Raw genomic sequence first — 288,358 nt, 5'->3', positions numbered from 1 at the left:
TTCTGGAATGGGAACAGGGAATTTTTCCTAGTACATGATGTTCGAGGGAAGAGGCAATTAGTTTACTAGCTTTGTGCACTTTGACCCTTTTACACATACCAAGTAAAGTGGTTTGATGGTAGTTTGAGGATAGTATTATGATCATCTGTTAGTCAGATTTCAAGTTAATTAACCAGCCAATCTGCTCACACTGGAAGGGGCTCATGTATGATTATGAGTCACCCACTTGGGTAACTGATATTTGTTTATTTTTAGGCAGACTATGAGGCACCCAGACACTACGGCAATGGGTTCCAGATCAGTACTTTAAATATATGAAATATACTGATGATTTGGACCTTGCAGATGAGAGGAGTGTCTGCTTTCTCACAACCTCTCCCTTTGTAGAAGATGAGGTCAGGCTCATCACATGAAGACAAATTCCTTATCCTAAGTATAGTTAAGGCTCATTCCTGAAATATACAGAAAGCATTATTTTGGGATGGATCTGTATGTACTCTTGCAGCCCTTGGTAGGCCCTGCATTTCTAAGGGAAAGAGTTGGTCTTATCCATGTGAGCGTATAAAATTGTGTGGCGCTGCATTGGTAGCATCCAATTTTTTTTTGTGCTTTGGACCTTTATTCTTGAAATGTGGTGCTGAAAGTGTGGCTCCATGAAAGTTCGAGAGGTTGGCAAAAGTGAGGCAGAGAAAGTACAGTGGGATTTGGGAACAGAGGTGGGAATCTCAGGTACCAAGTTGCCTGTCTTTGGAGGTGATCACACTCTATAATCCCTTTAATGAATGCATCAAGCTCCTTTCCATACTTAATTAAGCTCCTGTCCTTTCCCACCCCAGAGGCACCAGCTTCTCACTGCCACCTTAAACAAATCTGTGGCCAGCTCAGACCCATTTGTTCTTGTGCCAATGCTGACTTTCCTTCAGTAGCTTTTCTTATAGGGCGCATTCCAATTTCTTTTGTCAAGAGCAGGAGGAAAATTTTTCTTGTCCACATTTCTGCGTGAGGAATTTGGAAAGAGAAGGAAGGCTTTGTATAATAAGGACTTTTCCAGGGCCCAGTGCCTCCTCCTCAAGAGGAGTAAGCACTTTTCTTTGTTTCCCTTTCCTTTCCTCAATTTTGTGCCTCCCCCATCCTTTTCTCCGTCTCGTATTTCTCCCACTGGCCCCTGTTTTGTTTTCTGCGGCACCTGGCGTGTGCACTCCCTGTCCCTGCTGTCCCTTTGCTGTGGGTGGGCGATGGGCTCCGACACAAACCCTGCCATCTCCGGGGCAAGGCAGCCGCTCATCTTCGCTCTGTGGAAGGGCAGCAGCGGAGAGAAAGGCGACACAGGCTTCATGGCGTGTTAATTGCTTTTGGTTCTGGGGAAAGCACAGGGTAGGGGGACGCAAACGTCACCAATTCCCCTGCAGAAGTGACTTTGGACCGTGCAGGATGACAGGAAGAGAGACAGAGTGAAATGGAAACCCGGCAGCTTGTTCACATTGCTGGATACCGTGAGTCCCAAACATTTATCTGTGGATGTGAGATATGGAGCATTAATTAAACTGCGTAAACAGTCATTTATTCGTTCTTACTCTATAGCCTTGTGCACACAAAATGAAATTCTGGGAATTAGGTATCTTTCTGGAAAAGTGTAATTTTTACAAGAATTGCATTAAGCAAAGAGTTGGCTTAATTTACACAAAATGCCTTTTGTGTATTTATGTCTTAATATTGTATTTTAAAAATTATTTCTGTTTAGTGTATTTTGCGTAAGCAGTCACTTAATTAGAAATGACTTTATTTAACTATGACAAAGATGATTTCCATATTTTGTTAGTATTTGTTTTAGCACTGTAACTACCTAAGCACAGTCTACTTTTCAGCTGCCAGATGGAAACAGCTGCATTTTCATTTTCCTGAAATGGGTTCCTCTAGGATCTTTCCTTGAAATTATTTTGCTCTATACATTTCATATTTGATCACTTCTGCAATGAAATTTAATGAGTTTTCCTTGTAACAGTTTCTGGTGCAACGGTACTGCAGCATCACGATTCTGGCAAACGCAGTGAGGAGAGAAGAAGACTTTGACATAAACTCTTTCTAGATTGTGGTTGCAATAGGATTCGACGAAAAATTTGGATAATGATGACGGTGAAATTAAAGCGAGGCGATTTTGTGCATGATTTCAGGCTCTGAGATCCCTTCTCCCAGCGGTTTCACCCCAGCTGGTGCTGCTCATGGAATCACATGGAGGGGGTTTAGCACTGGGTGGCTGGAATGGGATTTTTTGGGAGCCACAGAGGCTTGGCAGTGTCAGTGGGACGGGGAAACTTTCTGGCTCGAGCCAGTGCACGCACCTCATGCTCTTACAAACGCCCAATTAAATCAGCGGTGTTTTTAATAAACAATTTAAAAATATCAGACGTAGCAAAACAAACCTGGAGAGGACAGGAACAGTGTCGTTTTTAGAGGTGGCGGAGAACAGAACATCCTTTTCTTGGAAGCACCACACGTCCAGGAGGAAAGTGGCTCCTTTGCAGAGTCTCAGCTCCCCAGACACCTCTCGCACAGTCTCAAGCAGCGCTGGCCCATGGAAACCCAACGTTTGGAGAAGCATGGGCTTCCCAGCTGTCCCAGGAATATTCCGTCTATCTGTCACCTAAATAAAAATTTCTCTGGTAGTTCTTCCATGTGAGGGCTAAAAAAAATTCATAATAACCTAAGAAATAAGTAATTTCGATAGAGAAAGAGAAGGGCTTTTGGTGACACAAAAGCAGTTGTTCATTTTGAAGGTCAATGGCACAAATCGTGCCTGGGCCTTACCATGTAATCTCTTATTTTAGCGGATGACCAAGAAGTAGGTAGCTGCCATGCTTTCCACCTTGGCAACTTCAGCTCTCTCTGGGCTGGGTTTGGCTGCTGCTGTGTGAGAAAGGACCACTTCAGGTTGTGTTGGGTAGTTTGAAAACACACTGATGGCTCCTTATTTAATAAAGGAATGGGCCAGCCCCCACTGCAAAACCCTGAACGGCCCAAATACAGCACAGAATTAAATAATTTCCCCAAAGTAACCTTCCAAAGCTAAGATGCAGATGAGTCTGCCTGAGGGGTAAGAAGAGAAGAGAATTAAAGTGGGTATTTCTATGGAAGAGCAAGAAATGAAGTAAAATGGGCTGGTGTCTTTCTGTGAGTGTTTGCCATTGAACTCCCAGTATCACAGGTGTCATCTGTGGGGGCTTGGGGAGAACCTAGAGAGACTAATACATACATTCAGTCTCTAGATAACTTTGATTTAATTCTAGGACTCTACACTTTGAAAAAAAATGCATTAAAAAAAGTATTGAGTAATGATTTAGCTTTGTCAAGGACTATTGGTTTCATTCTTGGGCTGGTGTGCTCCTTGCCTACCTCTGTTCCTCAGCTCTAACACTCCTTCAGCTCTGAGGCACCTCTTGGAGCAATGGCCAGGTTATTAAGAAAAATGATAGAAACAAAACAATGACCTAGCTGATGCATGAAAATTTACATGGAGTGGGGGGAAATGTCCATTTAGCTCTGTTTCAGTTCTGTTGGCATAAAGTTGAGATGTATAAAATGTCCCAGAGGATGTCAGTCCTTTGGGTGACTTCATGCAGGTGTGTCCCTGAGGGATGCAGGAAGCCTGTCTGGTCTTCTTTGCTCCTGACCCTTCTCCCCCACCAGCCCCAGCACCGTCCTCCGCTGTGAGCTGCCTCACCTGAAAACTGTGCCCTGTTCAGACCCCCCTGTCCACCTGGGGAGGAGTTTTAATCCTCCTTCCTTCACAGGAAGAAGCAAGAGTACAATAAAAATCAAATCTCTTCACTGGGGCCTGGGCAAATATTCAACTCGCTGGGCTCTGCAAGTTATTTTTATTTAATAAAATGCAGCAGAGGAGGATTTCTCAGGAGACTCCCTGCTTCACTCCATATTGCAGGGTCAAAATTTTAACAACTTCTTTTTCCTTGTGTTTGTACTCTTAGAGTAAGTGTTTGTGCTGGGGTGGCTGAGGTGGGACTGACACCACTGAAATGCAGGGAGAGAGGAGTCAAAGCTGTGACCCTCAGCTTATCATGCAAAAATCTCATGAACAAAATGCCCCAAACACAGGCTCCAGCCATGGGCAGTGGGAACTTTCTTGGGTGCTTCTAAACGCAGCAGCTGTAAGAGTCCACAACATTAAATTACAGCAGAACTAACTGTGGTTGAATAGAGAGAGGTGAAAATGTGAAAAATCAACAGATATAAGGTATTTGTGGTTACCCAGGGCTGAACTCATTCTCTCCCACAAAAATTTTTAAAAAATAAAAGTAATGAAATTATTTAAAAAGCACGGAATTGATTATCACAAAGGCCTGTTGTCACAGACTCGGGGCTCTGTAGATTCACATGGTGAACTAAAAGGTCATTAATAAAGGCTAAATAATAAGTGAGTGGGGTTCCTGCCCATATTGGGTCTGCAGTGGACACTAGGTGAGGTAAACATTTCTGGGTGAGTTGTTAACTCCCAGGTGTGCCCTGCCCAAGCATTTCTCTAATCCCAGAAACAGTTAAGTTACTAAAATGGGTGTAATCTACTTCATCTTAGAAAAGTTATGTAGCTGGGGGAATTGAAGGAAAAGATCTAGCCAGTATCTTCATTGTTGGGCTTCAGTCTCCTCCTCTCCTCTCCTCTCCTCTCCTCTCCTCTCCTCTCCTCGCCTCTCCTCTCCTCTCCTCTCCTCTCCTCTCCTCTCCTCTCCTCTCCTCTCCTCTCCTCGTCCTCTCCTCTCCTCTCCTCTCCGCTCCTCTCCTCTCCTCTCCTCTCCTCTCCTCTTCCTCTCCTCTCGTCTCCTCTCCTCGTCCTCTCCTCCTCTCCTCTTCGTCCTCACTCCTCTCCTCCTCGGTCCTCGCTCTCTCTCCTCTTCCAGCTCCTCCTCTCACTCTCCTCTCCTCTCCTCTCATGCCTCCTCTCCTCTTCCTCTCCTCTCCTCTAGCTCCTCATCTCCTCTCCTCTCTATCCTCTCCTCTCCTCTCCTCTCCTCTCCTCTCCTCTCCCAGTGTGGATTAGGCAGCCGAGATCACATTTTTGTTAGAGCACCACCAGGGTGTCAGGAAGGCAGAGCAGTGCCCTGATCAGCCCAAAGCTGGTGCAAACCATCTCAGAGGAAATGGTAGGACCATGAGCTGTGCCCTTCCTGTCACAATGAGATGGAGAGGAAGAGTCAGCACCACCACAGCTGCTGTCTTTTCTGCCTGTGCAGTTCTTCCCTTTTGCCCTCCATTTGCGTGCTCTTGTTTCTTAGCTCTGGAGGAACAAAGGAGAACAACATCTCCCGAGGCCCATTTAAAATAACCTTTTCCCTTTTTGCCAGAGTGGACAGTTGTTGTCACCTCCGGTACCTTACAAGAACCAGTCAGAGAGTGACTTTCCCTGGGAGTAGGTCATCCTGTAAGCAGGAAAAATAATGAAGCCTGTTTCTCTCCAGATCTATGTTCCGATCATGTAAAGGGCAGTATTGACTTTTAAGTTAATTATACTCAAATCTACTGTTATCTCTGCAAAAAGCATAAAGCATGTCACACCCTGCAACTTCCATGCTCTTCAGCCACTCTGCTTTCCTGACCTCCCCACGGCTGCTCTGCTGCCTTCAGCCTTTCATCCTCCCTTCCATCTTCTCTGCACTTTACAGCCTCTGCGTTTTCCTGCTGCTCCGGGTTTCTCTTGAGATGATCATTTCCTCCTCCTGTTTAATCCATCCCTTCCCCTGCCTCAATCATTCTCCTTGAGGGGCTGTGTGAGCTGCGGCTGTCAGCATAAATAACAGCAGGGCTGTGGTCCAGCAGTAACAACTCCCAGCACACGGGGAGCTCCAGGGAAACAAGGCAATGCCTCACCCCACTCTCCCTTGAGCTCTCAAGGTCTCTCACATCCCATTAACCATGACACTCTCCAGAACCTGCTGTGCTCCAGAGATGGGGCCCAACAAGAGCCCATCTCCGCTGTTGGCCATGGAGCCACTGACCACAATCCAGCCAGGGAATGTCCTTTTCCTGCTGCCTGCCATTGTGTAGCTCTTTTGCACAGCTCTACACAGCACAGGGCTCACCCCAGTACTTGATAGGGGGGACAGTGGCTTAACACCTGTACCAGGGCTTACATGACAGAGCAGCTAAAGATGGAAGAAGTGAGCCACAGCTGCTCCCTGATATTCAATCAGCCCTTTGCACTGTGCAGTGCACTTCCTCGGTGGCTGCTATCTCTTATTATACATTTTTAATTGATTAATTTTTCATCCTTATCCTAAGGTCGTGCGTTCGTGGCAGTCATTGTCAGCACCCCGTGTTCATTTCATGTAAAGCTATATTTAGACATTTCCTGGATGACATATCCCTAATGTACAGTGTCCTTTTATGGCTCATATTAAGTCAGACTTCAGACCTTTAGGCCAGGATTTGGTTGGTCCTTGACTGGACCATGAGGTGGGTGGCTCAAGAGAAGCCTGTTGGTCCTACAGATGTGAGCACCGTTACACAGCTGCTTGAGGCTTCCTGGTATCTTCATGCTGGTTTTGGCATTGCAATATCTTGCCCAGTTCCCCTCCTATTCCCTTGCCTGTCCATGGCACGCTGCCCAAGGGTGGCTGTGAGGATCCTGTCCTCGGCCTTCGCCACAACAGCACCGCAGTGGCTCTCGTGGATGGCGTCACTTGATGCACTGCTGTACTCACCGTGGCACTGTGTTTCCCCTTTGCCATGCCTTTACAACATTCCACAGATAATTCACTCCTGTCACCCCACTCCCTTCCTTCCCCCTTCCCCCCACAAGGGTTTTAAAGCAAAGTGATACTCTAGAAATTGGGTGACAGGAGCAAAATCATCAGAGGTCAACTTGGGAAGGTCCAAACCATGGTCTCTGCTTCCTGGTCACTGGTTTTTATAAATCCTGTAAGAATTAATTTAAGCCTGAAGGACTTTACTTTCTATTAAGTGCTCTTGAAATTGGCTAATGGGGGAAAAAAGATTGAAGGGTGAGAGATGTGCATTGCCCAGCTGATCTCATAAGCTTTATTTATATAGGAAATCGGTATAAAATGTGAAAGGGAACAAGTCACGTTAAAATAACAGCTGTACTCGATCCTTCACATATCTGAGGCTTTTAATACTTTCTCTCCTTCCCAATACATTAAGGGGGGCGCACGGGGCTGAGATGCTCTGTCTGAAGCCTCGGACTTCATTTGCCAAGCTGAAGTTGAGTTAGCACTTTGGAGCCTCTGGGGCTGCGCCTGGCATCAGAAACACCACGGCTCGTTATCCCCCCCGAGCCCTGCTCCGATCAGGCGCTGCGCTGTGCGATGGAGGGTGACACGTGGAGGGAAACAGGAGCTCCTGCAGAATTTGTGAAAAGGGAGGTCTGACATAAGATTAAATCAATAGGAGGAAGATGGATGAGCATTCATTACCTGTGGTACGGAGGAGACTGTTTTAAGAGACGGGAAGGTTTACCTGAGGACATTTGTTCCCCTCCCCTTTGTTGTACAGCTGCTTGTCAGTCACTCCTTTGGCTGTCACACCTGGAGTGCGTGTTTCAAGGTGAACTGTTGGTTATTTCAGTTTGCCTTAAAACGTTGCTTGGCAAACGGAGGCAATTCAGGGGATGATTGATGAGCAATGAGACAAGCACACAGCGGGGACAGGCTGGACAGCTGGGATGACTTCAGCCTCAGTCCAGAGCTGACCCTATCATCTAAAGGGCAGGGTTGGGTCAAAAGGAAAAGGGATGCTAAAGGAAAAAAATAAATAAGGGAGAGAAAGAGAGAGTTTCAAAGGCTGAGAAACAGTAGTCACCATAGCGATGATGAGGGAGGGAGGCAGAAGAGAGGGCAAAGTCAGTTGACAGTGAAAACGTTCGAGATTCAAAAGGCGGCCTGCTGGCTTTGTGCATGTCTGGGAACCCTAAAGACACCATCTGGTATCTCCAAGCTTTTCTGCTGCTATTGGTTTAATTCTGTAAATGTTCATTTCAAGTTATTATTTGGATCATCATGTAAGTCTTACAATTAACTTTAGTTAAGAATATTCTCTTTTGATACAAGTGACTCTTGGCTAAACTTGATCAACTTTGTGGTGAGATCGGTGTGGAAAAAGTTCCTTGTGGCCTCCTTCCTATCTTTCAGTAGTGCTTTTGAGTTTTTAGTGCATTTTCTTGTGAAAGGTGCATTGCCCTACTGATGGGGTAATTAGAACAAGGCTGCACACCAGCCACAGGAGGATCTGCAGGTCTGTGGCAGATCTCTTGCCTCCCCAGTGCATGGAGATGGCAAGGTAACATCAGAAGATCCCCAAAATCTGAGATGCCAAAATAGGAGGCAGTGAAAAGAGGAGACATCCTTGGGTACACATTACCACTTTAGAGGAAACTGCATCAATTTAAGACGTGATCATCCCTTCAGCTGTTTGAATTGGTCATGTCCTTGCTCGAGGTTACCACTGTCACACCACAGCAGTTCACCTGAGCACTCCTCACCTGCCCCAGGGCAATGCGGGACCAGTTCACCTCTGAGGCAGGTGAGTTATGTCACAAGCAACTCTGCCAGCCCTGCTAAGGGACAGCAACACTTTTCAGGCCAGGAGTTGTACCTGAAGGACAGGGACATTCCTTACACTGCCATAGTTACATTCCCAAGAGGCCACCAGAAGCTTTAAATCCACCCCTTCTCATGGCAGAGACATCTGACTGCACGCCACCAGGCAGTGCCTGTCTCCTTTCACAATTCAAACCGCAGCTTGGTGCCCCAAGCTTTGCTTTATTGTGTTTTGTTGTTGTTGTTTGTGCTGTTTGTGTGTCAGCTGCTGGAGATGACACAAGAGGCAGGGGTTAGAGCACTTGACAAAGAGATCCATTCACCTCCTGTGGTTGAGGCAGGGCTGGAACTGCGCTCCAAGGGAAGATCCTGAAGACCTTTCAAAGCTTTTGTCTGTTGCATGAACTAATTGGAGATTCTTGAGGGACAACAAAGGGGGAGAATAATTGTTCCAGATATTACAGTACCTACCTCTGAGTCCCAGAATCCCAAGCCATCCCTATTAATTTAGCTAGTCATGCCTAGACTTGTTCTGTCTTTGTCTTCTCAGAACTTTATTCCAGACAGCAGAGTTTCTCTGAACTGTGGGAAAGAGACATATAAGATTAGAGGCAAAAATCAGTCTTATTCCAGTTATTACTGGAATACTCCAAGGGCACAAGAATTGGACACTGGTTATTAAGTGTGTTATTGCTACCCCTTTGAAGGCTTCAGGTTATGCTGTATTTACTGTGACCCTTTTACTTGCACCTGTGTCCTTTAATGCTTCATGCTAAAGTGACCTGATGTTGTCTTTTTTTTTTTTCCTCTCTCTCTCTTTCTTTGAATTTTAGATTTTCAAAATTGAATTTTAGATTTACGAAAGCGAATTTTAGATTTTCAAACCTGTTTTCCTTGACTTTCTTCAATAAGAAAAGGTCTTTGACTATGCCATGAGAACTCTGGGGATTTTTGTATTATTTTTTTGCCTATTTTTTAAGGGTATAGAATGGACTGAGTCTGGATTTACTTCCTGCTCAATAAATATCTTCTCCAGAATATTCCCATTCCATTTGTAAAACCAACCCTACTGATGCAGGGAAAAATGTGTCAAGCCAAATTAGCCCCCTTCCTTTGGTGCCTTCAGCAGATCACAGCACGTTAAATTTCTTGATTTTTGAACCCTGCAGTTCTAGACAGATTTCAGGCTTCCTGGGGCCTCCTATAAATATCTTACAATGTGCAGGTGAAGTGCACTGCATGATGGACAATGAAACTCCCAACTTGAATCCACAGACAAGCACAGCGTCCCTTGCTCCTGCATGGTTTTTTATCGTGTTTCAGTACTTTGTTATTTGTAGTTTTCATGCACCAGCGAGGGTTCAGGTTGCAGCATGGTTCAATAGCCCACCTCTGGGTGTTTATTTTGGCAAAGGTGTCACAATGATAGCTGGCGTGGGGCACAGGCTTAGAGGTGACAGAGATATAAAGGGAAAGGGAAATTGTACAAGAGCAAGGGAGAAAACACAGGAATGAACATGATCAGAAGACGGCTGGTGTTTGGTACAAATGCATTGACAGTGTAGAAAGAGAACAGTACTTGGATGGAAAATCAAGAGTTGGAGGTTATAATGAGAGACAGACTGGGAGGAGGATGGGATCCCCGACTAATGGAGAGTGAAGTTCAAACAACAGGAAAAATGAGCAGCATGAGAGGAAGTAGGATCCCTTTTGGGGACCCATCAAGATGTGCAACAGCCCCCATTGGGGCATGGAAAAGCATCCAGGCTGCTGAGCCTCACTGATCTGCTGTGGTCAAACAGCAGTGGTGCTGTGGGGGCAGGAGAGGAGCTCTTCCTCCAGAGCTCCCAGCGTTGCAGCACTGTGAGAAGCTGCTCTCTTAGGTCAAGAAGCAGAAGTCTGTGGAGTGGATGTAAAGAGTCTCCTCTATCTGAGCATGAGAATATGAATGACTCTGGATGACACAGTTTAAAAAAAAAAAAAAAAAAGTCAGTTGTCACTCTCCTTGCCCTCAACCCAAAATAGAAATCCACATGAACAAGTGACAATGAGGTTGAAGTTCAGGTGATTCAGAAATTCAGATGACTCAGAAAAATGTCAGAATAAAGACGGTGCTATGATGCAGTCCTTAGTGGGATACTATTCTTTCCAAAGGATGTGAAATTTTTTGATACACAAGATGGACAGAGGACCCCTTAGTCATTTTGTTTTATCTGCAGTATTCAATGTTTGGTGCCCTATGTATTTATTTTGTGTTATCCAGGCTTGTCTGAAAAGCTGTTTCCTCCTAAGTAAGGGTGCTATATATTTGTTTTTCTCTGGTACATACATTTTTCTGCCATTTGAATCCCAGCTGAATGATTCTCTTAGGCAGTAAACAGGATTTTAAAAGAGGGTTTGAGGGATAAGTGCCCTTGGCTTTGGAGGATTTGCGAGTAACCATGTAAGACCTCTATTCCTCTTACTTCTTGTCAGTGATGTGCTAGCTCAAGTCCTAAAAATTTCTCTCTAGTACTCATCACTGCTGCTCTTGAGGGCTTCACAAACACTCAATTGATCTTCATATCAGCTCAGCAAGGGTTTCATTTTGCTCTGTTAATTTTGGGAGAAGTTAGGTGGGCTTTTAGAAATAAATTTCATTACCCATCTTTCAACTTTGATGATAGGGTGCATCTACCCAAGCAAAAACCTTGCCAACAGCATTCTGGCAGCATAATGGATAACACCTTCTGATTCTGAACTAGGGGACTGCAAGTATGACTCCTGGATAGTGTTTATTTTGCAGGCTGCATGCTTTTCCCTTCTCACTGAAGCATGTTAAACTCTTCACAATCCTGGATTTGCTACTAGCTGAGTGTGCAAATACCCACTTTTCACCTACTTCCTATGGGGCTTGGTTTCTGTAGGACCAAGTTCATTTTTAAGAATAAAGTGAAATACAGATCTGGAAGGCAGGAGTCCCTCTGGCTGCATGCTTCATATCTAAACCTCAACAGAACGATCTCTTACTCAGAGAGGTAGCAGATCCTCTGGAAAAAATGTGATTGCATCATTAAGGGCTTCAGAATACATGTTCAGAAGCAGGGCAGAAGGGATATCAGACAAACTGAAGTCGCACACACGGGCTTAATATTAGTACTTCCTCAGTCCCCCAGTCACATTGTTGTTACTAGATTTTGATATAAGTGGGGGAAGTAGAAATTGAATGACAAATACACTTAGCAGAACTGATATCAATTCACTGCAAAATATATAGGTTGTGAACAATAAAGTCAGATTATTTCACTGGATTTACTCTGGGTTTACCCTGGTGTAACCCAGAACAGACTGTGGTCCAGTGGGTATGAGAGAAGTGAGTCTTCAAAGAAATAAATCCCACCTATTTCAAGTTTTATTAGTTCCTGTTTCCACTGCGCCTTTCAATTTTTATATTTGTCATATACTGGAGCTTGCCTAGATGAAAGCTTTAGTTTTCATTGTGTTACAGAGTTTTTGTAAAGAGTAGATGATGTTTTTAAAAAGCTGAGAATAGAAAATACATGTAATTGTTTATAGTGAACTTACTCTTGGCTCAATTTAGCCTTTAGCGTGACAAAGAATTTTATCCAAGAGCATAATGAATCTACGTGGTATTGCCAAGCTGAATAATGTAAAAATAATGAGTCAGATCTTTAAAAAAAGTAGGAAAGGGACTTCTAGTTATAATGTTTAGGAGTGAATATATATTCAATTAATTTTGCTTTGCCTTCTGATTCCTCAGCCTTTGCAGTGTGCTCAGTTTATATTTTTAAGCTTCCATCTACAACCACGACAGCAGAAAAATTACTGCCTTTTTGTTTAAATGAAAGAAAAATGGGAGTTTTTTACATAATCACATCATTCCAAGAGCTGGTACTTTGAGGAAAAAGCCTCAAATATCACAAAACTTACGATAAAGATTGTGAGATTTGGCGATTTGAAGCTCCTCAGATGCGTTTGAGGTTTAGAAGTGCCCTTCTTATAAATAACGAAGTTCCTGAGGTCTATAAAAGATGCAAAGCTATATTCTAGCAGCAATACCATTGGAAATAGCTTCTCTTTCTGCAGGGAAAGATGCAGATTGCCACCTTCTCTCTCCACATCCACTGAAATGGGAGGCCCAGCTAATGAGAAACAGTTCTGTTCTCAGCTGGCTCCAGTCTGTTACCACGGTATGGATTGGGAGTAACTCCAAGAAAGCAAGTGCAAACACCACAGCTTCCCACTTTGCACCCAAGACCAGAACGTTTCCTGATACCTTGGGGAAACTGGAGGAGGGAGGGATACTGGGTTTTGGTTTTCTGACTGTGTAGTATCTAAAACAGCCCAGGAGAGGTTTGGGGCCTCTTTGTGCTCTGGATTATGTTGACATCAGACTGTGGCAATTGCACAAAGACAAAGGTAAGAATGAGGCCAAAGAAGAATTTGCTTTTTGTGGCTTTTAATGCAGTGCAAAGGTGACATAAGATTTTGTGCATTTTAATTCACATCTGTCTGCAACAGAGGAGTGTTTAATTCAGGATGTGAAAGCATTTTTCTTAGCAGCTGGAGCAGACACTGAGGACTGAACTCAGGAAAATAGTACAGGATCAGAAAAAGGCTCTTATCTCTCTGGGATACAAACTAGGAAGGATGAAAAAGTGAAGGACCTGGGAGCTGCTGTGGTGTGACCTAGTGAATGGTAAAGTCCCACTGTCTCAGCTCCCTAAGAATCCTGAGACTTCAGCTATGCCTTTTGAGGCTGAGCACAGCAGCTCCTTGCCCTCAAACCCAGTGACAACTTTTGCCTGCTATTATTAAAGTGAGAGGGTTGTCCTTAGAATATTCTGGGGCTCCTTTAGCTCCATCTGCTAAAATTACAAGAGTGTCTGGGCTTGCCTGCAGTTCGACAACAGGTTCTGTTCTATTATTATCTGTTCTTATGAACAAATAAATGCAAAATTCATTTTGATTTGCAAGGAATCCTTGTATTCTACACTGGCAGCAGATTACTAAGTGTGTCCTGTAAGCTGACCTCTCCTTAAATCTGCTGCTGCTCCAAGGGTTCTTTAAGGAGCTGCAGCCTAAGCAACCTTTCTGAGTTTTGAGGGCAGCTAGAGCTAAATGTTACCCCCCTCTGCCCATTTTTCATCAGGGAGATGCCTGTGACTGAGACACCATCCCATGGCTACAGCACATGACCACTGCTGAGAGAAGCAGCTCATATATTTACTGTGGAAAATCTTCAAGCCAGTTTTGTCAGGCACACTCCTTTCCAATCATCTGAAGGCTCCAAGGGAATGTTTCTAACACTCCCAGCTCAGACCTCTGCAGAATCTTAGCCAGTGTTTCACCACTCCCACAACGGGTCTTTCAGCATCTGGAAGAGCAGGAAGGGCTACTTCTCTGGTGGACATGGCTCTTGTGTGGGCTGGTGCCAACAGAACTTGTCTGTCATCCCCCCAAGACCAAAAGAGCAGCCTCTGTGTGGAATTGTAGATTATATCCAGTAATTGAAGACGCAATGTCCAACAGCTCCGTCTGGCTTCCTTTTGCTCCTTGGGCTTTCGCGGGGGTCTGCACCCAAAAATCTGAGTAGCCCCTCCTGATGAAGAGACTCAAAGTAGTCCTCTTAGCAGGGTGGATCTCTTCCAAATGTTGCACATGAAAGACTCACAGCTCTTGAATCATTGCTGCCTCATGCTAATCATCGGAACTGGGCGCTTTCTAGCTCTCGTTAATTACTGTCTAGCTCATCTATAACCCCCTCATACTGCAATCACAGAGAGAGTAAAGATTATGCAAATGCTAATGAGGGTGCAATGTGGCTTGCAGAGCGTTTATCATAACCAGTAAGAAGGGAGAAGAAGGGGAGCTTGATTCATAAGGGCTAGGCTGAAATTGTCCTGAGAGCACTAGGATTTCGCTTTTTTTACTGGAAAACTGAGCATATTTAATATAGAGAATGCTGAAACTCAGCAAGGAAAATATTTGAGTATAATCATGCTTCCCTGAAGATACATTTAATCTAGATACCTGCCCTTGGGTTTTAACAATGCAGTATGTGGGGGTTGCTAAGACAGCCAGTTGTTTTCATCCCAAGACAGCCACTCTCTTCCCAATTCCAGCTGGAGTACTTTTAGTCATTTTGTTCATATGCACAGGTCAGAAACCTCCCCAGCCCCCGTGATAAAAAATTATAGGTGAAAGTGAAATAATTTAAAACCTCATCCAGTGAATATGCTGATGTGTCCTAACTGTCAGGACCCAGGTGGATAAATAGAATCCGGCTCAGAGGTACCTTCAGACAAACAGCTGGATAATTATTGCTTCTCTAGAGTTACCTCATTTTATGCGTGCTGTCATGAGACAGAATGAATGGTACCTGGGAAACTGTAAATCTGAATTACCATTTTCCTATGCAAGGTGAGAGAATTGCTAAGTGGGAAAAACGGTGGAGTCACGAGAGGCAGATCAGCAAGGGACTACAAGGTTTAAAGTAAAAGCCAGGGAGAAGCAGTTTATGCTGTTGTACAGGTGGGCACGTCTTGAATTCCACAAGTGTGGATCCACTAGAGGGCTGGATGTATGCTAAGACAAAGGAAACCATTGGGACAAGAGAAGTGTTTTCCTCTAGGCTTCTAGAACAACTGTTCATTATATGGTGATTCTCCTGACTGGATTCTCTTCAGGAATCTGCCAGGGCAGCAAACAAGGAGGTTCCATGCTGTGTAATCTCTCCAGTACCGAAGTCTGGTTGGTCTCCCTGAGCCAGGCTGCACATGAATTCAAGACAGAATACTTCAGGCTTTGGAAATGCACCTTTTATGGACAGTTTACTTACAACAAAAGAACACCCAGAGGCTCAAACAACCTTCCAGAATACTCTGAAATATCCCTTTAGAACAGCCTAGAGTGCTGTCAATAAAAGGGAAGGTGAAAAAGCCTCTCAGAGCTGCTCTGATGCTCTGACAGCACACAGCTAAGCCGGCAGCCAGGAAAATCATGAGACAGTGACCACCTCCCAATCATCTCAAATGCTCAAATTATTCCGAAGCCTGATTCTCACAGGTTGTTTGGTGTTCCCATGACTACATGCAGAAAAGGTGAAAGCAAAAGTAGTTACATCACTCTGAAGAAAAAGCTACTATTGATTACTGAAGAAGAGCCTGTAACAATTTCTACAACAATGAAAGTCTCTCAGCATTGAAAGTATACCCACCTGGTCTTTCTGACAATATTAGGCTTTTTCTCTTGTGTGATCAGATTCTGAGGTGCTTGATGGAGAAAAGATCCTAAGAACATCAGGATATCCTAAGGATGTTTCATCCAGAAAATGAGGGCATCTGAATAAGTCAATACAGCTGTTATATTCATGTCAGCCTTTTACTTTGTCAGGTTTCAACAGAATCTTTGCAGTTGCTAGTTACAAATTAGCATAATAATTGACACTTTATGTCTGGAGAAATCTTTTGGACCAAATCCTTCTTCCTGATAAAGCTTCTTTGTGCTGCTCTAAAGGCACAAAGCAGCCTTTAAGGTGCTTTTATCGGTTATGTTCAGATTCAGCTGTCACGGGGAAATCTCCATATGGTGGAGAGCTGATCTTGCTGAGTTTGCACTCTTCCCATCACAGTTCTGATTTTGCAGCCATACTGAGAGGCAGACTTATGGCTGAGGCATTGCTGTGCTCTAGTAATTCCCTGCTGTGGGGCTGTATCTTGTCTCTTTTGCCAGGCACAGCTTAGAGTTCATGTGAACCACTCTACAGGCTTCTTTGGGAATCCACTGACACGCACTCCAAAATTTCATCTGGCTCCAAAGTCAATTTGGCATGGGCACAATGGCAGTCTCGATAATAGGAGAGCCTGGGGACCTCAATATGTTTTTAATAGTCTCAACAAGAGAGTAAGAAGGCCCTAAGATAACTGAGACACCGTTGTGTTATGCCATACTAATATTCCTTGTCAAGTGTGAAGCAGCTCTATAAGCTGACTTGGGAATTAAAATTAACTTGAAAGAAAAGAAATATGTTACACAGCAAATGCAGAAAGGCATATATAACTTACTTCTGGAAGAGATGGGGAATGTTTCACCTTAAATGCTTGTCATTTGGAAAGCCGTCACTTTTTAGGAAATTAAAGCAGAAGATCATAGCTTAGGAAGGGGAATTTTTTCCCTAAACAAATGGGCTATCACATTAGACATTATTGCCTAGTAGCAGTTGAAATAAAACCCGAGGAACCCCTAGCTCATGTATAGGATGCAATAAATGAATGTGTATTCCCACGATACAGGTCCTCTTGGGCAGTGCTTCAGCTATAAAAAAAGAATATACATTTAATGATTTTATTATTCTGTTAACAAATGTATTCCATCTGGAGCATAGGATGAGGAAGCTGCAAGTCAAGAAACTGCCTCAGTGCCAGAAATGTAAAAACTGGCTCCTGCCAAGTGTTTCTCAGATCCACAATAGGCATACTGATTAGAAAAAACCCATAACCACCTTCTGCAGAAACTGTGGAGAAGCCATGTGAAGCACACAAACCACGACACAGAGTTAGCATTCCATATGGAAGCAGTGCCAAATTGCACCTGAAACAGCAGGGTTAATTAGGATATACTGTACCATTCCAAATTACAAATGTTCAGCTGAATGACTGTTAATTGCAATAAGCAAATTCACACAAGAAACAATGATTTGCTGCCCTCTTTCTCTCTCCCTCTCTCAGGTTTACTTCCAGAATTAAAAATAACCTGTTGATGCCACCTCTGGAAAGATAGGACTGGGAACGATCCCCCTCCACAAACACATAATGGCCATTTTGTTTAGGAGATCTCAGAGCAATAACTTTTCTGAATCCCCACTCATCAAGAGTCGCCCTTTTTGGTAAGAGGTGATAAACTCAAGAGCTGCAGCAAAAGGCTAAACCCCTCAAGCACAATATCAGAGAAGACTATAACCGGTACCCATGCAACACAATATTTACCAAATAAATCTCCCAGAAGATGCTGAGAAGGTGGCAGGGGGAGCACAAAACAGTCCTTTGCCAAGCTCACCTGAGGGTTTTGTGGTGTCACAAATCTGGCAATCACAGTATGCCTGTGAGCAAGATCCACCACAAACCACCTGATGACTTAATGTCATCAGCCCTTTCTACATCCTGCCTCTGACTAATTTCCAGTGCCTCAGAGGCAGTTGAAAAACCCTCACAAGGTGAATGTAGATGGGGCAGAGGACCAGAAGTAGGCCTGAAACTCAGGAATGACTGCAGTACAACGTCAAAGGTCAGCAGTTCAGCCATCTTCAGATCCCCTTTGGACACAACAAAGCGTCATACCCTGATTTAAAATCATGTAGGTGTTTGTTCCTGGAGTACTGTTTGTTTGCTCTTGCAATGGTTAGAAAGCTTTTCAATCTAAGTACACTCGTGACCAATTTATGACCATGCATCGCTCTGCTAACACAAGCCTTTAATTTAAATAGTACTCTTGCCTGGATATTTACTGCATGAATCGTGCTATATTGGCTTAATCTGGCTAGCTGAGGAAGCTAAGTTTGCTTGCTTGAAGCTCTCATTCAAGAATGCTCCCTTGCCACCCCAGTATTCCTCTTCTGCACCTGTGGCAACCTGAGTCAACCTTTTCTGACCGTAAGTCACCAGAACTGGACGCAATTTTCCGAACAAGGTTCCTCAGCAGTACTGTGTAAAGCCATATTAATACTTCCCTCTCTCTACTAAAAATACCATGCTTTGTGCATCATAGACTCAAGTGAGTCTTTTCCATTGCCATTCTGCTGGCAGCTCACAGTCATTTTCTCATGGAGGAACTCACCAACATAGTAAGGTCAGAGCAGTAGACCCAAGGCTACCAGCATCGCCACCCTCCTTCTTTCTCTGTTCTGTTTTAGACACAGGGTATTGCTTCTAGCCTTTTTAACCTTGAACAAATCCTTGCTTTGGAAATTGTTATTTGCTGCTTCTTCCAGTATCTTGTGAAAATCGTCGTTGGGTTCATCCATCTTGTCAGCCTCAGGAATTTTCCCCATTTCTCTAAGTTTGCTGTTCTGCAATGCCAAGCCTTAGTCAAATATCTGCATTTGTCCCTCCTGCAGTTTAACTTCAGCTGGATTAGTTTGTGATCACTCAGTTCATGACCAGTTTCAACATTCTGGCCTTCTACAAGGTCCTTGCTGCTTATTAATACCAGTCTTAAAATAGCATCCTCTCTCATGGACTGTTTGCTTGAGAAATCGCGTTTCTACGACACTCCAGAACATTTAAGCCCTACCAGTTCCCAGTGGTACCTTCCAGTCTGTAGCTGAGAAATTAGTTTCCCATAATCACATGCCATTTGCTCTTCTATGTCTTCCAAATAGTTTTTGGAGGTAAGTATCCCTGTCCAAGTTTGTAAGGGATTCCCATTTTTCTCTCTGTGGATTTTGTTTGTTTGTTTGTTTGGTTTTTTCCTCTCAGGTGATTTTCCGCTATAATGCACTATTACTTTATTTTTTCAAGCTATTTATTAAAATATAGAGCTACTTCATGGTCTTTACTATAATTTCTGCTGGTTTAAGTAGCTACCCCTCCAACGACTATATCCTAAATACTACTGCCAAGCAGAAGCGCTCAGCATAACACAGCAGCCTTGAGGCAACACTTTAAGCCCCAGAGAAAACATTGCTTATAACATGGAACTCCAAACTAATTAAAGACTAAACATTGGTGACATATCTTGCTGTAATAATTGTATTAGAAATCTCTAAAATTTTGGAGTCACAATATGGAAAATGAAAAAAAAAAGCCACCAAATCAATTGAAATGCTAGGTATATAATTAAATCATCACTTTATCCCTTTGTCAACAGATATTTCTTTAATGTGGAAAGGCTTCTGACATCTTTAAATGGTATAAGAATTTGTTTTTCTCTTTTCGGGGAAGAATACATTAGTACAGCTGCTAGAGCTACAGGCAATGGAATCCTATTATGTTTTCTTTTTTTTTAGGGCAAAACAGGAGGACACATACAGCAGCAAAAAGAGTGGCAAAGGAGGAAATTGCAGGTTTGTCTCAGATAGAAACTTATTTGCAGCTCTGCTGCAGGAGAAATCAAGGCTTGGTGCACAATCCTTTCTGCTGGTCTAGAGCTAAGCAATCTTGAACAAGTGATGAGGACATGTAAGACATCCGTCTGAGACTGTCTTTCTGATGGCAGGTTCACGGCATCGTTTCAAAAGCCGCAGTTGTCTTGACAGCTAAGCCAGCCTTTGACTGGGGACAGCAGCAAAGGCGGGAGAGAGGGGGAAAGAGAGAAAGCAGAGAAGCGGGATGAGGAGAAAAACAGCACACAGGAGGGAATTAGCAGTGCGGCCAAGCTTCGTGATTTAGAGGCTGGCGAGGACAGTGCCGGAGCTAGAGATGTTTAGGTTTGCAGGGCAGCGTGGCGGGGGCGTTACGGAGAGCCGGGGGATATGAAGACCGAGGAGGGTCAGGATGGATTTCGGGACGCGTGGAGATGCTGCAAGCGGCAACTATGACGCAAAGCTTGTCCGTTCAGGATCACGCATCCAACTGTTCCTCCCTAGTGATCCCTCGATAAACAACGTCCAAAAAAGACGGTGACCTCATCCCACTGAAATTAGCCAAACACCACACATTTCTCCGTGTTCGGCTCTGCACATTCCTTAGAGCTGCGGCTCTCCCGGCTGCCAGCCCCACCGCTGCCCCCAGGGCTCCAAAGGCCCCCGTGGGGCAATTCCTCCAGCCTGTCCTGGGCTAAGGCGCCGCCTAAGCCCCCATCCCCAGCTCGGGCTGGGCATTCCCGGCTCCGGCTGAGCCCCCGCGCAGCTTCTGCGCCAGAGCCAGCTCTCCCCCTCCCTCCCTCCCTCTCTCCCCGCAGCCCGGTGAGGCGGCGGGGACACGACAACCCACGACAGCCCCGTGTAAAAGCGGCACGGCCGGCAGAGGCGGAACAAATGCCGCGGTCGGGACACGCCGCGATGCTAACGGAGCACGACGCAGGCATTTATTTCACCTGGCTGCCGGGAGCGACAGGTTCCGTGGACTGCCAGCGCCGCCCCCTTCCCCGGTGTCCTGCGGAGGGGACGCGGTGCCTCTCGCCCCCCGGGGCGCCCGGCAGGGAACAGCCCCCAGCCCTGCCCGCCGCCCGCACCCGGGGCTGGCACCTACGGCCGGCGGCTGCCGGGCCGCCCCGACCGGCCTCTCCCGGGGGGCGAGCGGCTCTGGCTCGCTGCTCTTCCCTGATCTCTTCCAGACCCTTCTCCCCCTCCCAACTGCTGTTTTCCCTCCCTCCCTCCCATTCTTCCCAGTGGCATTTTCTTTGTTTAATAAACGCTATTGTGTTCGTGGCGCTCTTTCGGCGGGGCTGCCGCACCTCTCTCGGGACGGGCAGGGGAAGCGAGCGGTTCTCGCCGCGCCGATCCCGCTCTCCCTCCCGGAGCCCCGCGTCCCGGCGCCATCCCCCGCGCCCTTCCTTGCTCCCAGCGCCCAGCAGCAGCGCCCGCCCTCCGGCCGAGCCCCCAGGGCTCCGCCGGCACCACCCCGCGCCCGGAGCGGGCCGCGCTGTCCCCCGCAGCCCGGCCCGCGCCTCCTTCTCCGGGCGCGGGGCCCCTTCGCCCTAGTCGTGCCCGCGGGAGGCGGGGGGGACAGCAGCATCAGGTGCAGCCGGGGCCAGCGGCCAGGGCAAGCCCGGCCCCCGGCTGCCGCCTGCGCGCTGAGCGGCTGTGCCGGGCCCGCCCTCGGTGATTGGGAGGAGCCGGGAGAGCAGCGGGCTTCGCCGGGGATTTCCAGCCCGAGCGGGCGGGAGAGGAAGTGCGGGGCGGGGGGAGACGGCGCACAGCGGTCGGGACTTTCCGCCGGGCTGGCGGTCGCCTTCGCCCGGCTCCAGCTGCCGCCCCGCTCCCCGCACACGCTCGCAGGTAGGGCGGTCGCGGGGCTCGACTCGGCTCGGCGGCGGCGGCGGCGGAGGAGGAGGGAGGGCGGGAGCTCTGCTGCCGCCGTGGCGGCGGCTCCCGCGCGGGGCTCCGGCACCGGCCGCGCTCGGGCGCTCCGGGCAGGGGGACGGGGCCGGGGCCGGGCGGGCGGCGGGAGCCGGGGGCGCTCCGGCGGGGGCACGGCGCTGACCGAGGCATCTGCTGCCAGGCAGGGGCCGAGCGAGCTGCACCCGCAGCCCGTGCCGGGACCTCGGCGGCGGCCGGTGCCCGGGGATAAGATCAGCCTGCGGCGGGGCGGCGCGGACTCTCCTGCCCGGACGCACTCGCACTCCAGGGCTTTGCAGGTGCCCCTTTTCGCTTACTTATTCCTGCCTCCCCCTTCCCTCCCCTGCTCCTCTCGCTCTCTGCCCCGCTCCCCGCGGCGCGTGTGCCTGTGCGGGGAGCGGAGGGAGGCGAGGCCGGAGCGGAGCCGGGAGCCGCGGCGGCGCTTGCGGCGTTTGATGTGTCGTTTGAATGCAGAAGGCTCGCTCGCTCCTGGCTCCCTCCATATGCAGTGCTGGGGGCGGGCCGACGGCCTTTAAAGGGGCATTGCCGGCAGCGCCGCGCCTGGCGCGGAGCGCGGTCCCGGCTGCGCGTCCCCCCGGCTGCCGCTGCGGCGGAGCCCCCGCCGCTCCCCGGCCATGGGGCTGCGCCCGGACCCGCCGGAGCTGCCCCTCGTCGGCGCGGATGGAGTTGTGTTTTCGCAAAGTCCGCCCGCCTGCACCGGCGCTGCGCTATCCCCGTCTGCCTGCCGGGAGCGGAAAGAAAAGTGTTTTGTTTTCACGCCATTCATTTCGTGCGCCGATTCGCGACGCCGCGTTTTAGCGCGTTGAATGAATCGCCGCGTTGTAGGTTAGGAAAAATAATGAATGTTTAAAAGTTTATACTGAGTCATTCCTCTGCAGATTAACCTATGACTGACTCATAATCTGAGAACTGCAGTGGCTTGTAAAATAGGAAGGTAAGGCATTTACGTCTACGATTTATTTGTGTCTTTTGAGTGCCTAAGATCTGAATTACCTGCAGAAAAACAGGAGGAATTGTATTAACGTTAAGAGGCGTAATCTCATGTTCTGCCGATCGGAGCTTGTGTGTGACGTGACAGGCTGTATGTGCTCCTCTGCGTGGATCTTTACCACGCATTAGGGCATCTTTCATCTTTTACTGTTTCTGTGGTAGTAAAAAATGTGGGAAGTTCCAGTGATACAATTTGAAATATGCTGTCTCTTTGGGTCTGTGACTTCTCTGGCTTGTGGAGGTCTGATCCTTACATACCGTATATTGTAATTTACGAATTTTCAATTTCTTGAGTAGAATGGTGTGTTTTTCCTGGCAGATTTGTTCCATCGGATGAATGTAGCATTATTGAGCACTAATCTCGTGTTTAGAGACTGAAAAGGAATTTAGTGCATGATGCAAATGTGTATTAGCAGTGTCTAGCTTAGACAAATGAAATAGTACAGTTTGAAGTAGTTAGTAAAAATGTATATTTAGAATGGCTTTTGACTTGCCTAGAAGCCTGGGTTAAAAGGCTGCACTGATGCTTGTTCAGAACTGGAGAGACTGTAGCATATACTGCATGTTGTCCTTTTAAATGAGCCATTGGCTCACATCACATATGGATTAAGACCTAAATGCTGTTTGTGGTGATTAGGGAGGGGGCTATTCATTTACGGTGAGAAATACTTGAACATTTGGATGGAATCAGTTTTTTATGGCTGCACTGGGAAACCCCTTGTCATAGAGCTTGGTAATGGAAACATTGATGTATCACGAGCTTGGGCATTGCAAGCAGGCGGCACTAGGGGGTTATAAAAGTTGGGTTGTTCCAGCACAAAAATGGTAGGTGTTTTACTGAAATATGACTTGGTGATGTGCTTCTAATAATAGCTGGATTTAGAATATAGAATCACAGAGTGCATTCGTTATCGAAGCAAATTCATTCTAATCAAAAGGGGGTGCTAAATGACACCGTCTGTAGGCTTTCCTGAAGTCCTCCTGCAATTAAGTTTGATGATACCGGTTTTGAGAAGCCATTCTTGCATGGATTCAGAGAATTTGAGTATCGTGTAAGTATATTTACTGTTGATACCTTGGAAAACTCAGTAAGATGGCAGTAATTAGCGTCAGTGGCCAAAGATTATTTATGAAGTCTTACTAATCTATGTTAATACACTTTGTCTTTTAAATGATCTTGTTATGTATTTTAGATGTGTACATTGTTCTTGACCATGATGAACACTTAAGGAGAGAAGAGGAATGGCTTTTTGGTACTGAAATCCAGCTGTTCTACGGTAGATATGGCAGTGCTGAAAATACAAAAAGCTAGAAACCTTGATTTTTGATTGATAAGCAGCCAATCATAGTTCTCCTTCAGATGAAAAGGCAGTATAAAATAGGAATGACTTAAATCTGCTCCAATATCTTAAACTGGCCTTGTATGAATAGATATTGTAAAAGTGAAACGTTCTGATCTCTTGTATCTTAGATGAAGTAGTTACTGGATTTCATTAGAGTTTCTTTATTATGATAGTGTTTCTTAGTTGAAGGTGCTGCATCTTATGATGTGTGAAGACTGCTCATTGCACGTTGGTTTCAGGCATCTGTACACCGGTGCACAGTTCCTTTAAAGAATTGCCACGGCTTAAGTTTGCGTATGTTTGATTGTTTAAGCTGTGGATACTTTCTGAATAGAATGCTTGTATTTGAAACCTCCTTGAATTTTTGGTGTCTGGCTCAGGAGCACCAGAAGTGGTGGGAGAAATTGGAGATCTCAAAATGAGATATAGGGAAAAGAAGCCAAGGGTGGGAGAGTTGTGTGGTTTTGTGCAGCAGAATAAAGGTGTGATTATAGCACAAGAGGGAGTGCTGTAGTTACACTAGGTTTTATCTTAAACTTTTTAACCTGTGGAGATGAAGTGGTGCTGTAGAAACTATGTTAGTAAAGGGCTGGCAGAGGGAATATAACTGGTTTCCCAGCTCTGCCTGCTGAAAGCCCATGTCCTCATCAATGGATCGTTTAAAGTCAGTATATTTTGTTTTGACAAATCGCAAAACATTTCATTTTTTTTCTGTCTTTTTTCATATGGCAGGAGAAAGGACTAGAGAATTGGGAGAAAAAGGGAATCAGCTTACAGTGAACCATCATTCAGTGTCTACAGTGTAGGAAGATGTGTTCTCTCTTTGTAATGAGAAAGAAGAGAAAAGGAAATAAATGCAAAAAAGCTCTTGGGATATCTAAGGGAAGTAAGGAAAGTTCGGTGGAAACATCTTAGAACTTAATGAGAAAATGAAGCGAAAGGTGATTTGGTATTGAGAATTCTGTGTGTGTGTGAGAGGGAGAGATATTTTCATTGTGTTTGAGGGAGTGTTTGTTTTCTTCATGTAGATCTTCTCTTCTGGAGCCCTGAAAAATATCGTTGCCACTGTGACTTCAATTGCTACTGACTGTTGGCTTTGTAACTGGGTTAACAGGGCAAGTGTCTCTAAAATTATATACAACAACTGTAGGTCACTAATCCTCTCCACCCCCCAAAAAATGTTAAGCCTTTGATTTCCATGCTGTTGTTCTTCCCCGCTGCTTTACTCTGCGTGTATAAAATGTGATTTTAGTCGAATTTCAAGTTCTGCTGTTCATCTAGTCAAGGCAGCCTGGGAAACAAAGTCTCAACACGTTTGTGTGTGCAGAAGTTCAATATTGTATGTGTGTGATGGATTCCATCCCCTGCTCACTCCTTGTACTGAAACTTGGGGTGTTGTGTACTTGGACATCAAGATTTGAATTTTTGCCAGTTGCAGGCATTAGAACCTCAATGGGCATAGCAGGAACACCTTAATATGGAATATCTGATAGTTCTGGTATTATTTCATATAGTTTCATAAAATGTTGATTTGTAAAGTAGTTTTCTCTGATGTGTGGAGGAAACATTCTGTAGATTATTTGCCATGATAAAAGTTGCTACTATTGCTATTCTGTAGTAATTTAAATGCTCTGAAGTGGATCTTTTCATGCACAAACAGTAAATGCTTGCGTCTCAAAAATATTTGTGAAAGAAGTAGTGAATCTTTGATTTTACATGTTTCAGTGATGACTGTATGGTAGCTCATAATTAGAAAAAATTAACATTTGGAGTAATACTGGACTTTTGTCTCATGTTTTGGTTTCTGCATTAAGGTGAAAAGCACGTTTTTGTGGATAAAGTAAGGTATGCACACTGGAAGACAAGCTCAAAATGCCATGAGTCCTTACAGCTTTCTTAGGTGTCTGGGAATCAAGTGATTTGGATTTCGTGTCTTGAGAAGTGTGTTGCAGATGCTAGTGTAAGATAAGTGCCTTCCTGGCTGCCACTTTGTTCCTGCAAGCTTTGACATCTGTCAGGAAGGAGAGGACGGTCCACTGCAGATACCAGTGTAAAACTAGGAGACCTGGAGGCTGGGCTTTGGTTTTCTCTCATTCCTGTGGATGTGTGTACTGCAGGCCTTTCAGATAGGGCCAAACCAACAAGTAGCTTTGATGTTGCAGTGCTGAGTGATGTGACATCATGTCCGAGTCCCAGGGGCTGAAGGGGGATTCCAGTCCAAGTTTCCTACTTCCCTGGGGAGTATTCGCATCATCAAGCCACAGGCCAGTTAAGAGTAGTGTCACTTCCTTCTCTTGAAACTTTTTGCTGTGCCAGGAAAAATCAAAACTCAGTGTGCCTAAGAAACAGAGTGAGGGGAAGCATGATGTCTCAGTCAAGTGGTTAGGACTTTTTTTAGGATTACCAGGCTGAGTAAAGACTTGGAGTCTGCGGATGCTTCGTGCGCTCTTATTTTGTTTATTGTTTTCTCGTGCGTTTGAATTTGATGTCCTTCCTGAGGTTATCGACCTTGTCAGGATGTTTTCTTAAGTGTGGAATATGTGCTGGGAAGCAAAAGGGATACTTACTTGGGTGTTCTGCAGGTTTACGTGGTGGCTGACTGGGAGTTCTGAAAATAGCTTTGATGCAGCTAGTGGCTTATTTTGTGTCTAGCTTCTTGCTCCATATACAGACCATTTTCCTGGTCTGTAATAACATGGGCATAGCGGTGCTTTTCCTATGATCTGAAGACTTAGAAATGATGAGGTGCTGAGACCCAGCAGGGCAGTGCAAGCGTCATCTGTTGATAAAGTGAGTGAATTACAAGTGCTGTGTGGAGGCATCCAGTCCTGCCTCCTCTGCAGAGCTCTGCCATCCTGCACCGTCAGCATCGCGGGACAGGAAGCAGCGCTTGCTTCACTCTTCCATTGATGCTCACAGCAATGCATCCTTCCACTGATGCCCACGTGCAGTGCTCTAAGAAGCTGAGTGTACAGACAGAATTTTTCATTGGTAGCTGTTCCCGTGCTTGTACTTGTTCCCGGCTTTCTCCTTTGAAAGTTCTAGAAAAGTAACATTTTTTAACTTATTTTATGGAGCCGGCTTCCATGATACTTGGGCCAATTTGTAACAGCAAAGCCCAGCTCATAAAGCAAATTTTAGCGATGTGAATGGATTTGGTTTTGTGAGCTCATCTCTGTACATGCGGGAGGGAGATAATTAGAACAATTACTAGAGGTTTTTATAATGAAGATCTTGTGTGCTGTACCAGATTGACTGTGCCCACTCTGTGTCTTTACACAGAGAAAAACCCTCTGAGAGTGGGTCGCTTTGTGTGTTGAGGCTTGTAAATTAATGACTCGCAGATGTAAGTCTTGATTTTTGCACAGGAAGTGTAACTACTTCATAATTTTCATTTAACTTGTTCTTATTTTAATCTCCTTTAAACCATCCCAAGTGACTCCTCTTTCTGCATTTCACGCTCTTCAGTTACCAGTGGATTGCTCTTGTCCGTGCTGTGCTTCTCTTCCATCTTGTTTGTCCGAACAGTATAAATGCTCTTAATTTCTCCAGCTGATCCTTAGAAGTGACTTATTTTGACCTGCTTTCAATCAGATTTCTTGGAATTTTAGAGTTGCTAACAGATGACTTTTATTCCAAGGCAGTTTCATCCTTGCACTTGAGCAGAGTAACTGCATTTTCTCCTTTACATATTTTTTTTTTCCTCTTGAAATACCCATTTCCAGAGTTGTAGTTATTTTCACACTCAGGCAAGTAATTTCTGTGTGCAAAATCCACTTTTCTTTGACCTCTCTGTCGCTATGTGCTTCTGTGATTTCCTCTCTGCCCCACCTCCCACTCCAGGTGAGTTAACATGCTCTTCTCTTCCAGCTCACCAAAGATACACTGCAGTGTACCCTCCTGTTGTCTGAGTACATTTGTCTGTGATTCTACACTTTCTCTTATTCCATCCTTTGCACCATCCTCTTTTCTGTTCAGCACAACATCCTTGAGAGGATGTTGTGCTTGGGAATGTTTTTATCATTATGGTTGTTGTGGTTGAACTTGATTAGGATACCAGTTCCGTATTTAGTAGATGAAGGGAAAAGTGCTTGTAAAATGCCATGTTCTCAAAATGCTACCATTTGGCATTTTACCTAGAAGGAGGTTGGATACCTAAATAAACAAAGACTGCTGAATTGCGCGTGTGCATCTCTAGCAGTTTTGGAACCTTCAATGCAGTAGTATTTTCACTGCATTCTCAATTTTAGTATTTTGGTGGGGAGCAGGGAACGAAGGTTTTGTGCTAACTTCATTTGAAATGAAGGACATGCGGTATCCCTTGAAGTCAGTAGTATCCTGTTCTCTGTCAGGAGTTGAATCATGTTTCTATCTACAGGACCTGAGCATGCTATAGTTCACGTTAGCAAATACGTCTCACTACTCACCCACGGTGTCAATATGTGATGAAATGCCAGTGAATCCAATGCTGTAATTCAGCTGGTGGATACTGCTGTTGTATTGCTCATACTGTTTGGCAGGTGGTTTTTGTAGCTCTGTGGTTTTGAGCATGAACAGAATTCTCTTGCAGTCTCTAGGAAGATAAAGCAAGTTTATTGTTACTTGAGTATTGAATTCCATCAGAGGTTTTTCACTAGCTGGCACCATAAATTTCCCCTATTCCTCTCTCCTTCTTGCAGATTCCTGAGAACTGCACTTTCATTTTGAAAAGGATTATTAAATGAAACTTTCGATATTTTTGCCAGTAAGATTTTTAGGGAGTTTTGGGGCATTTACTCTTTTGATACTTTGTCTGGTTTGGTTGATGATTGAGGTTTATTTGTTGTGGTGGTGGTGCTGGGGTTTTTTTGTTTGGTTGGTTTTGTGTGTTTTTGTTTGCTTTTTAAAGACAGATTTAGGACAAGCAAATAAATATCTACCCACTGCATTCTGTATATTTTTGCAGAGGAGACTCTCTCAAAATAAATGAGGAAGAAGCTTGGAATTACGCTGTTTGTGTAAATAAAGCTTTTAGTATAGCCAAAGTATGATGCTGTATTTTTGCAGAATTAATGACTAAGATTTTGGTGGTGGTTCTGGTTTTTTTTTCAGTATGAGCTCTCAGTTTATTAGTTGACTGTTTTGAGATGAGCTTGGGCAGGGAGGCTTTGAAAGTCCTCTGAGCCACACATAAAAAGGCAGTTATTCCAGAACAAGTGTCCATATGCTGAGTTAATTGGAAAAGTTCAAAGTAGTTGAACCCTTACTTACAGTGTTGTGATTTATATAATGAACACGGAGGACAAAAGGCAGTGAGCAAAAAACCAGCTTCTCATGTGTCCAGTTACACATAAGTTCTGTCACTTCTGTTGGCAAGAGATGAATGACGGACGTTTTCGACAGGCATCGTGCTGCACACTTTTTTGATGCTTACAATAAATTGCTGCGCATCTCCATAGGGTGTATTGTAGCAGAACTGCAGCCTGAAGATGTCTGGGAATTCAAAACTTCATCTTAGGTTGGGATTTGTCAATGCTCTGTACACTTCAGAGAACGTGTCATCTCTGTTTTCCTTTCTGGGGGCAAGTTGAAACGTGCCTAAGGTAGCTGGCACTCCTGCACAGTTATTGTTGTTTGGGGGTTTTTCTGTTAATTTCTAACTAAAGTCTTCCTAAAATCTTATCTCCTGGTTAAACAAATGTCTTGCATACTTTAGAAATTTTTGTATGAATGCAATGTGGGTGTGTGCAGAAAAAAGGACTGTGATTATCTATGGAGAAATGGTTTGGCTTCTCTTGCAGCTAATTTATAGGGGAATAATTAGGCCATGTGCTAAAGTACCAGTTGTTAACACCTCCATACTCAAATATTTGTCATGTTAAAGAAGGGGGAAAATTGGTGAGCTCTCCATTAGGTGGTGCTGCTGGGATTGAAATATTTATGTACCTAATGGAAGCAGGCTTCTGCCTAGAACTATTTCCATGTCTGTATTTTTCTTTTTAACGCCTTCTCTTTATTAAAAAAAACCAAACAAACAACCAAAACAAACAAACACCCCAAAAAAACTTTTCAAAGGCAGGAATACTTTCTAAGGTATGGCGTTTTTTCAGTTTGACGTGATTAGATAAAATACTAAAAAGATGGGCTGTCATCATGGGAGGGAGGTATGGAAGGAATCAATCATATGCTTTTTGTGGGGGTGATTTAGATTTTAGCAGCTGCCTCTGCTGTAGCTCTCATCTGTTCAAGTGTTGCCTTTGTTATGTTCCTACCCTGCTGCCATTTAGATGGGGATACTGCAGCATGAAAAAGCTGCAGTCTCAAGAAAGACATTATTTTAAGATCCTGAAGTTAATTAGACTGACTATTACAGCAGAAACGCTCTTGTGAATCTTTTGAGTTCCTACAGTCTCTTTTACCCTGTCTGCTAGCATTTTGTTTTAAAGAGCTGTGTTTCAATTTAAGCACATCATGATGGTATTTATTTGCTTAAGCCCTGACTACTGACTTTAGAAAGATCTGAGGCAACAAAGATGGTGCCTACCCAGAGAGGCACTGAGTCCCATCTTAAATGCTTAAATGTTGTCCCCTGTGGTGTGAAGTTGATGCTCAGAAAGTCTGAGATCTTCCATATGGCTGAGCCCTTTACCTGCCAGTTCTGCACAGGACTTGGCATCTGGAATTGTACTAAACACCTGTGATGAGGCCCTTGACTCTCTCTGCAGTGCTTAGGGCTGAGATACGAGCTCAATTAAAAGTGAATTTGTTAAGTACTCCTTGCTGGTAGGATTGCTTCAAAGGTAGCAGAATGAGGTTGCTGAGGTCTGAATTCTCCTACACCACAGGGCTGTATGTAGGAAAAAAAACAAAACCCAAAGTTCATTCTTAGAAATGGTGTTGGCCAAGAGCAATCAAGTTAGTCAGATTGGGTTCTCTTTTGATTCCAGGTAGAAGTATTTTTAGTGTGATTTACAGAGTCAAGGTTACTATAACCAGATAGCAAAAAAAGTTTAGTAGCATTAAAAAGCACTGACCAAGAAATGCAAGAGATGCATTTTTTCATAAGAAACTGAGACTAATCCTTTTCTCTTTCTTTTGAAGAAGACGTAGCATAGCAAAAATCCACTTCTTAGGGTTAGAAAGTTTAAATAATTTCAGACCTAGCAGCTGGAAGCCTAGCTGAACAGGCTTGACCTGAGTTTAACAGCTGTTGAAGCGGTGTGAGAGAGCCAGTGGGTGTCACATGCAATTTTCTGTTTTCAAAAAGAGAAATAGAGAAGTTTGCAAAAATCTTCGTTGGCTTTCTAACCTTGGCCAGGATTAGAATGTGTGATTGTCAGATGCTGTTAGTACCTCAGGATATTACAGGTTCAAGGGGTATGAGTCTTCTTGGTCTTAATCATTTATTTTGGTATAACTGAGTGTGATAACTGGAAAAATGGGCAAGTTGTCGTGTGAGAGAATTTGGCCATTAGTGTTTTATCAGTTTGCTAATAATAACTTAGAGCTGGCTAATAATTACCCTTAAAGGGGCAGTTAAAAGATAGCAGCTATGATGTTGTCCAGCCATATGATGTTGTATCAGATGTGAACCGGTCATTCCTTAGTTGCATGGTTGGCTTGGTGAGTGAGGCCAGAGCCAAAGGTGGAAACGAATCAGGAGGGGAGAAAGTTGTGCTTGGTCACCTTGAATAGAAAGCCGTGATTCTGACATTGTCCAGGAGAGTGTATAGAGAGGAGGCTGAGAGTATTCTGCACTGTCTTGGTAGATACATAAAAATACCAAAACCTAGTCTTGCTTCTTCCCTCCTACCCTGACTTTCAAGTGGTTCAGAGACTAACTCTGTTTCCAGGCTATAAGATTTGGCAATTAACAGGATTTGTCACTGCATTTGGCTGTGCTTAGACTCCAGATTGAGGAATAGCTGTGGCTTCTACAGCCAAAATGGCATCCAGCAGCATATCCCACTGGCAGGTTGATCAGAGAGGATGTTGTCAGGACAGGGGAGAAGTGACACCATATTGTAGTGTATTGTGGTTGTCTTGTTTATTTTTAGGTGAAGAAAGTAGTGAGGAGAGGCCTAGGGAGTGAAAAGAGCAGGGTTGTGATACACTCACCAAAAATGAGTGGGATGGTGTATTTCTGCTTTAAAAAAGTAATAAATAAATGATCAAACATGAGATTTTGCATAGCATCTTTTGAAAAAGGAGTACGTGTCCCACGCGCCTGTACAAGAATTTATTGATGTACAGGAAAGCTCTTGATAATGAATATGGATGGCTGTCCTGAGTTATTCAATGAAGTGTTAGAGCCTGATGTTAGGACTAGATGCAATGTGTCAGGCTTGATGCTGTTACTGACACCAAAGTGAAATCCTGTATCTCCATCACTCAAGAGCTGGCCCAGACAGCAGAGTACTGGGACTCACTTTGTACCTTTAAACCTGGTGTTTAAATCACTGCTGAATGTGGGCTTTATGTTATATGATGTTGTGAAGTGAACTGTAAAAACCAAGTCATGATTTAGTCATGATTTTAGGTTTGGGTTTGGCTTGTTCTTTTTTTAATTTTTATTTTTTTCACTACTGCAAGCATAGTAAGTTCCAAGGAAGAGACGGGAAGGCTAAATAAAGATGTACCAATATCTTAAGGTTGTAGTCAGCAGGGCTCAAGCATCGGAGCCTATTGCCAAGTATTACACACATTAAATAAAATAGAAACAAGAGCATTTAGTGAGTGTTTTAATAACATTTCTGTATGGCCTTTTTCCCTGTTACAGCTCCCTGAGCCCATATGATGCATTCCTTAAACTCATGCCTCTCTGTTCTTCTGGTCTCTACTAATTTTCCTGTAAACAGAAATGTTTTTAAGAAAGCTTTAATGTTTGGGTACAAGTGACTTTTGAGGTGGTGTTTCCTTACAGCTACCCTACTTATGCAGATGTTCACTGCAAGAGTAAAGAGGCTAGTGTATAATGGCTGTGAATTAATACAGAAGAGTTCAGGTTCCATTGTTCTAAGATGGTGTAGGGTATTAATCTGTTTTCACTAGCTAGGATACGTGGTGACTTGGGGTCATTCTTTCTGCAGATACCCACTGTATCTGTCCTCTTTGACAGTATCACAGCTTTGCTATGACTGTGGCAGAACTAGTTAGACAATCCAACCTAACTTTGGAAAACCAGGCAGTATGAGAATTGAAATCAGGCTGATGAATTTTCAGCATTGTTAGCTGGTAAAACTGATCTCCTGCTGATACCAAATGAGGGAGAAATGCGTGGGGGAGATAGATGTTGGAGTGTTGCATGTGTTAAATCAGTAACCACTGCCTGCAGTTTGCCCAGATGTAATTGTTTCTGGTGGCTGTCTAAACACAGAGGGCTTCAGGGTTGTCTCTAGTGTGTACTCAGGCTTGTGGATAGTTGGACTGGAGGTGTGAATTCTGGGAAGCCAATATGTCATACGGGGGACTTTGTCTGGAGGCAGAGCACTGTAGAAAGGCACAAGTCTCCATTACAGAAATAGGAGTCTTTCTGGTGTGGAGTATTCTGCCTGCTTTCATCTCCTTTTTCTCATTCACCAGAGATCTAGGTCAGGGACTGGGCTATAGGCTGGAAAGATTTCTTTTTCTAATTCGTCCTTTATCTCTGGTCTAGGTTTTTTAATAGTGTTTTATTTCTTGTGTGGTTATTTTGTTTTGTTTGGAGTTTTTTTCCTAATTTGCACGGTGAGTTTCCTGGTTTGGATTACTGTACTGAGATTTTTCCCTGTGCCATGTGGAGATACAGCATTAGGAAAGAATTACTGAAGCTTCTCTGCCATTATGTTCCTACCTGAATCGAGGCAATGGGTTTTATGGTGTTACCTTAGCTTATAAGAGTAGCTCTAAGGGTTCTGAGCTCTGTAGGGCCATCTTGCAAAGTAGCAGATTAAGCTTGCTCCAGCATGATTTCCAGATGTTTAACATTGTAGGAAGAGCTGTGCTTGCTCTTGAGATTTGAGTGGAAGACCTAAGGCAGACCACAAAGCCAGTATTTTTCTGGCTGTAGATTTTCAGTAAGGCAAATCAGGAGTGCAGCTTGCCCGTTCGTGGGGGGTGAGGACTTTTATTTTGTGTGTGAATAAAGATGGCGAAGTCCATGTAGGTACAGCACTGTCAAGACTGACCAGAAGAGTCTAACTACAGTTGAGAAATGTTCACTATCCCAGGAAACAAGAACTGTGCTGCTGTTTGCTTTCCATGTGAACCAATGAACAGCTTGGCAACTGTGCTGGGGACCCAAGAGAATGCTTTGCTAATTACAACATGGAGATGTTGCTTTTTACTTGAGCAGTGCAGCTGCATTGCTGGTCTTGGTCTGTATGTTCCAGGCATAGAATTTAGGCCTTCAGATGAATGAGTGCATCAGCAGACAACAAAAAGAAACATGCTTTTTGTTTCCTGTTCTGCATGTGCTTTTTTGCCTTTCTCCATAATTACAGGTTGGTTCTGTTGTGCAGTGGAGGCAACCCCCCTCGCTAGGTTTCAATTTAAAGGGAAGCATATAGGTACTTGAGTCAGAAGACCTTTCTCATTCATTCTTCTGTTACCATCAGTGTGCCTTTTGCTGGCAAATACATGGGTAAATTGCCTATGAGAAGGAAAGTGAGATGGGTCTTGGTGTACTGTGCGGGGATGAGAATGTTTCAGTAGGACAGAATGCTTTAGAAAGGAATTGCATCACCAAAAGCAGATAAAAAGTAAGAACTATAGAAACTGTTGTTCATATATTGCATTAAGGGTTGGCTGAATATGAACTTAACTCTCTGAATTTGAGCTTCTGATTGTGTGTCCCCCTGAATGCTTTGTGACCTGCTAGGAAAATTGTTTTGCACTGTCATGATAATAGAATTATACTACTTCAGTGTGAAAACAAGTGTGGTCTCTGTGCTTTTCAAATTTTGGATTAGGCTTTAGTTTATGAGCAGCTTCAAAATTTAAAGTCACTTTTAGAACTCTAAGCCTGATACTTGTGCATGTATGATCCATGACATTAATTCAAAATATTTATTTGATTTCTAACTTTCAAAAAGTTGTGTGGTGAAAATGCTTACTCTTAAGTATCATTCCAAATATTTTAAAAGCAGCAACTAAAATATAGTTTGCATTTTTAAGTTGGTAAGTTTTAGCTGATTGAGAGGAACAATATAACCTGTGTGATGTTTTAAATTTACTCTTTGGTTTTAAAATATAATCCTTAAACTGTTATCAGCCCTCTGAAAACTGAGGAAGGATTCCTTCATTCAAGCTACTTTACTTTGAGTAAGCTGGACTTTATACTGTAGTGGTGTTGCAGCATATTCTCCTTATTAAAAGAAGGAAGGAACTCCTTTCAGTTCATTACTGACTAATGATTCTTGACTCTCTTATTAGCTTTTAAGAGTAAAGTGAAAATGGAAGAGCTAAGATTGTATCATGCTTTCTTGTAAATATGTTCTGACTGGCTCACTAATTTTCTGCACGAATAAAACTGGTTCCTTAAACTACTTCAGTTCTTAGTGTCACTGCTCAGAACTGGCAACAATGTGCTAACCAGAATTTTATGCTGGTTAGTATGTGTTAATACCATTTGGTGATAGTCTAAAAGCTACCTCTGTTTCCAGCGTTCACATTTCCATCCTTTAATATCAGGGTGTAAGTCTTTCCTTTGCTGAGAAGGTTGAAGAACAGTAGCCAGTAAAATTAGAGCTGTGTTGTGAAATGGAGCATGCATCTCAGATAGTTTCTTTTCTTGGTTTTGGTTTAGGTTAACAGAAGTATCTTTACATCTGCTGTTTCTGGAAATTAAAGAACACTGTGAACCTCTGGCCAATAAAAATTTTCCCATTATGTAGAACATTCTTGTAGGTATTGACTCAGTGATGGTAGTAGTGACTTCCTCCATGAAGTAAACAGACTTTTGCAATGAATTTTCTAGTGAACTAGTAAGTTTCAGTGCAGCTTTTTGATTTGCGGTAGTTTGTTACGGTTTAGTGCAGCCTTTACCTACTATTTTTCTTTTTTTGCCTTCAGGCTTGTGAGAATTGTTTCTATGTATTAGTAGGAGATGCTTGAAACCGACTTGACTTGTTTGTTTCCCAGCAGGAAAGCCTAAGCGCTTAGGCTTTAACTGAATCAAGACCAGCTCTCAGCAGTGGGAAACAATATATTAATCTATCGGAAGCACAGGCTGCAGTCTTGTGTGTCACTGGGGTTTGTGTTGTGAAATTTTTTCATGTAAACAGGTAGGTAGGAACGATTCTTCTGCTGTGTATATTTTTAATATGAACGTTGAGAAACCTCATGACTGCTGTGTGAGTTGGGGTTCTTTTTGGTGGGATTTTTTGGTTGCCTTTTTTTTTTTTTTTTGTAGTATTAGTATCATTGCATGACACTGTAAAGTACCTTGTTCTCCTTTGTGTTTTCACATCTTTAAGTTGATTATATTAATTTAACAAATCGTCTTCAGTGCCTGGGCTTGGTTTTTAGTTATGAATGAAGGTGATACCTCAAAAGTCAAAACAAGTTTCATTCTCATTTCTATAAATAAACCCTCTTGTAGCATTATTCTGTCTCATTGTGTGTCTTGCACACAATCAGAATGGACTATTTGGCAAGTTCTGCATTCTGCCTGATGGACTTAAGTTGCATGATAGTATATGGAGGCTTTTTTGTTTGTTTGTTTTGTTTTGTTTCATCAGTTGTATTTGCAAGGAAGGTAAGCAAATTATTATCTCTACTTCACAAAAAAGTCTTCCCCTCAGATGTTTGATTTCAAATAGATTAAAATTATGATCAGAACTCATAGGTGGTAACCAGCTTCCTCAGTCAGCCACAGCCTAATTGAATCCTTTAGAACAGTACCTTAAATATGTTTGGGGTTGTGCTTTCCTTCCTTGTTCCACTCTACTTTTCTGGGGGTTTAAAAAGAAATTATGCTTCTTAAAAAAAAAAAGTTAGTCCTGTTTGCCTTCAGTTTAAGCTTTAAATTAGGAATGGATAAAAGAAGTGAAACATGCTCCTTTCAACTTCTTGACATGAACGTAGGAAATTCGTCAGTCCTTCAGGTGAGTGATGGTGATGTTGTGTCTTTGGCGAGGAGCAGCAGGTGATGCTCTGGGATTGCTCTGTGGCTTTTTCCTCGGTACAGGTACAGCTTTATAAAGCTGGAAGGTAGAGGGGCTCTTTCAAAATTCTCCGTGGAAAGGGATAAAAATCAAGCTTTTTGCTACACTGTTACTAGACCGTATGTTAAGCACTGTGACTAAGAACTTGCTGGTAATAAATTACGTGAATTAATGATGGTGTTTATACACAGAAGTTCATGTTCTTGTCACAATAAGTTCTTTTTGTAGGTTCAATTAACAGTGTAACAAGTCCTTTTTAGGTTGTGATCTAGAAGTAGCATCTGAAGGGTGCAGGAAAAGGAAGTAGTCTGCTGAAATAATGGGACATTCTTTTGGCCTTTTCTCTTTCTCTTTTACTTTCCTACACAAGACCATGAACAATTTATGAAGCAGACTTGCTATCTTTCTGTAAGATTTTTTTTTCCCCCTTGGCCACATCTTCTAAGTTGGTGCTAGGTTTTTGGTGGTGGTTTCCTAAGAAATTTTTTGTGCCTTTATGCTGGTATGTGAATGCCTGCCAGAAAGCCACTAGGCTACACATGGCTGTCTTGAAATAATTTTCACTGTCCTGAAGCAAAACAGGTTAGGAAGTGTTAAGGTGCTAGTCTTAGAGTAACTGCAGAAACTTACTAAACATCTTATTTTACCATTTATGTTTGATTTTTGGGAGAAAGGGATATTTTTGGTCCTTCTTCTACCCAACTTTACCAAGATGTAATTGTTTTTGTGTTCCTTATTTCTAGTTATTTTTTCACTTTTGACAGTTCCCAGCTTAAGACTGGAGTCCTGTTATACAAGGTAATACATATGAAGAGATGGGAACTTGGTAGGTGCCCAGGTAAGATCAGAGAAAGGGGATCTGTTCCTCGACAAAGGAGACTAGAAATATACAGAAGCACTTTAAGTCACATAGAAAGTCTCTTAAATTTCAAAGCTAGCAGGCCTCTCTTTCTCCTTTTCAAATTTGTGATCATGTTTTTAAAGTGTTCTATGTCATGTGGTCTGCAAACCAAGGAAGGGATTTGAAGCTGAAGATGACCTTTAGTGGTAAATTACTTTCATTAGATAAAAGTTTAAAATAAAATGAACTAAAACTTTGTTTGGGAGCCTGAACTGGGGCTATATAACTGTTCCACTACAGGAATGTCAATGTTAACTAAGCCATGTTAGAAGAAAAACGGTAAAATTGCTGTTTCAGTGGATGAAACTCAGGAGCCCCTGCAAAGAGTAAGCAAAGGACTTGTGCACAGCTTTGAGAAATTAATCTTCCTACCATTTGGGGGACGGGGAGTGGGTAGTAGTTGTGTTCATTGTATCTGAGTCTCTACCTCTGTTGCCCATTATATCGGCCTGTTGAGGGCAAGGAAAACCTTGAAACATTCCCCTAAAACCAGTCAGCCTTTGCACTGCTTGGAGCCAAACCCCCGAAGGATGCATCTCCCTCTGAAGTCTCCCGTTTCCTTTCTGCTCATCCCCGTGTAACACGCTGATTGCTGGCTACTGCCCCTCTCCTGGGGGCTGCACGGAGCGTGGGGAGGTGCCCGAGGGCTGTGGAGCTTTCTGAGCTTTCCGTGTCCTCGTCAGCGTGTGCTCGGCCCTGCCTGGTGCTCCCCTGAGGCTGAGCCAGGGGGCACCGGGCAGGGTGCTCCCTCAGGGAGGACCTGGCTCTCCGGGAATAATAGGTGGCTGATGGTAGGCAGCTGCGATGAGCTGAAAGCTCTGGCCTGGAGCCTGGCTCTGCAGGATGCAGAAGGAGGGAGCGGTGGAAAGCAGTGATGAGCCCATTGTTTCAAATGGGCCAGCCATTGACTGGCTGACTGACACTGAGGGCTCGTTGTTGCTCCCTTCGCTCTTAAAGGCAGCTGCGGAGAGTGGAGGGGGATGGAGGTAACTCACATTACAGATTGGGCTTCTGGTGTCCAGAGAGGCAGTGGGCATAAATTAAAAAAAAGATAAAATTCTGTCTGAGTACCAGAAAAGCTTTTGACTGGGGGTGTGCTCAAAACACTGCCAACACGCTGCCCAGGGTGGTGTACAAATCGTCAGCACCCGATGGGTGGCTGTGCTGGGCCGCTCTGACCCGGCCTGGCCTGGCCTGGGTGGTCTCCAGTGTCCCTTCCATCCCCACTGCTCCTCTGAAAGCTTCTTTAATATTTGGATGTATTCTTTTGCTGCTGTTATGGAACACTTGGGGAATAATTACAAATGCCCCTGCTGGGCACTTGTCTCACAAATGCTGCTGTTGTGTAATCACGGCAGTTTTAATTGTATAGGGAAAGCATCCAAGTGCTAAGTAGTTAATTGACTAAACTCCCCAATTTAAGCAACAAAAGAAAAAAAAATAGAAATCCACCAGTATCTCCCCCTTCCCTGACCCAAGGAAACACCAAAACACCCTAAACCTTAAAAGAAGTTTTGGTTTTAATCCCTTAAAATACTATGGTTATGAGAATTAAAGGTAGCTTTATTGTAACAAATCTGCTTACTATTTTCCCCTCCTTCCCTCTAGTCTTGCCACAAAGTACCACCCTCAAATTAACCTGTGAAAAATGAAATAAAAAGTAGGCAGGAACATGAGTAGGAACAGCGGAGAAAATGCTAAGAGATCCCACCAAACTCTGTGGTTTATGCCTTTCAGCCCACGGCTCGGAAGTCATGAGATGATTTGAAATTCAGAACTTTGCTGTAGCTGTGTTTCTTTGCTGGGCTCTCTCTGCCCTCCCCCGATTGCATTTTGCTCAGCCCTCAGCAGGACTGCAGTGCAGTGGTTGGCAAGGAGGGAATTACTAGGAGGGAAAATCAAGCTGTGGTGGCTCCTCTTGCAGCGTGGTGTTGCTGAGATCTGCGTTTTGGAGGAGGTAATGAACGGCTGCCTTTGGGTTTCCACTTCGGGACTCTGGAAGCTTGCAAAAAAAAAGAAGGGATGTGGCTAAGTTTTCATTAAATGTCCCTAGAGTGTGCATGGCATGCTGGACAGCCACCAGGCTTATTGATGCAGTGGTTTGGGTTTTCTTCTTGACACAAAACACCTGCAGTTTCTGCCTAATACTTTGTTTTTAATCCTCTGTGCTCAGACAGTGGAGAATAAGGTAAGGTACTTTTTGTTGACTAACATATAAAGGATAATGGAAGTAATTTCTGTATGTTGTAGCATGCAACAATAACCGTGCTTGTTGGAAAGTAAAATTTTTGATTGCCTTTTTTATTGCTTGTAATTCATTGAAATTCTTTGTAATAATTTCACTGAATTATCTAGTGTATTCAAGTTGAGAAACAGTTGTGTACTTCATTAGTATTAAAAGATTTTTTTTGTAGTCAGTTTTCACTTTGGTTTTCCAATATAATACGGTATTATTTTCAAGATCAATTATTTTCAGTTGTTCTGAGAATGTTCCTCTTTTTATGTTAATCTTAGGAGCGAAGTCCCTAGTCCTTTCTATGACTTACCAATATCTTTGGATTATTTTTTTTTTTTCATGCCAGATTTTTAAGGGTGTAGCACTGTCATAATGCTGCTGTTCAGCTGTGGAGCACTCTTGTTTAGCAAGAGTGAAACTTTGGAGGCACCTTAATTCTCTGGTTTGGAAAGGGTTGGTTGGTGTCTTGGGAGGGAAAGGAGAGGCTGAAAGGAGAGGCAAAATTCCCTGCACTAAATTCGGATTTATATCTAAGAATATGAAGGAACAGTGGCCCAGGGTCATTGATATAATTGGTGTCTGAAGTCAGTATGGGAGCTGAGTTTTAGAAATTCATTTTTCTGCTGAGTTAATATGTAAATGTTTAGTACTGAAATTCGTACTACTTTCATGACATCTGTAGGTATAATGGGCTGACTTGTACTTTCTATACTGTTTTGGTGGGGAAAGCGTACAGTTGCAGATCTCCTTTTTGTTTGCGTAAGCATTTATTCCTGGAGTTTTCTATAAATCTCAGTGCTGGGCTATTTTTCCAGGTACTGTGTTTCTAGAATGAGCCAGATCGGGCTTTCATCGGCCTGTGTGTGTTTTGCCAGAATCTGTAACCGCTCATTAGCATGTTACTTACTATGATTACGGTCCAAAGTAGCATTGCTGCTACTTCGTTAGCAGCAGTAGCCTTTCCTTTCCACTTCCTGAGGACCAAAGGTGAATTGTAGCACGTGACTAAGATAAAAAAAAAAAAAAAAAATTTAAAATCAGAAAGCCACAAAACCCCCCCATTTTATAGCTCTGGAAGTTTGTGGCATTCCGTCCCGACTGGCTCAGTGTTATCTTGGTCTCGTGTTCCAAAGTCCCGCGCTTGAGCTGTGGCAGCGGGAGCGAAAGGCCGGCGTGCGTCGAGCCAGGTAAGCATTTCTGTGACCGTGTGCCCTTCCCTAGCCGGCTGTGTGTAACTGCTGAGGCTGATGCACGTCCGCAGCGTTGCGTGCAGGATGACAGCGCGGAGCACGCTGCCGAGCCGGGCCCTGGGGGCCGGTCTGCTCAGTGCCACCCGGGAACGTCGCTGCCCTGGCGCCACGGAATAGCCGCCCGGCTCGGCCAACAGCGCGCTCTTGGACTCCGGGCTAGGTGGGTGCAGAGTTCACCGGCGAGAGCTGAGCAGCTGAAATTCCTGTAAAATGTGCTTTGGCTCTGGCTTGCACGCGGGCAGGTGAGGTTACTGCCGTGTGCTCGCAACCAGTTGGACTTGGAAAGATGAGAGAGGCTGTGGGGACTTCAGACTTTGTGTAATGGTGACCTGGGCATTGTGGTAGCATTTGTTGAACTTTACTGTCACGTTTAAGAATGCACGTAGATAGAGATCAATGATGATTTATATTAATTATGCTTTTGGACCATTTTCTTCTTTTTCTCCGCTTGTAAAAACTCCAGGGTCAAACAAGCTTCCCCAAACTAAGTTGCTTACTTCTAATGACCTCTTGGAATATTGTCATGGGGTGTTTTTTTTGAGAAACGCTCTTCAGAGCACTAATTACTTTCCCAGAATTGAGCTGGTATTTTCAAATGGAATTTATCAGACTTTGCAAGAAAATTGCGCTGCTTTGAAGATTTTGTAGAGTCTGTAATGACCCGCAGTGTATCTGGATGGAGAAGTTTTTGTGTGTGCGTGAAAACAAGAAATATTAGCTGTGAATTTAACTGTGCATGTTCTCCTTTAATAGTATTTTGTCGAGAGTCCTTTGTGAGCAATAGTGGAGGAGAAGGAAACAATTTAAAAATCAAGTTGATAAGTTTTGTGTAGTGTTCTTTGTTATCTTTGTTATCTTACGTTTAGGTTGTTTTTAAAATTCATCATTAGGAATTAGTTTGATGGTCTAATGAAACTAACAAAGTAACTTGATAGAGTCTGGGAAGCCTGTCACAAGGTTTTTGAATGAAGGTTATGTAACTCAAACTTTTTCTTTCTTCAGGGCAAAGAAAGAAACCAGGCAGACTGTAGCAAAGCTCCCTTTATTGGCAAGAGTAAAGAGAACCCTATCAGAGCATTGCGAAAGCCTGTTCTTCTTTCTTCTCAAGCTGCGGATCAGATGAGATTCAAATAAAACGAAGGAAATGTAAGCAGTAAGAAAGTCTTCCAAATTTGGGGGAGGTGTGGGAAGAAGAAAAGTATGCAGATTTGATCAAGAAAGCTGTTGTATGGACTTTGGAAATCAAGAGCTTTTATTTAAGCTAACAATTCGGTTTTTAATATTATAGTCTCTTCAGTTGTCTGTGAAGGAGAATTGTTACATGAGAAGGAACATATAATTTCCAGACCGACACAGAGTTCCTGTTAGCAGGTAATTAGTGAAGAGGTTAGAACAAGCAGTAAGAACAACGGCTGGGCAAGAACTGTAAAGGATTTCAACCTTTATGCCGTTCTGGCAGCATCTACCGAAGAGATATTTAAATGGGAAGGGCTTCTGTAACCTGTTCTTAAGGTGAAAGGTTAGATCCTAAGAAAATACATACATTTCATGGAGTTGTGTTACTGCAAGTTTACACAGTCATCTTTAAACTTCTAATGCTTGTAACTTGACTTATGTGTTACCTGAACCTGTATTCACATGCATGGCACGTTCTTTGGTGGCACTGCTACTGCTGCTGTGGCTCTCGTATCGTAAAATCCTTCCTTCTCTTTTTAATGGAAGGTTTTTTGGCTGCTGGGAAAATTCTCACATCTGTCAAACATGAAAATTGACGGCATTGGGTGAACTCTGAAGGAGATTTATTTGGAACTACTGTTTGATATACTTTCTCCCAAAGGTTTCTTTTGCCTTGCGTTTGAATGCATGGCGGAACTGGGCTGTACTCAATCCAAACTTCATAAGCTTGCTAGGTACTGGCTAGGAGACAAATTGCTGCTACATTTATTAAGGATATTGTGATTTTTTAATTCTTTTATTCTTTTCTCCTAAAGCATGATATATTTGGATAGAAGAGAACATTTTACCTAAGCAGTCTTACCTACTGCCATGAAGTACGTGCTTGGAGATCTGTTTTCCTTTAGTTTTGATTTTAGTCATGCACATAATATTTCCTCCTCTATGTCAAAAATGTAATACAATCTTTTGTGAGAATGAGCATTTATTTTGATGATCTTGGTCTGAATTTCCATGTGCAATCCTTTCAGCAATTCAGCATTGCACTGCTCGTATGATGAAAACCAGATTTTTACAGTATATTCTCCTGGCATCTGTGTTGTTGATTTTTGTGGTGTACATCAAAGTGAAATTTGAATGTGGTAATGGAGGGCTTGATTGAATTTGCTGGTCAAAACTGAGCAGATGAGAGGAAAAAAGGGGCTATATAAGGGAAAGTATATGGGTACAAAAAGTTTGTACTAAGAGAGACAATCTCTTATGTACCTATTACATTCAGCTTAGGCCACTTTTCAAAATAAATTATATGAAGATGGTTTTAAAAAACTGGGTGATGACATGTCACTAAAGATGTAAAATTTTCTTGTGGGAAGTGAGAAGAATTTAGGATTGTCCTCTCCCAGCTGAACTTAAAATACTCTGGATTTGCCTTAATTACAGCTGTTGCCAGCCCTGTGTCTCGTGTTAGTGCGCTGATGAAGTCCCTTATTTCACTGAGACGCATAGGCTGTTTGGGTTGATAACAAAACCCATCCTTGATCCAAAATGGAACAGCCTTCACTGTAACTATTCAAAGCTATCACCAACACAGCTGTCAGTGAATAAGTATAACTCTGGTGCAGTCAATACCCTGGAGAATAAATTAGCAAAGTAGTAAGGCCATATAAAGATAAAAATGCAGTATGAGTTGACATATACCTAGTTTAATGATCTCTTCCCCACCCCCCCTGCCATGAATAACTGTCTTGAAAAATGGAAAAGTGTTTTTAAAAGCCCCGAGACAAAGAAAACCCACTTTTTGACACTATGACACTTGTCTAACCTATAGATCTCACTGTTCTGAGATAAAACTACGAATTTGCTGCTCTTGGTGCCAAAATAATTGCTTGAAAATTTAGCAGATGTATAGAGGAAATAGGAATCTTGCTTAACAGAATCTTTGGAGCTACCTTCCTCCTATTTTTTTTTTTTTTTCCTTATCTATCCACTATTACTATTTTTTTTTCACTCACATATCCACACAGCATCTATTGTAGATGCTATATAATGATGGAAAAGTTCTAGGAATTGTTTTGGACCTGGCTTGATGGATCAACATTAAAACACTTTCAATGTATTTTTTGACTTTATGCTATATTGCAGGAAGTGCATTTATTTGTATTCTGAGTTGGATTAAATTTGACACTCCTTTGGGATCTTCCAAAGGCAGCCATAAAAAAACTTCCAAAACAGTGTGAAGCAGGTTGAAGAACGCATTCTTCTCAGCATTTATAATGTTAAGGTGGTAGTTCTCCTTATATAGAGAGATGTAGGTTTGTCTTTTATACTATACCTAGTGTTTTCAGGTCCTGAAATTGCTTCCTAAGATAATAAAGCGTTGGTGTACAGCTGTTGGAAAGTATAATGCAAAAAAAAAAAAAAAAAAAAAATTTCTTATGACACTTAAGAAGTGTGGGCAAGTTACGTGTTTTTATCCAGACTTCTAGGAGGGTTTAGAGTGGTGACAAATTTTGCTAGAAGAGTCCAAAAATAACACTTCCTACTGATGTAGAACACTTCAGGCCAGGGATGCTATAAAAGGTAAGCAATGTTTTGCTTATTATACAGTTTAGGGAGAAACAAAGTGATGAAGTCTTAAAATCATGTAGCAATTCTGTAGAATTGGTAGGAAAGAAATCCAGCCCACTGCTGTAATATTGGAAGCTTCATTGCCTCAATACAAATTATTTGCAAAAAGTGGGAATCAGCACTCTTTCCTCTGAAGTGTCATTAGCAGTGCGAGATACTATAAGCTCTAATCTTAGGACTTAAGCCCCTTGTTCTATCAGTGAGTGTCCTCTGCATACTTTTAAATCTGGCATTTGCTCCAGTTGTAAATTACTCTTTTCATTCTACATATCTAGACTGTGCCTATGTGAATCTTTATAACAAGCAGATAATTCTTTATGAGCATAAGTTTTCCAAGGAATTTGAGTGTTCTCATTTAGTTTCTAGTGTAACACCTGGAGGCTTTCAGGTTTGGATTTTCAAAAATAAAAATGCATGTTTAAAGGTTAGATTGCCATTAATACATTAAGCAGAATTGCTTTATTAAGTATTTATTTGGTAGAAGTGAACACGATTTCATTAATATTAACTAAAGAAGCCCTCAGGCGATAAGCACGCAAAAAGAATTTTCGACTAAAACTGTCAGCTTCATATTCCAGATCCAAAGATATCTCTTTAAGGCCTTGTGGATGGTGTGGAATGCAGCAGTTTTAACGTTTCTGAAGCAGCAGCAGTACTGTACAATTTTACCAGAAGTTTCTTTGAAAGTTTGCTATCGCTTGTGCTATCTCTTGCTTTTGGCTGTGTAACAGTGATAAACACTTGGTTCTGGGTAGTGATGTGAAATTCAGTGAGAAAAGTTTATAAATTACTTTTACAGCCTCCGCATTAGGTATGTTGTAGAAGGATAACATTCTCATCGATTTTTGTTAATTCTCTTAATCCAGTGCAAGGGAAATGTTCAAAGGGACCTGGGGTTTTTTGGTGCTTAGGAATATCCTGTCTGACCCAGGGCTGTAGAGATGGGTTGTTCTTGAGATGTCAGTGATATCTATTGATCTGAAACCTCCACAACTGCAGTTGGTGTAAACCTGCAGGCAGCAAATAAAACATTTAAGGTTTGCAAAACAAAGTAATAACATAGTTTGTTACCTGGCAAAGTAATCACAAAGAAGAGAGAGAAACTGTGGGAGAAATGAGGAAATTGCATGCAGGTTCCAGGTAAAAGAGTCTTTTAATGACACTTTACAGTTGGAATAATGAATACTGTCATTCACCAGCAGGCATTTGTATCTTATGTGGACTTGGCTTCCAGGAGCAGATTCCTAAAGTCTGGGTTTAGTATAAGAGGAAGCAACATGCTCCTTCCTTTCTTACATTGCTAGGACACATGCTTTGTGAATCGAAATTTTCAGTTAGGGAAAACACAGCTTCTTCCATGAACACCTTAATAAAAGTAAGAAATGCTTTTAATAGTAGTGAATGTGAAGTTGTGCTTATGAATGCTATGGCAGGTCTGGGTAAAGGGTCTGTGACTTTCTCTTGAAAATTCAACTTCAGAAATAATTTTTACTAGAGCTGTAGAAACTGGAATGTACTTTAGTATAATTAGAAATTCTAGCACAAGTCGTTTAGAGGGTTTTTAGGGGTTTTTGTGTGTTTTTGTTTGTTTTTCTTTCTTCCAGATTTGATTTACAAATGTGGTTTGGTGGTTTTTTGTTTTTTGGTTTTTTTTTTAATCATCTAATAGAAAAATCTTAACAAAAATCCCACATTTTTTCCCCAACTCCAAGATGTTGTCATAGGTAATACAATCTAAACAGTGAAGTGCACAGTGTAGACATTGAAATCACTGAGGTTAAACCTGCAATTGCTTCATTAAATAAATGGACAATGCTTTTCTTTCCCTCAAGTTGTGATAAATAATAAAATATAGGCAAATGAAAAGAGAGTTACTGTTATTCTCTTTTTTCCTTTTCCTTCCTGAGTAAGAAGCAGTATATTCAGACAAAGCTGGAGACATCATCTAAAATGGTGGGAAATTTCACTCAGGATTAGTGAGAGATTGAATTCTATGCATGAATAAGTGTCTTCATGCAGTTTAATGTTCAATAAAATATTCTGATTATGTCACATGCTATGTTAATTTCTAGAGTTTGATTATTATTTAGGGCAGTGTAAAAAACTACTTTGTTCTTACCTGGGTTCACTGCGATAAAATGGAAGAGCGGGAAATGTCTTACGAGAGTGAGTTAATTTCCATGAAAGGTTAGATAGATTTTGAGTTTGGATGTAGGCTTAGAAAACTTGCTTTAGGTAGAGTGGAAAGATCTTCATGTGGAAGTGAGATACTGTTTCCAGTTTTCTGGTGTGGTCATTTCTGGTTACACAGCATTTCATTTCAGTGTTGGGTTCATAAAGTGCCGAGAGCCATACTTGAAGTTGCATTCTGTTTCATTTACAGGATTCCTCTAAACTCTTCTGTGTTCAGAATTTCCTGGGAGGACTATTTTTGTTAAAGATGAGCTGCATTCTAAAATTAATTAAGTAGTATTTTGTAGGTGTTCTTGAGAAGGCAGTTTTGCAGTAATTACTCATGATAAGCTTCTTGAAGTGCTTTGGGTTTTTTTCTTTTTATTTGCAGGTCTCTGACACCTTTGCCTTCACATACTTTCTTCTAATTGTAGAAGATGAGGTACAACCTGTCTTTTTTTTTTTACCTCTGTTGAGATTTCAAGGCTGGATTCATTAAGAGACAGCACAGATGCACTCTGTCAGGAATTGGCAATGCAGAAATACTGTTCATTCACTTGGCAGACAGCAGTGCAGATCGGTAGAATCTGATTTGAGGAATGTCTTCTGCTATTCTGATAGACATGGACTTTTGTTAGATTTGAAGCTGAGGATCTCTTTGACTATCAGAAAGCAAAAGAATAGCATTGATTGATAGATCTTGATTCAGGAACAAAGAAAAGGCTGACAAAAATACTGCAGTAATTTTTTGATTCCTACTTGGTGGTTTCAGAGATGAAGAGACTTTGTTGTCTTAAGTTGCTATAATTCATAAGCAAGTTGTTCCTGATTATTTGTGCAGATTTTTCTTGAAGGCACACCTTGGGAGGAAAAGGGGCTAGACTAGGTCATTAGAGGATGAGACATCATTTTCTAGGTCTGTGTGCCAGAGTCAGAATGATTGGGACATGCAGTCTGCCTTAACCCTTGTTGATCCTTGCTAGGGTTTGTTCTGGCTGCTTCAAATGCCCTGTTGCCCAGTCACAGCAGGCAGAAGTGGGAATTGTAGTGAGCAGTTGGGCTTTTGGGTGTCTGTGATTTGACAGTGCCACTTGGATCATGTGAACCAAAGACTTGGGTGCGGTGCAGCAAAAGTGAAGGAGGCATTAGGCTTGCTGTGTAAAACAGGAATTGGAGGAAATCTGGATTGATGGAAATAACTTCCTATAAAAACAGAGTATTCCAAATGCAAATATAAACTGGTTTTTCCAGTTCTCTCTTCAAAGCACATTTAAAACCATTTTGAAAGATGAAACTACCTTTAATTTCAAATATGATGATTTTCATGGCATTTCTGGGAATATTTTATCTGAGTATATTTCTTGTGTGGAAGATAGTACTTTTCCTTTAAAAAGAGCCAGAAGTTAAAAAAAAAATCAGAAATTCATAATGTTCATTTACTTCCCCCACTTAGGACTGCCATATGTATCTCAATCATGGACTTCCCCTAAACAGCAGAGGAAGTGATTAAAGTGTACTTTGTTCTGTGATCATCTGATCATCTTTTGATCTTTCCTGTTCTTCATCTGCTTCTACTAAAAGCCTGGTACAGAAATACAGATCACAGCTGGGGGTTAGCCTCATAGGTGAAATGCAATAGCTTTGTCTAGGGGTGCCTGAGAGAAAAGAGAAAATACACAGGAACCTGAATTGGAGTTGGAAATGCAGACTAATACTCACGATGAGCTTGGAGCAGCATTTCTCTTATCTGTTGTCTTGTGACCCAGGCTTTCAAAGCTTAAGAGGTCTTTTGATTTCTAAAAGATGCTTTTGATTTCTTGCACTTCAGATGACTGTATTTTGGTAGCCCAGTGAGATTAGGAAGTAATTACTGAGAGCTGTAGATAGCAAGTGTAAGTCAAAATACAAACATTTTATTTTTACTGCTGCCTCAGGCTGAATCTTAAAGCTGTTTTGCCAACCCATGTGTCATGATTCAAAGGAATGCTGTAAACTTTTCAAAAATGTGAGAGTTGAACACAGTGTCACATAGAAAAAGCTTTCCTTAATTGAAGTGACTTATTTTCCTGCTGACTTTTTTTTAATAGATAAAATTTAATCCCTTTAAAAGTTGTGGGGGTTTTTATTTCTCATCTGGTGAAATACATGTTGGACTAAATGTTAATTGTATTCAGCATATTATTGGATAGTTACTAAAAGTGTCAGTCCCTGGCTTCTTGGGCATTCTGAATTACGTTAATACCATGTTATTATTTATAAATATTGCTATTCTAACCTCTTAGTGCTGGTGTAATTACTTTCCAAATCTGTCCTTTATTCAGAATCACAAATTTGTTACACTGAACGGGAGGGAGCGTATGTTAGAGCTCCTTTCACGATGGCACAGTCCAGCAGACTTGCTAAATTGAGATCCCTTGTACGGGGATGCTGTTTTGTTTGATCCTCCAGGACACTTCACGTGGGTGTACAGACTTGTTTTTGAAAGAAATATAGCCAAGAAAATGGCTGAGTTAAAAGGACAAATCAGTGTAAAACTTACCTTTCATTTTCAGCTCCTCAGTCATCTTGCAAACTAGAACATGGGAAATAGACAATGTTTGTGAGTCCAGTGACTCACATGGTTGTTCTTTTGCAAGAATATCATGATAGCATCTTTGATTATGCTTCTGATTTTCTAGGTCAGATAGGAAAAGAAGGAATAGGCTGTACCTTCCAAACCAAAAATAGTTTTCCTATTTGTTCAATAATTTCCACAGGCTAGAGCCTGTGGAGATTGTGGTTTAATTGCTTGAGATCATAGCAGTTCAAGTATCAGAACAGGCCTTTTTGCTACCCGAGAATATCACATCGTAATTGCTACGATAAAAACTCCTCACAGAGGGGTGTTAAGTGCTGGGAGAGGTTGCTTGGAGAGGCTGCAGTTTCCTCCCCCAGAGAGTTTTGAAAACTCAGCAGTGGACAAGCTGACCTGACTTTGAAGATGGTCTCCTCTGAAGGGGAGCTTGGGCTGGATGACCTCCAGAGGAGCCTTCCAAGCTCAGCAGCTGGGACACTGCACTGACGAGTGGCTGTGGAGAGCTTGCAAGTGGTGGAAGCTTCCTGTGTGGAGAATACTCAGTGAGCCTCTTCTGTGTGTTTTCAAATGTTTGGCCTACTTGCTTATATCCAAGCACTGATTCTTTTTCCTGTTGGTCTTCATCTGTTCTGTAATATGTATGATCTCCAGGTCTTCTTCACAGCAAGGAAGGTGCATGCTTATGAAATCGTAGGGCAAAGTTTAAAGCAGTTATTAAAACAGCCCATTTATTTTAGCACAGAGAAAAAGAAGTTTTAAATATCAATGCTGCTTTCATTTCTGTGCAGGAATTAGACTTCGCATTTGAGTGTAAATATAAAAGCAGGTGAGGAGTGGTCTCCTTTTTCACTGTCTGAAGTTGTATCAGCATTGGTGACTTAGCAACCCTTCCTTACCCTCCTCAGAATATTCTCTCAGAGCATGTCCTGGAAATACCTGAACCTCTGGTTAGTCGGTCCTGTGTATATATATGCTCTGGAGAAATAGCAAATAGCACTTCAAGCATGAAAAATGCATGGAGGGAAAAATAAATAAATCAGTAGTTCCCCTGTGCAAACAAGAGGAGTGGATGTGCCAAGACCTGCGACCTCACAGAAAACAAATTTGATGGATGGTTGTCTGCTTTCAAACTTGCCACTCCAGTGCTGCCTCAGTCATGGCCTGAGTCTTTTTTTGGAGTGATTCAAGCCATTTGCATTTTATTTGTGTGTTGTTCAGTGCCCCTGCCCAGACTCAGCGGTGGAGTTTTGCCAGAAAGCCAGGCTGAGGTGTGGTGGATGTTGTGCAAATGATGCTCTGCAGTAGGACCCCTTCACACTTGAGAGCTCCAGAGTCAAGATTCCCATGGCAGCCTTCCTGCTCAGCCTTATTTTAATATTTTTTGACATGTGTGCCCTGAGTAAACTGATAATATGTTGTCACCAATATACTGCTTTCAGCTTGCATTACTGTTTTAACAAGATATCAGATTATGCCAATATATGTTGCTCATTATAATAGCACTCGGAAGCAGAACCAACTCGGAAGACTTGTCTAAAAATGGTTAAGGAAAGATGGACAGTCTTTTCAATATGTGCTAGGAATTTATTAGAGGCTATAAAATGCTGAAATGTAAGACAGAGGAGAAGTGCAGATTGTTTTAATAATTTAATTTTAAGATAAAGGTTTCTGTGTGCTAACTTGAAGCAATAATTCTTGATGATAGAAAGCAAGTGAGCTGGAAAGACTGAAGATCTGGAAATACCTCTCGTGGTACCTGGTTATTTGGCTGTCTGAGGATATAATGTGGAGCATGAAAGAAAATTCTGTGAAGAGCAGTGAAATAGATGAAGTCTATTCTGTGTTCTACATCCCTTTTTTAATGCCCACTCCCCCCTCCTCCAGAAAATAAAACAACCCCCCCGAAAAGCAAACAATAAAACCCCCTAAATCTCCAGCCCACTCCTGCTTTTAGGGTATAGGAGGAGATGAAGGCCATGAAGCTTGGTGGGACAAGAGGGAGCAGGTGTTCTTGGCTGGTTTGCATCTGTCTGTGCACTGAGTGACTGATGGATAGACCTCGGTGGTGCCCTTTAATAGCCTCTTGCTCACCGGGACACTGTGTTCAGTTTCTCTTTCTGTTCCCCTCATAGCTGTTCATTTTCATGAAAACTCTGTCCAGTTGGTTCCAGTGTGGGTTTGGGAGGCTGAGAGGGAAGACAGCACAATCACAAGCCCTTATCTCATTAAAAGCCAGACTGAAAAATTATACCAAAAAAAAAAAAAAGACGTAGTTAGGATGAGACGCTGAAGTTTGGGTGCTTTTACGCATTTTAGGTACCAAATTTTTTTGAAGAGGAAAGGTTACTTTTCTGCTCTGATCTTAAGCTCCCTGTCCCACTTTAGGTTTCTCTTTCAGAACTTAATTTAGATATTGTGCATGCAGCACTGTTCTGTTTGAGGAGCTCCTGTTCTCAGTGCAAATTGTAATTTGATCAAAAAGCTTTGCTGTCCTTTAGTAATAACCAAATTAAACCGTGTCACGCATTATTCTCTTCTAAGGTACTGTAATGAAAACATTTATTTCTAATAGCTTTTTGCTCTTTTTGAATTTTAAAACTGGCAAAAGCTTATTTGCTTTATATTGTCAATATACTGAAACCTTCATGCAGAGCTTTCTAGGTTCCAAATCCCATGGTACCTAGTACAATCAAATTTTTAGGAGTGCTTTAGATCTATATAAGATTTAACTTTTTTTCTGTTTTCTTTAGGATGCAAATTTATTTTGAATTTTTATAGAAGCCTTATTGCGTATCTTATGTCACAAGCTGGCTTTATTCCCAAAGAACAAATCATAAAAATAATGTGAGAATACAGAACACGAGTGCAGATCTTTAGGGTGTTTGCTCTTTGTGCGGTGAGAACAACGTCCTTGTGTAAATAAGGAAAGAGCAAAATGCCTTTTGTTTGGGAATTACCGTGCTTCCTAATTTTCGGAACAACTGGATGGGTAAACTCACTTTTGCTTCCAGTTTCTAAGCCTCTGTACTAACATTAGTATTAGTTAAGCACGAGTAAATTGTTCTGACCTTCACTGCAGTATATGCAGCTTGAAGTATTAACTGAGGCTCAGCCTCAGTTGCTTGAATACCACTTGTATTGGAGTAGTGACCAGACTGGAGCAGGCAGTGTCACAATGTCACCCATATGATGGCCACAGCAATGTCCACTCAAGTGTGAGTATTGGCATATGCTGGCTGCAGGAGAGGTGGCTGCAAGACAAGCAACAGTGGGCAGAACCAGCCTTGGTGACTGTGCCTCTCTTTTTATGTGCTTATCTGTCCTGAAAAGTGATTGTCCAAAGTTTAACAGTTTCAAAAGACATCGAAGTCATGTTCTTTTATTATGATTTTTTCCCACAGTGTAAGAACTGGCTGGTGATTAATTAGGCGTTCAGATACAGCTTGCTGAACAAGAACCAGAGTCTCTGGCTGGATGGCAGCTTGCCATGCCTTTAGGAATTAGAGGTCCCCACCAGAACTAGCCCATCTTGAATGCCTTAGCTAGGCTCCTCTCCCTGCTCTCTGGTAGTATGTTAACTTCACTGCCATAAATGCAGAGTATCTTACTGAGGTGTGACTTCAAAATTGCTTCTTGTTGGCAGTTTGAAGCATGATTATAGGGGAATAATCCGAGTCCTGCTGTTAAAGGTTCCTGAAAAGGAAGAGAAGCCATTGCAGGTGACACCCTGTAGTGGCATGGAAACTGTAACAGAATGCTGTTTGCAAAAGGGTGGCAGCTGAAATGTTTGTATTGTCTGTGCTTGTTTTCACCACTGATCCCACATGGAGGTGTAGAAGCATGTAACTAATATGCATGAAGGCAAAGCTCTGTGCATACAGATAGACATCACTTCTCCCCATCTCCTTGTTAAATCCAGCTTGCTCATTGTAATAAGGTTGTGGTGGTCTTGTAAGCTCAATGCTCTGTTGTATTTTATGACAGCACTTCATGAATGGCTTCCTAGTTCTGCACAAGAAAATGCTGGCATTCAGAGTATTGTGGAAGAGAATTCCTCACCAATCTGGCTGCTCTGTTGCTGAGCCTGTTTCGCTTTTCTGGTCTGACACACTTCTTCATAAAATAAGTACAAAACCCAAGGCGGACAAATCTGACTGTTAGGCATATCGCGTAGTATGTTTCATTTGTCAGCGTGCTTTCTGCTTCTTTCCTGTGACAGGGTATCTAAGATGTCAGTTCCAAAAGTGGACTCCTGTGGCACCCCGTGCAGTTTATTCTGGTGTGAAATCTCTCTTGACAACTGATGGTCCAGCCTGGAGCTGTTTCGTATCTCTGTGAAACTCTCACCTGCTGCTCATTTGGCATTCGGTGCTGTCTGTGTTAAGCCTTGAATATTCTCCTGTCACCCCTGCCTGCCTCCTTGTGACTTAATTATTCAGTTTTTTTTTGAAGAAATCGTACTTTTGGAAGATTTCGCGTCTCCAATCATCTTCAGCTTCTTTTTGTTCAGAAGAAACTTAATGGGGAAGCAGACATTCTGTAGTTGTGGACTGTGACTTGCAAATTTGGGAACTTTGTGTGCTCTTGACTTGACAATTCTCCTGTCAGCATCTTTTTATTGCCTCTTTTTCTATATTTCTTTTGAGGGTCAGAAGCAGGTCATGCCTTGTTTTTTCTGTCATTTTAAGGAAAGTAATGCTGCCTGTGTTGTTCCCACAAATTGACATGCTTGAAGTTGGCTTTTGACTTCAAGATTTACAGAAGAGTGGAGGTCTTGAATATAATTTAAAAAAAAAAAGCCACAGCTGCAGAGGGAAAAGAGGTATTAGTATCTATAAATCAAGGAACTGAAACAAACATTTACAGATTCTTAAACTGCAAGTGCCAAATAAAGCTTTTCCAATCGTACATAGGAAGCAAGTCCATAAGTAGCTAAGTTTCAGCAGTCTGGATATTTAAGGAGTTGCATTTTTTTCCATTTCTTGATAATCTTTTCTCTTACAGCCACAGAAAAATGTCAGGTCCTAAGCTCATGACTGCATTTCCCCATGTCCAGCCACTGATGTACAGCAGCAGCACTCACGCCTTGGGCAGTCTCTAAATCTAGACTACTTTTGTAAGCTGCTTTCCTTTCTCATTCATGGCACTTCTGTGAACCTCCTTGTCTGAATCACGTTATCAACATCAATCTCATTTCTTTTGTGCTGGTTACAATCTCGAGTTGTCTCTTCAGTGTCATTATTACCTGCTGGGTTTTTATGCTTGCTGGTGAAACTCTAGCTAAAGTCTGAAATAATCTGAATTTCCTCACTAATGAGAAGTGTGAGTCACTTTCAGTTCAGCACAGACTTTTTGGTTCTTTCACATATTGTTCTGTCAAGACCTAAGTCGCTGCAGTCTTTAAAGAGAAGAGAAGGAATAAACTAACATTAATTCAAATTACAGATCAGAATTTATAGTAGCTTTTCAGTTCATAGAACTTGTTGGGGTGTTTTTGGTTTTGGTTTTTTTTTTGTTTTTTTTTGTGTGTGTGTGTGTGTGTGTGTGTATTTTTGTTGTTTTGTTGGTTTTGAATAAGACACAATCACTGTGTCTGTGTGCTGAGTTATGAGGATGAGTTCCTCAGGTTCACTTTGAGTTTGATGGAGATCAGAAAGGTTTTCCCCTGGGCAAGGGGGCAATGAAGTGAGAGTTCCTCACTCAACAGCTCTACCCTTGCTCCACTGGTGTTGTAAAAACATTAAATGGTCTCAGCATTGAGTCACAATGATTTTGTCTTTTGTTTCTGTAAATAAGGGCATCAGAAAACAAAGAAAATTCTGTAGCCGTTTAGTTTGCATGGAGAATTCTGTACCAGAATTATAGATGCAGAAATTATCTACAAGTAAATATGTTTCATTACAAGTGCATGGGTTTGGGCTTAGCAAGGGAAGGTTAGATACCACAAAAACTGTGTACAAGGGGGTTTGTGTATTTGGAATGTGAGGCATTTGGCTCTCTTTTTGGTGTTTGTGGACATACTTAGAGAAGTGAACTGGCCTTGTTTCTTCATTCCGCTTAAAATTTGAATTATAACTCAGGGAGGCAACTGCAGAGCAGTGGAATAGGTTTATATCTAAATTTCTGGTTAACATGGAGAGAGAATTGAAGTTTGCTTTCTTCTTTTGGATAGCCAGGTGCTTCTCTTAGGTAAATATCTGTTGTATCCTCCAACTGTACTTTCTCCTGTATATGCTGAGCCTTTCTAAGAGCACATATGCTTGTTTGATGACAAGATTAGCTAGGAAATGATTGAAAACACATTTTAAAACTTAACCTGGGGTACTGTTGCTCTGCTTATGCTTTGCATGCTGACCTAGAAGGTGGGTTGTCCAGGATAATAGGTACTGTAATTTACTCTTCAGCTGGATTAATTATTTTCTCAGCTACCTGTCAGTTGTGCTTAGCCCTGGTAATGAATCAAATGGCCATGTTACATAGGCCCTTCTCTGCTGTCAGTTAGACTTTGCTCAGCTGCTGTCTTCAGGTGAAGATGTGCAATGAAAGGGTTGGAAAGTGTCTAATAAGCAAAACCCTTTTGTAGTGTTGTGAAGCAGACTCAAAGCAGCATGTCTTACACTGTGCCACTGCAAAGGGATGGACAGGAAAAGTGGGCAGGAGAGCTGGGTGGCTCTGGATACCCTGTGTAGGACACTGGTGGTTGTGTACTTCTGCAGTAGCATCTGAGCAGGATCACGTGCAGTGCTGTGCCTGAGCACCTTCTTCACCACACCTCCTGCTGCCTCTAATGGTTCAGTATGAAGCAGTACTTTTCAGAGAGAGAGAGAAAGATGCTAAAGATTCCCTTATATATTCCTTGAGTGATGGCCATAATTAGCACTTCATCTTAAGGAGCAGGTTTTAATTCTTTGCTTTCTAGAGCCTTTGAATATCTAGTCTATATTACAGATTGGCTGTGCTAAATATACTCCGGCAGTAATATATGTATTATGTTCACGTGATGTGTGGACACAGATCTATTCTTGATGCTTTCTGATTTTATGCAATCTAATGCTTGTTTGTTTTATTTAAGCAGTGAAAGAGGTCCTCATGTCTCAGTTTTTCTCACTTTTGATTCGCAGAAACTATCTTAAAGCATGGACACCAGTAAGAAGTCAGAACCCCCTTTATCTGTAGAAATGGTACAGCAGAGGGCCAATCCTGACCGCAGTCCATCAGCATCCATCTATGTTCCAGAGCAAGGTGGCTACAAGGAGAAATTTGTGAATGCTGTGGAAGATAAGTACAAATGTGAAAAATGTCACCTCATCTTATGCAATCCTAAACAGACTGAATGTGGACACAGATTCTGTGAAACCTGCATGAATGCCTTGCTGAGGTATGTTGTTTGTTCTGGTAGAGCATGTTGATACCGTTAAATGTCGTGAACTACTGACATTACTGTGAACACCACTGCAGCTTTAGGAATATGTTCCACTGTTGCTTGCTTGAGTCTTTGCTATCTGTGAGCTGGTGCAAATGTTTGTGCTCTACCCTGGGTCAGGGTAAGACAACTGAGCTTTCCATCAATATTGTTGGAAGAGTTGTTAAGGTGGTGTAGTCCTGTGTAGCAAGGTGTTGGGTAAGAATTTCATTCCCTGTGGAGGCTAAATGGAGTAGCTGTTTCACAAGACTGTAACTTGGGTAATCTAGTGTCAAACACACACAGTAAATTGTGTGAGGAAGTGAGCTTGTACACATTCCTTGGGGAGGTGGTGCCTAACCTGGCTGTGGACCCAGCCTCTGAGATGGGTGGTGGGACCCTTGGATAAATGTAGCTGCTTGTGGAGCAGTTTCCCTATAGCCCTGCCAGCTGTTTGTTATGGGGCTGGTATGTCCTGTGGATTGCAGGAGGGTCAGAAAGGCTGGTGTCTCTATGACTGAGATGTTTGGGCCAGGGTGCAAAGAGGGTGAGTGAATGATTTGGATGTAAAATGAATGCTGAGAGGTGCAATCTTTCCCAGTCTAGATAAGAATAAAAGTGCTACCATTAGGGATATCTCGGTTTTAAGAGGTATCAGTGCATCAGTAGATTTCTTTGCCTCTCAATGTTGGTGCACTACTGCTGGTTGTATTCAGTGGTGTGGTTTCAGAACTTTGTGTAATGTTTGGAGACCATTCAGCATACTTAAATCTCCTGGGGTACATAAGCAGCAAATATGTTTATTTACTACTGGAAAAGCAGAAATGCAGAAGATACTTGGCATGATGAATGCTGCATACTGAACTACTATCAGTGAGAGGATTTGACTTTGGAAGCCCTGGTGATCTGTTTACTTTTTGTGACCACTCTGACTCTAGATGCTGGTTTATATGTCACTTGGAAATACTGTAATCTGATATCTAATACTTAGATATATAAGTCAAGACTGCATGCAGCAATGGCAAAAGAGTATGGAAGCTATTACAACACTCAGTCTCTGATAAAGAGTAATCTCTGTACTGGGCAAACATAAGTGTCCATAGCTCACTAATGCACTCCTGAAGGTTTTGTGACTACAGCGTTTCAAATTTAAAACAGCAACAAAACCCCACCAACTTTTCTTTTCATACAGTGTCAAGTGGTTTTTAAGAAATGCAGTTATTTCTTACTCAGTACATGTTTTTGGAGGACTCTTACATGGTTAATAACAGCGACTGCAAAAAACCAAACATCTGCCCTGCTTGGATGTGCACAGGTGGATGGAGCAGATCCTTGACAATCTAAGCAGTAACAATTCTGGCATTGCTAGAGTTTAGGCATTTTTCCTTCCCTGCTGTGAGGCATGCGCATGTGCTTATTACAGTGCAGCTAGAATATGTGTAATTTTATCTTCCTGACTTTCCAACCAGTCTGTTACTGAAAAGGACACGTACTTAAGGCCGTTGAGTTATTTAAGTCCATGTTGCAAACAAATATTTTATTAAAGATTTCATTTGCACCCCCCTTTTTAAAAAAAACCCTAAAAAGTGTGCCATAAAATTGAAAGTAAAATATGTTTTTGTTGGTCCTGTATTTGGTACCAAATTTTTTCATTCAGTGTTGATATGCTGCTGCATACACAAACATGCTAATTATGTGCTAGTAATTTCTGTTCCAAGGTTGTTTGAGGGCAAGGAATTGGGAGTTAGTGGAGATGAAGCAGTAAAGATGTCTGCTCAGTATGCAAGAGTAGTTTGAAAAAGCAAGTTGGATGCTTGAGTGGATTCAGTAAGAGCAAGGAAAGCATGACATTGTATTAAACACTATATGCCCTGATGTAGTTCAGATTCCTTTTTTTTTTTTTTCTGGCTTATGAAAATCATTACAGATATTGAAGCTTCAAGGTACTTAAGATGCTCAGAAATATGATGAGGCACAAAATGGTTGGTTTGAAGAGCAGAAGCCAGCGAGATGATTTGAAATAACCATACAGATTATATAACATAATTGAACTCTTTCAGCCTTTTACATTGATTTGCACTGCTACTAGCAGCCACAGCTTAGGCAGCCTGACAGTGAGTTGCTTTATGAAAGAATTAACACAGCTTTTACCTGGTGCTTTTCGTCTCGGTGCTTTACAAGGGAGATAATTTTGACTGTTCCCATTTTATGTGAGGAAAAGGAGCTAAAAAGGAGCAAAGCAACCTGGTCTGGTGGAAGGTGTTCCTCTCCATGGCAGGAGAATGGAACCAGATGAGATTTGCTCTCTTCCAGCCCAATCCATTCTGTGATTCTAAGGGGTTTACACTACAACACTTGGCAGCTCAGAGCCAGAAACTCTGTAGAAACTCAGGTTTTCTGCACTCCAGTTTCTCTTCACAGTCTGCCCTGATTCTGCCAAAAGGTCACAAGTTTGGTAATTATTTTACCAAGACAGCTACAAGGCAGTAGTTCAGATAAAGGAGGCAGCAAGCATCTCAAACAGTTGCTAGAACCAGAACAGACTGGAAGGAGATGGACAGAAATACTTTTTTACCCTCAAAGGATATATAATTGACTGTCAGAGAAAGTAAAATTTCATTAGGTGTTGTTTGAAAAACAATAATTGAAGAGACAATATTTTTCCTCTTTGCACAGATTGAGAATTGAAAACAATTTTGGATCAGGTGCAGACTGAAAAATAGGGAATGAATTTTGCCAACTTGAAAACCACTGTGCAGTTGTCTGGAGACATTGTGGTGGTCTTACTTCTTTGGGAATGCCAGATACTGTCCACTGAAAACTCAAATGTTCAAATTCATTGAAATAACGTTGTATTTTCTCCTTATAATGAGCTATATCCACTTCTAATTGTTTTAGAATATATTGAATAATAAAAACTAAGTGTCTCATAAATGGAAATTTTTGTAGTAGAAAAATTCAGACGAGCTAAAATAGTTTTTCTCTTTTCTCTTCAGGTCTTCTAGTCCAAAATGTACAGCATGTCAAGAAAGCATAGTAAAAGATAAGGTATTGTTAAAATAGTTTCTTATTCAAGAGTATTGAACTGTGTGGTGTACACAAGTTGTTACTGTTATGTGGTAATTATTTCAGAAACCCAAGAAGCTGCTAAAAAAGGTAGGTTTGTCAGAAAACCTAAACCATGCATTTTATAGAGGTAGGTGGCTCATTTTTCCTGTTAACCTCATGGTAAAAAAACATGTCAGCTTCATCCCAAAAAGTCCAGACAGGTGTCACATCTCTTATTCATAGCTGGGAGCTGCAGCAACACATTGCAGTTGTCCTCCCGTCAACCAAGAGGGTGCTAAGAAATATTCCATCTCCTGTAGATGCAGGGATGTGACAGGTTGAGGTGAACACTCATTTGGCTCTAGACCAGTGGCTGCTGTTTCACTCATCTCTTTTACAGTGTGAACCCCACTGGAATTAGGAGTTACAGTAATGGTAATGGAATCAATTTCCTTTTTTTATATGTGTGAGTTATTTCAGTGATAACCTCTTCACTCTTTTTCACATCAAAACGTTTTGCTGCCTATGAAATGTTGAAGGTAGAAAAGCTTCTTGGCTTAGTACACGGTTTATGTGGTTTTCACATTATTGCTAAAGTGTTTAGTAAATGATTTGTGCTAGTGGTCTTTCTTGCCTAAATGAATACTTGTATTTGTAACATTTTTCAAGAAAAGTTTGATGGGTATGTTAATCTCTCTTTGCTTTAATCCAAAAGAGTTCTCTGAACAATGCTCAGGATAATTTGGTTTTGACATGGATGGACTCTCCAGCAGTTCAGACCAATAATCAGGATGCGTAATTTACTTGTTCTTTTAACTGACATTCTGGCTTTCTATATGCATAAAAATGTACATTTGTTGCAAAACTTCAAGTATCTTTCAAACAGGACAAGAGGGCCAATGTATACTAAATACCTGTTAAACTAACTGCAAATCAGTGTTTTTCATGAAACTGGAAACCTCTCTTCCCACAGAATGCTGAAGTCCTAAATCACAGAAATGCTTTTAGATAGTCTTTAAAAACCTTTAAAAGTCATCTTCTTACCTTATCTTCAGTCAGCAAAACTCTGCATGCTACCCCTGGGAATGACTTTGGAAAAGATACTGCAGCATAGCTAATTGATTATTTAAATGAGACTTGTTGATTCATTAAACTTCCCACACGCTTCTGAAAAGTAAACACGAATCAGTGACCTGTGTCAGATGAGGTCAGATGAGAGTGATTGCAGTGTTCCCGTGTTCACTGATCCTGGGGATAGATTCATAGTCACTGTGGGCAGGTGGGTCATAACTCTTGATTAAGTGTTAGCATGCAGAACCATTCTGTAATTGCAGGAGCGCTGCAGTGTGCTCAGTGTCACAGGAGGCTGTTTATCAGTCATAGCTCGGGCTTCTTAAGGTATTTCTTAACGGCCACTAAAGCAGACGAAAAACAATTAGAAGTTCATCTCTTTGGTTTTGGACTTTAAAATAGCAGTAATGTTTTTCAGTTCTTGTCTCTCCCTAGTTCCTGCCCTTCGCAGTTTGACTCCTTGAGAGTTCAGCTGTGTGGTCTCTTATGGGGCATCTCCCATAAAAGGTGTAAAACTCAAACCCCAACCTCTCTGTTTGTAACTTCCAGTTTTATTGTGGACAAAAAATGCTGGAAGTGCTTATAAACATTAAAATGGAGAGACAATTACAGCCCACTTGTCTGCGAAATAAAAGAAAACCTCCTTCCATCCAAAAACTTAGAAAATTCCTGTAATTATGTGTTACCACTGAAGTGCCAAGAGGTCTTCCAGCCAGCCAATGCAGTAATTTTGGGACTGCCATCCATGAGATGCCTCCCCTCCAAACTACTGTGCTTTGAGTCTCTTTTGTCTTATGGTATTGTGCCTAATACAGCAGCTCCCCAAACAATGGAGAGAGTTCTAGCTTGTGCAGGCCTAATATTGGCAAGCAAATAGCAGCAAATTTGGTCCTTTCTTGTACCTTTCCCTTTATTGTATTTATAGTAAAGCTGAACCAGTAGCAGAGTATCTGTCCAATACTCCTTCATCGGGTTGCTTCACAGTGGAGGAACCTCAGTGTTGTGCACACTCTAGGAAAAACAGAATAACAGGATTTTATTTCTGGCACACAAAGTTAGAATTGAATGACACTGCTGTGGCTGAATTGCATGGCTTCTACTTTATTTTGAAGTTGCATATCCTTGAGTGCTTTTCAGTTTCTAAAAAAAAGTGATTTTTGATTTTTCAGGTATTTAAAGATAATTGTTGCAGGAGAGAACTACTTGCCCTTCAAATATACTGCAGAAATGAAAGCAAGGGCTGTAAGGAACAGCTGTCTTTGGGTCAATTACTGGTAAGCTAATTTTACACTCATGAGCTTTCTTTTGAGTTAAAGAATGAAGAAAAAATTCTTACAAATTAAAATCACAGTCAATTACTTAACTTTCTCTCACTGATGGTTAGTATGATTTATAAATGTTACGATAGGTTTAAATTGTTTTGAAGTTCAGCTTTTTTTATGAACTATAAGGAATTGTACAAAATCATGTGATTGTCTGGCACTAAAGTTTGGAAATATAAATGGATGAACCAAGTGAGAACTGGAAGGAGAAATAAAATAGCGAAGAATCTTAATCTGTACTTGACAAATGTGAGAAATTTTATTTCTGTTTTGATGTGTTTTTATTTATCTTAATCCTCTCTTGTGGTGTTTATGTGTGAAATTAAAGCTTGGGCTTCTCCAGGGTTGTGTAAAATAACCTGTAGCTGTTTTAGTGAAGGCATGAGATAGCAGTAATTCAATAATTCAACATTTTTATGAGATGGCTGCACAGGAGTGTAGATTGTTGCTGTGAGTGAGCAAGCTCACGTACCTAAACAACTTAAAGCAGCATCTATGTTTATGTGGAATAATATACCTTTAAAAAGAGTGCTTACCTTTTCTTTAAATAGCCTGTGGAGGATTTTGTGCTGTGTTAGAATGCTTTTAGTGTAGAAGTAGCTCATGCACATCCATAATACAGTGAAATCAGCTGTCCAGGTAAATGGACTGTACAGTCAGAAATGTATCAATGAGTAGATTTGTCAGTGTGTGATGCCATTCACAAAATAACTCTCCTTACTTTGGGTTTGAAGTTATCTAATGTTGGATGTCTTCAAAGGATGGAAGGCATGCACAAAACTTAATTGGATTGACTTCTTTTTTTTTTTTTAATCTTTCAGATGCATCTGAGAACTGATTGTCAGTTTGAAGAACTCCCATGTCCTCGTGCTGATTGCAAAGAAAAAATACTGAGAAAGGATTTGCCAGACCATGTAGAGAAGACCTGTAAATACCGAGAGACAACCTGTAAATACTGTAAAAGCCAAGTCCCAATGATTATGTTACAGGTGAAGTATTTTCTTGTGTATATACATTAAGATTCCCTACATTAATGTAAAATAATAACAACTCTTCTTGTCCTTCTCTGTAGCTGCCAGAAGAGCTTTGGCCTCTCAGCCAGAATTATTTCAAAAAAGAAAATAGGCTGACTTTCAAAAACGTGTCTTTTTCCTGTGGGGGAAAAAAAAGCATTGAATAGGAAATATTTTCTTTATTCTGATCTTCAGATACTGCATTTTAAAAAGTTCAGATCCACTGCCTGGTATTGATACTGAAGTTAATTTTGCTATGCCTTTTAGAGTTTTTTACAATTTAGGTAATAAATGCTACTACCATAAGAACAGTCAAATATTGTGCCAGAAAAGCATAAGCATTGCAGTTGATGGGCATAATAGCGTCTTCTATGTAATCCTTCTTGGGTACTTTGTGATCTCTTGTGGCAGGAAGGGAAGGATGTAAAACCAGTTGTGTCTTATGAGAGGAAAGGAAGAATGTAAAAGCAAATTGTACCTTGCCATAACCAGCAGTGGTACATGACAGGCCTAGGATGAGTTACTGCTGTTCCTGGCTTCAGAGTAGCTTTCCTGATAGGCAGCATATTGAGGATTAGAATTACAGAGCAGAGGTTGAGAAAGTCATGCTTTTACTTCACACACAGAATTTTAACTTGACTGTGTCATGTTATTTCACACTGAAAGATATTATGCTGAATCTTATCTTGGTATGATTTTAAAATTTTTTTTAAAAATTCTGTCTACGTAGTTTCTGTAGTTTGATGGTCTTGAATCTCACACTTTCTTACTATAGTAAGAGTAATGTAAATTTTATTCTCATTTCTGTCCTTGTGTGTTGCTTGTTAGGTGAAGTCTGATAACGAGAAGTGTTCTTTGCTTGGAGATGTTCTTACAAAAAAAGGCATAGGTAGAAACTTGGCAAGTTCTGGTTTAGATTTGGCTCTCGGTTATTTGAGTGCACACTTGCAGGGGCTGGTAGTTCAGTAACTGGGCCTTACCTGGAATAAGGTGGCTGAGACATGAAAATACACAGAAAAATTGTCTGTCCTGTATTTATTTTTGTACATTCTGATACAGAGGTGAAAGTGTATTTAAGTAGAATATGGGTGCTGTTCTCCCATAATTATCATTAGGCTGGGGAGTGGCATGAGGCAAAAAGTGATATTAAATGTGTGGTGTCTTAACAGACAGCATCACTGAGTTTTAACCATATTCTGTAAACTGGATTGGCTGATATTTCTGGGGCTTTTTCCTAGATCTTCAAAAGTTCTGTGGTTATAGGAATTGAAGTGAGTTTCTTTGTTGTGGCCTGATTAAAATGTTACCTCGCTATACTTTAGTAATAAGAGTCAGAAGCTTAATGACATTGTGTATTTGAATCTTAGAGTCACAGAATGGTTTTTCTTGGAAGGGACCTTAAAGATCATTCTTGTTCCAGCCCTTCTGCTGTGGGCAGGGACGCTTTCCACTTGGCCAGGTTGCTCAAAACCACATCTGACATGGCCTTGAATGCTTTCAGGGATTAAGCATTCTCTAATTCTCTGGAAAATCTGTTCCAGTGCCTCGTCACCCTCACGGTCTAGAACTTCTAATATCTAATTTAAACCTGCCCTCTCTCAGCTTAAAGCCCTTCTCCCCTGTCCTATCTCTACATGCCCCTGTAAAATGTCCCTCTCTGGCTTTCTGTAGTCCCCTTTAAGTTTCTTGTGATTTCTCATTTGACTTATGTCACCCCCTTGACACAACTGGGTTTTTAGAGATGAACTTGTATTCTTCTCTGGGTTCTGTAGCCTAGAATTTTCTCTAATGTAATAATGACTGAAGCTGGCCTCAGTGACTTGAACTGAAAACGGAGATAGGGGGAGCAGACTGAGAAAAAAGGTATGCAAATGGAAACAAAAAATTTTACTGGAGAACATGTGGTTCATGTCTTCATAGAATCCCGTGACCCGTGGGCTAGGAAATCCCCGTTCTTGGAGGCAGACTCCAACAAGTTAACGATGTTAGTAGAATGCTTTTTTAGATTGCATTTTTCTTGCCTGCGTGCTCACTCGGTGACTTAGCCTCTTAATGTCTTTTGTTCAAACCGTCTAAAAATTTATGGTTTCCTTTTGTCACAAACCTACCTTTCCATCCTCCACCTCCTGGAAGATAAAGATGGTGCATTGTTAAAGTGGAAATTAGTAGTCTGAAATGCTTTTGGATTACTGTGTTTTTCTGTGTATAATCCACAGAGCTACGTGGAGGTGCTTGTCCTGTAAAACTGATACTTAGATATCAGTAGTGTGACACGGATCTGGAAGGACAGCACTGCTTCATGCCCGTGCTCCTCCCTGAAACCCTGGCCATAAACCAGACCCTGCCAGGGCAATCTGGGCTCTGCCCAGTGCTCTGAAATACAGCTGAGTGACTGGGACAAGACCCCAGACATTGTCCCTTGCTCCCTGTCACCGCTCTGGAGCCAGGCGTGTCCCTAATGTGGCACTGGCTTTTCCAGGAGCCCTGTTAACATCCTGCCCTGCCCTCATCTCTGCTGGGAGCCCTGCCTTGGTTTCCCCTGTGCTTTGTACTGGATTTGGCAGTTGGCTTTATGTGCTCAACTGGGTGAATTTAGGTTAGAAGGGAGAGAGTTCTGCCACTGGACTGGGGTTACTCTGGTATGTCCTGAAGTCACTGGAAAAGCTTGTCTTGGCTTCAGTGGGTGGACACTGGGATGTGGAGCAAGGAGGAAAACAGGAGAGAATGCTGACAAGTTGCACGTTGCCTTTTTGTCGTGAACCAAGGCTCAGTATCACAGCCTTTGTCAGATGGTTTGGGTAGGTTAGGGAATAAAAATAGGGAGTGAACATTAGAAGGGATTGTCACTTTTCTGGGTTTGTAGTTGATAAATAACTGAGGAAGTGTGTAGGGCGTTAGGCTCCTAAAAGTCACGTGGTTGTGTGTGACGTCTCCCTTCAGCACGATTCCAGATGTGTCCCGAGTGAGAGGCCCAGGTGCAGCTCTTGACTCTGGGCAGGAGTGGTGCTCTGAGACTCTACTTGTCCTGAGAACAACTCTGTCACCCTGAGAGGCATGTTCTGAGGAGAGGGGCTGGTGCTGCTCCTGGCTGGGTATCCTGGTGGGGGCAGACTGAAGATGGCTCAGGAGCCGTCCCAGCTCTCTGGCTAAGCAGCAGCTGAGCGTTCCCTGGTTCCTGTCACTGAGGCTGTGCCACATGCCAAGTGAATGGGGAGCGTGGCAGGGTGGCTGATGGCCTGCTTTAAAGGGAGCAGAGACACAGTCACATGGTGGCAGATTTATGCCAGAATTCCAACCAAGGCCTTTCACGTCTTGGAGATCAGATCTCCTTTACGTCTTGGTTGTGTTTCAAAAAGTAGACCTGGTTACTGGGCAAATGGGGCATGCTTTTTGTTTTCCCCTTTCTAACTGGCTTATAAATCTAGAGCTTTGTTTCCTTTGCTTTTCTTAAGTACCAGAAATGAAGCAGTGTGTTTCAAGTTGAATGGGACGTGTCACTTGACGAGAAACGGATTTTTCATTTTGTTGAGAAAACTGAGAGGAAATGTAAATTTAGTTATCTTGGGCTTTTCTTCCCTCACTGGGGTGATAGGGTTTGACAGCTATGCTGAAATACCTGTCATCCGGGCTCAGATTGAAATCCCTGCCCGGAATCATGATGTGTAACAGTGAGTCTTAGTTATCAGGTGTTTGAAAGGAATCAAAATTAGAAAAGAAATGGAAGGGAATATCCATACATAGGAAAGAGAATCTCTGAGAGTGGGCAGTGTGCATTTCTGATGAACTTTTCCATGCACTACATACCCTTTCTAGAAAGGATGTTTACCCTGGTTCTGCTTTCTCTTAAAGAAGTCCAATTTTGTGGGTAATTGTTTGGAATTAAAGCTTGACTTTGACTACTGTTTCATTGTTCAAAGTAAAGCCAATAAAATGGTAAGCAAATAGATTTGCTCTGCATGGGAAAACACAAGGAAACTCTTGGTTTTGCTTCAGAATATCAACACCTCCATCAAAAGTATAAACTGAGGTTTGCAGTTCTGTAACTACGCAATTGGGAATAACATTGAAAAAAATCTTGTGGGATTTTTAATTGTTGCAGGATGCTTTTCTTTGCAGGTAAGTCCTCTCTTAATTAAAGAGTAAGATCTGATTTGTGGTTTGTTTGCTTTCTTCCTCTGTAGAAACATGAAGATACAGACTGCCCATGTGTCATGGTTTCATGTCCTCATAAATGTAGTGTTAAAACACTTATGAGGAGCGAGGTAAGAAGTTATGCCCAGTGTTGTGCTGAAACGTTAAATAATGTTTTTAGTAAGATCTCGCAAGAATTTTGCCAGAAGCCATTTCCTTGTTAAAATGTGAGATCTAAGGAAAAGCTTTTTCTACCACACAGTTAAGTGTGATAACACTCAAATATTTTTAATGATTTCTTGAAAAACTATTTGAAAAGAAACAATTTCTTAATTTTGAGTCATTATTACACTTGGCTTGTCCAAGATTAGCGCATGTCCTTCCTGCTTTCGTTTTTACTAGCTCTCCCCTTGCCCTTCCCTCATTTCAGCACCATAGAGCAGCATCTGGGGGTAGTTAGCTTATGTTAACATACAGATACACAATTAAAATTCAGTGCACATTGGCAAGAGTTAGTACAAACTACAAAAATCATATAAATGTGTAATTTCATGGAAAAACCCAAGTTTTGATTAAATCTATTAAATTTGGGGGGAAATCAGTATCTCCACTGATACTTGGAGAAATGGTGTAAGATTGAGTAAATCCTCCAAGAGCAGATGCAGCAATGCAGAAAAGTTTCTCCTAATGTGTAGAAGCTTCCAGTAATATGTAGATGAAAAAAATTTAAAGCCTGGTTTGGAGAGATCCACGTTCTTGTACAGGAAAAGATAAAAGTAGCATCTGTCAAAATTGTGGTACTTAATTTTTCCCTGAAAGTAGAACTTACTTGCTAAGGATAGAGAAGAACTTGCTGAAGTCTTCATCACTCAGTAAGCCTCTTTTAAGGAAAGTGAAGTTTCTGATCTGAGGATGAGCTTTTCTCTTTCCTCTGCTCCTTATTTCCTGGGCTGGTTTCATACCATTTTTCAGTTGCACTTGTAAATTATTAATTGTGGCAGAGTGCAGAAGGCACATAAAACTCCTGCCAAGGTTTAATGCAGTGTTTTCTTCCAACATAATGAAATACAAAATATATGATAGGTACTGTATTTATTAAGATAAATTGAGCTGTTAAGAGAAAATACGCTGGCCAACCCTACCAGTGCTTACTGCCAAGATTAGATCCTGGTTCTGGAGCACTTTGGCTTATTCTTAACCCTGACTTCAGCAGTTACTTTCAGAAGAGGTGTGTCTGAGTGCTTGTAAGAACTGCACCATTAAAGGCTGGATTGTTATACACAGAGTCAGAATGGGGTTTGATACCATGGGTAGAATCAGAACTTTAAACAGCCCTTTGCCCTGCATCATCTGTTGCTGTATGTTGCTTAATTTTTTTTCTAATACTGTGAAAATGTATGTATTTCTTGGTTGCATGATTAGGGACATGCAGTCTTATGCAGAAAATGGGAAAATGCCTGCCTAACAGTTTGAGAAAATTCTGTAGTGTAGTCTACAATTCTGTAGAATAAAAGGCAATTTTCATGTTTAATTCATAACTCTTTGGCAGACTTCTGGTTTTGAGAAGTTGAAAAACGTGATGTTCTTGTAAAACCTGTTAGACCACATGTACCTTTCGTCTTACTTTTTTCTCTGCTGCATGTCTTTTGAAATGATACTGTGAATTTCGACAGGTAGTGTTTAGAACACAATAGTTGTGAATCGGGGATGAGTGACCGATGGCATCTCGGTATGGGATTTTTAAAGACTCTCTGGTCTGTTCCAGAGCTACACATTCAAAGCAGTGTCAGTTCACCACTTCTCTCTAGGGAGGTGGATGAGCTGAGTCATGGGGGGCTTAAGGTGTGGGAATTTCAAATGATATTCTGCAACCTAAAAGAGTGATGCCGGCTGAGGAGCCAGGCACTGGCTCCTGTCTGCTTTGTGGGAAATACAAACTGCAGACTCTGTTTTTGAGAAGAGAGTGTTTGTTAGGCTGTCCTTTCCAAAATTGCCTCTCTGCTCCAACTTTTAGGCAGTTTGCATCCAGCTGCTGCCGTATGTGCTGCTGCTATCCATATATATGTATATGCTTCTGTGAATTGGTTTACTTTTAAATGAGAAGTGGTCTGTGCTCATAATAATCCAAGATATTGGACTAAATCTCAATCTGTGAAAAATGCAGGCATTTTACTAATCAGTTTTAATCTTGTGTACTGCATTTTTTAAAAGTTACTTAACTGTACCTATTCTAAAACTCTTTGTCTGTTTCACGCAGTACTTGTTTAGTCTTTTTTTGTGTAATTTGACTGTTAAATTTAGGCACGGAGAATTGCATGTTATGTTTTGAAAAGTTGATTCCTCGTGAAATTAGGATTAGAAGAAAATGTACTTTACTACAGTGAAACTGATCTTAAGACTTGCTCAGAGCACCGGTAAAAAAATATAAAATTACTGTTTGAGAAAAGATTAGCCATTCAGTAAAGTCAAATGAAATCAAATAATTGTAGAGTACGTTCTTTCTGTTTGTTTTGGTTTTTTTTTTAAATTGGGTTGCCTATTGAAATAGTCTTTGGTAGAAGTTTCACTGTATATTACATGTATCACTGTATACTGTATTGGCATGTGCGTGTGGTTTACATATGTGTATATACAGAATTAGCACTTGAGATCAGACTGGAGAAAATATACACATGTGTGTTGTATGTTCTGCAAATGGCACACAATACAAACCTGATAACCTCTGCCCTTTATGTTATCATGCAAAAGTCTTTTTGCCAAAACTCACATTTTTTTCCTATTGCAGTTGAATGCACATTTGTCAGAATGTATTAATGCCCCAAGTACCTGTAGTTTTAAGCGTTATGGCTGCACTTTTCAGGTCAGTATATAACACTTATACTTCCCAATTGATGAAAGTCTGCAAATACAAACCTAATTCTTTGATGTGAAAGTTCTGGACTTAATCTAGTTTCAGTTAAGAAAATCATCCAGTTGCACCAAGTGATTATACAGGAGATGTTTGATTTTGCATTTTAAAAATAAACAACATAAAAAGCCCACACATTCCTGCAATGGTTTGCGAGTTCAGTTAGGTGTGTCTTGTTGAAATAGGAATATGACACATTTGAAGAACTTGTTAACTTAGGATAAGAGGAAAGTCTCTTTAGTTCTTCAGAAAATAGACTAGTAACTTCAGTTGTTTCTATGAAAGCATTTTCTTGAACTAAGTATGTTTATATTTTCTCTCATTTGTGTGTCTTAATATTTTTAATAGAGGTTACACGTAGGTTAGCACACTTAAAACATGTATTTTATGTGCATTAATATGTCTGTGTGCACACAGGTGTATAATCAAAGCATGAAATTTATTTTTTAAAAAAAGTTTTAGATTTTAATCCTGGCAATCCCTGCAACATTTAAAAAAATAAAGTCAGACCTCAGAGTTTAGTTTCAGTAGTATCATTCCAGTTTCTTCCAATATTCTGCTTACCATAAATCCTGGGGAATTTGGATGCTTATGCAATGAAAATATTAGTCAGGACATTTCAGAAACCGCTGACAGGAAAAAATGGCGTTTATCTGATAGAATGATTCATTTGTTAGCCCATGGCTATTTAAAGAGACAAGGAGTCGCCAAGGAGCAACACTTCTCAACAGATGATGTCCTGCAGGTATTTCCAGGTTCTTAAATAACGAGCATTCATCTTTTTAAGTGTTTTTAAGCAATGCTCTTAGTGATAAAACTGATCAATGCTGTAACCCTGCCCACTGTTATGTTGTACGTATTGCCATTCATTTTATGTATGTATATGTGTGCATATATGTACATATATCCACATATATATTTTTAGTATTTTATATAGAGTACATACCTTGAGGATCACTGAAACCCTTTCAGTTGCTTTGCAGCACTGTCTACCAACAAAGCTAATACCCTCTGCATTGCAAAGCACTTACTGAAGTAGGTGTAATGCAACATGATACAAATGAAGTAAGGAATGTGGTCTGCATCTTATGTACTCTGTATATAATTCTATGTGTGTTCTGTAAACTCTATATAGTGGTTATTTGTAACAGCACTTATAGGTTGTGCAGAGGCAGCATATCTGAGTATCACGGAACAATCATGGTAACGTCTCCAACATGACAAAATAGGCACTGTAGTAACTCCCAGTGTAGTGTTTACAAAGGTGGCAGTTTCCATTCATGATAAACTTATCTTAAATATTTGTCTTTAATATTCAGCTGAAGGAAAATGCAGTGCTTATGAAGCTGTTCATGAAATACAATGGAAGTTTTAAATTACAGTTAGTGGAATTGGAAGTTTCAGATTTTATATGACTCAAGGGTTTTATTGCGCTTTGTTTAGTTCTAAGCTACACAGAAGACTCTAAAATACAATTCATTTTGTAAATCTTGTTCATTTTTATTGTTTCTGAGTTATCAAGCACACTGGATGGAGTTACATAGCAGTTGTATAAAACACTTGCTATATTAAATATATTCCTGATTTTTCTAAATTCCCAAGTAGATTTCCCTCCTCTACAGTTCTGCAACAAGCACCTGTGAACCAAAATATGTAGTGTTGGTTCGATGTCTTTATATACTCTTTCTTTGTAGGTTTAAAAGAAATGGAATTGGCTAAAATGTATAAATTCTTTGTTGTCACAGGGAACAAACCAACAAATTAAAGCACATGAAGCCAGCTCAGCAGTGCAGCATGTTAACTTATTGAAAGAGTGGAGCAATGCTCTAGAAAATAAGGTATATCTTCTACTCACTTCTAATTTTCATTGACTTCTTTAAATCATATAAAAGTACTGGAAGAAGCACTTTTTCCCTGTTTCACAGCTGTTCAACATCACAGCTAAAGCACTGGTAGGCTTCAAAAGCTATCAAGCCATTTTAGCATATCTTTGTACCTTTGTTATATAATAAAAGGCTGTGAGATACTTGGCTTCGTAGCTCCATGGACAATTTTCCTCATTGATAACTTAATGACAACACTTTTCTTCACACAGATAAACAGTCCAGTATTATATTTCCTCTCCCAGCTGCCTTCTTAAAGAACAGAGAGTTCAGAAAGCCATGGCAGCACTGTGAGCTGTATCTTTGCTGCCTTATAATTTTTCCTGACGTAATTTCAGAAGTGTGTAATAAACTGGTTATTTATTTTATTTATTTTTGTTCTTGCTCTCCAAACTTAAAGACCTGCACAGGTTAATTATACATACTGTAACTCATGGCATGATGATGTCTGCTTTAGTGCTAGACCAGCATGAAGTTCTTGTTGCAGGGTTTCCTTGGGACCCCAGGTTTTAAATTGTTTGGGATTTGGGAGATGCTGGGAGTTGTATCAGCTATGGTCTTGTGAATAAATTTGAATGACTTAACCATGTGTTCTGCGAATAAAATGCAAGATTAAATGCAATGATTAAAAAGATACAAAACTTCAGAACAAATTAGTGTTTTCTTAAATCCTTTTGAAAAAGTCATACATAGACATCAAATTGATGTTTCTATATTTTTAGGGGAACGAAGATCCTAGAATTAGCAAAATATTCTACAAATGCAGGCCCAAGAGTCAGGAGCCCCTTCAGACTTACCTCAAATGAGTTCACAAATAGCAATCCCAGTGTAAGCTCAGAGGCACTTAGGATATGATTTCTGTCATCTCAGAGCAGATCACAAGCTAGAGTTCAGCAGACTCTGTCTAGAAAGCACATTCCCTTCTTGGCCAAAAGAGATCTCTCCTGCCTGGCTCTCCAGCAAGGTCATGCAGCTGCAGGAAGCAGACATTAACTGCAACAGTGTAATGTGTTTTTTGCCCCCAGCATGTTTGTTCCTGAACTGCTTGGTTTTGAACTTGAAGCCTCTTAGGGAAGCCATTGAATCTGGGAGAGGTCTAATACAGGTTTTTTTAGATAGAATTTTTCTATGTGTGTAGGTAGGCCTTAGTTTGACGATCCATAACATTACCTAAGTTTTCTTTTGCATTGTGAAACTTCGTCGATGTAGGAACTTTACATTTTTCGGTTTTGAGAGATACAGATTCATATCCTTAGTTCGTTTTTCATTAGTCTGATTAAAACGACACAATTTATATCACATCATAGGAAAAAACCCACGTTCCCTGTGACTTGCAGAATAGATCATGTTCTGCCTTTTGTCAGTGTCCTGAGAGGTGCTTTGTCATTTAAGAAAAGCCCAGTGGTTCTATGTTTGTCTCTTACAGACCTTAGAGACTATACACTTTACTACTGTTTTATGTTCAATTCTTGTTTCAACTTTCATTTAGGACATAACTGCTTATCATCGTATGTCCATTTTTTTTTTTTTTTCTTTTTACTTCCTGCTTTGTAGACTTCTTCCTATTCATAATAAAGAGTTGAATCACTGGAAATCCCAAGCCAGTGCCAAGTTACCAGAATAGCTAACCGCATGTCATATGTCAGTGACTTTATTCTAGGGAAGGGTTACAAAATGATTTGTAACTTCATTGCTGTGTGCCCTTGAGGAAAAAATGAATGCGCTGAAGAGCAACAGTGCAAAGTCAACTTGGCTGATGGGTGTCTCAGAAGTCTTAGCCCTGCTGAAGTCAGTTGGAAATATTCTTAGTTTGTATAGGGTCAAGATTTCATTCTCTCTGTGGTACGTCTGGAGGGGAAAGGAGAAGTTGTCTTCTCCCAGTCACCACATTCTTTAAGAGTGCATGTGGAGCAGGCAGACTGGAAGTCTTCAGAGCTGCAGAGCTTATGCTAGGTTAGGGGTTTGATATTGAATGGTGCTGGTGGCAAAGACTAGCAAGAGAAGGTCAGATGTAAAACCTTGAATCAGAACTTTGTGAGGGGAATGAAAATTCAGTGCTTTTTTCCCCCTCTGTGATGGCGGAGAATTGCAGGCTGAGCTCCCACAGTTTTGTAGGGTTGGCTGTAATCAGTTGAACATAATTTTGTGGTCTTCATCATATTCTCACAGAAAGCTGGTATAAACTGTTTTTTCTTTCTTAATATGAGACTTAAATATGGCGCCTGTCTGAATACAGTTTCTTGTGGCATAAGTTTTTTTCTATTCTTTTTTAGTAAGCAGCAACAAGCAACAGCTTGATTTGCAAAATTGCTGAATAAGAGCATGCTTTTACCTAGGAATATTTCAGATATGCCAGCTAAGTAAGCGAAGCTGATGCAATTTGTAATTAGATGCTGTGTTTCCTTTACCCTTTTTAAAATTGAAGTTCTGAAGACTTGTGCTGAAACTATAGTTGGGAAACTAAGTAGTGTTAATCTTTTTTTTTTAATTCACAAATCACAGCCAAACTACAATTGCTGACTTAGCAATGACAGTTCTGTATGATTAAGGACTACAGGACATAATTCTACTTCTCTTGCATTCTGTAAAGCTGCGTGGAAAATCTCAGTACAAGACAGGCCCACGTTTTATAACTTGTGCAAAAATGGGAATGCAATGCTTAGTGACCCAGCTGCCTTGTGTTTGGGAGGCCTGGGGAGGAAACAGTGAGAAAAGGGAAATGTAAAGAGCACAATTAACTAAACAACTCTGATTCATTAAGGAAATGGAGGATGCAAAAAAATAAAACATCCACACAGCAGATCTTAAATATCTGGGAGGCAGAGGTACTGGTTTAAATTTAAGTTTGTTCTTGAAAATTTTCTCTAGTACCTAGGCGTGCATTCCTTCAGCCTCAATATTGCTTCTCTCTCTGCACTGACAAACTTAGCTTTGTCTCATTTTTTTGTCAAGTTTCTTTTCCCAGTTTTTCATGTAGCGCAGAACTAACCTATGTGTGTATATGCACACATACTGTACAGTACTATATTGAAAAGTAGATACCCATCCATATATTATGGTATCTCTGTATTTTTGGGACCCTGTCTAATGAACTTGCTCAATTCCTGTGGACTTTGATGGTCCTTTGTCTAGTTTAGGCTGGTTCAGAGATTTGAGATAAATTACCTTTTCAAACAGGCTGGGTTCTGCTAGGAATGCAGTGACACATAAGGGATTTGGTGATGGTGTCTGATTAGAGGGCAGTTAGGGGGATGGAATTCTGCAGTGGCACCCACAACAGAAGTGAAGATGGCTTAACCTCAAACTAGCCCCTCTAATAGAGGCCAGGGAGTAGATTTTTTTTTTTGAGAACATGAAACATACAAGTAATTGGTCTTGATGTGAAACATTTATCAAGATTTTTTTGGGTCTGAAATGGTGCTGTGTCATATCCATATAAAGATCTGACTGTGGAATAGTCAGGGCATGTTCAAACATCATCTTATGCCAAGTGTTTGTCTTCTGCGTTTTTGCTGCTGAATGATCTTGCCTGGGGGAAAACTACATTTCTCAAAAAAGCAATGCACCACCACCGAGCAGCCCCCTTCTCCAAGCCACTTTAATGAACAAGCACTAAGCAGTGTGACAGAAAATATTTACTGTATTACTTTCATCCCCAAGGAGATATATAATACAATATTCTTTTAACAAGGCTCATGTTTTAACAATAACATGAGTCACTAATGAATAAATTCATAAAATGTCAGTACAGAGAGAGAATATAATTCACAGCCTGTAGTTCTTTGGTCTTTTCTACTAGTAGGCACCATTGGATTGTCCTTTAAATGCATGGATCCTTTCTGTATTCACTCATTTCAAGAGTTTTCGTCACCATCACATTCTTTTAAGTCAAGTCAATCCCATGCAGATGTTTTTCCTTAAGTTTGCTATAGAGGACAGATTGGAGCAGGTGAAGAAGATTACTGTTCCCTGATCCAACTAGCTCAGCTTGTCCCTGGTGTCCGTTCTGTGCAGGGCTCGAGTTCTTAACGCCAATTTAGAGTCAATTAGGTTGTTTCTTCCAAACTCCAAGCAACTCCCAAGTCAATTGGTGGAAACCAGGAAACCAAGCCATTAAACAAGTGAATAAAGAAAATGTTACATTTAGACACAAGTTCTTTGCTGGTTTTGTCTCCCATCTGCACTTCCTTAAGCTAAAGTTGTACCAATGCCATACATTTGAAGTACAAAAATAGCTCTCAGAAGGTTGGGGTTCATTTATTTATTTATTTACTTATTTGCAAGACATGGAGAGAGATTTTTATTAGGATCTTATCCCTTTCATGTGTTTAAGATAGCTTTAAACTAACAAAGTTATAGGTAATTTAATAAACTTTGGCAGGAGTAATTGTAGAATTTTTTCCAGGTGGCCTTGCTCCAGAATGAAAGTTTGGAAAAGAACAAGAGTATACAAACTTTACATAATCAGATTTGTAGCTTTGAAATAGAAATTGAAAGACAGAAGGAAATGCTGCGGAATAATGAATCTAAAATACTTCATTTACAGGTAAGAAATACAGAATCTTCCCCATTAAAGCAGAGATGGTAGTAGCTTCTGTTCTGTGCCTTTACACTTCTGAAATGAGGTGGTCTAATTAAAAAGGGGGGGAGAGATTTTGCATTATTAGAGCGCTTCTGGTTTGTTGTTTAATGGGTTAAGATACTTCACTAAAACACTGCAATTGCCTAACCTATGTTAAAACAAAAAAAATGTTTAAAAAGGGAAAATATTGAAAACAAAATAAAAATCTTAAATGAAGAATATATATATTATTTTTTTACTTAGAACTACTTAAGGAAGTCCCACCAAAGGGCAAGATTAACGCTGTAAAATTGGCAAGTATTATTTCTTTTCTACTTGCCGGTATTTAACAAAAAACCATGAATTGTGAGTGAGATCAGTCTGATGTGGATTTAATTCAAGCAGAGCATAATGCATTTGAATACACTCTTTTTATTTAAAAATCCACATTTCTGTCGTCCTTCTGCAGAAAATTTATCTAGTTATTCCTTTGCTCATAAGTCTGAGTTTCATGTTCTGTGTTTCGAATGACCTGGCCACAAGCCAGCATGAAACTAGAAATCCTCTGGATGCCCTGGTATGGTGGTTAGCCCAAGCTGAAATTCCTTGCTCTGTATTCAGAGCTGACTTGGACCGTGGATGCTGGGAATTTTTATTAGCTTGCATGATACTAACCACAATTAGGGAAACCTCAGGAGATATTTAACAAGCAATTGTGGATGTATCATTTACACATTAATGTATTATGTTTGCTGCTAGAATATCAGCTACCTGTTGTAGCATCCACCTTGAAGGAATGTAAATAAAATTATCTTTTTCACTTACTATTCACTTCACATATAAACTGCAAATGTTGATAATTCCAGAAAGATAAATGTATCCAAACCAGTGTGTGGCTAAAATACATCCAGGAACTCAGCCTGGAGACCCTTGATGATGGTTTATAAGGAAACCTTCAAGTTTGGCAACTGCAACATTTTTCCTTATAGTAGTTATTTCTTTCCATGACCTGCCCACTTAGTAACCAGCTCAGCTGCCTTAGTCATTGTTACTTGTCTGATGATAGTCTGGGATATGGCTGCCTGCTTGCAATATTGCATTCTGACACTGGGGAGCTAATCCTTGTATGTACTGATATTGCTGATTGAATCTACCAGGAGGTAAGTTAATTTGTAAAACCTGGAGTTCTTACACATGCTGTCTCAATGGCCAGCAATGAGAGTGGAAATGGAAAAACCATAGAGCAGAATTTTTCACTGTTGTCTTAAATGACAGATTGCAGTATCTTTTTCCTTGAGCTGTAAGTGTTAGCAAAATCAATTTTCAAATGGTTGGTTTAGGAAAAAAGAACACCCCAAACCACTACAAAGCAGCAGATTCCAACAGGTGGCTTTGTGGTGGTAATAAGTACTGGAGAAAATGTTTTGCTCTTTTTCCTTTTTCTTTTTATCTCTATCTTTTTTTTTTTTTTTCCCTTTTTTTTCCCTTTTTTTTCTTTTTTTTTCTTTTTTTTATTTTTTTTTCTTTTTTTTTTTCTTTTTTTTCGCTCCTGCTCTTTACTTCCTCTTGCCAGCTATTTCAATTTAGTTATTTTAAGCCAAACTGTATTTCAAAGCTATTTTAACCTGATCCCTTCTGCTTAGCAGGATTTTCTGGTTCTCTCTGATTGTTAAGGGTATCCTGGAAACACACCTCAATTTGTTTTTTCCTGGACAATGGGATCCTCCTGTTGCCCACCAGGAGTGGAAGGAGTTACTTACGTTTTGTGAGCCATTCTTTGCCTGGGTTTTGTTGAGCAGCCATGGTTACACTGACCAGTTCAGGTCTGGAAAATGAGTATTAGCTTAGTCCCCCAAGACCTACAAATGCTACTGATGTCTAGTACAGTTCCTTTTTTGGCTGGGGAGTGGCAGCAGCATCACTGAGCATCATCTGCACTGTGAGGCATCTGACACAAGCAGTGTAAATGCATCAGGGGAGTCTGGGCACTGGCAGGAACCTCAGCCTTAAGCTGTTTTGTTTTCAGATGAGTTTTCTACCTACTGGTCTCTAGGGAAAGTGTTTTTACCAAGGGGGAGTGATACTTTTTTTGGCTGCTGTCACCTCGAGAGGAACTTTCACATGCCGTGTCCAGCCTTTCATATGGAAATGGCAGCATGTGAGCAAGCCCATTGTAATTGGAGTGGGGACATGAGGTACTGAAGGACAGAAGGAACAGTGGTAGAATGATTTGATGAGTAATACCTTCCTTCAGAGGAGAAGGACACGTGATTTCTTTTCCAAGTCAAGCAGTACCTTTTCTAGTCTGTTCTTTAGCTTTTCAGTTTCGCCCTATCAGTTGCAGCAGAAAGGTCATTACAGCTCTTCAGTTCCTCATGACATTTTCTGAAATTCTTTTAGAAAGTATAGTGCTAAAATTTGGGAAGTTGTTAGAAATACGAAACAAAACCCTATATGAAAATCAATATCAAAAGGAGCTCACGATGGTTTGCACCAAGCACGTAACTCAGGATTAATGATCCAGAGAGGTCAGTTGCTAGAATAAAAAGTGAATGCAGAAAATTGATATCTACTTGAAAATTTATGAGTACAGTGTGAGACATCTGTGTGCTTTCTAATGGAATAATTAGAGTGAAAATCTCTACTGCTGCATTAAATTCAGATTTAGTACATCAGTATCTCCCAGCAGGAGGGAGGTTGACTCCCTGTTGGGTAAAAAGATGGAGATCCCACTGCTTTTTAAAAATTAAATAGAAGTCTTATTTCTGATTAATTGATATCTCTTGAATTCTCACATCAAGGTAGGATAGACAAAAATGCTCTGTATTTGTCAACGTGAAGCAGAAGCAGCTAAACCAGAATTGGTTATGCATGCACAAAGGTAGAATGTTGCACAGGTTGATGGAGAGAAGTGGGTCCCTAATAACAAACTTCTCCCAAAAGAATAGCTCACGACTTTTCTGCATGTTTAGCACTTCCCCACTTCATGTAAAAATGTGATAATTTATTTTGTTTGATGCTCTGTTGGTCCAAAGAGGCTCAAGCTGTGAGGCACTGTGCAAACCCCAGACATGTTACTTTCTTGCCTTGGAGAGGTCATGTTTGGTATGAGTAAAGGAAAAACATCAGACTTGGGCATATTTTGAGTTAATTTTGCATGTTAACTGTGAACTAGTGGCCAAATGCTTTGGTTCTGCTCCAACAACATGCACTCAGGCCATGCTATGGTACGTTTCCTTATATATATGGCTAAGAGCCCTTCCCTGCTCTACAGTCTGATTACCATCAGCCCACGTGGGAGGGTGTGACTCTATTGGTAGGTGATGTTTCCTACATCCAGGCAAGCTGCTTCGTATATTTACTGGGACCAACCTCTGGCATTTATGACTCAGTGCACAGCTTTCCTTCACAAAGCCCTGATTCTGGAAGTGAGAGATACATAACTTGTTCTAAAACATGAATATAGAAATAAATAGTTAATCCTGAAATATGTTAAGATTGCTCAGTGGCTTTGAGACAAAAAATTAGACTCCTAGGACCTGATTTTGCTAGCTGGCTCATCAAATTGACAGCCTTCAATTAATGGTTACAGACTTGCAATATAACTGAAACCACGTGATTAAAAGCAAATGGCTCAAAGGGGAAATGGAAGTTGCATGAGCAGAAGGGTTTTCCCCATCAGTGGGGAACACGGAATCCATATGGCCAAACAGAAGGCAAATGCAAAACAAATTAATTTTCTTGTTTTGTATTCAACTGCCACTTTATTTTTGTGAAGAAAGGAAAAGCCGTTTTTACGTTTCTTGGCTCTATATGATAATAAACTATAAAGCTATAAAGTTAGATTTGGAATTTAACTGTAGGTGGTAGCAAAAGTAGTTTCTTCTCTCAGATATTTTTTTATCATATGAACTTCACAACTGATTATAGGGTTCTGGCTAAAATTCCTGCTAGTCCAAATTAGCTGTGATAATGTGAAGTGCTGTGTATTTTTTGTATCAGATTTGAGGTAGACTGGGAAATACATCCTTTATATTTGTAATATACTAAGGTGCTTGCAATGTCCCTCTTTCAGAGAATACTGGCCTTTCTGTCTATTTCTTTCTTAAGTGTTATATTTCAAGCATTTCCAAATCTAGCTGGGCTGTTTTTTCCTTTGTTTTCTTAAAAAGACTCAACAGAAAACACCTTCAAAATTCATGGGTTATTGAGTTTAGGAAGTAAAAGTGGGAATTTTAAAGGTACTTAAGGGGACAGAAGTGGTCATTTTGCTTACATTTCTGAGGGCTTCTGATATGGGCACATAATAACTTAGGCTTTGATGACTGATTTATGTGAGCTGGGAGCTTGCACATGTGTGTGCTCGTGTTCCATGTGTGCAAGAATAATGATGTTTTCCTGGAGGCATAAGTTATTTTGCTGTAAACCAATATAAACCTGTGCACATGGGCAGCTATTTGATCCACACCACAGGAAGCTGTGCCCATACTTTGTTGCTTAAGTACTGTCACGTGAAACCCAACAAGTATCAGCCCATAATACTAATATTGAGACATTCAGAAAATTGTTCTTATACTGAAAGGTTTGAAAAAGAAGAAGGAAAAAAAAAAAAAAAAATCAAGCTACCTTAGGCAAGAGGTACGCACTAACAAGTTCTTTTTTTAAAACAAAGCTATTGCTAATTCTGATAGTGCTCTACCTATGCAGCACTAAATATTTTTTAAGTGTTTCATACATACCTGGCAATTCCTTTAAATTTTCAAGGTTTGTGTTATTAAAATAACAGACGTAAGCAAAACTTGTTTATATTGGAATTCACTCTTACTACCAACATAAAATCTGTTTAATTTGCATAAATGAATGTCTTTGTGTTATTTTAACTCGTGTGCTATTATTTTGTAAAGCGAGTGATAGACAGTCAAGCAGAGAAACTCAAAGAACTGGACAAAGAAATCCGTCCCTTCCGACAGAACTGGGAGGAGGCTGACAGCATGAAGAGCAGCGTGGAATCCCTCCAGAACAGAGTGACTGAGCTGGAAAGTGTTGATAAAAGTGCCGGGCAAGGAGCTCGGAATACAAGTGAGTGTAAGCACAATGGGCTGAGGTGCTGTTGAGAGCAAAACGGTGTCCCTTGAGTGGCACTCCCATTGTGGCTTTCATATGGAAACATCAACAATGCTGATTCTTCTGATTTTTGAGTAGGAGATGGTGTATTTCATTTGTTGATGGTGTGGCATTCCTTGCTTTTTCTTGGGCTTGATTCTTGTCCTCTGTTTTGTTTTATTGACTGTTATCTTGACTGCATTGTTAGCTCATTATAAACAGTTTCTCAATTGATCTTTGATAGCTCAGATTTCAGCAACTTCTTTAAATATAGTCTTGGTATACTGACATCTTTTACTTCTCCCCTGTGAATGGATCAGTGCAGTTATCCACCTGAAACCATCCATCCTGATTCTGTTAGACAGGTGCATTTGATCCCAAGAAAACTGAGATCTGCTTAAGAATAAGGTTATTGTGCTTCTGAATAAAGACTGAAATTCAGCAGGACAGTATAGATCATATGCAAGCACTTAAATGATTGTGACAAAGAACATTTAAATAGACCTAGAAGATAAACCTGCCTTACGAATTTATCTGCTTCTCAGTATTATGTGTTGGCCAATTTTGCCAGTAACATAACAAGAGTACCCTGAAAGGGAAAGGGGACACAGAAAACATAGCCCTCCCTCCAAACTAAATAAATAACCATGTAATACAAGATCTAAGCTTGAATTTTGGATTTTTTTTTTAATGAAGATCTGTAGACATTGTAACAGCACTGTGCTTCTGAGACAAATAGTGTCTAAAAAGAATGTTTTGAGTGATCAGGAATGCTTCTGAATTTCAGTGGGATTGCATAGGATGTGTAACTGCTTCTAAGGTCTTACCTGCTAATTAGCAATCTGCAGGTAATGCTGCCAAGTCTCCTTTCAAAAAATGGATGCCTCTAGTTATACTGTTTAGTGACCAGGAAAAAAGTGTTAGCTGATTTGAATATTTGACTATTTGACTTTTTACTGCATGTATGATTAACACCCACGTTTGTAAAAATCCCAGCTAACCTAGATACCAGCCAGCAAATTAGAACCTGTAGAAATTATTTCATCAGTGGCCAAATGCACGTTGGTTCTCGAGGAGGAAAGTGTTTTCACGCACAATAGCGGCACTGGTGGTTGATTTTTACAGTCCTTAGTGAACAGCAGGTTTCTCACCCCCACCCTTTGTGTTTCTGACAGGCCTGCTGGAGACCCAGCTGAGCAGGCACGATCAGATGCTGAGCGTTCATGACATTCGGCTGGCTGACATGGACCTCCGCTTCCAGGTTCTGGAAACTGCAAGCTACAACGGAGTGTTGATTTGGAAAATCCGAGATTATAAACGTCGGAAGCAAGAAGCAGTCATGGGGAAGACTCTGTCCTTGTACAGCCAACCCTTTTATACCGGCTACTTTGGCTACAAGATGTGTGCCAGAGTTTACCTGAACGGAGATGGCATGGGAAAGGGGACGCACTTGTCTCTGTTTTTTGTCATAATGCGTGGAGAATACGATGCTTTGCTTCCTTGGCCCTTCAAACAGAAAGTGACTCTCATGCTCATGGATCAGGGACCGTCTCGACGCCACTTGGGAGATGCTTTCAAGCCAGATCCAAACAGCAGCAGTTTCAAGAAGCCAACTGGAGAAATGAACATTGCGTCTGGCTGCCCAGTCTTTGTGGCTCAAACTGTTCTAGAGAATGGAACGTATATTAAAGATGATACTATTTTTATTAAAGTCATAGTGGATACATCGGATCTACCAGACCCCTGACATCCACTGGGGGAGGCGGATTAAACAGAAGGCAACTCCGTTTGGGGGTTTTATATCAGTTTGTCTTCAATCAGAGGTCCTAAAGATCACAGAACCACCTTGTGGAACAGATGGAAGAGTTTGAAGGCATAACTGCATAGGGTCCAATTGCAAAAGTAGCAACACATTAAGAAATCATACCATGGTATATTTTTTACTAGAACTAGCAACACTTGAGCTCTGAAGAATCACTTATCCCTCATCAGGATAGTGATTATGGTCAGAGAGGATTTTTTTTTTAACTTATTAATGATCTAGTCAATTGGAGGTGAAAAGACATATACAGTATGTGCTGAATCAATTACTGACTTTTATTTCTTTTAAGCTAGAATACAAGAAAAACCCTTCACACATGGGCTAGCTGGAAATTGTCAGCATGTTAAAAGAAGATGAAGTAATGTTGCAGTTATGATATTCTTTGAAAAACTGAGGTGCAATCTTGTCTGAAATATAGTATATTGTCTTTTTAAGGCCTCATCTGGTCTCTGTTTTAATAATTACTTTGTAAGAAGATCTTGGAAAAGTATCCATGTCTTCTCAAAAGTATCTGAATCAAAATCATATTTTTATTTAAAGTTCTATTGTTACAGAAAACATTTTATTTTAAAACTGTTGATAGACTGATATTTCTTGGAAGAAAAAAATAGAAGATATCAAACACTGGTTATCACTTGTGATAGGAAAAAAAAAACTATTCAATTCTGTTATTTCTCTTTAGAAATGTAAACCTACAATATATGTCGTAGTTAATGACACTATTTCAAAATTAAGGAAAAATCACTCATGGATGCTGTGCATCATTATCAGATTTATAATTGTTTTCACCCTAAAATAGGGCATTTGTTGAACTTTGGAGTTCTAAACGGAATCCTGTACATTTTTTAAAGTTCTGCCCCATGCTTTCCAATCAAGCTATATATGTTGCACATTATGCTGTCAGCAGTATATAGTATTTTCAGTATTGGGGAGGAGGATTAGTGCTGAAAAAAGCCTCTATGTTTGTTCTGTACTAGCAGCCATTGCTTCAAGACAAACCAGCAATGTCTTAATACAGTGATGGTGGCTTGCATGCATACATGTGCCTTAGATGTGCTGTGCTGCTTATAAACCATAGCTTTTTATTCAGATTAATTCTGATATCTGAAATGGTAGTTTAATTGGACTTCAGGCATAATGTTTAGCCTTGTCTTCAGAGCCCTTAGGTACCTTGCAATGCACGAAACAGAAGCTAAAGCCCGCTCCTTTGGCTTCTGCAGCTTCTGTGACTTGGCCATGGTGGAATCCATCCTGCTGAGGTGCCAAAACGTTATGCTCAGTGCTCCTATGGAGCTTGGACTAGACAGTCTCCATGGCCACTGTGAAGGCAGGCAATATTTCTCCTCTAATGCCTGTGGCTGTAAGGTGGCATCACTTGAAACGAATCCATCTGAGAACTCTGGGGCTGTGAATATGGATGCTCGTGGCAGCTTCTCATAGCAGACAAGCATCCTAATGGGGAATGCATGGGCTTCTTTCTTGTAACAGCCTGAACTGTAGTGGAAAGCATTTGCTAGCCCTGAAACATGCTGATTGCAACCTGCTGTGTTCATCTGCTTCTATTTAATCGCCTGTGACAAGCAAGTCCAGAGTCACAGCCTGACTGTGGTGCTCTTCAAAATCCTGCTTAAGCAGAGCGGGCTTGCCACCACTGTGTGTTCAGCCTTCATGGGCTTGAAAAAAAAAACAATTGCATCTCAGCCTTTAATGTCAGGCTGCATCAGTTTTTCTGCTTTTCTGAGGCATAGTCACAGTTTTTGTCTAAGGTGCAGTTGAATTCATGCCTTTGTATTTCAGCTTGTCTTTGCTGTTGTCTTTTTTGGCTGTGCCTTCACACACAGTGCCTGCAAGAATTATTTATGGATATACAATGCATGCTAAGTGGTCTTCATGGGTTTTCCAGGCACCTGCTAGAATACTGCCTGCTGCTGACTGTCCTGACCGTCAGCAGCAACTTGTCTTCCTTTTCTTGCCTTCCATTGTCCGGGTACTGTACTCCCTCTGTGGTACGTGGCTGTCAACAGGTGCAAGCTCAGATGTGGAGGCACGTGCTAGCATTTAATTTCTAGCACAGAAGGAGGATGTTCTGCACAAGAGATAAATATCTATAGATATACCTGCATCTATATATCTCTAGATATAATTGTATGGCACTTGCAGTTTTATGCAGGGTGCATAAGTAAACCCATCACTTATGCTTTAGGGCGAATGTTCGCTCAACTTGTGTCATTTTAATAATTGTGAATGTAGGCAGCTGAGCTTTTGTGTTTGTGCATCACAGAATTTTACTGAAAACAGGATTCCCAAGTGGAAATGTCCAAAGGACTCTCCTCCCATTGCTAATGCATGTCTTGTAAAATTAAATGAAACCGTTTGGCCATCTCAAAACAGTTTATATCCTGTTTCAATCTGGGACTTGGAGGAGATTTCTAGTATAAGCAGGGCCCAGCATATTCTACAGATTTGTGACTACAGTTTCCAACTTCTGTGACAGAATTGCGCTTCTAAATCCAAGCTCTTTAAAAGAGGAGGAAAAAAAAGCATTTCCAGCCTTGGTGATTGAAAGAGGACTTTGAAACATGCGAATGTGTAAACCAATAGGGAAGTCTTCCTGAGTCCGCACACAGCCTAAACTAGTAGCTTTAAGAGATCTGAATATCTCGTCTTGGTGGGATATTGACTCAGAAACTTCACAGAGAAGTTTAAATATGAACACTGCTAACTATCTAAATGCCGATCACTGTAGCAGAAACATCAGTCACTGTTGTATTTCACAGATCTCTATGCTGCTTTCCACATCTCCCAAGTGCCAAAAGCACCAGCTGCCAGAATCTTCAGCTTCACTTGGGCAGCTTTTATAATGCAGTAATGTGCTATCGATATAAAAATATTTTTGCATATGTGCTTTTTATCACAGTTAATAAAATGGAGGCCTACTGCACTTATTTTTTAAAACTACATGAAGCTGCCAGAGAATTTCCAGTTTGCCAGCCCTGCGTACTGTGAAATCCAGGATCTTGCTACACAAATGTAGACACCGCCTGCTGTGGAATACCTGAAGCCTTGACTGTAACACCCCTTTCTCCGCAGAACTCACAGGCCATCTCTGTAGAGTTCTTACTGTGTACATAGAAATCGGTTTCCTCTGCTTTCCAGCAAGGAGTATGTAGCATTTTGTGAAAACAAGGCCACTGTATATTCCCTAAGTTGAAAGGAAAAGATACCTGGTGCTTTACTCAACACTTTTAAGTTATTTAACTGTTTCTCTCATCGCTGAAATGCCCTTTATCCTTTTTCTCTTTGTTCCTGACTGAGATATCCAAAGTTTTCCAGGGACTGTCTGTTTAAAGTGATTCGTGGGACAACACCCTACCCCCCAGGTATACTCTTGAATCCTGGCAAACTCCTGGGAGGTGCCACTGTTGCAAGGGAGTCCCAGAGTATTTGCATTACTTTGAACAGAATTTGTTCAGTGGAACCATATTGTCCTCTAGTTAGTAATTCTTAGCAGCACACAGCTGAAGTCTCTTGCTGGTGTCCTTTCTTCACGATGACGCTCCAAGTTATGTGCAAACCTCTTCCGTTTCCAGCTTCCTCTAGGGAGATTCCAGTGTGTGCCAATCTGGATGTTGCCCTTCGTGTGCACTCTTCAGCACAGAGTGAGTGCACCTGTTGCCTAGTCTTGAGTCCTAAACAGGATGAAGCTATTTGGGTGTTTAAAGACCAGCCTGCAGTTATGATGCAGGACCATGTCTGCATTGCTTCTCTGAGCTAATTAATTGGGGTCTTGTTTCAGTTACTGTCTACACGGTACACCTTCAACTGCTGACTTACAATATGCAATGTTGATTTCAGCCTTGTACTGTAAATGTTCTTCACAAAGAGAATGTGCAATAGGAAAAGGGAGTGGTGGGTGGCGTACTTCTGATGGAAAAAACACGCTAGATTTTTAAAAATATGAAAAAAAAAAAAAAGAAATGCAGTTTATTTCCTTTTCTCGTGGCATTTTCTATTTGGAAAAGGAAAGATGAAGATATGTGCCTGTTTTTGTGCCTGGTGAATTTCTCAAATGCAAAGGTAATAGAGATTTGTGTTAGCTGGGATTTAAGTGTTGAACCCATGAATGTTAGGTTGTGATTGTATCGTTTCTGTTTCCTCAGCTCACTGCGATTATGGCTTGCTGAGATGGAGTTTAAAAGCTACCACCTATTTGTATCTGTATTCCATCACCTGGGACGGGCATTTCACCAACAGTGCAGGGTATCTGTTGATATTTTGTTTAGTTTTTAAAACACTGGTGCTCTTTGGTCCAAGACAGAGAAGCATGTGGGGAGTGACAAGGAAAGCTGCCTGCACTGCAGAAGAGTGAAACACATGACTGCAGTATTGATGCCTTTGATATGATTTAACTATGCAAATATACAAATAGGTGAGGGGGGAAATTCTTGGGTTGCATACCTAATCTCTTAGATTTTGCTCTGTAAATTACTTGTATGTGTGTAGGTACATACATATACACACAGACATGCATGCACATAAATATGCAAAGTCTTTTCTTTACGTAGAAGTGATGAAACAAAACCCTTTCCTCCAAGTTATACTTGATCAATTGGTGCAAATGTCACTGCTGCTAAGGGAGGATCCTGGCTAAGGGCAAACTTTGGTTCATATCTTTCAGGTTTGAAGACCTTTATGTAGCAAACACTTCGTTTAGCTTTTCCGAAGACTTTGAATTGTAATTTAGGACGTACGTTCTTCCTCATGCTCTGATAATTTGGAGATTCCTGTCTTTTAAACAACTATAGTGATGGGCAACTTTTTAATTGAAAATTATTTCCTCTAATATGGAATAAAAAATAATTAAAAGAATCTGGACCTCTTCCCTGGAATTCCTGTCCTGTTCAGTCAGCACCTTGATATTCTGGTTGACCTAGAAGTCAAAGCTGCTGCAACAAAAATGATTGGTTTGGCAGTTTAATCTGGGAATAGTTTTTAGTACTGTGTACAGTGTATAGCAAGTGATATTTCTCTTTTTTGGAACAAGGAAATCAAGGATGATGTGAAGTGATTTGCCCGGAGTCACAGAAGGAATCTCCTGGAGCTGGGACTCAGTGAGAGATTCCAGTTCCCTAGTGTTATCTCTGAATCATGAGGTTTTGCTCTTTTAGTACATTTGTCCCTGAAAGGAACTGGAAAACGAGTTGGCATACCTTGAAGACCCACATCAGGACAGTAAGGGCTAGAATTAAACATACAAGCTGTCGTGATTTGGGGTTGTACACGCGTGGTGGTCCAGACGTGTGGCGTGAAGGCCGGCACAGCATGTCAGTGTGAGTAACAGCAGCAAACGTGTGTCCTGCTCTGTTTGTTCAGAATCATCCAACAAAACCAGTCTTGTTTGATGCTCCTCTTAACTAAGGAGGCAGAATACCATTGTACAGTGAAGTGGGTTCATCTTTGTTCTACCAGTCAGTGTGACTGACCATTTCTTTCTTGTGGGGCTTTCTCCCTTTTCCTGTAAACCAAAATCTGGAGGGCTTAATTGTTCTTGCCTCTTAATCCAGGCCTTTGCAGAGAAGCACCAGATAGGGAGGCTGTGGAAAACTTTGGACAGCTGATTCAGGGACATCCTCTTAAGATTTAAAAGAGTAGTTATATGACACACAAGGGATCTGACTATTCCTGTTTCTCTTCTAGTGTATGGTCAAGACTGCAGCTTCTGTCTTCCATTTCATGATGTCAGTGTAGATACTAGGCTGTGTTTTTTCATTATTTTCCCTCCAAGTTAGGATTAGTTCCTTAGGGTTCAAGTAAGTTCTGAATTTCACAGAGAAGCACCAGAACCAAATCCCTGGATTCAAACATCCCAGACTTGATGTGGAATTCAAATCTGGATCCCAACTCTGTGGCTTACTAACCTACCCATTCAGGGAAGGGTTTGTTGTCTCTATGTGGTGTTTGTGTTTTTGGTCCTTTGGAACTAAGCTTTTAATTTGGTTGCCAGTTCTGCAAGGACTTTTTAACTTCTTAGCGATGCCGGTGTTCACACGCTCCATTGCTGGCAGTGTGAGGCGTAGTGATAAAATTTGACTCTGTCTAAGGGTTACTGAGATAAACCAGCATTATCATTCGTAAAGGTCATTTTCTTGCATAGTGTTCCGAGCTTTGTATTTGAATATAGCTCGCACCTGAAAGGACACATCTTCCAACTATGACCTGCATCACTGGCAGAGAGTTGTGTAATCTGTACTTGTGGAATGGGAAGGTACAAGCTTCCATCGTTGCTGATGCATCGTGTAATCCACCTGTTTTGTTTTTCTTATAGCTGTTGTTCGGTTAATACTTTTTTTTTTTTTTTTTCAGTTTTCTAGAAAAAAAATGGGGAAGTTCAGGATTTTTTTTCTACAAGGTATAAAACTCCAGTGAATTAGTGGTGACTAGAGACCTGTGAAAAATACCCCATTAGGAGATGATGGGCTAAATGTAGGTCCATTTCTCTTAGACAAGTAGGATAACCTTTTAAGATGCATGGAACAACATAATAATCGGGAAAACTAAAGCTTACATTTGTTTCCAAGAAATTCTGTGAGAACTATCTATGGAAAAGACATCAGTGATTGAGAATAATGTACAAATTAATGTGTTTGAAACTTGTGTATCCATTTCTTTAATCTCATACTCTTCAGTGAACGGTACACTTGTGTTCAGTTTTATGATCAAAAACAAAGACCAAAGAAGGCCAGCCTCATTTGATTGTGTATATTCTGCCTGTCTTAATTATCAATAGCTGTAAGGATACAGTGCAAGTGATCTGGTAACCAGTGGTTCTTGTCCTTTTCTTTTAGGGGGAAAAACAATTTAAAAATGTATAATTTATTGCTCAGCAATAACCATGTTGTTAAAATAATAATTAAAAAAAAAAAAGGAATTAGCAACATGTCTTAATTTCCCAATAGCATTATTATATGTTGTATTTCAGTTTACTGTATATTGTGTTTTTGTATTTATTTGTGTTTGGAGGTCTTGCTATGTCTTTTTGTGTTTAAATGCTAATAAACAAGGACAGTGTGTAAGAGTGTAGAATGCTGAACTCTGAAATGCTAAACTGTGTTATTAAAGGAAGAATAAATAAGTAGGAAATAATATTTTTAAAAAAACCCCCAGTGTGTTGAATTTGAATGACTGCTGTTCACTTGCAGATGACCAGGGTGCATCCTTCCTCCTCTGTGAGCCTGCTGCGTGTTGGCTGTTCTGTGAGCTTTGGGCTCACATAAAGCTTTACTGTGGCATTTCCCATCCTCTGCAGAGGTGACTTGCCATAACTTCTGTCAGAGTCCTATCTTCCATGTGCTAACTGCTGGAACAAATCAGGCGCTGGTGTTCATGCTAACATCAGAGTTGAGAGCCCTCATGTAAACAGACTAGAAACAAATGGAATGGCTTTTCATGCACTTGTAGTACGCTGCTTTCCCAAAGAGGTGTGGGGAAGGTGGGCTGAAGCATAGCTTAAATGTCTAAGAGATGTAGATTTCTTAATTCTTCTTGTGTCATTAGTGACTCTTCTCAGCTCAGAACTGCATGTCGGGTGTGTGCTTGAAGTCACAGAACACGATGCAGTCTGTACAAACACCAGGCAGTTCTGGAATGTGTGGAGCAATAATATTTCCACCACGTTTCAGATTCAGCCTAGGGATGAAAACCCTGATCCCCTGGGGTGCTGTATGCAGCATGCAACTTCAGCTGAGCGCCACACTGTTGTTCCTTCCCTATCGTCCCTCCCACCCCTCTCTTACTGAAACTGCAGTTTCCCTTCCTTCCCATCGCTGCAGGGGTAGTACTGGGTTTAGCAATGCAGGAATGTCCTGCCTGTGCTCAGACACCAGACTGCAGTGTCTTGGCAAAAGCCGCCGCCGCGTTGCTGGCGCTGGAGTGGGAGAACGACCCGGCCAGCCCATACCGGTGTTTGGAATGGTCTGAAAGCGCTGGGCAGCCCAGTGCCTTCTCTTGATAAAACGGGGATGCCAGAGAAATGGTAAGTGCAGGCAGGTGGGCATGGTGAGAGGGGAGGGTGGCTAGGAAGTGCCATCCTCACCTCGTGCAGGATGTGCTGAGCTGGATGTTCCCTTCTCTGCTGAAAGCAGTCGGTTCATGTGACTCTGGATGCTCCAGCTTCTGCCATCCTGCTCATCAGCCTTTCCACTCGCTCTCCCAGCGTTGGCACTTGAGGCTGCACTGCCTGAAGCTCTTCATATCTGCTGTGGAGTGTGAAGGAGTGGTGAGCTTCCTCATCTTAATGAAGTGGGTTACCTTCCAGCAGAGTCCTCTGGAGAGGAGACTCCTCCTCCCAAATTGGGGAGCTTGGTGCTGCTCAGATGCGACGCTTCCATCATTACAGAGCAGCAGGATAAGCAGAGAGGAAACATTGCTTTAAACGTGAAGGCAAACACTAATCCTCTCCTGGCCTCCCTGCTCCTCCTCCCCCAGCAAAGAGTCATAATTGATGTGACATGTGGTGCTCTCCCTGGCTCCAGTGAGGCTTTATAAAAGGTTTCTCCTTCATGCTGGGTCCCAGAAGGTGACCACCAGCTTCATGGGGTGCTTTCCCCCCATGGGCCATCTGGTACTTAAGGTGACAGGAAGAGAGTGCCAGCTCTCGGAGCACCAAGCAGCCAGGGAGAGCAGGGTGAGGAACTCCTGGGCCACAGAGGGTGCTGGCTGACAGGAACACTGCCAGAGCCTGGACCTGCTGCTAGGCCATCTCTTGGAAGAACTGCAGGGTTTTTTTAAAGTTTTTGAGAAGCTTTCCAGAGTTTCAAACTTGGGTTTGCTTGCTGAATGGTAAGAAGTCAGGGGTTTTCAAAATGTTCAGTGCTGTATATGCTCCCTGTTTGCTTTGATGTGACCAAGTCCTGGAGGAATGGGGAAATATCCAGTGATCAAAACAAGTGGTGAAAGAGGTGATTTCCTCCAACCATCCCCATTTTGTGAGTCAGTTATGTGATTCCTTCCTGCACGCCTGGATTGAGCCCTGGAGGCTGTTCCTGTCAAGTAATGCATCTGGCTTTTCGTTTGGCCAAAACAGGCGAAAACCCAGGTACCTTCCCTACCACCCTTGACAAACGTGGCACCTGGGGAGGCTGAGCCCACTCAGATCTCTTGCTCCTTCAAGTGGGTCTTTGGCAGTGAACACTGGAGCACAGCACACGCTCTGGTGTGCTCTGTAGGCTCACAAGAATGGGGAATGGCCCAAGCCAGGAACCGAATTCCCACTGGCTGGGCTGGCAGACACAGAAGAGGCCTCAGGGACTGACTTCCTCCCCGCAGGCTGCACCTTGGGTTAAGCAATGTTTGGGCACAGCTGGTTTGGGTGCAGCTGTGTTTTGGCAGCGTGGCTGTGTGAGTGGAGGTGGGAGCTGTCTGCAGACACTGCTGTGGGCACTCCGTGGCTGCTTTGTGCCAACGCAGAAGCTTTGCAGAGATCACTTGGATTTCTACCAGGTACTTTTAGCTGGCAGGTAGGAATGGCCTCTGCCTGGGCATACCCTGTGCCATCAGCCCGCAGGAACACAGGCGAGGTGTGAGCCTGTCCCCAGCCGTGGCCCCTTTCGCCGGTGTCCCTGGGGTAGGTAGTGATGGCTGGTGAAAGGTGCTCAGTTTTCCGAGGATAAAAAGAAATCCCAGCCACGCACAGGGCTGGGTGGAGTGGGCTGGTTGCAGTGTGCAGCTTGGCCTGGGCTCAAGGCTGAGAAGCAAACCTGGTTGTTCAGACCCCTACATGCGCACAGATCTCGCTCCGTAGCTGCTCCTTGAGGACACCGCTAACATGAAGCTCTTGTTCCCCTGCTTCACGCTACAAGATAAAAAGTGAGTTGGAGTGTGGCTTCCAGGTAGCTCTGAGATCAAATGCATTCCCCTCCAGTGACTTCCCCTGCCTTGCTGCCCTGATGGTAAGGTGACTGCTGGCTGCTGGAGGCCTGTAAGTCCTGGGTGAGTTCCTCTTGCTGAATTGGCCTGGAGCTCCAAAGAGGGATTTTAACTCCCCAGATTGACTGGATATTCAGCTTCAGGTCCTGACCAGCCCTGAAATGAGGCCATGCCTCTCCCGGCAGCACACACAGCTCCTCTGCCACCAGAGGTTGGTTCTGGCAATATAGATGGTGCTGTTGCACCCAAGACTATATTTTTTTAAATTAAAGGAAATCCCACGTGGGGATTTTCTCTGTTTGATGCTAGGGGCTGTCTGTTTTAAGGGCAGCCATGAGACAGAACTAGAGAGGCTGTCACTTGCCAGGGCATTTCTCCTCATTTATTTAAGCTTAGTTTCACATTCAAACCTTCAGCAGTGCTGCACTTTGTCAAGGAGGCTGGCAAAGAGTGTGTGCCAACTCCCACAGGGGGTGGTGGCTTTAGCATTGGGCATTTGGAGCCAGTTTCTGGCACACCTCTGCCTTCTCCCCTCTCTCTGTTTGAGGCCACAGCATGCAATACAGTTACCACAGAATAATTTTTCCACACACACTTAATGACTTTCTGGGGCCACTGCCATTGCTGCTTAGCTGTTTGGAGGGCTGCAGGACGCATGTGCTTGTAGGGAGCAGTTCTCCACCTTGGGGCCTGGTGCCCACACCATCACTGCTTTGTGCTCAGCCCTGGGCTCCCTTTCCAGATGCAAAGTGCTGGGTCTGAGCGCTTGTATTGTGGAAAGTCCCTTGTGTTGCAGGATACAGCTTTTAAGCAGTGAGGAGAGCTGCAGTTGTACAACAGGGAAATTCTGAGAGGTGCTGGATGTCCCTGAAGGGCTTTAGGAGGTGGCTCTGCTGGCTGGCGAAGGGGAGCAGTGTTTTTGGCTTTGATGCCCATTTGTAATTCAGTGCTGGGAATGTCAAGCATCCAGAGTGCTGCTTCCCCACTGTGGTGGGGATGTTCTTGCCCCCCACCCCCAGGGGTATTGTGGGCAGCCTGCATGGGGGAGCAGAAGGATGGGCAGGAAGCAAGGAGCAAAGTGTGCTGATCTCTGCATTAGGGCAGCTGCTTTAATTTCTGGGGACTGATTTCTCCTTCCTTTCAACTTTGTTTCACTCTCCCTTTAACCACCTGATCCAAACCTTGCTCCTGTGTAGCCTCCCATTGTGCCCATCTGGTCCTGAGGCATGGACAGCAGCAACAACAAAAGCTGGGATGGAGAGGAGCATGCTCCAGCCAAGGGGAGAGACCCACAGCGAGGGCTGGGTTATTCTGACCAGGTTATTCAGCGATGCTGCAGTGAGCACCTGGCCCCAGTAATAAGTTTTGCTGGAATTTCTGTCATTCCTCTACCCTGCCCTGTCCTACCCTAATGCTGGAGCAGGGACTGTCCATCCTTGAACAGGGCTTCCCAGGCAGATTGGGGATTTTTGACCTCTGCCTGCTTGCCACATGAATTCCAGCTCATTGAAAATCAAGTATCAGCTTTGGTGGAACAAGCAGCACTGAGAAGCAGCAGCTGCAGAGTACAGAAAGTAAAACTAAGGGTCTGGAGCACATCCCAACACACTGGGTTTGAGGGGCTATGGCACCGCTCTCTGCACAGGGTCCCATGAGCAGTTTCTCCCATCCTGGCTGTGCTGCAGGATGCTGAGGCCACAGGAAAGCATGCACCTGCCCTCTACACATTGCAGTCCTTTCTTTAAGCTCTTATTGCCAAATATCCATGATTTATAATTTTTTCCCTCTCTATTAAAATACGGGACATCTCACTGCAGCCAGCATTCACCCCGAGAGTCTCTGAGGAGAGATTTGTGAGTGGTAATTAGAGTGCAGGAGCCTTTCACCTCGAGGACATCTCTCAGCATTGAGCTCCCTGGGCAGAAAGTGCTGACTGTGTTTTGGCTGATGCCCAAGCTTAGAGCTGCAGCTCTAAGGAGCTTTTTCTCCTGGCACCTCAGTCTGTCTGCCAAGTTGGAAGCTAGGAAGCAGGGGGAGTACAAAGGGTGGGATGGGGATGGTTTGCTTCCCACTCCTGCACTCCTAAATCCTTGCTGGTATCAGGTGAGAGCTTCTTGCAGTCTTGTGACCCTTCCACTGGATGATCTTCCCAAGAACTTCTCCAGTCTCTCCCTGGCCTCTAGTAAACCCCTGCATTCACCAATCTTCTGCCCTTGCCCTGCTGGTACCAGAGTCAGCCGAAGGGCAGCTGAAGCCCACAGCTCTCTCCTTGGCATGAGCCTCTGCCACTATCCATGCTCTCCCCCATGGTTTTCTGCTCCTAACACACCCTTGGCAAAGACACAAGCCTGGGCCGGCACTGCTCCATGCTGTGGTGGACAACAGGAGTGGTGCGGTCCCCCCTCCTGCTGCATCCCCATGCACTGGTGCCGCTGCCAGCAGCCCCCGGCAGCTGCCGCAGGAGCAGCATGGGGCTGTGCTGGCACTGCCGGGCAATGATCAAGGCAGCTGGCGGCCAGAGTACAATTATGAGCCGTGGCAGGGAGCTGCTCCCTTCCAAGCCAGCTAATTGAAAATACATGGAGGCCATTATTAGTAATTGCGAGGTAGCCGCTGTTCAGCAGGGGAGAGTGGCGTGGGATGCGCACGCAGCGAGTTCACCCCGACGCCCTTCAGCCGGACCTGGATGGGTGCGGGGAGCGTGGGTGGCGAGGTCTGCTGGGGGCCCCACTCTTCCCTCCCCACATACTTCCTCGGTGGCTCTCTTAGATTCCCAATGGATGCCAGGGAAACAGGGAGATTGGGAAAGGAGCTGAGCACAAAGCAGCTTCTGGAACAGAGCAAGGCTGAGGCTCGCGCTGAGGGAAATCTGCCTCCCATCCTGGTTATCTCCCTGCAGCTTCCCCCGGGCTGAGCCCATCACGTGCCCCGGGAAGGTGCAAGGTCCAGCCGGGAGGCATCGCGGAGCCCAGGGATGGCAGCCGGCGGAGAAATGAAGCGCCTGTTCTTCCTCCTGGCTGTCCTGCGGCTCCTGGGTGAGTACGCCCAGGGCCCGGCCGCCGTGGCGAGCAGGGGTCACCAGTGGGCGACCTCCGCATCTCGCGTGTGCTGCCGGCAGCCCTGGTTCGGAGCAGAGTCGCGGGCTGTGTCCCTCACAGCGTACCCGCCAGGCAGACGGGAGAAGGCATTTCCCGCCGGGCACAGGGAAGGCCGGCAGGGCCGTGCGGAGCCTGCCGCGCCTCTCATTTTGAAGTCAGCAGCGCTGCGCCGCAGGACGCGCTCCCTGTTGAATATGTATGTGCCTTTGATGTTCAAGGACTGCGCTTCCCGGGAGACAGGGCCGATTGAACAGCACACTGATATTGCCTGGGCTGGGGAGGGTGAGGAACGCACGGGCACAGGGATTGACCCCCGGCCGGAGGAGCCGCTGCTGCAGCGGGCGGGACCCGGAGCTGTTCCCAGGCTGTGCCCGGCTGGGAGCTCGCTTTCCTACGGGACGTGAGGCTGTGTGATGGGGCTGGCCGAGCCTTTCGGCTGGAGCTCTGACCTCGCCATTCCTCAGCTTCCCGGGGCGGCAGGGGCACAAGGGAACCGCAGCAAGGACGGAGCGTCTTGCCATTACTGTCTAGGGGCCTTTTTTTTTCTCCTCCTTCTTAAGCTCTTTTCTGCCCTGAGCCAGCGAGGTGTTTATGCTCACAACACTCGAACAGCTTCTTGGCTCCAGTTCTTATCATGGTGATGTTTGTTCCCCTCTCGGAGGGTTTTAAAGAGGACACGGGTGTGTTGGCTCTGCCTGAGGGCTCCTTCAGGCATCCTCCGCCCGGCATGAGGCCGAGGAGCCCCTCTGCGCCTGGGCTCCAGGACTTCCATTCTGGTTAAAAATACATCGTTTCCCGTTCACCTGGAGATGGCCACTACAGCCAGCGGTCTCCGCAGAGCCCCCCTCAGAGTAAAACAGCGCAAATTACACCTCCGGGTGATCCTTGTGTGCTGACAGAGACTCTCCAGCCATACCGCAGCCCGTCACTCGGAGTAGCCGGGCCCAGGCCGTGTGCACCTTCCTCTGTCAGCTGGAGTCATTCAGAGCCCCCCTCCCGCCCCAGGGTGGGCCGGCGCTCCCTCTCCAGTGCCCCGGTCCCTTCCACCACGGGCTTTCTGCTTCCTTTGTAATTCTGTGTGTCTTTCTCCCACAGAAAAGATGATCCATTAAAACGGCAAAAGTAGGGGGTTTTGTCATTTTCTCTTCTCTCTCATACTCGCTTGCCTGAAGCCATTTAATTCAGGCTGCTGGAGATTCATTCATCTTCGGCTGAGCATGCACCCCCCAGCCAAGCCTGGGCAGTGTCGGGCTGGGAGGCTGCTCTGCTGTGCTTCTGCAGTCAGAGAGGTCAGAGTGAACCCCCCCTGCCATGTCCTGTCCCTGGACAGCAGACCCGTTCCTGTGGGGCCCCAAGGGCAGGACTGCCACTGTCCCAGGAAACCCCAAGGGGAAGAACCCTCTTTCCCAACACGTTTATGCCTCAGGCTGAAGTACACCATTGAATCCTCCCCCTCTAGCTCTAAACACACGAAACCAGCCCATACTTGTGCTGCATGTCCCATAGCAAATGCCCTTTCTTCTCTTGCTCTGCCCTAGTGGTATCCCAGCTCTGCATGCCCACTCTGTACCTTCTGGAAAGTGAAGGTTGAGGGATCTTTACTTGTTTTATTATTCTGAGTTGTAGAAATAGCTTCCTCCTGCTGCTGAGGACTCCAGGACGGTGTAGATGAATGTAGACGAGAGATCTCTGAAGTTAGGTTTTAGAAGATGAGGTTTATTGTAAGGGATGTGGGGGCCTTGCCGTGAGCTGCCAGGCTGCAGCTCGTGGGAAGGCCTAGGAAAGTGGGGGAAGGGAGAAGTAGGGAGAGGAAATTCCAAGAGAGGAAAGTCCTCGGGGAAGGGTGCAAGCAAAAAGAGAGCAAAGAGCAAAGAGCAAAGAGACCGTCCAGCCCCCTTGGGACCCCTTATCAGGGGTCTTCAAGGTGGGCTGGAACAAGCCTTGGGCCAATGGGGTTACAGATACCTGATACTTCAGGGGAGGGGTACAGGTGTGGGATGAACCATACATTGAGGGGTGAGACAGAACATTCCATTTGACCTCTGGGTCTGGCTGCAGGTAACTTTCAGATGGTCACATAACTGTTTTCCCAGAGATCCAGTATCTAATACATCTCAAACATCAAAACTTACTTTCAATTCTATCTCACTTACAGGTTTCTCATTCTCAGAATCTAAGCAATCATATTTATAGGGTTTTTTGGCTTCTTCCTCCCCAACATCTCCCCCGTTCTTATTAACAACTAAAACACTAGACACTGTCTTACTCATTACTTTCTTCACACACTGAAGTATGCAGGGAACCGCTACTAAAACTACAATTACTACTATTAAAACAATCAAACCTATCTTACAAAGTTCCTTTAGCCAAGGTGCAAAGCTCAAACCATCAAACAAATTGTCTAGCCAGGATGGGTCATCTATTGTAATTTGGCTAGCTAAATCTCTCAATTCTTGCAATTGTTTATGAATGGAAACAGAGTGATCAGATAAATTCATGCAGCACAAACCTTCAAAATCTTTTGGAAAAGTTACTCTAACTAAACAGGTTTTTCAGGGCTTCTGTCGGATAGACAGATGGTATCAGAGCCTGCAGACTTAGCTAAAACAACTCAGACATTCATCTTTGGTTGACTTAGGTAAAGCTTCACTACAAAAACTAAAACAAAAGAACAAAAGTAACATGCAAACAATAAAACTCCAGTCTTTTCTTGGGCTGCTTTTGGCGGATCATCTTCTCTTGATGATTCTGCGCAGCTCAGGTCTGGGTGCTTGCTTCTTGGTTTGCAGAAGTACTGGCTGATGTGGGGGTCTCAGCAGGCTTCGATGCGTGGTATGGTTTCACGTTCTTCACTGGGACCCACTTGAGTCCTCCTTCTGTGGAGGCAAATGCAAACCTCTTCCCCCATGTTACAGGATTATATGGTCTTTCTAGCTGTCTTGATTTTAAATTTTTAATTGAAACTGGGGGGTGTACTTTCAGTTTTACCTTTTTAGTGTTCAAGAAATGTCTGTAAATGTGAGGGTGAGGCTCTTTTGCAGAGCTGTTCAGAAAATGATAAACATACTGAGCTTTCTTCAATCTCTTTTTTGGAGGTGTCACTTGGGCTTTCCCCCTTTTCACTTGGCTTAAAATGCGTTTTATGGTTTGGTGTGTTCTTTCTAGGGTATTTTTCAGCAGTACTTTAAAATATGAAGAGCAGATGCCACTGTCCTTTATCACTTTTCGCAATTCTTTCATGTCTTGAGATGGGATAGGTGTCCCTGTTCTGGGACCTCCAGCTTGCTGGCTGAATATCACAGGCATGGCTAAAGGATTTAGATTTTCTTCTTTGCAAATTTCTCGTGTGACTTCATGCCAGTCTGTCAGTTGAAGGTCATCAGAACATTTCTGGGGACCTTCCAAAATCGGGATTGGTGGTGGTGGATCCTCAGATTTGAGAGAGTTGGCAGCTGCAAGGGCAAAACAGTTCTCTGTCTGTCCTGTATTTGTTAAAGTGGCTGCCACATTCCATCCTCCCCCTTCTCGTTGCAAGGCTTGTGTGCCAAGCTGTGGTTCTGTCATGCTTGGGCACGATGCAGGAGGCAGAAGCAGGGATGCAGGAGGCAGAGAGCTTGTCAGTGAAGACATCTGAGAGGAACTTGAAGCCGCGGGAGGAGTCGTCAGGCATGAAGCTGTTACAGTAGCACGTAGGTCTGGCGGTGGAAGAGGCGCGGAAGGATACATATAAGTCGCTGTAGAATCGTGTTGCTGTTGTGCTGTGTGCAGGGTCGTAGACGAGGGAGGGGCTGCTGAAGGCTGTGGTCGTGCAGAAACTGCTGAAGTCTGTGGCGTCGGGGGCTGTGCAGCACGCGCGGCAGTGTGGACTATTTGCGATGGCACTGTAACAAGTTCCGGCTGAGCGTAGGTTTCTGCATGGCTGCGGGAGCTGGCAGGCTGTATTACAGGCGGTGATGCGGCTTGGCGGGTTGGCGCGTACTGCGCATGCGCGGGCTGCGCAGTCTCGGTGTAGGGGGACGTTATGGCGGCGGCTCGCATGGGGCGCGCGGGAGGCGGCGGGGGCGCGGGAGCCGCAGCAGCGGTAGTTTCAGGGGCCGCGGGAGGGAACGCGAAGGAGTCTGCGGGCACAGGACACGCAGGGGCTGCGGCAGGGGGCAGCGCAGCGAACCCGGTGGCGGCCGCGGCGTCTGGTGCAGCTGCTGCTCCGGCAGGGACGGGGGGGCGGGGTAGAACACACCGCGGAGCAGGGACTGGGCTCGCATGGCCATCCGCCGTCCGTGCCGCGGCACTCAGCCGCTGGTAACTCGCAGGCTGGACCAGGGCTCGCCGCGGAGCGGGGACAGGGCATGCATAGTCAGCCGCCGTCTGTGCCGCGGGAGTGAGCTGCTCGTAGCCTGCGGGCAGGGCCAGGGCACGCCGCGGAGCCGGGACTGGAACGGGCTGTAGCATCCGCCGCGGCGTGGGGCTGGGGCAGTCTGCAGGCGCCCGAACACGCGGGGGAGTGACGGGCGCAAGGGGAACTGCAGGGATAGCCGGTACCGGCGCCGCCGGCACCGCGGGCGCCGGCACCGCTGCAGCCGGCACCACCGGGTCGTAGAAAGGCGGCGGCGGCGAGGCAGCGGCGGGCACAGGCGAGAGCGGCTGCGCCGCCAGCGCCGCGTCGGCCGCTGCGAGGGGACTCTGTGCTGCTTGCAAGACTGTGGCCGCTTGGTTGTGGAGGAGTCCGGCAACGGCGGCAACCACAGCCGCAAAAGCCATGGCAGGCGGAGCGGCGGGACTCGCGGCAGGGAGGGGGGGTAGAGCCGGGGCCGCGTGGTATGGAGGGGGCAGGGCTGCCGCCGTGCCGGCAGCGAGAAGCACCGCAGGGACGCTGTCAGTGGGCGGGCTCGAAGGGGCAGAGACGGGGACGGGGCCCGGCACAACGGAGCGGGGGGAGGGAGCCCCGGTAACAGGAATTCCAGCCGTGAACGGGACCGAGGGCGCGGTGGGAGGGGCCGCAGGGTCCGGTGGGGGCGTAGGGGCCGAAGGGACGGGTGCCGCGGCCACGTGGGTGGGGAATGGGGCCGCGGCGGTCGGCGGGGCCGCGGATGCCGAAACCACGTGGCGCGGGGGAGGGGAGGGGAGCGGGCTCCGCTGCAGACCGGCGGCCACGCGGAGGGGATCTCCGGGAGCGGCGTGACCAGGTGCCGCGGCTGTAGTGGCATTTATTGTAGCGAAGAGCTCAGCGAGAGCCGTAGAAGCTGGAAGGAGCTCAGCAACAGCAAAATTCTTCAGTGAAATATCATTAAAGAGTCTATTTCCAACTGAGTCCCAAAAGTCTCTGGTAAAGACGGCTGAACGGTCAGCATTGGGAAAGTTAACTAGAGTCCATTCTAAAAGGTCTTTCAGCTCTTGCTTATGTAAAGTACTGTGATTGCAGCGTAAAAGATACTTAAGTTTCTTATAGAGATCTCTATCAAGGGTAGAATGGCAGTGCCCCATTTTTACACCAGTGTAGCTCACCTCGATGTCGCAGAAGCAGGTCCTCACTCGAGATCCGACGTAGGGGTTGTCCAGACACTCCAGTCGGCTCTCAGGACACTGCGCGGGGTCCCCTTCAGAGTCACGGCTCCAGGCGCTGCTCCGGAACAGCTCTTCCGTGCTCGGGACTCCAACCTCCCCTCGGCGCTTCAGTGCGGGCAGTGCAAAGCAGTGCCCACACGCGCTCAACGCACGTGGCAACGTACCACGGCAAAACTCCCTCCGTGAGCCCCAGTGGCCGCCGCTCAGCAGCAGCCGTCTGTGCTCGAGGGACGCCAGACAAAACCTCCTCAGAGCTCCGAGTGTTCGCTACTTAGTAACGATCCTCGTGCTCAAGGTTTTGTCTTCGGCAACTTTAAAGAGCTCCAGCCTCACGCTGCCCTGCAGCGATATACTGTGCTCACGACACCGATTAGCATACAACTGGTAATTTACCGTCCATGGGGAAGTCTCTCACAGCTTGAAAGGCTGGGTCTGGCGTTTTCCACGTTGTGCGCCAATTGTAGAAATATGCCTCTTCCTGCTGCTGAGGACTCCAGGACGGTGTAGATGAATGTAGACGAGAGATCTCTGAAGTTAGGTTTTAGAAGATGAGGTTTATTGTAAGGGATGTGGGGGCCTTGCCGTGAGCTGCCAGGCTGCAGCTCGTGGGAAGGCCTAGGAAAGTGGGGGAAGGGAGAAGTAGGGAGAGGAAATTCCAAGAGAGGAAAGTCCTCGGGGAAGGGTGCAAGCAAAAAGAGAGCAAAGAGCAAAGAGCAAAGAGACCGTCCAGCCCCCTTGGGACCCCTTATCAGGGGTCTTCAAGGTGGGCTGGAACAAGCCTTGGGCCAATGGGGTTACAGATACCTGATACTTCAGGGGAGGGGTACAGGTGTGGGATGAACCATACATTGAGGGGTGAGACAGAACATTCCATTTGACCTCTGGGTCTGGCTGCAGGTAACTTTCAGATGGTCACATAACTGTTTTCCCAGAGATCCAGTATCTAATACATCTCAAACATCAAAACTTACTTTCAATTCTATCTCACTTACAGGTTTCTCATTCTCAGAATCTAAGCAATCATATTTATAGGGTTTTTTGGCTTCTTCCTCCCCAACACTGAGTGACAACAAAACCCCCTGTAAGGATCGCTTAGCTACCAGGTGTGTGTTATTCTTACCCTTTGCCTGCAGGACACTTTCCTGCCTTCTGTCCGCCTGCTGAGTGTTTGTCCCTTGTTTCTCTTCCTGTCTGGGTGGTTAAACCATCACCCAACCAAAAAACAACCCCTTCGTAGAGAAGGGCTGTGACTGCTCGGCAGGGACAATGCAGGAGCTGCTCTTGGGTGGAAAATCCCCAAATCTGGCCTAAAAATGTCAAGCTCACCCCAGAGCGGGCTCCCAGTGCCTCCTATGGACTGGGTTAAACTGGTTTTTCTGTTCCCTCCCAGCTGCCACCGCTGCCGTGTACAAGCAGTGGATCCCCAACACCAATTTTGAAACCGCCTCCAACTGGGATACAGGCAGAGTCCCCTGTGCCAGGGATGTGGTTCACTTTGAGAAGGACAAGGTATGGACATTTTAAATTTATTTTTATTTTTGTTTTCACAACACACCATCAGGCATTGGAAAAGCTCCTTTACCTGACAGACCAAAGCACACTTTATTCTTGCTTTCCTTACAGGTTGTCTCAGTCTTTGTCCAGTCTCCCCACGCGCTGACAGACATGGTAAGGCATGGTGTGCATAGGTGTGTGAGGGTGGGCGAGGGCAGAGCCAGCCCTGGAGCTCTGCCTGGTGGCACAGTCCCCTGTCCCCCTTTCCATGGGATCATAAAATGGTTTGGCTTTGAAGGGACCTTACAGGTCATCAATCCCAATCCCCTGCCGTGGACAGGGACACCTTCCACCAGACCAGGTTGCTCAAAGTCCCGTCCAACCTGAGCACTTCCAGGGATGGGGCATCCACAGCTTCTCTGGGCAGCCTGTGCCAGTGTCTCATCACCCTCACAGTAAAGAGTTTTCCTAATGCCTAATGTCCTACTGTCCTCTGTTACTTTAAAATTATTCCATGAACTTTGACACTTTCCTCCATGGTCCAGCCAGACCAAGGATGCCTCAGCTGGGTCAGGGGACAAGAGTCCTACAGCAGCTTGGGTTCCTCTGTACCATGGAACCAAAAAAGCCCATTGCTGATTTGCTGTGGGTTTTTGTTTGTTTGTTTTGCTTTTTGTTTGTTTGTTTGTTTTTTAATTAGGGGAGATGAGAGAGAGTCCACCAAAATCCAATTTCATTTGAAAGAGATTGATTTTTCCTCCTCAAAGGCGGAATAAAACCCCCTCCATGTGATGGAGAGCTTGGCAGTAGTTGGCTGAGGAGCACCAACCCACAGCATTGCTGACACCGAACAGGCACTAGCCCTGGGCAGAGGCTAAGTGAAGCTGACATCAAAATATCTCAAAATGAAAACAAACTGTTCTGGGAAATCCCAAAATGTTACTTGAGAAATTTTCTTTCAAATGCCATTGGGTTTTATATTTTTCTGTGGTATTATCAGTATAGTTGTGGCAGGATGGGCACGACACCCTGCTGAAATGTGTGTGTTGAGTGATACGAGACTGGGGAGGGGGAGGCTCAACTCAGAGGGGTTTCTGAGCACCTGGTTTTGCCTCACATGAGGAACTCTGCCCCACAGCAGGCTGACAGGCAGCCATGGAAAACATGGGCTCTCAATCTCTGTCGCTTGGAGGGTAAAATTTAACAGGGGGGAATTAAAGGGAAAAAGCAAACCCACTGCCCCACCCTGCCAGTGGGGGATGGGTCACCAGTGGTCCCTCTCAGTGTTGGGGCAGGAAGAAATAGGCTGGATCAAATTCGGAAAACCTCCTTCTTTAGCCCCGATGAACTTGTGGACAAGTTTCCTCTCTTGGTTTTAGGGCAGCTTTGCCTTTTTATTGGCCATTAAATTTGAAGAAGCCCTTGAAATTTATGTGGTGTAATTTGTTCAGGCTGTCTATGCCACTAATAGTTTTGATGCTTTAATAACGCCATGTGCCACACTTAATCCCTCTACAAATATTTGGAGAAGATACTTTATTTATATGGTATTTTAAATATGAATTTTTGAAGGAAAGACTGTGCTGGGGAAATACGTACAAATATAATGTAATAAATGATGTGGAATTTACCCAGAGAAGAAAAGAGCAAAATACCACTCCAGTAGATTTTATTTTACTTACAGATGAATGTATAATATTTCTAAAGTACTTTCATCAGAGGCCTGCAAAGTGCATAATTGCAGAGCAGTGTCAGTCATTACAGCTGAGCCTCCCTCAGCCAAGCTGGAGAGTGGAGCTGAACAGCCTGAGGAGAGGGAGATCAACACAACCTTTGCTCAACACAAAACAACATCCATGGCCCTGCCCCCTGCTCGGGTGCATGGCCCCTATTGTGACTGAGGGTTGGGGCAGGGTGTCCCAGTGACCCCAGGCTCGTCCCAATCAAAGGATCAAAGGATCCAGAGTGCTGGCAGGAGCTCCTGGGGGCCCTCTGCTGCCTTGGGGTTTCTTTGGGTCCCCACTGCTGGCAGGCAGCTGCACAGGCTCCAGGACTACAGTGAATTTTACAGTCCCGCTGCTATGTGGATGGGGAAGACTGCTAGGGGATCCATGAGGAAATGAAGCATCACATGGGCTGTGAGGGCACCATTCCCCTCCTGCACTGAATTGCACTGCAGCTGGGCAGCCAACCCTGCCTATGACCTGTACTGCAGCTCACACCTTCCTGCTGATCATCACTGCCCCAGCAATTCCCTGTCAACTGTCCCAGCATGTCTCTGAGTGAGGTGGTTAATATTTCTTTTTAATTTCAGCTCAGGCGCTTCCCTCCTGTTCACTGCCGTGCTCTGCTATCACCAGGTGATACAGGGACTGCCAAGGTTAGGGATGAAAAAGGAATGAAACCTACCACCTGAGCTGGGCTGCCACTCATGCAAATGGCATGAAATTTGGAAACCAGCTGGTTAGAAAATGAATTGGTCATGAGGCTTTTTGCAGAGAGGCTGGGCTGCACCTGTTCGGCTGCCAGCCACACGCGCTGGAGCATTAATCACTTAAATCAGCAAGAATACATTAAGCTTTAGAGTCACCATGGAGATGCTATACAGCCTTTGGCCAAAAAAAGAAAAGAAAAAGGAGAATGTTGTTTGCTATAGTAGAATAGAAGGAAATTCAGGATGGAGGGGGGATTAGGCTCTCCATGACTTTCATGAAGATAGTGCCTGGTGTGGCAAGTGTAGGGAAGGATGCTTGGTGCTGGTGGTGGAGGGACAGCATGAGACCTCCCATCCCAACTCCCCAGCTGAGTGGAGTGTTGGGCAGTCCTCATGTGTCACCATCACTCCTCTCCTAGACATTTATGTGAAAGCTCACCTCTGTATGGTGAGCTCTCCAGCTCCCCTCCCCATCCATCCCGTGTGGGCACCAGCCAGGTGCTGGGAGATGCCTTCTTGGGAGGAGGATGTTGGGGCACAGAGCCTGCCTCCTACCTCAGAGCTCACCCACTGAGCACCCAGCTTAGTGGTTATTTGAAGTTTCAAATGGATCCCTAATTCAGTCACACACTAAATCCAAATCCAGCTTAAGCGTAAGTGGCTTTGATGCACAGCCGTTATGATTAGGATGGATTTTCTATGGTGTTTAGTTGCCTAAAGATGCAGATCACTATTTAGCCAGCTTTTGGAAGTGCCTGAGACTAAATGTGCAGAAAAGATGGAAATGGAGGTGATGATGCCTGGCATGGGTGCTCCAGGATTAGGCAGACTTTGGCTTTGTTTGTCCCCTGATGGGGGGAAAAAGACTCGTGTGAGGGATTGTACCCTCGGGCTATGGCTGTGCCTCCAAAGGAGCCAGGCCAGGGCATGGCTGCAGCAGTGAGCCTGGTGTTTGCCCCAGTAACACCAGCCCTGGTGCAGTTTGTGCCTGAGCCGGCCAGCACTGACATGTGGGCCAGGGATGGATGCTGCTGCTTCTATTTTTGGGGCGGCAGGAGTCTGGTTTATTCACATAGGCAGAGCAGCCTTGCTCAGCCCCAGGGTCAGGACACTGTCTGGGGTTACTCAGCAGCCCTGGCATCACCTTTCCAGTTCTGCCCCATCCCCGAGCTCTGCTGTGGGGCGGGATCTGTCTGTACCCCCTCCCTGCCTGCCCCACGAGGGGCTGCCAGGCTGGGCAAGGGTTTGGAGTGTGCGGGGCACTGGGGTCTGACCAGGGACACCTCCCCCAGCCTTATATTTTTAGCTGCCTAATTGCGAGAGCAGAATGTACTCGGCTTTGCTGCAGGATGCTCCCGCTCGGTTCCTGGCAGAGATTGATCTTGAAATGCCAATTGCTCTCCAGGGGCACCGGCTCTAATGAATTGCCACAGTTCGCGCTAGTCCCAGGCGCCGGTGCTCCCTCCCCCACCTCTTCCCAGACAGCGGGGTAATGAGACGACCAGAAAAGGGATTATTTTTCCTTCCCCTAAGATGAAGGTAAAAAATTTCAGGGGAGTGTGTGCCAGCACGTAACTCCAAGATGGAATCCTGCAGTCTTTTCTGTCAGCATTCACACTGAAGGTGTGTGCTAGGAAAGGAGTTTGGTAAAGCAGCCATTTACACTCGTCTTCCCGGGTCTGTTTGCTCATTTCAGGCTGGTTTCCAGCAGGAGGAGTTAACTAAAGTCTGTGATGAGCAGAGCAGCTTGCCAGCATCCTGGGCTGTAGCGGATGCTGGAGCTCTTCTGGCTGGGAGGCTGATCCATGGACCGTCTGCCGTCCCTTCAGTGCTGGGCATGGCCCTTCTGCCCACACCTCAAGCCTCTTCCTGGCTTTCTCTGGCCTTGTCTGTAGAGGAGAGTTCAGGAAAAGGAGCTTAACTAACCTGAAGTAGATTTGACAAATGGCTTTAAGCGTCTCTTTGTCTTCTGCATCCATAGCTCAATGTCTTCAGCTTCCCAAGGGGCTTCCCTGTGACACCTGGTTTCTGTACACTGTCGGGGTCTGTACAGTGTTCGGCTAGAAGTGTGTACTGGGGATCTGCAATCAAGTTAATGAGCTTTTTGGGGTTGTTTTTTGTGTTTTATCCTCCCATGGCATTTGCTGGGCCCTGTGGGGTGGTTTGAGGGGCTGTACCAGCCAGCACCTGTGGGGGATGGCCAGGAGCTGTGGCTTCTCTGTAGGGATGGGCAGGATGGTGATGTGTTGGGATGTGATGGGTCAGGCCACCCCCGTGCCAGGGGATGTAGTGGCAAGGCCAGGTTGAACAGGTGCTGTGGGGACCCCGTGTGCTGAAACACGACCTAAAAGGTGAGGAGCAGACCCAGCAGGGGAGCCGGCTCCGGCATTAATGACAGCACGGCTCTGCTGCTGCTGCTGCACAGGGGAGGCAGGGACATGGGCAGGGAGAGCAGCCAAGCACCACGTTAACTTGCAGGGGATGACACTGAAATGATGATATCCCCTGGCACACCACTCCTGTGCCTGTGCTCCTGCCTTCTCTGGGTCAGGAGCAGAGGGGTGAGCTATTGCTGGGATCAGAGCAGAGCTGTGGGCATCCCCACCGCTGCTGGTGGGGCCCATGGACAGCAGCCCCAGCTTCTGTGCCCCAGGCAAGCTGCAACAGCCTGCATGAGCATGGGCTCCATGGGGATATGGGCTGCATTTCTGGCCTGGTTTCCTTGGGAAGCTAAAGCCCTGTTCCTCATGGGACCATATGCCTGGGCAGGGAGGTCTGTGGTGCTACTCCAGCAGCAGGTGACCCTTCTCGGCTCACACAGAGGTCCTGGGGTGGCAGGAGGTCATCCTGCCTTGCTGGGGACCTGGACTAGCTGCTGTGGGATCGAGGGCCGTGGCAGGAACAGGCTGGCTTTGGCAGTAAATTGAGGGTGTGGGGTGGATGTGTGGCTGAGGGGAAGGACACTATCCTGAGGGTGCAGGTGAAAGCTTCTCCTGGTCCAGAAGGTGAATAAATTAAGCCCCAATAATGGACCCAAAAAATGCTGCTGCAAGCGGGCCCCTGGCAATGCTCTAGAGTTGTCAGAGGGATTCACCTGTGGGTGAACCTGGCCCTGTGCCTTTCTGGGGCATCAGCCAGGTACCACCACCAGCTGTGCTGAGACCCCCAGCCGCAGCAGGCACTGGGAAAATCCCTGCTGTTCCCACCTGTGGGCAGAATGGGCAGGGCCCACGCACCTGCTGCTGCCCATGGGCTGCCTCTGCCCCAGCAGGGCAGTGCTGGGAAAGATGAAATGGAAATAATTTCCTTTGAGCATTCTTGCTTGTGGTGGGTTACAGCAATCTGTGTTGGAGCAATAGCCCACCTGCATCTTATCCCAGTGGTGTTTTTCAATGGAGGACCAGCAGCACCAGCACCGAAGCTGCTCCTGGGCTGGGTACCAGGCAGGGGGATGTACCCATGGTGGATGGCTGCTGACCTGCAGCACTGTGGAGCTCAGTGTGCCCAGGCAGGTTTAGGGATGAATGATGGGGATGGTGGCACCATCTCATCCAAGCGAGGAATTCAAATCCATTGATGCTGCAAATAAAAACAAGGCTGGGAGAAGACCTGGCTGCAGTCACAAGTGTTGTTCACCCACGTTAAAGCACAAGTGCTGCGTTTTTCCTGTGCTGATGATGGTGACATGCCAGTCACAGTGCTCCTGTCAGTCATCTCAGCCCAATGCTTGTGACTCAAGCAGAGTCAGGATGTGCAGAGGCTGGTTAAGGCTATCTGACTGGAAAGCCATCTCTCAGGACTTTGCTATTTTTTTATTTCACATTTTCGAGGTTAGTTTCTTTTTCACTTTTGCATTGGGGCGGCAGATTCCTTCTGGTAGTGCGGTGCTGGGGCTGGTCCCAGAACCACAAGGGGTCTTTCCTATTTTTTTTTTTTTATTTTTTTTTTTCCTGACTTCGATAAGAGAAGATATGACTGTGTTTCCATTGTCATTACACTTGATAATGATAACCAAGGGGATAAGTGATTTACCAGTATCAGGGATGGGAAATGACTAATGGGACTCTAAGCACTCACTGTATTAATGGCTCTGGAGTACAGGTTGGCAGGAGAAAGGGAAAGCAGATGAAACCGCCAGCTTTTTGGCTTTGGTCCATTGGTACTGTCATTGCTCAGTTCAAAATGTACTTGGAAAGTGGCCCAACCTGTATGCAACTTCCATACTAAACTCCCAAAGGTAGAAAACAACTGCCCAAACCGAGTCTCTATTTGTCCACTGCAGTGAGCCGAGATGCTTAACTTATGTTAGGAAAAAAGAAAGGGCAAATTATTTATGAAGAACCACTGGATGATGGAGACACTTCTGAAATGCTGCCCAGTGGTGAGAATCTCAGGCAGGGCTGGTGGTGAATATGCAGCACGGCTGCCTCAGTGGGCAGGGAGCCATAGCTGCAGGGCCCAGACCCAGAAATTCCTGTGACGAAGCAGAAGTACAGAGCTCTTCCTGAACTTCATGTTTGTGGAGATGAGGTGACTCTGTCCCCTGTCTTGCATCGTGTTGTGTTGCATCTTAATTCCAGGGCTGGTGCTTGCAGTGTTTGGGTAATCCCAGGGTGCGAAAGGACATTGCGTGTGCTCACTCTCATTTCCCTGCCACACTGACACCCACATGAGCAGCTTCCTCTGGACTTGGGAAGTCCAGCAAGCCTGGGATTTTGGCCTCAGCAGTGGAGGAGGATCTCCTGTGGTGGCTGGAGAAGCTGCATCTTGTCCAGAGAGCTCAGAGGCCAATGTCTGCAGAGCAAGGCGCTGCAGGCATGGGGCAGATTTGGCATGAGGCAGATTTGGCATGAGGCATTTCTCCCAGCTCTCCTCTTGAGCAGAACAGGTGCTGTGTCCTGCTGGCCCATCCAGACCCGCCCACCCTCCCAAGCACGTGCAGGATGCACCACCTCGCCTGGTCATGGAACCAGTGTTGTGCATCTGTGTGTGTGTGTCCCTAACTGAGCAAGTTATCCTCTCAAACTGAGCAAGTTATCCTCCCAAACCTCATCTCCTCTCTTACCATATTGAACTCAGCCCCACCACGGGAATCCTTGATGTGTTTTCCTTTTCCCCAAGTTAGTTTGTGAAGGTCTGAATGAACCATCCCCTTGGACACAAAAGCTTCTTATGTCCTGCCTGGTCATCACAGGGTGATGGGGAAGCTCTGACCCACAGCCGTAGTCAAAGTGGTAACTACAGGGGAGAGAGCTGCCAGGCAGGGAGGGATGAGAGCAGGGGCTTCCCAACCCAGTGGTCTTGATCCAGCCACAACACTCACAAAGGCCAACTTCAGCAGCCTGGGAAGGCAAGCGGAGACCAATCCCAGTCCTGCTGTGTAACCATCCCCCTCGCCAGCAGCTGCTGAGTCTGAGTGCCCAGAGCTGACTGCTGTGAAGAGCTGGTACCCTGTGCTGGTAAAGGGATCTGCTGCACCCCATCCAGAGCCCCATGCTGAGCAGCTCAGATGGGCCCCAGAGGCAGCTGGGCACCCTTGCTGCCTGGCCCCACTGTGCACAGCCGGTCTCAGGGCTCAGCCTGCAAACCGGGCAAGAGGCAGTACCCAGGGGCTCCAGGCTGCAATGGCCCAGCCTGGGAGAAGGGACTGGGCTGGCAGTGCTGCTGGCACTGGCCTGAGGATGAGCTGTCTGCTCCAAAATGTCCCCTCATCTGCTCCTGCCTGAGCTCACAGGAAAACAAGCCAGGGCACTTGAAGTGAAGTTCAGCCACATTCTGTGGTTGAAGCACAGGTGAATGTGGTAGCATTGCGTTCACCCAGCTGAATGCAGGCCAAGTCCCGAGCCTCAAAACAGACAGTGTTTTGATGGCTTTTTCATCTGCAGCTAAAGGACATGATGCCTTTTGTATCCTGGCAGACCTTTCAGCCTTTTTCAGTGCTTCAGTATTGGACAAATTTCCTCTACTCAAAAGTAATAGAAATTCAGAGAATCTGATGGCAGGACACAGGCTGTGGTCTGATGGAGCAGTTTCCATGGGCAAAGGCTTCTTCCTGGCTGGGGGAGAGACTCCACAGCCTTGGGGCACAGGTTGCCCCAACCTCGGTTATTCCCAGGGTCATCCCCTCTTCTCCAGCCCAATGTATGGCACTGCTGGGTCCGGAGCAGATGGTGCAGAGGAGCACTTTGAGGAGGACTCTTCTTGGTGGCAGCCACCCTCTGCTCTCTATCCTGGCTTCTCATGGTTCCTGAAGCAAGAGGGGCACCAGGGCTTAGGCGTTCGAAGCACTGCACCACCAGGGCACTAAATTTCTTAACAGGTTCCTCCCTACAGTTTGGAGATGATGAGTTTTTGCCTTGTCCACCTCCCCCGTGCCTTCCCCGTGGTGGCCTCTGGCTGGGACTGAGCATCCTCAGGCAAGACTGGCCAGGGACAGAGAGCTATCACAGCCACCTGCAGCAGTCAGTCATAAGTCTTGCTTTCTCTAACCTACATACATATTTAAAGACCAATTAAGCAGATGAAACCTTAAAATCCCGTTTAACTTTTTCTGCCTGAGCACAGGACCCTGTACATTGGCATAACTCAGTCCTGGAGGGTTTTCAGCTGTTGTTGGGGAGTGATGCTAAAACACTGGATAGGCCAAATTAGAGAAGGGTGCCTTGAGCATCACTGATCTAAAATATTGAGAGAAACCATGATTTCCTCTCTGCAATTTCTAAATGTAAAGTAAGATGGGCTGGGCTGAGTAACCTGTTTGCTGTGAATGAGTTGTCTGAGTTGATCCTTTGTAAGGGCCTGTCCTAGAGTTAGCAGTGCTGGCTGGTGACCCAGGTGGCCACAGTTTCTTGCTGAAAAGGTTCTCCATGGCAGAGCTGTGCCTCTTGTGGTTTGCCAATGATCCCAGGCTGAAGCCAGGTCAGTACTGTGACCTTGGCTACCTGCTCGTGGTGTCCTACCCAACAAGAAGAGGGTCTGGCTTTGGCAAGCTGCTCCAAAAGCCACTGTGTGTTTCCCTTAGCTTGTGCTTGGTGTAAATTCATAGCCTGGGCCCCTGAGTTATATTTTGTGGGGCAAGCACAGCCCCTGGAGGTGGGAGCCCATTAAGTGCAGGGGCCTCTGGCACTTGCAGAGTAAGGTTGGGTTTTTCTTGGTGTACCAGCTGCATGTAAATCCATTCCTGAGCTGCTGCAAGTGTGTGCAAGAGGAGGAAGAAACTGTTAAAGAGATTATTTTGCTTTTTCCTTTTCTGGCTTCTCTGAATTCTTTTCTGTTTTATGGAAGATAATGTCAAACTGCCCCTCCCCATTGCAGGGTTCCCATCTGTAAAACCGGGAGCTGATATTTTCCCGTTTACTTGGGGCATGCTAAGAGTAGCTCCTCATAACTGTAAAGGAGACTGTGAGGGTAATTGGCAGCCTAATAATTAGCAGTGTTGTTTGATTACAAGGCTGGGTGGCTGGCAGCAGGACAGTAACACTCTGCATCCTTTCATCTAGTACCTGCCCCTGGACGGAGAATTCGTGCTGGCAGCTGGTGCAGCATTCACAGCTTTCGATGGCAGCTGGGATCCAGGCTGTGACTCAGGTATTTTGTGCCCAAACCAGGCACCCCATCAGCCTGTGATGAATCATGCAAATTCAGCCCAAATACCTCTACAGAGGTCTTACCTCAGAGCAAAGTGAATCATTCCTCTTCAATACTTACCTTTTCTTTGATGACCTCCCTCGCATCAGGTCTTTTTTACCTCCTAGATCACCTGTCTTCTAAAAAGGTAATTATAGTAGGGAAACCTTTGAAGTTGTAGCAGAGAGGCAAATATTGTTTGTATTTTCCCCTGCCTATTAAGCATGTAGCCACATCAAAGCCCTTATTTTCTCAGCCATGGTGTTTCTAAAGAAAACCAGTTAGGAGTTACACGCTGGTGAGCCAAACCATGGCCATCACAGCAAGCTGGCCTTTGGCCCCACACACACCTCCCAGCCTCCAGCCCATGGCTGAGACAGCAGGTTTGTGTCATTGGGCCCTGCTATTATCTGAAAGCTATTTTCTAGGGAGGTGTATTTTGGGTGCTTAAGAGCTACCCCATGCTTTCAGTGGCGAGTAACTTTTTAGTTCCTGTAAAGCAAGGAAGCATTCAAGCAGTCCACCTGTGCAGTGCCTGCACTCTGAATGGGGGAGGGAAAAAAAGAAAAAAAAAAAAAAAAGAAAAAGAAAAAAAAAAAAAAAAAAAAAAAAAAAGAGAGAGAGAGAGAAAAGGGAGGAAAAGTCTAAATCAGTCTCCCCAGAGAAAGGATTGTAGCTTAAGACTTTCTGGAGCCATTCTGAAATCCCTCATCCCTATAATTTGTCTTTTGTTTTGTTTTTGTTTTTGGGCCATTTGCCCCCCAGCAGGGATGCTCTGGCATCTGTGCCTGGCACTGGGCTTTTCCTGCTGGCCATGCACTGCTCCCCTGAAATCAGCTGGCGTTTCTGGGACAACTTTCACAAATGGACTTCTTTAAAGCACAATTTCAAAACGAATGCATGTAATTCTGTCACTAAGTACACGCATGCTGGCTGAATTGGTAAAGGTTCAGCTGCTGGGAAGGGAGAGAAGGAATCAGGGCACTGCATGATGAGACTAACCAGGAGGGAAATGGTTAATGGTTAAATAATTGTTAGTTGAATGGAGCACCAGCTTTGGGGTTATCTGCTGCAGGGAACAGGGCTGCTCACATTTCTGCAGACCTGCCAGGCTGCTGGGAAACAGACATGAATTATTATACCCGCTTGTGTCAGATTTAGCTGTTACTCAGCATTCCGGCAGATGTTTTCTCCTTAACCAGAAGGATGAGCTTTAAAAAATGGGAAAAAAATATCCTGTGTGATCTGGACCTGGAAGCCTGCAGGCAGATGTGGGATTTGGGCTGACATCCCTGCCCTGAGTTCTGGGAAGCTTGGCCAAGTTTTGGGAAATGCCTGCAGTGGCTGCCCATGAGGATGATGCCAGGGCCAGCCCTCAGCTCCCCACCCACAGGGTGAGCTCCTTCAATTCGGGCCAGACAGTGCCTGGTTTTACCAACCCAGGTGCATCTGCTGGGGTTTTGGATGTGGGTTTGATCACGCTCAGCCTTTCCTATCCCTTTTCCAGGTGGAGCAGTGAGGTTCGCTGATGCTGAACGCCGCTCATGGTTCGACCCTACGCTGTGGCAGGATGTTCTTCCCAGCGGGGAGCTGAAGCCAGGTGGGCCCATCTTTTCTGTGGATGAGGAGCGCGTCCCGTGCCGCTACGATGATGTTATCTTCCAGCCCGGCACCTCCTTCCGCGTGAACACCGACTCATCGCAGCCCGAGATTCATCTCCGCAGCATCTCTGTCATGGGCCAGGTAAGGTGGGGAGGATGAGAAACTGGCTCCACACCTTCTCACCACAGCCTCGGGAAGGACCAGATGGAGATGGGGGAGCAGCGCTGCGCAGGGAGATGGGGCACACCCGCGGGGCTGCAGCTTCATGAGCTGCTGCTGCTGCTGCTGTGGATGGCCTCGATGGCTTTTTGCATCGAGCGGTTTGTTATCGCCTCCCTCCCTGCAGTGTGGGAGCGCAGGCTGTCTCACTGTGTGTGTTTAAAGAGGGCCGATATGAGGGGTCAAACCACCAGCAAATGGCAGCTTCTCCAGCTCCCAGGGGTCCCTCCCTTCCCAAGCACGTGTCTGCAGCCGTGCTGCTCAGGGACCGTCTGAGGACACCTCCCTGCTGCCCCCGACCTTAACATGGCCTGTGGCCCAGTGATCATCTCCCAGTTCTGCTTCAGCACTGCTCTTTAATTGATTGGAGGGATAATTATAGAAGCGCTGGCAGCCTGCAGTGCCTCAGCCTGGGAATCAGGCTCCCCACAAGCCCTGTCCCTCCTGGTCAGAGGAGCAGAAGATCACAGCGCTGCAGCAGTAAACACCAGCTCCTTCCAGGAGTGGGAGATGTGGCAGGCGTTTCATAAGTTATTTATTATTTCTACTGCTGTGCTGGCTGGGATCTGCCATTTCAGGGCCAGGCATTAGGTAGCTGCTTTTTGAGTAATAGACTCAGCTGGTGCCCAGGCGGGTGCAGGCGAGTCTGGAAGAGGCAGCACCCCAGTGGAACTCGCCCCAGGCACACAAAGCCCCAGGGGTGGAGAGGTGGATGCTCCTGGGGGCTCAGAGTGATGCTGGTCCTGCTGATGCCTCAGACTACCCCACAGCATATCTTCACCTGCAAGGATCACTGCTGGGTGTCCTTCAGGGCAGGGGCTGCTGCTGAGTGATGAGATAGAAGGAGAAGGTGCTTTTTACTATTATAGCATATTTCCTAAGAACTGACCTTATGAGCTTCTCTATCCCTTTGTAGCCAGCCTGCTCTGGGCTCTGTGATGACTGTGTTCACCCCAGGCCCTGAGAAATCTGCCTGTTGTGCCAGACCATCGAGACACTTCCTGTGGAAGAGTGTGCAAGGGAATCACTGGTGACTTGGCAGGATGAGGCTGGTCAGTCCAGTTCAGCCTTTGCTAATGCCAAGCACATAGAAATTCTTCCCAGACAGAAGGAAAACATCTCAGATCCAGTCCCCTTCCTCCCAGTAGTGAAAAGCTGGTAACTTGAATTCTCTGAGTGAGCAGAAAGATGGAAAGCAAAAGAAGAAAAGGCCCAGCCATCTCATTGTCATTGTTTCTGGTTTTAGAGAGAGTTTTTCTGTCGGTCCAGGGGGAAAGATGGAATGGGTGTACTGCCAGAGTTTTCCTTCTGCATCACTGGCTGCAGCGGGGCTGCCCAGTGATGGCCATCAGATGTGGCACCAGGTGTCCCAGCAGCACGGCTGGGTGCCTGGGGACAGCACCGGGACCTGTCCCAGGATACTCACCCGCTTTGCTGCTCTTCCCTGCACAGGAGCTGAACACCCCATCATCCTGGGCTGGGTACCTGGGGGGCCCCTCTGCCCCGCTGCAGTTTCATGGCAATGGCACTCTCCGGGTGACAGGCACTGCCTGTCCGGATAAGTCTGGCTGTGCCTGCGGGAACGCCCTGGTGAGTCTTCCCTTTCCCATTTTGGGGGCTCCAGTGCAGTTTTCAGGGGGAGGGACTGACGCTGCCCTGCTCTCCTTCAGGATGGCCCCCGCATCTGCGCAGCCCTGCTCAGGGCATCGGGGAGGCCGTGCCCAGAGCCAGCGTGCCAGAGCCCTTTGCAGCCCCTTGGCCACTGCTGTGGGGTCTGTGGTGAGTGGGGGCCCTATTCCTCCTCCCTGCCATGCACCAGCCTGTTTCCCCTGGCTCCATGGGAGAAAGTTGGGTGCAGGGGATGCTTGCTGCTGTAAGCTGAAGTTTGGCTGTATCACTGCTGCCGTGGGTCCCATGTGCAGATCTCATTCTGCCACCTTCCCAGCACGTCTTTCTGAAGAGATCCTGGCTTTTGGGAGTCTGTTCTGAGCTGCAGCCCTTTGTCCCTGCTTCTGGTTTATCCTGTCAGGATGTCACAGCTCGTCAAGCTAATAGGGCTCTGCTGAGTTTATGCAGCCGAAAACACGCAGAGGAAATGCAACCTTTTCCACTGTGATGTCAGCTTCCCAACAGCCAGCTTGTTTAATTTCATTTAAAATAAAAGCATGCAGATTGACAGTGTTGTCTCTGCAATGCGTGCTTCTCCCTTAATCTGCATGAAATGTTGCTAGGGGCAATTCTTCATGCACAACTCTACCTGGATACTTGGTATTATCCAATATTTGCTATATTATACCAAATTCATTAAAATGGCACCATATGTTTCTCCAATGTGCTCCTAAAAGCATAGTCCCTTACAGTCTTTAGGACAATTTAAAATTTCAGCAAATGCTTAACTGTATTTTTTTCCCAGGAAAATATTTATCTCCATGACTGCAGCGCAGTGGTGCAGGGAGTGCGGGTGTTCCCTCCTCTCAGCCTTCCCCCCAAAGCCAGGGTAGTGCTCTGCACCACAGCCTCATGACCCCAAAACCAGGGACATGAAGAGCTTCCCAGAGGGATAAGTGGGAGAAAGCTTTCCAGGGAAAGCCTCTCTCCAGAATATGTTGGAAAACCAAAAGCCTTTCATCAAACCCAGCTGGCAAAAACACCAGCGAGGGAGGTTTCTCTCTGAGCCCAGCCAGACCAGTTGCAGAGGGTACCAGAGGGTCCCCAGAGCCTTTTGTGGCAGCCAGAGCTGTGCTGCCATGGTGACAGTTTGATGTCTGTCTGTTTTCTGGCTGCAGGGGCCACCATCAACCTGGATTTCACTCCTGATTTTGACCTGCAGAAGTACCAGGACAGATTGGTCCAAGAGTTGCTGAGCCAGGTACATCAGCCTGTCAGGTTGGGAGGGGCTCATGAAACCACAAGCCACTGGCCACCTCCTCCCGTTACTCGGTGCCTGTGGGACTGTTGGGGGCGGGCATGCGGTCCCAGCGATGCCAGGGGTGCGGCTCACTCCCCACCACCCTGCAGGGCCCACCCTCCCCTGTGACCTCTTGGATGTGGGGCTGGGCCCCTGCTCCCCACCGCAGCCCCACCATCCGCCCAGCTCAGGGCAGGGAGAGCTGCTGACATGCAGTGAAGGATGCCGGGGGGCTTGCTGGCAACCCTGCTCTGGAGAACAGAGGAGCTCAGGTCTAGGTCCCACGGGAGCTCAGCGCACACAGCTGGGATCGTGCACACCTGCAGCAGGGCATTCCCTGGCCTCTGGCCGACGCTGAGCTGCTTTTCCATTCCCCACTAGGCAAGCACTGGGTGAGGGACTGGCACTGCTCAGCTCTCAGATGCTCTAGAGAACATCACTTCTCGCTGCTGCTTGTCAGACACAACATGGCATCTCTCCTCTTTGCCAGGGACTGCTGGGGGAGGAGGTGTGCTCTGCGTTGCACTGGGAGGTTTGATAGCAGAGTATTGCTCTATTGATCCCAAGCTGAAAGCTGTCTGCCTGCCCTCCTTACAGCCACACGTCTTAATACAGCTTTTAATGGGTGTGATAGATGAAATTGCCTTCTCAGCGTGCTCTCCTCCGTGGGGGCTGGTCACAGCTTGGGAGAGAGGGGACCTACGAGCCTCTCCTTTGGGAAATGCAACAGCACTGCCGTGACAGGGATGGCAGCTCTGTGCTGGGGCTCACGTGAGGATTCAGGTGGGCCTTGCAGCTGCACCCACCGTGGCTGTCTGGAGGTGTGACTAATTTGTGCCTACCCTCACACGTGCTTTATGTGTCTCCTTGTGTTTTGGGAAGCCCAAATACGCTGGCGTGCAGATGGCCATATCCAAGGTGCACAAAGCACAGACCTTCCTGGGCATCACGTCCCGAAGCGCCACTCCTCTCATCCAAATTGTGCTGGTTGATGACAGAGCCGGGGTGCAGGCGGGCACTGCTGCGGAGCAGCTGGCAGCAGACATCATGGAGAGCATAGCAGAGCACGGTAACGCCCTTGTCCTTCTCAGCAGGGCCCCTGCAGGTGCCCCCAGAGCCGTGCTGGCCAGAGCTTTGTATTCCCTGCCAGCAGCACACATGTCCAGTGGGGTTTGACCGTCTCTAAGGGTGGAGATTCCACATCTTTTTGCAGCCTGTCTCCATAACGGACCATCTTCACAGTAAACCAGTTTTTTATATATAAATACTTAAATGAATATGTGTTTAAGTGGAATTTACCATATTAGGTATCTGCCCATTGCCTTTTGCCCTGTCACTGGGTGCTGCTGAGAAGAGCCTGGCTCAGTCCAGCTGTGGCTCTCCAGGGCAGTGTAGAGTGGAAGGGTCACCTCCCTTGCCCTGCTGGCAATTCTCCTCGTGCAGCCTGGGATGTGGGTGTGCTTCCGTGCCATGTCTGACCATGACCAGCTTGGTGCCTGCCTGGGCCCCCAGGTCCCTGTCTGCAGAGCTGCTCTGCAGCCAGGATGCTGCTTGTGGAGGCAGACAGTGGAAGCTGGCAGATGCTGATGGCTGCACAGGTCACAGCCAGGGACCTGCTGGTCATTGTGTGGGTGGCAGACCCACAGCTCTGTCCCTACTGAGTCCATCCACTGGTGAATCCCATCCCTGTTCTCAGGGAAGGGCGATCCACCTGGCAAGCAGGGCCAGACCCAGCTGAAGGCTCTGCCATGGGTGTGGGGATGTGTTGCTCTGTGTAATCCTCATCCCTCTTTCTTCCCAGGTGAAGCTCTTGGCATTTCAAGCAGCAAAATGGAAGTGGCCACTGGCAACACTGCCAGGGGGCAAGTGGGGAGCTACCCAGTGAGCAGGATCACAGCAGGGACAGTCATGGGGCTGCTCTTCAGTCTCCTGCTCCTTGGAGGGATCCTCTTTCTCTACAGAAAGGGAAAGCTGAGGTAGGGATGGGGCTTCTGCCAGCAGCAAATACTCAGGCTGCCTCTGCATGTGAGCAGCTGCCAGCCCAGGCTGTCCTTCCAGCCTGGCACACATGGGCACGTGGTGCTGCCCGGAGCTCCCAGGGACAGGAACAAGGCCTGGCAGCCTGCTACCCCCAGCATTACTGTTCACAGAACCACAGCGTGGTTTGGGTTGGGAGGACCTCAAACACCATCTAGTTCCAGCCCCCTGCCACAGCCAGCAGCACCTTCCACTAGACCAGGTTTCTCAGAGCCCCATCCAGCCTGGCACTGAACACTTCCAGAGATGGAGCATCCACAACTTCTCTGGGCAACCTGTGCCAGGGCCTCACCACCCTCACAGTAAAGAGTTTGTTCCCAATATCTAATCTAAACCTGTCCTGTATCAGTTCAAAACTTGTCCTTGCTCCTCATGGTTTGCTGGAGGTGAGGTGGCTGAAAGGCACTTCTGTACCCTTGGGCTGTTGCTTCATTCTCCTCCATGACCAGGAGGAGCTGCCTCCTGGCAGGGTGCAATGTGCCTCGAGTGGGAGCAGGGCTGCTGCAGCTCAGCTGGGGCTCTGCACAGCCTGGTCATGGTGCCTGGTGACATCTCCTGTTCCTTGGCACCCTTAGTCTGTGGCCCTGCTGGGGAGGGGAGGACTGAACCTGACGGCTGCTCGATAGAAATGCATCAAAATAATGCAAAACACTTGTCCCACAGCTTCATAACTGCCAAAGGGAGAGACAGCATCCAAAAGTAAATGCAGCTTCTCGTGCATTGCTTGTTCACGCAGCATGGAGTGCAAGAGTGCAGGTTCCAGGGGAGGGCTGGAGGGTGCACCTGACTGCACCACAGCTGGCAGCTAATCAGAAATTCCCCTTCTCCATCATCTTTTTCCCTCACAGCTTGGAGATGGGGTGTGGCAGTGATTAGGGCATCCCAGCATTGCCTGTGGCAGGTGCTTGAGACACCCACCGCTGCTCCTCCCACATGCACCCACCTTCAGTGGAGGGTTTTGCAGGGTTTACTGGCTGCCCGCTGGGCCACTGTGGGTTGTCTCATTTACCCAGCTGTGGGCAGGTGGGGTTGACTTTACACATTTTATAACCAGGGGGCAGGAATTTCTTGAATTTTCACGTGCAGAGTGCACCTGCGTCTGCCAGGGGGTGCTGAGCTCGCTGGGGCTGCCGTGTCACAGGCTCACAAAGTCAGGTTGTTCGTTCCCTCCCGCTTCCTCCCCTGGGGTTTTGTCACTGTGCAGCAGTGGCCCTGGCCAGCAACACTTTCCCTGCTGCCCCACACGTGCTGACATGATATTTCCTAGCAGTAAACCCATGCCTTCATTTAATTTTTAAATAAAATTCCCAGACCTGTAATTGCTACTTGATGATTTATCTTTCACTGATGCTTCTTTGGATGCTGGACAGGCCTTTGAAACCAGCTCTGTCAGCAGCAGGAGGGAACTTTGTGCAGCTACAGGAGACAGAGCTGAAGATGAGCCCCGGGCTTGTCCCACTCCTGCTGCAGGTCCCCCTTATTTCCACTGAAAGGGGCCTGGCAGAGCTTCCCTGAGAGCTCCTGAGGTGCTGTGCATGGACCTGCTGCTGAGCCCACATGCAGCAGGTGCTCAGAGCCTGGGACCCTTAGGATAAAAGTAATGAAGAAAATAATACAAGTAGTGATGGTAATTAAGATGAAAAGATTATAACATGATAAAAGTAATGATAAAAGTAATTAGTACTTGTTGAGATTGCAGTGGGAGCAGGTGTCAGCTCTGTGGCTATTCATTTTGGCCACAGGGAAGGAATGATTACTCCAAAGTGAAGCCTGTGCTAGAGTTGTCTGCCTCTGCAAACTCCTCCCTCCAGAATGCAGGTCCCAGATGCCCAGGCTTAATGATTTCTGCTGGACACAGCGGCTTTTCCCTGGGAAAGGGTACAAATATCCCATTGCAGCAGCAGCCTGACATTTTGCCCCTGTACGTTTTCCCATCCAGCTCTTGAAGAGGCAGGGTTTCAGCTGGGGCAGCGCAGGGTGGGAGGGATGTGCATGGTGATGCCCAGCTCTTCCCCAGGTTGCCTGCCCTGCGCCTGCCCCAGCCCTGGGACAGATTGGAGGAGCCGGCGTCGCCTGCAGCAGCCGGTGACAAAGGCTTCGACAACCCCGTGTTCAATGTGGTGAGTCCCCACTCAGGGACCCGGGGTGCTTGGGGGCGTGGGCAGGAGCTGCTGGGTGCCACCGCATCTCTGAAAGCCTCTTGGGGTTACCTGACAGGGCCCTGCCTTGCCCAGGCCAGGAGGGGTCTGTGGGACATTCCCGTTCTCCCTCAGGTCACCGGCCTCTCAGGAAACTCAGCTGGGTGGGTTTTGCCAAGGGTTTTCTTCTCTTCCCCATCAGTTGTTTCTCCTCCCTTGCTGTTGCAGGAGCCTCCAGATGCTGACCTTGGAGAGGAGACACCTAAAGATCTCCAGGTCTTCTACCTCAACCCTCTGTACGATGCAAGCGAGACAGAGACCTGACGGCGTGTGCTCATGCTGGGGACAGACGCCACTCCCTTGGGGACACCACCCCCTCTCCAGCCCTCACAGCCCCTCACATCACTCCTGGTGGGATTCAAGCCAGAAGCAGATCCCACCTGAATAAAAGTGTAAAAGTGCAGTGAAAGAAACCTTCTCTGTCGGGACTCACATGGATGTGGCCTCCCTGGTGTTACTTCTGCATTTTAAACTGTATTTTGCAGGTGTCAGTTCTTTTTAGATAGTTTAGCGTTGAGATTTGGGTCTCAGATGGTATCCAGAGACTTTGGGGTCTAGCTCAGCACCCCATGCTTTAGCCAGCACTGTGCTGGATTTGCCCCAGGGCACAGAGCAGGTTGAAGGAAGCATCCCTGGATGCATGACAGAAATTCAGTGCTCAAACAATTTAGAAAATGACCCAGAGCTTTCAGGGCCAGGACCCATTAGCTGGAAGGTTGTTTTGCTTTCCAGCAGCGTGCTCAGTGCTTGGGATCTCTCTCAGGGTCCCCATTCCTCCTCTCACCCCTGTCCACTGGGTGCAGGTGAGGTCCGGTCCTGATTAAACGATTCCCTTCCCAGGGAAGCTTCTGGATCTTGCTTCTTCCCTCTTTGCCTGGACTGATAGGTAAGAAACCCTCTTGGACCTTTGGGGATTTACTCTGTTATTCCTCGAGGTGAGAAGGTTTTCTCATGGTAAAGGAGAAGGAAGTGTGGTGCCGGAGTCCCCGGGTGCAGGCAGGACCTGAGGGCTGGGGACAGTCACAGCAGCCCATCTGTGCTGAGGGCTGGGGCAGTGACACCGAGGGGCCTCGTTGGCGCTGGCCTGTGTCACAGCCCATCATCCGCTCACAGTGTCAGGCAGCGCATCTTTATGGAGCAGGGCTGATGGGTGAGGCAGAAATTATGGATATGTATGCAAATGGATGCAAATTTACACTCTACTGAGTGTTCAGTAGGGCTTGTTGGCATATTCCATAAGGAAGCAGCTATTTTAAGTTGATAATAGTTTGTTCTAGTCTCTGGAAGACATAATCCCTTCTCAAAGGCCTAGGAATTCATCATTAGGTGCATCAGAGGCCTGACGAAGGGTAGCAGGCAGCTTGTGGTGGTGGGACCAAGCGCTGCCCTCTGGAAACAGGCAGGACAGAAGCACGAGGCAGGCAGGGAACAAGAGCTCTTGGAGCTCCTGCTTGCTGAGGTGGATTTGCAAGCGAGGCAGAGCCAAGAGGAGTGCTGTGCTCAGGGCACACACACCCTTGGGATTTCACCATGCACACCTCTCCTGAGGGGGCTCCTCCACACATACAGGGATGAAAAGCAACTTGCCTGGGCAGGACTTTCTGCTGCCTCTGTCAGGCACTTGTTGCTGGGTGAAATAGTCACAGGCCAGGTCAAACAGCAGAGGAAGCCTGCGGCAGCTGACATGGACCCGTTGGGAACATTCAATCCCCACCATCCCATGATCCTACGACCAGTGCATCACTGTGGGGAGCAGTGTCCCAGGGACAGGACGCAAAAACTCACAACACAGTCGCTCCCGTGATGTGAGCCCAGGGTAGATCCCCACCCCAAAGCCTCCTGCTGACCCCACAGGGCCAGGCAGCCCCCCGTGGCCAGGGCTCGGTGCGGCTCGGCAGCCGTGGTGTTACCATGGCGCCTGTGAGAGCAGCCGCGTCCTCCACCAGCTGCACCCCTACTTTCTGCCTCTGAGGGCCTTTTTGTGTCCTTTTCCCCTTTCACATCAGTTCAGTGCAGGTGACTGCATCTTCTCCAGCCCACAAGCTTTCAAATACACACACACACAGAGGGATTTTCTTTCTGGGGCTGATGCAGTGCTGCACGCTGGAGGCCGCTGCACCGGGCAGCCCAACACACCAGCACTGCCCACGCAAGGAAGGGGCTCAGGGCTGACCCCCAGGGCTGACCCCCAGAACCCTCACCTCAGAGCAAAGTTTTTTCTTCCCTGGCTGTTTTTGGGCCTCGCTCACTGTGAGTGTGAATTGTGATGTGAGGATTGGGAGGGGTCTCGATGGCTGCATCCTTGCAACACGTGCAGAAGGGGAAAGGCAAGAGCATCCCATGGCCATAGACTGAGGGAGAGAGGAAACAGCCCTTTGGCAACGGGGACCATCGCACGAGATGGTGTCAGGGTAGCGCCTTCTCCTGCAAGTGGCTGAGGACACCAGCTCTGTGTCCTGCCTGCACACACAGGGATTCGAGGGTGAGCCACAGGCAGGCATGTGCGTGTGGAGTGGGACGCCATCCTGGGACACATCCCTGGCACAAGAGAGAGAGGCAGACCGCCCTGCGGCAGGAATCTCCACCTGGTCACCCCTCCGTGTCGGCGTGTATGGATTCGCTGTTGGCGAAGCTTCATTTTTAAAATGCGTTAGCAGCTCGAGGTCACTTACAATAGAGGCTTTAATTAAAGCAGAGATCAATTTTTGTCAGTGCACGAGCAGAGCACAGTCTGTACTTTTCCTTCAGGAGCCACGTCCGCTTGCTCGTACAGAAGGTGCCGCAGGGAGGGGGGAGCGCTGCAGAAACAAAATGAAGCAGCGGAATCAGTTTGCGATGCCGGGGACCAAGAGCTGCTGGAAAAACAGCTGTATCCGTGATTGTATCAAACAGCTGTATCCGTGATTGTATCAAACAGCTGTATCCGTGATTGTATCCACGATTGCTGCACGCTGACACACAGAGACAGCCCACGGCGCGGGCAGGGCAGAGCGGAGGGGTTTGGTACATAAATGTCCCCTGGGATCCTGCCTAAACGAGGAATTTAATTCACAGACATCTTTGGTAAGCAGCGCATTAGATGGGTGGTTTATGACGTGCTGCGCACGGCACGTCTGGGCACCTGGTGGCTTTGTTTTGCTTCTGGTCCTGAGTGTCAGAGGTCCCCCACTGTGACGGACTAATTCAAAATGCATTAGTGTTAATGGCAAGATCTCAGGAGTCATTGCTTCCCAGGGTCTCAAAAGGAAAAGCAAACCGCACACTATTAAAGGACACCAACCCACTGCACAGCGCCTTCCCTTTGCACGATGCAGCCGCTCACAGAAGTTGTGCACACCCGGGTCGCGGCAGAGTCCTCAAAATATCCCTGAGCCTAAAGAGAGGCTTGGCTGGATTAATTTCTGATTTTATATCTCTTTTAGCAGGAGGTAGCAGTGGCGGGAGGGCGGTGGCAGGGGCAGGTCTCAGCGGAGCGCAGGAGCTGGCCAAGGCGCTGCGGGCTGGCAGCTCTGCCCCTCAGCGTGCACGGCTCTGCACTGCTCCTCCTCACGGGACCGCAGGGCAGGGACTGCGTAAGGAACAGCAGAGGAGGCGAGGCTGAAAAAAAAATCTGAGGGTTTTATCTATGAGAAAGCATCAATAAGCCTGCATGAACCTGTGCAGTCAGATGACAAGTGCTGCAGCTTATTGGGGAGCAGGGAAAATATTTGCTGCAAGGACAGGGAAGGGGCTGATTCCTTAGTCCATGTTCCTCCTCTGGCTGGAGCACAGCACTGCAGCTCCCGCTGGCTGAGCACGTCCTGCTGTCTTCTGCTCCTGTCCTCAGCTGACCCTGCCGGCAGCGCTGGCCGGAGCATCAGGCACCGCTGGGACACACTCTTGCCAAAGTCTGGCTTTCCTGGGCATCCCACCCCAGACCTGCAGCTGATGCCTGGTCTCGTCATCACCCTCTGTCCCCAGAAACACGTTTAGGACATTTTGCAAGCACTGAGATCGTGCTGACACCGTGCCTTCCATCCTGTCTTCCCGACGTGGTCCTGTGCCCACGGAACCCCCTCCCCTCAAGCAGAGCCCCTCCAGCCCCATGCCAGGCGAGCCCAGGACACGAGAGCAGCTCTCCCCCCGCAGGAAGGGGCTGCCCTGCACCGGGCAAGGGTGGCAGCTCCTGAGCCCGTGAGCTGCCAGGAGCCCCAGGGCTGCCAGGGAGGGCTCTTAAGGGGAAACTGAGAGGGAAGCCACATTTACAGGGGTGCAAGCAGGCAGAAGGCCACCAGAGCTGCTGCCACAGCAGTGGAAGGCAAGCGTTGGGCAGCTGAGCACTGATTTTTGGATTGTCCTCCTCTCTTCTGCCTGCCAGAGCTGCTTCATCCAGAGCAGATGGTGCAAACTGGAACACGAGATGCTCCAGTAGTCTGGCATGCAAGAATGCCATGTGTCCTTTTTGTTTCAAAATAAGCTAAACTCAGCAAGACAAGGTTTTTGCTCATGATATACACGACCTTCCCCTCATTAATACTTCGCCTAACTGCACCTCAAGGTGCAGTTCAGTTCCCACAGTCATCTCTTCCCTCAAACACTTTCCTGCTTCTCAGTGCTTTAGGCTACCAATGCCAGCTCTCAAGGTTTTCACACATCTGCTTTCTCCCAGGGATGCCAATCTGGTGCTGTGCAGAACAAGGGTGCCTGCACCTCCAGCATTTCCACACTGAAGCCCCCTCCCTGTGACTTAGCTGCGTTCACCTGCAAAGACAAAGCCAGCTTTCATGCACCCCCCTCTCCAGCAGATTGCACCTGTTTTGGAAGCTGTTTATTCTCAGCACACCTGTTCTGTAGACAGAGATGGTGGCAGATGAGTTAGTTCTTGGGTGGCAAGTGATACCATGACATATTCCAAAATATTCAGCTTTTGGGGGCAAAGATCTGTGTTAGAAGTGTCCAGTTGTTCCAGTGAGTGGTGCACCCACCACTCCAGCTTCAGGACCTGATGTATCTCTGTGAAAACGGAATGAGCAGAGAAACAGGCAGACACCAAATTACCCTCATTCCTTGTACAGCTCAATTTCTCACTTTCAGTCCTAGACTGGTAGCCTCCAGGGATAAGAAAGTGCATTGTCAGAGAATCGTTCCACCTGAATTTCTGCATTTATGTAAATTTTCCTGAGGGCTCAAGAGGACTCTTTAGGTAACTAGAATCAAAATCCATAAGGGAAAAGATGATCTGCAAAGGGCTGTGGTGGAGGACTTGGGAAGGAATTCTGCTTGGCCAGACTTAAACAGGAAAAAAAAAAAAAAAAAAAAAAAAGAAAAAAAAAAAAAGAAAAAAAAGAAGAATAATGTATTCATATGAGCAATTAATTAATTTTTCTAGAAATGTTCTCCTGCTTAAATTACAACCAAACCCTGGCACTGCTGAGTGCTATGATTTAATACCCCCATAATTAAAGACTTTGTTGTCATCCAAAGTCCTCACTGTGCAGAGAAAAATCAGCTCAAGAGCAGGAGAAATGTTTTTTAAAAGTCAAAGGCTGATTAGCATGAATACTTGTGAGAAGGCTTCCAGCACACAGCCCTCAAACCTCCTGTCAGCCATCAGCCCATCCCCAGGGCAGAGAGTGGCTGCACCTTCCCAAACCATCCCATCCCATCCCATCCCATCCCATCCCATCCCATCCCATCCCATCCCATCCCATCCCATCCCATCCCATCCTGCCCAGGAAGGTTTGGTCAGGCAAGGACCAGCTGGGTCCAAACCACCCACCCTGGCCTTTCCTGTGGAGGGTGAGACAAACCAGGAAACAATTCAGGAACACTTGGCACTCCATAAGGGATGAGGGATGCTTACCTAGGACACCCTAGAGGAGATGTTGGCACTGTCTAGCTGCAGTGGACCCTGGTGCTCAAATACTGGAATATGAGGAGAGCTTTAACAAAACCCCGATTATGAGTGGCTGCACCATTCACACACCAATCCTTGAAATGTTCCTAAGCCTTTCTTTGGGAGTACTGCTTTGACAACAAGTGAAAGATATTGTTTTATGATACTTAAGATGCATGAATAGACCCTGCAGCCTCCTTATTACGCTTCAGCTGTAAGTAACGAGTCATATAAATCATTTAAAAAGGAATTAATAGGACCAGCAAATCAATGACAACTCTAAAAACAAACCGAGGGCACAAAATTTCAGCGCTGTATTCCACCAAAAAGACTTCAACACTCATTCACCCTCAGCAATATGCACCCTTCTTGTAGTGCTTGAGTATGGAGCTCCAAAATACCTTCAGTTTACGTCAAATGTCCGTGTGAACAAAGTGAATTTATCATGAGACTGAAGCAAGTGGCAGTGATAGATTGTTTTCAGATGTCAAGACAGACGACTATAAACTTTAAAACCTCCCTCTTCTGCTTTATTGACATGTAAATTGTTCAAAAATGTTCTCACAATTCAATAATTACAAAGACTTAGACTTACATTAAAAAAGTAAAAACCAGAAAACCCCCAAAGCAGTAGTGTCCAGCTCTAACTGAGCCCCTTTATCAAGAATCTGAGAAAAAGAGCAAGTACTGTCGAACACTTAACGTAACAGGATTAAATGTTGACTAGAACACTCAGTTTAAACTAAAGATAAGTGCACGTCCTATACAGTGTTTCAGAAAAGAACATCAGCCGTTGGTATATCATTAGCCCATTTAAACTGAATTTTAAATAAGTGACATCCAACTGTCATAAAATTGGCACAGAAGGCACACTAGTGTGACAATGACAAACTGGATATGCCAGCCACTGAATTAATTACAAGCTTTTAATGAAACATGGTCACAAATCTTTTGAGTACTAAATGTATAATACATGGAAGCATGAGATTAAATATACACGCAAAACATCACCGCACCGTGGGCCATCGCAAAATATACAGGAGTGTGTTGTGCATTTTTCTACATGATCAATACTTGATTAATAATCATGGGGTCTTCATGCAGGTGAGGATACAATTAATGAGAAAAGCAGCACCCCCAGTTACACATCCTTCACGTTCCACTTTGGTAAGCAATGAACAGACTGATGTTTCAGTGCGATGCAGTCCCTCGGGTCAAGCAGACTCCGAGGGCAATGCGTCCACAAGAAGGCTTGCTAGCTAAACAGCGTAGTGTGTCCTTACACCAAAAACCCAGGAGAAAGAGCTTCTCAGGAGGAGAAAGGCAGGAACTAGGAGCAAAATTTTTTTCACAGCAGTATTTAAAAGCCCTGACTAATGACTGATGAGGACTAGAGGCAGGGAATGGGTAAAGAGATAACTGTCAGTAGTCCTATGTACAAGACTAAAAAGTTGGTAGAAAGATAGAAAGACAGTTATGCACCTGTATATGTAATGGCTAAATGACTTAAAAGGCCACAAAACTATAACCAGCTTTTCTTTGACTTCCTGGTGATTCTATTGATGTTGGAAATGACCTACAGCTTCCTACCATTCTCCTTAGGATTTAGGAAAAAAAACAGTTACAGGAAAAAGGGAAAAGTGTATTCATCTGAGGATGTAACTAGACCTGCTCACATTTCCTATTTAGAAGTCCAAATTCTGTCTAAAAGGATTTCCTGCTAATCAGACATTACATCATTCTATAGAAAAATAATATTCCTGATATTGTAGCAACATTATCAGTAACTCTCTCTCTATTTTTCTTTCACCATAAGAATAAGACTATTTACTGGTGGCCTTAAATGCTCCTATGCAATAAAACTGTGTAACAGCTGTGCAGAAAGGAATCAACCGTAACTGAGCAGTGAACAATTCTGCATAAAAAGCTCGATCGCTATTAGTAAAGAATTTTCTTCATTTCCATAGTTTGTATCTACAATCTGGATATATAATTATTCTTGTACAACACTAGAGAGTCTGTGTCAGTCTTGGCACTAGCATCTGAGACAGCTTTGCCCTGCTGTTGAACACATGGAGTAGTGGATGACAGGAGCCGGAATGCCGAGGGCGGCGGCGCTACGCGTCACAGGTCGACTGGTCCAGTCCATCTAGCATAAGCTGATTCCTATGAGGAGAGTTGGGACTTGGGGGACCACTTGGATTGGAGCTGTTAGATGGAGTAGAGTGTTTGGTGGAGTCTGAATCAGGCTGTTAATGAGAAACATTAAAAAAATTATGTTTACTTGAAGTGAATTCTTTACACTGAAAAGCTTTCAAAGGCACTCAAAAATGAGGGTGGGCAACACCTATGAAGCACTGTAAATTAGATTATTTCCATAGTTAAACATTCAATTAAGTACTTCCATTACGATCAAAAGGCTCTAGTGCAGTCCCTAAGGTGACCTTCTGATGCAACAGGAATTATGGTAAAGTATGTGGCAATTGCTACATCTCTGGCTCCTCTCCTTTAGCCACTGCAAAGCTTTCCTGATGGAATGCATCTATCTCTTAACTGTTCAGAATTTACCAGCCAGCAATTTTTATAGCTCAGGAGTAAGTTTATCTGCCCATGTAAACATATAAGAACTATGGTAAAATCATCTTCAGTTTAGTGAGGAGGAAGGAAACAAGCATTATGAACTGTTTACAAAACAGCAACAAGCCTGTGAAGTGCCTGACAAACGAGTGAAGGCTGCCAAGAATCTGGCTGGAGATCTGGAAACAGAATATACTTAGTGGGTACGTCCTACGTCAATATCTAATAAAGACTATCCACAGTTATTTCCCCAGTGTTAGATCAGTTGTTGGATATTTGCCTTCACAAAGGCTGGTCTCACTTCAACAGGATGGCTGGCAAGTTTCCCACTATTTTGGTGTGTTACAATTCTGAGCACTGCACACATTCACAGCTAATGAAATACTGCACAAAAACCCTGTTATCGTTGCAGCAAGTTATTTTCAAGAAAGGGAACTATATACTTGGCAAATAGATTGAAAGGTAACGTCCTTCAAGAATGCTGTTCAGAAGATTTTGCATGGCTCGAAAAATAATAAGATAATCCATAACAAGATTATCCTAACGTGATCCAGTTCATAAAGCCAAAAGCCATGGGGGAAATAGTATAAAGCCAAAAGGTGTTATTAGAGCCTCTTTCCAGTTCCAAACTACTATTTTTTTTAATTTAAGAAGTCATAAGAAATTGTAAGAGCTACCAAAAAAAGAAGAGACTGTAAAAAATCCCTTTTGAATCTATCAACCCTTTTGTATACCTACAAAAAACAATTACCATTAGAGCATGTAATATAATGGAGTTTGGGAAGGGTGAGCAGAATAATTAACATGGTCCATCATAACCACATTTGAAAACCAAGACTGTTTCAAAAATACCTGTGTTTGGAGATCCCCACTTTTATGTGCTTTTAATGGCTAACTGAAGGTGACAAAGGAAGTCAGCCCACAGGTGTGATCAGAACTCGGGACTTGGTGCATGCTAAGGCATCCAGCAAAAGTCTGGCTTCACAAAAACATGCTTCAAAATTCAGAGCATTATATGGGCCTGCAGTTGGGTACCAAAGAGCACTACAAAAGATCTTAATCAGGGACTTCGCTTCCCAAGAATAATTCCCAACACTTTCTTTGCACAGACAGTGCTTTAGCAAAGCTTGGAAGAAAACACACGATAAATAACAGATACAAAAATTGTGTATCTTCTCTATTTACATTCAGGAACACCAGTTTTGTAGAGCCAGGAGATTTTATGTTTGGTGATTACTGGCACATGCTCTTATTCTTGCTAAAAGCAGTTTTACGTATTATAAATTTGATTCCTTCTCAAGTTACATGACAAAAAGCCTTCCTTAAGGCAGCACAGAAAATTACTTAACTAGTCATATTACTTTGCTATTCTATGCTAATATCCCAGAGAACATTTTTAGGAGCTTTGAGGACATTTCATCAATTAGTCAAATTTCCGTTGCCTATAAAGCTTAATCGAAGACATAATACTTCTTAAAATATCACCGTAAGAAGAGCTTTTCACAGCTTTGCTTTTGTGCTGGCATATCTAACTTGCAAACATGTATTACAGGCTGGGAAAAACGCTTGTGGAAAGAAAACATCTCCATAAATGACTCATTGAAGTATTTCCTTGGGAATGTAATTTATTGGGAAAGGAGAACAATCTACGTCGACAGGATATTGTCGGTCTCCATCTGCAGAAGCTGTTTTACCTCTTTGTCAAACTCCTGGTCAGGGTCGGACATGCTTCGGGAAGGCATGGCTGCTCCCACATCACTGCCACCTGTCGAGAGTAAGGGACAGTTTACAGCTCCTGCTGACACCACAGACTACAGCTCAGAAGTGACCAGCTTGCTCCCAGCCTTACTTGATGAGGGCCACGAGATGTAGGTTTTGTTTCTCTGCTGCTGTTGCTGCCGTGAAAGGTTAGCTGAAGACGGACAGGTTTTTTCATCCTGGGCAGGAGGTAGGACGCTCTACAGTTGAAATGAAACACTTTGTTAGCCAGCAACAAAAGCTAGCCAACGAGAAGTTGTCACTCATGAAAGCTTTACTGTGCTTTTGAAGCTATTACAACCCAGTGTTGGTAGAAAAACTGAACTTACTTGACCACATCCACATATTTTCAGTAACAGACACAAACCCTGAGAAAGACAGAGAAAGAACTAAGCCCCATAGCAGCCAATGGGACCTGTCAGCCAGCAAACCCTCTATGAAGGGGCAGGGACTGTACTAACAGCTCTGCTTTCCTTCCTCCTCCTGCTGCAATGACAAATGCCTGACCCACATCTGGGCTATCTGAGAAAGACAAGAGAAAGCCTGACTAACAGCTCTAGGATGGAGGGTACATACAGAACATGAAAGTGTACCTTCGCATCTTCCTCTTGTGGATTTAACACTAAAACAGCTCATAAAAAGGTGTATTAGTTAAATACAAGATAAAATTAATGCTATAAAGCACTGCAAGTCGCATGCATTTTAGTTACTTCCACAGCATTAGTTTTTTTCCCCTTGTTATTGCTCTAGAATTGGTGAAGTGCCACAAGCATACCGTATTCCAGTTCCTAACAGTTTGTAGCTACTCCTACCCTTGCTAGGGAAGCAGAGGAGGGACAGGAAGAGGAAGAAAGCAGAAGGGAGCCTTGCAGTGAGGAATGGTCACTCTGGAGAGAGATTTCAGCAGAGACAGGGCTCATGTGATAGACGTGCTCAAAGCCTGTGGGGGCGTGATACCAAGAGCAGAATGTTGAGAGGATAGGGGGAAAGGAAATTCATTCTGTTATTTTAAGAAGAAAAACAAGAAAAAGGAAGGAGGAGAGACTGATTATATACAAAACTACTAACAAGCTCCTGGCAGTGGTATCTGTCTTTCAGTGTCTCATTGGTAAGTCAGCTAACAGTATTTCCTTACACAGGATTTAGAAGCATAGCACAGCAGGAAGGTTCACCTTTCTCAAAAGGTTTTAAAGAAGAATTCGGTACAGAGATAATACTTGAGCCTATCCAGCACATCTTCACAGCTTTTGTGAGCAAGAACAAATGCACACATATATCCCTCCCCTATAAATGTATTTTACCAGTGGGAGGTCCATGAGGACCTGCATTCCATCTCCTGGTCCCATGTGAGCCACGTGGTTGAAATTCGTTGGGTTAGAAATCATCTTTGACCTTAGCTCAGGGTCTCTAAGCATTTCCCTAAAAAACCAAGAGTGGTTTTTTACTATTAGCATTCCCAGTCTCTTCATGTTATCATGTACATTCAGGTTTTTTTTACAAATTTACAAATAAATTCTTACCGCCTTTGTTGTATCCGCTCTTCCTCGGGAACCTTAAACACGAATCTTCTTTTGCTCCTGGTTCGAAGCATTTGCTTCTTGCTGTTGTCAGACGTTTCTGGTACACTGAGGCCAGCTCCTGCTGTAACAGCACAAAGCAATTTCACAAACAGAGGTACACGCTGACCCAGACACATTCAACACAAATTTCATCTAGTGCAAAGGTAACACGGTGAAAATTAACCAGTTAGAATGAGCTCCCCATTTCTCCCCTTGCTCGGGACTCACCTGCAAATTTGTTCTTGAAATATATTAGCCTCGGTGGCTCACAATTAAGGAGGTTCAGTGTGCCATCCATGTTTAATGGTCTGATCTGTTTTGAGGAAGGAGGCAGAGAATTACCTCAAATCTAGCACACACTGTGAAGAAACACCTCATTTGAAAGCAACCCAATTAAGTTTAATAGTCAAAGAAAATTACTTACCCTTCGCAGGCCAATAGTCTGGACCCATTCCATAGTGTTAACGTCAAACACGTCAACACCATACTCGCTGTACACGGTTACATATGAAGAATTGCAACCTGCATTGATCGAAAACAAACAGAAAACCCTAATGTCATTTCAGTAGTCCAGAACAGACAAATATTTGAGCAGATTTCAAGAGTTACTAGTTTTCTACTATGTGCAAGATACATTTTAAAACACATTTTCCAAGTCCCACTTTCAAAGAGATTTGTGAGAATAGATTTGCTAATGACACCTACCAGCATCATGGAAATATTTAAATTTGACCCTTTCAGTATTTTTTTAAAACTTCACATTGCGATTTCATGAAATTGCAAAATGGCATCTGAAGTTTTCAGATGCATACAAATTTGCTAGGTAGTAGGAACTGAGCAGCTATCTTTGCAATGGATTACTTCATTTCAGAAGCAGCAAGCTAACTATACATCTGCTATGTTCAGAGGAGATGAGAAAGCCACCATCTGTGAGCTGGGTCATGAACTCATGATGCATATCTGCTCTCAATTTCCTTCCTCTTTTGCTTACAATTTTCTAGCTTTAGATATTAATGTATGGGTTACTTTCATCAAGTTGACAGAAAAATGTCACAATGCTTAAAGCCCGTAACTCATATTCTCGTTTCAACTTTTTTTTTTTTTTTAAAGCATAAAAGGCATCAGCAGACAAGTTTTATTTTAGGTCAAACGAAATGCAGAGATCTCTAGAGCTTTGTATCAACATGTTTCTGCTCATATAGACTGCCTCCTGATGTAAAAAGCAGTTACTAGAAACTTAAGGGATTTAATAGAGAGAAGATGCTTCAATAAACAAAATGAAAATAACCCAGTAGGACACTAAACACATCACAGAATCTTCTTAGAAGAACTGAAGTACAGTTGCGGTGCTATTTTTTAAATTCATTAAAAGAATGCCTTGGACAGCTATCATAAAAATGTAGCACAGAAGCGATTTACGCTCAAGCATTTATTACACGCCGTCTTAGCTGGCCTGGATGTCCAAATCACGAAGGGAGAACCAAGCATCAGGCAGAAACACCACCTGGAGCCAAGGCTGGCACTCGCCAGTCAGAGCTGATGAGCCGGACCAGATCTCAGGAGGTTCCCAGAGAGCCGTGTCAGCGCTGCGCTGCGCTCGCCCGCGCTCCAGCCTCCAGCCCAGCCGGCTCCGAGGCTTTGCACCAGGCTGCACAGGAGCCAAGCAGCCCTGGGACACCCACAGTGGCTCAGCACAGGACACCAGCAGCAGGCTGGTGTAGGGGAACCCCAGGAGGCCAGCCGGGGTAACAGAGCTGTGCTAGAGCTCACCCTGCCCTCTCCTGGGGCGAGGGCACTGAATGCCACGCACACAAATTCTGTTTTAGCACACAGCCTCTCTACAACGTGGTGTTCTACCACAGCAGAATCACTTCCACTTTGTTGGTTTCTCCTGTGAAGACTGGCTGAGAGAGTTGGGGCTGTTCTCAGCCTGGAGAAGGCAAGGCTCTGGGGAGACCTTACAGCAACTCCCAGTACCTAAAAGAGGCTACAAGGGAGCTGGTGTGGGACTTTTTACAAGAGCATGGACTGACACGACAAGGAGAAATGGCTTTAAACTGAGAGTGGGCTTAGACTGGATATTAGGAAGAAATTCTTTATTGTGAGGGTGGTGAGGCACTGAAACAAGTTGCTCATGGAAGCTGTGGAAGAAGCTGTTCCATCCATGCTAGGGTTCAAGGTCAGGATAGATGGAGCTTTAAGAAAACTGGTTTCTCCTCCCATGGCAGGAGAGGTGGAAGTAGGTGATCTTTAAGATCCCTTCCAATCCATTCTGTAATTTTACAGCCTCCTGATGGGATAGTTAAAAAATCCCACCATCACTAGGTAACAGACATTAGGACTGAAGAGGGAGGACAAGTCTAATGAAAAGGGAAGTAATTCAGTTTCCTTTGGCAGCAGAGAATGTTGCTCTTTCTACACAAACAGCCCTAGGCCAGCACCACTCAGGACTGCACATACAAGAATGTTATTAAATAGTTTACAGTAAGAATACTTCTAATAATAACAGACAAAACCATTAACTAGCAAGTCTAGTTTGCTGAAATGCAAAAAACTGTAAAGCTGATTAAGGAAAAGGAAACATCATTTTTAGCCAATAGTGTTTTAAAGTAAATTTGCCACTACATTGTTTCCTTGGGACTTTGCTTCAGACTCCTGTACAGAACTAGGTCAGAGTAAAGTAAGCAAACAATTTCAGTTCAAATCAAATAAAATTAAACACATTCCTATTAGGGCCTGGCCTGATCAAACCAACATTCAATTAACTCCTTGCTGTACTGCTTAAACAAAAAGCTATTTCTTGCCTTCAATCATTCAAAAATTTTTAATTGCTATTTGAGCTTCAAATAAAAATACCAAATTTATCATCAACTGCCTTTGACTACTGAATACTGAAAAATCCTCTGCATGTGCCTCTGTTCTACCAAGCTGATAACCAATGCTCCTGAAACAAGCAGAGCGGTTCAAATACTACCCTCCACCTATACTATTTTTGGATATTGTCCCCCTAAAATTAAAACCAAAAGGAGAAATTTTTTATGTCTTATGATCTTAATGAACCTTTAGACTTGCAGTTACATTTGTTCTTCAGCTTTCTACTCTATTTTGAGTACAGTACACAGAAGACACCCTACAGGCAAACTGGACATTTAAACTCTCTAGGTGACCAAAAATCTTTATAGAGTTTCACAGACAGGTAGCCTTGCACTGTCCTACATCCAGAACTGCTCTCTGTAGGAATTATTTTGCATTCCACTATTTATTCTTCTGTGTCCTGTAATAAGACAGAATATTTCTTGCAGCATCCAGGATCTCCAAGTCCAAAACTACCACCAGGAAGAACCGCGTGTCTGTCAGCTCGTCAAAACGTCAACCCGGTATTCAAAGACAAACCGAAGCAAAATCGAATACAATGCTGAGTATTTTTTGACAAGTAAAGCGGCAACAGGGATATGGCAACAGAAAAACATATACATACTACAGGCAACAGGAGTTGCAGGCCACATTAGTTCCTGCATGCGTGACCTTCGACCTTGCGAATCGACGTAAACTCCCATATGGCTGAAGCAAAGCAGGTATTCCTCATTACTGAGCTCCACAGCACAAAGGGCATCAAAAGACTGCTGTGAGAGGAAGATAAGCGAGGGGTCATTAGGATTTACCAGGTTTATAGACTGTCCATCTCCCTGGATGGTCAACAGAGAGAACCCAGACTGGTAGCCAACACAGAGCTTGTCCTTGAACACTGTCATCCACTGTACAATTCCCGGAGCCTGAATTTCACTGAATTTTTTGTGGAAAGGTTTAGTTCTGTGAATTTCATAGCAAAAAACCTGTCGCTTGACAGCCACAAACAAACAAGTAGAAGAACTCTTCTTTAGCGTTCCAGTTGTAATCAATTGGCAGCCTTTAGTTTCTGCAAGCTTAATGTCAAAGTTCCCTTCTGACCCATCCAGAGAGGCCCAGGGGTAAAGGTGGACGTGATGGTTCCGACCACAGATGAGGATGATAATTTTTTCTTTGGGAGCAAGCTCTATCTGGTACACCTTCTTGCAGTCAGCAGCTCGGACTATCACTGCAAAGGAAGCAAGAGCTGCCATAAGTTAAAGAGGAAAATCACCAGGCCTGGAAACACTGCAGTGCTACAGAGAGATGTCTAAAAATTAATCTTAACACAGACACGTACCAGCTGAGGAAGTGCACTTATCACACATGTTTGATTCTCTGTTATAAATTCTCAGAGCAAACAATGAAACAGCATTCCTGTAACCTTCTCTATTCATTAAAAAAATCTCAACAACACTTTGTGGGAAAATGCTGCTTATGCAGGATAAACTGAGAAATTTTTTAATGTAATTGTATCTGTACCATCTGTAAAGTGCAAGATGCTGCATCTTCAGGAGTGGGTCCCACCTCCAAGAAAACATCAGCATCTTCAGTAAATTTTGGAGGAAGACCAAATTAGCAAGACAAAGACAAGAAACATAAAGTTTTTAATGCTGGTAAGTGAGGAGACAAAATGCTGTATTGTCGGCAGATCTCTCAACCAGATACAAAAGCAATACAGCAAGGGGGTGTAAAACACATCTGTGGAAAGGCAAAAAAATGCTGCGTGATGGGGAAAGGATAAGAAGGAATGAGCTTAGACTGCAGGAAGAGAGGCTCAGGAAAGGAACCAGGCAAACCCTTCTCAGAGCAAGGACCAGTCAGGCTACCCATGGGGAGTTTTGCTGTTTGAGGCATTTTGTTTAAAGCAGGGTTAGAGGCAGCTAAGGGGGTTAGGTACACTCTGTGCTCTTTGGGGATCCTGGCTATACAAGAACTTCCAAGAATGCAGTAAGTATTTCATGGGGTACAAACAGAAGAGCAATTCTAAACTAGGAAACTTAATAAGCATAAACCAATTAAATTAAATTGTAACTTTAATTTTCCTGCTAGCTGAATGCATTAAAAATATTTGTGAATTGTAGTTAAAAAAAAAAAAAAGAGAACTTTTAATTTGAAATTCTTTGCCTTTTTTTCAGTAACAGTTGAGAAATGTAGCCAAAGTTACCAGATTCTCTAAACTTGGCAATAAGACTTTAGCTGTTTAAATCACAAAGTTCTGTTGTAGTATACCCCCATCTGCATAAATAAATGAAATGTCTGAAGCAATGTTCTGTGAAATAACTGGCTTTGCCACAGAGAAATGGTTTTCTTCCTAGCTCCAACTCCAGCTCATTTGTCAAGAACTAAGCAATATTCTAACCAAAGACCTTTGCTATAAACAGCTGGCAGTTAATTAACACTAAAAATTACAACTGCCATAAAATAAAAAACAGATTACGATTTATAAAAACACTATTAACACACAGAACTGCCCATAGCAAACTCCTGCTAAACATCTCTTAACTTAAACCCAAAAGTGATAATTAATTTTCACATTTACATATGACATGGAGATGCAGATAATTGTTCCTTCATGAAATGACCTTTCAAATTAAATTACAACTTTCTTTTAGGCAAGAAGCTGTACTGGAATCCCTGGAATTATTTGCATCTCAAGTTATGTTTATATCTAACTACTTAAAGAATGGTCACCGCTGGACGTTTACTCAAAGGAATGGCATTCATTACTGCTAAAAAGAATTTCAAATATCTGCTGTCTCCATGTATAAAGCAGTTTCTCCTGGAATTGGGCAATGTCTTATTCTAAACAAGAAAAAGCAATAACATTTTTCTTTTGACCCAAACCCACGTTCCTGATATAACTTAATTTTGAAAGTCAAGTAAGTCATTAAAAATCTGTATTCACTGCTTTATTTTACATGGAAATGCAAGCTTTAGTATAAATAAAACCCAACTTTCAAATAGCTACAAACAAAATTACACAGCAAAAAGAATTGAGAAAATCACTGACAGGACTAGCACCCCAAGACACATTTGCTTTGGACACCATCCGTCTGCAAAAGAATGCGAGAGGCTGTCAAATTTCTGGAAGAAATAGATGAGATAATGGAGGCTTTGAAGGGAAGTCTACAAACTTTGTGTGTGCTGTGCATGCTCTGTGTGCTGAAGCATTTTGGTACCTGCTGTGGGAACACAGCTAAGATGAGGATGTGTCAGAATATGCTCAGTAACTCATCCCTTCAATTTCAGCCAGTCAGCTGAATGTAACGATAATGACCAAATTAGTGCTTATATCTCACATTCACTTTTCCTTCTCATCAATTAACTGAGTGCTTAATACTTACTATACATTAAAGGCTGTTGTGCAACCTATATTAGAGCAGCACTAAAAGTTATGGAGCTCATTATTCTGTATGAAATTACTGCATGCATTATGGCCTAACTTACCATCACGGGTCACCTCTATCACATACAGTCCTTCTTCTGAACCAATTGCTATTCTATCTCGATCTAAACCAAGAGGGGGAAAAAAAAGGCCATTAATTCAGCTATGCTTGGTCTTATCTTTAAAACAGGCTGTTAGTTTGAACAGCTGAAAAAATTTCTGCACAAACAGATTTTTCACCACAATCCATTTTGCTTGAGTTCACACAGTCTGTCAAAAGCATGCAATATACAGTACTGCAAAAACAACCTGCTGAACAACTCACCAGTATTATTTACTACAAGGGGATGAAGAAACCTGAATATCAATGCAAGATTAGCATTTTTCGCCCATTATTAAATTCCTATGAAGGAATTCAGCTGAGGAATTTATTTCAAGGTGTCAGTGCTCTCATTACAGAAACTCATCCAAAAGTTCCAACAACCTTCACACAATGATAAAAGTTAAAACAAACATACCTACAATAGCAGCAGCTAAACTTGCTTTAATAAGAGGCAGTGTACTGTCATAGGCTTCTTGTGGAATATGCACAACCTGGTTCCTCAGCCTGTTTTTGTGCAGGATAGACTGCAACCCTTCTAGGATTCCAACCCACTTTCTCTTTTCATTCTCATTTTCCGTCAGGATCAGTAGAGAACAAGACTTTGAAGGCAAACCTAAGAGAGAAGCTGTCACCTTTAAAGAGACAGAGACAGTGAAATTAGTTAGAGTAGTAAAAACCCTTTTTATCACACAGAACTGTGCAAATAAACTACACTTTCTCATGACAATGGAACAATGCACCCAAGGGGCATACACAACACAGCTAATGCAGCCACAGTGCTACAAAAAAACAACCAAAAAACAACCTCTGCACGAGCCAGAGTGGTTTCATTTAGAAGCATTCAGTCTTGCTAAAATTCTGAATCCTCAAATATGGGCAAGGAATGCTACAACAATCAATACATGGCAGTAAAAGGCTCCTCCTGCTCTGAGCCGGAGTTTGTCCTGATCCCTCCCACCCACCCATAACTTACTGAGAGTGACACACATGCTTTGTGAACCAGATGCATTTAAACCCAAAGGCTTTCCTACCATCAGTTCTAGATTTTGATTTTGTTTTGAAAACCTAATTTTCCAAATATCTGTCCAGAGGAAGAGCACATCATATCTGTATTCAAAGCTCTGGAGGAAAGCAATATTTGAAACTGAAGTACTGCATTCTCCCACATCCCTGTTACAAGAAAATCACTGTGGCTTCACTTAATTTTCAGTTAAATCATCCCATAGATCTCAAAGCAGAATGTGTTCTAAAAAGAAAACCTATCCAGGAACTTCTGTTGCCTGAAGAATGCACACAGTATTTCTTAATATTTTGGTTTTTTGTACTGCATGAAGAGACTGGAAGGTTTATGGTATCAGGGGAACTATAGTTTCAGCCACAGAAAAACAGGCCAATAGCCAGGATCCGCCCTCAACACAGACTTTGAGTAACAAGAGTTAAACAGAAAAAAGAAAAAAAAGGTGTAAAAGTGCAAAACTGAAGGCTGTAATGTGGAGTATCAGACCTTCAGCTCACATGCTGTTATAAGAAAATCATCGTAAGGATGGATGTTGTGGTAATGCAAAACACACACACACTTCTGGGAAGACTGAATTAACAGTAACACCCATCTTGAAGACAAAATATATCTGAAAGTAAACTTGGGACAGTAGGATGCCAAAAACCAAAGTTCAGAAGTAAGAGGAAGGTGGAGGTGAAGGGAGGTAGGGAAAGAACCGAGTAGTTGCTCATAGCTCCTACTACTCTGCATAAAGGTTTGTTTCTGTCTGAACTGTAACTAAGCATTAATATTTTAAAAACAGATGGAGGCATAATGGATAGTATGCTTAGAAAACAAAACCAAACCAGATTCCAGGAATGGTTTTCCCTTTGAAGTACCACCATGTATTAATCCTCAGTCTTTTGAAGCTGGCAACTTAGATATAGTAGTCAAATGCAAGGAAAAAAAAGTGAACAGTTGGTCATAATATATGCTGCATTATTCATCATACAAAAATCCATTATTTGCTATGAAACTCAAGGCTTCTTAACTCAAACTGCGAAGATGTGGAAGCACCCCACTACAGCCAACTCTTACACTATTATTAAAAATGTGTATTAATGGCAGCACTTAAGACTGAGGTGTCTGAATGTGAGCGTGGCTTAACATCCAGCTTTAAAAACCGGTTATCAAGGAGAAATGTTTGAATCTGAGACAAATTCTTACTGTTCTTGAAATCGGGGGGGTCAGAGGTGGAAACATTTTAGTGTTTGGCACCTTTCTGGTATTGTTTTCTGCTGGTAGAAGACCCAAAAGAAATGAAAATCTGTCTTTTGTAGGCTACCAATGTCATCATGTGTTACGTGCAATGACACGTACAAGAGGAGGACCACATTTTTACACAGATGATGTGAATTAACACTATAAACTGTTCTGTACAGGCTTCTCAGTGTGACTGTGTCAGCGAGATGCAGATCTAGAACTAAATGAAATTGAGAAGAGACTCTCCCAGTCAGGTTTAGTGGTTTCCAGTTTTAGCAATTCCTGCTTTTGAAGGAGGATAGAGAACTGAGAAAAGGAGGTGGAATTCAGCAGCTTCTCTGGTCCCCTACCTAAATGGATATATTCACACATCAGCTTCCAAGCTGATCAAACTGTGGAGATATTTGGTCATGTCTATCACACAAGTATTTTTACACAGACATATTTGACAAAAATTATTTTTATTATATAGATACCCTTTCAGCTACGAACTGCAGGCAGAAATTAGAGAAGCAAGTCAGGCAGGCTGAACTGTATGGATGCCTTGTTCTCAAAGGAATGAACCATCACTCTGCACACCATACTTTCTCTCCTCAGAAGTCCTTTCCTACAGTATCTCATGTTTGCTAATTTAAGAAGACTGCAGGCAGATAGGAACTAAAAAAAACCCCAAAACCAAAACACAAACAAGAGGAAACTTAAGGTAAAGGTAGTAGTAAACCAAAGTATGAAAATTCACTGCAGAAAGTATTTTTACAAAAAAGCAGAAAAGCAGAGACACGGAGGCAGACAAGTAGCAAAGACAATTCCCAAATAAAATCCTGAAGGGCAAAATGATAGGGACTGCCACTGACTGACAGCTCTTTGCTTTCCATGTTTTCCTGACTTGATTGTAAATGGATGAAGATCAGAGATGCTGAAAACAGTGAGTTTCTGTATTCAAATGTAAGGGACTATAGACACTGCCTACTAACGTATTCCTTTCTAAATTTTAGAATTCCAGACTTAATATGATTCACAAAAAAACATAAGGATTAAGTTCCTGTTGTTAAAAATTAAATACAGCATTCAGATAGAACATACACTAAAGGGGATACTATAGCTCAGCTAATTATTTTCTCTTATTTTATTTTTTTCCTACTATATTTAAATATGAAATTAAGGAAACTAGATCAGTTTCAGAATATTCTGTTACAGCATTGGTTCCTAAAGCAGGAGTCCAAAGCTAAGCAAGAAAAAACAGAATCTGGTAATACCAATGGAAAAAATAGAGAAAATATACTGAATTATAATCAGGAAAATAAAAAAGCTTCAAACTTTACATACAAGGAAGCAGCTGAAGAACTTTGTTATTTATGGTTTAAAGAGGAGCACCATATTGTTCTTCTACACATGTCAGCCCTTGTAAAATCTTACACTTCTACATAACTTAATCAACATTAGATATGGACAGCATATGCCATTATCAAAACAAAACACTGGTAATTTAACTGGTATTTTCTGTAAGAGTCAGTTGGTAGCCATACCCTGAATATACAAGGGATGTCTTTCCGAGTTGCGTGTATTACATCCGAGGCTAGGACAGAGCTCACACAAAAATCTTCATCTCTGGTGAGGAAAGAGAACAAGAGCATCACATACAAGCACACACCAGGATTATTCAGCAAAATCTAATTGATATCACTGCTGTTTCAACAGGCTGCAATCTCCTAACACCACACAGAGGTCACAACTGCTCTGTTATGCTCTAACCATCCCTGACCCAAACAACTCACAAGCCTCAGTTATGTCTCTACAGCATCTGGTCCGTGTATCTCAGTCCACCTGGAGTTAAGTGGGGTGGCTTTGTGTAGTTTTGGTGTCCCAAGCACACCTATTCTACAATTAAAAGCAAGAATATTGCTCTTCCAGCCCAGCAGACACATTAGAAATGAATAATTCATACCTCAATGTGTAGCAAGAGAGGGGCCTTTGGAAAAAAAGAGAAATCACATAAAAAGCTCTTGGCAACATAATTATAGTTTGTGGGTTTCAAATAAGGGTTTTCAAAACAGCTAGATTTTACTCCCTATTAGAGTAAAATAAACAGACATCAGAACAACTTTTGCATTTCAGAGTGCCCCACCCCAGAGGGCTTGTCTGCACTAGCCTTTTTGAACTGAATTTGACCAAGTTGATCATCATAATTGCCAATTTTAGTGCAAAGATGACACTAATGTCTGAAACTTGCCCATGCTAGAATTCATAGCTGTGGTGGTTAACATCTATTAAAAATATCTAAGAATCCTCAGATGACAGCCTCAAAGAGGCAGCCACAATAAGCAGAGAAAGCATGGGACAGTTGGTGTATGGTATCTGGCTGAGTTGCTTCAGGCTATGTTCTGATGTGAATGCTGCTGTTTGCAACACTTCCACGTTCCTGCTCCTGCTGCCAGCACGTCAGGGAGCTGACACTGACAGCTCCCAGGGAGTGTGAGAACAGCACAGCAGTACTGCTGCAACCCCACAGTACTACTGTCTGGAAAAAATATAAATCAAGCTGCTTGTGAATGCAAACTTTATATTCAACGCAGGTACAAAGGTACTGTAACATTAAAAGGTATTACACTTGCTTAGTATTTCCATAAATTGAAAGAAAAAAAACTTCCTTGGTTACTCTGATCAACATAAGTCTCAGATATTTGGTAGAGAGTGATCACTGGTTCAGATGGTTTCCCATGAAGTAGTAACTCCTGATAAAGGAAGGGTCAGAGCCATTTGCAGTGTAAATTAGCTGGTGCTTTTCTGCAGACTACTTCAACTTTTCTAATATTCCTGAACTTATTTGCTATGGGATGATCTGTGACTCAGTGTTGAGGTCAGAGTGCATGGGAAAAGCAATCTAACAATATACACTTACTTTTTACAGGTGCATATAGAATTCTAGAAAGAAGCATGTTAATGCTGTAAATACTGGTGATTGCAGTGTGAGTGACTGTAAAGTCACTTAAGTAATTTCTTGTTGAGCCAACTTGATCAGCCTAAACTCAGCTGCAGTTTATGTACAGAATACATGAAATCTTCTTAGGCCAGAGCTCTCAAAATCTTATAATTTCTTGTGTACTAGTAAAAAACACTCCTTTTAAGAAAAAAAGTAGAGAGGATTTCTACTCTGCTGTAACAATACAAACCTGAGATCCAAGACTTGACTTGCCACAACTCCAGGCTGGGTGGATTTTCCTTCAGGCACATCATATAAGAACAGTTTACAGTCACAGACAACTGCATAAGCCCTCTGCCATCCTTTCTTAACTCCTGTAGGCTTTGGGACCTGCAGGTAAATCATTGATTGCTTATTACATGTAAGCACACACAGAAGACACAGAAAGCAGGACATTTAGAAAAGCTTATACTTAGATCAATGGAATTAGAGCACATTCTACCTGTCCATCAAAATAGGATGAAAAATATCATGTGTTCAAGCAACCATTTTTCCTCTTTTAAGTTCAACCACTCTTGTTACAGATTAAAAAATATACTAAGACTTGTATAAAGCGATTATGCTTGGATATTCCACCAATGACAAAATGGCAAGACAGTTTACCTTTTACTATTATGCTTACGTCAAAAATGACAGAAATTCTTTCTTAAATCATTCTTTTTTTTTTCCCCTGCTGCTTTTGAACATTGTAGCTATTAATCTACTGACCTTCAGCTCAGTAAAATCAAGTGTTTCTCCCACTCCTAAAGCAATGAAGGTTAAATAAGTTACATAGATGGCACACAAAGCCTTAAGGCTTTAGCACTATTTAGGATGTGTTTAAACATACTTAGAGGTTCCAAGCTGTAGAGCTGTAAGTGAAGTGAAGTATTCTTCTCTTGTGCAAGAAGAAAAGACTGTTACCTTGACATAACCTTTGTAGGCTGTTCCTATTCCTCTTTGCACATCTACTCCAAGAGGCCTTTTGGCTTGTTCAGGGGGTATAGGGCAGACCTGAGGTGCACTATCCTTGCAGGAAACATGGCATGCAAATGAACACACTAAGTACAAAAGAGAAAATTCACAGTGAAATATGTGTATGAGCCGATCATAACAGGTGATTAACACAGTCTATACTCTGCAAATTAATTAATCACACTGAAACTGGCAGTCAAATATTGCAATAGCTCACTGTGCTGAAGGAGTGAACACACAGAGATATTGTATGAGACTTTCCAAAGTGCTTTTATTGCCTCTTTTTAGCCTATTACATCCATAATGGGCAGGAGCTGAGTCCACATATCAAGGAAAATGAGTTGGGCAGCCTTGCTGTTGCTAAGCACAAACGAACCCAATCACAGAAGAGCAACAGTATTAATAAAGGAAGAATAAAAATTACAGGGTAGTGCTAATAGGTGTTTGATTTAATTCATGTATACAAGAACACTGCAAAGACAAAGTAAAACTAAATTGATCAAAAAATTAGAAAGGGTTAAACTATTAAACAAAAGATGTAAATAAAGCATAAATGAAGTAGAAACCAGGGACAAGGACTGAAATACTGCACAATGAAAGAGCCAAATATATCTAATGCCCGGAGTTCAAGTAAGTTCAAATAATGAGCAAACTAGCATTGCATGCTTTCTTACCATTTGCATCACTTTGTGCTGCACCAGCAAGGGACAGAGGTCTCTAGGTCTTGTCTACAGAGCACTTCACAGAGAAGCAGTACACAGAAAAATCTCGTAATATATACCATTTCACATGAGACAGACTACAAGAACTGTGGAATGAGTTAATGTTTTATATTGAGGCATCTGACCCACAGCTTAGGGGCCAGAGCTTTCCACAGAGATTTTGATTTGTTTGTCCCAGCTACACTGTTTCTACAAGTAGGCTTGGGAAGGCAGGAAGAGAGAGACATGACATCCTGATCTGTCCTGTGTTTCCTCCTAACCATATTCTCAGAAGTGGGAATCTGGCAGATATCCTAGGTATATCTCGTTCTGTAATTATGAAGTGTCAAAAGATTCCAAAAAAACCTAGAAACAGCCTGCTTCTGCTACAGCCACAGACAGGACAATAAACCTCCTCCTCATGATACCTGAGGGAAAAGAGCAGGTTGCCTGGCTTGTTCTTTGAGCTACTGTCTGCTCCCAGGAGGGCAGGGGTTACCAAAAAGTCATGCACACAAAGTACTCCCCAGGGTGCTCCCCAAGACCAGGTAATAAATTCAACTCTTTGAGGAGGCATCATGATTATTTGGGACTGTGGATATCAAGGTACACCAGTTACAGAAGAGGGAAAATCCACAGGATAGAGCCAATTCCAGTCTTCTCTAAGTGTAGCTGTATTTTACCATAGTCTCCAGGATTAGAAAGAGGAGGAATTGGGAAATGCAAGTGATTGAGAGGCGAATGTTTGGCAAAGTTTTGTTCTATTGGAGTCATCTCTATTTTTGTATCAGTGTGATTTTAGTTTTTTCTGTAGCAATCAAGAACTGCTGTAGATTAGGCAAAATGGAAAACTAACGATGCAGAGCTTAATCAAAATACACAAGACAAAAGAAGAGTGAAGCCGATAGCTACACTAAAGGAAAAAGAGTTTCAAGCTCACAAGAAGAGATGCAAAACAAGAGTTCAGAACTGTCAGCAACAGGAGACAAAAGGCAGCCCCAGGGCAAGTGCTGGCAGTGATAGGTCCTCCTGGGGAAGAACTGCCACCAGAAGATCTGCCAGGAAAAAAGCCCTAAAGGGCAGATGAAGCAATCTACATGGGATACTGAGGGCATCAGTGGAGAGGCTGCCATCAGCAAGAACTAAGCTGGGCACAGAAATAAAGTTATTTATACTGTAGTACGTATGCTACGTGGATTTCTGGCCTATTTAATTGAGTTCATGTGTCTAATCAATATACAGGAAGTATTTTCAAATGAAAATACCTCCATATACTCGAACATAGAATTCTGTAGTGATACATGCATCAGAAAAAGCATTTTGAATAAAACTAATGAACAGCAAGACAGGCTACAGGCCAAATAATCAAGCAAACAGTCCTCCCAACATACAGGGTTTATGACCAGAATACCATAAAACAGACATCATCAGATTCATGTCACCAGATCATTCCTGCAGTTTTCTCTAGTACAACAAAAGAAACCATTCCTGTCTTCCCTACCCTCTCCCTTGCACTGTACCAGCACTAATGGTTGTATAATTAATTAACAGTATGACAGGAAACCATACTTCATCATACATCCCCATTCTCCTAAAGAGATTTCAGGAATATGCTGTGATGCAATAGAAAGGAAAATCATCCATTGGCAGCCAGCCCCCTCTTTCATTCCCTCCCCAAAGAAATGGTTGTCTTAAAATACACTGGGATGCTTTTTTGAGGGGATTGCTGAAAATTCACAAGAAGTTTCACCAACTCACCGTCACAGGCGTAACCTTGTCGAACTAATCCCACCATAAGAGAGGTGCAATGACTACACTGAGTGGGGCTTGTGAAGGACTTGATATTGAGCTGGTGAGCTTTTGGCTGAAAGATACAGTCAGGATAAAAAATAACTTCATTTTCTGGAGTTAAATAATGCAAGCACCTCCCTCCACACCACCCTCCAGTATATATCAGTGTGTACATTATGAAGCTTGGGCTTCTTTTATCTAAGTGCATCTTGTAGCAGGTGCTGCAAGACAACAGTAACAGTTTTATTTCCAACTCCAAAAGACACTCAAACCCAAAACTACAACCATGTTTTGTCATCCCTTCCAACAATACACAACCCACTGGTATGCATGTGACAACATTTGATTAAAAACACAGACCTAACGAGAACATAGACGTAACAAACCCAAACAGGACAAGAAAACACAGAGGGCTAATTCATAAATGATATTTTTTTCCTTTGTTCTTTAGAATAAGGTTAGCACAGTCCCCCTACCTTTGGTACAGCTAGAGAAATGGACTGAATGGTGGGGGAAGGAGCAGCAGGCATCCTCTGAAGCCGAATTGGTTCCTGAATCACAAGAAACTGTAATTGAGCAAAATAAGGCTTCAAGAATTTGTTTCAAGATTGGGGTGGCAAAGCTCATTGTTCTGATTTTTTTTTTTTTTTTCCATTTTTGAAAATGATCAAAAATTTAATCATTGTAAACATTGCCATTCTGATTTAATAGAAACAGATTGTGTTCTAAAGCACTCACAGGAAAGCCTGCACACTAACAAACAAGCAGCAATACAGAAAACGTGAAAATGAGGTACATCAACATACACAAAGCCAGCGAAAAGGTTTCATTTGCAACTGTCCTCAAAGCGGGTGCAATTAACACTGAGACATTGCAAACACGCAGCATTCAATCCCGCTTCTCCATTATGAATGCTGCAGTATGCATGCATTCACAAACAGGACAGAGAGACTTTCTGGTGAATTACTCTTCAGGGTAAAATAACGGGTCTCTTACTTCTTGTTGTTGCTCTGCAGTTACAACTGAAGTAGATGGTGAAACTTCTGACTTGGGACCCTGCATTTCCTGCTCACTAATAGAGCTGGTCTGCAAAAGTGACAGCAAACGTTACATTAGATACCACCTATCATCATGATGAAGCATCCTCGTGTCAACAAAATGGAAACAAGACCCAGTGCCAATTTCTATATGAAGTACACATACATTTAACATCCACTCTGAAAAAAGATCCTCAAAACAAACCCTGACACCTGATGGAAAAGGTGGAAGTACTGAAATGCAAAATCTCAAAGTAGACAGCATAAATGCTCTAACAGTTGTATTCTCCCAGCAAGGCTGCATCTTATCTCTTGCTTGCAGGTATGGAATGATGTTTGAGTAGCCTGGCAATCATCCCTAAAATAGCTGATTTCCCATGGTAGCTTACTACACTAGGATTTTTCTAGCATACAGAAGCCAGCAAGCCTGATGCAAGAAAAAAATCTTAAAGCAGTAATACTCCATCTTCAAAAAAGTTGTTTAAGAATGATTGGCCTGTGTCATTAAAATAATCATGTCTACTTAATCAGTGTTTATATTTCACTAACATTTAAAGCTAGCATCCATTACAAGCCATCTATTAATTTCACACTTAAATTAGCAACTACTAATTGCCAGCACAAGGGGGAAGTATGCTACAATTCCAGAGCTAAAGCAGCTGGGTGTGGAAGTAGGGTTCTGTATTACTGTACTCTGAGGACATCATGAAAACTGTGATTAACAAACATGAGATTAGACTTCACATCAATGATGTAATTAGCACTAAAGGCAACAAGTAATGAATCACTCACTTCCCAGCCAGTTTAGACAGGAAGACATCTCAAGTTCAGTTAGCTCAGTAAATTTGTTCAGACACTTGTTATTTTTGTTTCATTCCAAATTGACTGGAAGGGCTGGGCCATTTAAGATCAAATTGCACCATTATCTAATATGAACAATTTCAAAATACTGTGTGATTCAGCTTTAGCTATATAGATAGTCAAACTATAAAACAGTAAGCCTCGAAGAGTTTTAGTGGATTACGTTACAGAGAAATTAAAGAAGCAAAATATCTAGTTTTAGAGGGCCATTCTTACTAAGACAGGTCACAACAAAATAAGGACACAAAACTACTAGCAAAAACTTACTTCTTCCCAAAAGGCTAGCAGAGAAGATGTAGACGAAGAAGAAACAGAATCCTTTGTTGTAACAGATATGAGGGATAAAAACGATCGCTTATCACCCACAGGAAAACTTCAGATGGAATATTAGTTGACTAGCTAGATAAAATATTTTATATGGCCAAATGATACTCATTCAGGCTAAATTAACCCCAAAGCAGATGACACAAATATTTTTATAAGTATATGTGAAAAAAAAAGTTAATGTTAGTTATTATAAGCACAGTATCAGCAATTTTAATGTAATTCATCAGAAAATGCCACTTGCATTTCCATAGAGAATATGTATTTATTTCAGGATCCACAGAATGGAACCTTATTTGCTTATGGGCTTGATATTTTACATGTTACTGTTTTACATCTATCTGGGACTTTTAAGAGCAATGTTCTAAAATATCAAGGTCAGTAAATAAAAGCTAGAATTGAGAAAGTAGCATATATCATGCTTCTCTCTCTTCCCTCCTTGTCACCCATAGAGCACATCTTGCTGCTTTAACAGAAAGGCAGCATAGACATTCTGTGACTGGGAACAGCAAATACACAAACTGTATGAAAATATCACAGCATGTCCATAGGCTTTTTTGTTTTTAGCAACAGCAACAATTGAAAAAAAATAGAAAAATAAAAAAGAGAGAGAACGCATCTCAGATAGAAAATCTAACCAGACTGATGAGGTTATAACCTGAGCCCCTTTAACTCCACTTCATAAACAGATAATTGGTTTCAGTTCAAATTCTTGGTTTTATCTTAAACTGTCTATGCTTTGCAAGACAAAATTTTAAAATACCCCAGAAAAATCTTCAAGGATCAAGAGTTCATGAAGTAAGGAAATGTGATTCAATGCTGCATTTAACAGCTGCTTCCTCGGGGAATGCACAGATCATTTAAAGTGCAACGCCTACTTGGAGCTCTGATTTGTATGATTAGTTTTCTAAGGATCACAAGGGTGTGTCACAATAAACTTATTATACCAACATCTGTGGGTCCTCTGATTCTCTTCCCAGCTCCTTCTCCTCTAACCACTCCATTAAGATCTGGAGCCAACAATTTTAAGTATCTGTTTAAGCACTCCTTGAACTGTGTGAACACTTTTCCTTGTAATAATCAGCATCTTCCAACTGCAAAGAATTTAATTCCTTATTTGTATCAGGGTGTGCCAGCGTTTCCAAAAAACCCTGAATATATTTAATTTAGCAAATGTTTGAGAGTAATCTAAACAAAGAAGCTAGAATGGGAAATAATTAAAGTGAACTTCTGAGAATATTTCCCAGAGGTGCCAGCTTCCCTACAAAATGCCAAGCAATCTCACATCTACTGGGCATCCAATTCTGTGCCACGCTGATTTGGCTAATATGCAAGATACCAATCTGCCATACAGTGCCTAAGAGTTAGTATTGCAAAATAAAAATGTAATTCGATTATCTCATTTTTGTAGTTATTTTATGCAGTAACTCACTCTGAAAGTCAAATCACGTGCAAGAGGAGAGGTGTTGAAATAGTCAAAAATGGAATCTTGAAAATCCGGAAGTTTGAGACCTAAAACCAAAAGCAGAACAGGCTTAGCTAAAAGGCAACATCACAGGTTGTGTTAGAACTCTGTTAGAACACAGTAGATATAATTACCTGAATCTGTTCTGTATTTTTCTTCCATTTTTTTCTTCAAACCTTCCACCTCTTCCAACAGTTCTCTATTTTTTGCTTCTGATTCCTTTAATTTACTAAAGTAAAAAATATGACCAAAATGTAATTTGAAATGTCTCAAAGGCCAGAATGCCAATGCACAAGGTTGTTAATTTCTGGTCCTACATCTCAGGCTTTCAGAAAAAGCCTTTTTTGTTTGTTTGTTTGGGTTTTTTTGAGGGGCATTGGGGTTTAAATGTTGTTTTTTTGTTTTTTTTTTTTAAGGATGATTAATTTTACTTTTCCCCTGAACACTTTTCCCCCTCATTACTTGACTAGGTATTTAAAACTGCATTTAAGTCTTCTGCTATCACTGCAGGTACCTGTCAAACAAAATTATTCTAACAATACTTTGCCTTTTAATTCCCAAGAACACGTCTAACTCTCCAGTTAGTCAAAGAAATGGTAGTGAATTTGCTTTGAATTGGCTCTTACACATTTTTTTTTCTCCTCAGATTTCCAAGGTTTGAAACCTACTATAGTAGTGAAGTGTTTATTTGAAGGAATTTTTACAGTTCTCATTTGACTATGTAAGAAACGTGTAGAGTGTAGAATGGGATCCTTCTGACAGAGTCCAACATCCCAGGCACAAGGCGCCATTTGAAGAAAGTTGCTGCTATTCTAATCAGCAGTTTAGATCAGCACATTAACCCCCAAACAGAACCAAAACCCTCATTACCTTTCAAAAGATATGTTTGCATCTTTAACTTTCCGTAGCTCTTCTTGAACTAGTTGTTTGGCACGAATTTCTGCATCAAGGGCCGACTGTAATTCCAGCCTTGCTGACATATCCAACTTCTGACTGCGTCGCACTTTCCAAAGTGGATCCTGTTGCAGTAAGTTACTGAATATTACTATCAACTGCCCAAGGATATTTCTGCTCTTGTCCAAAGACAAAAATTAGCTTTCACACTGGTTCTGAGAATGCTCTTTTAATCTGCTATGGACAGCATACCCGCTGCATGAAAATTAGTCAAGAGTCAGTCTTCATTACATAAAAATGAAGTACTGAGCAATTGTAATATTGGTTACACCATTAACACAATACACTGGAAACCAAAATGCTGGATCACGAAGCATGGAAGTCAAACAGACAGAACCCACTGGAAATGACTAGTTTTCACTGTCCAGTGTAGAACTGAGTGTAAAACTTGTACAGTGATATAATGGACTTTCAAAGATGAGATAAATGTCAACATTTAATGTGAAACATACTAACATGAAACATACCAAGAGTAGCAAAACCATGACAAGAAAAAAAGGAGAAAAGAATCTGGGTCTTGAGATGCTCAAGATACCTGGAACATTTGCCTTAGCAAGTCTTATGCTTGCTAAGTAGTATATACTATACATGCTACTATACATAAAACATATGCTACATACATATAACATATGCTATACTTCAGCATACACCATGCGATTGCTCTCTATTACCCTAAAAGCTAATATTCTGAGCTTTTCCAGGCATTTTTCAGTGTGGACTACATTTCTGATATTCCCTAATGAATACCTCTCCAGTCATAGATGAACTTGCAAATAAGAGTCATGAAAATTGAGAAGCACTTTTTATGTTGAGAAGTAACTGCCTGAGAGCAGGTTCTGTAGAAGTTACAAAACCAGTTATAATATAAAGAACAGACAGTGCTCTTTATTCTGGCAGTAGCTAAGATACAAATGCAAACTGCATTTGATCCAATCTTTCTTCCCGCCAAACCTCTCAATATTACAACTGTCTCCTGATGATGCAGACAAATGTCAGCTCACAGAAATAAAACTTTCTCTTATTCTCTCATATTCATAGGTTTGGAAGGGCTGAGTAACTTCCCATATGCATAAACCAGCAGCAGATGGATTCTGGATGGCAGACTGCTGCCTGGCATTGGTAGGGGTGTGGGCTCCCATGCCAAGCTGCAAATGGCTCTTTCTTTCCTTATGCAGGTGTTTTTCTCTTTGAAACCACACTCCTTTATGAGAGCTCTTCTATTAAATTTTGGGGAATTCATGTTACTACTGTATGGCAAAATTACGGCACAAAGGTCTAGTTGTTCTGCATATAGAAAAAGCCACGTGCTCTGTGTGTCCCTAGTTCGTACTGGTATAAGCCAGATAGTATTTTTTCACAGAAGAAAACTTACTTTGTTGTCTCACTGTAACAGCAACTATTCAACTGAACATAACATGGTAGGGTATATTTCTGTACTCCCCTTTGATGGTTTAAATTATTGTTTCTTCTCTCCTCTGTAGTGTTTCATATCTGTGATGGCAGATATTAGTATGGAACTACTGCCCCCTGTAATTATCAAAATCTGATCAGACTACCTAGTTGGATTTGCAAGCAGTAGTTAAAAGCTATAAAGCAGAGCAGAGGATTAATTCTTTTTAGATACAAAAATGTAGCTCCTCAGACATATGCCCAGAACATCTTGAATGTTTCCTATTTCCTTACCAGTGTTCGTGACCCCAGACTGGAACTTCTCAATGATTCTAGTTCTTCTGTCATCTTGGAAGCTAATGCTTGGAGATAGCCACGAGCATCCTTCTCATCACTTACCCTGTTGTACAATTACAAAAACCTGTAACTTAGCCGTTTCATGATTCACAGCACCAAATACTGTACCATCAAATCATCAGAGAGTCTGCACTGGGTTTAGAGACATAACAGGAATGAACAGAGCAGGGAAAACTCTCCCAGCAACAGAAAACTGAATACATCTCAGATTGCCTGCTTTAGATTTTCTTTTATCTAATTTTCTTGACTGTGGCAGTTGCTAGGGAAACTGAAACTTCCCTTTTGCCATTAGCAAGAGTTGTGCAGAGATTCACTGTTACATGAAAATGACCTGTATATTACTTGCTCAATTTTTATAAGGTCTTCCTTCCTGTCCTTTTTGTTTTGCACGCTGAAATTCTTGCACTCAGCTTGCTAAAACACTGAACTATACAGGGGAGAAGAGTGGAGTACTAAATGCTTGTCTAATACAGCTAGTGAGGTTCTGTATGTTAACGCTGACCTTTTAAATCATGACCAACTTCCTGAATTAATTTATCAAAATATTCCAAACTGGATGACTTAACAATCACTTTGGATTCTGAAGAAAGTTGACACCAGGACTCTGCCTTGTACTTGTTTCAGTGGCATCTGGCAATTTTACCAAAATCAACACTCAGAAGTACCATGCTTTTGCTGATCTCAGACACAGACAAGGCCTAGCTATATGTTAAAAAAAAAAAAAACAAAAACCACCAAACTTTCAGAAGTTGGAAGTGGCTGTATTTGGATCCCTAACCAGCACATACCATTGAATGATTTCTGCAATCTGGGCTTCCCAGTGAGCAACAGACTCCTTCTTTGCTGCTAGATCTTGGAGCTCATCCTCCAGCTGTCTGTTCTGTGCTGTTAGTTTGTCCACAAAGGAGCAGAGCTGCAACAAGAGACTAGTTTCACTTGTGACTTAGGTCAGTTTCAGATTTTCTATATGTGTGTGTGTACACACCTTTGGAATCTGAACAAACAAGACCACCCAGGGCTATCTGGATGGGCTTCTTTTTTGTGGAACTATTAGTTCATACAAAATAATCTAAAACAAAGGAAAAAAAAAAAAAAGGCAAATGTAAAGGTCAGAGAGGAATCAGGTTTAACTGTAAACCACCAGAAAAGCAGGCAGTATGTGTTAATGATTTCTTCTCTTTGCAGCCTTCATGAAGAATCAAAAGGTGGTGTCTTCTTAATTGTGAGAATCGAGCCCCCAAAGAGCAGAATACCAAGATGCTAAAGTTACTATGTAGATAAATCTTGAATATTTATATGGCAAAAACGACATTTTAAAAATTCAGATAGTGCCTGAACATTCACAGACCCTGCTCTGCTCAGTGAGTAGACTACTTCAACATCAGAGACTAATGAAGTAAGAATTATATGTTTCTTGAAATAATTACCCTCTCATTTTCTGTTGTTAGTTTTTTGTTATCTTCCAAGAGCATAGATCTTTCACGCTCATATTTCTCCTTCATTGTTCCTACTGCTTCCTCCATTTCACTGTGCCTAAAGAGAAGGACAAAAACCAGAAACACTTATACTGTCACATTGCTGAACCTGTAGATTGGGATTTTCAAAAAGGAATAAAGAGAGGGTGAAATACCAGCCTGCACAGGCACCCATGCAATGCAATATACACACACAACAAAAAGAAATCTATAGTGAGGGAAGCATGCCCAAAAGCTTACCTCTCTCGCTTTGTTTTCTCTAATTTATCCTTTAATATCATGATTTCTTTCTGGAGTGCGAGCTGATGGCTCTCTGAATCATGGACTTCCTTTTTCACATTTTTTACTTCCAAAACATGTGATGCTTCTCGTCGGACCAACTCCTCTTCATAAAATAAGATTTTCTTTTCCAGCTCAGACTTAACTTTGGAAAGCTCCTGCTGATGTTCCAGCGTGGCACCAGCTGCCCGGCCTCCCTGCTTCAACTGCAGAAGAAGAGGAAAAACCATCAGGGAGAAGCTATCATCTTTATATTTTGAGAATATTCTTAGGAGTCAGAATTGTCCAATTGGTGGAACTTTGTAAAAAATTTTATTTGGGCACTGAGTGTTTTAGAAGGTGCCTGTCCCCAAGCATTGTAAGTGACTGTTCTGCTTACATGACCTGAATGAGGGGTTTAAACGGCTTGCAGAGGTAACGGATTTGGATCACATTGGTTTAGTAGCTGCTTAGAATTTATATAAACTGAGCATTTTCAAGACATTAGTATCCAGCAATTAAAGACTTTCAAGCATAAAAGGCAAATAAATCTGGACGGGTTAGGTCCGGTTTCTCGTAATGCTGTAGAGTTTTTAAGTCTCCCACTGGTATCAATAGTTGAGTAAGCCAAACTATTGCAGCTTCTGGGCCATGAGTAAATATTTGTCAAAAGCCATGTAACCTTTAGAGCTTCCAGTTCATTTTCCAGTTGTTTGGAGAAAACCTCGCTGTGCTCACGGAGCTTGCGTTCTTTTGATGCTTCTGCTACGACTTCTTCAAGTTGGGCTTCCAGCTGTAACGAGTCATTTTAGGTCATTTCAACACAAGATAACACTATCTGTATCATCCATTTCCTTTCCTCCATATGGCCTAGCAGCAAGTTTTACTTATTTCTATTTTAAGTTACACCACTATAACAACCATCTCAGAATGCCATGATAATTGTTTTGCCTTCAGTGATTCAGGCATCCATCTGTCACATGCAGAGAACTATTATTTTATGACTCTTTGTACTGATGTGAACTACATCAAGCCCATTCAGGGATAACTGCACAGCTTCTATTACAGCAAAGAGAAAGAAATGGCACAAGGAAGACACTGCAGCTGAGAAAGATGAAAATTCTCCCACACTTACAGGTCAGCTCCATGCCTCAGTATCTAAGTAAGGCAGCTTAAAATATCAGCCTTTGAACCAAATTACTGCAAAACACTTTAAATATGAACACTGAATATTTTTACCTTGAAATTATGGAACAAAATAAGCTTGATCATCCATTTATTGACTTCAGAAAGCTTATCAGAAAGACTATTTAGATTTAGTGGCAACTAAGGCAATTGCTGGAATTCAAGCAATAGCAGCACAGTTTCAAACCCTGACAGGAAGATAAGATTTGTTTTTCTGTGTTCAAATTAAACTAGCAAAGTTGTTTTTAAAAGGATTGTACTTAGAACTGTGGGACAAGATAGTGAACTTCTAGACTGTGTTCTGAATAGAAGATTGATACAACTGCTATGAAAGGGAGTACAGAGGAATTTTTAAGAACAAACACAGGAGATTTTTGAAAGCTCTGCATGAAAGTATTTAACTGCATTAGCAACACTTGAATTCCTGCTGCACTCTGCTCTAGAGATGAGATGCCACAGAAATTCATCAATTCCCAGTTAACTATCACATCTTGTCCATGGATAAAAGCCTTAGAAACTCCATTATCTACTACATTTTTATAGACTATCCTTCAATTTGCCAGAAGTTTTCTAGCAATGCTTACAGACCTCTTGAATTTTTCTTCTACATTTCCTCTACACCCAGAGAATACAGAAAACATGATGATTTTTCAGTGATTAAAACACTCCAGATTAACCACAGTCTTTTTTTTCTTATGCCCTCTTCTGGCTATCCACTTCATCTCACGTAAAACTATAAACTGCCTGGAGTACTAATTGGAAATTAACTTGCTTAAATATATTACAGATACTCTTAGGATGACTTAACTGCAGAGGAAGGAAAACCACATATTTAGTTTTGTATCACCATGTCTCCCTTCAGCTGAAGAGAAAAAAACCCCACTGAAGTCAGAATACTCCAACCTCAGAGCAAATAAAGACACTCACTGAGCCTTAGAGGTTTCAAGCTGACTGTGAGTCAAGACTGCACAAGAATCAAAACATCAGAACTAATAAATTGTGTATATAGCAAGCACACTTTCTTGAAGATTCAAATCAGTCCGAATGCAAATAAAAAACCCCACAAAAACCCCCAGAAGACACTCCCAATTTTTCAATACAATCCCATATGAGGTACTGGGTAAGCAGCAGCTGAAACACGAGTGCCAGCTATTTTATCAGCTATTTTTTACCTCTTTTCTCATCTTCTCCGATTTACGGGCGTCCTGCCGCAGGGCGTCGATTTTCTGCATGCTCACTTCCAGCTCCTCCTCTTTGTCGCGAAGCTGCCGGGACAGCTTCTGCTTTTGGGAGCGCAGGTCTCCCATCCTCTCACTGAGCTCAGAGAACTCCTGCACGGCCAGCTTCCTTTGTTGGTGGGCATCCCTCAGCTCTTTGGACTGCATCTTTAATCTCTCCGAGGCTTCTACAAGTTGCTGGTTTAAAAAAAAAAAAAGAAAATATAATAAAAAGGAGTAACTTGAACTCCATATATTCTTTCCAAGAAGAAAGAAACTGGACCTTCATAAGCTTGTTTTGATCACTTCACGTAACTACTAAAGATTTCTAACTGTTAATTTACACAATTGTTTAGCTAAGCAGCTGCAGTGACATACAAAGACAGCCATTACTCTGCTTCTAGTGTGGCAGCTCCAAAGCTACTTTGGCGTCCCAGATGTCTTCTTTATAAATGTGACTACAGAAGGCCACCTCACCGTGTACCTGCACATTTGTAACCTTGTTTAAAGGAATGCTTTAGCAGACAGCAGATTCAGGATCATCAAATACATTGTACCAGCACTGAGGGGCTGCAGCAAATGTGAGATTTTTCAGAAAACTGTGGAAGTGTCCTTAAAACAAATTGTGAAGCTCTTAATACTTTAACTGAAAGTATAAAACCCATTTCCTTTACAGAAAGTAATTAACAAAAATTAACAGGTTTAAAATACAAATGGAATGTTCGACATTAAATCATTTGAGGAAAAAATGAGAAAAAGAGCAGAACGACACAACAAAATGAATGTATACTGTACAAGGGAATTCCAAAAATTTCTGCCATTAGTAGGAGCACTGCAGGAAGATTAACTTCCCAAAAAGCACGTGTTCAAACCAGAAACAACAGATCCACTTTCTCTGCTACTTGTACACTCTATTAAACAACACCGACTGGTGGTTAACAGACAGGAGAGAGACTGTTAAATTCTAGTGTACAAACAGCCCAGAAATTCTGGCCCATGGATTACTTTTGCAAAACTAGTTATTCCAATACAGGTTTTTACTATTATTGAATGTGGTAGGTAGTATATGCAAATCCCTAGTTACTTTACTACAAAGTAAGTTGTTGACTTAAAACTGAGAAACTGAAAACTTCCTGAAAAATTTTAGGAAGCAATCAAAGGGATAATTTACACAGTGGCAAATAAACTCAACGATTACATAAAAGACATCAATAGCCTTAAGCAATAATTAACCTTTTGGTATAAAAAAGAGTAAATGGGCTCTTTCAATGAACCCTGTTAACGTCTGTGCAAAGAGCCTTTTCCCCTAAATAGACATGTGTACCCCAAATGTCACCAGCAGGCCTGGTGTCATATCAACTGACCCATGGTCAAAACGCCCATAATTCTGCCAGGGATATCAGCCAGGTATCTGCTGGGTCTGTTTCCTCCCTCATCATTTCCTGAAACTGGAAGAATGGAGGAGAACAATACTTGTGTTCCTGATCCCTTAACAAGTCATCCCAAGGCTCCGAAGTCTCTCAGCTGCCCTCAGACTTCTACTGAAACAGTTAGGAGTAATTAAACAGCTTAATTAAAACCACTGTTTGGGTGTTTGCTTCATCTAGCAGAACACATCTGAAATAAGCAGCTCATCAACTTCCAAAAAAGAAAGTGCAATACTTTGGAAAGTTACTGTACTGCTGAACAGGTTCCCTGCAGAGTTTCAAAAAGCAGCATTTACAACACTAAAATTGCAATCACAACCTAACTGTTCTACAACTACTTTACATGACCATTTCTTAAAGTATCTATCTTTGGATCAATACCTTATGAAGGTCCTCCTTTTCTTGCCTCAGTACTCTGCACTGCTTTTCTAGTCCTTTCAACTTGTGTATGGAGTCTTCGTGTTCTTGTCGAAAAGCCACTGCGTCCGCAAGCTGTGCTTCCAGTTTACTTATATCTGTAGATCAATACACGTTAAAGGTAACCTAATTAATACCAGTAACACAAGCCACAATACTCATGCAAACTGTAATCACTTTGCTTGGAAAATCAGCTTCTTACCTACTCCCACTGTTTTAGACTGTTTAAAGTAACTTTGGGACGTAGATAACTCAAAATAATTTTATCTTTCTCAGCCCCAAAGATTGTGATTTCCAAGTGAAAACGCCTTAGCACAAGGCTTTGTTTTGTTTTTGAGGAACACAACTTCTAGCCCTTGAAAATACTAAAATAAACTTGAAATGTTCCAATTCCAGTTCTAGTAATGTGTTCCTAAATAGTTTTTGTTATGCAACAAAAGGCAACAGTTGTAACTGCATCCAGCAAGACAGGCAAGGACTATTTATTTTCTAGGTACGAACTAATGAGTAGCTTGGGAAAGAAATACCATCCTGCAGAAGGTAACCTGGGGACCTGACTGCCCATACTCCTGGCAGCTTGTTCTCACTTTCACTTTCAAAGACAAATATACAAATTTGATTTGAAATTATTGGTTTTAAGTGCAGAAAACCAACATAGCCACCTTTATATACTCCTGCTCAGTCTTACCAGTTCCAAGAAAATGAACTGCCATTCTCTATTTGGTTTTAATTACTACTTCTATTCAACAAAGAAATAAGAAATTTCACAGGGAATAAATTGTCTCACTCAAGTTCCACTGATATCTGTGGCAGAACAGGAAAATGGACCTAAGTACTCAGGATCCCAAGCACTGATGTAATGCTTGGAGTATTTTGTCACTTCAGAACAAATGTCCTCCCGCCCTACATGAACCAAAGCTACTTTTTTTTTAAATCAGAACATACTGCTAGAATTTATACTTAACAGGACATCACATGGTTGAAGAACTAGATAAACCTGAAAGAATAAATCTTTATTTCTAGATAAACCTGAATGCAAAAGCAGAACCTTAATCTAACTATTGTGTTTCAAACCTAATTTCAGAATACACAAGAATAGCTTTTTTAGAAGGACAACCTGTGTAGGAGAACAGAGCTAATTTTTGCTGTGCTTACACCTACGAAAAGGGTATATTGTCAAATGAAATGGGGAAAAAATATTCTAAAAAAAATCTGCATCAGCAACTCAGCATCGGAACTCACACTACAGGCTTCTATAAAACTCTCAGCCAAGTCATTAGGATTCAAAATTACCACTTTGTTTATCACTGATTCCCACTTAAAAATTAGGTGGTAACAGGAGGTTTGCATGGATAAACTAATAGCATTGTCAAGCAACAGATTTTCAGTGATATGGATGAGTCAGTCTTCCCTCAGGACAGATGCCAGTATTTGTTTTCCTGCAATTCACTGCTTCCTAATTAATGCATCACCAAACACAGAAACACAAAGGGAGCACAAGCTCAGAAATATTTAAATGTGAACTGCTATTACACATCCCCCCATCTACTCCTTTATGTTACTAAAGAGTAACCAGACTTCAATCTCCTGTCTCTTACCTGCCTCCAAGTAAAACCTCTCCAACACAATACTCCTCCCCAAATGGAGGAATAAGAACAGCATCTCCTAAGATTTTTAGGGAAACAAATATCACACAAAATATTTAACTAAATCCATCCACACAATTCATCACACTCTGGACTTCCCATGCTAGTATGTGCTATCAAGCCAAGCAAATGGAAGAACTAGTTAAGCGCTCATCTGGAAAAAACTGAAATGCCTCTTAATACTGAACAAGGCTTTAAAAAACCCTTTGTTTTTTAAATATCTCCAGAACATTAATTCTACTTCTTTCAAAATAAATTGCATTACTATAATTATCATGCCAGAGGCTTACCTGTTAATTTGTTCTTCAACCGTTCAATTTCTTCATTTAGTTTTTTAATCTCCTTATCACGGCTTGTATTTGCTGTAACACACACTGGACCTTGGAGGTTCTGCACTGTCTGTGTAGATTCTTAAAATCCGAAACGAAAGGAAAAGATTTTCAATAAAATATATTCCAATGAGCAGAACTAAGAATCCAAACACAAATATAAACCATTAACCTTGCAGTTTTCTGTTCAAATCCTGTTTTTCTTGCTCTAATTTCCGTATTTTCTTTTCATAGCCTTCTATTTGCGAAGTGTTCTTTAAGTCTCGCTGTACATCCATATCTTTGGTTACAGTGTCAGACTGCAGCACACTCTTTAAAGTGCCTGTATCAGATAAAGAGCTGAAAAGAAATACACAAGTTAGGACATTTTAATAAATACTCACAGCAGTCCTTAGCTGGGACATGCTGGGATTCCACCAAATATGCACCTTAAATTTACAAGTACAATCAGTGCAGTAATTGTTACTGCAGAGACAATTCTCAGGGTAAAGTTATTATTCCCAAGCTACCGTGCATGCTGCTGTAGAATTAAGATACCTGCATGCAGGACTTCAATGATGCAGATAGACCTTCACTTCACAAACTGCCTAAATGACTGAAAATGTTAACATTCGTGTTTGAGTGCCATCAGCACACCCTCCCATGCCAAAGGATTCAGGTACCTGGCAGAAATGGAAGCAGGTAAGTGCACCTGCACTAAGATAGTTGAGGGACAACCCCAAAAGTTTAGTTTAAAGCATGGCAAAGATGGATTTAAGTTAAGGCACATGATCTCACTGTGAAAAGGATGACAGGCATGTTTTGGCTTCATAGGGTAACACCCCAGGAAAGAGAAATAACAGAATAACAAATAAGCCAGAACACCCTAAGATCAGAGACAAGCATATGTTTGAGAGATGGAGGCCATTTCAAAGATATGCAAAGTGAGCCACTTTGTCCACGCTCAGAACCCTCTCTGTTAACTTGATCTACCATCAGGACAGTGGACAATGAGATAATCCTGGACAGTTCCTGGCAGATGTCCAGTGTGGACAAGACTTGCTCTCAGCCTGTCAATGCAGGGACTGCAATTGACACATCTAGTCCCTTAACTTTCTTTCATTTCATATAGATAAAATATTAAATACAAAAGCACCTAATCCTGGCAAACAGGATCAAAATATGTTCAGACATTTGAAAAAAAAGAAACCAAGGAATAAAAGTTTGGCCACAGATATACCTATGGACATCAATCTTTCTGTACATTTATAAAAATGAGAACTCCCAGGAATTAGCTGCATTTGGGAAACAAGTTTCCTTTATAAAACATATCCTTTGCTTACCTGTCAGTTGTGTATGTAAACCCAACAAATGGTAAATGCAATCCAGAAAAGCCGGTATGAGAACTTGGTGGCACCACTTCCTGCATGAAAACAACGTGCATGAAAACCCAAGAGAGAACCCATACAGAGTGAAAGGCATTTCATTGAACCTCAGCAGCTAAAAGAGAGACAGCTAATGGAAAGATTTTTCTTAATACACCAACTGACAATTGGCAGTTATGCTCCAGTGCCCCTGGACAAGCTTTATTTCAGATTAGGTCACCTAATAGAATGACTTGAATTTCAGAGCCTCTTGAACTGGCACTTGAAAGGGCAGCATTTCAACAAGTTCAAAGCACAATGCAGCCAGTAAAAGGAAACCCAAAATTCCAAGTTCCTAATTAAAAGTGACCTGGCACCAAAATGCATGCTGTTAGTCTTAGTGTTCTAGTTACTGTCAGACATGTAATCAAAAAACGTGCCAAAAGCTCTTAATTTCTTGGAATACAAGCCAGTGAACAAATTACCACAAAAGCTCTCTACTCCTCCTGACCCATTTGTAAACTGTAAGACAACAGAAATGGAGGAGTGTAACACCAATGTTCCCTACTCCAAGAACCAACCTCCTGCTTCTTAAGACAATGGAGAAGTAGCAGGATGAGTCCTCTCACTTGGACAGCTGTGCTTGCAAGCTACACAGAGAATATAAGTGTATTTCTAAAGACAGATTTTTTTTTTTTCATCTTTGAAGAGGCACAAATCCAAATACTAGCTCCCTGTAAAGGTAAAATGAAAGGGCAACTAAGGGGCTTTTTTCCTACCTAAATATGTTTTAACTTTGATCATATAACAGTAATGCAATCTGGCAAGTGCTACCACTTAAAAAAGCAGCTCATGATTTCTGGTAACACAAAATGCCAAAGAGATGAAAAACTTTAATTTTTTTACATTTGGAGCGACCCATTTTTCATCTCTTTATTTATTCTGAAGTATGTTCTCACTACTACCTTACAGTGCAGCAAGGATGCATACTTCCATTAGTAGTATCCAAAAACAAAGACTCACTGGATTTCTCAGTACATCATCATCTACATCAAAGTTGGAGGTGTCAGAAGGACTGCTAACTTCTGGAATGTAAGGTGCTTCTAGGTTCCGGATGTTATCCCAATTAAGTCCTTCAAAAAATGCATGAGACTTAAAATCCTCTATTCCATTCTGTCCCAGTCTACGCTCCCTGCTGCAGATGAGTCGCTGAATAAGATCTTTTGCTTCTTCAGATACATCAGTAACATGGGATGGAAACTGAAATCGTTCCTAGAAAACAAAAGAAAAAGAAATTTTTAGAGAAGGAATTAATTCCAAAGCTTTCAACTATAGTTTCAAAAAAACCATTAAATTACACCAATAAAACTGGAGATGAATAGTCAAATATTGTTCTAGTTACAGTGAGCAATGACAGAGCATAATTCAATACATTCAGTAAGAGACTTTTTGTCTTAAATTGGATTTCAAGTACATGAAACAATTTTTCAATTTCTTTAAAACAGATCTGTTTGATCTGTGATTACAATAACTCTGTTAGGAAAAGTAAACTTTTTTTTAAGACTTACCAGGATTTTTTGTACCCTACAATATATTAAAGATCATACAATAATGACAGACTAGTATTCTTAGTCAGAGCTCCACTGATCTCCTGAAGATGTACTCCTCAAGATTAAATTAATTTCAACTCTTAAACCCCCATGATGTTAGTCAATTCTTTACGTTGTCATATTTAAGTATGTATTTTTCTAATATATAGATGAAATCCCTGCTCTTCTTAGCAAAACATAATCTACATTTAGAAAATACTTCTATTATCATAAACAAACATGAGATCTAAAAATTGTAATTACCACTATCAACTGCAATTACTTTAGACTGGAAAAACGGGAGTAGATTTTAAGTTTGATTTTGTGATGATTGCTTACATTTCCCAATAAGAAAATCAGCATTTAGAGAAATATTCCAATTTGTCAAAGAACTAATTTCTGCAGTTCAGAGAAGGAAGCATTCCTAAAACCTGAGCCAACAAACCTACACAACATCACTAAAACACTGTATAAAAGCAAACAACTACCATCACTTCAATATCTTTAAGTGGCAAGCTTCTCTGCAAACATAAACTCAGAACACGAGAGATTTAATACGGCTCTTACTTCATGATTCATGATCTTCCCATAGGTTTCCACCAGTGACTCTGCATAGAAGGGCGTTTCACCATAGAGCATCTCATACATGCAGACACCCAGTGACCACCAGTCACACTCAGGCCCGTATTTCCCCATTCCATCTTCCATCGCTTGTAAAATCTCGGGAGAGATGTAGTCAGGAGTACCCACTGCTACTGATGACTGTACCTTAAAAACAAGGCAAAAAATTCTCCTAAGTTTCCAGTCTCTCTCAGCAGCTCTTTTACTCAAACACTAGTATTTCTGACAAATAGAGACACCACGACATGATTCTGGAGAAGGAAGAGATTCATAAATTCACAGCAACGTAACAAAGAAAATATTAAGGAAGTAACAAAGACTGCAAAGATTAAGTTCCATTCTGCTACTACATAAAATCAGTTGAAATGTTTTATTCTTGACACAGTAGAAACCCAGAATAATCACAGATATTGTGAAAGCAGAAATACAAAATATATTCTGCCTTTGTGTCTGTTTATACTTTAAAACAGCAATTTGCTGCCCAGAAGTTGAAATGAAAAATTAGTAAGTAGGAAGATCAGGTCCTACCCCTCAGTTTTACAGTTTCATTTGAAGATCACAGAACAAATTTCCTAGGTAAGTTTTATTATGTTAGAAATCGGTCAAATGTTTATTGCCTAATGTGCAACTGCATGTACTACAGGAATAAGGAGGAGAAATTACTCTGTGCACAAATAGTAGGGAAGCCCTGACCATCAGGGCAGACTAATCTCTAGGAATATGTTCTCAATTCTAATGGCTCCTTCTAAATGGCATTTTTTATGGTAAAGCTTTGATAGGCACTTTATGACTACAGAACATCAACAAGATGTGAGTGAGTGCCAAAACCAGTGAACAGCGCTGCATGCCATACTTTGGCAGGAACGGCACTCCTGGAAGTGCCCTAAATGAGGCAAAACAAACAAAACCTGTCACAAGCAATTCAGCTTTTAGAGGTAAATCCAATCTGCTGCACAAGATGGCCAATTACCATCACGCTGCTGTTCCATTTGTCAAAGGCATATAAAACAAACTGCTTATTAATTATGGAATCAAGACAATCATTTAGGTTGGAAAAGACCTTTAAGATCATTACTTCCAACTATTAACTGAGCACTGACAAGTCCACCTAAACTGTGTCCCCAAGTGCCACATCCACACATCTTTTTGATACCTACAGAGATGGTGACTCCACATTTGTGTGTGCCTAACCGGTGTAGCAGGTCACTCACCCTTCCCCCTTGCATTCAAATGGTCATTACAAGAAAAAGTGAAAACCAGAAAAATAGACCAAAGGATAATTCAAAAAGTTAGCCGCTTGTAAAACAAGATGATGATTTCAAAAATGCATTCAAGTGTGTGTTGAGTTATACCATACCCTCAATTTTTAGCGTGTCAGAAAGTTCACAATCTATCACATCCCTGATCCACACTGATGTCTAATCTCTTTAAAACCAGCAGCTGACTTAGCAGGTCCCACCATTGCAACGACCCAAATAAATTTTGCTTCATACATACTGTGCCATCTTCACTCATTTTCAGACAGGACCCAAAGTCTGCCAGTCGGATGTGGCCGTTCATGTCCAAAAGAACGTTATCAGGCTTTATGTCCCTGTGAGAACAGACAGCGGTGAAAAGACTTAAACACACAGCGTTAGCTCTGCTTGTAAAGATTAATCTTGCATCAAAATAACACAGAATTTTACCCACTGATATAAACTCTTTTTATGGTCCTATTTATGACTCTCTCCTCCTGACCAACCTTAAACCCACCAATTTTGTTCCACTGTAAAAGCTGCATTTCTTTTCAAATGTGACATTCCAAATGCCTCTACATGTGTTGAAAAACTTAAAATCCATACAGCACCTTCAGTTTACTCTTTGAGAAAGAGACTAGAATTACTAGGAGTAAACAAAAATAAGGTGCTCTAATAACACCCAAAACAAAGTGCATTAGATGAGGAAGCTGACAACAGCTGATTTTTAAGACGCTGATTTCCAGTTTCACACTTGACATTTATGAGAAAAACCATGACAGACTTAACAAAGGTCCTCATATGTGTAAAAATCCTGCCAACTTGATATATTTTTCCAACACAAACTTGAATTAACCTTTTTTAACCAAGGGCTAATGCTCTGAAATTCATTACCGAAATGTCACTAATGCTGCTCATTAGCAGTATTAACACAAAATAATAAGTGCTAATCTATGCCTGTCTACATAAATTTAAATGCATATCTACTTGTGATAATACACAAAAGTATGTGCTGAGAAAATTGGACTATGTGACTATGCTTCCCCAAAAAATTGATTAGTAATTTTGCATTGTTAAACTTATTCCATACATTTCACTTCCAGATACTGTCAACGTTCCACAAACACAAGTTAAGCTCAGTAGTTGCAGGGGACTATGAAAACTAATACATAACTGTACACTAATTTGTTTGTTTGTTTTTTTAAAGAACACTGCTCACAGTGGCACTTGCAGCATGAGCCAATCTCTGTTTGGCATGCAGCTCTCACTTGCCTCAGGGACCAGTACTGCTGTTCAGAAAGGCTTAATGGCTCCTCTCTGAGCTCCACTGTCTCCTATCTACAGCTAACAGGTCATATAAGCCCTTAAAGGGTCCTTGAAACCCTCTCCAGAGCAATCACGCCTCCCCCAAACCCATTCCAGTTGCCAAGCAGTAATTTCTTGGGCATTGGCACGTGTCCTGTGCAAAGCACGTGTTCTGACCACAGAGCCACACACTCCTATTGCCACAACAGACCTGCATTCAGCCCTGTGAAATGACATAGCTGCTCAGTAAGTCAGGCCACCTTCCTTGGAAATTGGTGCAATGGTGCCTCTGGTGAACTTCTCTGAGGCTGTGACATTTTTATGTCCCCAAATTTTGTTGACATTTACTCACAGGAGTTTTACGGAGTTTAAATATCTTTTAATTTTTTAAAACAGAAATCAAAGTGCAGACAAAAAAGTTCAAACACTATAGCTGAGAATTCCCTACGCTTTTTAAGTTTTAACTGTGCAGCTACTACCAACCACAACCTACGTTTACGTGATGGTAGCCACTGACTCGGAATACACATCTTGTGTGCAGAAACAATATCAGACCAGCACATGCCCACTGATTAGAAAACCTGTTTGAGAATGACCTCAGGTAAGTAGATGCACTGATGTTATCATGGGCTTACTGTGCATAAATTTTGCAGAATGTCTAAACATCTGTAGAAAGTTCAAACCATTTCAAACCACTTCAAAATTCTAGGTTGGCTGGACAAAGATGGATAAACATTTATTAAGTGAGTTGAGAATAAGTCAAGAGCCCTGATTAAAAATAGAACAGACTTTAAAAGGTTAGTCAGATAAATGTCACTGCTTCTGATATCAATCCATCAAAACTTGGTATTTAAAATAAAGTCACTTATACAGCTATTATACAGCATAAAGTATAATACTAATATAACTACTAGACTAGCTTGCCTTTGGTTACTGTGCATTTGCACACACAGCAGTAAATCTGGGATTAACTTCATGTAACTGTACACGTATTTTTTGCCAAATGAGAAGGTATTTTACCTGTGCACATAATGCAGCTCATGTATGGAATGTATAGCAAGCACCATTTCACCAATGTAGAACCTAGCCATATCTTCAGGAAGCTTGTCTTCAAACTTACTGAGAAGTGTCAGCAAGTCACCACCAACATAGTAGTCCATCACTAGATACTGAAAATGGAGACATAAAGCAATCAAGCACTGAGAGACAACTGGCAAAGGAAAAAAATAAAATTCATCAGTTAACCCCTGAAAAAAACCCTTTCACTATTTTTTTCATTGCCTGCGGCAAATAGTCAAAATTGGTGGTCTTCTATTTTACTTTTATTTACTTACTTAGTATAAAAAGGTATCATTCCTTTAATAACCACAGTAAAAATGGCACATCAGTATTTAGATCCTACCATAAAAAACTCCAAACAAAATACAGAAATGACAAAGAAGTAAATCAGGATGAGTTTATTTCTGTCTTAACTAGTATCACAAAGAAAATTACCTAATATCACCAAAACTAATGTATGTTATTGACTCTTAAACTGAAAATTTCCAGAGGATGATGAAAGAAAAAAAAAAGTACAGTTAAAATCAGTATTTGATGCTGCTTACTCTAAAATACAAATTTCATTACTACTTTTAGTTTTGCTACCATTTCAATACTACTCGGTGTTCCTGAAGTGGCTCTGATCACATCAACATCTTCAAATACTCATTTTGGCACATCCTACATCATGGATCCATTACACAGCTGGCAGCAGTTTGATGACACTATACATTACATTACTATCCTATACATGGATGCCCATGACAAGCCAAAGGCACTGTCAAGCCAGAGGCACTAAAGTGGGAAAATTTTGAATATATTTCACTGAAAAAGTAAATAGCCTCCTAGGGCAATCAGGCACCATCCTATCCATGGAAAGGACCAATACTGAGAGGGAGACATGAATGAAAAGGACTCAGGCATGCTGGTTTGTTTCTCATACCACAAAACAAGGATTATGTTTCAGGAATTTCCTAGCAGTATCCACTTAAATCCAGACCATCACTTCAAGTACAATGACTTCATCTAGTACTATCAGTCTTGAGCCATTTTGTTCCATGTTTCCCAAGATGATCAGATATGTGGTTTTAGGACTAACTTCGCTTATTTTGGAATTAAGCTTCCAAAGCCATCATCTTATTTTTCTCCTCAAAGTAAAGGAACCTAGAATCCCCTGTCCCTGCCACAGACTCATCTTCCACAAGGGAAGCAAATTAAAGACAGAAATGCGAAGAACATCAAGTACAGTATTAGATATTTCCTCACTACTTTTTGGATTAAAAAAGCAACTTCAAAAGCCCCAAGTTTTGGTGTTTTTCGCTATTTTATTCCAATTACCGCTTAAATGATGCATTTGCCTATCAGGTTATGTTGAAATCAATCTCTAGGTATTGCTCCAAGGAATTTTAGACGTGTACTGAACACTGTACACACACAACACTTCTGTCTGAAAATGAAACGCTACAGATAGAAACCATCAATCTTCTAAAAGAGGTATTATCTTGAAGTATTTTCTCTCAAATTCAAGGAAAAGAGACTTTATAGAACCTTCTGTGGGAAGTGAAATATCCTCTTTGTCAGAGACAAGGTAATGCACTTCCCTCAGCTCCCAGAGCATTTATAACTCAACAAGAACTAAGGTGACCCATGAAGGAAGACACTTGGATCACAGACAGATGGTGAATCTTGTCTATGAGGAAGAAGAACTTTATTAATCTTTCAACACAAAATAATCCGCTTGCCAAGAGGCGCTTTGGCCTTCTTATGGGGTTAAAATAAAAGCTGTTCTGATGCTGAAATCTAGCAGTAGTGCATTTCTTCCAGGGAAGTGACTACATCAAACGGTGACAGTAGTTAGATATCAAAGGAAAAAAGGATATCAAAATGCTCTCATGAGTACCTGGAAGCCTTTAAGAAGCTGACAGCAGTGAAATACACAAATGCTCTTTTTCATGAATGAGACTGGGAAAGAAAATTAAGAGATCTGAATCTGGAAGAGATGGAGAACTTCAAGTTCCATGTAAGTTTTCAATATTGATGGACTACGTTTCCCTTACATCGTTTCTGCTTCAGCTAAATTACCAAAGGCTAATTATTTACCATATCTTGACATAAACTGTCTCTTAGGAAAGCTTTTCAAGAACCAGAAAAAAGTTATGCAGCATTTCCATGTAGTCATTTAAGAACTGGCTGTTTAGAAAACAGTAATACATGGTGCATTTACTTGAAAGGTTTTAAAACTACAAGAGCAGGACCAGGAAATTAACTCCAGAATATATATATTTCATAGAATTTTGTATTTCTTCCTTAAATATAAGTTCTGCAGTAGCAAATGATCTGTAATACTAAAGGGAGAGAATAAAACCCTATGTACTTTTAGACTTTCCAAAGGCAGCTATTACTTTTCTATGTTACTTATCTTACTTTGTCTCATTCTGAACCCTTCATCACAGCCAGAGAAGGCAGAACACTAGGTGGGGGAAGACACAAGGCTCTCCTTCTGCTCAGGGTTAGCTTATGTGGGTTTGCATTTAAGAATCACTAGATATAATGCACAGACTGTGAGGAAATACTGGAACCTAGAAATTTCTCTTGCAGAGGACCAGGTTGGAAAACCAGCTCCATCGTCTGTTCTTGTTTTGTTCTCAGCTTTGTATCCCATTCTGCAAGGACCATGGATGAACAGCACAGCTGAAAAGTAAACCAAATCTGCCCAGGGTCTGTAACAAGGCAGCACTCTCCAGGATGAGTGAAAATATAGCTATAAACTTCTTCAAGCTCCAAAGAGAATTGAACAGAGATCTCTCAGCCCCTGGACAAGTACTAGATGTTACAGAAGAGAACCTTCTGTCCAGATTTTCGGATGAATTGATTTCTTGATGTGTTTCACCTTTTCTTCATGCATCATTTACACCGGTGACTGAGATGCAGATCCACTCCATCTGTGAGCACCAGACATTTACAGGAGATGGTTTCTGAATAACAGACCAGATTGGAAGGCAGCATCTCAGCACATGCAGAACCAGACCTCAGGCAAGCTGGGAATCTACTGACTTTGGCTGCTGGGCAGAACTGTTGCCTCCTTAGGTGCTGGATCTTAAATTAGATATCTACATTCTGCTGTCAAGTGAAACTTCAATATCTAAACACCTCTGGGAACTTTGAGAAAAGATTCCCCCTCCGTGCTGTCTTTGCTACTGCTTGTTGTCTCACACAGCTAACAATTTTTCCTTAGGCAGCTCCATTCTTACAAGCTACTTGGAAATACAAACCAGGATATTTTCTGTGCAAGTCTGAAGGTTGGTTCTGTGGGAATTTGAAACTACAAGCTGATTTGAAATCATGAGGCAGTGCCAGAGATAACTACACTGTGAGAGATTGAAAATCTGGACCTATCACAAACCATTCAATGGCAATAGGCTGTAAATGAGGGCCTAAGATGTGACTACTCAATTTCCTACTATGTGCTTATTATTCCAAAAATACTCCATGACAAAGTATTCTGTTTTGTCTCAGTATCTGTGGAAATGTTTGAGTATTTACTAACTCTTACTTAGTTCCTGATCTCTTTGGCAGCCTTTTCTCAACACATTTTTTTCTTATTTATAGTAATGACTTGCTGCCATGCTACTAAAATGTTAAGAAGGTGAAAACTTTCACAGTTCAGCTATGTCAGATGTTACAGAAACAGCAGGTTTGCAAACCCAGCCTGAAGTAACCACAGGGAAGCTGTATGGTCCAGTATATTGCAGAATATTGGGGCTTTACTGACTTTGCTCCTAACCAGTACTCTGCTGTATTCTGGGACTAAAGTACATAGGACTTGTCACAGTTCTAGTAACCAATCAAAAAGAAATGTCATAGGAGTACAGATTTTCTTTATAAATAAAAGTATTTATAGAAATACTTTTAAGAAATAGGCTCTTTTCTTCCCTAAGGATTTTAAAATACCAAACTTTTAAATTACTTTTGCCAGTTTAAAATAAAATCTTGCTTTAAAAGACATTATGAAAGTTTAAAAATAAAATATTTCTTACTTTCACAGAGTTAACACATCTCAGATTACTTAACTGCAAACTCATCCAAAACACTAAATTTGAACATGGCCTTTTTTATGCAATGGGAGATTACTTAATTTAAGATGCTTAACTAAATCTCTATATACTACAGTCCTGCACAACTTTCTCACTCTCCTGGAGTTACAGTTAGTTCCTTTGAAGTTTTGCTTCAAGGAGAAAACAAGAATGTTGAAACACTGCTGTGAGGCATGAGGTGGATTGATTTAATGCACCAATATTTTAAAAATATACCAAAAATAAAATACTTTCACAACCCAGAGCTTTTATTTACTGATGAATCAAACATACCAAATAGTTCTCATCTTGAAAGGCATAGTGCAATGTAGTAATCCACTGACAATCTCCATTCACCAAGACATTTCTCTCCTCTCGGAAGCAAGCTGTCTAAAGGAAGAGAAGGGGAGAAAAGCCATTGTCAACATCAACAAGTAGTTTTCACAGGATGAATATATATGGATGTTTTATGGGATTATTTCAAATTACTGAACAGAGGTCTCTATTCATTGGAATTCAGTCTACACAAGTGACGTGCCAGGGAATCTCTGCAGGTTTTAGTCAAGCATTCACTCACTCTAATCCTGACTGCAACTTTAAAAAACAAAACCAAACCAAAAAAACCCAAACCAAATGAAAAAACCCCACCAAGCTCCCCTCCTCCACCCAAATCCCACAAAAGTCCACACCAACACACAACACACCCCAACACCAAAAAGCCCACAAGCCAATTCAAGTCAAAGTTAAATCTTTGTTTTACAAAACATTTTTAAAAGTCAGAAAATAATAACTTGACACTACCATATGTAGCCGAAAGTTAATGGCTCTAGGAAAATAAGTCTGATTCTTCTGATAAAGACCTTTATGAAAAGAGTTTCACGTACACTTTTATTACATTACAGTCCCAGTTCCAGACACCGCTAACACACAGGGGGAAATAAGCGTATTTTACTATTACTGTCTTATCTTTGTCCAGTATAATACATTTTCATTTTCAATAATCTTTACTCAACTTCAAGCGGCACACTGCAACACTTCAGAGAAGCAAGCTCTGTGTAACAGGTTTTCTCAGCATCTTTACATAAAACCAACTTTCATAAACTTCAAGCGAGTCCTCCTCAATAAAAATATATTAATGTTTTTATCGGATAAGAACTATTATGAAACAGACCTTGGGACTCTTCTGTTACTCTCAATCCAGAGAGGCATTACCAGGTTATTTGATAGCTACAGATGGAAGTGTTTGGATTCTAGAAAAGAACTGGTTTGGGTTTTTTTTGGTCATTGCCACTTCTTCAGATGTCTTAGGAAATGTACTATGGAAATGTGCCTGGGAAGGCCAAACCTTCCTACATACTGACTGCACCTTACAAATGTATCTCCAACTATTTTCCCCTCAAAGGAAGCAAAATTTAATCTACATTTTTACTGAAGAAGACCATGCTGTGGTCACACTGTGAATTAGTAATCGCTGGTGCAAAGAGAAGTAAATTGTAATTAAATGCCAACTGAGTGGTTTAACGGTTTATGAATGCAAGGCCAAAGCAGCGCTCTGCAAAAAAGGCTGGCGGCTACAGCAGCTCCAAGTAATCCTATCCCCTTCCCACAGCACCAGAGCACAGCACTTCTCAGCTCTCCTGGCACCACGACGTGAGGAAGCTGCCAACACAAAAAACTAGTTTGTTTATTTTCGAAGACATCAGTCCCTTGATCCAGTTCACTGTGCAACCTCAAATGGCGAGGGAATGTTATGAACACTGAAAAGCCAGTAACGCTGCTGAACACCACATCATGAATTCAGAGCATAAAATTCTCCTTCTCTGCTTACACTAGCTTAAAAGGCCTTGAGATGTGACTTGAAAAAGCATGACAGGCTACCTCATCAGCCAGTCAGGACTTATTTGGAACTGTCAACAGTAATACACTAATGGCTATGTATTTTGCTGTGAGAACAACAAATACAAACGGTCCTTATCAACATAAATGGCATGCCTATTTTTGCTTCCAACCCATTTGTGGATGTCAGGTGATATTCACTAACCTTTCCTTTATTTTAGTGGCTTCCAACCATACGAGTTTTTTTTCTTGCAGCTACATGAATAAACAATATTTTGCTAACTTCTTGCTATGTTTTCTGTCATGCACAACAAACCAACCAGTGCACCAACATGCTTCTTAACCCATCCATAATAATAATAAGGATAATATTTTTCTATAATAGATGAGGTGGATTAATAAAATACTTGAAGTCTGCCTTTTCAGTGGAATTCTCCATTTAAGAGGTTACTGTATTCTTGCAGGCTTCATTTTTAAAACTAACAGGTTTTACCACATTTGGGAACTTTTTAACCCCCAGATGTTGTATGAACTTGATATGCAAGTTGTAACATCCTGCTTATCCAGAAAAGCCAAACCAAATGAGCAAACTGATCAGGAAAAGACAAAGCGGTCCTGCAGAGAAGACAGTTCCTTTATTGTCCTTTGCAGTTAGGCAAAATCAGCAAAAAGAAAACTTTTTCATACTGTTACTTTTCCTAAGTTTGTATTGGGAAAGCTCTTGCTGATTATACATCCTTCATGCCTGCCTGAGAGGATGATTTAGTTGCATGATTAGAATACAACTTGTAAACAGCTGTCCTCTCTACATGCAAAAGCTGCATCAACTTCAGCCACTTAATGAAATCACTTTAAACATGACTGAAGTAAGGCAGCATAGCTGTATTTTCATTAGAGTTTGGGAGACCCCCGCAAACATTTGTGTTTAAAATAATTCTGTACTGACCAATGCATTAACACAGCTGAAATCTGTGTAGAAAGGGCACCAAATTTCCCTCCTACAGGGAAAGTCTTAATGCAGAAACGCTGATGCAGCACAGCCCGGGGTGTGAATTCTCCTGACAGCTCAAAGGAGAGCCGGGTGGCAGCGGCTGCTGCCGCCTCTAAAGAAGCGCATGGATGGATGGATGGACAGACTGTGACTAAATCAGGCAAAGGCAGTGGTGAAGAGGGGCTTAACAAGAGGGAGGAGATTTGGTCACAGGAAAAGGCCTGGCACTGACTCACTGAAAGGAAGGGAGGAACTCGGAAGGGCAGGCTGGGGGGAGGAGGTGTCAGAAGAATGGGAGAGGGAAGGGTCAGCAAGCTCAGACCACAGCAAAGCCGCTGCTGCTTGCCCCTTAACAGAACTGCTGCAAGTCCTGATGCACTACATGTCTTTTCTCTTCAAATCTATAGTTCATTTATCTGCTAACTTACATAATACTATGTATGTGCCATAAGGTTTTCCTCCACCATGGAGGAGTATGTATCCTAGAAATATCTATCCTAGAAAGCTGCTTCCCACTGTGCGTTCTTAGCATTCTTTTCCTAATGTGTGAAGTACCCATTCGCCTTTACATTTACACCATTTGCTGTGACAGAGTACACCTCCTTTCGCCAAAAATCCCCCTCTTAAACAGATTTACCTTCTTAACACGTTTTGTTTTACAGTCTGAATCTGATTCCAAAATATTTAGTCATAGTTTTACTAGCTACATAAATCCTGTTACAAACTGTAGGATGCAAAGCTCTTTAATGCCTGTTTTCTGAATGGAGGAGAAGAAAGACCTTTTACATAACGTTTTTGTATACAGCTGTGAATGTCATAGTAGCACCAATCTCAGCTTTCATGTAGTCTTTAACTTGCCTTTACTGTAAACAAAAATCTGGCCAATAAATTCAGGGTAAGAACTAGGGCAGACTGTCTGGTAAATGAATACACAGTAATGCTGAGAACAACAGATGCCTGGAAGGGACTGTCAGACTTGATTGCATTAAAACAGCTTAAGGAAGGAAAAAAAAAAAAAAAAAAAAGAGAGAGAAAAGAACAAAACTCCTATGCTCATGAAATAATTCTTCCTAATCTGGAAGAGCTTCAATGTAATCTTCCTAATGTCATTTCAAAAATTCTCTGTGTTAAAAAACCGTATTACTTACCTCTGCCCTTTTAAGCATTTCCCATTTATTTAGAATTTTCATTGCATAAATGCGCTCCGTACACTTCATTTTAACAACTGCAACCTGAAATAATAAGATATCTTTATTTAATGGGAGCATGGTCAGAAAAATACAATATTTAAAGAGATCAATACTCACACAAAAGCATGGTCAGAGAAATACAGTTTTCAAACAGTTTAATGTTCACAAATCCATAAAATAAGTTACTAAGGAGACATCAGTGATCAACTGATGCATTGATAAACTGCAGCCTGAGTCTTTGCTCTTCTATCTTCCTCCAACATTACTACTATGTGCTTGATGCACCATGTGTGGTCAAGAGCCCATGATTCAGTACATGGGGGATGATACAGGAGGAGCATGAATCTTTTCATATGAAGATGTGTAGTAAAGCTGCATTGTTTCCCAAGAACAAGTGGGGCTTGTAGTCATGCCTGCAGCCAGTGGGGCAACATTTAAAAGGGCAGCCTGAGAAAACAAGAAAGGCTGCTGTCAATAGAAATATACTACATTTGACTAATTTGTTTTCACATTTCAGGTCTCAGAAACTTGAAAGCTATTTGCAAATTAGCATGCTTTTGTGTACCATATACAGATATTTTAAAAGAAAAAAAAATCATTTATTTACCATTTTGCTTACAGCATTTTACTATGCATCCTGTGTATTAGACTTGCTTACACTGATCTATTATTAACAGTAGCTCTGCATACAGCTGTAAGTGGAAGAAAAAAAAAAAAACCAAGAATACAAAAACTTCAAGGCTTAGGAATGCAAAGACTTTATTTTTACCAAGACTTGTATTCTCAAAGACCAAAACTAATTCTTCTTGTGGTAATGCCATCATTTCCACAAAGTTCTTCCAGTTGGCTAAAGACAAACACGCATCATGACTAACACAGCAACATTTCCACAGGACTATACATGGACTGCTTGAATATTTCTACTGCTTCTCAGCTCATCTCTGTTTCAGAAGCAGAAAACCAACCAGCTTTCACTGCTTCCAACAGAGCTCTGAATAGCTGTGTGAAAAGGAATGACATCACCTCACCTCTTCTGTTGCTTAAAAACTCTTATCTAGAAAGGATTCAGCTACAGCAGCTTTTAGAAGCTGCTGACTATGAAAAAAGGTTGGAATAGTGCATCAAGCAGAGCAACATCATCTTGAGGAGGGAAGAGAGAAATGTAGTGTCACCCTGCACCTTACCAGTAAAGAAGTTCCAAGTGAGGGGCAGGGAAACTACTGCTACTCTGGTAACACAAGAACAGGATATTCACATTTACACAGACATCTCATCCTGCAGGTACACAGCTCAGCCCTCTGCGCCTTAGCGAGTGAAGCTCCACTCACCAGGTGATGTCGTGGGTGACAGCACCTTGTACACACCTGCAGTCATGTAACAGACACACAGCTCTGCAAAAAGGTACCGCTGCAGGAAAGACAAGGGAATCTGGCCCTGGACACAGCTTGCAAAGGCACAGCACTAAACAGCAAATTCTCTAAGTGAAGTAGAATATCCAGAGCTACATTACAACCCCAGTGGCTCCTGGCCTACAAACACCTCCCACAGACACTTCTTATGCTGTGGGGGAAGGATGAGCAAGACAAGAAAATTTCAACCAAATACACGAGGCTCCTTGGCACATATGAAACTGTTCAACTGACCTTCAGTAATGGCCTTAAATGTAAACAGCCTTGCTCTTCTCCTCATCACAGTTAAAAGTCATTGTAAAAACCTCTCTCCATACACTTAATTGGGTCATTACCCAGATCCAGCTGAAAGCACACTGTAAGTCAAACAGTGCATTAAAAGCTTTTGAGAAACTGCAAGATGCTGACATTACCCACTACACTTTTTAAACTGTTCCAGACAGAACATGGTGACTCAGGAAATGCCCACACCTCCAGTGCAGGGACAGGGACAGAGCAACACGAAGGTTACCTGCTGCAGAGGAGAGGTTACCTGCTGCAGATGAATGAACCAATGCTCTGGTTCATTCAGATGCAATTTGCAAGCATAGCTCTGTGAGCCCCGGTGTAGCAACATTCAAGTTTCGTAACACCACAACACTAGAACTGCTCAGCCATTTAAGTACAAATACAGAGCACAAATCAGAACCCAGATAGGCATCTACTGCACTTCATCTAAGGCCATCACTGTGGAAAAGCACTGCAGGACATCACAAGTGTGCAGCGTGCTCAACTGCTGAGTTGATGGAAGCCTGGCATCATGGAGGGCAGGCACAACTGAGGAGCTGTGCAAATGTCAGAACAAAGTGGCAAATGAGACAGGCCTGGAAAAAGAAGAAAGGAAAAGACGAAAGGATGCCAAATCTGTAGGACTTATTTAGCAATTCCCCAGTCACTAACTATATTAGTGCTATTTATTTTCAACTGAAAAGACTGCTTTAAAAAGACCAACTTAAACTTCCTGGAGGAAGATAATTGTCTTCTGTGGAAGAAAAAGTATAGCTCATAAAAAGAAAGCTGACTCATATTTTCACATTAAGTGGTTATCAAGTTATGGCACCAGTAAACACACTGCTGCTTTAGTTATACGGGTGACAGTGGGACAGCTTCTCATGTCAGCAGAAAAATTCATTGACCCACACAGCAAATTAGGTAATTTGCCATGAATTTTATCTCTGGAAAGAAATCTTAGGGCTGCTGAAGATATCCCACAGAAGTGACAGAATTTTTGCCTGACTAGACCTGACTCCCCAATCAATTCCAATAATTAGGATTTTTTTTAAAGAAAACAAACAGAAAAGCATAACCTATACTTCATTGAAGTCTGAACTGAAACAGGGAAGCACAAATAAAATTAGGCCCTGATAAACTCAGTGCTATTATAAGGAAGAATACTGTTACAATATTGGAAAAGATCCTTTTTTCTGTAAAATACCTCGGCGTTTCCTTGAGTTACCTTTCTTTTACTTTCTTCATCAGGTGGCAGCATTTCTAAGTTTACTTTTGTCATATAATGCTTTGTCCCCTTCTGAGACGTTGCAGTGGAGTTGCTTTTTCTTCCTTTTTACATTAATTTTTCCTCCTCTGGAATACCTCAAATTCAGTTACAATAACCACACTGACCACTTTGCGAGATCAAACAGAGGCCTCTCAAACTGCACTTGTGCTAACCATGCAAGATGTCTGGTTTTAAATATGATGGTTTTTATCTTACATACCAATCCACCACATCTACTAACGTAAGGAAAAACCATTCAGTTGGTGTTCAGAGGTATTCCAAAGGACACGGATTTGTCCTGCTACAAATGCCTGCTTTAAGAACAAAAGCATTGTTTCAATCTTCAGAGTTTAAAAGTCTACTGGCTGAACAAGTGCTCATGTTATGCACAGGATTTAATACTGGTGTTCACTCTCCATTTCCAAGCCTAATACAATTTGCACTGTATTAGAAGTTAAAAAAAAAAAAAGGCAAAAGATAATGAAAGGAAAAAAATGTACCAGTAGAGGTATGATAAAACAGCTTCTCAGGAAGAAGATTTAATAAGCTAAAATATTCCAGGCTTGGAAGAGGTAACAGCTATGAGAGACACAAGAGAACATGAATGTCACGGAGAGGATGAACAGAGAACAATAATTTGCCATTTCCCATAACACAGACATCGAAAAGCGTAAAGAAAAAAAGCAGGTAACATGAGTTAGTATAGAGTTAACGAGGAAGTATTATTGTCACACAGAAGTTTTGTGGCCACCTAAGTACTCAGAAGGTATTTAAATACAGACATGCTTAATACCAGAGTAGCACACACAGCAGTGTGCCCCTCAGTGACTACTGGCCACTGAGTCAGAGGGGTGGGCTGGGGAGTCCCTGAGCCTTCAGCCACTGGAAACTGGGAGGATTCAGCTCTGCTCTGTTCCTGGATTTTTTCCTACACCTCTCTACCTGGTCAAAGGGGTTGGACATGGGCTAACAAATCCACACACCTCTGGCACAGATCTACCACCTTTAATACCTGTGTCAAACTAAGGAAATTAGAAGTTACTCCCAATTTGCATCTCATAATGCCGGTTGGAATGCAGAATCAAGGGGGCAAAATGCTCAACAATCACTGCGTAGTCTGGTAGATATTTAGGTGATTCTATTTTATTAAGTCTTAAAAATGTGACAAGGAAAAATTGCAGATGCAAGGGTTCCCCCGCCACTGCAAGCCCCATTCCAGCCCGTATGGATTGATCACCATCTGATTTGATTAGCATCACTGTGACTTGTCAGGCTCAAGTCTGGGGCAACAGGAAAACTGCAATAAAGCTCAAGTACGTTTCCTCAAGGATTTCAGAAAGCCTAATGAATCCTAGTGCCTACCCTTCAACCAGCTTTAGACATATTTATGTCAAAAAAATGTATGATAAGTGAGGCTAAAGCATAATTGAGATCCATCTACTGTAACTACAAGCCACAATACCCTATCAGATTTGTATTGTTCTGCCATCCATTTCCTTCCCATATTTTGTGTCTCAAAGCTCTGTTTCACTTGTAGTGCAATAAAATAAAATAAAGAACCAATATAGCTTAAAGTAGCTTTTCTAGACTTCAGCAAGAGTTAGTATTTTGCTTGAATTGCTTTATAGGAGTATTTTGCTGTTTTGATCTTCAAAACCCACTCAATACTGACATTTAGGGCTGCACTGTGCAAAGCCTTCCCAGGTCAAGTTCCACCTTTCCCAATGTTCCAATGAAATCCACAGGGTGCAAATCTGAGCCAAATCATCCTCTACAGACATGACAGAACTTCCCACCACTGTACTTTGCCCTTTGAGTGACATGATCAACATTAGTAAGCAGCATCAAGTTACAAATTTTGTTTTATGTAAATAGTAAGTATGATGCAATAAAGTGCAGAAATCATTTAAATATAAGACTGGCTTTTCAGAAAACAATTAAGGCAACTAACAATACTTCTTAAAAATCATGCTGGCATTAATTTCAAAGCAAAGACAAAAAAAAAAAAAACAACTCACTAGGACACTATTCATGCTCATGGTACCTTAAACTTTCAGGTAAAACTTATCTTTAAGGACTTGACTTACAGGTATAAGGTGAAACTGCCAAATGTTCTCAGCTGAAAAGAAGAGGAACACAGACATATAGGCGATAATACTTGTTCAAACAGCTCACAATGGCTGGTAGTTAAGAAAAGAAGGCAAACTGAGTCTGGAATTCACAGGCAGATACACACCACCGGGAATGGGTAAACATTACTGCCTTGCAATACAAAATCACTGGAAACTCCACAAAGCCACACCTCAGAAAAATAAACTTCATCTGGAGCAGGTGTGAAAGAGGGTGAGTGAGGTGATCAAGAAACTAAAGAGCCTCTCATGCTACTGTGGGAATAGAAAAACCCTTATTTGTGGAAAAAAAAGAGGAAAAAAAAGCATTATTGTTATTATTCAAGGCCAGGGTGGATGGGGTTCAGACCAACCTGGCCTAGTGAAAGGTGTCCCTGGCCCATTGCAGAGGGGTTGGAACAAGATGATCTTCCAACCAAAACTATGATTCTATCTAAAAATAAAATTGGAAGGAAGGACATCAATAAAAGTGGATGATAAAAGATCTCCTTAGTCTAACGGACATTAAAATTACATGGATAAACCAGTATAAAGTAACACGAATTAACCTTTGATGGGAACTTGGAACAGCTTTAGACATTTGAGGAGAGATTTCAGTCAAGCCTTTCAACTGGGAGAAGAGACAAAATGTCATTTCAGATGTAAACCATTTACCCATAGTGTCTTATTACGAGATTTATAATTGAATATTACATTCATTTCCTTTGGTTAAAGCTGGCTTATGCCACTTTTACTCTACTATTTCTGTCTCATGCTATTGATACCTTGCACACCAGCTACTGCAAAAATACTGCAGGAATTACTTTATCCTCCTGACACTTTCAGATAGGAGAAAGTCTTTAATATAGAACTCATTAGTTGATAATTTTAATACTGCATCTTTGAGGAAAAACTGGTCTGGGCTGCTCTATCAGTTTTTTTATGTCTATTTTACATATAAATTTAAAAACCAGAGCATCTTTTGATAGAGCTCATATGCCATGGTGCAGATTTCCAAAGCAAAATCAGGGTTTTTTGAGCATGCAGTGTGTATCTTCATGTTGTGCAAATAAGAAATCCCTTACAAGTACCAGCCAGAAAGATTCTGCAGAAGAATAAAAGCCCCAAATAGCACCTAAGCTGTTCCCCAGGACCGGGGGGCTTGCAGAGACAAATGGCTGCTCTCACAGCAGCACCACAATGAACTGTGTGTGTCTCTCCAGCTCCTTGCAACCTGCCTGTCTCCATAGTTACTCGGTGCTGCCACACAAACACACACGGAGCTGGGGAGGACTGAGATAGCAACCAGCTCTTTTGAAGCATTTTAAAAACAAAGCAGCTTCTTTCTTCATCCATTTCCACAGCAGAAAATAGCTTGCTTTGATTTAATTTTCTTTTTTCATGGAGAGCATATTAAAGAAAAGCAGAGCTAATTAAATACTTCTTTTGCATCGTGTTCTGAATGCTTTGACTCTTTGAACAGTTGAATGAAAAGTGTCATATGTGGTGTGGAATACTCTGGAATTCTATTAATCTACAATGTAGGAAGGCACAGTCCCTGTTGGGCACCGAACACCAACCACCAAAGCTTCTGAATAGGTGAGACAGCCTTAATTGCAGTCCATAGGCTCCTGGTGCCCCAGGTTAATTTCTCCAAGTACATCAAAACACCGAACTCAGTGCCCTACAGCTGTGATTACAAGGTGGAAAGGGCACAAAGAGCTCTCTCTGCCAAGCATGACTGACCACGGGAAGCTTAGGTTTTACATATTCACTTCTGACTCTCACTGCAAACTCAGCCAGTATCTCTCTCATTAGAAACCACATCAGTGATCGGAACCTGTGGTACACAGGGGATCAGTCTTATTCTCTCACAGCCATTATTTTCTTCTGGAAACACACTTTTCTGCCTGTTGATCCCAGCTGAGACTCTGACTAAGTATCCCAAGCTGAGGTGACGTATTATTACTGAACACTACACAGATCAAGTCTGTACACAACAGCATTTACATGAAAAGGTATTTCTAATCCATCCAGAGCAGTAATACTTAGGTGGGGCACTTTAAGAGTTTTAGTTATTTTTGTACTAAGCAAGACCAAGCAGTTCCACCCTTCTGCTGGAATCACAGTAAGCATTGCTCATTCAAGAAATCCTTGCTAACAAACGAGGGAAGGAAAACAATTGTTTGAGTCCCACGCTGCCAAATTTCCAGGAGGTGTCAGCCACGTTATACAATCCAAGTTCTCAAACAAGGTACATTTTGACGAATTCTTCCTTCAGCAATTGCTCTTTGATTGGACTGTGTTGATCTACAGCAGTCTGCCTAGATGATCTTTTACACAGAATGAGGACATGTGACCTTAAAGACATACAAGCACCTTAGAGAGGGCAGATGAACCTTGCAACAAGCACACTCAAGTGTTTAGAGCTGCAGTCCCCACACAGTGTCCTCTTCCTATCCCTCTCACCCTGCTGTAAGCACAACTGCTCCCTGTTCCTTTGGTATGTGCAGCCAAACACCAAGCACACAGCACCTCTCAGCCTAGCCTGAGTTTCCCAGGTAAGCACAATCCCACCAAGCACAGCTTCTCAGGACATCTTCTCAGGATCATCTCATTTCAAGTAACGGTCCACGGTGTTTCTAGATGAAAGGAACAGTCAGGCACAGGCAAACTTCAAACCATAGGTGGAATGCTTTTTTGGTTTCTTTTTTGTTTTGGTGTGGTTTTCTAAAGGTTGAAAATTTTAAAGAGTTTTGCATTCTATGCTGAAACTCCTTAAATCTCTTAAAGACTGTATTTTCACTTCTGTGTAGTTTGCAAAAGTGATTTTCACTCTTGTGTAGTTTGTGTGTTTTCTGTGTAGTTCACAGAAAACTTCATGCTACACAGAATACTCTTTCTTGTATACAAACAGACTTCTACAAGTCATTTTATTCATAGAAACCTGAATTAAGATAACAGAAACCCATTTTACTTCTGATTTTATTTCAGGGGGCTTTTCACTTATTTTTAGTTTTGTTCCTTGTGAAGGTTGTCCCTCTGTACATGAGCTACCTGCCTGTATGACCTGGAAAATGAAAAACTGAAAGTAATACTGGGCACTCACGAACATGTTCCACCCAGATGGGTACGTACCCAGGTGAATACAGCCTAGGACATGAAGAAGAACCATGAGTAGTTTATCATTCTTCTAGCATTTCAAATTATAAGCTATTCTAGCTGCCACACACTCAAATAACATTTCAAACTTTTTTTCCTAACTGTGAAACCTTTGAAAAAAATAAAATATGTTCTCATGCCAGTGACTTCCTGAGTCAGAGCTTTACATGCTGCTTTAAGGGACATTCAGACATTCACCCTGCTTGCCAAATGGTTCGCCTCCTTTATGTGAAAGGAGAAGTCCAGGTGGCTACAGAGGAAATCTCTAGGCTCTAAACTAGGCTGTTTATCTCCCAGCATAATAATGAGAATTTAAGAAACGTTTGTCCTCTTGCTTTCTCAGACATGCCATGCTACAAGAACTTTCATTCAGGTGGTTTTGCGGTGGATTTTGTTCTCATATTGCTGGGAAAACTGTCAGGAACCAAGTTGAGGTCTGCAAAGATGAAAGAAAGCAAGAAAGCAAGCAAGAAAGAAAGCAGTAGTGACATGCCAGTACAGATGTGTTCTGGTGATTATATCAATCTGCCTTAGATACTGATTTTGTAGTTGTGTTCACAGGGATAAGCTCACATGTGCTCTCAATCCTCTCTCTGGTCAAATACCACGTTTCCTTCCTTGGCTTACATGTTTTCTGGCAAAAACTGACCACTGATCCTGACTAATAACTAGTATCATGCTTTTATTTTGTTTAAACTATATTTCTTCAAAGCTACTGATTTATGAGAAAGTTCTTTGGGAAGAATAAAGCCCCTGGCATTCTCCAAAAAGCTAAACTGAGAAGTATGGAATGTAATTTTCATCCTTTTTGAAGTCTACCTTGTTGAACTGGTCACTATTTAAATTAAACGACTAAATTCTAACAGGAATATGTTTAATTCTGATTAATTTCTTTATACCGTTAAAGAAATGTTTTATAGGTATTCTTAAAATGTATTTTTAGCACATAAAGTAATTTCCAACATAGTTCCTACGTATGTATGAAAGTACTACAGAAAAATTACTCACAGCTCCTCTATTCAGTTTTCTCAAGTGTTGTTTTATACTAGTCAGATGCCACCAGTTCCTTTCATAAAACTGTATTTCCTTTTCTTATTATGGAATGTCAACCTTTACATAATTACTATTTTATAATACCTATAAAATCTGGCAGTTATAGCAGTGTGGTATACACAAGGGTCAAAGGATTCTTTCATAAGCAAAAATCACAAAATATTCTGTGGTAAGGGGGATTAAAGTATAATGACTTTAAAATCAATGATTCCTGTATAATTTAAACTGATCAAAAGTTTCAAGCTGCTGCAACTACAAACTAAAACTTTTCTAGGTAAGAGATGAACAAGATGTGATATTGACAGGCAACTGACACCACTGACTTTGTGAGCACTCACAGCTCTAACAGAAGGACCGAATCAAGATTCTTTCTCATTTCACTTCTGCGAAATTTCATTTCCACTGGGGGGATGGGATGTGTGAATTGCTTTTGTGAAGTTCCACACTTTTCCAAATGAAAGAGTATGAAACACATTGTTGATTCTGGCACTCCAAACACTATTCACACAAGTTTCCACCCAGATTTTGTATCTTTTATGCACCTTAAGACTTTGATCCAAAGCAAAGAAAGGTCATCCTAAACCCTCTACCAAATATAATCTGAAGTCTCTTGAAATGCATATAAATACTTCATCTATTGTAGTGAGACTTCCAGCTGGTCAATTCCTTAAGTAGAGAAGAGCATCTTTTGAAAAAGAACAGAACAAGTACTACGGAAAACAGGCCTTCCTTGAATATTATACTGTGGGAAGGCATTCCCAACACTGACTCCATCTGAAAGTCACTATAAAGGGTTCCCATTCTTGATAGCTAAAGCAATCACTAGTCTAATTCTGAAAAGATCCAGAAACCTTTTCTAATCCTGCCAAAAGACAAACTGCCAAAACGCTAATCTAAAATTCTTTAGATATCAGTGGTCACAGCCACTATAGCAAGTCATTTGGCACAGCAAAAGTAGAACAACATCAAAGTATCCTGTGCTGAGCCTTCCCCTCTATACTGTATGCAGCTCAGGAATTTTGTTTCAGACTGTATCTAGCCTGATTTCCTGGACTAAACATGCTTTGAAGCTGTTAGGAGAGTCAAACCCAGTGATTGATTCTTATGCAGTCCTTGGATCCAAAAGGCCATTTGGTGCGCACCTGGAATGGAGGTTCTGCTTAGTTTCCTCCAGAAGAAACCCAGCTCATGGAGAGTAAAATCCTTATGCAGTAGTTGAGGGCATTGTCTTCAAAATGGTGCCACTGCTTTGAACCAAAACCGTAACAGAGAAACAGACAGGTACTACTACTGTCTTGATTCTTTAGGCCTTTTATCTACTTATAGACCTCTCTCCTTAGACTTCTTTTCTGCACTAAGTTTGTAGCTCTCGGTCCTCCCTCGGACTAACCAATGTTTTTCCAATTATTGCTTTTTCCTGACAAACTTTTTACAGTAACTGTTTTTTTCTCTAAAAATCGTGTTTAAATAATGCTCAAGTGAATCACTCAAATGAAATAAGTGATTTTCATGCAGTATTTCCATTACTCTCAGATAACACTTCCTTCTTTGTAACAAATACTGCACTCATCAAGTTCAAGATCCACTAGAAAGTGAACTTTTGTCTTACAGGGCAAGATGTTATTGCTTATCTGGACATTTTATTAAAGTAAATAAGCTGCTTCCTTCAGCAGCTGTGCTCACGATGGTTACATGTAAACTACATGTTACAACATTACACATGATGAGACATTCCTGAAACATTAATTTCCGTCTTAGGGGTCCACTTTTCTCAAAAGTAGTGTCTGAAGTGGCTTAAAATCACATGGATATGAAGTCATTACTTCACCCACTACCAATTGCAAGTGCACATAGAAACCTTTTTGCTTTCTGAACCCAGGTCAAGAAGGGTCCTGGGGTTTCTCTAGCTGTGTTTCTGGTTGCCCTGTGCTATCCCTACATTCAAATCCTACATGAAAGAGTTCAAAGTGTCTAGAACACACCATGCTTGGAAGGAATGCCTGGCATGGCAGAGAGTCCTGCTCTTTGTGGAGACAACAGGACATGGGGAACAGGAAGCTTATCCTTAGCCACGGGCAGCAAAAGCTGCAGCTGAGTGCTAACGGGCTGAAGTGAGCCACTAATGGCAGTCTCTGTCATTTAGTGTGGCACTACTTCAAAGAAGTTTCCTGAAAGAAATATAAAGGGTTTTTTACCTCTAGAAATTCTCTAGTTAATAACCTTTTTTGCTGTCAGCTATGACTTTAGTTACCTATTCTTAAATGCTGAAAAGGTTGTCTTTGAGGTTCTCCAGAAGTCTCAGGTATCCTATGCCTGCTGCCTGTGAGTGCTTTAGGCAGTGGCAAGCCCTACCAGGCTTGTGTGATTGATGAGACTTTCATCAAACATATTAAGAAGTAAAGCTTCAGAGTCCAGGGTCCCGGGACTGGCGAGTCCTCAAAACACAAGGCGTTCCTATCATCCCAGCATGACTCAACTTGCTGTCCAAAAAACAGATCCAGCAGCCTTTGATCTTCAAAGATGACAGGGAACAGCCTTTGAGGCAGCCAAATGCGTCTTTCTGCATTACCAGATTGCTACAGAGACAGGCAGATGGGTGGAGCAGCCTCCACGCTCCTACCATAGAAGCAGCCCAGCTCTGTGTTAAATTAGAGCAGCACGGAGCAGTACATATGGCAAATGGGAAAAGAGATCCCAAATTCAGCTGTGCAGCTGCTAGGTAGGACCCCCCTGTTCATACACACATCCGAGAGACACTTGTTTGGCTGCACTGAAGTCAGAAAGCCAGTCACAGAAATGGCACACCTGGACACCGAATAACCTGCTTCAAAGGGACCTTGCATTAGGTACCTAGCTATATCCCACATTTGGAAGTATTTTAGCACATCTCTGTGGACCTTTTGTCCTCAGGTCAACTGTAACAAGAAGTCAGATGCACAAATGATGGAAGTTTAATTTATTACTAGAAGTGAAAGTAAAAATCTCTTACCTCTCCAAATGCACCTCTTCCGATCACTTTTATAATTTCAAAGTCATCTCGATGGAGTTGCATTTCCTTTACCAATTTTGTAAATGGTTTTGCTGTTCAACAAAAAGAAAAAAAGAAAATTCAATTATAAAGAGAAATACCACAAGCCAACCCATAAACTGAAGGTCAAAAGTACTCACTGCATACCCGGAGCAACAGCAGATTTTAAACCATTACAACTGCACAGGGGAAAAAAGCTAATTTAATTAACAAAAATTTTTTAGATGTTCAATTGCATAAATGGTTCTGCCTTGCTGCTAGTAAGAAAAGTGGTCTTTCAGAAGGATTTCCCCCCCTTTCTTTAGGGTTTTGTGAATCAGTGAAGGACCATGTGAAAGGGAGAGCTCATTCATTACTGGTAAACCCCATGGACAATCTGTCCTACCCTGCAGGCACTAGATTAATTCTCTTCTTAAGTGGAGCGCAGCTTTACTTTTTATTATTTCAGCTAGTACCAGCTAAGGCTTTAACAACCCAAACTCAAGAGATAGCTGTCTCTACTCAACAGCAACAAAACCATTTCCCACAAGATCTGTGACTAATTTAAGGTTTTTTACTCTGAACTATCTTTTCTGCTAAGCAACATTCACCAGATTTCAATTAGACCAAGTACTGAAAGGTCTAAAAAGATGTCCAGAGATTAACTAACTTACACTTACTTTGTTCTGGTGGTCCCACATTTCTCAAAATATCTGGTAGATAAATTCCACTATACCTGCAGATCCATCAGTTTTCTCCTCTCCAGATCCCATTCAGAATACTTTATTTATTTCTAGCATATCACAGCATGTGGATCACTATTTAGATAGAACATTTGTTACAAGTCACTACTCTGAAGACCAGATCAATAAGGAAAATCAGTGGTGCGAGTGCAAGCAAAGTGCACAAGGACGAGTTTGCACAAGCACAGCAGCGGTTTACTCTTCAAACTAAGCACAAAAAGATTGCTGCTCTTCACCTCATCACAAACACTATTAGACCAAAAAGACCAAAGTTTCCCAACACATTTATTTTTTCCTATCTGCAACTAACTAAAACATCACAAAACTGTTACTTGTGATTCAGCCCAGACTCCTACTTTACCTCACCTTATATTATGATTAAGCTAATAAATTAGAAGCCAAACAGAATTTCTACAAGAGGGGTCACTGCCTTGATGGTGTATTTCAGATGCTAACACAAACAAATCAAACCTTACAACCAACACAGAGATACAGAAGTCTGAACTGGAGACTGAAAATTTCATTAGGAAGTCTAAGCAAGAATGCCTGAAAACCTCTCAGTGAAAACCTGTTAACTGCTAAAATAATGAAGAAACAGCTGTACTGAAGAACAGTCGTGCTGCTTCTTTGTACTTAGGAGGGTGTCACTGGAAAGGCTTCCTCCAGAAGTACTACCCCTTTCACTGAGAGTTTCTTGCCTATCCAAAGTATGAAATTTAAAGAACGAGACACTGCTAGATTTTCTGCTAGACTCCCTATTTCAGCTGGGCAGAAACGCCAATCATGCTTTCCCTCACCACAAGGTCGCTGAGACTATCATCTCAAACCCAAAATAACTTCCACTGAACTTCCCCAGCACCACCACCTCAAGCCAGTCAGAGACCCCAACCAGTGCAATCGGAGCCCTGTACAAGTAATGCACCACAGCTGTCAGCAGTGGTATTATCCATTGTTTGGAAGGTTCTCTCACCTCCTTCCCATCAAATGAACAGAGATGGAGGTAACACAACTGCAGACAAGAAATAAACATGAAAGCTCCCTTATTAAGTATGGGTTTCCTACTATAGAATGCTGGTCATTGAACTAATTTTATAGAACAACAGCTTCTGTCACTATAATTCAAGGAGAAATGAAATCTAGTATTTACTTCTGGAGGAAGGACACTAACTCAATAATAACTTTTAAATAAATAGCAAATTTCAGAAATAATTCTACTAAGTAAACAGAATATCAAAATCAGAGAATCACAATTATTTGGGTTGGAAGGGACCTTAAAGAACAGCTCATTCCAAGCCCTCTGCCATGGGCAAGCACACCTTCCACTAGACTTGGTTGTTCAGAGTCCCATCCAGCCTGGCCTTGAACACTTCCAGGGATGGAGCATCTGCAGCTTCTCTGGGCAACAAAATAATTGGTTTAATTATAAAAAGCCTTGCTGCTGTAAATTGATCACAAGCAACTTTCAAAGCCAGGAGACACAAACCTAATAAAGTTCAAGCTGTCTTGTATACTCCAAAAAAAAAAAAAAAACCCTCTTATATTTTACATTTCTGCTGACTGGTGACAAAATATTTTATTATTTAATCTACAAATTTCCTCACTTGGAAATGCATCAAACTTCACACCACTGAAACTGGAATTCAGTTTAGAAATGCATAAAGCTGTATAAGAGCAAGTTAATTTGATTAGTTTTGTATTTTAATATTAATAAACGTTATGTATTGAGCAGGCCACATACTTAAGTTTCAGTGAACAGAATAAACAGTCTGTAGGGAAGGGCATTATTGCCATCTTTCTAGAAATTGTATCCTTGAAGAAGGAAGGATGAGCAGCCCTCATTTTCTTGACTGCCATTTCTGATAAAATCTACTAGAGTCCTAGGTTGGTCCTGCTTTTTCCATCTCAATCGGTCAACTGAAGTACCAGTTAATAAAATCAACTGGCTTAACATATGTAAAGTAAAAGAAATATGCACTCCTAGAAGGAAGTTACTACTTTTACAAGCCATTTGTGCACTTAACTAATGTTTGCTTTTAGTATTTAGCAGAATGGTGTTCAAAAATACTGCAGCTTCAGTGGTGTCTGTCTTAGAAAGCACCAAATGTGAATATTTGAATGCACAGAAAAATTTTAAACTTGGCAGGATTTCCCCTGAACTGGAAAAAATCTGCGCCTTTGTCAAAGCATCTAAGATTCCTTAAAAGTAAATATAACAAGAAAGGAAACTGTCAACAGAATCTAATCATCACAGAGACTACAACAGCAGCTACAGAACAGATCAGAGCTCAGAGCAGGCAACAGACCAGTAATTTACTTAAAACTGATACAGATATTCTTTATTGGCATTTTGAAGTAAAACTCTGTTTACACCAGGATATGACCCACTGCATTAAAGTACTGGATTCCACAATTTCTATCTCTTAGCAAGTTAAATCAAAAAATACTTCCAATTTGCATTCCTGCAGTTGTCCCAGGAGGCTGCTGTTCCTCAACTGCAAATAAGCTGATCAGTATCATGCACAGAACTGGCAAAATTGAGTGAGGAGAAACTTGCACCAAAAAGCATCAGAGACAGACTGTATCCACTGTGCTTGTGAGAACAATGCCAAGTGATTTATCACTACCTAACTGGTAAAAAGAGATACAGCTACTCCCTTCACACATCACTATTTGATAAATAGGGAACTCAACCAATCTCCATGTACTGGAAAGAATAATTACTTTTGATCCTAATATTGAAGGCAGAACTTATGATCTGGAGTTGATTTAATCCTTAATGAAAGTATTTCATCCTGGCAAACAGAAGCATTAGCTGTACTGGGGGTTTTGTTGGCAGCGATTACTGAATTTTGTTATATATACACACTGTTGTCAGGGTAACATTAGCTGCAAGTGATTGCAAGAGTTTGTTTATTCATGACTGTGAGGATGGAATAAGAACTTGGGGTAGACATTCGATGTGCAGTATCTTTTTATGCACCATTGCCTTTTCCCTCAAGCTGATTTTGCATTATTGCATTTGTTTGGAAGAAGGGTGTTTTCTATAATGCCAGGCAAGGAAAGAAAGCCAAACCCAAACAACTAATTTTCAGAAGCCAAGTAATGTATGCTCTCAAGAAAATAATACAAAACAGTAACAGTTGATGTTTTGATTTGTAATGAGAAGTGAAATGCCAGCATTTATTTCCTCATTGAAAACCAGGGTACATATGAAAGACATAATTCTCCACACACAAATTTTATTCTGATCATATTCTCCTCTTCCACTGATAGATGGGATTAGGATATTTTGTTTACACAAAAAGAAAACATCAATTCTAATAATTTGAAAACATAATTTAAATGTTTTACTCACAGGTAAATAGTTTGTGATTTAGGTTTGAGAGCTGGAGCATTTACAGTCAATCTGTATTATGCCACCTAATAGAAAATATTTGGAGGCAGTTTCAGGATGCCTGAAAGCTGCAGGAAATGCCAGTGGAGATGATCTGACACAGCAGACTGGGCACTCTGCACTGCTACCCCAGGAATGGGTGCATGCTGGCCTCAGTTGTCAAATTTCCTCTCATTTCTGAAAGCAGGTCAGGGAAGGATGGCAGTGTTGTCAACATCACTCTCAAAAAATAATAGGTCCACTCTTCCCACCTACAATGTGGTTAAAAATGAGAAGTGTCAAGGTATGTTTAGAATTTCTACTTTCTGTTAATATTCTGGATCATTCAATTTATATCAATAATCTACTATCTGGAATCACAAAAGCTAACACCCTTACATTGCAATGGGCAAAAGACAATCCACCGGATTATGATCACTCCTGCTTCAGTGGTGGAATTACTCCAGGATATTTATTTGAGGACCCCTCCAAATTTTGTTAGGCAGTAGATATTTCCAGAAATTCACAAAAACCACTTAGCTGAAGCTGCCAAATGTTCAAGAACACCTGATGTTTTGTATCATTGGCAGTTCCAAGTTTTAAATAAATGTGACAACTGCAAGAAAATAATACACAGACTCACAATTTGGGTTGAAAGGGACTAGCTGGTCTCTAATCCAATCTCCTGCTCAAATCACAGTCAATATTGATTTCAGACCAGGTTACTCATATTTCTGCCTGGTCAGACTTCAAAAACTTCCAAGGATGGAGACTCTGTGGGTTCTGTAGACAACCTATTCATATAGCAGACTGCCTACACCAGGTAAGTCTCACAGTTCAGAACCGATCCTGTAAATGATTTGGGGTTTAAGTCATTATAAAACACGGTAACAACATTCAGGTGGATCTACCCTGAAGGTATGTCCAAACTGTCTGGTCAGACAGAAATTCATCTGCCACCATGCTCCCTTTATCGCCTCATCCCCTCCACAAAACATTGTGGTAGGAAACTATGTGAATTGCAAAATATTAATGTCAGGGAAAAACAAAATGACGCAGATAACTGTCTGTGGAGCCATACTCCTGTCAGGCAGATCCACTATTTTATTTAAGATGTTTTGTTTGGACGAAAACCATGAAAGAGTAGCAATTTTTACCATTTCCCTCAGCCACCCCTCTTAACTTACATTCTAGAAATCAAGCAACTTGTGTGCCCTTTGTGCACCCTTTTCAAATAAACAGCGCTCCTACGATATTGCTACTAAAACAGCAGGCTGGCAGGTTTAACAAGTTAGTGCTTGTATACATGTCTTGGGAGATACCCACACCCAGGTAGCCCCAACCTGCTTACTGAGGTGATAAATACCTGTTACAACCCACACTTGAGTTTTAAAGAAGTACAATCGTCTTGTATCAGATTGTGAAATTTCCCCTGTATTTTAGAAATGCAAATTTTTTTTTTTTGTTCTTCCATCCTATGCTGACTCCAGTTTTGATTTTTCCAAATATAGATCCTCGCTTCCCTTTTCCTGTGCTGGCCTGTTTCCTCTCACTGTCTACCTCTGTGAATGCTTCTTTTCAGTCTGGTTTCCTAAGGAAGTAAGGTATGTGTGATCACACTGTTGGGTATTCTGAGGCCAGTCCTCTCATCCAGTACCTTTTGATCCCAATAAAGACCCTCCATATCCCCTTTACCAAATTTCACTGAAATTGTCCGAAGACACTAAAAGTCCAAGTTACCAGAAGTTTTATTTAAAAAAAAATAGCAGTGAATAGGAGACACCCCCAGTACCACCTCCACTAAGGGAAAGGTGGCAGCAGGAATAGCAGGAATAGAGCAGTCACCTGCTTAGCTGGAAGCCAGCACACACCCAGGTGCAAGACAGACATACCTCACTGGTCAGAGTCATGCAGGGACAGTGGGACAATATGCACAGAAGAAGGAAGAAAGGAAGTGTGCAGCAGAACATAGAGGGTCATGCAGTGGGAAGGGCAGGTGGTTATTCCACTGAGCCTACTAAAGTTAATAAATACAAGTTTACAGGAAGACAAACTTCACCAAAGTTCCGCTGTTTACAAGTCAAGGGTGACACATTCTGTGTTCTCTGACATATTTTTTGCTGGGCCTTTGACTTCTGCCATGCCCTCCCTCCTGTTTTTATGACATACACACACACACTTTGCTTACTCTCTCTGCCTCTTGCCCAATGATCCAATTCTTCATCACTCATCAACATCCTTTGGACCAATGCAGTGGTGCAAGACTCTTGGTTATCACTGCAATGACACAAACTCCACTGGCTTTAAAACCAGAGAAGCACAACCTGGTTACCTCTTACAGAGCTTGCAGAACAGCCTGTTGCTACAACACAGTTTCACACGCTGTCCAGGTCCTCTTTATTCCCTGAACAAGGCCAGGCAGTTTTACAGCGGCTGGTACTGTTCTCTTATAACAGTATTACTACCATTTACTAAAATGCCAATAGAAACAGACACATACACAAACACAACAGCAAGGAAGTCGGAGTCTTCTTGATTTTTCAAGACAGGTGATAACCAATTATTAAGTTAAATATCAAATTGTTAGTCTTTATTCAGTATACAAATGCTTTAAAGGCCTTCAAGCTTTGTGAAGAACTATTTCCCAAAGGCATTCAGTTGCAGACAGTTAGGGATTTTGCTTCATTTTATGAAAGTTTTCTGACATACGTAAAAGAGCATTTGAGCACCTTTAATCAGATATCTTGCTGACACTTAACAGAACTATGAATTTAGGTAACATTTGGATTCTATAATTACATGCAAAACCCCTCAAAGGTTTAAAAGGATAAAAACATCATCAATTTTAGGCATAAACTAAGAGCAAATGTTTGTAGCTTCTGCATCTTGCTTGATAACTGGCTTTATCAGTTACAGAAGAACTGATTCTGGCATTTAGAATTTGTACACTAGCCTGCAATAATTGCATCAAAAATTTATCAGCAAGCTAAAGGCTAATGACATTGGGAAATGCTTTCAATAAAAATATGAAGTAGTAGTTCTGATGTTGAACCTATTAGTGTTGCTGAATTTACCAGCAGAAGAAGAAGAGCAAGGCATTTACCTTGAAATACCATCTGTGTTCACTGTTATTCATTTTGTGTGGCAAGCCCCAAAAGCAAGTGCCACACAGAAGGACTCAATCAGCAGCAATATGCCAGCTCACTGATGAATGTTACCACAAACACTTAATAGCTGGCTATCTGCCTGCCCAGCCCATTCACTGCTTTCCATGCTTATAATGAAAGGACACCCAAGATAACCCTCAAGGTTTGTACAGACAAGCACTGAGGGACACACAGATGGTTTCCAGTAGTCCAAGTGACAAAACACATTGCCAGTTTAACTCCTGCCGAGGCCACCGCCTGTCTTTGAGAATTAAACAGAAACAAGGTTCTGGCAGGTGAGAGGAAGTAAGGGTGGGCTCACGCATACAAATAAACATGCCAAATGACTACCTGCTGTACTCATATATATATGCAAGACCGTTCTTTACCAAAGGAAAAATAATAGGCAGAATAAAAACTATATGCCAATCAGACAATGGTGTGTGCTAGTACTACAAGGGATGCAAGTACAAGAAGAGGAGGCTTATACTGGTATCAAACAGAGGGTGAAGCTCATCGCCCAATTTCTCATTCTATTCATGTTACTGTCACTGGATGATCCAAATTTAGGGAATTAGACCTTGGCTTCTAGAACAAATTCAGGCAGGGTTTGTCTTATTTATTTATTAATGTTGATCTTGGAAGATGAAACTGTTAGTACTAACACTGAAGAAGACTGTGACCGTAAGTAGCACTGACTTTGGGAAAGCCAGAAGTGACTTACTATGCACTCCAACCTGGTGAAGCTTCACAAAATGTAGTATTTCACGATACCACTGTCAGGACACAGATTTTTTTTAAGCAGGAAGAAAGACTGGACAAGAAAACCTGCACCTTTATAAGTACTCATAAGGGCATTTCAGAAAACACTCATCAGTTTGAGTTTACATTCTAGCCCAACTCTCATGAGAAAATGAAGAGAGCCCCTAGAAAAAGTGCTGCTGACCACACTTGGTAGTCCAGTTTTTCATACCTCTTTCCAATGTGCCCCATTTGTTTGGGAGAAGAAAAGCTGCCATGCTTTTCTAACCTTTTCCTAAGCTTTTTCTTAAGATTCCCAGCTCTCTCATCACACTGCGTACCAACCATGGATTCCCTGGCAATCCATCAGCCTCTTCAGCCTTAGAACGTTGACTAACTAAAATAATGAGCAGAAGTCCAACAATGTCTGCAAGCTGGCACTTTCTGAACTGACCAAAAGAAGTAGATCTTGTTTCTACTGAAATTTCACAAGGTTTTCAAAGATGGTACTTTCTTTCCTCTTAAGTCTTGCTAAAATAACACAAAGAAAAGCTTGCTATTCCACAATAAAGGAACTTTTCTGCTCTTATAGAACTGTTGATATCAAATGCCTTCATAAGCCTCATCTTCAGTCCTTTTATTTTCCTCAAGATGATAGTACCCAGCCTGGAAGACACATATACATCAAGCCATATACAGATTTTCCTTGGGACTGTCTGACATCCCAGACATTTGAGGTAACTAGGATAGGGAGCTACATGACCACTTCAACCCAGGAAATTCATTCTCCTCCTGAAGGAGTTTCTCCTTGTTCCTTCTCACTGCTCTCCAGTCTATTGTTTGGGTGACAGCCTTCATGTGGTATGTCAAGCAAGGAACATTTCCAGGTGAAAGCTAACTTGTCTATCCCATTCCACCCCCTCCCACCAAATGATTCACCCCATGTGACTCCCACAGAGCTGTGATACTGGAGCCCCAGCACAAGGCAGGGAGCAGGATGAGGCTGCAGGAGCACAAAATGGCTTTTGGAATTGAGGTGAACATGGTAGGGAGCACAGCAACCATGGAAGTGGCTATACCAGAGCCTGTTTCTAGCCAACCTACACCACATTAGGACAGGCTTTTCCAAAGCGCATCAAAACTTTGTAAGAAACACCACAGAATGCAGTATTTATTCCTGCCTCAATTTTTCTGTATTCCTAGTTCAAGGCCAGATTTTGCAGGTGTTGGAGAGGCCATTTAAACCACAGCAAATGGCAATCACATACTGAAGCACATCAGTAATGGAAAAATAGTTTCAGGGGGTTTACATGAATCACTTGTTCCAAACAGTAAAATTTCAATGATTCCATTTCTTTTATTCATAACAATGTTGAAAATATTGTTAAAATCCACTTATTTTACTGTGTGATGAACAATCTTAAAAGCATAGTTAATAACTTTTTTGTAGAATAGCCTGAAAATTACGACTGCTCAGAAAAAAAAATTGGTATTTTTCAGATGGTTTCAAAGAAGAAATTAAGAAAATCTCAAATTTGAGCTCACCCAAATTTCAATAACATAGACCCAGCACCTCTTGCACATCCTAAGAAATAAAACAATTCCAAGGTGATGACCACATTGTGCTGATAAAAGCATACATACACTAATATTAAGCCACCACTTACATCATCAATGTATGAGCAAGGTTCTACTTCCTGACTGCATGCTTTATTTCATCTTAGAAGTAAAACTTAAAAAGAAAGCAGCATAGCTGTTTTATCAATCACTTATAGTAAATGCACATTTTTTTCCCTCCAGATACATATGAGATTTTTCTCTCAAGTTACTATAAACATAATACGTGCATTATATAACAGAACAATTTACACTTTACACTGGTGCTGTATTTACAACATGCCACCTCCTTTATTTTTAAAGCCTAGAGGTTTCCAGTGAGTTCTTCTTGCCAAAGCACCTTACAAATGCATTTACAGTGACAGGAGTGAAATCCACCTTATGATGCATCCCTTTTCTCTGCTTATAAATTTAGAGTAAAGTAGTTCAATGACACAACTGTAGCAGATCACTGTGACCAGAAGGGCGGTTCCACAGATCAGCTCTCTTCCTTCCATCAGCTCCAACAAATCCAGCTGGTCTCACCTCAGTGACCTGATTCTAATCACTAAACCAGCAGGATCCCAAGCTACCACAACACCCAACACAACTATCACCCTGTAGTTGAAGAAATTGAATCATCATCACTGAAGGGTCAGGAGAGGCTGCTATGCCAGCACAGGCAAGGAGGGCGAAGGAGAGGAGCATTTCTTCACTGCAGTGGCACAGGGTGTGCTATGAGCTGCCCACCAATGGCACTGTCTGCAGTGGCACAGGGTGTGCTATGAGCTGCCCACCAATGGCACTGTCTGCAGTGGCACAGGGTGTGATATGAGCTGCCCACCACCGGCACTGCCTGCAGTGGCACAGGGTGTGCTATGAGCTGCCCACCAATGGCACAGTCTGCAGTGGCACAGGGTGTGATATGAGCTGCCCACCAATGGCACTGTCTGCAGTGGCACAGGGTGTGATATGAGCTGCCCACCACCGGCACTGCCTGCAGTGGCACAGGGTGTGCTATGAGCTGCCCACCAATGGCACTGTCTGCAGTGGCACAGGGTGTGATATGAGCTGCCCACCACCGGCACTGCCTGCAGTGGCACAGGGTGTGATATGAGCTGCCCACCACCGGCACTGTCTGCAGTGGCACAGGGTGTGATATGAGCTGCCCACCACCGGCGCTGTCTGCAGTGGCACAGGGTGATGAGCTGCCCACGCCCCAGCCTGCGCCGTGTCCAGCTGCCTCACAAGTGGCCTGCCTTGCTGCTGACACAGGAAGCTCCACAGGTAAGGAAGCACAGCCAAATGACAATTACCTTTTGCCTGACAGTTCCCAACCACATCAACACCGTAAACTAGGAAATACAAAACTAAGGTATGGGATGGGACAATTAGGTGAGCTTGCAGTGCTACAGAACTGCACTTTTTTTTTTTTTTTTTTCCTTTTTTTTTCTTTCTGATGGCTCAAGGCTGCAACACAACACATATAAATACCCTGAGCTGTTTTTCAATTTCAAGAGTCCAGGTAGCAACAGCTACTTTAAGAACAGGTGTGGCACATCTTTCTCCTCACTCCACTTCTTTCTAAATGGCAGCGGGCAGGAAGACATTTTCTCAGACATTACTCACCCTGTTTCAAAACTTGCCTGGAGCTTGAGTTCTAATTAAAAGGTCACTGAAAGTCGGATCTTTGCCGTAGGAAAAGGCCGTGAAGACATTCGACAAGCAATTACTGTAACCAGGCACAAGAATCTTTGGAGTAGCTCAGGTTACTCAGAAGCAGAGAAGAGGAGCACTGTCTTTAAACCTGCTACACATTATAGTAGCTCAGAGTGGCTGTTTTATTATTACAATACTTTCACTTCTTCAGTTCCTCCTCTAGACAAGGAATCTAGAGCCAAAGCTATTCTGTCTTGTGCTACTCATTCCAATACCACCGGCTGGCAACAAACAAGAGAAAGACCATTTACAGCAGCACTGTTTCCACTGCCTTCAAGTGCCAAAGGTCACTACCAACAAAACTCAGGGCAGGCAGGGCATCAGGACACGGCCAGCTGCCTACAACAGAAAGATCACTGGGGTTTGGGGTACTCAGAAGGTAAGGACATCTCCAGAGGGCGTTATCAGGATGCTTCCTGACAAATTACTTGCTCAGACAGGATGTAGAGAGTCAAAAGGGAAAAGGAATACACCTCTCAGCCTTCCAATGTGTGATGAAAACCATACCCAGATAAGGAAACATGCTCCTAATTTCACTGTGCAACGTTTCCTTAACGTCTGACACTGCCTCAGCATATTTCAAAATTTGTCTCTATCTATTCCCAGGCTTTCCACATAATAGAGTTGAAATTTAAAATGGTTAAGAAAGGTCTAAATTTTTACCAAGAGTGAGGGGTGGGAAGAATCTACTGGAAAACTGAGAAAATCCTACCCCTGGCCATAGATGGAGCTTTCAAAAAATGGAGTCAAACTGTATGATAATGGATCATTAGAAGTACAGATTTTTTTTTTTTAAGTGCTCATGGCTAAAAAACAAAGCCAAAAATTCTAATTACTTATGAAATAACCCAAGAAGTCTGCTGAATTCTTTTTTAGAATATTGGCCATTTACATTATCAACTTGCTAGCATCAGCTACCTATTCTGAAGTTCAAACTGACCAGGACCATTACATCTGCTACTAAATAAGGAAAAAAAAATCAATTTAAAGCAGGTTTTGGTTTTTTAACACGCAGTGAATACCAACAAAACAAAACATTTTGGATAAACAATAATCGAGAATTTTAGACATATAACAGTTTATACAGGTTCAAAATTTTAAACTCTCCTTCAAATCAAAAATTCATTGTTAGGTGACACAAATCTTGGAACAGTTAAGAGTGAATTTTTAAAATCTAACTGAATTAGAACATGACTAAAGAGCTTTAACATCACATGTGTATGCAAAGCATACAGAACAGGAAACTAAAAATAGAACCCCAAGCCTCTTCCTAGAGACATTTCCAAGTCTCCAAGCATTATAAATTCAGCTTCCTCCAGTAAAGGTAGGATGAAGTTCTTCCTTCTTCTCTCCCCCTCATTCTGTATTTTTATCATGCTTTCCTATCCAAAATTTTGGTAATTTATGTACAGTACAGTGAATAAGCTCTTTCCCCTGATCTCAGTGTTTTGTATATCAAAGAACAGTTTTGGTTTTGTTCAGTATTTATAGCCCATCTTTTCCTAACATCTTTGCCGTGATATCTTTCTGAAATTCTTAAATCCAGTTTCTGGATCATGATTTTAGGAAAGCTCTCGGCAGACTGCCAGCCCACAGGACATGCTGTTTAATGGACATGTTTCTAGGCATTCCCAAACCTCTTGTAGGCTCCTGGAATCTTACATCCTCCACACTACCATTCCAATCCAGGTCATACCTCCCATTACTGCACACTCCAGAATGATCAGCAGCAGGCCAAGATCCCTGGGTTCTAGCTGCTCCCTCTTTCTTACATATTCTTAAAGCCAGTAGGGAACAAAAATCTGTTCAACCACTGTACTCACAATTGCAAATGCCGTATCTCACCTCTATGTCTTGTTCCTCCACTTTTCAAGATAGGCATATCAAGTGGGGATCATCCCAGAAAGTTTTTATATCAGGTGCAGTATCTTAGAGCATTCTGCTTTTAAGCTTGTCATTTTAAATGTAAGTTGTCAGTTTTATATACTCCTCCTTACTTGAAGAGTAACATTATCCACATGCCATCTATGTTTAATAAACACTACATCCATGATCCCTTCGCTTTAAGATTTATTTCCATGCATTTAAGCAGAGAAATTTTTTTCTTCCTCATTTACAGCCCATCTAGACAGGTGTGTTGATTTCAAAACAGAAAATCAAGTACTAAGACATTCAGAACAAGCTTGTAGTAGGCTGGCAATCTCAAATCTTCATCTCTACCTCAGGCTCCATTCTGTTGGCTTCCAACCTTTTTCTTTACTCATACTTGGAAATAACAACCAAACATTTGGAAGCTCCTATGCAACACCAGGGTGAGCATCTGCATGCCAGTACAGATGCAACTGGAAAACCCTACTGGTGTAGATATGTTTTTACAAGTTCCCATTTCCAGAGTAGGAACCAGTAAAGATGCATTAACTTCTTTCCAGAAATCTTCTGACATAGTACTCGCCCTCTGAGGAGACCACAAACAGAAAACGAAGGAATTTCAGTCAATCTACAAAATGTTTTAATCTATTTCAATGCAACTGCAAACTACTATAGACATTGAGCCAATATTTACACAGAGAAAAGCTGAACAGTTGCCCTTCTCCTTTCTTGCGCATCATTTTAGTTATACCCCTTTTCTTTTTCCATAAAGAATTTAATATTTTCCTTTACTAATTTGTCTCCAGTGTCATCTAAGTAAACCTTAGGTACTTTGCCCATTTCATGACTGCTTTAGCTCTTCAGTAATATTTTCCACTTGCATCGACTCACTTTAAAAACACATCCAGTCCCAAACCACAATCTTATAAAGACTGTCAAACTTTTCATCCTTGATACTGTAGTTCAGACAAACTAGTTCAATTTTGATATTAGTATTATGGAGCTGAGGCTGTGTAATCCTTTTCCTCCATAAACTTCTTGGTAATTCTCTAACATAAAAGTCTGGAAGAGGTGTATATTTTTTTCCTTTACTTTACATAAGATACTCAATATATATGTCACTTAGGGCTTTTTTTTCTTTTCCAGCCTCATGAAAAAATGTGTTCAGTACTGCTTGTTAAGTAATACATTATTCCATGTTTGGACTGCCACTGTGAATCAAGCAAGGACGTGACATTTACCAAAAATGTTTTTAATCTCTTCGTAGTTTCACGGTCTTTAAAATACAGCTTCACTCTGGTTCTCATGAGCAGGTACACACACAATGCAGGTCTGTGGCAATGGTCTGCAGGACACAAACACCCCACAGCATCGGGGGAAAGGTGACTCTGCTTATAAAACTTGCTTTTTTGCTCATCAAATTGTCTGCAAAGGAGTTAAAAACCTTGAAGAACATACTTCTGGCAACTGTACAACTGTTTGTACTTTAACAGCCCCAAAAATTCACTTCTGAAATAATTTCTTGAAGCTTAGATCTTGTTTCCCATATATTTAAATTTTAAAACAAGCCCGCAGTAGCATCATTAAAAAAACAACAACAACAAAACAAACCCTAGATCCATAAAATCTTTCAAAACAAGTATCAGTCATGATAAAAAAAGAAGGAACAGTCATGTGTTAAACGACTCCACTGTATTATCTGCATGAGCAGCAAGGGTCACTTTGTCACTGTGTCTATTTCTATGCTCGGACTTCACCAGTCATTACTTTTACACAGGAACAAAAACGTGCCTAATTGTTTTAAGAAATTTTACAATAGCAGAGTAGTTTGTGCACTTGTTGGCAAAAACTCAGGAAGGAAAGTAAACAGGAGCACTTACAACTGTATTACAGAAAATCAAAATTTAAGGAATTACTCTTCTGAAGAGCCACTCTCAAGGAATGTATCTTTAAGGAACTAAGAAGTCACTTAGGAGTCTCACCGTTCTTCTGTGAGCACATTAGAGCAGATCAAAATCTCTATGTCTAACAAGAATCTTCGTTATCTCATGTGAGAAGTTCTTCTTTGAGTATCATCAGTTCTGTCTCTCCTTCAAAATTTTTCTTAACAGACATTTTAGTAAAAAAATCTCAAAGTTTACCTTAAAGTACAGGAACTTTTGAAAGCACCAAGTAAAGACATCTGGCCTGACCAATGTTTGTAGTATATTGACCAATATTTTGGACTTTAAATAATGTTTTTTCCACTCCTTTCTAATTCACAGACCTGCTTATTTTTTATTCCAATACTACAGATTTTAAAACAAATACTATGACTCTCCAACAATCTATTTCTGGGTATGTGTTAAAAGATTACAAGCAGACAGTGTTGATTTCCTCTTCCATGTATTGTTATTCACAGCAACATTTATTTCCTTTCCAATTAATTTTTTTTATTTTATTTTTTTAAACACAGAGGTGGTAACAAGAAATCTCCACCCAAGTCCCCCAGAAAATGGAGAGGACAGGTTCTTAAGTGTTATATGGGACATGAGGGGGGAGAAAGAGATGAGGGCAAGGAGATTGAAGTAAGAAGTAGGTCTTGCCTATGCTTTCCTTTTGCAGAAAGATAATCCATTATCTTTCACCAGCTGTCACCCACAAAGCTCTGAAGGTGAATTACTGAAACACATTTTCCAGTGAGGTCTGTATTATTTATTCTGCAATTATCAAGCATATACTTGAAGAAAGAGCTATCATTACTAATGTGCACAATGACATATTACAGCCACTGACACAAAAGATCACTGCTGCCATGTGTGCACAAGTGTGCACTGCTGTTTTAAAGACATGACTACAAATGCCTTCCCTAAATACAAGTAAGAAATGAAAAGTGAAGAGTTTGAACAATTAAATAAAAGAGAAAATTAGGGCATAAGAGGAAGAGAAATATATTTCTCAGTAGTTTTAAGCAGCAAGTCTCTTTCCACGAAAAGAAGTTATTGCCATTACTCTACAATCTGCTTTTTCTCCCAAGGTACCTGCACACTGTGCAGGTACCAGAGCACCTGAAACAACTACACAACACTTTGAGAAAAGTTTCTTCTGAAAAATGAATACACATAATAAACTGCTCACAGACACAGCCCTTGCCCCAGAAGGGCAGTGGACCATTACATTATATAGTGCTCTCAATGAATGCCTTCATGACACAGCTGACAATATATGTTCTCTGAGAAGGGAACTTCCAGAGAACCAGACTTCCATGCATTTAGGAATATGAGAATTTTGAAGAACCTCGAAGGCAACTTTGGATATCTTCTAAGTATAAAACACCACTAATAATGGATTAATTTCTTAGGTTTTGTCCTATTTGTACATTGTTATCCTCATCACTGACAGCACTTCCATATACCAATACAATTTTGAAACACTGAATTTGTGGTGCATTTTGGTTAGCTGAGTTCACTATCATCAATCAAGAATATCAGCATTAAAACCACGTGGGCAAGTCCAACTTCATGTAAGTTATATGAGCTCTTAGTTTACAGAGAAAGCAAAAAACCCAAGCTAGTATCTCCCATTAGATCCTCCTCTTATGAAGGTTTGTTTCACCCTGTTGTTAGCAGCTGTTTAGCCAGGCTCCTTACAGTGTCAGATATAAGCATATTAGGAGTCCTACTAGATAGAGATCCCTTGTGATGTGGGAACATAGCTAGTACAACAACTAAACCTGTATTTTTTCGTAAAGGATGATTCAGGCTCGCAGTCACGCAGGGACGGCAGTCTCTTCTGACAGCACCACGGAGGAAGGCTTTAAAATATCCAAGTGCTGTCAAGGCTAACTAGACATAAGGAAACCACACTTGAGAAACAGCACTAAACATAAAATATAAGTCCAAAGTTCTTATAATCTGTTCTGGGAATTCACTGCCAGGAACAAGGAAACTGGTGCTTTTTTAAAAAACATGGAAGAACAACACGAACAAAATTTAGTTTCCCTTCATTTACAAGCCTAGTTACAAGCTTGTCAATACTTATGTTGACTGTGTTAAAATGCCAGCCAACCAAGGTAACCACCTGAGACTATAAAAAAACCAACTTGTGTGAACTACTTTATCTATAACAAGATGCTATTTCATATATTACTTTTCCTTCTGAGAAGTATGAAGAACAACTGTTTTCTATTAGGTCAGCCATGATGTTAAATACATTTGCGAACACAGAAAAAAAATATATACTGAACCACAGAGTAAATTTAGGATGGAAGGGACTTCTGGACATCAGAGCTCACCCAGTTACTCAGGGCTGAGATAACATCAAAGTTCAATCAGGTGACAAAGGCCTTGTCCAGCTGAGGTTTGTCACCAGGATAAAGAGCCTCTCACCTTTCTAGGTGACTCTTCCAGTGCAAGACCATCCTCAGGAGGAGCGTTTTTATTTTTCTCTCACAAAGAGTCAGAATCCTCCTTGCCAAAAGCCTATGTCCACTGTTTGTCTTCTTAGCAGCGCACCCAGGAAGCATCTGCCTCTGTGCTCTCCCTAACCACACATGCGGCAGTTGAGGATAACTATGAGATTCCCCTTCCTCAGGCTGATCCAGATCCGGGTATCTCTTGTTCCATCTTGCATACTTCAAGCCCTCCACCACATCAGTGGTTTGCTCCTAGACTCACTTCCATTTCCCAGTGGTTGTTCCGTACTGGGAAGCCCTGAACTAGACACAGTACTAGAGAAGTGGCCTTGGAAGAGTGGTGTAAAGGGAATAACAACCACTTCCCTCAGCCTGCTGGCTACACTCTCCAGATGCAGTCCTGCACATAGGCAGCTTCCATCTCTACAATGACACACTGCTAACTTTTCCAACTAATTGTTTACCAGGATCCACAAATCCTTTTCTGTAAGGCTGCTGTCCAGATGGTCATTCCCCAACTTTTACAGCTGGACTGAGCAAAACTTTGCATTTGTCATGCTGAATTTTGTGATCTTTCACAGCGTGAAGGAAGTATAATGCTGTATCACAAAAGGTAGAGGATGGAATGTCACATCTGCTATCCCCACCCTTAAAACATGCCTGAAACATTAAACACAATCTTTATGATGCTTAATACTACCCACAAGAACAGGAAGTCTATACCTAGACAACCTACAGCTTTGGTTCTGTCAGGATAAACCCGGGCAACATCTCCTGGTCTGAGCCACTCAAATGCATGCATACCTTTAACACTGATGAAAATTACTGCAAAGCCCTTTCCTAAGGGCAATAAAAGCTTCGTCACAAATACCTTTTAATTTTCTTAATTAAAAATCTCCCACCTCTCTACTTCCCAGAATGTCAGGGTTTTTATCCTTACAATTCACATCAGAGTCAACTTCAGGATGCACGAGGATAGATTATTTCTAGCCATGGACATAAACCTGACTAGGTCGTGCCTGGCAGGGTCAAGCCTGCCCAGTACGGCCCTGTCGGTACAGCACTACACCCAATCCAGTAAATCCTGCAGGCCCACAATAACAAACACACACTGATAACCAGAGTTCAGCTACCTTAATAACCAGTAAATACTTCTATGGGTAAGATAAAGACAGTCTGTGGGCCTGACACAGCCTCCAGTTAGGCATCCCCATACTATGTTGTCCCGTGTTATTTGGAATACCAGGCCAGAACCGCAGTTTAAAAAGAGCTGTGTGTATATTGACATTATTCCCAACTTAAATATCAACTGTTCAGGAAACCAAAGGCTGAACTAACTGGTAATGGTAATCTTCAATTACGTACACAGTCAAACTTAACTCCTCTATGCAGTGATATGATGCCACATGACCTAAGGTGTTTTACTACAACTAGTTAAAGCTGGTCTGGAAGGAAAATGGGTGTGCTTCTTCCCCGTGACACAGCTGACCTGCAACTTCTCAGAAAGTCTGCTCTGACAGATGGAGTGTTGTGAGTTTAGGAAAAATACCTTTTACCCATTAAAGGCAGAAATATTAAATACCACAGGCTCCACCCTTCACTCTGCACTTGCAACCCAACATCTACCAGTTTCTAGCTACCAGTTACTCCACTAGGACCTCTAGATCACGTTTAGCCTTTTGTGTATGTAAAACTTTTCTTCTCACAGCCTCCTGGAGGAAGTCTCATGGCTCTGAATCACCAAAATGTAGTTTCCTTCAAGGTGTGTAACTTGAGAGCATTCCAGGGCAACAGTGCCACCCTAAAAGGAACCACTCATAGGCAGAACACAGTGAGATTCCCTCCTCGGCTTAAAGAGAATACAAAATAAAAAGAAAGAAAATGTAGCCAGATACCAAATTCCCATTTCACGCTGACACAATGCAAGCAATCAGACTAGACACAGAAAACTAAATCCTTAATTCAAAAATTTCTATACAAACTTCTTATTCAAGTACACATAACTATAGGAAAAACACCTAACAATATGAAAAATTTGCTTATTCTCCTTCAGATCCAGAGTCCAAAAATGGCCAGAAGCTTGTAGAACAAAGCCTGCAGAGCTTGTACACTGGGTTTCCATCTCTCAGGGCTCAGAAGAGTCAGACCACAGCCATACAGGCAGGATACACAGAAATGGGGGTGGAAGGAAAAACAACACATGACAACCTAACTAATCCTGTCAGAAAAAGAGCTAAATCTAAAGACTAAACACACATCTTAAAACACAAATCTTCGTGAACATATTTCAAAATGATATAATAGGATCTTCATGCCTGAAGTCACCCTCCTGCTGTTTCTACTCTGCCTTAATTACAGTAAAATAAAAGGCACTCTGAACACTCCAGCTTCCTGTATAATAATCCAAGTCACACGGGCAGCAATAAGGCTGGTAGCACACAGAAAAGCTCCAATAAGCCAATTTTTGAGGAAGGATGTGCAAAATGAAGATTATAGAAGCCATGTTATAACAACATCAGAAATCCTAAAGTGTGCAAGGCAATAGAGACCCATTCTCATCCACTCCCAAGGTACATGTCAAATCTCTGTAAGAAGTAAGTGGGGGGAACCGGGGACAGAGGAATTCCTCAATAGTGGGAAAAAGATTCCACATATCCCATGGGTATTACCAAGCAATTACTAGAAACCTTGTCTTTCCTCAGATGAGGACAGAGATTTCATACAGTTTAGCTCTTAGGCTAAGGGACCATTACTGGCAGAGAAATCATAATAGACAATGCCCCATACTTCTATAGTGGTTGCTGTGCTTTGGGTGAAGTTATATTTCCCGTAACAAGAATGAATCTACATCCCACGAATTACACAGTCCCAAATAAAAGTACCATATTGCCAGAATAGCTGCAACACTTCATTAAGACTGACTTCCATATACCTACTCAAGTGAATTTAAAACAGGTGTCATCTTGTTACTTCACCTTTCACCCAATCTTTTGATGACAATTAGAACAACATAGCTGAGGTTTAATCTGAATTAAAAGTCCAGACAGAATTTTGTATTGATTTTTCCAAAACCCTGAGCATGCACATCTCACTAAACTGGCATAAACACATTCCAAGCAGGACTTCACAAAGCAATTATCCATGTTTATTTTTATGTTGGAGAACAGTTATAAATTTCGAAAATAATCTGGGATATATTTGAAATTGGTGCTTCTTCTGATCTTTTCTCAGCCTTTTGGGGAAAGGCAGCTATACATATTTACCCCTCAATGACTTTACACTTAAATTAAGAACCATACCTCAGACTTCACTAGTGCACATCTGATTAATAAATTCCACAGTTTCAATGATTTAATATTTGGTAAAGACATCCCCACTATTTTCTAAAGCTCAGACTCTTTTACAGATGTCATAGGTTGGCTATCCAGAGGTACTAATCACATTTGAAGCTTTAGGCCACGGTTAAGTAATAACATGTTTCAGTGTTAAGACCCTGATGACATGAATGATAGAAATTAAGATCTCAGGCACTTCAGGATGCCTAAGGCCTCAGCTGGAAATGATGGATGCACACACTTAATCTGAATGCACTCTAAGTATATCTACAGACATGATTACTGAGGTCTATGCAAAATCAGGGCTTAAGAAAACAGTGTGTAGTTTCCTACTGAAGAAAGCTACATTCATTATAGTGAACAAGATCTTTATAAATGAAAGCCTGCATTCTGGCAATCTGCATATGCCGATGAGAAAAACAGGCTGGAAGCTTTTAATGTTAGGGCATGGCTAAAAAATGAACAGATCACATTGAACCACAGAGCAAATGCACATAAAAATTCTCAGACCTGGGGATTATCTAAAATTAAATCCCTTTTCTTTAAAAAAAAAAAAAAAAAAAAAAAAAAAAAAATATATATATATATATATATATATATATATTTTAAAAAATAAATAAAATGCAACCCCCCCCCCAGCACTTCAGTGAGGTATAATACCGAGCATGATACAAGCCCTTTGGTAACATTAAGAGTACGCTGGAACTCTCAAGCATACCTTAGGAAATACTTAGGAAACAAATACCAACTCTATTTAAAGTATTATCAAAACCAAAAATACATTAAAAAGCTTTAACAAGTGCCTTCTGTTTTTCTAAATAGTGGTCCATGGTCCTATTAATTTTTTCAGACTTTGGTAATGAAAAAGATGAACCCATAAAATTTTCATAATCCTAGGCACTGCATTCTGTTAATGGTGCAGATAAATTTGCAACTGTTAAGTATTATAATTCTTCCTTTTTGTAATACCCATCTTATACCAGCTTTCATGAATCACCTCAAATTACGTGCAAGGGAAAAAATGTAATTTTTCTATAAATTAAAAGAATTTGTAGTTTAACATTCCCAGCTAATTGCAACTACAGATCAACATTCCTAAAACATTAATATACAACCATAAAGTAGAAGTAACTTGCTAAAAAAAGCTAATGAAACAAGTCTTTTCAGTTCTGATTCACAGTTAAAATCAGTTGTTCTAGTAGGTGTGTGGAAGAAACTGACTCATTCCCACACATTAATTGTTTGCAAAAACAGATTAGTTCAACTTAATTTGATAAATAAGTTAATTGTGCTGGATCTGTTGACTAAACTGATTTTCAAGCCATTTCCACTGACCATGGAAGTTTAAAGGATGTAAACTGAGTAATTTTTTTGCAAAATAATATATCTTAATATTATCTGTGAAAAATCAATATGAAAATAATTTAGATCTGCAAGTGAAACAAGACAGAAAAAATGTAAGATTTATGGACGCTTATGAAATCTTACTTCTGCATTACAATCTTACACTTTATCATGTACCATCAGTGAGAAACTACTACCTGCACACTATTTTCCTGTATGAAAACAAACTTAGCAGCAACTTATTTACCCCTTCTGAGTTTTCATAAACAAAATTTAAATGCAAAATGCAGATCACCGCCTTCAATAAACCACATAATTCCTCACACCCTAACTAAAGACTGGTGCTATTTATTAGCACCTTCATCCACAGGAGAAAAGCAATACTGGCTTCCTTCTATGGGACAAAAGACAATCTTCACCCAGGCCATCTGTCACTCTAACAGCACATGCCAGTGGGCTCTCATCCTCCAGACCATGTTCCTTTGCCACTGCTAAAACATGACTGCAGCATTCAGTGCCAGTGCTTCACAGCATGAAGTTTTACAGAAAAAGTCATTAAAGTTTCTGCCTCATTCTAAAAATAACAGATTAAAACAGATGTCCTGTAAAGAGTCCATCATCATACAGCAGCAGTGGTTAAAATCCACATGCCCTCATGTCACTAGCCCAGACTACAACGCTGTCTAAGCTAACATGGCAGTTTGGGCTACTTCAACATGAATTAATCTTAAGATACATCTTTGAAAAGAACAAAACCAGTTTCATCAAAGCAGAGAATGTAGGAAACTGTGATTCAGCAGCCAGGGTCACACTCCTGTGCCAGATGGCCATCGCCACCTTATGGAAAGTGATCCAAGCTATGGTGCCCCATCTATGCCCACAGGAAAGCCTTCAGGAACAGGGAAGAGTCCTAGCTGCGTCCACACTGCACAAAAAACCCCATGGTCACCACCACCACTCACCTTTCCACAACATCTGAAGGCGCTTGTAGCTGTACCCTGCCCCAGTGGGCCCTCAGTCCACAACCTCCTGCCACTAGCTCTAATGTAAGGAACCATAACAGGCTTTGGTGGATAGAGGATGATGTAGAGGGAACTTAGCCAAAATCTGAAATTCAGCTTTCTCCTTCATCAGCTATCTTCATTATCCAACCAGTCACTTCACACACGTGCCCAACAGGCTTATCACTCACTGCACAGTTTCTGCCTGCACAGAGAAAGACATTGTATGAGCTGGCAGAACCTGAGGTCCTTTCCCGGATTTTTATGTGTACTTCTGCAAGCACGGGAGGGGGAGGAGTGCCAAAGGGAAGGAAGAGAGGAATTGAAGCCCTCAAGTCAAGAGATATGACATGTTATCAAGTGACAGTTTTTCCTGGTGTAACCCCAAAAGACCAACAGATCCTCATAAGCATCCCTGAAAGTCCACCAGCTCTGAGGTAATCTCAAAAATATTTGAGGATATTTCTGCCTCCTATGCTAGCAGCACACTTGCCATACATTGTACCTCTGCCTTTACCTGGTACTTTTCTAGTACAGCAGCTCCTGTGGCAGAAAACTAGGTCAACCCTGCAGGTAGTTTAGAAGATAGATGCTCTAATGCAGGCTGGAAAGACCCTTTCTCAGACTCACATGTACACTTCTGAACACAACTGTTCTCAGGCTGAGAAAACAGGCTCTATATTGCTCTGACAGAAAGGTCACCCTGAAAGGTTATCCCTTCCCTTTTTAGTTTTTTTTTACCTGAAAGGTTAAGGTGTCTCTTTAAACAGAACTGCAAGGAGGAAAGACTAGGCCTCGGAGTCAATTTGCAAAGCTTACTGAGTCCCTCCAAATGGCAAGATCCAAACCTGAAGCACCAGCCCCGACAGTGACCTAAAGTTGTGAATTGCTGCACCAGCACAGAAGCCCTTCCCCATCCATGTTTTGTGCATGATTTTTTCCATCTATGGTCCAGACTCAAATAGAACAAATATATACCCAAAAGTGGCAGCTGAGGGCTAGGCCAGAGGTTGCTTTGAGCACTGTGTGTACATTTTTTCTCTCCTCTAGTCCAGACTGAGAATATATTGATGTTACTACAACAGCATCCACTGTTATGCTAGAGTGTCTTCAAGAGCACAGCAGCAGGTGCCAAGCTGGCCTACCTGTGCTAATCATCTGCATCTTCTTCATTTTTCCCATACCTTCAGCATCCTTAAAAGTTCCTCCCAGGAAAAAAGAAAAACAAACACAGAGACAAAAAACTCCACCACTACCACCATCCAAAAGCAGAACACCACTCTGGGTAGCAGACCTTGCACAAACTGAGAACACAAGAAGGCAAGTCAGCATTCAGACAGACAGCTCGTAACAGATGAGGAGAAGCAGTCCACAGAAGTATCTTGTGAGCCTGCTTCACACAAAAAACCAAACACAGATCAGTCTAAACTACTCCGACATGGGTTCTGAGGTGTTGTCACAGAGAGAACCAGCCAGTACATAGTCTGGGAGTGAGACAACGTTGAATGAAGCGTATGGGGACACGTGCCACCTCTGTAGCAGGCCAGCAGTATGAAACAGGGTCAGAGGAAACAAAGGCTGAAGCAAGAGAGGCTGTGCAGCACCAGGATCATTTTGAATACAAATAAGGCCCATTCCTGTGAGACTCTCCTCTGAACATGTTTGACTACTGGCTCCAGACTGCGATGAGCAGCTGTCCAAAAACGGAGCAGCCAGTTGCACCCGTCCCTGGTGACGGGAAGGAAGGGGCCATGAACAGCAGCCACAGCCAGCTAAGGTAACTCCTGAAAAACAAGGTGATGTCAAACCAGCACACAAGTGATGCCAGCCAGCAAGGTGCCCTGAGAGCAGCCATTCTAGCACAGGGTTATGCAAGACTCAGATACCTCAGTATGAGAGAACAAGAGGCTCCATAGGGAGGAACACACTGTACCTGAAAGCTAAAGGACAGGTGGTGCACAGACACCTGAGCTGTGACTGTGCTACTCCAGCACTCTTATACTTCTCTCCTTGTCAGGCTAATCAAGGGACAGCATATATTTTCAGCAGGACGTCTCTTGGGACATCCCTCTGCAGCATATGGAAAATACCACACTGCAGCACCCACAGTCCATCAGGTAAGCCCAAAGACTGCGCAGCCTCCTCTGTGCCTGCTGATAGCTTCAGGTAGTCTCAGTTTCAGAGAGGAATGAGCAAAGCCAACTAGAATGAACAGGACTCCTCACTACTTCTCACTCTAGGAGCAGCAGATGCAGCAACAGTTTAAAAGACACTAAGCACAGATTTGAGAAGTTCTTTCTGAACACACAGACATGGGTTACCTAACACAAGTGGAATTCAATTCCCACTAAGAATACTGAGCATTATTTCAGTATCTATTATATAAACAATATAACAGTGATAACCACTTGGTGAGAGATTATTCAACAGAAGTTATAAATAAAAATAACTAGAAGAAAAGGACTTTGGACTCCATATTTGCAGTTCAGCTAGCTCTTCTCCAAAGACACTTGGCATAAAGATATGTGTATTATACATCCAGTATAGGGAAAGAGCAGTCTGTTTGAAAGCTCCATTCACCATGGGAAAGCTGTAATTGACAAGGTTAAAATGGCAGATTCTTACAAGATTTGTAAAGCAATGGAAGCCACAAACTGCCTCAAGGCAAAGGACCACACCCTGGGCTCTTCTATGGTTAGCAAATAGGAAGAAGATTTTGAAGAAATAAGCCCGTGGCAGGACTACCAGGAAGCAGCAGAGGAATTAATAGGTCAGAAACAATGGGACGCAGCATTTGGAGTTTGTCAGCCTCCACAGGTAAGGTGCAAGGCTTCCACAGATAGAGAGGACATGGCCTAAGTCTCACCAGATGAACATGGGACTTAATTTTCTGTACTCTCCATTTCTCCAGCATCCACCAGCTACAGAGTATGAAAGCAGAGATATCCACTTTCTGTCAGAAAGCAGAGATATCCACATCCAGCAACTACACCAAACAACTCAGAATCTCCTCTGCACCCCACAGCCAGAAAAAACCCGTGCCTCAACGACCACACCTGAACTCTATTTTCTCCAGCCAATTAAGAAGGCAAGCAAGTCTATCAGCCACACTGAATCATTTCAATGGAACTGTATGTGTGACACCTCAAACCCAGTTTTAAAATCAAAATTGTAAAACAATGTTTGCTATATAACTCACCTTAATTCAAACTTAATACCTATGCAGCTTATTTCCATTGTCAGTGGTAAGCCTCCATTTTGTCAAAAGGAAACTCTTTCTGTCTCCAGTTGATAAAGAAGCACACATCTTCAAAGTATATCTCAAATATTTAACTACACTCTGAAGCTTCTACAGACACATAACAGCACAGAAAACTTGTGCACATTAATCCAGAATATCTTCTAACAGCATATCAGGCCGTAATTAAGACACATCATGACATAAGGAAGATTAGCATGTTTGGCATGATATTTTCCTTATTAGCTGGAGGCAGAAACAAGTTCCTTGTCAGTGGAAACACACTGTGAGGGCATAGGACACAGATAAAAGGTGTCTCGTTGCTGGCACTGATTTGTTTTTAACAGCTTGAAGGACAGGAAGGAACACACAGTATCAACTGTAATTGGTTTTAAGGGTATCCCTTGCCGATGGAACACAAATATACAGTCCAGATTTAGACCCACCCCCTTACCATCAAGAGCCTGGATTATAAACTTTTATCCTACTCTGCAGCACCAGATGGTAGCTCACATACATTTCAATTATTTATTGAATAGGCACTTTGTTATACCAGGGTAATCCCACACTGCAGTAAAACCTACACACTGTTTTTATTGCGAGCTATACTTTTCATCAAGTCAGTAACCTTTTCACATTCAGTGAACAAAATAAATAGAATTAAAATAAGCGATTTTATAAACAATTGGATAATCGGCCTCTCCATCACACAGAAAATGACAACGCTGGGATCAATTGGTAAGACACAACCACCAGCAGCGCTATAGAAAAAGCATAACATTCTCTGGCCTGCCCCAAATCCTTCCAACTTCAGTTTTCAAAGTATGCTGCAGTCTGATCTATCACACTTAACAATTTGCTGGTGCTCACTCGTTCAAGCCATCAGCTTGAAAACAAAAAACCCTGAATGCTCTTTACAGAAGACATACAAAGCTCCCATGACAAAACAAATAATCAATGTTCCCCAGGCTGCAGCCTCGCGGGGCAGATGTGATAAAGTGGTTAATTATTCAGTTGGCAATCGCATTACTGACGTCAATAGAAGAGTCCAGGAAGTGAATCCTCTTAGTTTGTTAGTGTATGACAAAGAGTGGTGGTCCCCACAGAAATTAAGAAGAACCAGCTGTCCCTTCATGTTAGTGCTCTGGTCTCTAGTGCTAAAGACACACATTTGCATTTACTGAAGTAAATCTGCCCCTCCCTCTCCCTTAGGAAATCCTTTGTTTTGTTGGTTGGGCGGTTTTTTTTGTTGTTGTTTTTTGATTTTCTTAAGAGTGCTCTTTTAAAGCCTAATTAACTGTACATGCATGGAATAGCTGATAAACGGGAAAACATTCTCGTGAGCAATGATGTCTCCTCCCTCCCCTCCAATTCTTATTCCACGGAGAACTTAAGTCACCTTCGTCATACATTATTATTCATAACTTACTCAGCTGAATAAACCAGTCAGCCACCATGGCCGTTTTAACATAAATTCATTTAGACATGCAGCAGAGAAGGATCTCTGCTCTCCACATACCTCTAGTCAACGGCCTTAACGAAACAACATTGGATAGAAAACTTTATCCTAAGTGCCATCAAAAGTATCCACATTTTCTTTTGCCAGCACGCTCCGGACTATTGGAGGTCTCTCGTTATCAGGCTGCTTAACAGTAGGGAACCATTAAACAAAGCTCTTAGAAAGGCTGCCTAGAAATACTCTGTCCTTGGGGGGCATGCCCAAATTAAAAAAGACTGCATGATGAACGGGAACTGTTTCTTCGAGCCACACACACACGCCCTCTCTAAAGCAACGAGCCGGCACCAGAGCAACATTTCAAAGCCCGAGCGTGGTGCTCTCCCTTTCTCCCCTCCCCCAGGTAGGAAACCCTCCGAGGAGCGCCGGATTAGCCTGACATTTCGAGCTAAGCCGAGCAGGGTTTCAGGCCAAGGACACTCCGCTGCTGTTCCCGCTGCCGGCTGCCAAGCGGTTCGCAGGGACCGAGGGAGGAGACCTGGAGGGTCAAGGCCCGGTTGGCGGCGGGGGTGTTCCCCAGGGAGGCGCCGCATCCAGGGGCGGCGTCTCCGGCCGCTGCCGGGAGCGGCGGTGGGAGCGCACTGCGGGGCCGGGCCGCCCCCGGCCGGCCCGCCGCCCCTCACCCGGGCACCGCGCACAGCCCCGGGCACCGCGCACAGCCCCCGGCCCCGCGGCCCCCGCCCGGGCTCACCCCACTCGAGGAAGTCGGACACATATCGGTCGCGGCGGAGCGGAGAGTCGCGGCTGCACTCGGCGTAGACGCCGACCAGGAGGTCGAGCAGGGTCTCCACGCTCAGCACGCTGTCGTGCCGCTGCGGCCCGTCCAGCACCAGCTGCTCCAGCCGCTTCAGCCGCACCTTGGCCGACATGGTGCCGCTCGGGCGGCGGGCGCGGGGCACGGACGGGACGGGGCGAAGCGAAGGCCCCGGGGCTCAGCCGCGCTCGGCCGCCCCGCGCCACCTCCCGCGGCCGAGCGGCTCCTTCCACGGGCTCCGCCTCGGGCACGGACGGTCCATGGGCCGGACCCGGCCACCCCCCGCCCCGCTTCGCTGCGGCCTCGCCCCGGCGGCGGGGAAGGGCCGATCCCGCTCCCGATCCCGCTCCTCCTCCCCGGGCCCGGCGCGTCCCTCGGAGCGGCTCCGGCCACGCCCACCGCGCGGCGCCCGCGCGCTCCGACGTGGGCAGGGCCGCGCGAAGCCGCGCAAGAAGATTGGGCCGGGCGGAGACCCGTAGCGGCAGATTCGCCGCGGAGGGCGCGAGGGGCGCCGTGGGCTACGCGTCCGCGTCGGCACTTTCGTGTGTGCGCGCGTCTGTGCGTTATCCTCAGCCAGGAGGTTCTTCGGTGTAAGATCTGTGTGCGCTTTCAAGCCCGACAAAGGAGCCGCAGTCAGTGGAGCAGGCAGCAGCCAGCATTGCTGCCTCATTCGGCGACATGCTGGCACTAATGAACTTCAAGCACGCAGCACCTCGCGATGTTGGTGTCTGACTACGTGCACAGAATCACAGGCTCTTGGAATGGGTCTGGCACCACAACGGGACGTCTTGTCCAACCTCCCTGTTCGAGCAGGGTCCCCAGAGCACATGGCACGGGGTGGCATCAGATGGCTCTTGGATGTCTCCAGTGATGGAGACTTCACACCCTCTGCGGGCAGCCTGTTCCAGTGCATGGTCACTGCACAGTAAAGTTCTTCCTCACGTTCGGGTGGAACTTCTTGCGTATCAGTTTCTCGCATTGACTCTTGTTCTATTGCTCGGCACCACTGAGAAGAGCCTGGCTCTATCCCCTTGCCACCTTCCTCTCAGATACTTGTAGACATTGATGGGGTCCCCTCTCAGTTGTCTTTTCTCAATGCTGAACAGGACCTGCTCCCTCAGCCTTTCCTCATTAGAGAGATGCTCCAGTCCCCCAGTCATCCTTGCTGTCTTCCACTGGACCTGCTCCAGGGGTTCCACTGCTAACTTGGCCAAAATACTCAAGGTCCATATATCCTGCTGTTGAACTGTCTTAAGTATAATATTAAAGATCACACAGGTCAAAAGGACCCCTGCTCAAATGAAGACCCTTTCTCTGAGCACATGTACAAGTTAGCTGGGGTTATGTAACTTGTATGGAAATGACTAACCAATCCTAGTAGAGGGCTGAGCTTGGGAGGTTGCTGACTCTGAATTTCTGTTTATGAATAATGGTGCAGAAACTCCAGTAGCTTGTGCTTGATTTGTGGAATACTGCTGAGCACCCAGGCTTGCACAACGCTGAAATAATCAATGTCTCTCGAGTGTGCAATTCTTGGCTTGTTGTACACCAGGTAATGATTCCCATTTCATGGACAACGTGCGTCCAGTGTGCGTGCCCTGGTCTGTGCCATCCCAACAGGGCTGCAGGGCAAAGTCCCTTCCCCGCTGGTCAGGCAGGTGCACTGGGGACCAGGCAACCTGCCTGAGCCACCCAGCCCCACACCTGGCCGTGCCAGGCCATGCGTTCCCGCGAATGATGTGGTGACCGCAGGGCCACCATCCCCACAGGTTTTCACGAGATGCTGTGGCCATTGGGAGAATTCTCTGACCACACCGGGAGTGGGGCCTTCTCTTTCCCAGCCTTGGTCATGATTCCCTGCTCCGTGACTTGCCTCAGTGCCAACAGGCAGGGGGCTGCCAGGGTAGGCATGGCTTTGCAGCAGGACATGGTGTCTGGAAACTGTGGCTTTTTATGCCTTTCAGAACCTCCATGGTGACAGGACTTTATTTCCCAGCAGCAGCTAGTCTGGGCAAAAAGAGCCCTGCGTGTTCACAGCTGCTGTCCTTGATCCCTTGAAGGAGAAGGGAGCTGGGTGTGAGGTACTCGAAACTTTCTGCAGCAGTGCTTTTTTTCCCATCACAGCTTATTCTGAGAACTGTTCTCTCGGGAAGCTGCAGCACCTCAAGGCAAGATGCTGAGTAGCTTGGGATGGGAGTTGACTTCTCTAGGAATGCAGCCAGTCAGGTCCTGATGCAAAGCTGAACTGGCAAGGATGCTGTTTCCTTGCCTGTCTCCCCCGGCAGGTAGTTGGAGTGCTGCGCGTTCAAAACCATGGCACCGGAAAGGAGGCAGCCGAGTGCTGCTTCTGTCTGGGCTGGGAACACCCTGCCTCTGGCAGCAAGAGCCAGACTGGGCTTTGTTCATGGTCAGACGTGACATGTCAGTCACTGCTGAAAGACCTGAACGTTCCCATCTGTCACCTCCAGGGCCAATAGCAAGGCCAAATGCAACCAGTGCTGCACAGGGGGAGCTGAACTGCCCTTTCCCCAGGGTCAGGAGCACACCCAGGCAGAGAGATGGGGCATTTATTGTGGAGCAGAAAGTATTGCTTCCCACCTGACACAGGGGGCCAGCAGCTGATCACAGAAATACTTGTTTCTAGGATCCCTTGGCCCTCGGGCATGTTTGATATCTCTTTGACAGCAGCCATCTGTTACATTTGAAAGCTATCCAGTTCATAATAATGCCATCCTGTGCATTTGGACCTAGTACCTGGGTCAGGTGTGTTGGGACCTGTTAATTCTTAAAAATGCAAGTTGATAGAAGATCCTATGAATCACACAGAGAATGTATAGTTTTAAAACAAAGAAAACCCAGAATACACTAAAATAGTTTTGTTTTTCCTGAAAATCTTCTATCTCTTTCTACTTCCTTCTGCAAAGATCCACTTGAAAAAAAAATATTTCGCAGCAGATCTTGAAGTTTTCATTGTTCTCTCGCTGTGTTCCTCCTTGGTTACAGTTGTTTCATCTGACCTCATACTGTGTCATATTACAGATACATTCATTTAAAGGAGCCTTGGTACTTTAACAATCACAATTGTTCTTCTGGTGCTGTTGCTTTTTTTAAAAGGAGACCCTAACATTTTCAGCTTTTTACCACTTTGGAGAGTAATTTTTGGGTGGCCGATCAGAGTAATGGCTGGGGAGAACAGAGTTTTAAAGATCCTGTTACAAATATCTGTCTTTGCCCTTCTTACTGTTCCTGCAGGTGGAGATTATCATCACTTCCTTCTGCAAGGAAGAGATACAGGAGACTGCAGCTCGGTGAAGAAATAGCCATCTCTGCCTACCAACTGCTCTGTTCTCTCCAGTCTCCTCAGTCTGTTTTGCATTAGCAGAATTCAGGGGTTTCAGGAGCTATTCCTGACTTGCACCAGTAACAGGGAAGAACCGGGGTCCAGTGCTGGGAAAACGACAGATGGGTGACAGGTGATATTGAATCCGGCTTTAACAGCTATGGAAGGTTTAGTACATCAGAGCAGCACATGCAGGATTATTTACGAGCGATACTGTAGGTATTCCAGAATCAGTTGAAATTTTATTTTGAAAAACCCTTGCAAAGAGTTAAAAGCCATGTGCATTGTAAATAATTCTGGGTTTTCACAGTAAGGGTTTCAGCTACAAAAAACTCTACTGAGCTCAAAGGTGACATTTGGTATTCCTACTAGGAATTGTATGTAAACTTGGAAATGTAGCTGAAGGTATTCTGCTTCTGTTACTCATCTGTGCCAATTCCATAAGCTAAAAATAAATGTGACTTGGCTAAAATGAATTAAATGATCCATGTTACAAGTTCCTTTTTCCTATAGCATATTTAAGTGGAAAAATTCAGCCCCTTTTTCTGTAACAGATCTGATTTTAAATTTTTTAGGGGTTTTTTGGGGGGCGGGGCAGGGAGGGGAGGTTGGGGGTTGTGTTTTGGTGGGTTGTTTTTGTTTTGGTTTTGGTTTTTTTGGAGGGGGTTGGCAAGTGAACAGGTTCTCAGTTTTCTCACTTATCTTGAATCGTTGTAGATCTGCAGAACTGAAGGCACAAAGTCTATGTGGCTACTGAAAAGTTTTTATGGATCCAATCAACTCAGTCAATTTAGGTATCTTTTTTGGTTTTTTGTTTGTTTGTTTGTTTTTGTTTTGTTTTGGCTGTACTCCAAGTAACTTAGTAACTTGTAGAGGGAGAAATTCTGCTACAGAATTTTGATGGCAACAGGAAATAGCTGTGTCACTGCTTTATGACTTCAGGAAAATCCACCCACAGATCATTTTGGAATTGAGGAAAATGAAGAAATATAAAGTACGGACAGAAACTGCAAGCATATCTCATTAACAAGGAAAACACCCTGCTAAAAATAGGAAGTGAAGAAGTTGCAACTATCTCCTTTGATACATTCAGACAGATAATTCTTGAAAAAGAGAAAAAAAATCAAGTTGCAATATTTTATTTGGGTTTTGCCTTAATTATTTTATAGTAATAAGCAAAGGGGAGAGTCTAAAGAGCTGGAAAACCTAGCTAGAAGACCTAAATATATTCTATTCATTAAGGAAATTAGATTAAATTTTTAACTGAGAGAGAAGATGACTAATATGCAGCAAGGGAGGAGTTTTCTAAGGATCCAGACTGTAAAATATAATTAAATTGAAATCAGAGAAAGCTCACAGTAATGAGTTCCAAAGGTGGAATATAAAAAAAGAGTTAAACATGCCTAAAAGTCACACGACTGCTTTGTATCTTGTTGTTATCATGGACTTTCCTTCCTGGAATTATTTTTTAGGAAACTGTCACCTTTCCAGTTCTGTTTGTATTTGGCAATATTCTAAAAAATCCCTTCTTGCCAAACTCAGTGTAAATATACAGCTGTCATCTATACTGGGAGCCAAAAATAATCTATCAGTGGGGGCTGTCTTTGATGACATTGCACCATGTAAGCCTGAACATTGAGCTAATGCAGTCAATATTAAAACAACAACAGCGAGGTCACCACTGGTTTGTTAACCACGATGGCAAGTACAAAGGAAATTTCTCAAAGAAGACAAAGTCTCTGCTCTTTTGTTGGTAAATGCTAGAACTGTCCTTCAGCATCCAGGGAGCTCTGTCTGCTTTAGCTCTCTGGTAATGCAATATCTGAGCAAGGGAGTTTCACTAATGCTCTTCCCTTTGCACATGATAATGAGTGAAGTGGGAGGAAAGAGCGGGCAGTTGTTAACAGGAAAGTGCTGGGAAAGGCTGAGAGTCTGGTCATTTCCAATACTCACTAAAATGTTTTCCCATAACGTAAATTAAAAAAACCAAAACAAACCAACCAAACAAACAAACAAAAAACAACAAAAAACACTTAACCTCCTGTTAAGTGGGTTCTGCCATTGGGTGCATTTGTTGGCAGTGCTTCCATTTTGCTCTTCTAAGCATCTAGATTTTAGTGATGGTATAACCCAACATTTTGAACTGAAGATGAAGCAATATGAAAAGATTTTGTACTTGCTGCATGCTTCCTTAAAGAGAACAAAAGATGAAGCAAAAGTTTATTAGGTGTATTAGTAGGGACTTTTAGGGATACTGTCACTTCCAATTGATTTGCTTTGCAGGACTTAGAGTGCCTCAAATAAACAAAGGAACTGTGCTAATCCCTCACTTCCCCCAGTCTAGCTTCCCAAACAGCAGATTCCCAAACACATAATTTTATTTATTTTTTCATGCTCATATAGATGTCTTACTCAATAATTTATGTCCTTATAAGTTCACTTGAAAGAAGGGATCTTGCCTCTCTGCTGCTGTTTCAGGAAGCCTTTGGTCTTACTGATCTATGTGTTTCCTGATTACGGGCAGTTTAATATGAGGAGCCTGAAATGGATCCCATCAAATTAAAAGGCTTCCCATTCCATTCACACTTTGAGTGCAGCATTAACTGAAGTGGGCAGCTGCTTTCATCAAAATCATTATGAGATCACTTGTTCTTTTCTTTCTTATTTTTGCCCTTTTTTTCCCCCCTCCCAGTATTTGTCTGAAAAAGACTGAAGTGTAGAGAACTAGGGGTTTAGGTGAAGTCATTGTCGTGGACATCTGGAGCAGAATGTCATCACCATGTTTAGGCAAGACAACAGCTCATTTTTATTTCAGTTCTGACTTCAAGTCTACAGTATCCTAAGGAAAACACTGGCTCAATGGTCCAATCTGTTTAGGCACATGGCAGTGTTGAAAGAGAGACAAAACAAAATCCTCCTTAGGCTCATACTTCTTCATGGATCTTCCAAGGAGGTGGAAGCAGTGGTACAGAGATGATGTTAGAAACCCCAAATACTTGTCAACAATTATGATGTCTTGCGAGTCACAGCACCATGTCTTGCTGTCTGTACAGCTGCCATTTTGTCATTTAATAGTGTTTGTTACTGCAACTTCACATCTGCCAGACTTGGTCAGATCAATCTTTGTACAAAGTGTGAAAAGCATCATTGCTGGAGGCAATTTTTTGCGCCTGGGTTGACACTAGACTAAGATTATCTGGTTTTGTTTTGTAGGCTTTTTTATATTTTGCTAGATGCTCTGGCACTGTAGTTCAGCCAAGCTGACAGTCATACTGTTCATTGCAGAGAATAAGGGGAGTTTTTGGTGACATATGCAATAAATAGATAGGAAATGTGTTCCTTTTTCTTAGCTAATCTGTAGGATTAGTTCTCCTGGGTTGCTGAGAGTAGCAGTGTTATTCATACCACATTTTAAATTAATACAGCATTTTATTAATTTTTTTATGTCTTGAGAGGAATGATAGGAGATGAAAAATAAAACTTCTTCCATCTTCTCTCTTGAACCTTTAAAAATCTGTCACTGACTTTAATAGTAGTGTTCCCATGGAGATAAGCACAACTAAGACTCTAAAAGGAATAGAACTAATCTGCTTTGAATGAAATATTTTTGCATTTTAAGTAATGTTACTTTAATACACACTTCATTCTTCTTTGACAAAGTGCTCTTTGATTTTTCAGAAAATGAGTAATCAAAATAAAGAGCAAGTTCTATTGTACTCTCTTCCCCGGTTCCCTCTCTAAATGGACAATCCATGGATAATAATTTTGTGATAATGAGAAGTTGAAATCAGAAAATATTCCAATCTCTTTCTAAGATGAAGGCAGAACATAAATAGCGTGCAGGAAAAATGCAGTTGTACACTGCCCTAAAAGCAGCAGGAGACACTATGCAGAAAAATGCTTTTACTTCTTCAGTAATGGTGACCTGGCAAGCCATTCCCAGCTGATGGTTCTTTATTATAAATTCCTGAGCAGTGTTCAGAAAAGCATAGGTGGGACCAAAATGGCTTCAATTCACAGTATCTTGGGACAGTGAAAAAATAACTGTACCAGCGTCAGCATCAAATATCCTGAGAGACTGCTCCTGATAATTCTCACTTTTCTGTTCAATAAAATCTCTTCCAAAAACAAAGTGATTTTTCTGACAATGTGCAAAGAAGACATTTTGCTCCTATTCATTTGCTCTGAATAAAGATTTCAGCCAAGCTTCAGGCTGATCTTGACTGCACCATTGCACATCCAGAGGCACTGAGTCTGGATTTGCAGACTTACCCTGCCACAGCACAGAGCTGTGCCAAAGCCCTCCGTCTCATCTCACACGTTAGCAATTACAAAGATTTGTAACAACACTGACAGCACTTCAGAAGAGACCGGGACCTCACAGCACTGCAGGCAAGGGTGAATGCTACCCCTGCCTGACTCCCCTGCTCCCAGACACCGCCAGTCCATGACCCACCAGAAATACTTGATCTGCCCACTTTGTACCTCTCTGCTGAGGGCTGGCTCTCTGTCATTCCCCACACTGATCCCCTTCTTTTTGCGAAGAGTGATGAGTTACTCATCCTCCAGTGGCACACACCTGGACTTTTCAGAGGTCTGTGGAGGTCATACCTCCACAAGGTAGAAGGCCAGACAAAAAGCCAGGGAGGATCCTGAAGGGCTAGACATGCACCAGCTAATTTGGGGACGGGGGCTGTATGGTGACTGGCAATGCCCATAGTAGGGCATTCACTGGGCTTCAGAAGGAGTAGCAGCAAGACTTGCTCTCCAACTTCAGTGAAGAAGGAAAGGACAACTGCTGGTCCTACATGGGTCTCCAGCCAGCTCTGGAATTGCCAGCTCTCAACCACTCCTGGCAAGATAAAGTTATCTGCAGCCCCAGCTCTTTAATCTTAATCTCTTTTTAGCTTTCTCCATTTAGTGTTGAAATGTTCCCCACATTTTAGAACAATCTGAAGTTCTGAAAATTCAATCTACAATGAGCTGCTTCAGTTGGGATTTTAGCTTCCCAGACAAGACCAAACACCATGTTGCAGGTGTGGGTACGATTCCTACTGACACGGGGGTAGAGGCTGCATCTGCTACGGTGTGTGACAGTGTCAAAAAAAACATTTTATGGCATCATGAATGTCTTATCAAAGTTCTGTTTTCAGAGGTAAAAGACCAGGCAGTGATTACCACACAATGCTGGTCCATAGTCCCATGTGAGGAGGTCTGACCAGCAAACACCGTGGGAGAAACAGCAAGCAAGGATTCCCCAAGGAGCCTCAGGTTTGGAAGCTGCTTCCCTGACATGAGATATAGGAGCAGATATATGGTGTATGAGGAGGCAGCTGCTGTGGTTACCACTTGTTCTGAGTCTTAGCTCTGATGGAGAAATGGGAACTTTTCTAAAATTGAAGACTCTGCAGTGGCCATTGTCACAGGCTGAAGGGCTCCGGCCTTTCAGAGGAGCATGGAGTTGAGATCTCTCCTTCTGAGAGGATCTTCTTGAATATTGTGTGCCATTCTGGTTCCTCCAGTTTAAGAAGGGTGTGGGGTCCTTGAATGCATCCAGAGGCGGGCAACAGAACAGGGTGAAAGGGCTGGAAGGAACGTCCTGTGAGGAATGGCTAAGAACTTTGGACCTGTCTAGTTTGCAGAAAAGGAGGCTGTGGGGTGATCTCACTGCTTTCCACAGCTTCCTGAGGAGGGCAAGTGGAGAGGGAGATGCTGGTCTCTTCTCTGAGATCCAGTGACCTAACACGTGGTTCAAAGCTACATCAGAAAGGTTTAGACTGGACATTAGGAAGCATTTCTTTACTGAGAGGTGGTCAAACACTGGAACAGGCTTGGACTGCATGATCACTCTAGGTCCCTTCCTAACAGACTGAAATATTCCATTCCATTCCATTCCATTCATTCCATTCCATTCCATTCCATTCCATTCCATTCCATTCCATTCCATTCCATTCCATATGGATACTGCTTTTGTTGTTGATATTAAGCAGGAGGTGGGGGGCAGTAGATCCTCAGCTACAGTAAATTGCCATGACTTCATTTGAGTTAATAGCAAATTGCAGAGACTCACTCTGTCAATAACTAAACTCCCCAGGGCTGATAGAATCGGTCATAACTTCATTGAAATCCACTGATGTCCATCTGACCCCAAGGTTTTTTTTATTGATTATGTTAGGAGTAGGACAAGACCTAAATTTAATTTTGTGATGGTCCAGGAACAGGATACATTATTTCAAAGCATTCATCATTACTGCAGTTAATTGGGGCCTATCCCGGACAAGGCTGTCTCTTTCAATCATTAAAATGCTGCTTGCTAATCTATGATTTGCCCTGCAGATGTGAAAATCTGCACTGACATATGTAAAGCAGAAGGGCTTTGACTATTTCAGGTTTCGTTTAGGTGTGTAGTCTATGGTTGCCTCAGGTAACGCTGAGGTACTACTTAATCATGATAACATGATTAAGATGCAAATCCACATGCCTAATTTAAATACATTTGTTCTCTGAACCATCCACCTGGGTGTAGTTTCTAAGAGTAAATGCAGAGTACTCACAGCAGGCTTCAGCTCAAGCAGAATCTCAGGGACAGCTTCCAAATGTAATCACTCATTGTCACAGTAGAAAGTCGGAGTCACCTTTTTAAAAGTCCAGGTGTTACACATGCTCTTCACTGTTTCTGTTCCAGAATCACAGAGTGGTTGGGGTTGGAAGGGACCTCTGGAGGTGATCTGATCCCATTCCCCTGCTCAAGCAGGGCTACCTAGAGCCTGTTGCCAGGGCTGTGGGCAGTATCTACAGGGGTGAGAGAATATTTCCAGAGATGGAGACTCCTCAATCTCCCTAGGCAACCTGTGCCAGTTCTCAGTCAACCTCAGGGAGAAAAAGTGTTTCTGGATGTTCAGAGGGAAAGTCCCAGGTTTCCCACTGCCCACTGCCTCTTGTCCTGTCAGTGGGCACCACTGGAAACAGTCTGGCTCTATTCTCTTTACACTCTCACCTCAGGTATTTATTTTATTGCACATTCATAAGATCCCCTTGAGCAGTCTCTTTTCCAGGCTGAACAGGCTCTCAGCCTTTCCCCGTAAGAGAAATGATCTAGTCTCTTAATCATGGCAGGGTTCCCTCACTGGACTCTCTCCACTGTGTCCATGTCTGCCTTGTACTGAGGAGCCCAGAGCTAGACACAATGCTCCAGGCTGGGCCTCGCCAGGGCTGAGCAGGGGGGAGCACCGCCCTCTCCCTGTTGGCAACATTTCCTCCCAGCACAGCCCAGGATACCTTCAGCCTGCTGTGCCACAGGGAAGCATTGCTGATTTACATAATTGCCTTTTTTTCTGGAGCAAATGGGCAGGAGTGAGGTGATATCAGGCCTGGAGCCAGGCCTCACAGTTAGGGAACCTGCAGAGACGCTGCTCAGCAGGGCTCACAGGGTCTCTCTGAACGTGACAAAGAGTGCACTACACTAACTGATGGATTTACCTTTTCAGGTCCTCATAGTCATGTCCACCCATTTATTTTGCCCCAAAACCATCTGGTGTGTTACTACTGCAGAAGCCTCCTCAAGGAGAAGCCACCACTGAGCAAGGTGGTGTGCAGCTCCTGTTGTGGGGTCCTGCTGGACCCCTAGCAGAGCAGGAGGATAGCACTGGCTGGAGGCATACACAGGAATTCGGGGCAGCAACCCGTGCTCTGAGCCACTCTGAGCCCTGGGTGGACAGCTATTCCAGGATTTTGTCCCTGATGGCATGTAGGCAGGCTCATGTATCTAGGGTGCCTGGCTGGTGACACACAGCCTGGTGAGAGCGGCCATCTCCCTTAAAGCTGTGAGCAGCTGTCCTGTCTGTGTGGGACAGGCCATGACATTGGTGGTGGACTCGGCAGTGTTAGGTTTACAGCTGAACTTGATGAACTGAAAGATCTTTTCCAGCCTAAATCCTTCTGTGATTTTAATGCAGCTGGCATGCAGTCACCAGGCTGCATCTCAGGTTAGACCCAGATGCACTGCAAGTTTACAGCTTGTCCTGTTCTGCCTGCACCTCCTCCTGCCTGCTGCCTTTCCCCTTGAGAAAACTCCTGGGGCTCCAGTAAAGGTTTGCTTCATTTTCCCGAATGAGGCTCATAGCCCGAGGCAGGGCTATGAGCCTCATTCAGCACAAAGTATGAGCTCTAATGGTGTTTTAATGGCCCTTTCTAGGTAGTGTATGACCCTGCAGAAGAGCTTAAGTATTCCCGTGGGCACTCAGCTGATCTTTCAGTAGTTTTTGTTTGCAGGCTCCTCTCCTCATCACGCTGAATGAGAGTGGTCAGGTGAAGAAGCCTGGTTCTTTAGACTGCAGGCTGGACATATGCTGAACATTTCTCCTATAAAAGCCCTGATTTGTATGAAACTCAAATACACATTGGGAAATCGCCTAACAACAATATGTTCAAGGGGATCTTGGAATGTGGAATGTTTTGATCCTATGCAGTTAGGCCATCCTCCAAAATACAACATTGCAACTAGAGGAGTATCACAGCCATGCAAAAGTTAAGAGAGCTGCAATACTCTCATTTAAAAATGAGCAAAGCCCCTGTTTTGTAGCAGAAGCAAGCCAGCTGGATATGCAGCGTGAGCATGTATTGTGATGAGCCTGGGTTATTAGCAGTCACCAGTTTGGAAGTCCTCAGTGAATAAATTTGCTGTTTCAGGATAAAAAAAGGAGCACCAAAGCAAAGGTATCTGCTTTGTCAGTAGTCACTGCAGAAATGAATGGTGAAAAAACAGGAGCAGTCCATGAAGAACTGCACAAATACATGCTAGTTTTCTCAAGTTTGTTATAAGAAACGGGCAAGAGAACTAAGTGCTAAAATAGAGGAAGAAACCAATCTCATGTTAAGAGTCCTGGGGCTGTGAATAGTTACAAGGGAATGAGATCTGCTAAGTGTACCACACCTAGAGATATGATGCAGAACTCCAGAGATCACTGTTTATCATGTCAATGCATTTGTCAGTAGAGACCCAGGATAGAGAGCGTTCAGGAGCTGCAGAACTAGGGAATATTTTTCCGGTGGATCTGTGCCCTGGGCACTAACCGTCATTCTTCAACTCATTCTCTGTGTCGTTTCCATAGCAGCACCCCCAGAACTGATCTGTGTCCAGCACTCAGTCCCGTACCTGCCTTTCCCACTCATGCTTCCCGTGTCTCTGTCCTCCAGCCCCGTAGTACGCCAAAGTGTTTACCACTTCCTTCTGATTCATGTCAGTATTTCCAGTTCCCTTTCTGTTTCCCACCTACCTCCTGTGGGCTCACAACAGAGTGGCACAAGGATCCTGGCAGTGCTGGTTGCCAGACTCAGTAGGTAAGGCCTGGAGTCAGTCTTGCCTTTCTGTCTGGGAGGGTGAAAGTGCAGCTTCTCACTCTCCTCTATTAAATCACCCATTTACACAGAACTTGCAGGATGACAATATCTTTGCCATTTCTATGCTTTTGCCAAATTTGGTAGAAAGCAGGTTCCATAGGTACTGGTGCAGGGAGAGGACCAGACACATAACCAGGAGACAGTTGCTAAGGAAATCAGAAACCCGGAACACCAGGCTCCTGAGGAGTTCTGCCTGTGACTCGTAAGAATGTCGATAGCATAAATACTTGCATGATGAAGAAGTAGATGCAGAACAGACATAGAAATACCCCAGAGGCTTTGAGAAACCCAAATCTAGAAAGGGACATCACAGAAATGCTAAGAATTTGAGGGTTTGATAGAGTGCTGTATGAGAGCTGTGAAAGATCCTGGTATCTACAAGATGTACCCGACATGGGGAGGATGACACAAAAGCAGCTGAGGATTAATGTGCTGTGTGACTGATTGTTTGCATTCAAAATCCAGCTCAACCTCTTGCAGAGCCATATGATATTGCTGAAAGTGGGCACAAAAAGCTGACAGGATGAAGCAAAAGATAATTCTTTTGCGGTTTTCTGGACATGATGGGGCAGAGTAGGAGTCCTAACAGCATGTGAGCATTTTACAAAAGTGGTAGTGAAGGGAAGATAGGAAGTGGGAGTGAGTCCGATAAAGAAGAAAAATGGAAGCTTTTAGTTCTAAAGAATTCAACAGCAGGAAGGCTGAGGAACACTTTAATGAGGTTCTTTACAGAGAAGTGGGCAAAGGTGAAGAGTAAGTGATCATTTTCCAGATGGCTGAGCTGTTTGCAGCAGGATTAAAAAAAAAAAATAAAAAGAAAAAAAATAAGAAGAAGCAAAGATGCAAAAGACACTTGGAAGGCTCAGGCCCAACAAGGGAACAGGGCGCAGAGTGTTCCTGCAAAATTACTAAAAAATGGGTGGCAGAGATAACATGAAAGCCTTTACAAGCTATTTTTACTGGCTTGGAGGATTGAAACAATAATAGAAGAGTTGACTGTGACCTGAATTGCATGCCCGATTTGGAGAAGGGAGGAAAACAAGACTGTGGGAACATCAGAAGGTGCTCTTTAAGGTTTGTAAAATGTAACTGTGATGCTCAAGAGAGTCAGATCCCTCATGCCAGAGTGCTAGCCAGGTTTTCCCAAACATAGGACTCAAGATAGTCCAAGTCAGTCTTGCTGCTGACATCCCTGAAGGCCTTTCAGTCCGTGCCCTGATCTGAATGAACAGCTTATGGATTCAGGCTGGACAGACAAAAGGACACACAAGGCAGGTACTCTCTCCCTGACTGCTGAGGCTGTGCTATTAATATATGTTCTTATGTCTGTTTCTGGATGGCCTGTGGCTTTCTTCTCTGTCTCTCAACACTTGTCACTCAGCCTCAAACACTACCCAGACAAAAACACACTACACAGAACAGCTGAATTTCTGAGCAGCCTCCCCTGTATGAAGCATGTCTACTTCGTCTTAAAGATTCCTTAAATGGAAAAACAGAATTGAAATCTACCATAGCTCATGAGATTTAACACAGTCCTAAAACAGCATTTGTGGCACTACAGCACTACTGCATTTGGTTTGCGCTGTAGTCTCAGCAAAATGCACCTACCACAGGCCATATGGCACAGATTCTGCATTCTGTACCCCCAGTAACAGCATTATTTCTCCCAGTTTTATTGCAATGACACACAACACTGATGAGCTCAAAACTTTTCTGAATAGGACTCAGAAATACTTGGCAGTGTGTTGCATGACAGTGCTATTTGCAACTTGGCACTTCTCCCTGATTTACTGTTTCACATTAGTCATCAACTTTAAAACCCATCTCTCCTTTATTGGCTTCAGGTCAGAGACTAATGTCCTGATTCACTTTGAGAAGCACCCAACTCTGCAAATATTCCCATTGACATTCAAGGATCTCCCGTTCAGTTTGTGGAGCAGGTGGTTATGAAACTATCATTTGCTTTTCCATGAAATAGAACCACGTTAAAAAAATTCCAGTATGTAATTTTCGCAGTCACCTTTCAGATCAGAGCTGCATTGCACACATGCCAGCTCCCTTCCTGCTTATTAAATCCGACTCTTGTCTTAACCTGCAAATTTTGTAACTAATATTTCAATATGCCAACCTAGCCATTTAAAAATATAAGACATTACAGATAATTAAAGTATTAAAATCAAATGCTTGCTGGTGCTCACGTCCTAGCCTCCCATCATAAGCTGCTTTTAAGCCAGTTGTCGATCTAACTCAATGCTTTACTGCATTATCATACCACAGCCAGTAGTCAATTAATCTTTAACTTTTCTCTTTATGAAGTGCTTTTAAAAATCTTGGCACAAAATGTCTTCTCTATTTTCTCTTACTATCATCCCACTAACAGCTCTGAAATATTGCAGTGAATTAGTTATGCAAGACTTCTTATCGTTTCACATCATCTGTCTCATCATTGCAAATAAGGCACTGAAGCACTGATTTACCAAGACCTGTCTCAAATAGATTACTGCATCCTTCAGAAACAACAGTATTTTCTTCCTAATGCATGTTTATGTTGGGTTTCCCCCACCCCCGCTCAATTTGACTGCTTTTTTTTTTTTTTTTATAACTGCAATTTATTGTCTTACTGACAGGATTGGTTCAAGTATTTTTGAACTCTGCAAGTTTTACACTGACTTGCCTTTTATTGCCTCTGATGCCTTTCACCTTTTTTGCTGGGCTGGCTGGCAAGTTCAACCAGCTCCGCATTCCCAACATAAAGGAAAAACCAACAGATTCTGCAGGTTCTGTAATCATTTCCCTCAGCAGAGCTGCTGAAAGGCTGAGGAACACCAGCCTTCGTCCTGGCAGCATATCATTGCTTAAGCACACTTTGTAGGTACTTCAGCTGCTGGGACATATGGTGCAAAATATGAGCCAGCAAATTATTTCCAAGTCTCATGGCCTTTCAGGCCCTGAGATACCTCATTCAGCAGCCTGGGCTGCAGCAAGCACATCACCACTTCTGTGGCATCTTCCTTTTTCCCTGCCTTATATCCACTTCAACAGAAGGAAAACAGTAGCAGCAGATTGATTGCAATACAGTTCCCACCTTTCAACACAGAAGGCTTTATTTTAAATTTACATTTACCCTTTATCTTGTACCTTGCTTGTACTTGTCATTTCAATAGTTACCAGGTAGGAAAAGGAAAGGAATGCAACCCCAGATAACCTAGATAACAAATGTCATGGGCTAATTTTTACTGAAGGAGTTTTTTTCACTTTGAAATGACTCAGGAGGAGCTGCTACAAAATATTCACATATTTTAATTTTTTTTTAATAATAATGGAATAAATAACAAGTTATTATGCTCAGGATAAAATTTTAAACCAAGCCCCAGAGATTTTCTTCAACTTGCTATTAAACCTGGCAGTTTGCTGTTCAAACAAAAGCAATATATCTAGGAAAGCAGCAAGTACAATTTATTCACGCTTGACCTGATGTGAGTATCCAAGGACGCAGAGTGATCTGAGTTATTTGAAGGCTCAAGCAACTTTTTTCTTGCTTTTAGAACACTACAAAGTGGATGGAGCACCCTGAAATGGCTTTTACAGGCAGGACACAGCCAGGCCTGCCCAGCAGCTGCCTGTAGCACTCATGAGCTTAACCTTTGCTTTAGTGCTGAGTGCTCCCACTCAGTTTCCTCAAAGCTGGCCAGGCTCCATTGTACCTGGTAAATTGTCAATCCCCTTCTCTCCAGGCCTCTGGCACAGCATGCCACAGCATAATGCTGTCAGCCAGCAATTTTGGTGTGTGTGGTTGTCACACTATGCTGGCATGCAGGGGTGGGCTGCACCCACTGCTCACCTGGCTGAGCCCAGACTGGCCCAGCCACCAGAGCCTCTCCTGGCTCACCATGGGCTGTGTTGACTGAAAGAGCCTTGTGGTCCTGTTTTGGAGAAGTCTCTGAGCACAAACAGGAGATGACAGTCCAGCCTCTGCTCCTCATTTCTGGCTCTCACTTTGCCACACTGCAGCAGCAGGTTTGGGGCTGCAGGAATCCCCTGAGCCCTGGAGAGCTTAGGGCCGTGCCCTCTGAGGTGCAGACCAGTGCATCCTCCCTCCCTGGGCTATGCTTTCTACACAGGTGTCTTTTACTCCAGCCAGAGGAGAACAGCAAAGGAAACCAAAGCTTAAAACAAGCCCCTGGAAGGGGGAGAGCATGGGCTGAGGTCTCTGTAACACAGTGACCACTGCAGCCAGCAAGGGCAATGCTCACAGCTCTGCTCCTTAGGAGACACTACTGAGAGCTGGCACGGCCACATGAGCTCATGACCCTACTCCAGTGGAGATCCTTGAGGGCCAGGATAACCAAGCAGGCACTATAGGCCATTTTTTCCAGTCTGAGGCAAGATGTGCAGACGTGGAGAAGGGAGATGGGATGATCCATGTCACCTCATGGCCAGCATACCTTGTGAGGATTCATGCCTGTGCCCACAAAGGGATGACGGTCGGTGGCTGGAGAAATGGAGGAGGCAGGGCAGCTGTGCCTGGTGGGGCCTGGGCTTGAGAGCAGCCTCAGTCTCCTGAGACTCTCTCTGCTTGACTAGGACGCAGTCAGAGCAGAAATCCAATCTGGGTGGCCAGATGTGCCCTCTACTTCTCCTCCTCTTTGGACATGGAGAAGTTCTGCAATATGTGCATGTGTATTTGTGTGTGACATGGACAAGCCAGATTCCTGGAAATATTTCAAACATTAATCTAAGCATGAATCTGCAAGTAGACACAAAAACACACAGAAGAAAATATACAGCAGTACATAGAAAATAGCTAGTCAAGAAAGATACAGAGGGGAGTAGTTTTCAATTAAATACCACTTAAATTGTGATGACTACTTCAATCACAAAAGGGCCAGCAATTTGGTCTTACACTGCAACAGTCACAGTGTTGGAGCACAGGAGGGATGCTGGGTGTGAGGACTTATGTGTAGCTGAGTCTCGGTGGTGAGAAAGACAGAGAAAAATAGAAAGGTGGGCTAGACCCTCAGGCTGTGCTTGGACAGTGCCAGACCTCCAGCAGCAAGATTTCCTCCTGCTGCTCGCTCCTGTGTGAGCTGGGTGCATGGTGCTCTGTCTCCGCACTACTGCTAGCACCGTTCTTTGTAGCTCCTCCATCCATTTTATGGTAAGACCAGGCAGGGACAAGAGTGGAGGGGACAGAAACAGCTGTCATGTCTCAGGGCCATGTGGGAAGTGAAGAGGGGCAGGGAGGGACCTGTAAAAGCACCAGTACTTGGGCAACGTGTCCTGCATTCTCAGGATTGGTGAGACGGTTTTGTGGAGAGGTGAGGCACAAGGTGTTGGAAAATATTTGGGTTTTCTCCCTCTGGGAAACAGAGAACGATTTGAGATTAAACTGGGAGAGTTGTTTCATAACAATTGGAGTGACAATTAGTGACAATGGCAGGCAGCTGCTGTACTGTGACCGTGGGTTGTCAAGCTAATCATAATTGTCTCCCTGTTACCTTGTGCTCCTCCCTGTCTGTATGGGGCATCCATCTGTTGTCGCTCATTCTGTAATTAAACCGGAAGCTGTTTGGGGCAGGGACCATCTTTTCATTATGTCTTGCACAAGGGGGTCCCAATCAGAGCCTCTAGCTGCTACTCCAGCACAAATAAAGTGGCAGTAAATAAGGGAAAATACTCTACGCCGATTTGAATGCCAGTTACAGCTTAGAAAGAATTGCTGTTAATGAGATGTGATTTGTGAGAGAGAAATGTGCTTCATCAGAGGAGAGGCATGTGTTTTGCTGCTGGGGAAGGCTCGAGGGTCACTGTGACACCAACCCTCCTGTGACAGCAGTGTGCCAGCTCCAGCACCCGGTGGGAAGGCAAAAGCTTTGTTTCCAGCCGTCGGCGGAGGAGGCACCAGGGAATTTGCCGCATGTTGTGTATCCTGTGAGTCAGGGAGGATCCGATCAGCTGGGGGAAGCCAGGAGCTGTGACCCCATGTCCCTCTGTCACAGCCCCGCTCCCTGGAGCTGGAGCCCATGCCCCTGTGTGGGCAGTGGCCGGATCCTCTGCTCCGCTGGGGACACCAGAGTCAGGACAGGACACCGGGGTCTTGGTGTCAGGCCAGAAGAGAGGAAAACAACCCCTCGGTCCAGGCGGATCGCCACTCACATCTCTTTGTGAAGAATCCTTTCTAGGCCCCTCAGAAGTGTATTCACTGCTGCATTAGCAATCTGCTGCAGAGGCAGAAAACAAAAGCCCGCGCTGCTAGTTCATCCTTCACTGGGCATCTAGTTTCAGATGTGTCAGTGCTCTTATTTTATTTGGAGCTCCGGAAAGCTGGGAGTCCACACTTCAGCGAGCACCCTGCGGGGCCAGGGCCCATCTCTCCCCCCAGCACCACTTGGAAGTGCAGCAGGACGCGCACGGCCCATTCCCGGCGCTGCCGGCAGCCCCTCAGGCATCCCCTCGGAAAACAGGAGCCGCCTTTGTAATCGCTCCCGCTCCCTGCAAAACAGCTGAAAAAAACCCTCCGCTGCCGTAAGAGACTATCGCCAACCCGCCCCTAGAGCGCGGCGCATGTTATGAATATTAATAGTCAAGGCTTGGTGGAAAAAATAACCCGAGTGCCCTCTAGTGACGGGGGATCGGAGCCGTGCCGGGCCGCTGGGGCTGGGACGCTGCTTGAGGGGCTGCTGGGAGCCCGGAGGGGTCATCTGGGGGAAAGACCCTTGCAGGGGTGAGGATTGATGAAAATAACCCGTGGCCTCGTCATTGTAGCCTGCCGGAAACCCTGTTTGTCTGTGGCAGCCGTGCAGCCTGGGGTATGAGTGAGTGTACAAGCACGCTGACCACGTACACAGCCCACTGGTGAAGGTATGGGCTCAGTCCCTGACCTGCCTTTTCCCAGTCCTCTAACCCAGGTTCTCTGGTTCTTCAGCTTTTTCCTGCCTTGAATTAATAAACTCCCGCGTGACACAATGTTTTCCATGGAAACCAGTGATAAAGTCACAGACAGATGTTCCTCGTAGTTCTGTCACCAGCTGCCCTTTTAAATAAATGAGGTAAGCGAGGGGATGGTGACATCTTACCTCAGCCCTCTCCCCTTGCCCCTGCAGCAGCAGGGCTCCAAGACAAAGCCCACTGCCCTGACCCAGAGGCTTTTCTCCCCTCCCTCCCTGCAGCCCTGCACTCAGCCAGGGTGATGAAATCTCTGTTCCTCCAGCTCTCCCCTGCATGGGGATTGTACCTGTCCCAGGCAACTCCCTGGGTTTTATTGTGGCATTGCTGTGTCTCTCCATCCACATTTGTGCAATCGCAGCAGGCTCGGGTGGGAGCCTACCTGTTCCTTGGCTTCCTGGTGAAAATCCATTTACTGGATAAGTGAAGTGAGGGAACACACAGCTGAGGAAATTGCTGGTGTCTTCAGCAGGCAGGCAGCTGGACTGGCACTGCCATTGCTAGGAAGAGGGAGTTGGTTCAAATGGGCAGTCTGATTGCCAATATTATCTTCCTGATCCAATGTGGCTGCTTGGAATAGAAAGAAGCTCTCATGCAATAATGCAAATTATCATTGTAAGTCAAATAACAATAATAAATAGCTAGGGTGATAACGCTGATTGTAATGATTGTGTTTATTGTGGCAAAGTAAGACAAGAACAAAATGCCACTGATCTGATCCCATAAGCTGTCTTTGGCCCACACAGGCTGCAATCCCAACACACAGCCCTGCACAGTGACAGGAGACGGGGGATCTGCCACACATGGGGCCTTGGGAAAGTTTGCAGGTTGTGACCTGTTCAGTCAGAGATACTGGACTGTCTAATGCCTCCAAATATTCTGATGATTTTGTTTTAAAAGCAATGAAAGCTTGAAATAAGTGAGAGCTGAGTGGATTATTACTTGGCTTTAGACTGCTGAAGGATGAGGCTTTTAATATGCATGGCCAGTTTGCAGAGCTTTTCTCTTCCACTGCTCTTTTGCAAAGCATTTAAAGATATTGACTTAGAACTATAGAGCAAACCCTCAAACATTAATTCCAGACAAAAAGCCTTTTTTTTTTGCCCTGGGAACTCTGATTGGGAAGATGTAGCTAGTAGCTGTGCTTGATTTACAAAGGAGCAGTTCTGACCCCTTGAATATTGCAGATGCCTTGTGAATATGATTTTTCAAGCCCTGACTACCTGTGAGAAGTCAGGGTATGACTGCTGTGACTGCTGTGACTGTTGTGACAGGAGGACCCCAGGGTGGATCTCTTGAGGGTCAGGAGTGGGGCCTGTCTCTTCCCAGCCATGGGACTGCACAGCAGCACTTCCCCCCCTTCAGTTGATGCTGGCTGCAGCCTGCGTTGCACTGCAGAGGAAAAGGCAATCACTCCTGCATGTCTCAGTCCATAAATCAGCTCATAAATCACCCCAGCAGCAGCAGCCCAGAGAGGGGACAGGAGCTTGTGATAGTATTTCTCCATGATTTCCAGCCAGAACCCTCTTTCCAAAGTGCCATTTTCCCCTCCCTTAAATCCAAATTTAGTGCTGAAGATCCTGCTTGCTGAAGCAGAAGACCATAACCATGCCCTCTAACCGTGATGGGGATATTAACCACGGCCCTGCTTTGTAGCTGCAGCAGCAGGAACTGTGTTGGCAGGGCTTCTGGCTGCTCTCTGCCTGTCAGAGTCTATGTTTTTCCAGGATCTTTCTCCCTCTGTAAGAGTTAACAAACAAGATTAATTAATTGAGCAGTAAGATGCCACATTGCTGCCTGTGACTGGACTTCTCCAATCTGACTAACAGCAAGCGCTCCTCTAAGTCAGCAGCCCTGAGTCCCTGGGGAGTGTCAGAGCTTCCAGCACTCAGGTTTGCTGCAGACCAAGTCACGATGCCACTCCTGGTTTCGTGCAAGCTGACATGTGAGCACAAGTCTGGGTGTGAGGATGAGCAGGGCATCCAGCTTGCAGCCACTGGCTCCCCTAAGTAGCCCTGCATTTATAGATTTAATGGTTCAGCTTTGCAGTTTGCCAGATGTAGGCCAAAACTGTTTACTTCCCCTATCTTTCCCTCCCAAAAAATTAAGAAAAAAGTAAGTTTTAAAAGGATGGAAAGGTAACTTTTGTGTTGCATCATAAGACTGGCATGACACCAAGGTCATGCCATTTTCCCTCTCAGTTCAGAAGCCTTCCTCCAACCAGACCCCAGGCTCTGTCTTGAAGTTATTCACCCCTCCTGGCCACTTTTCTTCCCCTGGTTAGGCAATATTCCCCTGTGTAGGCTCATTTGTGGTCTTTTGCTGCTTGTGGTTACACTTTTGTTTTCCCCCCTCAGCAGCTACCAGGAATCCTTTCCCAAATCTGCCTATTGAATGCAGAGGTCTCTCTTAAGCCATCTCCAAAATTTTCCAACAGAGGTTTTGTGGTGAATGAGGAGAAATGGAGAGGAGGTTAACAATGGGCAGCAAAGGGGCTGGTTTTGCTGCTACCCTCTGCTTTGTTGCATATTGCAATCTGCTGTCCCATCCTTCGGCATGACGCACCTGGGGTCAGAGAGGACTGTCCCTCGGAGGGTGTTTGCACAGCACTTCACCCCCATGACCCAGCAAGGAGCCCCCCAAGGAGCCCTCAAGGTGCACTGAAGGTGGCATGCACACCCAGTAGGTTCAGAGGGGCCACCAAGAGGGTCTCAGTGCACAGCCATAGACAAAATCTCACAGCTGCAGGGCAAGGAAAGCATGTGCTTGTGTCTCCCTGATGTACAGCTGGTTTCCTCTCCTGGGCACAGGCTAGACAGGACTTTGTTCGGCCATTTTACATAATATTAAGTTGAAAAATAAAGATTAAAAAACCTAAAAGTAAGCTGTGTTTGAACCAGGATCGGTGCTAGAGTGGTGAATGAAAGTAAGCACTTTACCCTGCCTGGGGCTCCAGGCACCTGGTGGGGAATGAGCAAACTAACTGCCCAAATGAGAAGTGAATGAATTTCATTTAGTTGCCTTCACCTTTGATGAGCAGAATCAAAATCTCTGTCCTCCCCATGCTGATGGAAACAGCAAGAAGATGGGCAAGGCCTCCTCAGGACCATTATGGTCCTGTGATGTCCCCTTCCTCCTCCTGTCTGCCCCTTCATCTGCTGATCAAAAACCTGAATTCATAGAGACTGATCCTAGGGTAAGAACTATGTCTTCACTCGTTTCTATTATACATCAAGAGAATATCTGCTCATCTGGAATAAAAATAGATCCAACAGCAAAGGAATCAAAAGGCAGAGCTCAGGCTAGGCAGTGGCCTTTCTCCAGCTGTGAGACCAGCACCCAGCCCCTCATTGCTGCTCCTGGGCAGTAAATAATTACTACTGAAGACAAAGGAGATGGGGAGTGACAGACAGAGAACACATGCTGCTTCATTTAGCAGCACATCCCCAACTTTAACTGCACTGAGTGGCCATTCCACTAGCCAGCATTTAACCCTCTGATAAAAGAATATGTCAGGAAGGGGCTTGCAGGCTGCCAGGATGGAGGTGGCAGCAACATGAGTAGCTGCTCTCTCTGGCAAACGCTAGCAAACAAATGTCACACACCTTCTGTTATGTCTGAGCCACATGGGGCTCTGACGGGATGGTCAGCATCAGGAACAAGGGCAAGGAAAGGAGTTTGGAAGGTGCTGGCCTTGCAAGGGGCTGTGCCTCAGTGCATTTGTTCCAGCAAGGGTCAAATCCAGTGTCTGCAGAGTGCAGTGGGAATCTGGCAGCTGGACTCCATGGGAGCCAAGCTGCTGCTTTAAGGTAGTAGCCTGAGCCCCCTGACACGGCCAGCTCTGTGCTGGACCCCATGCCATCAGCACTGAGAACGTGTCTCACACAGGTGGCACTAACAGGAGCAGGGTCTTCTTTCCCATCTCATGATGGCATCTCATGAGAGATGGGAGGCATCCCAGCTCTCCTTTGAGTGGAAGGGGTTTGCACGTAGCAGTGGCTGGGCAGTGGCTGGTGCTGTGCTGCCTGAGGTCAGCTCTCCTCTCTGGTGCCAGTGGTGCTTTGGGAGGATCTGTTGGAGAAAAAGGCCCAGCACCACGGGATTATGAAAGAAAGTTGAGTCTTTCTGTTCACCTCTCTTACCTCCTGCACTTCTTTGATTGTTCATTGAGGTGTTTGGAAAGGGATGTTTATGCTGCACTCTGTCCAGCACCTTGTATTGTCTCCTTTTTTTACAGTGAGATTGGTGAAACAATTGAATAGGTTGCCCAGAGAGGTGAGAGATGCCCCATCCCTGGAAACATTCAAGGTCAAGTTGGACAGGGCTCTGAACAGCCTGATCTAGTTGAAGATGTCCCTGCTCATTGCAGGGACTTGGGCTGGATGGCCTTTAACAGTCCCAACCCAAAATATTGAATATCAGGACAGCTCATGTGCAGTTGATGTTGCTGAGACCTGGATGACCAGACCAAAGGGACACCAAACTTCTATTTTCTCTGTCGGCTGTGAACTACCTTGCTATCCAGTAATGAAGTTCCATCATGATGGGGAAACCCTCCAGTCTAAATGATACAATTTCAAAATAGTTTTGCTTTGTTTTCCAAAGCCTTCAAACATTTCTAACACACACAATCCTTGCAAAATTTTCTGAGAAAATGGCAATTCAACAGTGATTCTCAAAGAGAAAGAACGTGTGCTTTCCACTTCACTCTCATCCTTTGTACCGTGAGGCAGAGGAGCTCTTGGATCTATTGGCAGGGCGTGCTCCTCCTTGCTAAATGCTCCAGTAAGCCCAAAGGAACCCAACCAGTGAGAAGGGAAAGGCAGACACATCACCAAATGGTATAATTCTCCATAAATTTTCAGTACCTAGTGAGTTATGTCTCTGAATAAAGCACATCAAGCATATTGGATGGCTCAGTGGCTGTTCTACACCAAAACGTTTTCTAGCTCCTTTGTCACATACTGTCACTAAATCTCATGGAGTATCTCACAGGAAAATGAGGTGGAATTGAAATAAATAGGCCTGGAGGCAGCTCCAGGCTTGTGGGTGTTTAATGCTTAAAAGACTAGAAAGCATCACTTCAATTCCACAATATCCATTTGCCAAAGAACTGTTTCAGAAGTGCTATATGCAGTATTATTATTTGTGTTGTTATCAGGTCTTAGATTCAAATTTTATCAGGCCTTAGATTTCAATTTTACAGAAACAGGACTTCTTTGAATCTGACACCTTACCACCAAGAGATTAAGAAATTGTCCTGCACTGGGCATCTTATGTTTAAAATATGGAGAACAGATGAAAGGGAGAAAGAAAGGTATGGGAAGATTCAGCTACCTGCCTGAGTCCCTGCAGCAAAGCATCAGACCCTAATTCACAGCCCTGGGGCTGCAGGGACATCTTGATCCTCACCCATGCTTTGGGTGGCATGGCTTGTCACTCTTTGTGTCTCAGAATGAGTTATGGACTAAGGGATACAGCTGGGACTGAAACATGAAAACTTGAGGGGAAAGAATAAAAGAGAGGAGCAAATGACAATGAACACATTTTCAGGTGTTTTGGCTTCACAGGGATGAAAGGAAGAGGTCAGCTGGCAGAAGCAGACAGCAGTGCTGACAGTGCCCTGCCAGAGAACACTTTGGAAGATGTCTAGAGAGAACGGAGGGGAAAGGGCTCCAAGCAGGTGTAAGGTCATAGCTGGTGAAAAGGGAGGTGAAAGCTGGGGTGAAGTGGGTGAAGACGGGGCAGAGGAGCTTGCAGACAGACTGGGAACAAGGAGGAAGGTGACAGCTCTCTGAACATGCTGCAAGTGGAAGACTTAGATGAAGATTTAAACCAGGTTGCAGGGTAGATGGCGGATGCCACAGGGAAAAGCAGGCTCAATCCCATGAGACAGAGAGTGGCAGCAGCAAAAGGAATTGCAGCAAGACATCCAGCAATACAGCTGCTGCAGACTTCAGCTTGAGGAAATGCAGGAAAGGACAGAGAAGCGACAACTACAAGCGATCTTTTTGCTTGGGAGAAAGCACATCTGTCCCTAAAACTGGTGTTAAGTCACAAAGGCAGGAGCATTAAACTCCTCTTGCTGGCGACATGAACACAGCTGTGAAGCCGACACACCCTGGAAAACTCAAACTACTGCCTTTTTCCTGGCAGCCAGGTGCCTCAGCCCAAACTCCAGTGGTGTAGCCCATCCACCCGGGGCTGCAGGACAGCCGGGAGGGCAGCGGGGTTCCGGGGCGGGGGGTCCCCGAGGCAGGGGCTGCGAGGCGGCCGGAGTTGTGCTGTTCGGGAAGGCCCACGAGAGGGAGCCAGGAGAAAAGCAAAGGCGTCTCCGCCGCCGCGGAGCCCCGCGTCCCGCCCGGCGCTCGCGGGGAGGATGCGCGGAGCCTCCGCGGGGTACCCGGACCCTCGCTCGCACACACCCCGCGGCCACACCACACCGCGCCAGCCACGAGCTGTGGGCTGGCCCTCGAAGGGTTAACAGCACACCCACACACGTGAACACCCGAGGGAAAGATTCTGTAGGTAACCTTTGCTGACAAGGACTAAACCTGACATAGGGGGAGAGGTGGACGCCTCTGGTGCTCGCTCCTCTTCCTCCTGCTGCTCTGCTTCGGAAGTTCAGAGGGACGAGCCTTCGCCATGGCAAAGCGGTGTCATCTCAGCCCCGTCGCCATGGCCCCGCTCCCGGGGCAGGGGCCAAAGGGCTGGGACAGTCCCGTCAGCCGCCCTAGAGCCGGCATCTTCCCTGACAGCGTGGAGGGAGGATGAGGAGGAGAGCGTGAGGAAACTCAGCACTGATGGCGTGGGTGAAAACTGCTTTCTCAGCACCCACCTTGTAACTTCACTGGGAAATAAATGGGGTTTGGGATTGCCCAGGAATGATCCTTTGAGCTCTAAGCTCCCAAGGAAGGTGAGCACATTCTTGTGTGAAGCCTCTGTTTAAGCGCTTTGCTCAGTCTGGTTACAGAGCTGAGCAGCTTTCCGGGGGAGATCTGGACCCAGAGGAGGTATATCCACTTATCTGGGATATGTTCTCGTGTTGCTGAAGTCTGTGAGGAGAGGTGATGTTGGCCCAGGGAGCAGGGAGGACAGCAGTGCCTGTGAACCTCCCAGCAAGGGCTCCGAAACACCTCCTGTGCCACAGCTGGGAAGCAGCAGCTCAGCTGACCAGAGTGAGGGACTCTTGAGTCTGCACTGAAGCCGACACACAGAAATTGTCATTTTAAAAAGTGTCTACAATGGTAAAATACAGCCCCTAGTGAAAGGCAAATTAGTAGCTGGCTCTGTCTAGCAAGTGTTGAGGGAAAGTGTACAGGGCCGGTGTTGTTATTTCTCACCCAAAGCTTCCTACCACACTGAGAGAGGCACAGTCAGGTCTGAATAAATAATGCGTCATAATTTTCAAGTCCCAGAGAGGTGACTTGGAGGCAGTTCAAAAGTTCAGTGAATTATCAGTTCCCCTTGGGTTCATTATTTCTTTTGCAAAGGATGCTATCAATCTCTATAACTCACAAGCTACCAAAAATAATAATAAGTAAAAGATCATTATGTTGAAATATGTGTTGTAAAGCAGCATAGCAATTTGGAAGATTAATTCAGTCTAGAAGGGGCAATAGCTGCTGGCTAGAGATGGGCTGGACACCAATTACTTCTCTCACTCATTACTTCCATGGACAGAGATTGGGAAAACACCTGCAGTGCATGAATAATTCTCCTTGAGTTAATAAGCTTTCAGTGCTGATTAACTCTATTTATACCTCATCTATAGTGATGCGAGCAATGTGATTCATTCCTTTATTTCTGTAACTCTCTGATAAATGGCATTTATTTGCCACCTCTGACCTCCTCATGTGCATGCTGCCCATTAATCCTTCTCAGCCCGGGCTGCTACTGACATCCCATGCCGTTCAGTAGCCATCAAACAGCTGCTCCTCATTTTCTTTCCTTCATTTAAAAGCACCCACACTGCTATAAAAATGTGGGTCAAGGGAGAAAAGAGGTGGGAAATTTCACTGTGATGATGGAGGGGGGGGGGTGGTATATGTTGTGCACATGATATTTGGTTCTGTAGGCTCTTTGTCCTATAGGGAAACCTCAAGGTACTTCTGAAGAAACAATGATCAAATGTGATGTGGTTGGAGTATTTAGCCCTGGGTGACTGACAGCTGCAAGGTAAGGCACCCTGGCCATGCTTCAATAAGCAAGGCATGACCAGCTTGAAATCAGATGTTGCCACTGGTGTGACTGAGAACTAGTCTGTGTCATGGGATTACTGGAATTAGTACTGGAATGGTCTCCCCAGGGAGGTGGTGGAGTCACCATCCCTGGGTGTGTTTAAAGAAAGACTGGATGTGCCACTCAGTGCCATGGTTTAGTTGAGGTGTTAGGGCTGGTTTGGACTTGATCTTAGAGGTCTCTTCCAACCCAGTGATTCTGTGATTCTTTGTGTGATTTTTCTTTCCCACTTTTTTTTTTTTTTTTTTGTTTTATTTTAATTTTTATTTCCCTAGCTTCTGCTCTGAGTCAGGGCTACAGGGTTCGTGACTTATGGCTTACTCTTGAAACATATTATGGCCAAACACTTTCTCCTGAGGCTGTCAGGATGAAGTCTGCAAAGAGACCTTGAATGTATGAAATGTTCTTGCTTCTCCCCATCACTACCCAAACCCAGCATGGGTTGTAAAGTGAAAATATCTGACTGCTTGCAAAATGTTTTGACATGGGATGTAAAGTGAAAATATCTGACTGCTTGCAAAATGTAGAGGTTCTTTTGCTCTGTTGGAAGTGGAGATACATTGCCCACTGGCCGATGGAATCCCTCACATTCACAATCGCAGCACAGATAGTGAGAGAAACAGATATCTGTGCTCACAGATAGAGAGCATAGCCAGAGAAAACTGGGAAAGTTTGACTTCTGTTTCATCATTTAACCATCCTTGCCAAGAGTAATTTTTCCTTTACAGATAATATCTTATTTTTCACATATCTCCCATGTCATCCTAGATCCACCACTTGGGACCTGCAGCATTTCCCATAACCTAGGTAGAAGGAAACTTGGCCTATCTGTTAAGTTTTGCCCACATTCTCCCTACTGCACAAACGTGCTTTTCTGGTGTGGGACAGGCTGGATTCCCTGGAGGTCCTGAAATACCTCTTCTAATACCTGATTCTCACCACTGAGTCATGAATCTTCCTCTGACTTTCTGGGGGCAGGTTCCTCATTTACATTTTCTTTTGATCATTGTTTTAAAATCTTGAGGGATTCAGCTGCCTGCTCTGTTTATCTTGCTACCCTTTTTCCTCATTCAAGGTCTCCAAAAACCTTCTCTAAGAATGAGATAGAAGCTTTGCACTGAAACCCTGGCTGTTTTGTCTAATTCCCTAGTCTGCCTGGATCGCCTCACTGGCCTCGGCAGGCTTAAATGTCATTGTACTTTTGCGTAGATGCTCCAAGATAGCTCACTGTCCTCCTTCCCCCTACATTTCATACCACAGTTTTATTTCCAGTGTGTTGAAGGTCTTTTTTCTCAATGGAGACCTGTGCTTAGCAGGCCACTCTGCTCTCAGGGCACTTCAGAGCCAGCCCTGCCCAAGCCTTCGGTGAAGAATTTGTTGCAAGTGGCCTCCTGCCACTGATGGTTTTGGTTCAGATGCTGTCTCTGCTGGTGTTTTTTGTCATCATCTGGTACTCATCGAATTATAACTGGACAGTGTGGGGGATTTTGGGGACAACAGGGTCAGAGCTGGCAAGGGTGGGTTGAATCCACCAGTTAAACCAGTTTGTGGTGGCCAAGACTGGGACCTGCCACTTACTCCCACCCCAAGCAGCTCAGTGCCTCCTGCTAGTGTGAAACAGCCTCAAGTCAAATGAGGACAGATTGCATCTGGAGATGTTCTCTGCCTTCAGAAGACCAGCAGGATTTCAAAGACTTAAGTAAGAAAGAGGAAGGCCCTTAAAATGAGCTCTCATAGCTCCAATGTTGTGTTTTGGCTTGGCAGAGCGATGTTTCAGGGAGAGGTGAGGTCAGATAACTGCTGGCAGAACATTGGGTGGCCAGGTCAGACTTCATCAAACAACGCTGAGATCTGGACTTGGGAAAAATACTGCAATTTGAAAAAATTCATATAATTTGCTGTTTCCAGGCTCGCTGTTGAAGGAAAGCCATCAGTACTGAGAGATGGTTAGATGTGAGAGGCGGCACAACGGTCCGCAGATGGATGGACATTGGAGTCAGGCTGTATGGGGATTAATTGCTGCGAGCCCAGAAAATAACCGTAAAGGGATAACACAGCTGCTGCTGGAAAAAGCAAACCTCTTGGCTTCTTGCACCACCTCATGCACAGCGTTCCCCTCCCCTCCATCTCTCTGTGCTCCCTGTGTGCTGCCATAAGGCACGTCCTGGAGCCGTGCTTAATGGAAAAGTGATTTGTCTCATAACTGCAGCTTTACACAGCGTGCTACTGTGGGCGTTACAAATTGCTAAGCAGATTTAAAGTGTTCTTTGAGTTGCAAACTGCAGTATTTCTCCACGTAGTGATTATTATTCATCTTTTCCAAGACACCGTGGGCCTGATCCTGCAATCTGCACTCCTATTAAAGTCAGTGCTGTGGGAGTACTGCCGGCATACAGACGGCAGGAGTAAGACCCAATTAATTTAGCCGCGGGGAAGAGTAGGGCAGCAAACAACCTTTTTTTCCTTTCTTGCTTTCCTTTTTCTTTTCCTTTTCTTTTTTTTTCTTCTCTCCTGTGCTTGTTTGTGAATTTTCTTGTTGTGTGGCCACTTCCAGAGAATTGTTTCTGGATGCAGGCTGCTGGCTAGTGCAGCCCAGGTGTGTTCACCAACTTCTCAACTCTCTGGGAACATGTTCTCTTCCACTCCACCTCCTTCTTTCTGTCTTTCTCTTGGGACAGATGACCAGTAAGTCTTTCTCAATGGAAATGTAATCCAAACTGAACTGTGTGCATGGTGGGAAGGGGCACAAACAGATAATTAAAATGCTACGTCTGGAAATCTGGAGGTCTAAAAATGTGGGGGGTTGTGTGTGTATATGCCTTGAGCCCTGACCCAAACCACCAACCCTGCAGAGGCTGATCCCCACCAACAGGAGAGGATGCTGTAGACAGAATTTATGGGTGTGTTCCACACCCAGCATCAGGGTCTGTTCATGGGCAATCTGGAAAAAACCTCTGATCCTCATTCGCCCTCTTCTACTAGGGAAGACAGCTCAGTGCTCTCCTGGAGGAGAAGGCAACTCTCCTTCAGTGACTGGCCTGCTGTGCTCTCCCTGCCTAGAGTTGCTGGCACCAATGTGGTGAGCTGCAGCTGCACTGCAGGGAGCACAAAATCCAGGATGGCTGCCTTGGTGGCCCAGCCCATGGGCTGTCCCACTGGTCCTGGTGTCACTGTTGCCTCCATCCCAGGAGGAGACCTTGCATTAGGCTCTGTTAAAGAGCATTGAGGCAAGAGTGAGTCTCATGGTGTGAGGTGTTCATAGAAACGTGTGTTGCTAAGCAAAGAGGATATTGTGCTTTCTGTTGACTGGGGTGCTTTTAGCTTGTGAGATTGCATGCCTCAAGGACAGTTGTAAGAACTGAGCCTTGGAGCCACAAATATATGGTCTTGAAGCTAAGGATAATCTGGAGTCATCCCAACAGGAGGAGGGTGTTTGTGTGACTGTGACACTGGGATGCATGGTGTCCTCAGCAAGGGCTCCTCAAGTCCTGCTGAGCTTTGGATGAGGGCTTTCACCATGCAGGGAAACCTCTGCTTCCTTGCCCCCGTTCCCAGCAGCACAGGGTGATGCCGGGGTGAGAAGAAAACATCTCCTCCTTGCTTTTTTCATGAAAGCTTTCTGGGATTTTTTTGCTGGTCTCACAGAAAGCCATGACAAATCTCCTGTCCACTCCCAGAGAGGCAGTGTCAGCCAGGAACACCTTAGGGAGTGAAAAACACTCTGTCAAAAGCATAAGAAAAAGCAAGCAGAAAAAGATCATGATTAGTTGCTTTTCTGCCACGTGCATGTATAATAAAGAACCTTGGGAGTGAGGCCATGTTAGTTGTAATTACAGCTCTTTAAATATTTATATAGCCTAATCTGCTCACTTCGCTGGTTGGCCCAGTCCAGCATATCTGTAGGGCTGCCCTTTCGAATTCAGCCCCATTCATATATTTATTTCACTGGCCCCTGTGTAGGTAGCTATTACTTTGCTTTATCTGAGAGGAGGAAAACAGATCACACCAGAAAGGTAAACCTCAGGTAAAAAGGGTACACTGTTAAATAAAAGCAAGAGGGACAAAGGTGTTGTTTTGCCTGTAAAACAGGTTCATTACCATCTCCTCTCTCAACATCATTTATGCAGATTTTTAACAAATGCAAAATCTGCAGATTTCAGGAAAATTCATCATTGGACATGCCCTGAAGAATCAATGGAGTAAACCACACTCCTTTTCCTGTGTGACCTCCATCAAATTGTAAACGATACCTTCAGCAGTCACAGAGTAGTACATTAACCCCCTCTTTCACCTCTCAATGCTTCATTACAACAGGTCTATTTAGAACTAATAGGGATGGCTGGGAGATAGATTAGATGCTCATGATGTGGGCTATGATGTGGAATTAGTTGTGTAACCAACCCCTTCTTTAGCCCTTTTCTTGAAATCCTTTTCCTAATAACTTTCCTTCAATAAACCTAAGGATCTCAGGCTCATTTCCAAAGAACTACTTGTAAACTAGAGGAGTGAAAATCCAAACGAATGTTAGTTAATATCCTCCAACCTTGGATCACACCCACTCTCCACTGTATACTGAGCATCTAGGGCATCTAAATCCATGTAGTAAGTGTCCCACAGTGAGAAAGTAGGCAAATCATGGACTGTCTATAACACCACCACTGAAATGAACATCAATACGTACAGAAGAGCTGTGCAGCTCTCAGGTTTTTGGTCATCTTGGCAATTTGAAGAACCTCTAATGTAGCATTTTTCATCCTGAGCACCCTTATGAGCCTGTTATGCAAGCAAAACAACACATCTGTACCTCCTGTTGCTTCCACAAAACCTTTTTAAAGGAGATGTTACACCAGAGGGACTAAATTAGTTTGCATAAAAAGTGCCTAATGTTCTCATGCTGCTGACTTCCATACCAAATTTGCTGGCTGGTTTAGGTCTGCAATAAAAAATTAAATCAAATCAAATCAAGGACCATTCTCTACCTCTGAAGCCAAGTGATGTTACCCTGGCTTTTCTGAGCCTTTTGATTTTCTTAAATGGAGTCAGATCTTTTTAGTTATTGTACAATATTAAGAGCAGTTTTCTACCTTTTCCCACAAATGTAACATAAACAAATCCTTTGTTTTTCATTCTCTGTCCTTTGTTTGCATATTTCTAACCTGAAAACAATTGTAACTGACAATTAGTCTGGCCACTGAGGCTGAGGGGTGGAAACCCCAAAAAGCCAGTCTTCTGCTAGACCCAGAAATGTATAAAGAGTAAAAAATAAACAAAGGGGCTCTTCTCTCAGCTCTCTTAGCTGGGAGCTAGATCGGAAGGCCCTCTGCGAAAATCTCTTGTCTACATGTGACTGCTTCGTGTGTCTCGGTGACATCTTGACATAGATTAGCCATTTCCAGTCTGTAGTACATCTGATTCTGGGTTTCATCTGACCCCCTGTGCTGTCCCTATGGCCTTAAAACAGTATTCTTAGAATTATCTTTTATTTATTTTTTTTCCCCCCAATTCTAAGCGTCTGAAAGGGTGATATTTCTGTGAAAATTGAGCTGTGGATAAAGTATGGCACTGTGTGGGGAGGATAGTGCTGAAACTGGTGCAGTCTATTCCTCCCTACCTCGTATTTGGGAAGAGTCCTCAGTGCATACTGCCCTCCATGCCATGCCAGGGCACTGGCTGGCACCAGGGCAGGGAGGAAGACAGTGATTAAAGAGCATAAATGATGGCCAGCACCTGGGGCCTTTTGTATGCTCATGCCAAAGGACCCACCAGAAACCGCCATGAGCAGGTGCTGGTTGACTTCCCAGTGAAGCCATTTGGTGTCTAGGGCTCCTGAAGGCTCATTTCACACTGTGGTTGGCTGGAAACTTTCCTGCAATTTTCAGGCCAACAGCTGTTTTCTTCAGGACTTGAATGTCTTGTATAGCATGAGTTAGGTTCAGTGGAGGCTCTGGGGGGCCTTCCTCTGGATCCCAAACATCCCTGGGCTGGGGGTACTGCAAACTGGGGAATCAGAGAGATGTAATTGGAAAGTCTTTTCCTGGGCTAAGAAGCCTTGAGGTTAAGGGTCTGGCCCAAATTTCCTGAAACTCAGAGGGAGGGGGGAGGGAAAAAATGTTCCTTTTGGTGAAGCAGAATTCCTGATCTTCAGCCAGCTCTGGTACTAACATTGCCATCTATGCTACATTTCCAAACATTAACCAAGTGACTGTTACTTATCAGGAACCTCCTTGGTACCGTGTGAGCACAGCACAGCTCCAGCTACACCTTGACTTGGTGCCAGCTCTCTGGTGCTGTCGTTTCCCAGTGCTTGAGAGCAGCATGTTGGTTTAGCAGCACTGCACAGCTGTCCTGTGCACCCTGCAGGAGTCTGATGAAACTGCCTCTCCAGAGCTACACAATCAGTCTCCATCTGGAGAAGCCCCACCAGGACAAGGAGAGCCACAGGGAAGGGATGGCACTCCTGAAGCCAGTGCAGTGCTGCAGGAAGGCAAGACCTCTCTGGAAGGCAGGCAGGTAGTTGTCCCAGTCTTTATTCAGCTTATGAGGGGCTGGACTGTATTTCTGCAGGTAACTTCCCTGACATTATCAGTGTGCTGAACAAATTATGCTGCCAAATAGGACAGTGATGGGACAGACTCTTTTCCCAGAACCGCCCTGTTGCCAGTGAGGAACAAGACAAAGTTTACCTCCAGCATCTTATTTTTTTTCCACCCGAGAAGTACCCCTATGATCTGCCAAGGTGGACATTAGCAGAGGAAGCCAGTGATGGGCAGAGACATACCAGATTTGAGCAATGCACTCAAATGCCTTGAGAAGAGCTTCATCAAATGTGGTACAGAGACAGCCTCCATAGCAGGTAAGTATAAATACATGTAAACTATATAATATGTATTCAAATACTAGGGTAATATATAAAACCTCTGTTCTCCAGTATTGACTCCTTATTTGCTTCACCTTCAACCCTCTTTCCTCCTGTACACAGAATCCCCAAATCGTTAAGGTTGGAAAGGACCTGTGAGATCATGGAGTCCTACCATTAACCCATCACCACTGTGTCCACCACTAAGCCGTGTCTCCAAGTATCATATCCCATGTTTTTTGAAGACTTCCAGGGATGGTGACTCCACCACTTTTCTGGGCAGCTCATTCCAGTGCTTGACCATCCTTTCAGTGAGAAATGTTTCCTAACATCCCATCTAAACCTCTTCCTGGTGCAACTTAAGGCCATTTCCTCTTGTCCTTTCATTTGTTAACTGAGAGAAGACACTACATGCATTTCACAATTCAAAATTAAGTCAAGACTTGCAGGTTTTCTGCCTCCTGCCACCACCCTGCAGCTGTTATCCAGGCTCACTGCCCTCGCATCCCATTCCCATGTTGCCAGCAGTTTGCTCAGCTCGGCACACCTGCAGCAGCTCACACAATGCAGGGGTCAGTGACCAGCAACACATTGATTAAATAGTTAAGCACACTGCAAACCCAGTATGTGTATAACAGTAATACTTCCCAGGCAGAAAAACTCTCTAGGAAAGGTTCTCCAAGTCATTATTTCACTCAGCTGATAAGGAAGATGAGTTGCCAGTACTGAGCTCCTGCAGCCGAGCTCCCGAGGCTCACCAAGGTGCAAGACAGATTTTAGGGTGCTGTGAAGTGCTTAGGAAGACCCCTGGGAAACTCAGTTAATTTGCTGTGTGCTTGTGCTGCTCTGTAGGTCCTGTGTAGGGGAAATCAAAGCCCAGACTACACAGCACACCCCTGCAAGGCAAAGGCTCCCCCTTTCCACACCTGCAGGCACAAGGAGAGCTAAGCTGGCTCCTGCTGTGTTCCTGGAGTGATCATTGCATCTTCAGACAAGACCTGTTTGGGTCTTGGGAGTTTGGGACAAGGCGATGTACCAGCTAGCCAGGGATGCCCCGTGTCCTGGAGGCGTGGGCAGCACTGAGCCTTTGCCACAGCAGTCTGGCCTTGAGGAAGCAGAGGGACCATTGCTCCTCCTGAAGGGAACTGAGGAGTGGGAAGAAAGGAGGTGAATGGCATTCCTGAAACTTGGGAAAAGAAACGTTTTATCATGGTTGCCACAGAAACTGGGAATGGACAATAAGCACTTAGATGTTTTATCATGTCCCTTAGCACTTGTAGCATGCAAGCTGTGTGAAAAGAAGCATTATCCTGTACAGGGAGGCTGACAGGTACCCGAATGGGAAAACAAATGTGAGAGAATCTGTGCCAGGGCATCCCAGCAGAATGCATCCCAGCAGAGGGGCTACAGAGACAGCAGGGAGATGGCACTTCCTGAAGTGCTGCCAAAGAATGGGAATGAGGAACCCTGGAAAGATGGACAGTGCAGAGTCAAACATCTGAGGAGACAGGAGTTAGCATGGAGAATCCCATGGAATTCCAGGGCACGCACTGCCCTTGGGCTCTCATTACTGCCAGCCCCACGCTGGCGCCTTTCTGTGATCCTGTGTGTCCTTAGTCCAACTAGGCATCTCACTCGCAGCTGTTCTGTCTGTGTGCTTCCTCTCTGCACTCTTTTTTATTCAACACATCATATATTCCTTTCATCACTCAAATTCATTTTGGTGCATTTGACTGGAAAAGGTCATGTAGATCCAGCTCAACCCCTAAATGACAGATCATGCCCACACACTATCAATACTCCAAAGAGCAAGACATTTCCCTGGTTACAATGCATTCGTAGGCCAAAAATCACTCTCTGTCCTCAGCACACCAAGCATCCAGTATGTTGTGGTCATGATTATTTTGGTCATTTTGCTTTCCCCATCTGCCTAAAACATTAAATTTCTCCCTCCTGCTCCCACTCACATTCCTCCTCCAATATTTCCTTCAGGAAATCTTCTTATGGATGTGCAAAAAAACTGCAGGCACTTATCACATGAAGCACATCATGATGAGAAACACCTACCCTTCTCATGAAGTACCAACTCCCTCCTATCCATCTTCCTGAAGTACATGCCAGTGATCATCTGCAACCGCTCTGCACAAAGCTAAATAATTTTTCCTTCATGCTGAAACCACCAACAAAGAACCTCCTTGGCCAGGGAAATGGAGTATACACTGAATCCAAATGCCCAGAACAAGAAGAGGAACTATAATGCTCATATGTGTAGAAGCAAACAGTCCCTCTCCATTCCAGCACCCAGATCTTTTTTGCAATGACACAGCATCACAGACCTTTCTACTTCCCATTGCTCTCAGTGATTATTTTATGGTGATTAGTCAGCCTCTGAAAACCCATGGAAAATACCTGGTCCTGCTGGAAAAGACCTGGTATGTGTGTCTATCATTTAAAACCCTTAAAGCCAGCTCCAACTCTTGCACATTTCCAGGCTTTTTACATGACAGAGCAGAAATCTCCCTATTTCTAACGCCTGTGACATTTGCCGTAGCCGATCTCCCAAGCCTGGCTGGTGAGCTCCTGATCAGCAGTAAGATGCCAGAGGTAGTGGTGCCACAGTTGCCCACTTGGATGGGCACATTTGTGCTCCTCTCTTGTAGCTCTGGGCTCTGCTGACAGATCTAATTGGTCTTTGTCATCCAAAAGCTTTGCCACTGGCAGTGACCATCCAGTTCTGAACCACTACCTGTTCTCACCAGTTGCTGCTGCCTAAGTGAGCTCCAAAACAAAAATTTCATCAAGTAAAACTGCTCCATGTAACTTCTCCACAAAGTTTTATCTCATCTTCTTCCAGTATCATTTCCTGCAGTGTATCACCTCAGTATCCAGTGTCTTTGGAAACCTCAGATGTAAATTCTTCTGCCTGCCCAACTACAAATGCATGTGCATAATTCCGTCCATATTAATGAATCTCATAATCATAGCACTTAGCAGCATGTCCTCCATCTGCCAAATTGTAATTTGAAAGTGGTGCCAGGAACATTAATGGGTGTCAGGAAAGGATGTGAATCACGGGAGTTCAGCGGTTTAATTCGCTTACGCCTCCAGACCAATATCCCTGTAGTTTTGGAAAAGCATCCCACAAATTACTGCCAGTAAATTTGTAGAGTACAGAAAATAGAGGAAAGGACCATTGAACCTCAGGATATCTCCCAAGTACTGAGAAAACAGCATATGCACAAAGGTTGTTAAGAGAAGCACATTAAACTCTGATAAATAAGCATGGTGCCCCAGGGAGGTTGATGTAGTGTGTACAATGTACATATTTATGCACTGAAAAATGCCATCCCTGTATAGACATGGCCAAAGCTCTAAAAAAGTTAATGTCTTTTCTATAGATGGCCCAAAGACATCCTTAAAGATCTAGAGATATATGAGTACCAGAGGGGGAGAAAACTGCAAGGTATCTTCCTGATTGGTAGCTGGGATTAAATCCAGAATAGTTGTTTTTCACCATGGAGCTATATGACTATATTTTGACAGGTATATTATTTGAATCTACCTTTTCATGGTAGGGAGAAACATAGTTCAACTGTATTTCTGTGAGCGTAAGCCCTCTCTTTGGCTATATCAAAATACATTCCGGTGCTGAGCAAACATGATTTGAAGCAAAGGTCTGTAGAGAATTAATATTCTAGATAAAGGCTTGGGTTTTGCCTGACACGGCACCAGGATGAATGGGCTGTTGTTAGGTTGAATTCTTTTCCTGTTACCAAGCAGGTCTCTCAGGAGCACTTGCAAAGATAAGGAGATCAGATCTCCAAATTCAGCGTGAAAGCTGATCACTAAATCATGATGGAAATTTTTCTCTCGCTTTCAAGGTATCAGGTAGTGGCCATTACGACAGGCTACTGTGTCAGTTCAGAGACACATAAAATACCCTATTTTCTTCACTCTTAATACCAAGATTGTTGCCTCCTCATTAATATGCCCCTTTAATCATTTCTCTTTCATTTGATACGTAATGCTACACTTTGCTTTGCTTGGTACTTTGCTGTGTAACCTACATCCCAAGGAGAACACAAGTGACTGTGGGTCATATTTGTTTGGCAGCAGGTCTGGCTGCAGATGACCATTCAAGTTGTCCATACAGGATATGTAGCTGGTTGGCATATAACCATCTCTGCCATGTAAACCTGAGGTCTCCTTTATCACATTGCTTCACAGCACAGATAAGTGTGTCCTGCAAATACATTTCTGTGCATTGGAATATTTTTATGGATTTGCTTTGACTGTGTTCCTTCCTTTTTTTGTGTTTGCTTTCCACAGTTATCCTTGGGAACACATTTTCTGGAAGGAATACTCACCAAGTGTGAATTTAGCATGAAAACACATTTCAGACTCATAATAACAGCCACTTACATCACAAAATAATTCCAGAAAGTTACACTCACCCACTTGGGAACAGAAACACATCACATCATCAGAATACCAACATATCCCAAAGAACTGGCTACAAATGAGACACAAAGCACAGATTATTCCAATAAATTATTTAGCAAATAAGTCTAAGCAATAGGTCCATACATAAATATTGTGATCTCTTCTCAGATAATCTACAAAGATAAATGATTTAGCTATGTGTCAGATGAATTATTCAGCCAAATACTTGGAAAATAAGTGGGATGCAAACATTTGTTCTTAAAGAAGTCCTTTTAATCAACTAATCTTGTCAGCTTCTGACATAGGAAAAATGGAAACAAAATGAAGCAGAACAGTTTCTTCCTGAGAAGCATTGATTATATGTCAGCAACATCCTTGTTTTAAATCTGGAGAAGAAGTCTTTGAATGCTAGTAACTTTTTTAAATCTTCCTTTGAGTTCGTAAAATCATACATAGCTTCAAGACACTACATCTCAGAAGTTCTGCAGAGATACTCAAGGTCACAGTCAACATGTTTCTCAGAGAGATTCAAGAAATTAGCGAAAAGGCATCTCATGCAGCTCCATTTGTTTCCTCTGTTGGATCACAAAATGTATTTCCCTCTTCTTGCACCTTTCCTGAGTTACATCACAGCACCCCACTAAGGAAAATAAGAATACATCTAATGACTCTCTTTCAAAACCACATTGAAATGCTTCTCCACGAGAAGCAGCCTGCATCCCCCTTGAGCAATGAAGTCTGCCATCTGGTAGGTTTGTTCTTTATAGTCATTTAGAGGATATTAAATCTTTTGTATGCAGAGAATTAGGTGGTGGAGGGACTTGGCATTCTATTGAAGAAAAAAAAAAAAAAAAAAAAAGATGGAGAAAAAAACAGTTCATAAAGGCATTGTGTCCAGAGAAGAATATTAGAGAGGCATTAAGTAGAAAGACAAAAGGCAAGCTAGCATCAGCTTCTTTGAAAGCTGTAAATCATTCCAACTCCTCGGGTGGTTGGTTAAGTTCATTGTTAGTTGGGTAATTATTATCCTTCGTTAGAACCTAAGCTTCTAAACATATTTTGAAACAAAATCATCCAAAATGAGCTCCCAGAAAGACCTAATGGTGTCAAGGGGGAGTCATGGAAAAAATATGTTCAAACAGAGCCTTTAAGGAAACCCACAACTTTTCATTTACATAGCTACATTGATTATCTTTGGAAATTAGGGCTTTTTCAAGCTGTTGTCTTTGGTCACTGAGTAAGTGTTGAAGGTAGCAGGATCCCTCAAGGGAGAAAGATCCTCCAGACAAGGTTTCTAGTATACCTTGGGGACTTCCACAGACCCTCTAACCTGGAGACTAATGGAGCAGGCTAATGCTTCCAAATCTGTTGTTTCAGCAGATGCCAGGAGCGTTGGCCTGGATGGAGGGCCCCTTCTGTGAAGTGGAGGCTGTTGGCAGACTCTTCCAGCTGGAGGAGTCAGGTAAATCCCAACAGAGAGTGAAGAGCTAGCAAATCCATGGGCATGCTAGAAATTCAGGAGATTTTTGCAGAGTCTGATTATCTAAAGCAAATGTGTTAAAATCATTGATAGCATGGATTGATTGATTGATTGATTGATTGCAAAGACATCACAGCTTCCAAAACAGGGTTCACAACTCTAGAAGGCTTAAGCAGGGCCATAAACCTAAGATTCAAGTTAATTTTATTTTATTTTAATGCTGAGGCTTTAAGCATTTAGCTTGTATGTGAGGATACAAGGAAAAGTTAAGAACACCGAGCTAGACAGTGTCACCACAAAATGCAGAATAGCCCTGAAACTGAAACCCACTGTAGCACCTGCATCAGAGAAGTGCCCAGTGCCACACATAGCAAGCCTGAGCTAAGTTTTCTTAGCAGCATCAGTCAGGCATGTAATTTTTGCCACCCCGTAGGCTCACCTTGCAAACTCATCCAGATTTGCAGGACACAGCTGGTCCAGCCTCCTACCTGGGACTCTACAGTCACCTCAGGGCTCATGTCGGTCAGAAACTCCCTAAAATGGAATTCAATTGTTCCTGAATCATGGCAAAAACAGAAAAAGCCTTCACAGAAATACTATACACTCCCGTGAAGTGCTGACCGAGCACAGGGCAGCACCTACACCACAAAGTAGATCCATGTAAGCCAGCTGGAACAACCAGATGTAAATTGGAGGAGCCCTCTGGCTCACATTGCTACCTGTAGGAAAAAACAACCCTGTAATGAGCAGCAGCAGCAAATTTCCAAACCCCTCTGCTACTTCTCCAGATTCACAGTCGGTTTCCTACCAGACTCATGTGTCAGCAGATCATAAAAAGTTTCAAGTCTCCTTTTCTTTTTCTGGCGTTCTGGAAGAAGTTGTACTAACAATGAGCCACTGCTTGACAGCTCTGAATCCCAAGCTGTTGGGATACAGTGTGACTTCCAACATATTGCTTCCAGCCCCCACCACCCACGGGGAATGGCCTGGCAAGGGGAGAAGCACAGCCTGTTAGGAGGAGCCTTCCACAAAGAGATTCCTTATTCCCTGCGCTCATCACGAGGGCAGCACCCACATCAGGCGATGCAAAGAAGGCAGTTCAGCTTCTGGCAGGTCAGGAGGTCAGGAAATGGTGGTAACTTCACACATTTTGTGTGCTGCATGGCCCAAATCAAAGGATGCAGAACAAAAGATAACCACAGCCAAAAGGATGGAGGTTTTTCTTCACCTTGAACTGCAGCTACAAACCCATGCAGGAAAGCTAACCCTAGGGGGCTGGAGGAGAAAGTGAAAAATTAAATGCCACCAACTGCTGTCATTGGATCTGGCTTTGCTCCAAGGTCTGTTGGAGCTGAGATTGATTAGGATATATAGTATCCTGGAAACAGTCAGTACCTTCAGCTGATTATAAAGCCATTTTAATTGTCTTGTCACCGCCATGGCAACCATACCCCAAACCACAGCCTGCAGGTGAGGAGATGGGCTGGTGGAGGAGAGTCCAGGGCCTATAGACCACGTCTGATGATGGTGCAGTGATTCAGACAGATAAAACCTTGCTCCAACACCAGAAGAGGCCAAATTCAGAGAAGGAAATTAGGCCAATATTGTAATATGTAGTAGCTCATTATGATAGCCAACATTTAGCATAAAAATTTAAATGGACATTTGGTATTATAGTGGGAGGCCTCCTGTTACAGCAATCTCTGCAGATGTTATCCCACCACCAACCCCTGCAGTGTTGCACACCCACATTGGGGCAGGCAGGGCCACATTCCCTGCACAGCAGCAAGGAATGAAGATGTGTGGCCTCAAAAGTGTATCAGAGAGTAAAGCTTGAGGAGGGGGGAAAGTATATAAGGGAGGATGGGAAAAGCACTAAAGCAGGAGCTCTGCAGCCAAGGAACAGTAGGTGTTTTAATAAAAAGTAACTCTTCTCCTTCCATAAGTTTTTTTCTGTTTAGTATCAGAATGCTTTGTGTGATTCTTTATTATTTCTCCAGCCTGAAGCCCAAAGAGCCCTGCCACCTGAAGCCTCTTTGATTCCCATGCTCGGAGCAGGTTAATGCACCTCACCTTCCCTGCTTCAAACAGAACCCCAGCATGACCAGATTCTCTGACCCAAATGTCCTTATATAAGGTGAGAATTGATCCCTTTAGCTGCTGCCTGGTTTGTGTGAGAGCTGAGCCTGTCATTGGCCAGCTTGTTTATGCCTGTTTGGATTGAAGAGCTGTGCTGCCTGGGTTTTCCTTCAGGATATGGAGCCATGGAACCTTATGTATTATGAGGTGCTTCACAAAAACAGCTTTTAAAATAATCAAATATCTGCAAATGAATTGGAAACTCTTCTTTCCCCTGTCTCTGCAAGGACATTACTCAGTCAAATGCATCGAGAAGATTGAAGGGCTGAGAATTTTCAGTCAGGCAGGACTGGGGTGATTAATTGTCTCGGAGCACTCACGTGCTGACACGCACAGCGAACAACAAGGTGTGACATCTCACAGTGCCCAAGAAGAGGTGTGTCCAGGAGGGACAGCAACCCACAGAGGGGGGAGAGGTGGGAGAAGGAAGGTCAAATTTACATCATTAAATTTACAAGGTTAATAATGCCTTAGCATCATGCATATTCATCTGACCACTTCAGCTGAGCCAGCTGTCCCTGCTTCTGACATTTCCCTACAACAGAGGTGAAAGAAATTAGCTCCTTTTAATCTATGGCAAAAAAGGTTTATAGTAAGAGATGCATATTGTATAGATGCTGTGTAGCTGGGCAGTTGCCTCTGCTCAGCTGATGCACTGACTTGTCAAGGCATGTGTGAACAGCAGGACACACGCGAGGTGAGAGCTGCATCTCTTGCACAGAGCTCTACAGGCAGACATGGAAAATGGAAACACTGTGTGCAAGTGCTGCTGTAGGCAGCTCTGGAAATTGCATGTCCAGCCTGGGTGTCTTTGGCCATAATAAGAAGTCAGGTTTTGGCTGAGGCTCAAGGCAGGGGCATCTCTTATGCAACAGTGCTAGCACATGGGGGCTTGCACAGATCCGTTTCCCAAGATCTTGGAGGTGGCATGTGCATGGGGTGCCATCCTTGGCTTCAGCATGGCTACTTCTCACCAAGCACCTTGGCCACAGGTTTTCATCTGGATTTGGCATGCAGGATGAGTGTCCTTCCCTCTATTCTTATCTGGATCTGAAAATGCAGCTCCTTTCTCTTGGAGACAGTAATTATTTCCACAAGATTCATTTAACAAAGGCACCTATCCAATACTTGTAGTCTCCTGGCATAATTAATCATGAAATTAAATTCAGTCTGTGTAGTGTACAGATCAGTTACACATGAATAACACTGGTTGACTGGCACTTACCCTGTTCATCATCAAGACAACCTTTGCCATACAGCCTATTTTAGAAACTGCAGTGGGCTTCAGAAACTGCCAATATGGGACTTCCAGGAGCCCACACAGAGGATATCCCACCCATATCCTCTGCTTTCCCCACTGGGGTCTGATCAACTTGCCCATGGAGCAAAGTGAATTCCCCACCTGAGACCTCAAGTGTTGGAAGCACAACTCCAAAGCTGTCTTGGAGAGCACCAGGCAGATGTTAGTTGCTTCTGAATGTTTACTCTAGCTGCCATGGACACATCTTGAGTGCCACAACACTCTACAGGTCACTGTGGGGACCAGGAGAAGACAGAATGTCCCACAGTGCCCACTGGGGTGAGTGCAGCCTCTGTCTGCCACTGAGGCGTATCTGCCACCCAAGACTAAACAGATCCTGTGGTGGAGACAGAAGTTTGCTTTTCTCTTCCTTGGGGCCACAAACCCAAAATAAATTGCTTCCACAAAGCTCAAAATAGCTTTAAACCATTGTTTTCCTTGACAGTAGTCACTGCCTGTCTCTGCTCTCCACCTTGCCTTTTGCAGCTCCTGGTGAAGCGACTTTGGAAAATGCACAGGCAGGAACCTTCTCATGGAGGGTAGGAGTGAAAGCAGGGGAAAAGTCCCTTGAGGAGTTGCACTCTCTCCACCCACCTCTCTGCAAGATTCTAATGCCCTTAGATCCAGGTGGCAGAAGCAGTAGCAGCAGTCTCTCTGGAGAACAGTGAAACAGCTTGTCCAGCCTCATGTCTGGATCCTGCCTTGTCCCACCCAGCACCTGCGCTGCACAAGGGGTACTTCCCTGATGGGATACCTCCCTGATAGGGTACACATGCACCCCCAGTATCAATCACCCTGGGGTGCTAGTGCTAGGGACACGTTCTGCTTAAAGATTTCCTGCAATCCCAATGTTATTGGGGAGTTAGTTTTAGATCCATAGGATAAATCTCCTCCTTGCAGCTGTTCTGTCCTCAGGCAAGAATAATTCAGGAGTCTGGGAACAAAACTGTCAGAAACAAGTGGCCAGCCCGTTGCCACGTGGGGCTCATTCTCAGAACACTGAGCTATACAGCAAAGCTGTACATTGAATATCTAGGATTAAACCAATAGCTATGTTTTATACACACTTGCAAAAAGCGTGTGTAAAAAGCACAAAGTGCATAAAAACTCACTGTTCAAGAGCAGCTTCTAAAAAGAGCCTACAAATGGGTCTTTGGGTGGCTGTTGGGTTGGAATTCATACCCATAAACTCAGCCCTGGACAAATTCCGGTAGATGCACTTCCTGTGTAGAGAGTGTACATATATCCATGTATGTATCCTTTGGAAGGAGCTGCTTTTTCACTCCCAAATAGGTTTCCTGGGCATGGGCACAGATCCCTCTCATCCACCTTGCTGGGTGCACAAAGGGCTGACTGCAGCTGTACCACCACTATCCCATTGCCCTGATGGAATTACCTCCACCACTGCCTACAGAAACAGGCAGTCTCTTCCCTTAAATCAGCAGCAGCTGACATTTTCACCTGCACCAGCCAAGCATGAATGACCCTGAAAGGGAGGCCAAGCTCCTTATTTCCTGACAACTCAATGTTAGAAGGAGCAGAGGAGATTGAAGCAGAGGTTACTTGCTGCTTCCTCTTCACCTGCAGCTGTGTCTCCCCTGGATGCTCCACGCACCCTGTGCCATCCATGCATGCTGGCACTCGTTTTGCAGGACTTTGCACAAAATAACTGCTGCAAGGGTCTCCCCTGGCTGACACCCATCACCATTTCAGTGTTCCTGCTGCTCCATCGTGCTCTTGTGTGCTTGTGCTGGAAGCACCACTCTCGGGAAAAAGGCACTGAAGGAGAGGCCTGTTCCAGCAGCCATGGTGCATGTCCCTCCTTTGAGCCTGGCAAAGACGGGACCCCAGGGGCTGCACGTCTGCAGGCTGAAGCCACAGCTCCCAGTGCTGGATGTGCCGAGGGAGGGAGGCAGGTCCGGGCCCCCCTCGCATCCCTCCGCACCCGAGTTTGAGCTGCTTTCCCGGGGGGATGCCCAGCAGTGGGGAGGACGGTGCTCCTTTGTATTTCCACATTCTTCCACCATTCCTCCCCACGGCTGCCACCAGCGTGACTTCTGCCACTGCGTGTCTTTTGCCTCCATCACCAGCATCACCAATGAGTGCAGATCTGCAGATGCCCCCTGACAGCCCGTCTGCAGTGAGCCCCTGGCAGGGGGGAGCCCCTTATCACAGTCCTGGCACAGACTGCCCGCCAGCCCCAGCTCTGCAGCTCCGCGGGACAAGGTGGGGGAATGCTGCGCACGGCAGAGCGTGTCCGTGCCACGGGTCGGGGGTGCAGATGGGAAACTCACCCCGGTGTGGAGCACCTGCCCCCCGCAAAAAAAAAAAGAACCCCTTCAAAAAGAACCCCCGAAAGTTTGTGCTTTCCGCATTCGACGTTTTCTCAGCAAGGACTGGCTGCAGGGAGGGCTCGGGACACCCGTGAGCAAAGCAAGGGGAGAGTGGGAACTGCTAGGGGAGAGTGACCCCTCCGGGACCTCCGTCCCACGCCCTGTGCGCTGTGTGACACCGGCACCGTGCGGGGGTCGCGGCTGGCTCAGGCCCTGCGGTCCCACACGTGTCCTCGGGAAGTGTCCCCTCCCCGCGGGGCGCCCAAGCCGGGCCGGGCCGGGCCGTGTCTGCGCACCGCCCCGCCGGCGCTGCCGGGGGAGTGGTTTCCCCGCTCTGGCGGCGGCGGGGCCGGTCTGCGGGCGGGGAGGTGCCGCGGCGGCGGTGCCAGCGCCCGGCCCGGGAGGATGCGGACGCGCTGACGGAGCTGCCGGCTCCCCTCTGCCGCCGTGCATGGGCGGCGGGCGGCTGCCGCCTCGCCTCGCCTCGCCTGCCGCGCCGGTGAGCCGGGCCGGGGGCGGGGGGTCTCCGCCGGGCTCGGGGGCTGCGGGTGGCGGGGCGGGGTGCGGAGAGGGGGACAGCTGCCACCTGTGAGCGCCCCGCTCGCAGCCCCGCGGCGGCCGGGAGCAGCTCCCCGGGACCTGGGCTGCGCGCCCGTGGAGGAGCCGGCGACCGGAGCTGGGCGCAGGGGCGGCGTGTCGGGTGTGTGCGGGTCTGTGCGGGGCGGGTCAGTGCGGAGCGGGTCAATGCGGGTCGGGTCAATGCCGTGCCGAGCGGGTCAATGCGGGTCGGGTCAATACCGTGCCGTGCGGGTCGGGTCAGTGCCATGCGAGTCGGGTCCGTGCCGTGCGGGTCAGTGCGGGTCGGGTCCGTGCCGTGCGGGTCAGTGCGGGTCGGGTCCGTGCCGTGCGGGTCAGTGCGGGTCCGGTGGGGTCTGCGCGGGACACGGGAGCCCCGAGAGCCCCGAGCGCGGTGCCGCGGGTCGGAGCGCTGCGGGGCCCTGCGGGGCGGGTCGGCAGCGGGAGCGCGGAGCGGGGAGAAGCGCTCCAGTCCCACGGGCGGCTGCGGGGTAACGGGGGAAGAGGGAGAGGCGGAACGCGCGCCTCTGCCGCCGCTCGTTTCGCCACATGCTCGCTTGTTCGAGTAAAGGGTGTTACGGAGAATTCACTGAGAAAAAGGGTTCTCGTTTAACAAAACACCACCCAACTCGTTCGGCGGCCGAAAGGGCTGTGTGAAGGAATCCTCATGAATGAGCACGGCGCTGAGAGTGTTGTTGGTTTGTGGGCTGCGATCGCCTCAGCTATTCGTTTATGCTTTTTTTTTTTTTTTTTTTTTTTTCCCCAAGACAACTTTTGAGGCGAGAAAGCGACTAACAAAGCATATGTTTAAGACAATGATTCTTTTGCTTGCGAGCTGAACTGAAAACTGAATTCCTGCATTTCCCATCAGGTAGCAAATACCACACATACGATTACTTTTAGAGCATGAAAGAACCTACTTTGCTCCGTAAATGAGGACTATGTTTCACTCAGAGAAAGGGGTGTGAGGATTTTCCATCTGCCAAATGAACATACCGCAAAAAATTTCTTTTCATCTGGGACAGAGCCGTGTTTGTGCATCTCTGAATATGGCTACAGTCGTGGGTTAGCCTGGATGTAGCATTAACCCCTCCAGCCACAATAAGCATTACACAGAGAAATTTGTTTCTGTTGGTCTTTTCCTGGCTGAGATCTTTACTGCAGCTGTATAGTCAGTACAGCAGTGAAGCTCTCCTGGCTTTAGGTTCACATCTTACTGAAGGATCCAGGGTTGGTGTTCACACCTGCCCTGTAGCTGTCCTGGCTCACAGCACAATGCCTCCTTATGAGTAGCCTGTAAAGGAAGGTGAAGCAGGGAAATTCTGCCTACGCACGACCAGGCTCAAGCCAGTGTTTTCCTTCTCTTAGTTTTAATGAGCAACAAATTTTTTGCCCAGAGAAGAATCCAGCTCATAGCTCAGAATTTCAATAATTAATATGCCATTTAAAAAACATGTTTTTAGAGCATTACGAATACAAAGGGAAAACAAGCAAACAAGCAAAACAAGTGGATTTGTCGCTTTCCCGTTCTAGCCTGACAATTTTTCAGTCAGGTGAATTTCCCCCAACGTCATTGGTACATTGCTTTAGCAGAAGAAATAATGTACAAATATAGTTACTACTTTTCCTCCCTTCTCACAATGATCTCTTTGTATTAAGCAACAGGCTTTTGCATAGATCAGGTACCAATCCCAGAGTGTCACAGGCTGAAATTGCTCTTTCTCTCTCATTTCTGAAATTATGCCCCTGTGTTCACAGGGGGCATAGGCATAACAGGCGTAACACAAAGCCCATTTAACCATTTCTGTTTTGGAGAAGTTGGTGAGACAAGCCTTGATTCTATGCCATTCAAGGCAGGAAGAGCTCTGCCAGGACTTCAAGGAGACCAGCATCTGCCTCAGCAAGAGCCCTTCCTTTTGCTTCCTAAACATGCATGTTCTCTGGAAAATTTTGTATAATGATTAATTTCCTGAATTCTCAGTCTTCAAGGGAATGCTTTATTGCAAATTCCAGGAAAGCTGCCAACCAATAACATCCAGCTAAAATGAAGTAGACTGATTGATACCAACAGGTCTCCTTAAAATCTCATCTCAGTCTTTGTCCCTCTTTGATTGCAAGTCCTCAGGGTCTGGGACCACCTCGCCTTCATGGTTTGGAGAGGGCATGACCAGTTCTCTGCAGAGCAGATGCCAGTGCTGGAAGAAACTGTGGTCCAGCAGGATAATCCTCCTCTCTCATCAGCATGCATTGACAGATCCCACAGTGTTTTACCCCCTAGTGCCCATGTCCCCATAGGACTGGGAGAAAATAGTCTGAGTCCAGCTCCTCCGTTGAGACCACTGCAGCTTGTGTAAGATGTAACCTGAATTTTCATCTGAGTTCAGTCTCTGACACGCACACACATAAACTGCCTCTATGCAAATACTTAGTAGACCTCTAGATTCAGAAGGTGAATGTTAATTGGTTGGCAGGAAGACTCACAGCCTTGTTAATGCATATCTGCTTTCAGTGTTAATGACTCATTAAAAAAAAACAAAAAAAACCACACTGAATTTTTTTGTTTTTTAGTGATTTATTTTTAGCAGTGTGTTGTCCTCACCCTGCATTTTCCCCATTCTTACTGTGGTAGGACACAGTGTTCTTGTATCCTCCATCTTGGGCTAGGGCAGCTTCCCATGCTTGGAAATTCAGTTGAGGTGATGGAGTTTTAATTTGTGGACAAAACCAGCGGCATCTCTGGTGTTAAGTTGTGATATCGTGACACGTGTGGTTGTGCTGTTAATTGCCAAAAAGGAATATCAAAGGCCACTTCATTGCCTTTGTTCTCTGATGAGTCTGGTGGGCTCTTGTTTGCTTGTTTTTCAGAAATCCTACTGCTTTTGCTCTGTTTGCCTTACCAAATTCTCTGCTAAATGCTCAATATTATATCAGGTTATAACACTGATAGCACTGTATTCCAATTTCCCCAAAGTTACAAGGAAATAACTAATTTGTCTTTTAAGTAAATACTGTTCTATCTGACTGCACCTGACCTCTTACCGCTCTGTTGCCTAGAAATGAGCCCAGTCATAGACTATCCAGAGTATGCTTTCACGGTGCCTGAAAGACATCAAACATTTTGCAACCCATTTCCCATGACATTTCCATCTGAGAATCACGTACTCTATGTTGATGCTCTGAGATGTTTTTCCCCCACTCCCCTGCTTGAATTCAGAACTATCCAAAAATACCTAGGGAATGGTAGAAAGAAGCACAGGAAGCCAATTTTAATCTGTCGCTGGTTCCCATGGGTGCTGCAAGGTGAGGGACAATTTTGATGTGAAATACTAGAGATGAGAGGATTATCATCTTCCAGAGCAGATCCCAGGAACAAAACCATTTCTTTCTAAAAGCCTTTAGTAGGGGTTGCTCTGAGTTAAAAGGAGCAATATAGTTATTTGTAAGGTGCTGGCTTTGTAAGGTTATGGGAAATTAAAGCCTCTGCAGAATCACTCTGCTCAATATAGGCTTTTCTGATGCCAAAAGCAAGTTCTCAGATGAGAGTATTTGCACAGCAAGTACCAGAAGAGATACCTCTAAAACATTTAACAGCTTGTTGAGGCTTATCTCTAATTTTGATGGGGTGCTTTCCTAATGAATTCCTCTCACATCAATAAGCTGCCGCATCTGATGTTAAAAAAATAAATCCAAACTTTTTCTTGGCACACGGTTCCATGAGGGCTCTGTGGAGATTTCCACGATATCGAGGTCTACCAGCATTCAGAGGAGCTGGCTTAGTCATTCTTCCCATCTGCTCTACTTCTTCCTCCCTCCGCTGCTCTACACATTCTTCCTGGCTGTCTGCTCCCCTTCCCTATCTCCAATCATCCTGTCTGGCTGCCCCACCTCCTCTCCTGCCCTACCTATCCCTTGTGGCATCTTCCATGAGGGAGCTCAGGTAGTTTAGTGCTGAGATCAAAGAGCTGAAATAAATGAGCTGCTTTAAAAGCAGCCAGGAGAAAAGAAAAACCAAAAGGAAGAATCCACCAAGGAAGCACCCATAGCAAGCAGCATAACAAAAATAATTTGAAAAAACTTTGAGTTGAATCATCCCCACATCATGAGATTGCTTTAAAAATTGTGATAGCTAAACACAGGCACATTTTAGTTCTTTTTACTTCTTCTTTGACCATTTATGAATCTGGTTTGGAGCTCCTTTTTGCCAAGAGAGCCAGTAGGAACTTGGGCAACTGCCGTGAACTGGAAGTTGCGGTTTGTATCTAGCCATGGCGCTCCAGGATCCGGGGCTGTCAGAACAGTGGCTCCCCAATGGCTGATTGTGCAACACCAGGAGTCAGCAGCTGAGGTAGAGTCCTCTGCCAGCACCAGCCCTTTGCAAGCCTGTGTTTTCTAGTGTTTGGAGTCCACAGATGAGTGTCTGAGAAATTCCCAAGGGTGATATTTACCCCAGTAGTTACTTTGGAGCAGGAACAGTAAAAACTGCAGCTCACCACAAAGTTAGTGGTGAGAGGCAGCACGGTCTGGAAATAGCAGCCTCCTACCCCTTTTCGCTCTCCCAAACTACGTGCTGTGTCTCATGCTGAAATGGCTCAGCTCCTCCACTTCGAGAGTCGTTTCATCTCGCTGCTTCCTGAGAGAGATCGACATCTTCTGTGGAGCGCACGCTGCCGGGGAGAGGAAGGCAGCTTTGGCCTGCGGAGAGCAGAACTCAAGTACTGCGTGGGTGGCCGAAGACAAGAGCTTCTGAAACGAGGGAACAGAACAGATCTCTAATCTCCAGACTCTGACACATATCGCACTTTTCTCAGTTGCTTAGGAAAGAGATTTGCATCCAAAAAGAAGTGGGAGGTTTAAATAGGAGTTCATACATTTATCTTCTGCGGTCCATGCGGTGATTTACATTTTGCTAGTCCCATGGAACCCACATCACTTCACAGAGAGCATTAATTACAAACGTGCAACCAAGGGAAACAAAAACCCTGTCTAAGTTCCTACTCGCAGTGTCCAAAAGCTGAGCGGAGTTGCAGTCAGGGAAACAAAGCTGCAGGGTGTCACTGATGTAAGTGCTTGTTTTGGTTTGTGCCAGGATGCTGAAGTTACTGGCCCACCCTCAGTAGAGTACTGGGCATGGTCCTGCCTGCGGATGGCCCAGACCACCTGTGTGGTTCTCAGCCATAGTTCTGTCTTCCTAGGACTAACAGAAGACTGAGATATAGAGGAATGGGATCCACAGAAGCACCTGGCCTTGGAAAATGGAAAATGCCAACTGACATTCCTTGCAGGGACACGCACCTTCTTGTACCATATGAGCACCCCTTCATGGCTTTATGCACCACCACGTCTGTAGCTCTGCCACGGAGTGCCCACTCCTCCACCTTGGCTGAACAGACAGCCTGCTCTGCTGCAGCAGAGTGGCCTGAATAAGGCACCCTTTCTTCTTCTGGGTGGAAAAACCTCCTTTGACCTGTTTATTTATTGGGACTTGCTGAGCAGGGTTTCCTGTGACCCATCGAAATTTTCCACTCTGCAAAACACAAGCGGCAAAACTATTGCTTCTCCCACCTAACGCCGTTCTTACGCACGGCCTGTCCCAATTTTCCTTGTAATCAATAGCAGGGGTTTCTTTTTGTGGCACACACAAAGGCTCGAGCCCTTGAATCAGGAACAGTTTGCATTTATCCCGGGGCTGTGCAGGGGTGAGGTGGGGCCGGGTGCCCAAGGCCCAACGCCCGGTTTGTTTGCGGCGGTGTGTGAATCGGTGGAGCCGCGTGTGTGCTGCCCTTGCGCCCGGAGCTCCGTCCTTGCGGCGCTCCTGCGCACGAGGCTGAGCCAGCAGAGCCTCCTGGGGGGTGTCTGTCCTGCACATTTTGAGTACAGGGCTCGAAAAGCCCTTGGGATTGACCCATTGAAATAAGGAGGGGAGGGCTCCTGCTTCTGCCGTGCCAGGAAAATGATAGATTTGCAAGTGTAGCAGTGGTTCGAGGCCAATTTCTGCCTCCTATCTACGCTTTGTTAGAAGGCCCACCTTCAATGTGGTATTGTTAGGCTGTTATCATAAAATTTCCGTGAGTGCTCAGTGGGAAATGATTACTTTGGGAAGCCTGGGAAGGGAAGAGGGTGTCCTGCAGTTGCTGCTAATCTAGCAGCAGCCCTGGCACCCTGAGGTCAAGTCTCACTTTGCCACCCAGTTGTCTCCAGCACTGGGGCAGCTCAGGCAGAAGGGGCGATGTTTTCAGAGTAGGACAAATCTCTAAATAGAAGTGCCCCAATTTTGGAGGTGCTGCTGCCTGTGGGGGAAATCTTTGGGCTCAGAGCCTCTGAGACATGCTCCATTATCGAGTGGACAGTCTGTGGACTGCTAGGATTGCAGCCTGTGGCCAGTTCCTGTTTCTGTTTTGCCCAATAAAGCACGCTTGCTTTAAAGACATCTACTTTGCAATTCACAGTGGATTTATCCCAGGGGGAGGCCTCTGCTGCTGTGCCTGGTGGAGGCCTCTGCCCCCATGGAGAGCAGACTCAGGAGAGACAGCCAGGCTGGGCTTCCCATACACTCCATCTGACCAGAGCTGCTGCCCAATATCCTGCTTCTGCTCTGGTGCCGGTTGCTCTCCCGTGGGTGGTGAGACCACCCCACGGGGACAGGCTGTGTCCTCGGGTTGTAGAAGCTCCCAAAATGCAGTTTGTTCCAGGTGCTTTCCAAAGTGAGAGAGAAGCCCAGAGAGCACCTTTCAGTGCCTGGGCTTGTGACCCCTGCCACAGCACAGGTGGAGATTCATCCCCTTGTGTGAGCTGAGGGCAAAGGGGTCACCACTGAAGCATTCCTTGGTCTCACTAGTGAAAACTTGGGAAATCTCAGGACTTCCTTGCTTGATGCTGTGGCTCCTAAAGAGGCAAGACATGACCAGCTCATCAGAGTAATCCCTAAGTTAATTGCTCTTTTTTGGGAGGTGTAGCCAGGCTCTGCAAGCCCAGACGAGGGGTGGCCAGGGCAGTACCACTGGTCTCTGAGACTGGAGACTTGACTTGGTTCCTGTTAATGACAGTGCAGCTGTGTTGGTGCTCCTGCAGCCAGAGAAGAAGCTGGTTATCAAGCTGAGGCAAAGGAGGGCGAGTTGTTCTGGGCAGCAGAAGATGGGTGGGTTGGAAGAGGGCTTTGAGCAAATGGGCTCCAGGCTGGAAAGCAGCAAAGGTGGATAAAAGTAAGGGACAAGAAAGATACCCAGAGAAAGGCGTTACTTGGGTAATTTCCAGATGGCTTCCATTGTAGTCAAAGCTCTTTGCATGGCCTCAGTAGCTGTGCCTTGTTTTTCAAAGATTAAGCAGTATCACAAAAGGAAGGGGTTTGGCTTATGTTTCCTCTGTTGTCAGCCACAGAAGGTAATCACATCTATTAGGCAGGTAAAGTACTCTTCAATTTACTCTTCAGAGAGTAAGTGCCTTCTGGTAGTTCTGTACACTGGAAACACTGACAGTCTTGACTGTTTTTGTGGGTTTGAATATGGCTGTTGCACTGGGAGAAGGGACATTTTCTGTGCTGCGATCCTGAAATGATTTTTTTTTATCAAAGGTTTCAAGCAGCTGAGCAGCAGAGGCCAACATCCCCTGTCCAACACTGCATGCACCATAGGACAGAGTTGCCCAAAACACCAGAGAGGGGATTTGGCTTGGGTCAGTTAAATCCAGAAGTCCTTTGCTGAGACTGGAAACCTGTGGATGTGGGTTTAATTAATTCAGTACTGCGTGGGTCCTTGTATACCACTAACCAGTCATATGAATATAACTCTAAATAGGAAGTGGCCTGGCTTGGATTCCAACCAGCGACCATGTGGTGTCTGGTTCCTTATCTCTTCCACCCTTTTGTCTCTCATTGACAGTGTAATAATTATTCTGTGTAATAATAATTGTTCTATTACATCCAGTCTTTTCTGAAGGAGACATTGAAGGTAGACAAGTTTGAGCTGAATTTTCATAGGTTTAATAATAGCAGCTTTGTAATGGGTAGTGGGATAAAAATCTTCTTCCCAGAACATTGGACAGCACGGCATCAGATGCTCCCTTGTTTTTATAAGAGACAAGCATTGAGTGTAGTCATGACTTTTTAAGGGACAAAACATTAGCCTTCCTGAAGTTGGTTTGGTCATTGGTTAGGAAGGAGAATTGCCAGACAAGAATTAAACCTTCTGAATTGAATCCTGGGGATGGAGGAGTGATTTCCTGCTTCCCTAATTTTCAATAAGCATGGCCTGTGGCACGAGAATAAACTCCAGAATGCAATACACAATTTTTCCTCTGTCACCGTTTTTGAATAAAATCAGTGTGCAGTTAATCCAGTGTTATAAATCTTGGTAGGAAGGCTTCCAGAGCAGGTAGATTTGTTTAATCATTTAGGCTGGAATCCAAACCACTGGAGGCTATAAAATATATATACTAGTGCCATTCACTTCACTGAAAACACCTTTTTCCCATCCAAGGAAATAGCTGTGGCTGGCATGAATATATATTTGGAAAGCCGTAGAGCTAAACAGATTTCTCATAAAATCATCTCTGGCCTAGATACTGACTATATTTACACACTGTAACTCCTGAGGCTCATCAGCTAAGGCTTTCTGAAGGAGAAGTCATCAGAAATCAGTGATTCACACTTTGAAATGGTGGGATCCTCACCTCTGCTCAGCAGGTTCCCTGTCTTGATACCAGTCATTGTATTACCTTCAAATTGGAGTAGATCTTTAAAAGATCACTTCCCCTGTGACTTCTGAAAGAACCGTGCAGTAGTGCAATGTTGATGGACCCTTCTTTGAGCACATGTTGTCTTCTTTGTGTCTTGTGCAGTAGAACTGTGTCTTACTAAACACATTGATCCTGCCAAATAAGGGAGTACGCTCTTTTTTTTTTCAATTTTCCAACTATCAATACAGTTTCTGTATGGGAGGATTTCAGAACATCCCAGTTTCAGCAGTTTATGTGTAGCTCACACTAAAGAATATGGTTTAGCATCACAACGAGTCAGATTGGGAGGTGTTTCAGGTAGCTTTGGGTGGCTTTGGTACATCAATTGCCTCAGTAATTCGCAAGGTGCTCTATGAGCTTCGTCCTTAGCGAGATCAAATCCCGTCTCTCACAGAAAATGATACAGAGCTTCACAGTGGGAGTTTCTGCCGCAAGCTTTCGGCAGAACTCTTTCACACCAGTGCCTGCCAGCACTGTCCCTTTGGTCACAAGCTCTGACTCTGCTGTATTGTCTCTTCCAGGCACTTCTAGGATTTGACTGAGCGTGCACGACGCTCCATCAGCGACGCAGGCGCCTGCAGCAAGGACAGTTTTTGGAAGTGACACCCGTTGATGTGATTGAAGGTAACGTGCTCTCCTCTGGCATTGCCCTGGACTTGCTGCTTATCCTCCACAGAGCCTCATGCTCTGCTGGCGTCCCCTTTGCTGCCTGTCCTGGCTGGGGAGGTGAGAGCAGGATCAGTTCATGTTTCACTGCATGTCTGAGAATCCCCCAGACTCATCCTTGCTTCGGGTAACAGCTCTTCCCAGCCATGGCTCAGCTCGTCCCATAAAACATGTTTGTGCCCCTGTCCTTAAGGAAATACTTCCTTGCATCACATCACCTGCCTATTTTCCATAAGTGCAGCACATTTTTGAGTCCTGAAGCTGGTCTGCATTCAGATACTGGTTTTTCCCCGTGCATTTCACAGGTCAGTTTTGCCCTCTGTTCAAAACCTAAAATAAAAATGTGTGCATTGTTTCTGAGGCCTTTCCCATAGCAGGTGGTTTAGCACCTGTCAGGCTATATATTGCTCTGTATGTTACTGACCTTGTTAGTGCCATCACAAGCAGCAGAAAGTGATCTGTGCTTTTGCTCCATGCCTCTGGAAAAAATCAGCATAGTGTGGTCCTGGGACTGTAGCGCTTTAGCACTGCATTTAAGATAATCTTATCTAAATGTAGTTTTCTCAGAGAAATGCAAGAACAGATTTTGCTTCCCCCCGCCCCAAATTGGTATCTTTGTGCTTAATTAAACCTAGGGGAAGCAATGTATCTCTTAATTCACTGACACGAGAATTTTAAGGTTCAGAGTAGATGACTCATCCACCAGAACAGAATTTATCCTTTGTTTGTAAATGCTATTTATTGCCTTGTTTTGCATCACTATGGCTACTGTATGTCATCGGTGATACCAGCACCTACAGTACATAAAATGAATGCAAGACTGAATTAAAGAGATGTAGTTCTTATAATTGTCTGCATCAGCCACTTTTCTGTTGTGTGTCAGTCAGAACATCTCATGTAAAAGCAGCACTAAAAGTGGCGTAATATTTTCCATCAGTGCTGGCTGAAAAGCAAAAAATTGTCCTGTGCATAAATCTTATCACAGTTTAAAAAGCCCTAAGCAGCACCACCAAGCCCCTTGTTCAGATTATACAGCTTTATAAGTAACTCAGTGATGTCCTATAGGTGATTTTGAAGTTTCAGTGGTTTGCAGTGGCATTCTCAACTTTTTTACATCTAGTTATCTTTCATGTTAAAGACCTAGTTAAGCTTGTTAGAAATATCACTGCTTTCACAGCCCGTATAGATTCTTCTGCTTTCCTTCACTGTTTTGAAGTGGAGACTGGGAATAATTAATCTATTCCAGTTAAAGCACAATTATTTTGCCAATTGCGTGGCCCCATGTTCTATTCTGAAACACATCAAGTACAATCGCTTCTGCCATCCTATTCAATCAAAGCCTTAAGTTGCACAGATTTTCTGAAATGGCCTGGTCTTCAGCAGCTTGGGAGCTGATTCACTGAGGCATCTGCTGTAACACTGGCAGGAATGTCACCATTTTTCTAGCCCAAATCATTTGTCTTTGTCATTTACAAATAATCTGCAGGGTATAATGTGGTCTTAGGGAAGCACGGAGCCCATTATTGCTCAATAATAGAATTACGTGAGGTCTTAACATCTTTGAGCTCATATGGCACATTTGACAGTGCATGTGTGGATGTATATCTCTAATTTCCCATGGAACAAGGACAGAGAAATATTTAAACATTTGCAATGTATTGAATGGCTGCTAAAATAAACCAGCCAGCCATGAGTGACTGCAGGAATCTGCTGCTGGCTAGCAGGGACCAAGCCCCAGGACACACAGCAGTGGGGCACGGCTTTTCTGTGGTTGCCAAGACCAAGACTTCACGAATACTGGCCCCACACAAAGCCTCCAAGATTATTTCCATCTAGACACACACTTTCTCATTTCCTTTTCCCTGCAATCCAGGACAGCTGGGCTTAGGGTGCCGACCCCAAAAAGGATGCCAAGAGAAAGATGTTCACCTTGGACACGCTCAGAGTGGTGGGCCCAGTGCTCCCCCAGGCTAACAGGGGGTGTGAAAGCCCTGCCAAACAGCTCTTCCCAAAGAGCTGGGCTGGGAGAGCATGGTCCTGCTATTGCCTGGTGTGGTCATTCCCAGAGGGGCAGCAGCAAGGGTGAAAAGGACCCCTCAGGGAGCAAGGAAGAGGCTGGGGCCAGAGGGGGGGAAAAAAAGCAAGAATGGAATGAGTGCCAGAGGTGATCAGAGGGAGGAGATGTCAGAGGGAGTGCTACTTTCCTTTTGGTCCAAGGGCACATCTCTGCTCTTTTAAGTGCTGTCTCAGGTGGCAGGAGCAGCTGGCAGAGCAGGGTCCACAGTCACCACTGCTGGGGGGGTCTCCCATTTCCAGGTCACCGCTCCCTCAGTGCTGTTGTCCACAGGTGCCCAGGAGTATGGTCTGCTGGGTGCTGCAGGAATAAAAGCGTGCGTCCAGAAAAGCTGCTTATTTTACTGATTAGGTGGTTTGTGCTGTCCCTGGGGAGTGGTACAGGTCCAAGCAAGGGCTGGGCACTCATAACACTTGTCCTAGCAGGCAAAATCTGTCCCTCTTCTACTGTGCCATGGCTCTGGGAGGATTCAGGCTCTGTAACCTGCAGGGTGCTCAGATTGGGGGTTTGGTTCAGCCTTTTTCTGGGTTTCAGAGCCTGGTTCTGCTTTGCTGTTCTGTGCATGTACCAGGAAGTGTGTGAATTAATTCAGGATTGGTTGGGTCTCAGGCTCACCCTTTGGGCTTTTCCCTATGCTGATGAATGCCTACAGGCTTGGGTTGTGGTCCACAGTTGAGCTCAGCTGTCCCTTGCTTGTGCCATGATTTTCTAAAAATGTGATGCAGTAGGAGTGAAAGTCTCTGCACTATCATGCTGCTCCATGCTACAGCTAATTAAACTCATTGTGAAGGGTTTCGTAGTAATTGCAGATATTGTAAAATTTAGTTCTGTCTGGTAATTGGTAATGTAAGCCTGAAACAAGTTATCCTTAAGATGTTTTAGTTGGCATTTCTCAGTAGGTGCAGCCTTTACAAAGAAGGCTTTTGTGTGTGCAGCAGGACCAGAATTAATGGCAGCATTTAGTCGTGCCTAAAGGGCTGTTTGCTGTGGCAGGTGGCAGGGCAGCCTAATGGATGATGCCTACATTCTGCGTGCTGCAGGAGGCTCCAGCAGCCACTAACTGCACTACCTGATGAATGCCAGCTAAAGAGAGTGTAAGCCCCATGCCAAATCTCTCCAGAGCTGGTGTATTAACATTTAAAATGAACGTGGCCCCTTCGGCTCAGAGAGGCTCTGTTTGCTCCTACACGCTTAATATGCATTCTGGAGATTTCAGGCATCCTCAGATTTTTCAGTGGAATGCTGTGTTTATAAATGGCAAATGTGAGGAAAATCCCAATGCCACAGAGGGCTGGGCTGAGCTGTGCAGTGAGGGCTCTGCTCTGGAATCCTGCAATGCCTGGGAGAACCAAGCGAGCTCTGGGGCCAGCCCTGCAGTGCCTGGGGTGCCAAATGGAACAGGGTGATGCTTAACGGCCACATAAGCACCTTAGGTACCCAAGTCCCTGATTTAAATGAGATTCGGGTGCCAAACAGTCCCTGATGCGTTTGGAAGTCCCACTCAACACCTCTCCAAACACTCCAGCAAGTAAAGACTACTGAAAATCTGGTCCTTAGACACCAATACAGCTGGTGTGTCTGGAATTAACAGCTTAAAAAGAAGTGCTGGCTCATGACTAAATGGAATAGACATCTGGAAGAGCAAATATTTGGAGGCATTGCAAAGAATTGGAATAAGAATTTAATTCAAGGCTGATATTTCCACCAGTAACTTTTTTGGTCAACAGATGCAATTTCTGAGCTCATATGTCACTAATAAACTGATTGCTGATAACACTGGAGGACTCCAGTTTCCAAGTGATGACTCTGGGACTCTGTGGAGGTCCTCTCTGCTGTTCCAGGGGCAGCTGGGGTCGATGTCCTGCTCAGCATCAGGACGTGCAGCAGTAACACTTGGCTTGGAGGCCAAGGAAGTGTTTTTTGGACTGTTCGGGAAGGACAGTGTAACACAAGTATTTTAAACCGGTATGAAAATCCAATACCTTTTGTTAAATTAGCTGTGGGGCCCAAGCTCAGAGCTGAGGTGTCCCTTTCTCTTTTAATATTCACAGCATGACAGAGGTGATGAACACCCGGGAGCCGGTGATGGAGGAATTTGCACTCAGCCAGACTCCTGAGGAGGAAGGAGGCCCTTCGAGCCAGGTAACTCCAGCAGAACTGAAAAGTGTCCTGAGTTGTTTGTCAAAAGTGATTTAATGGCAACCAATAACTCCTTAGGGTGGATGTTCAATTGCAGAGCACTGCTGCCAGAACAAGCCCTGAAGTATGCGTTTGATCCTATTTAGGTTCTGTTATTAAAAGTTACAAGTTTGGCTGAAGTGTTTTGTGGTGTGCCATATCTGCAGGGCACAGTGACAGCAATGCCCAGATCCTGCAGGGATGGAGGCACAGAGGCTGTTTGTCACCAAGAGTTCAGATCTGAGCAACTACTGTGCAATGGAGACATCCAGCCAGTGCTGTGCCAAGCTTTTATACAGCCACCCTAGAAATGAACTGAGTTTCCTTAGGCTCAGGGGGAGCTCCCTTTTTAGAACAGAGACCATTTGAAATGACTGGCTAATTCACAGAAATGGCTGCGGCATCATAGCAGCACCACTGGTCAGGGCCATTTGCTGGCAAGTGCAAGAGCATTTTCTGTCCCCGGGCAGTTCCACTCAAACACCCACCCGTGGTGCTCACTGCAGCAGGAGGGATCACGATGTCCCAAGCCCCCCATCGCAGTCTGTGCTCTGTGGTTGTGCTCGTGGCTCCGTGTCACTACCAGGGACAAACCACGTCATGTGTCCTGGTGCACCTGAGCTGCCTCTCCACACAGTGTGCAACGCTGGAAGCAGACTCAGAGGGCTACTCTAGGAGCAGGCTGTTGCAGGTGAAAATCTAGCATTTGGAAGCCAGGGAAGTCAGAACAGAAGTTTTGCCAATCCCCTTTGGATCACTTGTTTGTGTACTGAAAGGCTTTGTGCATTTAAAGAGCGTACCGTGGGCTTTCCCGCGCCTCGGAGGCTGCACAGGATGGAAGCTGCTCACTCAAGGAACGTGTTTTCAATATCCTTCTCCTCTTCTTCACCAAGTTCCATGCTTTCAGTGTTGCATTAGTGTATGCTGCCCAAACTCTGAACCAGCCCTGACTTCACCTGTGTATTCAGTGCAGTTCTGTGGTGTCTCTGATCATATGCCCCAGAGTTTTTCCCCAGCTCCTTTACCTTTCCCCTCTGGGAGAAGGTGCTACCATCCACATTTTAGTGATAGCCACCTGAGGGGGAAAAAAAAAATCTAACAGAAATGAGATGTAGCACAAACTCAGTGACTCAGTGGGAAAACCAGGTTCCTTCCAGCAACTTCCAAGCACTCTGTCCAGGAGACTGGTCCTTCTCTCCCTGCAGTCTCCTGCCCACTCATCACACACTCCAGCTTCTGCAGAAAAACACAGCAAGGCCAGGAGGCAGCTCTGCTTCCTGCCAGTCCTGACTCATTCCTGGAGGGACATGGTAAATACTGGGCTCTGGTGGAAAAAAAATTATGTGGTTGATTTGAGAAAAGACCATATGAGAATGACACAAACAAAAATAGCCACAGCTGAGGCCACACAGGTGCCTTTCCTAAATTTTCTTGCAGCTGTAATAATCATCTCTCAGCCCATTTTTAGATCTCTCCGTGTCATTTCCTCGGGCTTCAGAAAGCAAATGAAAAAGCAGGATTTTTGTATTGCATCACCTGTCCAGGGGTTGCCAGCAGTTTGGGGATGGGGTGGCTGTCATGCAGCCCTCTGCCACCCCAGCAGGCTGCACAGCAGCCAGGGAAGAGGTCACTGTCACCTGCCTGTGCAGCCGTGGAGAAAATACAGCAATTTGCCTGCAATTTTCTGGCTATTTTCTGTCAGCTGAGCTGTGAGGCTGGGGGAGCTGGGCTCCACTGTGGGTCTGCAGAGGAGGGCACTGCTGCTCAGCAGGACCTCTCCTGCCTAAGGAGACCTTGTCTCATATTTGGTTTCCAAGAAGCAGGATTGTATTAGCCACTTCTTAAAAATTCCTTCCAGTCAAGACAGCTGCCATGGAAATGTCTTTCCAAATAATGAACAGCTCAGGAGAAATCTGTGTAATGGGAAGTTGGGCAGCCCTTTTCTGATAGGCAGCATAAGCATTGCTTGGTCAGGATGAGTTATAAACTGTGGGTGCAGCTCGGGATGGCGTCAGAAATGTTTGCCTTCAGTGATTCACTTGGTCTAATTGTACTGAAGGCGATTTCTCACAAAAGAATTTTTTTCCTAATTGCATCTCGTAACACTAATATGCAACATTTCCCACCTTTGTACAGATTTGCAAGAAGTATTGAACCCCTGTGACGCTACCATGGGGAGCAAGGGTGTGAGGATGAGGGTTATTGTCCTTCCCCATCTGCAGAAGTCAGATATGGGCAGCACAGCAATGTTAAAAATGTGCTTGCTGCTTTCCTAGCTGCACAGCCTTGCCCAAGGTCTTGCCTCCCCATGCCAGCTCTGATGCCAGGTGGGACAACTAAACCCTCAGCTGTTAGGGAATACAGCTGCTGAGATAGAGGAAGGTTGCAAAAGCCATGGAGCAAACACTTCCAGTGGGTTGTGACGCTCCCAGACCCCCGTCAGTGTTCTGTGCTTCTGTCCGTGCTCACGGCAGGAGCTGTGCTGGGACTGGCTCACACAACCAGCAGGGCAAGCAGAGACCCTGATTCAGTGCTGAACACGCTGCAGGCGCTTGGGGAGGTTCCCACCAGCCCACAGCAAACCTGTGGCAGCCTCTGAAGTTAAACTGGGTTCATTCTTGCTCTGAAGTCCTGGTTCAGTCCCCTCACACCTTGATTTTATTGCTAGGAATGAAATGCAATGGAATAAAATAAAAATAAAACTCAGCTAGCACAGAGAGGTTTGTAGTTTGTTAGTGCAGGTATATGGAAGTTGGAGGATCTAGTAGAAAAGGTTTCAGTGCAGCAATAACAGAGTTTCTTATGATAATGTCCTGGAGGAGCTTGATGATTTTTCCTCAAAAAAACCCCCCAAAACCCCACAAAAACAAAAATCCCAAACAAACAAACAAACAAACAAAACAAACAGAAAACAACCACCGCAAACCTCCTAAACAAACAAAAAACCAACCAAACAGAAAAGCTGCACAAAAAAAAAAAAAGCCAAAAAACCCAAAACAAAGTACCCTGAGAGATTTAAGTTATCCAGCTATGTTGAAAACAGGAAAGCACTTTTACGTGTTACAATATCCTTCACTAAAAAGCCCTAGTTCAGCTTCAAGCTCTAATCACTGTGTGGTGTTTGATCTGCAGCTTCAATGTGACAAATAAAAATAAATAGCTGGCACCATCCTCTGTGTAAAGACGTTCTCTGGGGCTACCTGTTTTGCATGAATGCATCATAAAAAAGTGTTTCACACTGCAGAAAATTGCTCTGCACAGTGGTGGTTTCTTAATAAACTATCACTGCAAGAAAACGTGAGTATCATATCAGAGCAAAAGGACAGCAGCCAGGAAGGCTGCAGCAGCCATTTAGCTTGGCCTTACAGCAATGACTTCTGTGTCCCAAAACCCCACCAGGTCTGAAACACGAGTGTTCGGCAGCATTACGAATTTTGTCTCCCAAGTCTCCGTTTTCACTGCTCATGTCGCATCAAACAAGTTAAGGCAATCATCTCCTCAACACACCGGCAGGCAAGGTGGGTTCTTTGCTCAGGAAGGGACAGCACGTGCAGGTGGGAGTGTGCTGAGACCTGCAGCCCCTCTGCTCCACGCTTGGCCAGCAAGGAGCTGGGTTCAGCTGGTTTTGAAATCCTCCCTGTGCAGGGCTGTTGATCTGCACCAGCTGGACGAGGAATTTTTAATGGACATGTGAGTGCGTGTCAGATGTATAAAGGACATACTCTGCTTGTTCTGAATACACATCCCTGCACAAAGCTTTGATGTACATTCCCCAAATGTCTCCCCAGGCCTTCCCAGACTCACGTGAGAAGTATCCCAAGCTGTCCAAAAGACTGCCTTCGATCGTGGTGGAACCCACCGAGTCCGGCGAGGTGGAGAGCGGGGAGCTGCGCTGGCCTCCTGAGGACCTCAAGTCAGCGGAGGACAAGGGTCTTCATGGTGACCAAAGAGTCTGTGTCCAGCAACAACAGCAGCAGATGGATCTGGAAGGTCTGAATGAGTAATTTTCATCCTTGTTCCCCCGTAGGAAAATAGCTGTTTCAGACAGTGCTGTGCACTGAAGTTAACCATGAGACAAGCAACTGGAGGTGCTTGAAGGTGCCCAGAAAACATCTGCACTGGAGGAGTCCCATGGACTGGAAATTTTCTTGTAGCTTTTGAGCAGTGGTGTTCTCATCTGCATCAGGCACTCACATGGCCAACAGGCAGCCATTGCACTGCACGTTAGTAGGTCACTCTGGGGAACAGTAATCCTGGTCAGGCATGTATCTGTCCCTGTTTGCTAGCGCAGAAGTGAAGTGCTTGACAGCTGCACGTTTTCAAAGCATCCTGGTGTCTCAGGAGTGTGTCAGTGCAGCAGGAACTCAAAAATACTCACCCCTGACTAGTAGTGTCACTGTGGGGTAAATACAGGTAAAGGTAAGACCTTGTCCAAGTGTAGCTTGCACAGGAAGTGCTCCAGTGGGAAACCGGTCTATTTATTTCCTTTTTTGTCCTTTTCTCTTATAGAGTGACACGGTTTCCATTTCAATGCACCAGCATTTGCCACCCAAACACCCAGACACAGCAGCCAGGACAGGGTGCAAGATGCACCTTCCCTTCCCTTTAAAGGGGCGATGACAAAAGGTCTTGAAGTGTAAAATCACCTGCTATTCCAGTTGGCATTTCTGGGTGGTGACAACCACAGGGTTTGATCATTCAAGAGGAAATATGAGCCAAATCTATTTCCTGACCCCCAGGTTCTATATTGTGGTTTCTCTGTTGGTTTTGTGCCTTGCTTTAGACTCATTATGTCTTCAGGCCTGACAGCTTAAGCAGATTTCCGAGACCGGGTACCCTTCCCATGACAGTGGCTATCCATAGAGATCACCCCATCTCACTACTATCTTAGCTGAGGTCTCAGCTTCCCCGTGAAGTCAGACTGTGATGCACTCAGAATTCCCTACTCCAGGTTTAACAAGCAGGTTTGCAAGCAGAGAAGATTTCTTGCATCAGGTCTGATCACCCTGACAGATTAACTGCCAGGTAGAGCAGGGAATCAAACAAAGGCTGCGCCTCTATGGGGACATAAATGCTGATGGGCTGTTTCTTTGCAGATACTTTAGCACACCCGGCTCAAGAAGTGGAAGACAGTACAGATACTCTGGAAAGCAGAAGTGAAGAGAATGAGTAGGAATGGCCTCAGATGTGAAACTTCATTGTGAATGTTGTTGGAAAGCTAACACACTCTGAAGACATGTCAAAGTAATCTGTATTTAAATCTGCAAGGGTCTTAGTTAGTTCGTACCTGGTAAGAAGCATCTGGGCTTTAGAACTGTTCTTCTAACATTTTGATTTTCAGGCTGGGATTCATATTATTTGCTTAATTTCCCCTAGGGAAACAATGGGATGTGTTAGGAAATACGAGGCTGTCAAGGAAAAGATGCTCCTAATTTTAATTAGTGCATTTCATTGGTTTTATCTTTTTCAAGAAAGGCTGCTTTCAGGTATCAACAGCAGGACGAAGGGGTTGCGTTTCTACAGGAGGAATGTCTTAAATCTAAAAACTTTCTTTTTTTAGCCATTTAAAACTAGCACTGTGATATTATGGACAATAGATGTAATATAATGTCACCAGTTGATTTTGTAACTTTTGTATAGAGACGCAAGGGCAACGTTTGCCTCCAGGCTGCCGCCCTGGGGCAGCCCGCAGCTGTTCTCTCCCTTTGGCTAACCCGTGCATATTTGGACGTACCAGCCTTTCCTTAGCTGCCTTTTCAGTGAGGCTGATGCCTTTTGGAAGCGCTTTCTCGCCGTACCCTAAGGAAGCACTGAGCTGGTCGCTGGCGTTTGTGGCGTGAGGCTCTCTGTGTTGGGCTTGGTGGGGTGGGCCGTGCTCTTCGTGCGCTCTTCAGGCCAGGTCCAGCCGTAGTGCGGCGTGCACCTCTCGCCCTTAAAGCCGGTGAGGAGGCTCCTGCTTCCCCCAGGGCTGGCTTTGTCCCACCTTGTTAATAGAGGTTGTTGTGATATTAGTTCTTTGGTTTTGGTGTATAATGTAGGTGCAGGGGTGCCGCTGCTCCTCCCTTGCCCTGAGCTGGGTGGTGGTAGGGGGAAGATGGCAGGAGCTCCATAGCACGTCCCAAAGCTGTCCTGCGTTTTTCCTGGCACTAGGTTTCCCCTGAGCCACCTGCAGTAGGAGGGGCGTGGTGGAAGGACAAACAGCTGCCTCCCTCCCGCCCACGTTGGCACTGCTGGCAGGAGCACAGGTGCCAAGGGGTGCCCTCCTCACCTGCGGCACGGCCCCCTCAGCTCTGGAGCCCAGAGCTCATGGGGGGACAAGCTGTCTCTGGACACCTCTGCCCTCCAGTGGATTTTCCTTGGGAATTTGGGGGTCATTTTGACAGGAGGGAATCCCTTCCTGCACAGGGACCTCCCAGAGACTCCCTCCCACTGTCCCAGGAGAAGCACCAATCTCAGCTCAAAGCAGGACCCGTTGGATGGGGTGGATACTGCCTGTACTCAGAGGGGGTTGACTGTCAGCGATGAGTGTCCTGTAAGCTGCAAAGCTGGCTTTCTCCATCTCTGCAGGGCTGGATGGGGTCTGTACTTACAATTAATGTTGCATCCAGAAGAAGCTGTTCGCTGTAGGTGGAGCGGAATAATAGCATTTCTTCCAGCGTTAACTCCTAAGTTGACTTCCAAGTGCTTTCTTTTCTCCAGTAATAATTTTCACTAACAACAACTTTTAGTTGTGTAATGGTTGATAAAATTTACTGGCCAGATGTATTAATAAGTTTTTACCTTCTTAGCAACCAAATTTAATATATTTACTTACAAAGAATTCTGTGCAATGAATGTTTATTACAAAGGAAAGAGACTATTTTACTTCAAAGCAACATTAATTTATGTACAAAACTAT

The 288,358-nt window shown here is 43.6% G+C and overlaps 4 protein-coding genes and 1 long non-coding RNA gene across 38 annotated transcripts in view; 4 read left to right on the top strand and 1 right to left on the bottom strand.

The window, feature by feature from the left end:
* Positions 1 to 21,404: 21,404 nt before the first annotated feature.
* On the top strand, positions 21,405 to 91,368 carry TRAF3 (TNF receptor associated factor 3). 19 transcript variants are annotated; one of them, XM_058420880.1, is made up of 15 exons: positions 21,725 to 21,860; positions 22,461 to 22,516; positions 42,429 to 42,572; positions 42,715 to 42,797; positions 54,979 to 55,090; positions 57,096 to 57,352; positions 60,373 to 60,424; positions 62,665 to 62,769; positions 63,639 to 63,806; positions 68,012 to 68,092; positions 70,747 to 70,821; positions 72,615 to 72,707; positions 77,158 to 77,298; positions 82,218 to 82,392; positions 83,592 to 91,368. In XM_058420880.1, exons 6-15 carry the CDS (start codon positions 57,111 to 57,113, stop codon positions 84,161 to 84,163), a joined length of 1,704 nt encoding a protein of 567 aa, XP_058276863.1. In that variant the 5' UTR covers positions 21,725 to 21,860; positions 22,461 to 22,516; positions 42,429 to 42,572; positions 42,715 to 42,797; positions 54,979 to 55,090; positions 57,096 to 57,110; the 3' UTR covers positions 84,164 to 91,368. The 19 variants fall into 19 exon arrangements, with proteins under 19 accessions (XP_039922489.1, XP_039922484.1, XP_039922488.1 ...); XM_040066544.1 differs by lacking the exons at positions 42,715 to 42,797; positions 54,979 to 55,090 and adding exons at positions 36,015 to 36,157; positions 41,246 to 41,363; XM_040066545.1 differs by lacking the exon at positions 54,979 to 55,090.
* A 5,738-nt stretch (positions 91,369 to 97,106) lies between these two features.
* Positions 97,107 to 123,688, top strand: AMN (amnion associated transmembrane protein). The gene is made up of 12 exons (XM_040067833.2): positions 97,107 to 97,197; positions 104,213 to 104,331; positions 104,446 to 104,490; positions 114,250 to 114,337; positions 115,884 to 116,119; positions 117,650 to 117,787; positions 117,868 to 117,976; positions 118,984 to 119,066; positions 119,988 to 120,174; positions 120,907 to 121,081; positions 123,160 to 123,262; positions 123,509 to 123,688. Exons 1-12 carry the CDS (start codon positions 97,137 to 97,139, stop codon positions 123,602 to 123,604), a joined length of 1,440 nt encoding a protein of 479 aa, XP_039923767.1. The 5' UTR covers positions 97,107 to 97,136; the 3' UTR covers positions 123,605 to 123,688.
* Positions 123,689 to 129,718: 6,030 nt separating this feature from the next.
* CDC42BPB (CDC42 binding protein kinase beta) lies at positions 129,719 to 220,881 on the bottom strand. Of its 16 annotated transcripts, none has more exons than XM_040068783.2 (39): positions 220,698 to 220,881; positions 191,975 to 192,066; positions 179,675 to 179,758; positions 175,994 to 176,089; positions 171,609 to 171,757; positions 169,546 to 169,639; positions 167,995 to 168,195; positions 166,862 to 167,110; positions 165,818 to 165,897; positions 164,668 to 164,834; positions 164,457 to 164,576; positions 162,485 to 162,618; positions 160,632 to 160,874; positions 158,957 to 159,067; positions 158,257 to 158,501; positions 157,969 to 158,074; positions 157,330 to 157,454; positions 156,479 to 156,584; positions 154,712 to 154,860; positions 153,976 to 154,070; positions 153,809 to 153,888; positions 152,320 to 152,370; positions 151,151 to 151,240; positions 150,631 to 150,720; positions 150,122 to 150,227; positions 147,612 to 147,748; positions 146,899 to 147,038; positions 145,255 to 145,336; positions 141,902 to 142,118; positions 141,446 to 141,508; positions 138,588 to 139,184; positions 135,534 to 135,631; positions 135,338 to 135,422; positions 135,071 to 135,191; positions 134,852 to 134,969; positions 133,880 to 133,918; positions 133,642 to 133,750; positions 133,487 to 133,557; positions 129,719 to 131,464 (listed from the first exon to the last, which is right to left on the bottom strand). In XM_040068783.2, the coding sequence occupies exons 1-39, from the start codon at positions 220,873 to 220,875 to the stop codon at positions 131,333 to 131,335; spliced, it is 5,250 nt and encodes a 1,749-aa protein (XP_039924717.1). In that variant the 5' UTR covers positions 220,876 to 220,881; the 3' UTR covers positions 129,719 to 131,332. The 16 variants fall into 16 exon arrangements, 15 of the variants coding, with proteins under 15 accessions (XP_039924717.1, XP_039924718.1, XP_039924719.1 ...); XM_040068784.2 differs by having other exon boundaries at positions 135,071 to 135,188; XM_040068785.2 differs by having other exon boundaries at positions 150,631 to 150,705.
* A 27,567-nt stretch (positions 220,882 to 248,448) lies between these two features.
* On the top strand, positions 248,449 to 258,464 carry LOC120754345 (uncharacterized). The gene is made up of 3 exons (XR_005701393.2): positions 248,449 to 248,622; positions 255,399 to 255,538; positions 255,665 to 258,464. It is a non-coding gene; the product is annotated as an uncharacterized LOC120754345 (long non-coding RNA).
* Positions 258,465 to 267,629: 9,165 nt separating this feature from the next.
* The window catches only part of LBHD2 (LBH domain containing 2), a 22,169-nt gene continuing 1,440 nt past the window's right edge, over positions 267,630 to 288,358 (top strand). Inside the window, exons 1-5 of the mRNA XM_040068260.2 lie at positions 267,630 to 267,735; positions 277,064 to 277,166; positions 281,334 to 281,424; positions 285,249 to 285,450; positions 286,557 to 288,358. The exon at positions 286,557 to 288,358 is cut by the window's right edge and continues 1,440 nt beyond it. Coding sequence (XP_039924194.1) covers positions 281,335 to 281,424; positions 285,249 to 285,450; positions 286,557 to 286,633 — 369 coding nt within the window. The 5' untranslated portion in view covers positions 267,630 to 267,735; positions 277,064 to 277,166; position 281,334 and the 3' untranslated portion in view covers positions 286,634 to 288,358. The remainder of the gene's footprint in view (positions 267,736 to 277,063; positions 277,167 to 281,333; positions 281,425 to 285,248; positions 285,451 to 286,556) is intronic.

This window comes from Hirundo rustica, chromosome 6 (genome assembly GCF_015227805.2).
Source record: "Hirundo rustica isolate bHirRus1 chromosome 6, bHirRus1.pri.v3, whole genome shotgun sequence".
Taxonomy (NCBI): domain Eukaryota; kingdom Metazoa; phylum Chordata; class Aves; order Passeriformes; family Hirundinidae; genus Hirundo; species Hirundo rustica.
The sequence above is the reverse complement of the archived record's forward strand: the minus strand, read 5'-3'. Positions and strand labels throughout refer to the sequence as shown.

Excerpts from the sequence above, each read along its gene's own strand:
- AMN (XM_040067833.2), top strand. The coding sequence starts at position 97,137 with ATGGCAGCCGGCGGAGAAATGAAGCGCCTGTTCTTCCTCCTGGCTGTC. Across the intron at positions 97,198-104,212 it reads GGCTGTCCTGCGGCTCCTGG|CTGCCACCGCTGCCGTGTAC; the intron begins GTGAGTACGCCC and ends GTTCCCTCCCAG. Across the intron at positions 117,788-117,867 it reads GTGCCTGCGGGAACGCCCTG|GATGGCCCCCGCATCTGCGC; the intron begins GTGAGTCTTCCC and ends GCTCTCCTTCAG.
- TRAF3 (XM_040066555.2), top strand. The coding sequence starts at position 57,111 with ATGGACACCAGTAAGAAGTCAGAACCCCCTTTATCTGTAGAAATGGTA. Across the intron at positions 62,770-63,638 it reads TGTCTTTGGGTCAATTACTG|ATGCATCTGAGAACTGATTG; the intron begins GTAAGCTAATTT and ends TTAATCTTTCAG. Across the intron at positions 68,093-70,746 it reads AAACACTTATGAGGAGCGAG|TTGAATGCACATTTGTCAGA; the intron begins GTAAGAAGTTAT and ends TTCCTATTGCAG.
- CDC42BPB (XM_040068783.2), bottom strand. The coding sequence starts at position 220,875 with ATGTCGGCCAAGGTGCGGCTGAAGCGGCTGGAGCAGCTGGTGCTGGAC. Across the intron at positions 133,751-133,879 it reads AAATATGTGGATGTGGTCAA|AGCGTCCTACCTCCTGCCCA; the intron begins GTAAGTTCAGTT and ends TTTCAACTGTAG. Across the intron at positions 133,558-133,641 it reads CATCTCGTGGCCCTCATCAA|GTGGCAGTGATGTGGGAGCA; the intron begins GTAAGGCTGGGA and ends TACTCTCGACAG.